This window comes from Callionymus lyra, chromosome 1 (assembly GCF_982586985.1).
Source record: "Callionymus lyra chromosome 1, fCalLyr1.hap1.1, whole genome shotgun sequence".
NCBI classification, from domain to species: Eukaryota; Metazoa; Chordata; class Actinopteri; order Syngnathiformes; family Callionymidae; genus Callionymus; species Callionymus lyra.
In genome coordinates this window covers 4079191-4367548 of record NC_141818.1, presented here as the reverse complement: position 1 = coordinate 4367548, position 288358 = coordinate 4079191, and the positions used below count along the sequence as shown (strand labels likewise).

Sequence of the window (288358 nt, the reverse complement as noted above, 5' to 3'; positions counted from 1 at the left end):
ATGGCGTTAAGCAAAAATAAATGAAAACTATATAATCGAGTTATTTAATCAAGCTAAATATGCTAAAAAAAAGATTATATTTTATAGACTTTTTATTCTTAATCTCAAATAAAACCTTTTTCTTCCAAATATTCAATAAAAAAAGGTTAAATTTCAGGATGTTAGTAACATGAACCAATGAACCATCAACCAATCGTTCTCGCTATAAAACTGAGCCACTATCTGTAAAACACAATTAAAACGTGTCGATGCAAACACCGTCGTATCTCCATCACAGCTTGTTTCATGCAGAATTCATTCGGCAATTTTTTTTCGCCGAGGCGTGCTAATCTGTCCGTTCTATTTCCAGCAGTTGCCAGTGAGTTGTCCAGCCGCAGAGGGAGGTGACTGATAATGGCACATCATTCATTATTTACAGGACATATTTCACCGCCCGAGGACACTCGGCCGTGGCCCTTGTCGCAACATGATCGAAGTGTCTGATCACCTCTCCCAATAAAGTTGGTATCTAGAAGCGAATTTGAAATGACAAGAGCTTCCTTTTTTTTTTGTTCTAAGGATATTCAGAGGAAATTAGTCGCCATTGATTAAATCGTTCATCAACTTTCAATACCACCCGTCGGCGGACCTCAATCATTTTGAGAGATTGACTTATTCACACACACACTTTTACTGAAGGGATACCTTTGCATAAACTCATGAACGCGCTGGAGATGAATGCAAATCACGACCTCTGTCGCTGGACGAGCAGAATTTTAAGCAGTTTCGGGTTTCTCTAGCAAAAGTTAGAAGTATGTTATATGTGAATAACTGTGTTTAGAGAGTTCTTCAGGAGTTGTGCAGGTGGTTGGTGGTTTATAGACACCAGTGTAATTATGTTCTAGGAATGGAAAGCTTTGTATGCAAAAGTTAGATCAATTTTATGCACTAATAACTGTGTTGTGAACGTTTTTCAGGAGTTGAGCAGGTGGTTTGTTGTATATTGACACCAGTGTAATTATGTTCTAGGAATGGAAAGCTTCGTACGCAAAAGTAAGAAGTATATTATACTCTAATAACTGTGTTGAGAACGTTTTTGAGGAGGAAAGCTTTGTACAAATGTATCTAAAGTATAAAGTGTATCATTATCTAGTCGATTAAAAACTGGCCCGCAGCAAATCACCATGTGTAAAGTCGACATCACTTCTGGGTCCAAATCTATTTACCAAGTAAATAAGTACTTGTACGAAGTACGAAGTTCCTAAAAAAGTAAAACAAGTAAATGTAATTCCAGTTAAAAGTAAATGTAATTCCAGTTAAAAGTAAAACAAGTAAATAAATGCTTTTTTAATTGATCATTTGCATTATTAGCTTTAGATATTTGTCTGTCTACGTCTTCCTCAGGAAACAGAAAGAATGAGAATGAAGTGCCTTGTACGGTGTACATTTTAGGACATGGTCTGACCACCGTCTCAGAGTAAAAAGTCAGTTTTTATCAAAACCTCTGTGAGTCGAGAGAGTGCAGTTCTGCTACTGTAGCTGCAACAACCAGATAAAAGAATGACAACACCGAGTCGGGATCGAACTGTTTTTCTTAGAAAAAAGATTTTCCTGAAACCTGACACCTTACTCTGAGACCGTATTCCTTTCCTCAAGACCTGACGATCATCTAAAATGTATTTTGCCTCTTATCTCTGCTAAGTTCTTTGCCCCTTCAGACTAGATGTCTGGCCTTATAAAGGCTGATATATCCCAGGATGCTCAGGGTATCGTGATAGTTCAGCTTCAAAGTATAACAAATACTTTTGTTGCAATTCTGTCATTGTCACTCCACTTTTGTTTGCCCACTCCAAAGTAACCGGTGGCGACCATGGATGTGCCACAGTTATCAGTACCCCAGATGGCCCCCTTTGGGACCCCAGGAAAGTGTATAAGATAGTGGTTTGGGTCCCCCTTACCCCAAACTTAAACTAAAAGCAGTAGCAATCGCCTTGTCTTGTGTTCACGTTTTTCTGTCTGTAAAGTGATATAAATAGACGTACAACTTCAACATTAAACAGTCCCAGAAGTTATGTTTGTGAAGGTCCATCTGAGTGGAAAAGACCTTTACTAGTCAGATAATCAACCAATAGGCTGCTTTCTTTGTCGTGCTGAAGGCCAATTATCTTATCGTCATACACACACTGACATGAAGCTATCGATCCTATATTAGCGAACGGGGTGAGGCGTGAGTTCTATGATGGATTTGCCAAAATTCTATTTTCGCCTGGATCACTTTAAGTCTTAGACCCGCGGTTATATAGGTAACTTCACAATAGGATCCTACCAGGTCCAGTCGGTCAGGACATGCCCTCATTTTTAAACCTTTCCAGCATTATATTGCCCAAAATACTAGGACTTTTAAAAAAAATCTACAGCAACTTCCACCTCATTCGAGTAAAAAATACAACCTCTCCTTCGCTATCCGACAGCCGTAAGCAAATTCTCAGATGTGTAGTTTGACTTGAAGTCTAACAACATCGGAGTAGTGAGCTTCCTAAACTGCTGAAGGTGCAGCGCTAAAACCATGTGGGAGTATTTCTCCTGAATTCGGGGCCGAGAGAGAAATAATTGAGTAGAATATTATAGGACGAGTTTAGCTCTTAGAACATAGACGCTAACAACGCCATGGACGGTGAACCTTGTATGTGTTGTACACACAAGCCCAATATCGACGGAACGCAACGAAGCCCCCTCCTCTGTTTTGGTGTTGGGCAGTCATTAAACTTCATTAAAGGGACGGTTGGCGTCTGTGCAGATGTGTGTGTGTGTGGGGGGGGGGGGGGGTGTGTGTGTGTGTTGGGGGCCATGAAGGATGGCGTGCCACTTGAACTTTACCGTAGTCAGCACACACACATTCAACATCAATGCTCCCAACAGACACACACACACAATAACATCACAACTTTTAGGATCCGAAGCACAGTTATTGTTCAAGTTTATTTTCAAAGTCAAATCACGGATATAAACTGCTACGGTGAAGCTAAAGGACACAAAAATACATACGGGAAAACATTTACATTCATAGTAATTTGTAAGGGCACCTAATGTGCCAATTTAAGTGTCTCTTAAATTGTGCTAGAATCCTATTATACTCATCAGTATGTTTTTTTTTTTTGCACAAAACTCTCATTTAATAAAGATATTTACATTAGAAAATACGCTTAAGCCCCGCCCACTTCAAATGCGCCGTTTTGGCGGGAGAAGAAGTCACGTCCAAGCGACCACGCCCACTCTGCTCTGATAAAAAAAACACGAGTTGCATTCAAGAACTCCCGTTTTGTAAATTAGAAAGGAATAATAAGAATAAGTTTGCTGCTAAATGTACATATTACAAAAACACCTAAAGGCAGAAGTAACTCTCACCATGTTTACATAAATATTTATTTTTGTTTCACGATTAACATGTAGGTACTTCACTGATTTAGGGCTTCTAGGGGAGGACACCTGCACCAGAGTGATGTCAGAATGTATAATTTAAACCGTAATCTCGTTTGGCGAGATTTCAGACGGGAGAAAACTTTATTAAGTAATAACTTTTTTAACATTTACAACATGTGAATAAGTCAGGAGAGTTTTCACATTAGGTGCCCTTAAATGTCAATTACAGTTAATTAAATAAATTCAACTGTTCCAACATTTGAGGAAGATAATACATATAAGGAGATCTGTATTGTGACTTTTATCATGATAACGTGCCGCTGCCTTTGAATGTACGATCAGTACATTCACCATCTGTGAACAGTCTGGCGGAGAAACATATCGTCTCTCCTCTGATCGGATTTTTCCTTTTGTCTCCGTCCAAAAGTGGCTCCTGTCCTAAATTATCGGTTATTCTTCAAATCTTTGTTTCTGCTCTAATTGAAAGTCTGACCTCCAGCGCGGCCCACTCGCTGTCACAGCTCGCCTTTTGTGGCTCCGTCCAGTCACGCCCCCCTGCCTTCGCCTCGTTTCCTCTCTGGAAGTAATCTCACCCGATCTGGCGGCGGCGCACGTGTAATCCTACCACTTCCTCTTCGGCTCGCTCGCACGCACCGACAAAGACGCACAACAGTCACACCAATCAACACACTGGAGCACATTCAAGCCGTGTGCGGGTGCAAATCGAGACGATGAGATCCTGTCACAACAGCTCAGTCACACGGCACGCCGGGGAAGACGCACAACAGACACACAACTGATCTTAATTAAGAGACGCAATTAAATCGACAACGTTGGGCGAACCGTTGTGACCTTATATCTCAATGAAGTTGCATTGACGTTGCATTGCACTGCATTTTTGTATTGTAATTGTTGTTATACCTTATTGTGGTTCCATTGTTGTTACAGATGCATTGCTTTTGGGTTGTGGTAATATTGCTGTTAAGTAACATTAATGTTGCGTTGCATTTTGTTTCCAGTGCATTGCAGTGTTGCAGTTGAATTGTTGCTGTGTTCCATTGCGGTTGTTTTGAAGTTTCGTTGAGGTTGCATTGCAGTTGCTTTACGGTTGTGGTTGCATTGCGTTCTATCGCAGTTGCACTGCAGTTGCGTTACAACTGCGATACCATTACATGATCTTACCTTTGTGTTACTGCTATGGTTGCGTTACCGCTTTGGTTGCATTACCGCTATGGTTGTGTTACTGGTATGGTTGCGTTACCGCTATGGTTGTATTACCGCTATGGTAAGTTTACTGCTATGGTTGCGTTACCGCTATGGTTGTATTACCGCTATGGTTAGTTTACCGCTATGGTTGCGTTACCGCTATGTTTGCGTTACTGCTATGGTTGCGCTACCGTTATGGTTGCGTTACCGTTACAATTGCGCTGTGGTTGTATCGTGGTTGCGCTGCTGCTGTGTTGCGGTTTTGCCGAGGTTGTATAGAATTGCATTGTGGTTGTAATACTGTTAAATTACATCATGGTTGTGCTGCATTGTGATTCCATTGTATTGCAGTTGAATTATTTGCCATACTGCGGTTGCCCTGCATTGTGGTTTTGTTGCATTCAAAATTGTGTTGCATTGCAGTTGCATAGTGTTGCATCGCTGTTAAATGACATTAGGGTTGTGTAACATTGCAGTTGTACGTCAGTTTTTGTACGTCCTTTCATAACAACATGGTTGCAGATACAGTAACTGAGAGGAAATCTTGCAAAGTAAAGAAGGGAAGCGAAGCAGAGAGTGCAGACAGGGTGGTACACGTTGTATAGTAATGGCCACTGCCATCACATATGGTTTAGTAAAGTTATAAATCAAAGATTAACATACTTTCCTTGTGGTGCAAACTACAATGAGTTGCTCTTACTTTTAACCAGGTTTAACTAAACCATGTGTCGCCAATTGCCCCCAAACTCATCACCAGTTGCATTCTCTCAGTAAACATATATTTCCATTTTTAATGTCGCATGGACTCGCACCAGAAAGCCTTCAATGCTGGATTAGCTAGATTAGCTTCCTCCGATGATGGACACGATAGCGTCGCGGGAGGATTAACGCAAAACCAAGAAACTCAAACAACATCAGCGCAGCTTTTTTTTTTTTGTTTGCCCTCTAAGCAGCTTTCCGTCACTCAACAAACATATCTAACTACACAAATCCTGTTATCACGTATCTCTGCATCTCTTAAATAAAATCACTATCTCCTCTTTCCGATTCCACATCTGCCTCGTTTTCATCTTTTAACGTCCCACAGCGCATTGAAAATGACAGCGTGAAATTGCAGGTAAGGGAAAAAAAAAAAAACTGGAGCGAAGTGAGTCGTTTATACGTCTCAGAAAATCTGCTCATCCGAGCTTCAGGTCTGGTCAAAATGGCCGCCAGACAGTATGTCCATGTGTGCATGAGTGAGTTGTGCGTTAGACACACATGTGTAACCACTAGTTTCAGGGCCTTGTCTCAATAATTCACAAGATTCTTCTCGCCAGAGGCGGCATGCATTACATTCTTTTCACCGAAATGTGTGTCTTAGTGTGTGTTAGTGTGTGTGTGTGTGTGTGTGTGTGTGTGTGTGTGTGTGTGTGTGTGTGTGTGTGTGTGTGTGTGTGTGTGTGTGTGCTCATGTCGTGTAGCTCTGTCGCCTCCTATAAAGGGAGGAAGATGTTGTTTAGTGGTTATGGAAATGTTAATGGGGACGCAGCTCAGCAGGAAAGAGTGTGTGCTTTTTAAAAAATCTTGTTTACGAGCAAGAAAATAATAATTAATGAGGCAAATTGCGGGAGAGAAAAGGCAGACTGAGGATTCATCACAATCCAACATAAGACCCCTCCCTCCCGTGACCGGGCGAAGAGAACTTTCTCCCCCCCCTCGCTACCCTCGTGTGCAGCACATTTAACCGAGAGTGATGCGGGCGATGAACACTTTTTTTTACTCTTCTTCCCACATTTGAATGCAGCACGCCGCCATTATGCAAACATCTCAAATGACAAAACTATTCCACCCAAACTAATGACCGCCGGCGCCTGAGAGGATGGTACATACCTCCTTGTGCGTCTGCGTGAGTCACGTTATGTAACGACGCGATCATAACTGGGGGGGGGGGGGAGGAAATGTGGCGGCTCCTGACCTCATCCTTAATACACTCGTGTCTAAAGAGGAGTGTCTGGCGTGAGCGTGAACGTCCACCAATTACAGGAAATCATGCTAACGTCTTCAATTTGAAGCCTGATGACAAGATAGGACGAGATGTTGACAGGTGTGTGGATGTGTGTGTGGGTGTGTGTGTGTAAGTTGTTTGAATATATGTGGGGTCAGCTTCTGGAGGTATACCAAGGTGAGCCCCTCAAAAGTCTTATCTTCTCACCCGGAGTCTAGAGATCTTTTTAGTAGAAGTTGTAGTTATAGAAGTTGTATTTGCTTTTGAAGTTATAGTGATGATAGTAGTAGTAGTTATATGGGGTATAATCATAGTAGTTACACAAGATATAGTAGTAGAAGGTATGCAAGTTAAAGTATTAGTAGTAATAGAGGTTATATTATTAATAGTTATAGAGGATATAGTAGTTGTAGTTATAGAGTTGTTATTAGTATTTATGTAGGTTATAGTCATCGTAGTTACATAGGATATAGTAGTAAAGGGCACACAGGCTATAGTATTATTAGTAATAGAGGTTATATTATTAACAGTTATAGAGGATGTAGTAGTAGTTATAAATGATATAGTAGTAGTAGTTATAGAGTATATAGTAGTAGAAGGTATACAGGTTATAGTATTAGTAGTTATAGTATTAGTGGTTATCAGTGCTTACAGAGGTTGTAGCAGTAGTATTTTTTGAGGGTAGAGAAGTAGTCGTTAAAGCAGAAATGGTAGAACTAAAAGTTATAGTTGCAGTAGTTATTGTAGTAGCAGTTAGTAATAGAATTCCCGGGATTAATAATAGAGGTTATAATAGCTGCACTTGTAGTTAAATAAATCGTTTTGGGAGTTATAGTTGCAGTGAGTAAATACTAGTAGTTGAGTAGTGGTAGCCATAGAGTAGAAGTAGTAATTCATTAGTGGAGAAGTTGTGATAGAAGTTATAGTTGCTGTAGTTGTAGTTATAGTAGCAGTAGTCATTGCATCAGTAGTAGTAATACACATTATAGTAGTAGAAGTAGTGGCTCTGGTTATAGTTGAAGTAGTTAACATAGTATAGAAGTAGTACTAATAGAAGTTATAGTAAGTGCAGTTGTAGTAACGGTTGTAGTAATAGTAGCAGTAGTGATGGTATTAGTAGACATAGAAGAAACGTTAATGGAAGTAATTGTTATAGTAGAAGCAGTAATAGATAAATTAAAGTTGCTGTAGTTGTATTATGAGCAGTTGTAGTTATAGCAATATAATAGCTATAGGTGTAGTTAAATAAAGAAAAGTAGTAGAAGTAGTTTTTTTTTATTGTTATATATTTAGTATTAGATATAGTAGCAGCAGAATTTTAAGTAGACATTATTGCAGTAGTAGTGGTCGTAAACGTTATAGTAGTAGTGGAAGGGTAGTACTAACAATGGTATTAGTACAACTATACTGACTGGCAGTAATAGCAGTTGTAGCAGTAGTTGTAGCAGTAAAAACAGCAGTGGAAGAATGTAGTAGTAAGTGGTGATAAACGTGATTTAGTGAAATCTAAAAGTATCAGCAGGTTTCATCAGACCTGGCAGCTTCACGACGTGACACTGAATTCAAGTTGGAAAAAAAAATCCACTTCAGCTCATGAAAGCTTCACTGGTGAGGAAACTATGATGAAGTCAAACCTGATTCTTCAACTGTGAAAGTACTTGTCAGAGGATCTTAACACTATGAAGAGTTTCTCCTTTAATGTGCCGCATGACATGTCTATTAGCATTGAAGAGCAATATTAAGAAGACACACACACACACAGACACACACACAGACACACACACTTGTGTGTGATTAAAGCCGACTAATGTGCTTAATGTGTATGACTGGAGAGTGTGTGCCGCTATGAGAATAAAAGCTGCCACTTGGCTTTCAAGGCACTCGCTAATATGGTTTTTAAAATCCTCTCGTTGGTCCCTGTACCATTTGCAACCATCTCTCTCTCTCTCTCTCTTACACACACAAACACAAAAAAATAAGTTCAATTGGTCACAAGTTTTGTCACGTACACAGTCCATGTCGTTGAGCAACGCTAACTTCTTCACAGTGATCAGCTGGATCTATTTTTAAACCTTCACACACACACACACCACAGAGACTCACTTCCTGCCAGCTTTTTACCCCATTAACATGTTAACCACATGTTCATTATCCTCCCCAGTATATCTGCAGTCCATTATGTCTCCCTGCTGCTCTCCCGCCACAAAGCCGCGAGAGGAACCGTTAAAGCACAATAACACGAGGGGAACCGGCGAGCGTTCGTTTTCAATGTCGTCCAGAGCGAATCAGAGGAGACACTTGTGTTACTTCTGCCTCCCTTCAGGGTAGCAATAAGCCGATTAACGCTCCATTAGCGCCGACGTAATGACACTGGCCTGTAAGCTCAGACGGAAGGACAACAAAATCGGGCGACGGTTTTATGATATTCAACGAGCTTGCGGTTCAATTTCACTGATTTTAATTCAGGGTTTAAAGGTACAAAAATGGACTCTTTAACATACCATTTTTGACTTTCCACTACCCTAAGATCGACCATCAAATTGACCTACAGTAAATTTGGGACTATAAGGCACTTAATATATGTTTTAGTACAAATTTAGTACGATACGAACATGAGGCTCCGTAGTGTTAGCCCGCAGGGCTATGTAGTGTTAGTCCGTGAGGCTTCATAGTGTTAGCCTGCGAGGCTTTTTAGTGTTACCCCGCAAGGCTTTGTAGTGTAAATTCGGAGGCTATGTAGTGTTAGCCCGAAAGGCTTTGTAGTGTTAGCCAGCAAGGCTTCGTAGTGTTAGCCAGAAAGGCTTCGTAGTGTTAGTCAGCGAGGTTTCGTAGTGTTAGTCCATGAGGTTTCATAGTGTTAGCCCGCGCGACTTCGTAGTGTTAGGCCGTGCATCTTTATAGAGTAAGCCCGCTTGGCTTCGTAGTGTTAGCCTGCGAGGCTTTGTAGTGATAGCCCGCGAGGCTTCATAGCCCTCTAGGGCCTTAAGATCCCTAAACTCTGATGTATTTGTTATACCACAAATCTCTAAATGTAGATTTGGAGCCAGGGCTTTCAGTTTTCAAGCCCCTCTGCTGTAGAACCAACCACAGGCTTAAGTCCCGAGGGCAGACACCCTCTCTTTGTTTAAAAACAATCATAAAACCTTACTCCCCTCTTTTTTCTCACTATATCCTCCCTCACTCTTCTCTCTGTCCATCCTTCCTCCCAGCCGGTCACAGCAGGAGGCCGTCAACAATGAGTCTGGTTCTGCTCGAGGTTTCTGCCTTCTAAAAGGAAGTTTTTCCTTGCCAAAGCCACACTTTGCTTTACTCATACTATCTACTGTAGTCTTACTTCAACTGTCAAGTGTCTTGAGATTTTGTTAGAGTCAGACAATTTAAAAATTAATTGAATTGAATAGTGTTCACCCACAAGGCTCTTTAGTGTTAGTCCGTGAGGCTTCATAGTGTTAGACCGTGACGCCCTCTGAATGTCACTCCTCAAGGCTCCGTAGTGTTATTCCGCCGCACCACAATGCTTTGTAGCCAGGAGCCTCCCAGAGTCATACTACAAAGCAGAAACCACAGCTAACAGTCAAGGCTTTCATTCTCACAGTAGAGCAAAATCACCTAATGATCTGGAGCACCTTATGGTCTGAAGAATACAGTGCTTTTTTATATTACTTTAATGCTATTTTTGTGTTATTTTAAGACATTAACAACCTGTTTTTTATTCTTCCGTATTTACATATTTACTAGTAAAATGCATAAGCGACAGGTTTTAAATAGCCACGAGAGGAGGGAATATATGGGAGAGATATAATTCAAAATAATAAATACAAAGTATTTTTTTTTGGACTCTCAGAGTTTAGTTAAACCAAGCGATGGGACGCAATATTGTAAAAGAAACGAATTCCTGGATCCAGATGGTAAAACAGAACACAGAGAAAATGTCTGTTTCCTGACCCAACATTCATATGTCCTTCAAATCTATTCATTCGGTTTTGAGTTATTTCGCTACGAGACAAACAAAATAATGGATATCCTTGATACAAGAGGAAGTGAATATTTATGTTTTCCATCACATCATCTCGAGCTGTCAGACCATACGACTTCGTTTTTCCCTTCATCTGTATAAAAGGAGCGACGACATCCATCCAATCATCGAGATGCTTTCCCATTAACTTCCTTTCTTTTCTTCATTTTAAAAGAAAAATCTCAACTCAGCACTTCATAGTCAGAGCCTTGACTTCCTTTTTTTTTCAAAACCACACTTAAATCTAATTAGATCGAATACTCTTTCTTCCACTCTGCTGGTTCTTCATCCTGAAATGTTTTTTTGACGCTCTTTTTTTGACTGTTTTAGTCGTTTAAACTCTGATTCATGCTATTGGGTCACTCTATTCAATCCTGGTGCTCGGCGCCATTTCTGGAATTTAACAGATTTAATGCTTCCAAAGATTTTTTCTACAAGGAATACATTAACAAAAAATATTTAATTTTAAAATAATCTGAATGTATTAATAGCTGTTAACATTATGTTCACATTTTCACTTGCTCAAATATTGCCGTCTTTACATCAGCTCTACATTGACTGTGTTTTTGAAAGACAGGGAAATGTCAGGGTCCAGTGAGTTTTTTGGTCTCAGACATGTTCATCTTTCAGATATTCTGTGTGTCGACCATGAACAAGACCTACTTGATTCGGATTTGCTCGCTCACCACCACTTACCCTCCTCTCTCGCGAAACCTTCATCTTAAAATCTCGACCACGAGGCTCTTGTTAGATGATTATCGCTCTGCTGAACCGACCGTCGAGAAGTGAAAACAGGAATTCTGAGAGTCTTTTTCTGTCCTTCAGTCGGATCAAAGCGGAGGTTTCCCATCTTACCTGGAGATTTAACCTTTCTTAAGCCTTACCAAATATTTTCGTGGCGGTCGATATGTGCAACTGCAAATGGATTCCTGTCTAACAGCTTGAGTCAGTGGGTTTCACTCCAGGGATTCTATGAAAGTCCATCGAGTTTTACGAGCAGGAATATATGAATAAAAATCTCAGCATAGAAGATCAAGGTTTCTTCTTTTTAAGAAATCACGGGACCCCGATTGTGAACCAAGGACCAGTCGGATGTAAACGTTATTAACGCGGACTGACCATCATGGAGAGGTAGAAAAGTTCCTTTTTTTTAAGAAGAGTATCAAATGACCAAGAGAAGTGTCTTAACATTTTAAAAGTCACACATTTTAGGTCTAAGAATACCAGAATTTTAAAATTGATCCTGAAAGAAACTGGAAGCCAGTGAAGAATTTTAAGGATCGGAGAAATGTGAGTTCTTCTACTTGAGCGGGTAAGAATTCTCCCTGCAGAGTTCTTTATCAAAGGACGATGTGATACCGGTACATCCCTACCCTCACCTATATTCATAGACAGTTGGTAGTAACCGAAAGAACAACAAATTGCGGCCAGAATTAGTTTTCTCTGCAGGTTGGTTGGACTCTCACTTAGAGAGAAGGTGCATAGCCTGGCCATCCAGAAGAGGCTCTCAGCGGAGTGGCCACTGAAAGGTGGCTTAGGCAACTAATTGAGGCATATCCCACCAGTAGACCCTCCCAAGACACGCTGGAGTTCCAATGTCTGTCATCTGGCCGGGGAAAATCATGACCCTTAGAAAGAGCTGCATGATGTAGCTAGGTAGAGGAAAGTTTGGGAAAGCCTGCTGATGCTGTTGACCACACGAGCCTTCCAAATAGGCAAGTCTTTTTTGTTTTTTAAATAAGAATGCTTATTCCCTTGTCAGGCCATACAAGCCTCTTAGGGCGAGAGACGGGAGTCACCCTGAACGAGTTGTTAAGGTTCTAACACGAAGTCCGTTTTTCCTCCAAAATCTGAACATAAACATACCAGAGGTGTGATATTTTGCCCAGGGCAAATCAGCATTTCACTGGCAGAAACTGTGCAAAGTAAAGGTTGTCTAATTAGGATCAACTCAACAAAAAGGTTTTGACCTAGAAAGCAACAGATGAGAAAGTATTTCACTGAACACAATAGCTTGTTACCTCCTCCCCCAGCTGGGCAAAGAAAGTACTGCCAACGTGGTACTATTCCTTACAGAGAGATAGGGCGGTAGTGGGAGGTAAAAGGATTTTGGGTTCAGCCGATATCAAAACACCACAATTGTTAGCATACATAACCAAGGTTTTGACAGGAACTTGCTAAATGAGTCAGAGATGACAACTTCAGTGAGACTTGGAAGTGAACAACAGCCTGAGTGGGTCCGGTGGCATATTCTTGCCAAATATGCCCCTCCAGCCCCCCTACCCAGTGCCAGCTTTGATGCGAGAGCTCCGCCACTTGTAGAGTTGAAGAGCAGTGCCGCGTGCTTCGTAATTGCCTTTTCAAGACTCGTGCTAATGCATCTGCCACTCGCTCCGGACGATTCCGGCTTTCAAACAGAAACAAATTGTTCTCGAGTTAATCAGTTGGCCCTTTTTGCACCTGAAAATAGAACTGGTGGATGGATGTCAACGACCTCTCAGGATGTGATAATCCTCAAGTACTGTCATGACAACCAAGACGAACATAGCCTCGGATAAGTGGGTTTTGGCAGCACCGTGAAAATTTAATGAGCAACCAGATCCTATAATTTGTTTTTCCACCAATGTTCCAACTTCCTCCTGATCTGAGAATGATTTTCTTGTGGAAACTGCGCTCGGATCAGACCGTCTATCCTATTCCTGCAACACGTGTGCAGTCAAGAGGTGCAAAGGCAGATCTCCTTCAAGGACTTTGTGATGCTGAATGACTTCATGGTCTTATCTGCCACCTGAACTGTGGTGTCCGTGACCATCCAATCATTGCGTTTGTATCTCAGGCTTTATCCTCTCCGTACTTAAAGGGTTACGTCACCCAAAATTCAAATGTAATTTATTTTCTATTCACTCTCATGTTGACTAAGGGTTGGGATTTTTTCCATGTCTTTTTAGAGTCACAGGCAAAAATGTAGGTCTTCGTCTTGGTCCAAAAAGACAATCTTAAAAACATCCAAATACCTCCATACTGCTCGTCTGTAATGTCCATCTTGTATTGAAGTCTCGACATGAGTAATTATTACTTAAACAAGTCTATATGTTTTGATACAGAAAAGCTTAAAACATTTTTGTAAAGTAGTCTTAGGTGTCTACATTAAAATGAACAAAATGTTTGCCAAAACTCCAAAAAGGAACTAATATCTAATAATAATAATAATAATCATAATTCCAACCATTAGTCGACACGAGGGCGAGTAGTAGAAAAATGAGTCCATTTTGGATGAAATTTTACTTAAAGTTAATGTTTTAATATGGGATTCCTATTCTGATCTTGGTATTAACTTTTGGTATCATGACATTTAGTCCCAGATTCTGTATCCATCTTTCAGTTGTTTAATTTGTCCAGTTTTTTTCCCCCTTTCGTGATACATAAAAATGTTACCTTTAATTCTTGTCATTATAGGAAATTATGGGAACTCGCCCAATATGTACAAGACCCTAAGTTTAGACCCTGAAGAAATGAATTTAATATAATAATAAACACAAACATTTAATGTAATGGACCAAAGTTCGACTCAAGACACCGTAAAATAGTTTTTGGTAAAGAAGACATTTAGAAATAGACAAAAAAGAAGGTATGGTAAACAATGGTAGGTGGAACTTGAAGCTGTCCATTTAATTATTTATTATTCAACGTGGAAAATTGTACGATACAAATGTGGTTCCTATTTTCAAGACGTCCATAAAGGCAACACAGTTATTATAGTAATTGGGTTATTATTTCTCTTAATGCAGTTTCAGCAACGTCTATTATACACACAAACATTTCTTCATAGTTTGTTTGTGAAGCAACTACTCAGTGTATTTTTACGTCAATAATTTAACATGCACGATGGTAACTGATAGAGAAATACGTCGTTCATAAAACTTTAGCATTTTAACACTAATAAAAAACAATCTGTATAAGTTTCTTGTCAATGTTCCAGGTAAACTTTTCCTTTGATTACAGTATAACTTTCATTTATATGAATATGTGTACACACTAGATTGACTTTGTAAATCCCTCTGGAGATCTCCTTCAGGAAATGATCTTTCCAGTTCACAGCAGACGATAGAAGGTAATGCAAGTTTCATAAAAGCAAGACCAAAGTGCAAAAAAAGGAGCAAAGTGCAAAGAGATAACAAAGTGCAAATACAAAGAACATATAACACTGAAATCACAATTGAACCAACATCAATAAAAGCCGGATTTAGTCGTTCATTCACTGCCCAATTTAGTCAACGCTCTTTATCTTGTGTTTTACATTCACATGGACAACCATTTATGCTGGATTGTGCAGGGATTTATCCATGTTAGCGCAGCAGCCTTAGCTTCACACAGGACACAAACAAGTCGTCCCTATGGCGCCGCGATAATAGACCCTGCCAGTCACTTTCCCAACGCACAGATTCTGATGTAAATACAGTTGCCATGGCGATATTAACGAAGAGCTCCAAATTCACGTCAACACACTCAAAGAAGTTAGCGATGTCCGGGGTCTTTACGCACTTTTAAACGACACACAAAAGGCGACAAAGTAATAAAGCGAAAGTACAAGTGACAGGCCCGGAGCTTGATAAAAGACGTCGCCCTCATTAGAGGTGGCAGTCGAGAGCAGGACAAATTCGCTCATGGATTTTCACAGGGGAACGAGCGACTGGGATGGAATACATTCGGCGAAAAAAGGGCTCTCGAGGTCGTGTGCGTCGGCTCGGTTCTGCCCACTTGTTCGATGACTCAGCATACGCAGGGACCGACATTGAACGAAGCACAAGTTCAGCCGGATGACAGTGTTTCGAACACGTTTTTTTTCCAAAGTGAAAAAAATAATAATAACGATCGATGCCGAGCGAGTGACTCCGGCGTGGTCGCAGAAGTGAGCGGCGAGTATTTCCTGCCGCAGAGCTCTTGGTGGATGAAGTTCGACTGGTTGATGACGGCGGAGGAGAAGAAACCGCTTTGGTAAAGACGAAAGTAAAAAATCCGACAACAAGGAAGGAATTCTTCAACCTCAATGTCTCGATACGCTTCGTTAAAGGAAACAAAGACGCACATAAGAGAGTTACTCAGTTATAACACGGATCAAACACAAGTGGTTTTTCTCTTCTTTACTTCAGTGTCATAATCAGTGATTCATGTCTTATGCCAGGGGTGGGCAGTTACATTTGAGGGGGTCACGTTATAGACCGGGTTCCTGTCTTTGGAAATGGAAAGGAGAATAAAAATGTAATTGAGGTATGGCTTTATTAAAAAGGGAAATACATTTGTTAATTTTATGTGCATTGTTTTACAATTATCTTTTAAAGGAGATGGACAAATATGTTACTTTAATATAATCTGTGGGTTTTTTTTACTTGAAATAGCAGCTTTAAACTTTATTTACTCCAGGTTTGGCTTGTAATGGATGCATAATATTTGTCGAGTTAGAAAACATCAGTAATTTTCTACATTTTTTCTTTTCACTTATTTTACAGACTTGTAAAACCTAATTCTACCACCCCTTGTTTTTAATGCCATATAAAATACATTCTTATGTTAAAAAAATATAACATTTATTTATTTTTATTTTTCCAATTAACTCAGAAATCATAAAATCATCACTAAAAGATCAAAATAATGTCGATTGAATCTGATTCAAGTCTATTTTTGCCGATGAAAAAACGTAATGTCATATAATAAATTATTTTGAAATATTTATTTTATTTTATTCTTTGGGGGTTAGAGGGATGTAATGCTTTCATTATATTTATTATTACATTAACAACTGCTTGAGCAAGATATTCATCATTCTTTTACTCATTCATTCATTCATTCCTCGTGCTATTATATATATATAATATTCATAATTCTGAATTTTGGGGGCAGGAACAGAGTGAAAGGATGATTGTGACCCTGGTTTAGAAAGGCGCTATATAAATAGAGATTATTATTATTATTATTATTATTATTATCTTATTCCATGTTAATCTTTGTATCCTTTTCTTTGCGTTATTTTCTTTGATCTATGTTCTTTATATTTGCACTTTGTCATACATTGCCCTTTGTTCTTTTTATTTGCACTCTGTTGTTCTTATGAAACTATCGTTGAATCTATCTATTGTAATTTTAATAATTAATTTATTTGAATGTATTCATCACTAAATCTTTCATCTTAATTAAATTTAATGTCTATTTTAGTGTAAAACAATTCACTCTTTAGGAGCAATTTAATGCTTTTCATTATAATAATAAGAAAAAATACGTTATTTTTAAAAACCATTTGTTATTTACTACAGCTTGTGTTGAAATATATCGTCACCTAATGTGATTAAATAAATTAAATAAAAATAAATACATTTCTGACTCACTTATCTGATCATTTTGTTGAGCGCTTTAAGCCTCACAAAGATGAACATGTTTCCTGCGTGAGTGCAAACCATCAAGTTCACAAATCCAAAACTCGAAACGTGGTTTTTCGACTCCACTCCCTGCAAAGTCAACAGCAAAGAGCTTGTTGGCAAGTCGTGGAGCGCGTCGAGGAGGAGGAAGCTTCAGAAGTGAGGTGAGAGGCACTTGACACCTCGGCGTTCGCTCGGTCTGTTTGAAAAAAGTTGAACCGAGAGCTAAGAAAATCTCAAAGCCAATATTGTCGTGGTGTGTTTTGTGTGCGCCGGGATGAATTGATTATACGGGGTTGAAAAAAAAAAAGGAAGAAGAAGAAGAAGCTCTGGGACGGGAATCAATCAACAGGTTCCGTCTCTTCTTCGTGTTCACCCTCTCATCCGACGATACTGAAAAGAGGTTTATTTTCGTCGGCTCGTCGACTTTCAGAAGCGAAGCGGGATAAAGGACACACAAAAGTACACACACTAGATACAATTATATAAGTGAAGACGCTGACATACTTATAGAGAACTCAACACACATACAGGGATGACGAAGATGAAGAACAAAAACTAAAAAATCAGCAAAAAAAGGTAACGATAATTGTCGAAAGAAAACTTTCCGGGTCAACCCTGGGACTTTTTAACTGCACATTATTTTTACAACAACGTTCCATATAGTTTTATGTGCGTCGTAAAAAGGGCCACGAATGCATGACAGGGGACAAAAATGATAACAACGCACAAATGCAAGGATACACAAAGGTGCCAGAGAGACACTAATTGAGGAGGATGAAGTCTCGGGGGTGTCGTCGGAGGAACTCCGTCCAGGACTTCTTCTCCGCTCGTTTACCCATCAGGCTTTGAGTCAGCAAGTCCTCCCTCGTCACCTCTACTCGTTCACCCCATCCGTGGACCTCATTGGATTATCATCCTCTTCTCGATCACTCTCGGACCAACACTTTATCTCCAGATATCCATCTCTTTGCTGGTTTCAGATGTAGCTTCAACTCAGACTCTTCTAACTCTGCCCCCTGGTGTCCACGTGGTCGAAACATTTGACGCATTGAACTCGCAACCCGAGTGCCAAATCTGGCCCACGGACTCATTTTATGTGGCCCACAATACGTCAAAGATCATAGATTCATTTTTATTTTGATATCGACCCTATAAAGACGCTGTTTTTTAGGATAAGACAAGGAACAGATATTATCCATCTACACAATTAAGACCGCAAATAACATCGAAGGATGGAAATATTTAGATGAAGATAATTAGGATGGATTGAGCCGCAAAGAACGAGAAGAAAATATTGCAAGACCAGTTATTCTTCGTTTTAAAAGTTTTTTTCTTGGGACTTCGATCATTTAAAGTTCAACTAATGTGTTGATTTAAGTCCGTCTTAAATTAGTTGTTGGACTCTATTGTATCATCAGTATGTGTCTGTCTTTTCATTGAAATATTGACATTAGAAAATGATCTTAAGCCCCGCCCACTGAAAACGGTTTGTTTTTCTGGAGATTAAATCTTGTTCGTGATTGGTCAAGCATCAAGGTTTGTCACCGTGTGTCGTCAATCCCAGATTGAGTTCCTCATGTGGTAGACAGGAAACACTTCTCATTATCTCATAGCACCAGTAAGTCCAACAAACCTTTAATTGTTAGTAGGACTCACCGAGTCCAACAACTAAGGTTTTAGAATATATTTATACAGCGATTTCTTTTCCAAGATACTGCATCGATATTCAACAGCACTGTATCAATTTCTTTCACTTATAAATATATAAAACGTACATATATGTTTTTATTTATTTGGAATTAGTTTGTGCATGTTATTTACAAATAACTGCATGTTATTTACAAATAACATGCAAATACACAGTGTCATTTCTTCTCTTGCCTTCTTCTAATTCTAACATCATCAAGTCCTCCATGTTAACCCATCTCCCTCTTCATGTTCTTCTTTATTTCCGTCATGAACCTCTTTTTTTTTTGCTTCTTTTGTCTTCAAAATCTTTCGTTCTACACTGTCTTAACTCAAATTTCCAAACCATCGTCTACCATTAACTTTTTCTTTTTCGTTTGATGTTATTTTCAACGGACTGACCTTCAGATGTAATCAGGAAACATAAATAATATTTTGGGGTTTGACTCATTTTTCACTAGTTTACAAGTTAATTACTTGAGTAACCTTGACTGAACCGAGAGAAAATACCATCTTTAAAAAATTTTTATTAATAAGTGCAGGGGAAAACTTAAATATCTCACTATTTTTTTCATGATACCATACCGATATTTAACAGAATTGTATTAAAAAAGTTATTTTACGTTCAATATTTTCATAAAGGATAAAATAATTCTCCAAATTAACATGCAAATATTCAGGGCCTTTGCAATTTAAATCTTCTCCGCAACTTAAGGAAGACTGTAATTACCTGAGATCCCAGCGATGACTGAGGACGAGAGGATACAGTCGACTCCAGCAGCTTTCAAAGCTGACGTTTGGACATATTTTGGTTTCAAAACAAAAGAAAGTTACGACTTCGTCAAGAGTCATGTGGTCTGTAAATACTGCAGCACAAGAAGAAAGTTGTTTTTCCTACAGTATCGCGAATCATCACGATATATCGTATCGTTGCCCATGTATAGTATCACCAGATTCTTGCCGATACACACCCGTACTTACAAAGCACTAACCACTTAACTCCCACCAGCAACTTGGGGTGAGAGACGAGGGACGCCCTGGAAAACCCCTAAATTTAACGTCCGTATATTTTTGGACTTCGGGAGGAAACCGGAGTGAAGATGGAACTTCAACAAGCATGTTGACGAAAACTGGACATGAGGATGGAAACATTATTGCTGTCTGTGATTAGCAAACACCTGACAAATGGGTTGCTACTACAACGCCCCGCCGCTCCTCTCGTACTCAGTCTAATCTCTCATGAGCAACAAGCTGAATGGGACGAGGATCCCGTGCAAGAGGAGAAACAACAAGAATCCCCAGCGAGAGCTCCGGGAACAGGACAAAGACGTTTTTTTATTGTCCTTCTCTCGATATCATTTCTCATTGTTGTGCTGGTTTTGTCATGTCTAGTTGCATAATAGGCTGAGCAAGCGAGGGCCGCGGAAAATAGTAAAAAAAAGCTCCGACCTCAGCAGGAAAAACAGTCCCGACAATATACCCGAAGTCTGAAGAATCAGACGTCGAGCGCGACCAGGAGTTCAGACATGGACGCCGACGGGCGAAGACAAGAGAGGAATTAAATGTTTTCTTGTTTGATTAAGAAAATAAGCGCTGAGGGAAGAGCAGAGGAAGTTTAGCCAAAAAGGAAAAACAGTTCATTCATGAATAATATTCAATAATTATCAGAAGATGTTGCCATGAATAATATTTGCTATTCAGAAGTGCAGTGACTCAGTCGCATGAAGGTTTCAAAGATTTTCTTTTCATCGTACCAACTAAAAATATTTAAAAATATGATGTTTGGCGTTAAGTTTGCTCTCTATTTGTGTGTCATTTGTGTGTGTTTTGTTGTGTTACTTTTGGTATTGTGTGATTCTACGTGGTTTGACTTAGGGTTTGCTTTCAGGTGTCTTATGTTTAGTAGTTACGTGTCTTGATATCGTCATGGCTTTAAAACTTATGTCAAGTATCCCAGGATGATTTTCATGACGCTCATATCCAGTAGAGGTGTAAGAAAACTTCAATATAACGATATATCGCAATATTTTTTTTTTTTTTTTAAAGAACAACTATATTTGCGCCACGCGCCGCGAGAATCAATGATGACAAAAAAAATACATTTAACAAGTTTAGCTAGCGCTAACTTAATAGTGTTAATCACAGATCGTGTTTTTGTTTGTTTTTTACAAAAAAAAAGAATGAATATAATAACTTTGAACCTTGAATTTTATTTCAAGGTTAAATATATAAACTTCCTGCTTTTAAAGCTGAAGTTTGGACTTGTTTTGGTTTTAAAACAAAGTTAAAATGTTAATCATTTAAACGCTGACTGATACTGGAAATCGCATGTTGCTCCAGGTTGTTTGAGATGTTAATGCACTTCTTGTTTAATTTGAATATAAGTTTTTGGTTCAATTCTGAGAAGCACTTTCCTACAAGAACTTTCATATTTGATGAGAGAAAGTATTTGCTCATTTTTTTGTTGTAAAAGCCAGATAAAGGCTTTTTAAAAAAGTATATATCGTTGGTACTACAGTATCGCAATTTATCCTATGTAGCCTCTGTATCGTATCGCCAGATTCTTGCCAATAGACCTAGTTTATTGACCTCGTATCGAGGCGTGTGTTGGTGACGTATGTGAAGGAAACGCAGCGGATCTTCCCATAACATCTTTTGGATTTAGTGTATTTTTGTGCGAGACTTGGCGACCGATCCTTTTGTACATATGGAGCCTGAAAGACAGAGATCCTCTTGTGCGTGGCAGCATTTTGTACGGAGCCCCAGACAAGACAAAATTAAATTCTGCCCACGAAATTATTAAAGTCGTTTTGGCAGTTTAACCCCTTTAGGTATTTAGCCCAGATAGCTCAGCTGCTAAAGTAGAAGTCAATGTACTAAAATCAGGGTGTTGTATGTTGAAATATTATTCGTATGTTATTTTTCTCCAGTGTGTGCGTTTGTTTAACGTTTCCATTTTTGTTGTTGTTGTTGTTGTTGTGGGGTTTGGGGTTTTTGCTTTTTGGTACTTTTGTGTTTTGGTTTATGAATCCTTTGCTTTTCTAGGCATTGTGTGTTTGTCTTGTGTGTATTTCCATCATAGTCAGATGTTACGAGATTTTTTTTTTTTTTTATGTTGAGTGAATAAGTTTTCAAATTCCACGATCTGTCAGTTCATTTTATGCTCCAATGTGTTTGTTTTTAAGTGGCTGTTGAGATTGCAGTTGACGTTTAATGTTGTGTTGTTTTCACACTTGATCTGATAATTATTATAATTAGAGAGTTATTAACTTAAGGGTCTCTGTGTTGTCCTGTTGTGTGTTTGTAGTTTGTAAAAATTTCTCAAAATTGAACATTCACGAGGATTTTAATGCTCTCTTGGCTTCAAATTCTTGAGAGGTGTTGAAACCCAAACGTTTTCACGGGTTTGGGTGTGAAGGTCATCGCCCCGACCTATTGAACGCCCAGCGAACCCACAGCAGGATAGAAAAACAGTGTAATCAGCAGACTTGTGGACCCTGACATGCTTTTCACACAACACCTCTCCCAACCGTGACCTGGTTGCTCGACCACGGGAGACAAAAGTGTCGACTAATACATTTCAAACAGTATTTATATTTTTGTATTTTGAGAATCTCCCATGTCGGTCCCGGTGCATTCAGGGACACGAGGTGACAGAATCAGTGTCTCCTCTGCAAATGTGTGTTTTATTCGTGTCGTCGTCTGCAAAGTGACGCCGCTGCTGTGCGCGACTGACAAAACATCCAGACGGTAAGTGAGAAACTAGGATTGTGTGTATGGTTCTGACCTCCCTCCCCGAGGCAGGGGGTACCAGATGCACTGGGTCTCACCACGGCTAAAAATACACGCACCACTGTAAACACAGAACACATTAACGGACACGCTTCACCGAACATCTTCATTATTCCACTCCGACGTTCCTTCTGTTTTCACCCTTATCTTGTTTCTTTTTTTTTTGCCTCATCATCGTGTTACTCATTCATTCCTCAGTGATTTTTTGGAACCATCAGTGACTGCGTCATATCTAGGTTGTGCGTTTATCAGTCTTTGACTATGACTGAAAGTACACACTGCGTTTACGAGACGGCCAGTCAACCCTGGGAACACTTGGGCGACGTTGTTGTTGTAATACGTGTTAAAAAGGGGGTTTAAATCTTGCTTTTAAATGTATCTTGTTTATTTCTCTTCATTTCGTTTTAATAGTTTTGTGCAGTCTGCTGGTTGACCAAAAAGGGGAACTTGATTTGTCCACCACAGTAGTACATGAAGCTTAAAGAGTTCAAAATTCAAATTTCAGAGACTGGGTTTTTCCCGCTACAAACAAACTTAAAATATCGACTTGTTTTAGTTTGTCGGAACAATTCCTAATGTTGAGGCTTTAATACAAGCTGGACGTTACAGACGAGTAGTATGGAGGTATTTGGATGTTTTTAAGTTTGTCTTTTTGGACGAAGATGAAGACGAAGACAACTGCAGTTGCTATACTAGCATGGACAAACAATTTTGTCTATAACTATGAAAATAACCAACCATTAGTCAACATGAGGGTGAGAAGAAAGCCAGAGGCTGGAATGTTGGATAAACTAACTAACTAAGTCATTGTTCACAGTTGTTTTGATCACAAACTTCAAATTTAAAACCAGCATTTTTAAAAACATCTCAAATCTTCACTAGCTTTTTCTAGTACTTGTGCATTCGAACTGGCCTTAGCGCTGGTGTTTCAAAATTAGCCACTTTTTTTCAATTTTGGTTCAAGAGGTGAAGTGGCTATCTGCAACGTTTATGGGGAAAAGAGGTGCTACTTCTACCGACCTCCATTTTGCCGAAAGCTATATTAGACAGCAGGGGAGACCGACAGGAAAATTTGATGGTGCTTCAATGTCTCGTCAAATTATTGCAACTTTTGAAACAAACTTTGAGAGACAAAAAGACAAGAAAATGTGACGTTTTTTTAAACTAAATCCGGGTAATACTGGGAAATAATTCCAATTAGATTTCTTTATTTATTTTTTTTATCATGACAAAAGTTCTTCTTTAAAACTTCACAGTTGTAGTAGAACACCATAAAGTAATCATTGCATTATTTAACAGTGAAGAAATAACAGTTCTACTTCATACATGCTTTGCCCTCAACCGGCTGACCCATAGCGATGGCTCGTTAGGATTCGTAGAGCCACAATAGTAACCTGGTGGGTTTTACTAACACTTAATACATATGAGCAGGACTTGTAAATGTATGGATTAAGAACAACTGTTTGTGAATTTAATAGTTTTAACATGTAGTCGCAGGAGATTGATTTTGCGCCAAAAAAAATGTTTTGAGTGTACTACAACCAAGACGCTCAAAACGGTGGCAGTAATCTTACTCCACAGTCGTCGATCCCACCCTGTGATGACGTAATCCCGCCCACGGCGTGTCGGGCTCAGTCGGGGCAGAGTCATGTTTCAAGTGTTTGTAAACAAGTCACACACCAGGTAATGTTCATATATGAGGCGCTCCGGATTATAAGGCGCAGTGTCGTTTTTCGAGAAATTTAAAGGCTTTTAAGTGCGCCTTATAGTGCGGAAAATACGGTATGTATTTTACACCCAATTAATGCTTAAAGAAACGCCAGCCTTCCGGCATGCTCCACAAGATGTCTTCATTTCGGAGGCATAGTTGTGTATTCTTGTGTATGTGATATGTATATTTAGTGGCGTTTTCTCTATATTTGGTTGCAAAGCAGCCTTAGACATGCCGTCTACAGTCTCTGTCGACATCTGTCCATCTTAAATCAAAGTAAACGTTGTTTTGAGATGCATAGTTTGGTGTTGCCAAGCTCTATCGTGGACAATCAGGTGCTTCACATCTGGGTCTTCACATCGTATCCTTGTGGAAAGATTCAGTGACCAACAAGATAGAAAAGGACTGCTAGGTGGAAAAACAAAACCGACCTAGAACTTTGAGCATCTTCAAGGTCGGTTGCTTCAGATTATTCGTAGTGTGAAAATAATGGTCTTTATTGTACGACTTTAAGGATGTAAAATTGTTGTAAAAGCTTCTCCGGAAACGTTTTATCCACACAGCGTGGAGTCCTATTTGGTGGGGAATTACCCGCGCAATGGTTTGTCAACGCGCCTTACAAGCCGGATTGCCTTGATCTGAGATATCAAATCCCATCACAACACTTCTCTGGAGGCAGACTAGATTATGTTCTGTATTTTCAGCTGTGGTTTGAGTGAATTCCACCATCTTAAAGCCTCTTCAGGGACCCACATATGCCTTCACCCTTCTCTATCCAAACAACTCTTGCAAAAAGTATAAACTGTTCGAACTAAACCAGTTTGTAATGATCTGAAAGGTCTTCTTACCGTCTTTATTTCATCATGATGACGAGACAAGTTGGTCAAAATAGATGGAGATAACTGAGCAAATGTTGAAGTGAAAGTGCGATTTGATGGGAAGGAGATGAAAGGGAAGACAAAGGGAGAGGCCAGAAGACAAGGAGGAACATGATCAGAAATGAAAATACATGAAAGACAATCAGTTAAAGCGGATTACATAACGCAGCAGGACGCCCAGCAGGTAGGAGCTACCTTGAACGTCGTCCTAATCACTTTTTCCGCCCCCTGCAGGCAGAAGAAAGGGCGTAACGGTAAAGACAGAGCAGGGGAGAGACGGGTTTGGCAGTGACCTGAAAGGAGATGTGAAGACGTGTGAAGATGAGACGGCAGGAGGATTCAAAAAGGAGATTGAAAATCACTCCGGATCACTCGTCTCTTCGGCCAGGCTACATGTCGTAATTCTCCTGTGAACTTGTTTTAGCAGCCGGAACAAAAAAAGAGCCACAAATAAAACTGACAGATTTATCAGATTAGATTTGAAACTTGAGGATGAATCTTAATGAGCGGAAATCTATTATCTTCTTGTTAATTCTGAGTCGTTCGTGGAATGTTCCACGTTTGGAGCCGGAATTGATGATGAAAATGCAAATTGCGTTATGACGCGTTACGGTTATTTTTAGAATCTACTTGAATCGAGTGACACACTGAGTTACATGGACAAATGAAAAAAGTATTTAATCAACAAATGTGATTAACTATTTTTGCTCCTCTCATAAGAACTATCTCTAGTTTCAGTAGTTTTGTAATCAAGACCAAGACTACGTGCAGTTTAAGACCCCTTATATGTATCAAAGAAAAAATTAAACTGAATTTATACTTTAATGCAACAGAAATATTTAGTTTAAGTATTTAATACTTTTCTTTTAACCCTGTTCTTTCTGTCCATCTTGACTGTTCTTGAACCGAAATTCTGCCCAATCCAGGATCTGAAAAAAGGGGTCTTGAGACCAAGATCAATCTTGATAACTACAACACAACTTTCATGACTCACTCACATGTTTCAAATGTTAAAATCTTCCTCTCCAAGAAGCAGTAAGTCCCTCATCATGACCAAGTTTTGAACTTATTACTTTATAAAGTTTTCCCCCGTCTCAAATGCTGGCAAACGAGAGGTTACGAGAACGGAGTCCATTACGACATAATAATGGTTTCACTCCTCCTCCAACCAGTAATCACACCCCGCTTTGTTTATACAATGAGTCCATGGGAGGTGGAGAGTTCTGAGATTGATGACACACAGTGACAAACCAGGAGACTGGGTGTGGTTTCAGGGAACAAGATGTCATCGCCAGAAAAATAAAAGGGTTTTCAGCGGGCCGGGCTTAAGATCATTTCAAGTAAATATTCAAATGAAAAGATTTTAGTACAAATAGACACATGGTGATGATAAAATAGAGTCAATTTAAGTGAGTGAGTTGCACATAAAAAGTTAGGCGTGGATTGGATCGGACAAATAACCGTGTCCGTTCTTATTGTGCACTTTCAAGTGGAGCGCAATTATGGCTTGATCAAGGAAGAACTGGAGAAACTGTGGGGAGGACAACAAGGTGCACGATGTTGCAACGTTGTAGTTACAACCTACATTTCCCCACTGTGGGAAAAATTGAAATAAATATCTTGTTCTATCTCAAAGCAGGTCATCTAGGATGCACTAGCAATTGTTGGTACATTAGAAACCTTCAGTATTGTTAAGTTCTGTGTCATGTTTTTGTTTGTTTGAATTGTGTTTCGTTACATTTATCTTTCTTAAATTGTTTTGACTAAACAAAATGTTTATGTTTACGTCTATTTCCTGCTTGCAAGGGCCTTAAACAACCACTGGCACCGAACCCTTACAGTACACAAAGTTGACAACAGGGGTTTGAGATATCATGGATTACTGTAGCTGGCGACAAATCAAGGGTGGTGAAGAAGTGAGTGCAGGCGGGGTGGACAGGTGGGGAAGAATATGATGTCAGCGAAGCAGCGAGAGTGAGAGAAAAACATTTCATTTCCCCATACATTTTCTGATCACAACAATCCCAGCTGAGTAGAAACGTTTCCGATACATTTCAGCAAACAATCGTGACAGCAAAGAAGCAGGAATGAATTACAAAAAAAAACATATGCATGTACTCGTACAAAAATAAAAGCATTTGACAGTTAAAGTTTGAGAAAGTTTGTGTCGAGATACCAGGAGTCTGGGGGGATTTTGAGAGGGAAAAATCCGGGTTCCAGTGTTGTCCCACATAATGCCGACAAACCTGTCAAGCTTCAGAAAGTCGCGAGCGCACAGCAACACGGAAGCGTGAGCAGAAGGATGAGTTCAGGTGAGGGCAAATCCTTGAAATTCATGAGGTATTTCGGCTTCTAATGCAGGATGTGCGAGCGTGTGCAGGTTAATGTCTTCCAGAGCTCGCATCGGGTTATATTGCCGGAATAAATCCTTGTTGTTTTTTAATAGTCACGTCGAGAAATTTTGATTTTCGGTTTTCTCCATTGATTTAAACATCTATTTAAGGTTATATAGATGAACTGAATGTCCTTGAAGCTTCATGTGTTGAGTGAGTCATTCATTCAGTGGTGGCAGATATTGATGAGTAATTAAAACGGTCTCTGGTCCTTATTATGTGATGGAATGTTTACAGTAATGAAAATGGATGTACGATTTAATTTCTTCTATTTTTCCAACTTTGAATGAATCCTGACAAATGTCTTTAATTTTCTCCTCATTCCGTAGGAATTAAACATTACGAGTCATTGTAAAGTCGTTTATTACCTTCCGAAGCTAGCGTCCAGCTACATTGGAGAAGACAGAACTTCCTGTATTTTAATGCAAACTGTAAAGTTTAGATTCACAGGGACTCACTTAGATGTGTAGGATTCAATGACTTAACCATGTGATCGGCCTTATATGATCTCGGAACTCATGTCATAAAGACTCACTTACTATGAAGGTGTGTACAAGTCTTGCCTGCATTCATTCTAATATATTTAATATTCGATGAGCCACGAGTCATACCTAACCTAACAACGTCAAGTGAATCGAGTCAATGGTAAAAAAAAACTTTGTAGTTCGTGGATTAAGGAGATAATGTAGGTTTTCTTAATACAAATGACTTCCTGATTTCATTGGGATTCAACAATATCATGAGTCTAACCTACTTCCTGTTGTTGTCAGATGTGTGTGCTTTAATGCTATAATGAATCTGGCCTACTTCCTGTTTATTATAAAACGCATACCCATGAACCAACTTAAGTCTGCACGAAGCAGCAATTCCATGAGTTTTACCTACTTCCTGTTGTAGTCTCAGAGAACCATCAGATGTGTGGGCTTAAGTGATTGTTTTAAGTCTGGCCTACTTCCTGTTTAGTACATAGCGCAAACATCGAATTCAACCCAAGTTGGCAAGAAGCAGTAATTACAAAAGTAATATCTACTTCCTGTTGTAGTCTCATAGAACCCTCAGATGTGTCTGCTTTAGTGATATGATGAATCTGAACTACTTCCTGTCTAGCACCCAACTTAAACATCAGAACAAACTCCAGGCTGTACCAACAGTAATTCATTAAGTCTTAAATACTTCCTGTCTGCACGATGCAGCTATTGCATTAGCCTAGCCTACTTCCTGTTGTGTTTTCAGGGAATGGTTGGATGTATGCCTGTTGATGATTTCATGAATCTGGCCTACTTCCTGTCTAGTACATAACCAAAACATCCGAACCAACTTAAGTCTGCGAAAAGCAGCAAGTCCATGAGTCTTACCTACTTCCTGTTGTAATCTCAGAGAACCATCAGGTGTATGGGCGTATGTGATTTTTTTGAGTCTGGCCTACTTCCTGTTTAGTACAAAGCAGCAACTACACAAGTGTTACCTACTTCTTTTGTAGTCTCAGGGTTTTGTCAGATGTGTGTTTGCTTCAGTGAGTTCATGAATGGGACCTACTTCCTTTCTAGTACATAACACGACAGAACCTACTTACGTCTTCAAAAAGAATCAATTCCATGGGTCTTAGCTACTTCCTGTTTAGTACATACACACACAAATATCTCAGAGAACCGTCAGATGTGTGGGCTTAAGTGGATTTTTGAGTCTGGCCTACTTCCTGTTTAGTAAATACACACACAAATATCGTAACCAACTTAACTCTCTAAGACGCAGAGATTCCATGAGTATTACCTACTTTCTGTTATGGTCTCAGATCCAAACATTTCTGCTTCTATCATCAGCCCTATCATCAAGAGCAAATATAGCACCAGAGTAGAGGGTACGGCCATCTCCGCCCCTGACCATCCGTAAAGACTATCCCTCGACCATCCTTTACAAATCACCTACAACACCGTGTCATTTTCCAACCACCCTTTTTTCCTTTCTACTTCTCCAGTTCATTTTTTTGTTGAGTGTTTCTGAGTATCTCTTTTTGTATGTGTGTAATCTAATCTTAGTCTAGCTAAAGCGTCTTTGTATACTATGAAAAGCGCTATAGAAAACATGTGTATTATTATGTATTGGCCTATTTCCTGCTTGGTAAGGCTTGTACAAGTGAGCATGTCTTGCTCGTTCAAAAATATGTGAGAGATTCAGTTATTTGATGAGCCATGAGTCATACCTAACCTAACTACATCTAGTAACTCAAGCCATTGTTAACAAGCTTTGTGGTTTGTGTATTGTATTTGTTAGAGAATGTAGGTTTTACAAATACAATGATTCCTTAGGATTTAAGGATTTGAATCTAACCTACTTCCTGTTGTGCTCTCAGAGAAAATTCAAATTTATTTTAATGTTATAATACATCTGTCCCACTTCCTGATGAGCAGATAATGCAAACATCTACTTCCTGTTCTACTTCCTGTCTAGTATATCATCCAAACATCAGATTTAACTCAAGGGACCACTTCCTGTGTAGTAGATAATGCAAACATCTACTTCCTGTTCTACTTCCTGTCTAGTATTATATCCAAACATCAGAATCAACTCAAGGGACCACTTTCTGTGTAGTAGATAATGCAAAAATCTACTTCCTGTTCTACTTCCTGTCTAGTATTATATCCAATCATCAGAATCAACTCAAGGGACCACTTCCTGTGTAGTAGATAATGCAAACATCTACTTCCTGTTCTACTTCCTGTCTAGTATTATATCCAAACATCAGAATCAACTCAAGGGACCACTTTCTGTGTAGTAGATAATGCAAAAATCTACTTCCTGTTCTACTTCCTGTCTAGTATTATATCCAAACATCAGAATCAACTCAAGGGACCACTTCCTGTGTAGTAGATAATGCAAACATCTACTTCCTGTTCTACTTCCTGTCTAGTATATCATCCAAACATCAGATTTAACTCAAGGGACCACTTCCTGTGTAGTAGATAATGCAAACATCTACTTCCTGTTCTACTTCCTGTCTAGTATTATATCCAAACATCAGAATCAACTCAAGGGACCACTTCCTGTGTAGTAGATAATGCAAAAATCTACATCCTGTTCTACTTCCTGTCTAGTATTTCATCCAAACATCAGATTTAACTCAAGGGACCACTTCCTGTGTAGTAGATAATGCAAAAATCTACATCCTGTTCTACTTCCTGTCTAGTATTTCATCCAAACATCAGAATCAACTCAAGGGACCACTTCCTGTGTAGTAGATAATGCCAACATCTACTTCCTGTTCTACTTCCTGTCAAGCATATCATCCAAACATCAGATTCAACTCAAGGGACCACTTCCTGTGAAGCAACTCCTTGTGTTGAAGTCACAAAACTGCCAAAAGTTTGGGCGATTTCATAAATTTAATCTACTTCTTGTCAAGCAATTTACTTCAGTTTACTTGTATGTTAGATCCTGACTTTCCTACACATACAGGGACTCACTCAATTGTGTGCATGAGCTCCTTGAATACAATTCAAAACCTGCTTCCTTTTCATCCAGGTAAATAGATAAATTAATAAACGGCAATAAAAGAAGAGATGATTCCCTCTCTCGCACTCTACCAGCATCTTTGATTCAAAATATAATGTTCTACATCTTGCACAGGTGAATAATTTGTCACGCAGTCCACCATAAGTAAAGAGGACAGTGACCCGAGTACCATCAGATACATTTAATTTCCGGTCACACTCTCGCTGCTCTTTAGCATCTCGTAATTGTTCATGCGTTTTGGGTCCATGCGAGGTTTCGGGGCTCGAGCCCCTTCACATCATTTTAAAAGCAAATAAAAAATCACATTTTCACACTTGTGTTTCACTGCCAGTCTCATTCAGCGCTGCAGCAAATTCCCATTTCCTGCTCATTGATATGAAGCCAGCAGCTCTTCAAACTGTCACATAATCTATGCCGAGGCATGAAGCGAGGCAGTAAATGGTCACACATGAGCATTAAAGCGTGCGCCGCGACGGGCAGAATAGAAACAGCTGGAACAACTGTCGCCGGCTGGCGGACGGGACGTGACCTATATTTCCTCCTTCCGAAGGTGGGACTCGAACCCTCGTCCGCACCGGACAAATGATGTCGTCTGAAAGTGAAGGATGATGGGAGACTTACTGAGAGGTTTTCACCTGAGACGCAGCTAAAATGTCCTCAGCGGGCGTGTTGAGGCGCCGTCTACAGGCCACATGGGGCCAAACGAGTAAAGCTTCCCCAAGGCAACGAATGAGAAAACACACAAGTCTTCCATAAAGTCCTCCAGACAGTGAACGCAACACCACATGCATAATTCAAGACATTGTTAGAGAAAGAAGTCACAAAAACAAACGTGTCCTTTTCTGCAGCTTTTTCAGTTTCCCTTCGTTCTTTTGTTCGTGATGTTTGGAGATTGTAACTTCCACGAACATGTTTGTTGCATACGTTTGAAGATTTTATGTTTGTGATGTGTTTCTTACTTGTGTGTTTGGTTTTAATACATGTGTGTGTGAGAGGTTTCATACGTGTGTGTGAGAGGTTTCATACGTGTGTGTGAGAGGTTTCATACGTGTGTGTGAGAGGTTTCATACGTGTGTGTGAGAGGTTTCATACGTGTGTGTGAGAGGTTTCATATATGTGCATGAGAGGTTTAATACGTGTGAGAGGTTTCATACGTGTGTGTGTGAGAGGTTCCATACGTGTGTGTGTGAGGTTTCATACGTGTGTGTGAGAGGTTTCATACGTGTGTGTGAGAGGTTTCATACGTGTGTGTGAGAGGTTTCATACGTGTGTGTGAGGTTTCATACGTGTGTGTGAGAGGTTTCATATATGTGCATGAGAGGTCTAATACGTGTGAGAGGTTTCAACCGGTGTGTGTGAGGACTCCGGACTCCGGACTCACACGTGGATCTGCCTGGTTTCAGCACCGTCAGAGCGGACAGAGACGCGCGCGCGTGTGGGAAGCGCAGAGGAGGAGGTCTGATCATGTACGTGAATAAACGCTAGTGTAGTCCGGGACACGTTACTGTAAAGAAAGTCTCTTGTTGTCAAGATTTAGAACTGTTGGCTGTCAGCATGCGTCCATATTATCTACCGCGTGAGTTCAGTCACGTGATCGCGCTGTGTGTCTACATTCCTCCGAGCGCTGCGGCTGCATCTGCCTGTGAGAAGATCCACACAATGACAGCTCGACTTCAGAATCAACATCCTGACGCGTTTATCATCATCTCTGGAGACTTTAATCATGCCAACCTGGACTCTACTCTGCCTACTTTCCATCAGGCCGTGGATTGTCCCACCAGGAATAACAGGACAATTGACCTTCTTTATTCCAACTTGAAGGACGCCTACAGAGCCAAACCTCTTCCTCCACTTGGAAGGTCCGATCACAACCTGGTCCACCTTCAGTCACAGTACACTCCTCTGGTGCAGAGACAGACTGTGACCACTAAGACAATCAGAAAGTGGACACCAGCTGTGGAGGACGCCATCAGAGACTGCTTTGAAACAACAGACTGGGATGTGCTGCTGAGGTCTCATGGTGAGGACATCGAGGGACAGACACACTGTCTAACAGATTATTTAAATTTCTGCTTGGACGTTGTCGCCCCTACTAAGACTGTCCGCTGTTACCCTAATAATAAACCGTGGGTAACAAAGGAGGTCAAAGATGTCCTTGACAGGAAGAAAGTGGCTTTCAGGAGCAGAGACAGGGACGCCATGAGGTCAGCTCAGCAGGAGGTGAAGCGATGCTTGAAGGAGGCAAAGGACACCTACAGGAGGAGGTTGGAGGAGAAGCTGAGCCGAGAAGAAATAAGAGAGGTCTGGGATGGTGTTAAAACCATCACTGGACACAAGACCAAGGCCTCTCTGACTGCAGTGGACACGGTGGATGAGGCAAATGGACTGAACAACTTTTTCAACAGGTTTGAGCAGGTCACCTCACCCTCACTGCTGCCCGCCTCAGGACCTGCCCCACCTTCTTGTGCCCCCCCCAGCTCCACAGAACCACTTCCCAGCTTCACCTCACTCCAGGTACAGGATGTACTTCGGAGGATTCGTCCAGGGAAGGCTGCTGGTCCTGATAAGGTGTCTGCTCGACTGCTAAAGACCTGCGCTGCTGAACTAGCTGAGCCACTCCAGCATGTCTTCAACCTCAGTCTACGGCTGGGGAAAGTACCAACTCTGTGGAAGACTTCCTAAAAAGATCCGACCGAGTGTGCTGAACGATTACAGACCGGTGGCACTGACTTCGCAGCTGATGAAGACACTGGAGCGGCTGGTCCTCAAACATCTCACGCCACAAGTCCAGCACGCGCAAGACCCCCTGCAGTTTGCCTACCAGCCAGCAGTTGGTGTGGAAGATGCCATCCTTCACCTCCTGCATCGGACCTACTCCCACTTGGATAAAGGAAGCGGTTCAGTGAGAATCCTGTTCCTGGACTTTTCTAGTGCCTTCAACACTATCCAACCCACTCTGCTGCAGGACAAACTGACTAAGATGCATGTGGACCCTGGTCTGGTCTCCTGGATTACGGACTATCTTACTGATCGACCACAGTATGTCAGGCTGAAGGACATCAAGTCTGACACTATGGTGTGCAGTACAGGAGCACCTCAGGGGACAGTACTGGCCCCTCTCCTCTTCACCATCTACACTTCAGACTTCTGCTACAACTCAGAGCTGAGTCTCGTCCAGAAATATGCTGACGACACTGCCATTGTTGGATGCATCAGGGACAACAGCGAAGACGAGTACAGGAGTCTGATACGTGACTTTGTGGACTGGAGTGAGAGGAACCACTTGCAGCTGAACACCTCAAAAACCAAGGAGCTGGTCTTGGATTTCGGGAGGTCCAGGACAAAGCCACGTCCAGTGTCCATCAGAGGCGACGAGGTGGAGATAGTGGACAACTATAAGTACCTCGGTGTGTGGATGGACAGTAAACTGGACTGGTCCTGCAACACAGACCATGTGTATAAGAAGGTTCAGAGTAGACTGTACTTTCTGAGGAGGCTTCGATCATTTAACATCTGCAAGAAGCTCCTCTGCATGTTCTACCAGTCTGTGGTGGCCAGTGTCCTGTTCTATGCTGTGGTGTGTTGGGGTGGAAATGTGTCCAAGAGGAGTGTCAACAGGTTGGACAGGTTGATCAGGAGGGCTGGTTCTGTGGTTGGAATGAAGCTGGACTCACTGGTGACAGTTGCTGAGAGGAGATCATTGAACAAACTACTGTCCATCATGGATGATGACAGTCATCCTCTGAACACTGTCATCAGTGAGCAGAGAAGCAGAATGAGTGCACGAATGCTCCTACCCAGGTGCAAAACAAATAGACTCAGGGACTCATTCATCCCTCGGGCAATTAAATTGTACAATTCTGGGTTCGGGGGCAGGAGTGGAGTGAAAGTATCTGGATGTTCTGTTCCATGTTAGTCTTTGTATCTTTGTCTTTGTTGTTTTTCTTTCCTTGACCTATGGTCTTTGTCTTTGTCTTTAGACTTAGATTGTGTCATCTTGTTCTTCCTCTTTATGTTCTTCTTATTTTATTTTTTATGTATTATTTTTTATTGTTTATGAAAAATTGCTGGCTATTGGTAAAAAACAATTTCCCAAAGGAGACCTCCTGAGGGATCAATAAAGTTTTACCTTACCTTACCTTACCTTGAGAGGCTCCATACGTGTGTGTGAGAGGTTTCATACGTGTGTGTGAGAGGTTTCATACGTGTGTGTGTGTGAGGCTCCATACGTGTGTGTGAGAGGTTTCATACGTGTGTGTGAGAGGTTTCATACGTGTGTGTGAGAGGTTTCATACGTGTGTGTGAGAGATTTCATATATGTGCATGAGAGGTTTAATACGTGTGAGAGGTTTCATACGTGTGTGTGTGAGAGGTTCCATACGTGTGTGTGTGAGGTTTCATACGTGTGTGTGAGAGGTTTCATACGTGTGTGTGAGAGGTTTCATATGTGTGCATGAGAGGTTTAATACGTGTGAGAGGTTTCATACGCGTGTGTGTGAGAGGTTCCATACGTGTGTGTGAGGTTTTCATACGTGATCGTGAGAGGTTTCATACGTGTGTGTGAAAGGTTTCATATGTGTGTGTGAAAGGTTTTAAATGTGTTAGTGCGAGAGGTTTCATACGTGTGTGAGAGGTTTCATACGTGTGTGTGTGTGTGAGGTTTTCAGACCTGTGTGTGTGAGGTTTTCATACGTGAGCGTGAGAGGTTTCATACGTGTGCGTGAGAGGTTTAATATGTGTGTGTGAGAGGTTTAATACGTGTGTGAGAGGTTTCATACGTGTGTGTGAGAGGTTCCATACGTGTGTGTGTGTGAGAGGTTTTAAATGTGTTAGTGCGAGAGGTTTCATACGTGTGTGAGAGGTTTCATACGTGTGTGTGTGTGTGAGGTTTTCATACGTGTGTGTGAGGTTTTCATACGTGTTTGTGTGAGAGGTTTTAAATGTGTTAGTGCGAGAAGTTTCATACGTGTGTGTTAGGGTTTCATACATGTGTTTAAGAGGTTTCATATTACCAATGTGTGCGTGAGAGTGAGCAACAGGTTTAATCTGTTGGTGTTTCAATGTTTTTTGTGCTTAAAAACTCTAGTGTGTGTGTGAGAGGTCTCATACGTGTGTGTGCGAGAAAGTGTGCAGGTTTTCCCCCTGCTCAAGAGCTTCCACATGTGTGTGTGTGTGTGTGTGTGTGTGTGTGTGCAGACAATTGTGTACATGTGAGACACAGAGAGAAACTCTCTTATGTTCAGTAGTGTGTGGTTAATATGTTTGTGTACGTGTGTGGTTCACCGGGTATGACCTTGCACACACACACACACACACTCACACACAAACACACGTGTCTCACTTTAACAAACGGTCTTTGATGGATTACAGCCTCTCCTTTGTACACAACACACACACACACACACGAAAGTGAGACACACACATTAAGACACAATAACCTGATAAAGCGTCGCACACTAACTTTAAAAAAGTGATTCATAGACGACTCGAAAGGTGCGACGCCAACACGACTCTGATGTTTTTGCTAAATTAGATTTTTTTTTTCCCCCGACAACATGTTTATATTCATTTCAGCAGCAAATATTTAAACACCGAAATATAAAAATGGAAATATGGAAAAGGAATTACTGCCGGAGGGGCTCGACTGAGAATGTAGGACATGCCGGGGATGTGTGTGTGTGTGTGTGTGAGGAATGGGGGGAGTGAGGGAGGGAGTGGGGGGGGAGAAAGAGGGAGGAATGATTCATTGACACAGTGACAGTTTAGAGAGCACGTTCATTTACAAACCAGTAGCCTGTCAGACTCGGTGTCAGGGAGCTCGTAATGTGATTGGAACGCACACCAGTCTCAAAGGTTCCACATTTGTTTGTCTATTACAGAACACTTACATGTGTGTGTGCGTGAGTGTGTGTGTGTGTGTGCGTGAGTGTGTGTGTGTGTGTGAGATTGTGTGTCGGAGTGAAAGTAAATCTGTCTCCTCGCTGCCCCGCAGCCTGTGGAGATGAAAAAGATTTAATACCTGCGCCAAGGTGAAGCCAGACAGTGCTGTCTGTCTCACACACACACACACACACACACACAGACACACACAGACTCACACACATGGGTTCGACTCCAGCTGTGGCCAAAAAAAGTACGACTGTTCGCACAGAGAAGCAGGTGAGGTCGGATAAACACGAGTCACTCGGCATTAAATATCCTCCGTAACAAGATCACGACTCAGCAGTTTCCACAACAGGGGGAGGATCGGGGGGGCCGCGGCGACGCATCGTCGTGGAGACGGAAGGTCGTCGTCACGAGATTGGAAAACCTTGTTCCAGTCGCGTCGCATCACGGTTTGTTTTTTTGGAGAGAATCTGGGCGGCTTGGAAAGAGCAGGAGGTGATGAATTATTGACTGTTACAGCAGGGAAAAGTTTGAGGAAAATGTTGCCTTTGTGGCAAAGATGAGAGGAAGGAACGTGAAAATAAGAGTTATCTTGAAATTATATTAAAACGCAGACATTTTTATATTTTACATATTTTAGTCTAGAACATAATATTTTTGTAAAATAATAATTATTTCATGAAATATACATACAAAGTATAAAATATATATAAACACATGTTTATTTAGAGTAGCTAGTAGTTAAAAACAAAGAAAAAATCTATTTTATCTAAGACATGACAAAAAAAGGCAAAAATAAAATATATAAAAATATCACTTTTCAGATGACCAGCTACTCGGGGCAAAGGGCAGAGGACTTCTTTGACTTGCCAACAGTTCATTACAGGGAAAATACAGAAACTTCATTTTAAAATCTTATTAAAGTGATTAATTTAGAGATTTCCTCCCACAAGTGTCCCGAAGAAAACCTTCACAGGCGAAGACGGAACTTAAAAAACTCAAGGCTGAGATAAAGCGATTGGAAATTCAACGGCAAACTTTTGTTTTTGGCCTTGCTGGTTATTTCTCCTGATGATAAGGTTCCAGGGTTGAGTCAGTACTTGGGTGACTTAGGTCAGTCTGTCAAACTGAGCCTGAGAAACCTGGGTGTTGTATTTGATAAAGACATGTCTCTTGTTCAACACTGCAGAAAACTGACCAGAAACTGTTTCCTTCAACTGAGAAAAATCTCTTAACTTAGGAAAATGTTGTCGGAACATGATCTGGAGCTTATAATCCATGTGTTTGTTTCTTCTCGTCTGGACTATTGTAACAGTTTGTTTTCATGTCTTAACAAGAAGGATCTGTCTCGTCTGCAGTTGATTCAGAACTCTGCAGCGAGAATTCTGACCCGCTCTAGTAGAAGAACTCGCATTTCCCTGATTAAAACTCTTCACTAGCTGACAGTTCCTTTCAGGATCAACTTTAAAATTCTGGTTCTTACTTTGAGATCTATTCATGGTCAGACCTTCCATCACTGATCTGATCCAGCCTTACACCCCAGCTCTGGCTCTGAGGTCTGTGGATCAGAATCTACTGATGGTTCCTGAACACGGTTCAGGACCAGAGGAGAGAAATCCTTCCAGGCTGTTGCTCCTAAGCTTTGGAACCATCTTCGTCTCCCTCTGTGTTTGATGATCTACTGACTCCTTCAAGAAACATCGTAAGACACTTTTTTTCGTGCAGGATTTTCCTTAATTCTCTGAGACTCCTGTGTTCCTCTCGGTGTTGTCTTGACCTTTTAAGTATATATTTTATTGTGTATTGTTTTGTTTAAGTGCTTTGTGACCCTGGTCTAGAAAAGCGCTCTGCAAATATTACTTACTTACTTAATTGAGGAGAGATTGTGTCTCACAAACATCCTCTTAAACGCTGAAATAACTCCCGAACAGCCGATAAAAGAAAGAGGAAGCGAGGGAACGACTGGACTTTTTTTTGTCTTTTCTTCCGTAACCTGCCAGAACAGATTAACACACTTTACTTTTCTTCGCCGTCAAACCCGCTTGTATTTCTCCTTCTTTCATCTTTAATTCCTTCGTTTTGTTTCGTGGTCCCTCCAACACGGTTCCCTCTCTTTCTTCTCCTCCTCCTCCTCCACACTTTTCAAACATTTGCATACATATAGTGTTTTTTTTTAACTGATAGACCAACTCACCTGTTCAGGTGTGTGTGTGTGTTGGCGAGTGATGGATTAGCTCCGACACCCGGATGTCATCTTTTAACCGCAATTAGAGAACCTCTCTGACAGATTTGCAGTCGACACACACACACACACACACACACACACACACACACATGAGAGTGACACATGAACAGACACCGTTTTCCAAACACACACTTGGATGTGATGTATTGCCGTCATTACCGACGTCCCTCCCCTGACAGCTGTTCCCGCCGTGGAGTCGCACAACACGGCGTGAACACCAACAACCCTGCAGGACCCGGAGACACGTTCATCAGCGATGGAGGTCGACACGAAAAACTCGTGTCGAAGTTTTCCAGCAGATGAATCTTATCGAGGAGTCTCTCCCACACACAAAAAAAAAGTGTAATATTGTTTAAGCGCCCTCTTCAGGTCAGTCATGAGATCCTGCTGAACTGGAATAGTTGAAGTATATATCTGGGTTTTGGTTCACGAGTGAGGGAAGAACGGAGCGAGGGATCGACAGTTATTATGGTCGATATACGCCTCTATCTATCTTCAGGCGAGTAGTGACTACGACTGTAGAATCGGCGAGAATCTGGCGATTACGATACGACTTTTGTGGTGATGGTCTGATGAAGCTTCATGAAGCAGTGTCTTTGTTTTCCACTAGATGGCAGTCTCTGTGCTATTTTCCTTTGTTTTGAACAACTGATCTAATGAAACATCATGTCATTTTTAAACTGATGGCGCCACCTACTGACTTCTGAACAACATGACACTGTTTCATGAAGCTTCATCAACACATCGCTATAGTATTGTCGAGTACTTGACTCTGGTGTTGCAGAATTTTACAGACAACATGACTCTTGACAAAGTCGTAACTGCTTTCATTTGTTTTGAAACCAAAATATGTTCAAACATCAGCTTTAAAAGCTGTTCGAGTCGACTGTATCCTCTCGTCCTCAGTCGTCTCTGGGATTTTGCGAGATTTTAATGTTGATTTAGCTGCGGAGGATGTAATGACTGCTGTCATCTAGCAGCCGGAAGTTTAACTGCAACACAAAAATGAACAAAAGGCCTAAATATTTAAATGTTAATCGTAAAAAAAATATTATTATTTAATTTTTCGCACAGATTATCAACTAACAACCCTAAAATGCTAACACATAAAATATGTTTTTCAAACCAAAGTATATATATATATATATATAATTTGGCTTGAAAAACATATTTTATTTATAGTTTATTGATTAACAATTAACCACAGGGTTCGAGGATCTCTCTCAGAACTAGGGTGAGGAGCGTGAATGACCGGTGAGGCTCAGTTTATAGATTTTTGCTCCTCAGTGTCGATAAGAGTCAGATGAGATGCCTTCATGAAACGCAAGGAGAACGAATTTGTGCGTAAAAACGTGAGCAGCAGGAAAAGTACGAGACTTTTTTAATTGATCTTTTACTAACAAAATCAACACCTGCTACTGAAAAGTCACGAATGCACTTAAATGAAGCACATTTTATTTTTTGTTATTGCTCTGTTGTGTTAAACAAAATATGCAGATCCTTTAAAAAAGTGATATGAATATCAAACATTTTTAAGTATAACATGTTTTGTTGAACTAGTTGACATTTAGCAGTTTAATGTTTAAGAATTAAATGACTAAACTCAATATATTTATTTTACATTATTTGTACACGATGAATTCTAGTAAAATAATTAATCAAAATATAATAATATAGGCTGATAAGAATGAAACGATAAAATATTTGCGTAAAAAATCATCAGAAAAAACAGAATAAACTAGAATCTTTTCTAAAACCCCATTCCACCAAAAGATTATTTTCATCCCAACTTAAGAAAAGTTACCGCTTGTTCTCAGTTTAAGGTTAATGAATCAAGAGTAGGTTTTCATTAGACTTTTATCTTTACATTTAATAACATTACTAATGTCTCTACACTGGACTAGTACCAGTGAGGAAGTTTATGGACGATGTTGGGAGAGGAAAGTCTTTAACAAGATGATGAAAACAAATCAGATAAATATTCATTTTCCAGTTTAGATTGATGTTTTTTTTCCCCAAACAGATTTGTTTTGAACCAGAAGCACTTGGTTTCGCTCCATGTGGTGGTTTAAATGTTTATCCAAAAGTTCAAAAACGTCCATAAATACAAGAATTACTCCGACAAAGAACTGTCATTAGAACCTTTGGCTTGTAAACATTCCATTCAAATCTGGATCCTGAGTCGCCAACGTTTTAATCACGACTTGTGACTTTTACCTCACATGCGATTACATGTAATAACCCATTTTGGGATTTGCAACCCAACAATGTTCTCCTCGTCCGACCCGGTAATCGTCGGGAAAATGTCTCTCAAATGTGGGTCATTGGCCGCGGTAATGACTCGGACGATTTAGAGCCGACGCAGCTTGAATCTGACTCTTCTCCGCCAGCGTTAAATCTGACAGTTTAGCTGATTATTTTTATTCTATTGATTCCAACCGCTGTGTTTAAATGCTTTCACTGAGGGAAGAAGAAAAGAGGAGAGAGAGAGAGAGAGTAAGAGCCTCGCTTTCACCCTGCTAAACATCAAGTATTGAACACGTTTTCTTTTTTTTATTACGTTTATCTTCTCACATTCTTCTGATCCTGAATAATATATAATTTTCTGCAAAATGTAACGACGAGAAAATGAGCTGAAATGTGTCTACACGACGCTGTCCATGGTGCTGAAGTGAAAACTCGATGAGTCTCAAAAGCAAATTATCTAATAGTTATCTTATAATTACTGTTGTTTTCTTTCTGGAGTTGCTGAAGAAGTCCTTTGCTCACATTCTTGCCATATTTATCATCAATGAAATAGATATCGTGTTATTGTAAAAAATAGTAGACAAAATATTAAGTGTAATGGGTGACATATTTTTTTTTTCGATACTGTATCGACATTCGTCAGCACTGCCTGAATTTTATTTTCCCCAAAAACATTTGGCTTCCTATTTTATTGTTTTGTGTGGATCCTTAAGGGTTTACAGTTCAATGAAGTGTTTTTTGAATAAAATATTTCGATTATTTTTCAATTATTATTGCTATTATTTTCAATAAAATGCAGATATTCAAGGCATTTATTAATGTTTGTGTTACAATTCAACTTTCGGCCACTAGAGGCAGCTACTTACTTTCCTGGTTCCTACTTTCTTATCTGTTCAGTTGTTTAGAGACGAGAAGATCAACATCACAGACGCTATAGAAGAGGCTTCGTGACGCTGTCCATGGTGCTGAAAACTCAAGCGACGCGTCTCAAAAGCGAATTATCTGAACAGTAAAGTCATGAAAAAAAATGCTTCATGTGGAGGTTCCAAGACTAACTCTTCCATCTTCATCATCATCATTAAAATTCTATCTATCTATCCTCCATTTTCACATGTGACTTTCTGATGAAGCTCTTATTCCACCTCTTATTTTCTTGTCACTCCCAATAACATCAAATCAAATCCTTTTAGCCATATTTCCTGTTATTTTTTATAGTTCAAACAAAGATGATATAATTATGAATCAAGCCTATACATTTTTTTATTTTCTGTGATATCAAATTATGGCATAAAATCCCAAAAGCTACTTAAGTTAATATTTTTTAATAGAAACAGTTATAGTTTAAATAACAATTTAGATCAGAAAAGTGTAAAACATAATAACCAACACATCTTTGATTTTAGAGAATAAAAAATATTAGGTAATTTAAAATATAGAATGGTAAAACAAAAATATATACAGTACATATTTAAATTAAATTAATTAATTGGCCGTTTTTTGTCATAAAGTTCACATCTAACTGAACACAAGGATGGCATTGAACTACACATTTTCAATTAAACATTTTCCATATTCAAGGGGGGGTAGATCGTTCTTCAAAACATTAAAGCGACAATTGGTTGATGTATTAACTTTTCCTTGGGTAGAAGTTCATACGAAGAGACTTCAGTGATAATAATTGTCGAATTAACACAACTGTACGTTCCATGTGTGGTTGAAACTTTTCTCTTCTGTCTTCGAGTGTTTAATCGTTGAAACACAAGCGAGATATGAAGAAGTTAATGACCTACCATGATGCAACACCATCTATTCTTAAGCATCTAAACTCGCCCTGAACAGGTTAAACCTAATCTATGCCCAACTGGGAACCAGAGTTCACGTCTCTGGACGCGACTGATGATGGATCTTTCAGGAAAGCAATTAATCTTCACTCGCGGTTATCGCCAGGCAGTGGATGAACCAGACGGCTCCCATGTGACCACATCTGAATGCAGGAGGCTTTTTTGAAAAAACACTCGCTCAACGATCTGATATAATTTTTTATTTTGCTTGCGAGTTGAGATCAGTAAAACTCTGGGAAAGGAAATACTTTTGAGCCTTAACTCTGCGGTGGGCCGGAGTCTATCTATCTATCTATCTATCTATCTATCTATCTATCTATCTATCTATCTATCTATCTATCTATCTATCTATCTATCTATCTATCTATCTATCTATCTATCCATCTATCAAGTGCTCATGATTCGGGATCATATCATTTTTAACCCTAAATAATCAGCGTCTACGTCGAGGCAGCAGTTCTGTCTATTCAGTCCACATCAGCTGTGATGCGTTCATGGTCCTGACGTGCATATTTTTCTTTTTCAAAGTCGACCGCAAAGCCTGTACACGAACGTAACATCATCAACTTTGACATTAAACTTGTTTAAAAGATTACAAGGACGAACCCTTTGATACTTTGTCAAACGTGTCGACCACATTCCGCCCTAGTTTCTCTTTGTTTCGACGACGTAAACGGTCGGTTGTGCGTTTTTTTCGCGTTAGATTTAGACTTGTTTAAAAAATGTTTCGATCGTAAGTTTCTGCCTGAGAGGCTCTGGAGAAATCGACCTACTGAAGATGAGCAGACACCAGACTGAACACGTGCTGTGTCTCAAATCACATACTAGCGTACTCAAAGTTAGTATTTTTAGTGCGTTAGTGCGTCTCAATTCTTAGTATGTGAAATTTAGTGCGCCATGCACACTAAATTGGCGTACTAACACACCCACAAAACTGAGTTCGATGGACACTAACCACCCTAAACAGCCGCCATCTTAATGACACTTTAAACGGAAGTTACGTCATATATAAATGCATATATATTCATATACTTACAGGTGCATTTTCAGCAGCAGTAGGAGGATAAACACGTCTACGTTGCTGATACCAGCTTAAATATCTCGCGATTATTTAGATTCTCATATTGTTTCTTTATTTCTTTTTCCAAACTTGCAATAAGTGCTGCCAGCAGGTGTCGATAGCGTTCAAACAGCTGGTTGAAACATCGTTAAATAGAAGTAGAAGAAGAAGCTGTCTTGTGATTTCCTGTTAGTGTGTAGCAGCAGAGTTTGATTTGAGACGTACTATCCGTGGAGAATTTGCGTAATAGTTAGTACGTACACTAAACTGATGCATACTAACTTCTAGTATACTAAGAGTAGTATGCGATTTGAGACACAGCAACGGTCTCAGTAGACATACATCAATGAAAAAATACACAACAATCAATTCACGTTTTTCACAAAATATGAACTAGTTCATACAACATTGGATGAAGAAGACGCTTGGTCAACTCAGAGTCGACCAAAACTCAATGGAAAGGCAATTAAAAGTGGGTTAAGAGTGTCAAGAACCCTTAAGAGAAATGTAGTTTCCTGGGGAACATCTTTTTGGACGGACTAAACTGGATCCTACTCGAAGACTTCCTCTTGTAACTCCTGGTGAAATGAGCATCAAAAGGTTCTGTTGACCTAATGAAGGTAGAAACCAGTTTAACATCGCTGACATCACATCCAGAGAAAGACTCATAATGACTAGTGAGCCGTGATACTCGGAGGGTCGAGGGCATCCCAGACGTCGCCCCCTTTTTCTCCGCCCCGGAGGAAACAGTTATGAAATTAATCAATTCCTACACAGAGCGTCTGCGAGTCGGGCTTTAATTACCTCTCTCAGGAACATCAGATGGCAAACAGCTCTTAAACAGCCAACTGGGAGACGGACCGAGGAGCAGAAGGAACGACGGCACGACGAGGGGGGGGAAATAAAAGCAGGAATTAAGACGAATGAGGGGAAAAGGAACGCTGAAACGAAAGGAGACGGTTCTGAGGCGCATGTAGGACAGGAGGGAGGAAGAAGGAGTGCATATGGAGGGATGCTCGGCTCTGGCAACGTGAGGGAAGCGAACAGATGTCCAGCAGGAAAGAGGATCACAATGAAAGATCGACGCAGACACAAGCACTTGTTTACTTCAGATACTTTCACAGAGATAAACAAGTTTTATCAAGAGTTATTTAGAACAAATTCATTTAATTACACTTAAATTAATGGGTTTTTTTTTTTATTATGATTTTATTTTCTGTCACTACATTAGTTTTTATTATTAATCATATAGCAATATTCATGTATTTTTTTATTTTATTATATTGGTAAAATAATATGTTAGTATATTAAATATTTTTACTGAGTTGGTCCTATAAGGAATGTCCTATTTAACATTTTAAAAATATATATATATATATGTTCACTTAATTTATTTTATTAAATCTTATCCTTTTGATTAATTTATTTTTATTTTAGCGCGTTCATTTTATAATTTGTCACCATAAACAAAATCTGTTGTTTTTTATAATATTTTACAAAATATAAATAAAATCTATTGTTAAAAAAATTATAATTAAGAAATACATCAATTTTTATGGTCACTTATTTTGTTAAATATTTTTTATTTTAGCTCAATCATTTTATAATGTATCACCATTCTCTTTTTTTACAATTATTTACAAAATAAAAACATTTAATATAAAATAATTATTGAGAAATACTTTATTGTAAATGGCCACTTATTTTATTTAATTAAATCTTAAATCTAACATATTCTATGTATTTTAAAACTCACAACACACAAAAAACAAATCCTGGCCATAAAAGTTAGTTTATTAAAAAAACAAATAAACTAATAAATATAAATATATGTATGACCCACAACCATAATTTTAAGCATTCAATATAAATATATTTTGGATTTTTAATAATTAAAAACAATTCAAATATTTTATTGTTTTTTTTGTCATTTCAAATAAACATCTCTAAAATCCAAAACGTTATTTTAAAGTGGTTTATTTATCTAAATAAAATCAATAAAATACCAAAAAAAATCTTAATCTCATTAACTAAAGGGAACAAAGAAGCAACTGAGAGGTCAAAGGTCAAGTGTACATCTAAACTACAGTAGCTACAGAATGTGTTTCACATCAGAGAAGAACGAAGCAGCGACAGGAACCCCCATAAAGAAAAAGAAACCCCACAGATGACGTGGTTCGGCGACAGCTCCAGACAAGAGAAAACATCCACATTAGCAACCATTTAGGCGTCTGATGTCGGGGCGAGGAGGGCGAGGAGGGCGAGGAGGGCGAGGAGGGCGAGGAGGGCGAGGAGGGCGAGGAGGGCGAGGAGGGCGAGGAGGGCGAGGAGGGCGAGGAGGGCGAGGCCCGCCGGAGGAGAGATCAGAACTAGGAGCCGCGAGTCTCGTTCCCCCTGCTGAGCGCCACTTACGCTCTAATCCCTGAGAGGTGCGAGTGTGAGTGAGTTCAGGTCCGCGGCTATTATCATAGATGACATTTGAGCAGCAGGTTCTTTGAAGTGAAGGAGGGGCCGCCGTTCAAACCTGGAGGCCCCCCAGGAACAAACGCTCTCAAGACAGAGGGGGGTGAGAGTTTCAAGGAATAGGGGTCCGGGGGCTGTATTCATGTGGCCCCTAGTATATGTAGAAACAGTTTTATTTCGTATATACTTATACTATTCATTACCCGTATCTAAATATGACTATAAGCTTTTGTTCTAGGACTTATTTCTCCACTTTATTATTTTTTGAGACTATTTATTGGCCCTCAAACACTTGGGTTAAGTTCGATTACAGTGAAAAGAAAATAAATTTAGGTTAGAAAGTGTTTTTGTATCAGGAAAAATAAAATACATTTACAATAAATATGAACATAAAACATGTTTTTAGCGTATTTAGCTTGATTTTATACCCATTTTATTCTCCCTTATCTTTGCTATGGACTCCCACTAAAATGTGACCCCGAAATAGAGTTAATTTGCCCAACACTGATTGTGTTAAATTAACAGGAAGCCGTTTCAAATGTAGCCATTAGCGCAAACTAGAGGCAGATGTGACGATTAGACGAGCGAATATTTGTTTGACCTCATAGTTTTTAGACTTTATAAAAGGCACTGAGGTAATGACAGTGTCATAGCTGATCGTTACATATTTGTAAATGTTGATGTTTTAAAAAAAAAAAAGGGATAAAAAGTTTGTTTCCGATTTAGCTTTCACTTGAAAATTCACAACATTTGGCAACATGTGACCAAAATATACGCAAGTTTTTACTGATGCTCATTTTTCATTCTTAAAAAGTCGAGCTCCAGGAGCCAAAACCTGTCAAGCAACTGAATAAATGAATCAAATAATAGAATAAAGTGCATCAAAAATAAGATTACTTCCAATATAGGCTGATACTGTCGTCTTAGGAGACGATAATGTTGAGGTTTTAGTCTCACAGGCATTTTTTTCGCAAATAAAGATCTTAAAAGTCAAAATTTATCCAAAAACTGCTAATGCTAAAATTAGCATTATACGAATAAAACACAACTATCACTTTGGTTTCAGTCCAAGGGGGAGGCAAGTGCTCAAATTATACAATTACAAATTATATTATATAAATTATATATACGTATATATATATATATATATATATATATATATACTGTATATATATTTTAAAAAAAGACACAAACACCTGCTTATGAAGTCACTCATTACAATTATAATCTAAAAACTTCAGGCCCCGACAATTGTGTGTGTTTTTTTTTTAAGAGTGGAATAAGTGTTTGGCAAACACAAAGTCGAGTGTGTTCGCCGGTGATTGGAAATCAGGAAGGTGTGTCATCACCGTAATTAAAAGCGTGTTCCGGCCTCGACAGCCGCGATCGCCAGATGGTACGAAGCACTTACCCGTGGCAGCAGCTTTTTCAAGGTTTAAACACTTGAAACGTCCTGTTCGTTCTGAGCGAGAGACTCTTATTCTGAAAGGTGAAGTGAGTTAAATATGAAAGCTTGTCGTGTTTGGGTCGTAATGAACCCTTTGATACATTTGATGACCTTTGATGTGGCCCTCAGAGGTCAGAGAGAAACAATACAAATGTCTTGTCCGTTACTTGTTCAATGTTTTTTTATGACAGGAAGTCCTTGAAAAAATATTAATTAAACCATATATTTAGTGTATATTTTATGCTTTATTATTGATTTACTTTTCAATAAAAATATGTCAGATAAAATTAAATAATAATTTTAAGGTAAAATTAGAAAACTTTATCCTCATTTATCATTTCTATCATGTCTATTATGTCAAACTTTATACCGGATTAATACAACTTTTGTTTTAACTCCTTTTTTTTTTTGTCCTAATAATTTCCTGTCTTATTATATTGTTTAAATATTATTTGTTATTTATCTTTTATGTAATTTTTAATTTCATGCTAAAATAAGAAGAGTTTAAATACATTAAATATGTTTTTTTTTGTTGTTTTTTTAAATTAAAAACAAATACGTTAAATTAAACAAAAACTTTTTTTTCTTGTGTTGTTATACAATAGTTGTCTTGTTTTACCATGACATTTAAAAAATGAAAGTTTTGAATATCTTTCTGTTTCTAATTATATTCAGGTTTTTATATATAAGAAAAAAAAATTGTGTCCTTTTTGTGATTATTTATATTCCTTTCATATAAAGAACATATATATATTTCATGGTTTTTGATAGTAATGGTTTGATTTATATTTAAAATACATGAAATGTTGTTTAATATGTGATTAGGATGTGGGCATGTCATAATAAATAATTGTAATACACTTTTTAATACACAACCTGGGAAAAATAGTTTTAAAAAGTTTTCTGCCCAATACCTGGACAATTTATTATTATACATTTCTTTTGTACATTTTTTAAAACAAAAGTTTCAGTTTGTATTAGTTTGATTATTTCCTGTCAATTTAAATAAAAAATAATAATTATTATAATTATTGTCTTTTAAAAAAAATAAATGTTACATTTTTTATTTATGGAATATTTTATTATATTTTTATGTATTCTTTTTTTTTCTTAAGTTTTTAAGATCTTCTGCAACTAATCAAAAACTTTCTACCCAATATTTTATTTAAACTAGTAATAATAGTAAAAGTTTCACTTTTTCCACTTTGATTATTTTTTGTCATTAAATAAAAAATAAAATAAAAAAATATTTTTTTCTTGTTAATAAAACAGGTTAAATAAAGTTTTTTTCTTTTTTTTTTTTTAAACTAAACTCATGACTTTCCTTCTTTACTTTCACCTGAAGACGACTCCCTCGTCCACGAGAATTTACGTCGAGCGAAATCGTCGAACTTTCTGCTTGACGAGTGAAACTTTTAAAGCGATAAAGAGTCCAGATAAAGAGTCCAGTCTCCGAGAGAGAGCCGTCACCACGGTGACGGAGAGGTGGCGGTTGAAGTCTTTATCGGGGAAGAGCAGCCGAAAGCTTTTATCACCCGCCAGAAACACACACCAAAAAACCGCACACTCGGACACAACAACACACGACTGAATGAGACGAGTCATTTACACATGCCGCCGTCTGCCTCCCGTCCAGCTGCCATGGCGATGAATACCGTTGGCATATAATAAAATGTCAGCGGGGGGAGGAGGGGGGAGGCTGGGGGAGTGACTCGTCACCCCCGGTAACCGTCTCCCTCACACACCCACAAATGTCAGAGATCTGTGCCCGGCATGTATCTGATGGAGGGAGAAGCTAAATGTCAGCTGTTTCTTCAAAATGGCAGCTACATTTGTGTGTAGTTGTAGTTGAGACGCACAAACTTTGCGTAGTTGTAGTTGAGACGCACAAACTTTGTGAAGTTGTAGTCGAGACGAACAAACTTTGCGTAGTTGTAGTTGAGACGCACAAACTTCATGTTATTATAGTTGAGACGCACAAACTTTGTGAAGTTGTAGTTTAGATGCATAAACTTTATGCAGATGTGACGCACAAAACTTTACGTAGTTGTAGTTCAGACACCCAATTTTGCCTAGTTGTAGTTGAGACGCATAAACTTTGTGTAGTTGTAGTTGAGACGCACAAACTTTGCGTAGTTGTAGTTCAGATGCACAAACTTTATGTAGATGTGACGCACAAAACTTTACGTAGTTGTAGTTGAGACGCCCAATTTAGCCTAGTTTAGTTGAGACGCATAAACTTTGTGTAATTGTAGTTGAGACGCACAAACTTTGCGTAGTTGTAGTTCAGATGCACAAACTTTTCGTAGTTGTAGTTCAGATGCACAAACTTTGCGTAGTTGTAGTTCAGATGCACAAACTTTTCGTAGTTGTAGTTCCGATGCACAAACTTTGTGTAGTTGTAGTTCAGATGCACAAACTTTGTGTAGTTGTAGTTCAGATGCACAAACTTTGTGTAGTTGTTGTTTAGACGCATAAACTTTGTGAAGTTGTCGTTGAGACATACAAACTTTATGTAGTTGTAGTTTAGATGCACAAATTTTGTGTAGTTGTAGTTGAGATGCACAAACTTTGCATAGTTGTAGTTGAGACGCACAAACTTTGTGTACTTGTAGTTCAAACGGACAAACTTCGCATAGTCGTAGTTAAGACGCACATACTTTAAATAGTTGTAGTTCAAACACACAAACTTCGCGTAGTCGTAGTTGAGACGCAAACTTTGTGTAGTTGTAGTTGAGCCGCATAAACTTTGTGAAGTTGTAGTTCAGACGCACAAACTTTGCATAGTTGTAGTTGAGACGCACACACTCTAAATAGTTGTAGTTGAGACGCACAAACTTCGCGTAGTCGTAGTTGAGACGCACAAACTTTGCGTAGTTGTAGTTCAGACGCACAAACTTTGTGTACTTGTAGTTCAGATGCACAAACTTTGTGTACTTATAGTTGAGACACACAAACTTTATGTAGTTGTAGTTTAGACATAAAAAACTTTATGTAGTTGTAGTTGAGACACATAAAATCTATGTAGTTGTAGTTGAGACGTACAAATGTTATGCAGTTGAGACCTGCAAACATTGTGTAGTTGTAGTTGAGACAAACAAACTTTGTGTACTTGTGTGAGGCGTCCTGAGAAGCAGAAAATGGTTGTAAAGACGTACAAAGAGTTCGGTCGAGCGGTAAAAACTAACCACAGGTGGGAGAAGAATGAGTTTCCTGGAGGGAGTGAGAGTTTCCCGAGGTGAGAGGGTGAGCATCGTTTCAGGGAGAAGGAAGATAATGAGATCTTTAATCACGTGAAAGGAGGAGGATGTAGGTCGTGAAAGGTCACTTTCAACAGGAGAGAAGAAGGAAAACTTTCTCAAGGTCTGATGGAAACACTTCACTACTGAAATAAAAAAAGAAAAAGGATTATGGGAGAAAATAAATGGAACGTTTATTTTTTCTTTCTTACATTTTACCTTTGAATTCTTTGCTCGACGGGCAGAATCACTGGTGAATGAAGGTGATGTTCTATCTTGTTCTTGGCAACAATCTAACCTTCAAACACTGGGACTAGGATCAGACTTTTGGTCGCCACTAAGGACACGTTGTCACGGCAACAGGGTCAACCGAGCTCCAGAGTTCCACCCACAATGAAAAGTGTACTTGAAGCCGTGACTGACGTCTCTCGCTTATTTTCACCAGCTGACAGGTTTATTTTTGGATAAACTTGAATGAAACATGGTCTTGACGTGTCAAAAATCACCAGCGGATGTTACTTCAGAGAAAAAATATATATATATATTTTTCAAAATAAAACACCTTACAAAACAGTAATAATCAAAAGAAAAGAAAATATATGAATTATTTTGTCTTCTTGTGTGACCTGTTGACAAAATGCTTCATGGACTAGTACCGGACCCCGGACCAGGAGTTCAGAACTACTGTCATAGATCACAGGTTTCAAAAAATGTAAGGCCCGGGGGCCAGATCGGGTCCTTCCAGTTATTTTACATGGCCCGCCCGACGGTTAGCTCTAAATTAAAGTAAATGATGGCTCACGTTGATTCGGTCGTCGATAGAGATGCCAGTGGTTAAGATAAGATAAATGTATGTGAGATGAATGTACGAATAAACATTTTGTTTGGTTCGTGATTCAGATTTTCGGTAAAAGGTTTGACACGTCAGTAGTAGACGACTGCGAACAACAAATAACGGATCAGGAAGTACGTCCTAATGAATAATTCTACCTCCGTCTGTCGGATGACTCTCCATCTATGGAGGAAGATAAATGGCATAATTATAGATAAATAAATATTAAATTTGTACATAATTTAATGTAAATGCATGTTATGACTTCAGGTTTAATTTTGGTCGAAGTACAGTGAGATATTGTATCATGTTTGTACCAATTTAGGTCTTTGTCTTGTCTCCTTTGATCAATGCTCTTTAAATTTGCACTTTATTATCATTTTGCACTTTTCTCTCTTTATTTGAACTTTGTTATCTCTGCAATTTGCTGTTTTTAATTCGAACTTTGTTATTTCTTTGCAATTTATTCGCTTTTTTTTTAACTTTGTTATCTTTTTGCACTTTGCTCATTTTTATTTGAACTTTGTTATCTCTTTGCACTTTTTTATTGAACTTTGTTACCCCTTTACACTTTTCTCTTTATATTTGCACTTTGTTATCTTTTTGCACTTTGCTATTTTATTTGCACTTTGTTCTTGTTCTTGCTTTTATGATACTGTTGTACCTTCTATTATCTATTTTCTGGTGAAAATCAAATTTCCCAAGGAGAGGGATTAATACAGTCAATCAAATCTAATCTATTACACTGTGATATGTGTCTATATAAAAGTATTTATTCATACATTTTTACTTTTGTTTTTTTGTACTTTTCGCTTATGTACTTTGTTATTTCAATATTTATTTATTTATGTATTCATAAATTCTGCTTTTTAGTCACTTCTGTTTTTGTTTTTTAAATTATAACTAACACCTTTGGTAATACATATAATTTAACAGTATTTATTTACAATTGTATCATTGATCATCCATAATATACACATCATTATATACACAGTCAGTCAGTTTTGTTCGTGATACAATTACGGCGGCGAATACGATTTCAAAATTGCCGTGAATATCTTTTAATCAAATCTAAAGTTTTCAATTCGGTCGCCATCATCGCCGTCGTTCCCGGGCGAGCATTCGTGAAAACATCGTCGCCGAAAAATTAAACGACGTCGCTGATGGAAACCGCGGCTTCATTATAAATGATCTCCTCGTCAGATCCCGGAAAAACCATCTGTCCACACGAAGGGGGGAGAAAACTTTTCTCCCCCAAATCCATCAGCCCTGGACGACGAGAGAGGGGGGTGAGGAGGGATGTGGGTGTGTGTGATCCCCGGCCAAGCCTGGCAACTCTGGCTCAGGGTCACCGGGACGGAAGAGGGGAGTGTGTGTGTGTGTGTGTGTGTGTGTGTGTGTGTGTGTGTGTGTGTGTGTGTGTGTGTGTGTGTGTGTGTGTGTGTGTGTGTGTGTGTGTGTGTGTGTGTGTGTGTGTGTGTGTGTGTGTGTGTGTGTGTGTGTGTGTGTGTGCGACCGGGGGATTTAAGACGAGGTGTGTACTTTATGTTTGTGCGAGCGAAGAGATGACTTCCACAACTCCTGACTCCGTGTGGGGCAAGGATGGCTGCTGACTGTGGCACAATTCAGCAGACTTCTGGACAACCGTAAATAATCACCTCTGAACCTCTGCTCTAACAAGCCACACACACACACACACACACTCACAGTCCAGACACACACACACCTCTTTTCCACCGCAAAGGCCCTTAAAGCTAGTTTATTCTTTGACCTACAGGACTGAGTACACAAAACAGCCAATCAGCGCCAAGTTCCCCCGCGGCACAGGAACCGACCCGCGCTTGTAAATCTTCGGTGCGCGCGGCAGAAGAAGCGTCTCACCGAGGATTATATACAGTATCCATAACCGCCGCAGACTGCTGAGTGTGTGTTGGCGGCGGAGGGCGATCCATCAGGCACCCCGCCGCCACGTAGAGGTCAAACCCATCAACCCTTGGAGACAGTTGCCAGAACTCCACGCGTTCTCCGGGCCAAGAACCAATCTGGACGAGTCGCTCGCGCTTCGCAGCACGGCGGCGGTGAAAAACCACTGCGGGGATGGAAGTTCCTTTTTGGAGAAAGGAGTTGGACCATCAGGTAGAGACGACGACTAGCTGGCCTTTAGAATGAATCGTCATCTTCCAAGTCTGAGACCATGGATCTTAAAGAGTCTCTCGTGCTTTAAAGTACCGCAGCGGTCAAAACTACTGCAGGGATGGAAGTTCATTTTGGAGAAACAACTTGCACCATTAGGTAGATGAAGACTGAAATGTCTGGCCTTTAGAATGAATCGTCAACTTCCAAGTCTGAGACCATGGATCTCAACGAGTCGCTCGCGCTTCGCAGCACAACGGCGGTCAAAACCACTGCAGGGATGGAAGTTCCTTTTTGGAGAAACAACTTGCACCATCGGGTAGACGACGACCGAAATGACTGGCCTTTAGAATGAATCGTCATCTTCCAAGTCTAAGACCATGGATCTCAACGAGTCTCTCGTGTTTACTAGCACAGTGGCGGTCAAAACTACTGCAGGGATGGAAGTTCATTTTGGAGAAAGAACTTGATCCATCAGGTGGACAATGACTGACTGGCCTTTAGAATGAATCGTCATCTTCCAAGTCTGAGACCATCGATCTCAACCAGTCTCTCACAATTACTAGCACAGTGGTGGTCAAAACCACTGCAGGGATGGAAGTTCATTTTTGAGGAACAACTTGCACCATCGGGTAGACGACGACCGACTGGCCTTCAGAATGAATCCTCATCTTCCAAGTCTGAGACCATGGATCTCAAGGAGTCACTCACGCTTCATAGCACAGCGGCGGTCAAAACAACTGCAGGGATGGAAGTTCATTTTGGAGAAACGACTTGCACCATCAGGTAGATGACAACTGAAATGACTGGACTTAAGAATTCATCGTCATCTTCCAAGTCTGAGACCATGGATCTCAAAGGGTATCTCTGCGTCATGAGGTGGTCAGTGATACACAAGAACAAGTGCTCGAGAGGATACAGGAAGTGTCTAAAAAAGACTGAAATGTAACTTACAAAAATGCATTCTTAGATCCCGTAATCCCATTATTCTTAGCATGACTTTCACTTTGAGCTTCAATGCAGGACTAGAGTCGACATACTGGACGATTCCACGATTCTAGTCAAGCCATCTACTGTTAAATTTTATGTAAGTAAGTAAGTAAGTAATATTTATTTATATAGCGCTTTTATGTGCTTGAATAGAGAAAAGATTACGGCTGTCAAGAGATTCTGGAGCAATAAATTACCGTAACCACACCCACTCTGCTGTGATTGGTCAAAACACTGAGGTTTGTCACTGTGCATGATCAATCCTGCAAGTCTACACCTCCAAGGGACTCGTTGTATAAACAAAGCAGGGTGATTACAGCTGGCTGGAGGAGGAGTGAAGCCATTATTATGTCATAATAGACTCTCGTAACCTCTCGTTCGCCCAGATTTCAGACGGAGGGGAACTTTATAAAGTAATAAGTTGAAAACATGGTCATGATGAGGGACTTACTGCATCTTGGAGAGGAAGACTTTAATATTTGAAACACGTGAGTGAGTCAGGAGAGTTGAGTTTTCACGTAGTTTTAACTTTAAGTAAAAATGTGGATGTTTTCCAAAAAGGATTTTCCCACCAGGTCGGGGAGGAATTCTCCGCAGGAAGTCACATTACTGAGCAATAGAACGTTTCCAGTGTCAATCAACAGTTGAATTATTCGGCACAAGCCAAACATCTGAAGATATGCAGATTAACTGTATCTTGTTTGCATAAATGAGCGTTTATTCGCAGAGATAATTACAGCGACACGTCCCCGAGCGGCCCTGTGGGTTCATTAGCGCTTCGTTACGAGGTCTGTTAATCAACACTTCTGCGTTGACACGCGAAGTGGTGAAGCGTTGAGGTTTCTGCAAGTCATTTTAACCCCATTACCTTTTTTTTTTCTCATTATTAATTATAACGCATTTGAAAACAAACCAAAAAAACGAATTATTGCCATTTTTTGTATGAACTATTCCTAGATTTACTGTATTTTTGTTATCAAACAAGGTAACATTAGATACAGTTTACTGGCTAAACTTTGTCTGATGTTGTTTTACTGAATGGGTTTTTGAACCGGTATTTCCCAAATCCCGGTCTACGGACTGGTACCGGTCCATAAGGAATTTGCTACCAGGCCACAGAGTTAGAAAACATCCATTTATTCATTTTCTTTAACGCTTATTCCATTATAAAGGTTGCGGGGGGGGGGGGGGGGTGGAGCCTATCCCAGCTTCTTCGGGACACCCTGGAAAGGGACCCAGTCGGTCACAGGACACACCAAGATACACAACCATTCACACACACACTGATACCTACTGAAAATGTATCCAAATTTCCAACTGTGGGAGGAAACCAGAGGGCCCGGAGTAAACCCACGCGTCACAAATTACTATCGTTCTAAATAATATTAAATAATAATATTTTATAGTAATACATGAAACAACCATGTTGCATAAAAATAGTTGTTTTTTCCATTCAAAATATTTGTTTTTATTGTTTTTATTTGAAGGGTTGACCCTTAGTTTATTCCGACATTAAACAGGACCGCGGTGCAAAAGGTTGGGTTCACATGTGTTAGCTCAGGGTCAAGATGACCCGAAATCCCAAAAACAAATGTGTTTGAGGTATCCCTTGTATTTACATTTCTTTTTTGGCCTTCAGATCACCTTGACCCTGAGATAACACAAATATTAAACAATAAATCCCTGAAACATACGGTAGCGCGTCTTCTCAGAGTAAAAGAACCTTACTATGGACCTGGAAATTTTACGTTTCTTGGGTAAAATTCTTAAGAACTATTTGGACTTATTTTGGCATCAGGCTAGTTCCATTGTTTTGATTTAAGGTTATTTTTCAAGGCAGTGAAGGTCTGGGAAGGTTTGACAGCAAAGCTGTGAGTAGTGATGAGCTGATGAAGCACTTCCTCAAAGTCAGGGGCCACTAGATGGCGCACTCTGCTTCATCAATTTAGCCTTTTAAATAACTATTCGGAGAGGATCTAATGATTCGTTATCATAAGGGTGTCATCTTCAGGGCTTCACGAAGCTTCACCATGACCGCGATCTCTCTGAGCTGATATTTCCAAAAGCCGACCCTGGAAACATCTCAGATGTCTCGAGTTCAGGTTAATCCGTTGCGTCGAGTCCTCAGAAGGTAAAGGAGATAGAGATGAGCATCTTTTTATCTCCGCTAACTGGAAATGCCGAATTTAATCTGGCAAACATTGGTTGACCTTTAAAAAGTCTAATGTTCTTCACATCTCACAGCAGAAAATTGCTCTCGTTCGTCATGTAGTGGATGTTAAATCACAGGATTGACGTCTACTTCCACTTCACAGTCCTAGATTGCTTTAAAAGATGGTGTTTGGCAAGTGTGTCATCTCCGCGAGGCATTTTGACACCGGAGCAGGTAACCGTGAACCATTTATTCCCTTGTACACTCGATCCTCTGACATAAAGAGCTCAGAGAAGGAAGCGGTGCGTCTTAAACAAACTCTTAATTAATAGATCATCCGGTAACAAAGTCCGTGTCGTCAACGATGTCTGCTGGAGATCCAGGATCTCCGGCGCATTCAGCACTTGACGCTTATCAATCGCCGGGCACAAAAGGACCGCCGACAAAAGACAAGAGCTCCTTTTCTACAGCCGGGATCAATATCCCGTTCACGATACATCCCAGGAGAAAGTATCGTGGAAGTCCTATTACTCTGAAGACGACAGGCCTTTGATATCGTCCACTCATGACGGACTAGCGGGGAACCACTTAAGGGAGCATCCTGGCATGTTCAGGGATGTCTTCATTTGACAAGTTGCCTTCAGGAACAGCTCGGGAGTCTTGGCAGGGACGGACAGGGGTGAACTTGTGGTCAGTTTAAATGAAGAAACAAGAGACCCGAGATCTTATCGTTTGCCTTGACTAACCTCCCGGAAGTACTTTTTCCTTGTTAAGATTCACTAAAAGAAGGAGCCGCGGTTCGCTTCGCATCAATGGATGAACGAGGAGGTTCAGTTGTTCTTTTGTGGTGGCGCTAAAAACGACCAGCATCAGGTCATTGGTTCCCCGCTAGTCCGTCATGACAGCATTATTATTAAGAAGGCCGGTTACGTCCTAGGGCGCCCCCTGGATCCTGTGGAGGAAGTGTCTGGGAGGAGGATACAGAGAAAGCTGGCCTCCATGAGGAAGAACTTATCTCACCCTCTCCAGCACACACTGAGGGCATTGAGGAGCTCCATCAGTGATAGGATGCTTCATCCCAGGTGTGTGAGGGAGAGGTACCGCAGGTCCTTCCTCCCTGCTGCCATCAGACTCCACAATAAGAACTCAGCAAGATAAATATTTAACAGCACCTTTTCTTCTTGTTATTTTCTTCTTGTTATTTTTGTAAATATGATAGTGTATATATAATATAGGGCAGATTTTTATTCTATTCTATTTATAATCTTTCTTTTCATTTTATTATTCTATTTCTGGGTTTTTATTTTTTATTTGAGGTATTGCGCTTGCTGTTGTTTAAACTGAATTTCCCCTCGCGGGACAAATAAAGGATTTCTGATTCTGATTCTGTCATTGAAGATCTCCTCGGACGGCACCGGGAATCTGAAGCAAACAGTCAATAAACCTGTTGAGTTCTGCCACGATACGCGTAGGGATGACGTGGAATTCCGTAGATGCCTTCGGATGTTTAGATTTGATCACAGCCTTTCTCAAGAACTGCGGTGAGTTCGCCGCCTGATGCAAAGTAGGTGAGCGGCCTCTGAATCTTCTCTCGGTACCAAAGAATATCAAGAGAAGAACCTTTAGATGTTTTGCTACATCGAGGTCACACATTAGAATAGATTGAATAGCTAAACTCTGCCTGATTCTATTTTACTAAATGAGTTTTAAACCACTGTTCCCCAAACCCCAGTCCAGGGTCTGGTACCGGTCCTTGAGGTATTTGTTAACGGGCCAGACAGAGAGAAAATAATAATTTTTGCAATTTCTGTTCTATTGATTTTAACTGTCTGAAAGGCAGACAGACCATCTTGTTGCATTTAAAAAAGATGGAATCTGACTTAAAGGGATCAACAAAGAGGGATCAATAAAGTTTTACCTTACCTTACCTTACCTTAAAGCTTTCACTGAAACCACAAGTAGAAATCAGATCTAGTTTAAGTACAAGAAAAGAAACACAGAATTTACATGTGTCCGTCTGAATGCTTACTGATGCACAGAGCTGTTAGTTCGCCGTTGTATCTTCGCAGTTTCACAAGCTGTTAACTATCAACCAAAGACAGACTTGAATGAGTTATTATCCTCGAGGTCGGGGTTAGCTGTTGACTCCTACAAAAGATCGTACCTGGCACATTCATATTTAATTTTTACTGTTTTTATCTGGAGGATTGTCCAAGAAGTTATTGCCGATATTAAAACAGGTTGGGGACCCCGAAGTATATAGTAGCAAGTCTTCGCTGCAGTAACCTTCGCCCCTGAATGTAAGGTGGTTTAACGGCCACTGGACAAGAAAGATAATCTTCTCTAGGTGCCAAAGAAATGGCAAGAGAAGAAGCTTGAGATGCTACTTTCAACAAACAGCTAATGAATGTTGGATGAAAAAACTCCAGCGACTGAGAAAGAAGGTCTATAGACGAAAGCCGTCCCACAAATCCAACTTTTATCTCATGGCTGGCATTTATCAGGGAACATAAAAACTAGTGACCGCACCTTTAGCGGTCATAAACAGATTTAGGGATATGGGTCTTATAATCTATAAATATATTCAAAATGGTCTTTTTTTCTTTAGTCGACGCTTCAATTCAATAAAAGACGAAACGCTCTGCTGTCCTGAATTCCCCAAAAAAAGAGAGAGCGGCGCCCAAATCCTTCTGGCGTCTGGTTCTGACTGGCAGAGCCGAGCATGTTAAACATTATGTAGATGGAGCCAGTGGTGGCTCCGTGGACGGCGGGAAATCATAGGCCGACAGTCTGAGCACAATGAGACGTTCAATCTCTCGCTTCAGCGCAAATCCACTCTTTTTGTTCCCAACATGCTAGATTCTATTTTCCCTTTAAAATATGCATCTTTTTTTTTTTTATAGCTTTTTTATGTTTCCACTCGTATCATCTCAGTCCAATCTCCCAATCTTCTCTTCCAGCAGCTCAGGTTTTTTTTCTTACTTCCCACGAATGCCATGAATGTGTTTAAACATCAACATCTGAACACAGGATTGTGTGGATGAACAAAAATACACTTTTTGTGATGCAGGACAACATTTTTACGAGGTTATTCAAGAGTACGTCTGCAATTTAAACCATAATCCAAATCAAAATGCTGCTTTAAGAAGAGTGTTTCCTATAAATGGAAATAATAAATAAAACAATAAATTAAATAAGACAAAAAACAAAACAAAAATATTTAAAAAATGACACAAATAAATAATAATTAAATATAATAAATGAAGTAAGACAGATAAATAATAAATAAATAAAACAGTTAAATGAAATAAATAAATAAAACAATAAATTAAATGAAATAAATAAATAATGAATAAAATCTGAATTTAATAATTCAAATAGGATTAACCGTAAAAGTAAAAATGAAAAAAAAAATGTATTTGGTTATCTATAAAATATAGTTAAAAGAAAAGAAAGTTTTATTTATTAAAAAAACGTTTGAGGGTTTAAAATAATTATCCTTTTTTAATGAAACAAGAATAAGTAAAGACTCATCCTGTGTACATTGAAATGACTATTTCTTGAGAATTGAAAATCAGAAAAAAAAAAAATGAATGAAATGAAAATTTATTTAGAGTTTTTTGGATTTTTTGTTTTAATTCTCGTTTAACCTTATTGTGTTTGTTTCTATTTTATTTGGACGAGAAAACTTGTTACGAACAAACAAAGACGCCCATCAACTAAAATATTAGTATGAGAAAGTGACAATAAATAATTTAATTCTTTTTTTTTTCCTTTATAAATTGTGTTGTGTTCAATAGAAAATTCAAATATCAAATTAATAATAGAAATGTAATTCATTGTCTCACATCCAAATATTCAATGATAATGATTATCATTTAAATAATAATTTAAATAATTAAACTTGATTTTCATGACTTATATTTATTACTTTTTATATATTGGTTTAGTTAAAGAAATAATGATAAAATAAACAGGAAAAAAAAATTACTTTTGTTGGAGTTTTTAAGTGAAACACAAATTTAAAAATTGATTCAAGTCAGACAAACATGTCCTAAGAATGTAATTAAGTGTAAATAAAGAAGATAAAGTTGTGAAATAAATGGTAAAACAACCCAAGATGAATGAAACAAACCATTAAAGTCGATGTTTCTGTGAACCAGACTCTGACGTTAATGATCACAGACACGGAGAATAAATGACCGAAAACCTCACAATCCCATTAAAAAAAACAAACCAGTATTTAATCTATCCACTGAATGTGCAAAAACATCCCTCGCTTTCCTTCCCAAGGACCCGAAAGTCGAGGCTAATTAATTTCTCACTGCATGCAAAGTGAAGTTTGCTCTCCGCTCACACGTCACTCTTTTCTCCTCGTGCGGTTTCAGGTCTGAAATCAATTTAGCCCGAGATGAAAGTTTTCAATTTCATTAGCTTGATCAAATGGAGCCCCTGTTAACAGGCGGCGGTAATAGAAAATCATTTAGGCCGAGCAGATCACACACTCTCAGAGGACTGGTTAAGAGCCGCTCGGAGACGGAGAGAAAGTCAAGAAGAGAAGGAAGGGAAGACTAGTGGAGAAGGAGGACGAGATATTGCGGCGAGCGGGAGTAAAATAGGGAGATTAAATATCAGACACGATGGCAGCTGGTTAAGTGATGGGCTTCGGGAGGCGAGAAAGTAATGGAGGACACAGAAAGTGCACTTTCGGAGAAAGTAAAGAAGACAAATGTGACAATGGCGGGAGGAGGAAAGAAGTCAGAAAGATGGGTCGGAAAAAACGAAGGATGAAGTGGGAGAGTGATCGATGTCGGCGCCGGGGATGATTGAACGGAGGGAAAATGTCACGATAAAAAGCGGAGGAGAAGCAGAATGCAGAAAGGGGGGCGTCGGAAGGAGGGGAAAAAAAGGAGGACGACGAGGAGAATTTATCTGCGGCCGCTCTCATGTGCGAACCCACCGACGGGTCCATTAAACGCTTGTTATTGGCTCACAGATGTTTGTCACGGAAAGATAACGTCGAGATGAAGGATTGTAAATGTTCTATCAGGCAGCAGGCGACGGACATCTGGATATTAACCACGGATGATGGAGAGCGAGAGGGAAGCGAGCCGGAGAAGATCGACCCAAACACGGGTCGGAGAAGATTCCCAAGAAGTTTCCCTCCGTGGAAGGTTGTGAGTTCGGTCGGAACTTTACGCTGATCTCGAGACGGCCCTAAACTTGTCGACTCCGGGGTTGAAAGATTCCAAATTAACATGAAAAAAGTTTTACTTTCAGAGGAAGCAAAGCCACACAGATGGTCATGTGTTCGAATCCCAGTTAGACGCCCAAGACAAAGATACTAACTCGACCACTTCGTTTAATCGCCTCTGCTTAAATTTATTCTCAAAAAACTAGCAGGAACATTTGTGGACTCACTTGGTAGCAACAGGGAAAATGCTGGTTGTTGGTTTAAATCCCAGTGAAGTAACCAGCGTGGAATCTTGGGAAAAGTCCCTTCAGATACATTTAAATATTGTGAAAAAAAAAGTTTAATCTATGTTCAACAGCAGAGGATCCATTTTGTAAATTATTTGTGGATTTAAAATCCTATTAAATGTCTCATTATAGTTATGTTATAGTTCATACATTAATTAAATAAACATATAAACTAAAATAATTCTTTATTGTATTTTATTTTTACAATTTACATGCAAATATTACCAGCATTTCAAACATCAAATCACATCACAAATCAAATCACATCAAAAGGTATCATTAAAATCCATTGAGATCAAGGGGATCTCTGGATCTCTGATGCCTGAGGACAAGAGGATACAGTCGACTCAAGCAGCTTTTACAGCTGATGATTGGATTTGATTGTATAAAAGTAGGATTTACATTTTTTTTTTTTTTTTTTTAACATTTAACATGCAAATATTTAGAGTTATCTTTTGTGTTGCTATTAAACTTCCTGCTCCTAGATGGCAGAAGTCATTAAGTCCTTATAAGAACAATGAAATCTGGCGATGACTGAGGACGAGAGGATACAGTAGACTCCAGCAGCTTTTAAAGCTGATGTTTATATATATATTTTGGTTTGAAAACAAATGAAATCAGTTACGACTTCATCAAGAGTCATGTGGTCTGTAAATTCTGCAACACCAGAGTCTAGTACTCGACAATACTACAAATATAAACTTGTTACTACAGTATCACGATATATTGTGATATACTGTATCGTTTTACTTATTCCTGACAATACAACCCTCTAGTATCTTCTAAATATGTCATAATAGAGGTGGATTACGGCGACAGTTTCCATATTCTTTGAGTCAATACACGGAAAGAATTTGAATTTTTTCTTTCAGCATAAAAAGCTTCAACTAGGAAGAGTAACAGAATTTTCTATGAAGCCACATGTCAGCTCGAACTTTGTTTAGAAGGAGGAAAGTATTCAATATTTTATTGCAAGCTATGATGATGGTAAAAGTGCACAAAAAAAAGTGCGTTTTTGAAAATTATACTAGTAAAGTGATGTCATAATTACCAAAGGAGGTTCTGTATGTTCCTGGTTATTATGCTGAAAATGAAAAATGCTCGAGTTGAACTTTTTTTTATTAATTGAAACTAAAAACTTTATGAATGTATTCAAACGTTTTATTTGTAAAACCATTTATTAGTAAGACATGTTGGTTTAATCATTAACTGCTCAAGAGAACACAAGTGAACGGCTCTTCTTCAGGTGCTGAAATAATTGTACATTTACATTTTATTATTTTGTTTGTTTTATTTTATAAAATTCACTTTCCAAGGCTATTTCTACATTTATTTTTTATTAAAAAAAATATGAATAATCTATTTAATATTTTATTAAACAAAGGTATTGTGGAAAAAATTCAAACTGAAAAATATAAAAAAACCTTTGGAAAAATATCTTTGTTTGGTAAAGCCTTGGAGGGTAGATCACAGAAAAACAAAGCTTTAAAGACTAAGTTGAGATTTTTAAGAAAATAAATAAGCTTAAATTAACGTTCAAAAAGTGTGTTTTTTAAATAAACATAAAGCAATTAGATAATTAGTCAAGGGATACACGCCAGTAAGATTCATTCACGGACGTAATTTGCTTAAGAAACAGCAACAAAATGACATTTTCCTTTAGATACTAAACATTGAACTTGGATATATACTCTTTAAAAGAAGATTGTATTTTCCTACTGTCCCTGAAGGGAGCCCAACAATGTGGCCTAAGAAAATAGAAGCAAAAAACCTCTTAAGAGAAAGCAAATTGCAGTGAATCGACTCTCATTTCAGGCTGGTACATAAATCCATTTGGAATTTTTCTCACGTCTTCATCTGCAAAGGGAACATTTTTTATTTATTTTTTTAAATCTAGCTTGATTTCTTTTTTCTTTTTTTTAACATGAGCTCAGTGTCTTCCTCTTCGGATACAAAGACCTGTCGGGAGGTTTTAAGGTTCCTCGCTAATGAGCAAGTCGTTTTGTCTTGGATTAGCACACACTCGGTGTCATTGTGTGTGTGTGTGTGTGTGTGTGTGTGTGTGTGTGTGTGTGTGTGTGTGTGTGTGTGTGAGAGTGTGTGTGTCACCGGCAGCGTGGGTCAAGAAGTCACATCTACAGCATTAAAATTCAAGATAATCAGCAAAACATTTCCGCCAACATTAGTTTGATTCGCCTGATTAGCGACGCTGTGAGTGTGTGTGTGTGTAGGTGTGTGTGTGTGCAGCTCATTATAACAACAAATGATGCACCCGGTTTACTTTCACACGTGTGCGCACGAGTGTGTGCGTCTCTCAGAGAGTGTGTATCAGTAAACATGTCAAAGGCTCGCAGCAGCGAGAATACACTTCTAGATTAGATTTACTGATACTGGAGGAAGAGAGACTGATGCTGAACACAACCTCCGGGGGGGGAGGAGGTGTTGAGGGGGGAGATCAGTCTCTGTTCAACCCTTCCATCTCTGTCACTTCCTGCTCTTCCTGTGTGATGACAAGAGGAGTGTGTATCCGAACAACAATGACAGCCAATTCCTCTCCTTATCGCACAGCCCCCTTGACTGCAGCTTGGTGTGTGTGTGAGTGTGTGTGTGTGTGAGTGTGTGTGAGAGAGTGTGTGTCGCCGGTAAAACACAATCATGATTCACGAATAAACAAGACGAAATAAAAACCTCAGACAACAATTGCGGCGTAAATACAGGCCCCGAGATTCAACGTTAAAGCAACAATTCCGGAGATAATAAAAGATGCTGAAGAGGAGGAAGCACCCGAAGAAGAGCCGTTTGCAATTACTATGGCTTCGGATTAAACAAAGTAGTTCTTCTCAAAGCTATATTTCCTGAGGGGCCACATCACAGGCTTTTCGAGGGGACTTGAAGATAAAAATCCATTGAGATCCAGGTGGTGTCTGAGGACAAGAGGATACAGTCGACTAGTATTTTCTAAATCAACATAATAGTGGTGGGTTACGGCCGACAGTTACCATTTTCTTTGTGTCAATAAGCTCTAAGTTACATTTCCTGAGGGGCCACATCACAGGCTTTTCTAGGGGACTTGTAGATAAAATCCATCGAGATCCAGGTGGTGTCTGAGGACAAGATACAGTCGACTAGTATTTTCTAAATCAACATAATAGAGGTGGGTTACGGCCGACAGCTACCATTTTCTTTGTGTCAATAAGCTCTAAGTTACATTTCCTGAGGGGCCACATCACGGGCTTTTCTAGGGGACTTTTAGATAAAATCCATCGAGATCCAGGTTGTGTCTGAGGACAAGAGGATACAGTCGACTAGTATTTTCTAAATCAACATAATAGAGGTGGGTTACGGCCGACAGTTACCATTTTCTTTGTGTCAATAAGTTCTAAGTTACATTTCCTGAGGGGCCACATCACAGGCTTTTCTAGGGGACTTGTAGATAAAATCCATCGAGATCCAGGTGGTGTCTGAGGACAAGAGGATACAGTCGACTAGTATTTTCTAAATCAACATAATAGTGGTGGGTTACGGCCGACAGTTACCATTTTCTTTGTGTCAATAAGCTCTAAGTTACATTTCCTGAGGGGCCACATCACAGGCTTTTCTAGGGGACTTGTAGATAAAATCCATCGAGATCCAGGTGGTGTCTGAGGACAAGAGGATACAGTCGACTAGTATTTTCTAAATCAACATAATAGAGGTGGGTTACGGCCGACAGCTACCATTTTCTTTGTGTCAATAAGCTCTAAGTTACATTTCCTGAGGGGCCACATCACAGGCTTTTCTAGGGGACTTGTAGATAAAATCCATCGAGATCCAGGTGGTGTCTGAGGACAAGAGGATACAGTCGACTAGTATTTTCTAAATCAACATAATAGAGGTGGGTTACGGCCGACAGCTACCATTTTCTTTGTGTCAATAAGCTCTAAGTTACATTTCCTGAGGGGCCACATCACGGGCTTTTCTAGGGGACTTGTAGATAAAATCCATTGAGATCCAGGTGGTGTCTGAGGACAAGAGGATACAGTCGACTAGTATTTTCTAAATCAACATAATAGTGGTGGGTTACGGCCGACAGTTATCATTTTCTTTGTGTCAATAAGCTCTAAGTTACATTTCCTGAGGGGCCACATCACAGGCTTTTCGAGGGGACTTATAGATAAAATCCATCGAGATCCAGGTGGTGTCTGAGGACAAGAGGATACAGTCGACTAGTATTTTCTAAATCAACATAATAGAGGTGGGTTACGGCCGACAGCTACCATTTTCTTTGTGTCAATAAGCTCTAAGTTACATTTCCTGAGGGGCCACATCACAGGCTTTTCTAGGGGACTTTTAGATAAAATCTATCGAGATCCAGGTGGTGTCTGAGGACAAGAGGATACAGTCGACTAGTATTTTCTAAATCAACATAATAGTGGTGGGTTACGGCCGACAGTTATCATTTTCTTTGTGTCAATAAGCTCTAAGTTACATTTCCAGAGGGGCCACATCCCGGGGTGTTCTAGGGGAATTTTAGATAAAAAAACCAAGATGGTTTAAAACATATTTAATAGGGAATACGTTTAGAATATGTTACATTTGTGACATTAAATAAAAATATTAAAATAATTTGCAGTAAGACAGGTTACAACGTGTAAATATACCAAGAAGTAAAAAAAAAAAAAGAGAAATTAGCGTTTGATAATAGTGAAGCTTCATGAAGCAGTGTCATTATGTTCAGAGTCCACTAGATGGCGGTTTCCTTCGTTCTAACGAAACATCATTTTTAAATTGATGGCGCCACCTACTGACCTCTAAACAACATGACACTGATTCATGAAGCTTCAGACCTTCACCATTTTATTGGTTTTTTTTTTCTTCATATAAATCATTAAACACTTTTTCTATTAATGGACAATATATACTAACAAAAATGGGAAAAAAAAAGAAAATTAAATCCTTCGAAAAATAGTTATGAACACTATTCAGTAGATACATAAAGAAAAATATATAACTCTAGTTATTATTTTAGCTTTTCTCAAAACTATTTCAAACAAAAACTAAAATTTTACTCAGTTATTAAATTTAAATCTCAGAATACAGTAAAAAAAATTAAAAAAAAAGGTACTAGGTACCACGTTGTCACATGACAGGACGGAATTTTCTATCATTAAAAATAACTATTACTACAGTTTATAGAGTTATTAACGATAATTCCATTGGTTGTCGCGAATGTAATCATTAGCACAGGGGTGTCCTAAACGTATTTGACGACAGCCACATTTGCAGGAATAAAAACGAGCGGGAAACCGATTTTAAAAAATAAAAATTTTGTATCATTTTTCAAGCGTCAAAAGGTTGTTCTTGGGACAGATCTGTGATTTCCCCTATGATCTACGCCGTACATGAAGTCAGCCAAAAACCCCACCTTAATATCACCCTTAAGGTACTTGAAGGTCATCGTTGTGAAGGGAAATGTACATGTGATTTGTTTATTTGCCGTAATATTCAGTAATGATCCATAAAAATATTTCGCAGCAGTTAATAAACACCAACAAACTTCACTTTATTGTCTTAAAACAGATAAACATTTTTTCATCAACTCCTGAGTGTGTGTGTTAAGTTTTACTTCAAAAATGACAATTACGAAACTGTTTTTGAGGACGTGGTCGTGTTAACTTTAAATCTCAGAATTCAGCAAACATTCTAAATAAGCTACAAGGTTTGACCACGTTGTGACATTACAGGACGTCACATCTTAATTTTTCTATCATTAAGAAAAAGGATAATAGTTTATAGTTGATAACGATAATTCCATTGGTTGTCGCAAATGTAATCATTAGCACAGGGGTTTCATAAACGTATTTGACGACGGCCACGAGCAGGAAACTGATAAAAAAGAAAAGGTTTTTGTATCATTTTTTAAGCCTCAACAATGTTGTCCGTGTGACAGGTCTGTTATTTCCGCCATCATCTCTGCCGTACATGAAGTCCACCATAAACTCCAACTTGGAAACGAGCGGGAAACAAATTAAAAATCTTTTACATCATTTTGTTTAATGCTTTAGCTTATAACTCTTCATTTAGTATTTGTAACAGTTTCCACATGTTGGGAAAGACTTTTATTAATGAGTTATTGTATCTCAGTTAAGACATGTTAGGGTTTGTTTTTTATACTAATAACTAATTACGATACTAAAATAAATCATTAAAGAAGTTGTTGGAAAAAGTAGAGCATATTACCCAGTGCTTCAGTGGCAGGCCCATAAAAAAAAGATAATAAATCCTCCAATTATCTAAAAACTGGTGAAACTTTTTCTAATTTCAAGCATCTTAACTTGTTTCTTAGCCTTGCGCGAGGCTATGTCTGAAGAATTGGAAACGCTACATTATAGCAGACGGTCTCAAATAAACATTTTTAAAAGGGGTTATTCGCGGTAAAGCCGAGGTTTTTACGATTCTTTATTTCTGTATTCAAGGCCCGGGCTGTCGTTTTTCAGGCCGCAGGAAAAAAAGTTTGTGATTTAAAGGTCCGGGAGTTTGTGGAGCCTCCGTAAAGAATGTCTCGCCTCCACTCCACCAAACATCTGACCTTGCAGTATCACCACGAGATACAGAGAAATCGATACCAAAGCTGAACATTCCAGGACAAGTAGAAAGAGGGTGTGGGGGGGGGGGGGAAGGAAGACACCAAAGTGTTTTATGTCCAACACTTCCTGTCCACCCACTTTTGTTTTTAGTGTCTGCGTGACCTTCTCGGCGGCTCCTCGCTCAGCGTTTGAAATCCCATGGTCGTCTCGTGGCGACGACAGTGAGGGAAGAGCAGGGAGGCAGAAATGACGGAGAAGCTTTTTAAACACCGTTGTACGGGATCAGGACTCGGGCGAGAGTGACGCCCGTCACACTCATGGTGACCTTGGAGAGTCAACGTAAGGATTGTTTTCTGATAGTTTTGTCCTACAATGTTGTGGATGTGTTCGGAAAGTTGCCCAGTGACCGTTCTGCTTCCTCTAAGGCAGTGGTTCTCAAAGTTTGGAGGAAAACAAAACACCACGTTTAGCATAGCTAGCTAAACACTGTTAACCTATGTAAATAAAACATTTATAATATACTGTATTTTAATCATCTTTGAATACAGCACAGTTGTTTTTTGCAGTTATAAACCAAAAAGTATATTACTTTGTAGTGTCTGTACAAGTCTGTGTAAAAGTCTGTAAAAATCTGGGTACAAGTCTGTGTACAAGTATAGGTACAAATATAGGTACAAGTCTTGGTACAAGTATAGGTTAAAGTCTGGGTACAAGTATAGGTTAAAGTCTGGGTACAAGTATAGGTACAAGTATAGGTACAAGTCTTGGTACAAGTATAGGTTAAAATCTGGGTACAAGTATAGGTACAAGTCTGGGTACAAGTATAGGTACAAGTATAGGTAAAAGTCTGGGTACAAGTATAGGTACAAGTCTGGGTACACGTCTGGCTACAAGTATAGGTACAAGTCTGGCTACAAGTATAGGTACAAGTCTGGCTACAAGTATAGGTACAAGTCTGGCTACAAGTATAGGTACAAGTCTGGCTACAAGTATAGGTACAAGTCTTGGTACAAGTATAGGTTAAAATCTGGGTACAAGTATAGGTACAAGTCTGGGTACAAGTATAGGTACAAGTATAGGTAAAAGTCTGGGTACAAGTATAGGTACAAGTCTGGCTACAAGTATAGGTACAAGTCTGGCTACAAGTATAGGTACAAGTCTGGCTACAAGTATAGGTACAAGTCTGGGTACAAGTCTGGGTACAAGTCTGGGTACAAGTCTGGCTACAAGTCTGGCTACAAGTCTGGGTACAATTTTTTTTAATTATGTTAAAATTGAAAAATACAAATTGGATTAAAACTCTAAAAAAAACGATGCGATATATAGTGAAATTATAAGAAAAAAAACAATATGAATTAGTAGTATTGTCCAATACTTGACTCTGGTGTTGCAGAATTTACAGACCACATGACTCTTGACGAAGTTGTAACTGCTTTCATTTGTTTTTAAAAAAACAAAATATGTCCAAATATCCGCTTTATAAGCTGCTGGAGTCGACTGTATCCTCTCGTCCTCAGTCATCGCCCAGATTTCAGTGTTCCTTTATCTGCGGAGGATGTAATGACTGCGGTCATCTAGTGGTCGGAACTTTAATTGCAACACACAGCGTGAATGTTAGAAAATAAATTGAATAATTTTATTGTAGACACACTTTAAGAAAAAAACAAAACGAAACGAAAGAAAATTGTATTATTCCCGAGATTGGAAATTCTCCCCCCATCGTATTACCACTTTTTGTAAGTTTCTAAGTACAATCAAACGGCCACACTTTGCAATAGGTGTTGTCATGAAAAATGTGGTCTCAGACTTATTAAAAGAATAACGTAAATATACGTTTCCTGCTCCTCTGAGACTCGGCGAAATAATTATGTTTCTTCGCAACATTTATCGTGTCATTACCGCTGGTTTTTCCCAGCCAGCCGCGAGTCGCTCTTCAATATTTACGCCGCCTTTAAAAAGAAACACAGCGGCGGAGCTCCGACTCTCTCGGCGTGCTCTTGTGTTGCTGCCCTCCGCTGTTAACCTTTAGCGGAATATCAGCAGCGCGCACCATTACTAATGCAGTACAGCACATTAATAATTGCTGCCATGAAATCACTGACACACTCACACTGGTAGTCTCCAGCACCGGACTTAATGTAGCTTTTATTCTCCCTCCAGGCGGCTTGTCGACCTGCTCCCTCCGGAGACAACTAGCGCTGCTGCCGATACACAATCTGCAAGATCTTTCCCCCAATTTCCTCAGTAGGGGCTAATAAATATTCTATAATCGGAGGCTTCGCCCGGTGAATACAAACGACTGCACAAACGCCGCTGACCCTGAGTCTACACAACGGGAGGAGGATAGCGACGCCAGGAAATTCGCCGTTAGCGCCACAAACATGGCGACTTCCCGAGGTGAGACTTGGTGTCGAAATTCCTTACGGGGTAAACGTCGCAATCATGGTCCACGTTGAAGTTACTACTTTATAAAGTTCTCCCCCGTCTAGAATCTTGGCGAACGAAAGGTTACAGGAGCAGAGCCCATTATGAAGTAATAATGGCTTCACTCCTCTGCCAGCCAGCTGTGATCACGCCCCGCTTTGTTTATACAACGAGTCCCTTGGAGGTGGAGACTTTCTGGGATTGATGATGTATGGAGGAGGAACCTCGATGCTTGACCAATCACAGCAGAGTGGGCGTGGTTAGGGTAAACAAGATTTCACCTCCAGAAAAAGAAAGTGTTTTCAGTGGGCGGGGCTTAAGATCAATTTCTAACCAAATATTTCAATAAAAAGGGAGTTTTGTACAAACACACACTGAGGATACAATAGAGTCAAACATCTACTTAAGACACACTTAAATCAACACATTAGTTGCACTTTACATGTTCACCATTTGTACCCTGCACTCCTTTATAAAATATAATATCAGGGGTGTGAGTTATTATCGATACAGCGATATATCGTGTTTTTCACAATACTGTATCAATAGTCAACAGCCCTGTAACGATGTTTAATTTTTTTGCATTGTAAATTATTCTATTTTTATAAAACTTCTTTCATGGGTTTTTTTAATAAAGTTTGTGTAAAACATGTGGATATTTGAAAAATAAACACACCAGGAATATCATATTTCAATGTTTTAAGATGAAGAAAACACAATTATACAAGTACAGCTTAAATTACATTTACTTGCAAAAATGATGTCGATCAGCTAGAAAGTGTGATTTGTTAATAAAGGTTATTCAAACCCCTCAAAAGAGGAAGTGATAGCAGGAGGTTGCGAGTTCTGCTGCTGTCATGATAAGTCAGAGACGATGTAAGATTAATTTTGTATCATTTTTCAAGCATCAAAAATGTTGTCCGTGTTACAGGTCCGTGATTTCCACTATCATCTCCGCCGTCATCTTTTTATTTGCCGTAATACTTCGTAATGATCCAAAAATTTCCACCCGCACTCCTTTCACCCCTGATAGCTGGGACATACTCCAACCACTAGTGATGGTCTGATGAAGCTTCATGAAGCAGTGTCATGTTGTTTAGAGGTCAGTAGGTGGCGCCATCAGTTTAAAAATGATGTTTCACTAGTACAGTTGATCAAAACCAAAAGGAAAATAGGGCAGAGGACGCCATCTAGTGGACTCTGAAGATAATGACACTGCTTCATGAAGTTTCATCAGACCATCACCACCAACCAACCTCCTTGGATGATAATGAAAAAAAATAGGATCTTGTGTCGCACAATCACAACTTACGACGTACTTGTCACTCACACTTATGCAACTGAATTACCCATAATGCACCTCCCACGAAGAACGGCGAGCGGAAGCCTCAACCCACCACCTTGTCATTCATCTCATTCACCGACGTGCGACGAGAGCCCGGAGGCGACCGGATGAATAAAAGTGACGCAAGGATATTGAAACCGAGTGAAAAAAAACGGGAATGTTCACCCGGAAAGCTGCGGAGGAGAAGAAGAAGATACAACAATCTTTCACTGGCAGGTTGACTCTTCCGTGCATCTCCCCCGGAGATCCATCCCTACACTGTAGCGTGAACATCCAGTTCCTTCTTTCAATTAGTCCCGTTCTAACTCCCGACGTTTGTTCGCAGAAAACTCTCCGAGTGAATCTCCGCGACTCATTAGTCTTTAGAGGGAAAAGTCAAGATTATCTTTGGATTTTATTCTTTAAATCTGCAGCTATTTTTTAGTTTTTGTGGCTAAAAATTGTGCAGATTTCAAAGGAAAGTGTATTTAAAAATTCTACTGTTCTTCAGAATCATTCAAGTTTCTTAAGTACCATTTTTATCCTGAAATCCCAGTTTTGGGTCAAAGCAGTTCTTCTGAAATAGTTTCCAAAAATCTGCTTTAAGAACGTAAACAACCCCGAAAACTTTTTCTAGTAAAAAATATTTGATTCATGGTAACACACTGTAAGCGGTGTTTTCTAACAGGATTAATTTGAACTAAATTTGAACTAAATTGTCATTTACTTTCAATCATATTATGTTAATATTATTTTATTATCTGAGATTAACTTTGTCAACTGCAACTGACTTCCAGTCATGTTCTGTCAGTTTTATTTTGGAGCTAAATTTTGTCCACTGCACCTGCCTTCCAGTCATGTTCTGTCAGTTTTATTTTGGAGCAAGATTTTGTCCACTGCAACTGCCTTTCAGTCAGGTTCTGTCAGTTTAATTTTGGAGCAAACTGTTGTCAACTGCAACTGACTTCCAGTCATGTTCTGTCAGTTTTATTTTGGAGCTAAATGTTGTCAACCGGAACTGACTTTCAGTAAAGTTCTGTCAGTTTAATTATGGGGCTAAATTTTGTAAATTGATAGACTTCCACTCACTTTCTGTTCATTAATATTTTGGAGCAAACTTTTGTAAACTTTGATAGACTTTTATTAATGTTCTGTCATTATTATTTTGTGGCTAATTTTGTCAGCTGTAAACTACTTCCAGTGATGTTCTGTCAGTTTTATTTTGAAAGTAACCTCATGTAAACTTCAATAGACTTTCAGTCGTGATCTTTCAGTATTATTCTGGAGCAAAATTAGCTAAATGTAAAAGACTTTCTGTAGTGTTCTGTCACTTTTATTTTGGAGCCAAATTTGGTCAACTGTAATAGACCTCAATTAATATTCTGTCAGTATGATTTCGAAGCAAAGTTTTGTCACCTTTTTTTTAGACTCCTATTAATGTTCTGACACCATTATTCTGGAGGTAAATGATGTCGACTGTAATAGACCTCAATAAATGTTCTGACAGTATAATTATGGAGCTTAATATTGTCAACTATTTTAGTTTCTTTTTAAAACAATTTACAGAAGGAGACCTCCAGAGGGATCAATACAGTTTTATCTAACCATCTATCATTATTTTGACCCAAATGTTGTCAACTGTAATAGACTTAAGTCCTGTTTGGTCAGTATTATTCTGGAGCTAATTATTGTCAACTGCTATAATCTTTCAGTCATGTTCTGTCAGCATTATTCCGGGGCTAAATATGGTCAGGACCAGCGCTATAATACAGAGTATCCTCACACACTTCCCGCTTCAACAAAGCCGCCGGTTCAACTCCGCGACAAGGCTGTTGCAACGTGACACGAGCGTGTTCTCCCGAGGGTATAATGTGACATCTACTGGTTTGTATTCATGCAAGTGTAATGTGACGTTAAACAGCAGCATTGTCTTCGCGCGTCACAGCAACAAGTCCACGTCGGATGGAGTTGAAATCCCTGCGGAGGAGCAAGGCACGAGCTCGGCCCGAGACCGTCGCCTCTGAACTTTCAACTCAAGCTCCGGAATTATTTTGATTTAGCTGTTTTTTTCCAACAGCTTTTTCACTTTCAACACGCGGCTATTGTCGTGCTTAGAAGTTGAAGAGCACATGTGTCAAACTCAATCCAGGAGAGTAGTTTTTATGGCTTTTTAGAGTTATAGTCCAAAGTGTTTGTTCATTTTAATGTAGCGACTGGAGCTCAGGTGTCTTCGTCTTCATCTTCGTCCAAAAAAAGACTCTTAAAAACATCCAAATACCTCCATACTGCTCGTCTGTAACGTCCATCTTGGATTGAAGCCTCGACATGAGGAATTATTCAGGAAAACTCTAAAAACTTTAAATTAATTCTATATTTTAAGAAGAAATGTCATTCATCTCAACACATTACATAACACATGTGCAAGATTTGAGCCGATAGGCTGTGATTTTCCGTTAAAAACAAGCCTAAAAAAATTTTAAAAAAAGAGACCGCGAGATACTATTTTGTGGCTAATGTTGTCAGTTGTATAATAATAAACTGTAATAGACCTCAATCAATGTTCTGTCAGTATAATTTTGGAGATACATTTTGTCAACTACTTTAGACTCTCTGACATTGTTATTTGAGGAAACTTTTGTCATCTGTAACTGTCGCGTTCCGTCACTATTATTTTGGACCCCAAATTTTGTCAACTGTAATTGAATTCCAGTCCATGTTCTGTCGGTTTTATTTTGGGGGGAATTTGTGCAGCTTGAATCTCGCACATGTGCACTGAGATGTGCACTGTGTTTCAATGAGGAGACACTGAGAGCTTTCGATACAAACAACCAAAGACCAAGACAACTGAGCTCCAGTCGCTACATTAAAATGAACAAACATTTTTGTTTATAACTCTAAAAAGTAACAGATTACTCTGAAAATAATCCCAACCCTTAGTCGACATGGGGGTGAGTAGAAAATGAGTGAAGTTTGAATTTTGGGCAAACTAACTTTCACGAAATTAAAACAGTTTTAAATCACCGTCTTCTAGCTGCTGATGCGGAAACTCAAAGAATGAATGTGGATGGAAAACAAATGAGAGAAAGATGTACATGAGTCCTGAACAATTACTTTTTCAAATGTTGGTCTTATTCACGATCGATTTTTAAGTCGAATTTCAAGTGGAATTGAATATTTTGGTTGTTATAAAGTGCTACAAACTGGTGTTTCCTCATCCGGCTTTTTTTCTTTACTTTGTCATAGCTTTCTTTTAGATGTTTTTAAGATAACTTTAAGTCAAGAAGTATAATTATTCTCAGCTCCTACACGAGCCGGTAAAGAAACGTTTCCTCCCTTCAACAGTCCAAACCCCAACAAGAGCCGAAAATCCAGCATAGATGGTTAATGTTGGACTAATATTCGGCGAAATCTTTTGACAGCTCGTCCGCTCCGAGGCTGCAGGTGAGCATGAATCTGGCACATCTTTTCTTCTGCAGACTCTAGATCTGCTTTTTATTCACGGCTTGAATTTCTTTTTTTGAAAAAAGGGAAGCGTTAATCATCCTCGTCGCACAAAAATCACCGGCTTTGTTCAGATGGTCTCGGGATTAAGGCGACCCCGCTGAATGAGTCGCCGCAAATTGGATCCTTTTTAACCGAAGATAACAGTAATAAACGCTGCAGTATTGTGACGTTAGACGTGAAGGTTCAACACGCTCGGATCTCAAGCTTCACTCGTCTGGAAGTTTGAGTGATAGGAGGTTTGATAAACGCACTGGATTCACCAGATTGAGCCGAAGACGAGCATTTGAGGTTAAAAGAAGGATATTATTACGTACACAGAAGAATATACAAGCTTCTTAAAGATGTAAAATCATATAGTTGCAGTTAAAGCATTGAGTCAAATGGTTTCTGCGATTGAAAAAAGGTTTCTAAAGGGAAATGTAGAAATCCGAAAATGGGGGGGGCCACATGTGATGAAGTGGGGGACCAAATGTAAGTGGAAATATCTTCAACCAGTTTGACATGAAAAAAGGTACGACTTCAAGGACAGAAAAGGAGCAAAACTTTCTTCTTTTCCAAAGTTTTTGTGACATTTAAAGTTGTATTTTTCTTATTATAAATAATTTGGTCCCAGTCCACGTTCAAATCTACACAAGGGCCCCTATATGGCCCCTGCACCGGCATGTGATATATATATATATAAATGACTGTATTGTTTCTAAAGTAACATGAAAAAAAAGACTCTAGTGTTGCTTTAGTGTTGGTTTAGGTGTCGCTGTGACGCGTCGTGTGCCAAGAGATGCTCTTACACGCAGGCGGATGTTCTTTGGAAATGTTACACCAACATTAGAAGGAGTTGAGATATCACACGGTTGGATTAACATCTTCAAGTTGTTGCTTCTTTTTTTTTTAGAGAGAGAATCCACACGTGACGGAGACGCAATAAAGCCAAACAAAACCTTCTTATCTGGTGATAAATCAATCAATAAATACAGTAAAATTACTTGGAAAAATGAGAATAAGTGTGTTTTTTTGCGTAGGTGACGCAAAAAAACAGGTTGAAATTGACATTTTTTTTGCGTCTAATGTCTTCTGATGGAATGCAAAACCACGGAGAGAGGGATAGAATTAGCGAGGAAAGAGGGGGGAGACAGAGGGGGGAGGCAAGGGTGTCGTTTTGCTTTTTAAACAGCCCGAGGATGCGCAAGACCCTCCAATGAAAATTTAAAAAGAAAAAAAAAACATCCGCCAAGTCTGGGCTGGAGCTGAAGATGCTGATGCGAGGAAAGAAGATGTTTCTACTATCGAGGAGTGTTTTTCGGGTTAGTCAGCGCTTTTTTTTTTTCTTTCTCCGCAGATGTTTGTCAGAACATCTGTCTGATCTGTGAGACTCAGTGGTGCGCGAGGAGATGGAGGCACGCACGAGCAGAAGGGAAAAAAAAGAAAAAAGAAGAGTTTGAAAGATGAACGTACGCAACAATTACGCGCTAAATACATCTATAAAAATCGAGCCAAAACTCTCCAAAAAGTCCTAAAAGTAAACCCCGTTTATTGGTTTTAACTGATCAATGATCCAGTTCTATTCCCTCCGAATGCTTCTGCTGTAGATGTGAGGGAACTTGTCGGAGGAACCTGAACGCAGCATTTTTTTCACATAAAAATGAACGAATAACCAACAAGTGCTTCGACTCTTACCTTTCATGAAGACCAGCACCAGCGTCCAGAACCAGCCGACGATCGGCGCGTCCCGGATCCTCGCCTCCATCTCCAGGTCCGTAAAAGCCTCTGGGATTGTTCCAAAAAAAAATACAAATAAATAAAATAAAAGTGCGTTTTCCCCTTTTTTTTGTGTCTTTGCGACGCAGGGATCACTCCGGTGTCATCATTAATCTCATTTTTTTTGAAGCACCTTTGGAACTCCGAAGGAAAAAAAGCAACAAAAAAGGAAAAAAAAAGGAAAAATCCTGGTGGATAAATTCCGTTACTGTCTCCTCAGGATCAAAGTTAATTCTTTCAGGAAAACCACGTGATCTGATCCAGGTTATCCATCTCGTCAAAGTTTGGAACTCGAGGTTAAAACTCCCACGATGGACGCGCGAGGTTTCAGGGTTAGAATCCAAAGTCGCTCCATCTTTCTTTTTTTTTTTCCTTCTTTTTTTTTTTTTAATTCTCTTTTTTTTGCGCGAGTGTTCAACTTGAGAGGCAGAACACACTCCGGGATGGAAGGAGGAGAGGACAGAAGAGGAGGAGGATCTGATGCTCTCAGCAGCCGGTGGATCGAGGAGGGAGCCCGGAGGGGGGAGGGCTGAGGGAGGCGGCTTTTTTAGGGGGTGAGAGTGAGAGGGTGAGGGGGGGAGATATTTAAACCACCAATCCAAGGAGGTTTTTTCTTGGACTTTTCTATCCTCATCTTCATCATCAAAACTGACTTTTGTTTCTTCTCGTCATGTGTGGGAATGTTCGCGAGTGTTTGACACATTTAGAAAATGTAACAAGAGGATGATGCATTTTTAATGCGCGCGCATGTTTACCCCCCCCCCACCCCCACCCTCCCCCACCCTCCCCCTGCCAAATCCTCCTCGCTGGATTATTCATCACTCTTGGTGACGAAACTTAGACGCCGCGAAAAGAACATTCCGAGAGACAGTTTTTGGTTTCTTGTGGTCATCCGGGTGAGAGAGAGAGGGAGAGAGGGAGAAAGAAAGGAGAGAGAGAGAGAGGGAGGACATGGTGACTTACGTTGAATTGGAAATTGAGCGCGAGAGAGAGACGCGCCGTCCCGCGCGCAGGGGTTAAGGAGGAGCGGTAGCACCCCCTAGTGGCGGTGAGACGTGATGGAATGTCCGTTTGTTGCGTTCATTCCGAATGATTTTCAGAGTTTTATTTTTGACTTGACAATAAAGTTGAGCGTTCGCCATTTAAAATAGGTTTGTAGCTTGATTTATTTATGATATCAACTAATAATTAAAGGGTTTTGAATAGTATTTTATTTATATTTTTTTTTATTATTATATATAAGATATTTATATATATATATTAATACATTTATAAATATACGTTTTATTTTGGTTAAGTTTTTATCTTTTCATATTGTGGTGTCATTTTGGCAGTACAAACTCATTTCCGTCTTTTCTGCCGGGGTTTTTTTCGTGTGATTTTATTTCATATTTATTTTTAAAACATTCTTTATAAATTTTATTTCAATGGATTTATTTTATTTTATTTTATTTTATTTAAAGGTACTTATGATTTCTTTCATATTTATTTTTAAACATTCTTAATTTTATTGTTTGCTTTATTATTTGTTTTTGGATTTTCTTTAAATTAAATATATTTTTAGGGTTATGTGATTTTATCGTAATAATTATCAATGGATTTATTTAATTTTGTGTTTTTTTTGTTTTGTTTTTTAAAGGTAGTTGTGATTTTCTTTATATTAATTTACAAATGACTAAAAAAAACATTTGTTCATTAGCTTCATTATTTGTTTTGGGAATTTTTGTAATAATTAATTATAAATGGATTTCCTTAATTTTTTGGGGGGGTTAATACATTTCTATTGTTTTGTTTTTTCTAACTAATATTTATGATTGAATCCACATTTTCCAAATGTCTTGGTGTCTCCAGTCCAAGTGTCCAAACCTTTTGGCTTTTCCCAGCTTTGTCTCTAAACTTCTCCACATGAGATGTGGGTAATCACATAAAGCCATTTCCACCATGGCCGCACTCTCTTCTTCACCTTCTCAGTCCATTACTTTGTGTAAAATGCTTGGGTTTTAAATTTAAAGAAGATTGTTGTTTAATATAACATTATTAATACTTCCATATTTTAAATGTCAACTTATTTTCAGGTTTTCTTTCCTGGTTTATGCCAAAAGTTTTATTTCTGTCAGAGATTTCTGCAACAAAACAACTATTGAATGGGAAATATTTGAGTGTTGATGCCTGCAGCTGTGGTTTGGTAAATATTGGACACATGCGTGAGCAGGAGACTTAATGAAAATGTGAAACTCACGAATGACGAAACACGTCGAGTCTCTGGAATTTGTAAAACTCAGTAAATAGCAGCACGACCGGAGCATGTTGAGCATCGACGGACCCGACCTTCAGGTTTCCAGTCCGACATTCTGACGGAACCGTCACTCGTTATCGAACAGAACCGACCACCGTGTCTCTGAAAAATAACTCGGATTCCCGCTTCGTGACTTCCACCCTCCGCCAGAGTTCCCAGTGACAAGCTTGAAAGATCCTTTTGAAAGTCAACCATCCCTCTCTGAGGATCCACGCGAAGCATTAGTTGAGCCAGGAAGTCTTAAAAAGTCAAATTTACAAACACAGAGTGTACGGATGATGACTTCAACGTTGACGATCGACTCAGTTATACTAATATCGGATTAAGGGTTTCACAATTTTTTAAGAAGCTCTTAAGTGCAATGGTCTTCTTTGGAACGCTCTTAAGAACACTGAAATAAGGATGTCTAGGTTTCCCAGATTTGTTAAGAAGCTGTGAATTGCTATGATCTTCTTTGGAACACTCTTAAGAAGGCTGTGTTATAAGGATATCTGGGTTCCCAGATTTGTTAAGAAGTTCTTCATTGCTATGACTTTCTTTGGAACACTCTTATGAACGCTGTTAAAGAAGTATGTCCGGGTGTCCCAGATTTGTTAAGACACTCGCAAGTGCTACGATCTTCTTTGGAGCAGTCTTGAAAATGCTTTAAAAATAGGTTTTCTGGAGTAGCTCTTAGCTAGAGAACATCTTTCACTAAACAGGAAATGTAAGCTGGAGCTGACCCACTCTTAACAGCCTTCTTAAGTTCTTAGTGACCAAATGCTCAGTGATCAGCGCCAGGGAAATTCATTTTTAGAAAAAAAAACTTTTTATTGTATTATGATTTTTAGTTTTCCACATAAATCTGCAAATACAAGTTTATATTACTACTAGGACTAAAATGCGCGTTTGAAAAAAAAACTGGATCTTGGCACTCTTTCTTAGTGGAACCATTCTTAGGAGCCTTCTTACGTCCTTAAGAACAACTCGTTACTTCCTCTAAGGTAAATATACTGTTGTTTGGACAATATTTTCACCCCTTGTGTGATTGAGTTTAAGACCCCTTATCTAAGAAGGATCGATGAGTAAAAGTGTACTTCTTTAGCCAACTAATGGAGACAGCCAACTTTCCAATTCATGGTCCGTAACTTTGGGATCTTCACCAGATGATCTTTAGAACAACAGACGGAAAAAGTTAGTTGAGGAAATTACCCATAAAGACTTTGTGCAAGGCATTCTGGGATACCATTACTAGCAAGGGAGGTCCAGGAAAATCTCAGAAAAGTGAGGAAGGTACGGCGCTTGCTAGGTTAACGGGTCGGACCCTTGATCCAGGACCCTGATACAGGATCAAGGGTCTTCCTGCTGCTCTGTCCACAACTACAGTCTGTAGCTACAGCCCAACACTTGGCTTTGTGTCTTTCAAAATAAAAAACTTTTCAAAAGAAAGAAACAAATCTGTTGTCTGGCCAACCAGCCGGAACAGGAGAGGAGGTGGGTTTTGTGGAAGAGATTCATGAAAACTTAGTGAAGGCAGATGAATCGGAGAGACAGCGTTGGATCAAGACTGTTGAAGATGAAGGTACCAGGAAGTAGGAAAGAGGAATAGAGCCAATGAGGTTCATGGGTACACAAAAGCAAATCGTTATAGGCTAAGATAGAGGAAGATAAAGGCATTTTGGAAACCAATCATGGGAGAAAACCTAAGAAGAAGATGCTCTTTCCAAGCAACTGAACATTTTAATCTATGACAAATTGTCATTTATGTTCCCCAGGTGGTCTTCCTGCTTCTCCATCCAACAGAATTCTTCTTTAAGATCCTTCATCTTCCAAACTATCGGGTGATGGTACTTTCAGTCCTTCTCTGGCAATTCTCCAGAAGAACAAGTTCTCAAACAACAAAAACTTGATTTCGCAGAAGAGAAAATAAAAGTGTTACGTTGGCCTTTTTTTCTGGGGTGTGTCTAATAGATCTTCTGCTGAACGGAGGCTCTTCCTCCTCATGATGGATGACTTATTGTCCGCTTTGCTTAATCACAAGCGCCGCTGACCACAGAGCTGCTCCACTTTTCTTCTTCACTCAGGTAAAACCTCCTTAATTATACAAGTTCTACTTTCCACCGCGACACCTTTCCCTGGACGTCCTTATTTAGGGAGGATGTTCCGAGGCGCCCTGGACGGTTCAATTCCCTCACGGCGGCAAAACATACGATTCGATAGAGGAACTAGTTTAACCGGACGGAGAGAACCCGAAGAGAGCCGAAGAGAAACTTTATTAAATGTTTGAGAAGAACAAAAATATGCAGGAGCGATAAAGCAAAAGTGTCTTCCTGTTCGAGTAAATAAAGGTTTGTGAATACTATTTAAAGACTGTTTAACTATTCGAGTTTAATTAATTTATGTTTATTTATTTGTAGTAATTAAGACTATAATTCATTTTAAGATCATTTCATTTTTCTTTCCCCATTTTTAAACTGAAATAGAATAGATAAATAAAATATTTGTAATTTTTCACTGCATCAAAGTTCAAAAGGAAAGTTATTAATTTTTAAATTAAAACACATTGTTTAACTTTTTTTAATACGTATACTAACTATAAATATAAAAAACTATACAACACTAGTAAGTAAGTAAGTAATTTTTATTTGTATAGCGCTTTTCCAGACCAGGGTCACAAAGCGCTTAAACAATCAAAACAATATTCAATAAAGTATATACTTTAAAGGTCAAAATAAAACTGATAACACAACAGGAGTTCAAGAAAATCAAGGAAATGCCTGAACAAATAAAAACGTCTTAAGATGTTTCTTGAATATTGCATGTAATTTTAACCAAATTATGTTTTATTATTTCCCTTTATCAATGTTTTAATCGTATATTATAAGACTTTCCTTTAAAATATTCAAACAGGGCAACTCTGAGTATTGTTTTTCTGAACCCTCAGTAAAAAGAAATTAAGTATTAATATCATTATCAGACTCAATCCCCGCATGAATAATCTGCTGCTTTAATCTTTTGTGAGGTCAAGTTTGACCAAAGACTGAGAATATAAAACAGAATATACATGCATTTTTATTAGACCTTTTCTTGAAGTCGCTGGTTGAGAATCAAGGTTTTCATTTTCCATCTAAGGTTGTGTTTCTAGATAAAACCACAAAACAGTTTGAAAGTTTAAAAAAGTATCAAAGTGAACTTTACTTACTTTTATTCTGTGAGGAAGCAACTTGGAGACATGTTGGCAACGCTGAGGAATCAGAAGTTTGGTCAAAAGAAAAGTTTGTTTCTGCAGGTTGCTGAGAAAAGGAATGTACCATGAGTGTCAATAAATATGGGGGATGAAATACTCTGTTGAGTTACGTGAACACGGAACCTGGAAGAAAAAAGATTAAAAAGTAAATCCGAAAACATAGACAAGAAAGAAGATCCAAGAGGCAAATCGCGAGGAGTAACGTGGCACGTGATCCAAAGCTAAAGATCGCAACAGGAAGTGACATTCGACAAAATAAAAGCGTACAGGAAGTGACAATGACAATACATTCACTTGTGTAAGTCACTTTCAAAATCAAATGTAAGCTATTTTGTTCTCTTTCATACCAGATGCAGAATTTAAAACCACAGAAACGGCCTCAAAGAATTCACACATTCCATAAATGAACCAGAAAAATAACAGAGGTTTTAAAAAAGAAGTTCAAACTTGTGATTGTTTGGGTGGTGCGTGGTTCGTGGTTCGTGGTGCGTTTGTGTGAGCGTTTGCCTTCCATGAACTCGCATCAAGGGTCCACTTACTCTGGTGGTAACAACTGCACTTGAATCACAAGTGGATTTTAGGAGCAGGTTTAAACATTAAAAATGTTTAAATAACAATGAGTTACATAATCTCACCGTGTAACTTGGTGTTTTACTGGGTTCTCTTTCACCGCTTTTTACTGACAAAAATATTGTTGCATCGTTGTCCCAGATTCTTCTTCTTTGCTCTTCGGATGTCAATCAGACTCTCCATTTTGGTTGTCAAGTTAGGAATCTGAATAAACGCTTTTACTTAAACAAAGAATGGAAATCAGATCTGGTTTAAAGTCACAGGTTTTACTAGTACAAGTGAGAAGAGATCAACAGAGTTTACATGTTTGTTTGAATCCTTTCTGAAGCGCAGAGCTGATAGTTCGCTGTTATATCTTCGTCGCAGTTTCACAAGGCAAGTTTCCTTCCAGGCTCTGACAGTGATACTGTGGTGTCGCTCTTCTGTTGTCATCTTGTGCTACACTTTAAAACCCTAAGTTCAACGTTGGAAACTTGAGAAATTATTTTGTCAGTTATTTCCTGAAAAAGCTGGTTCCCAACATTAATTTCTGTAATTTTTATAATTTGTCTTATTTATTGCTGGTGTTCTTAAAGTTTTTAGTTTTTTTTCCTGTGACCCCCCGCGACACATAAATTGGTCACATGACACACATAAATGTTTACATTACATAATTAGATCATCGCATGACACACATATATGTTAACATTACATACATAAATAATCACATTATATACATAAATAATCACATTACACACATAAATGTTCACATTTCATAAACACATGATCACATGACACACATAAATGTTTACATTATATAAATAAATCATCACATGACACACATACATGTTAACATTACATACATAAATAATCACATTATATACATAAATAATCACATGACACACATAAATGTTCACATTTCATAAACACAAGATCACATGACACACATAAATGTTTACATTATATAAATAAATCATCACATGACACACATACATGTTAACATTACATACATAAATAATCACATTATATACATAAATAATCACATTACATACATAAATGTTCACATTTTATAAACACAAGATCACATGACACACATAAATGTTTACATTATATAAATAAATAATCACATTACATACATAAATAATCACATGACACACATACATGTTAACATTACATACATAAATAATCACATTACATACATAAATAATCACATGACACACATAAATGTTGTAAGTATGTAATTAAAGTCAGCATTGTTTAATAATTAATAACAAATTCAATAAAATTAAGTATGAAGTCAATTTGATGAAAAGAACAATGTGAATAATGGATGGAAATAATAAGAACTGTTCTTATTTTTTCTTGTTAGATTCCAGCTGAAAACAGTTTATTTGCAGTATCAAATGTTGTCGACTTCCGATGAAAATTTATAAAACAAATCTTTAAATGTAGTTGCATGATATAGATGATACAAAATAAAAATAGTGTCTGATTCGAAGTGTGTGATTGTATAAAAATGTACCTAAACTGATGTAAAGATGAGACTGTTATACGTAAATAAAAAATGCTTCCCTACCATCGATTTTTCCAAACAACCCAACACGACTGATCACATGACCCCCATCACTCCTCGCCAGAGGTGACGACCCTCCAGTGGCCCCCGCAGGTCTTCGAGGGTAACTATCGACCCCCAAGAAACGACCGGACCGTCGTGAGACCCCCGAGCCGAGGGCCAAAGGCGGCGACGGTTTGGAATCTCTGCAGCGATGATGACGACGCGCTGTCTCGTCTTTACATCCATCACCGGCGGAGCGACCAGAGATCAATTACGAGGAGACTCCGGAACAATCCGCCCTCTCACAGCTACACATGCAATTTGCTCGGCCCCGGCGTAAATCAATGGAGACAAGTGGGGCTAATTTAGACCATTTGATGTCAATTTGATCTTGACCCTTTCCCTATCACACACACACTCCCTCACACCACAGACTGTAGCGCTCAATGACTCGCTGTGTATGGCGTTTACGGGCGGCTATGGACGCCCTTCTTTCTATCCTGACGCCATCGTAACTCCTGTTCCCACTTTTGGAGATTTTTCAATATCGCGTCTGTCAGAGAGGATTTTGTTTACACGGCCCTTCGGATGAAATAACAGCAGCAGGGGCCATCAATTACAGGGCGAGGGATTGGAGGCGGAGGGAGGGGAAAAGTTTGCGAAAAAAAGATAGTGAATATGAAATTGTGGGGAGAGAAAGTAAGAAGGATGGAGAAGAGACTGTGATTTACATCCAGGTCTGAGGCGTCTAAAAGTTGGTTTGACATGTCCATGAACATGGAGGTTCTACAGATAAAACAATCCCAGCTACTTGGGGAGATAGACAGGGGGCACCTTCTACTGCTACCACATGCATTAAGAGAAAGAAAGAAGGTTTTTATAGGCTTAAATTTCTCCTGGCTGGATTCAAACCGGCAACCCCAGTGCTTCCCATTGTTTGTTCGAGTTTCGAGTATGACTCTCTTCACACAAACGCTTTTTTTCGGATTCATCAGACTTCCCGTTGAGCTCCGGAAAGTTTGTAATTAAACCCTGCAAATAAACAAACATTTGACTCGCTCGCTCATGCACGACTCGAATAAACTCAACGGAATCAACCTCGACAGAAATACAATCGTTCAAGGGTCACAGACGTTGAGCTAGTTAGCGTTTAGCATGTACAGGCGGGGGGGATTGTGGTTCTTCTTCGAGTATTCTTCTGGATTCATGCCACGTTGAAATGTGTCAGCTATGCCAGCTAACTGGTCGTTGGTTCCGGGACACGCTGGATAAATTGTCCTTGAGCAAGGGTGTTAAACTCAATTACACAAAGTGCCAAAAGATTTAAACAGTCTCGGGTCAAACTAAGGTCTTTGACATTATCCAGTTTCCTAACTTCGCTTAAACACTGGCGTCTTTATAGGTCACGATATTAACATGAGCATTGATCTACTTTGATTCAAGCCGACCATCCCGTGGGCCCACATGGAATGACTTGGTGGCCAAGACTTGAGTTCTGAACAAGTGCTCCAGAGTCTACTCCAGGTAGACTCTAATCCCCAACTGCAGCCCCTTGACTTTGAGGTCTAGTGATTATACTTTGAGTCTCTCCTTGTTGGTCACGTACCTCATCTCTTATCCTTGTGTCTCACAGAAACGGGAAACATTGTAGAGGTTGTTTTATGGGTCTTTGTTTCCTCCAGATTCACAGTCCATTGGACTGGTGAGGTCTATAGCAACATATTAACAAGATACCTGAGCCACCTTAAATGGTTTTGAATAAGTGATTGTTCTACCTCCTGACTTCTTCCCTTCTGTTAAAAGTTTATGCTCGATATATTCTTAGTAACAGACGCAAAAGAGAAGGATTTCTTTGGGTCCACCTTGGTACAGGAAGCATCCTGACAGGATTCCTGAGCCACTACTACTGCTTTTCAACCTTAGTGAGGTACACCAAGCATGTCTATCTAGTAGGGGCCCCAAGGGGCCATCTTGATCATGCAATAAACAATCTTTGTGGGTCCACCGGGGTTTGGAATCATCCAACCATTTCCTCATAAGGGCGTCTTTGATCAGATGGTAGAGTGGTTGGCTTGTGGCCTGATCTGGCCTGGCCAGGTCACAGGTTCAATCCCAGTTCCGGACAAGATTGTGCTATTGTGAGAGCAAGACACTTAACCCTGATCACACCTGATTGCTGGCGCGCTGCATCGCAGCCTACTCCCATCGGTGTGTGATCATGTGTGTAAATGCCATAATACCATACTAGAGGGACACCCCCAAGGGTACTGAGAGTTTCCCAGACACCTGAATTGGTACCTTTCCAGGCAGGAGCCTTAGGGCAGAGTTTAAGTGAGGGTATGAACTAGGGTTCAGGAGTCTCAAGACAGTAATCAGTTGATAGTTAGTCAGGTGCTGCTTTCTTAAGAATACTCCTGATTGGTTCAACTATATGTGCTTGACTGGTTGGAACCAAAACCTGCACCATCCCAGCCCTTTTCTGGACCAGTTTTAAACCTGTGACCTAGGGTAACTATATTTTCGAATACCTAAAAAAAGAGTGTTCCTCCTAACTTAGTTAAGTTAAGTACACATTGTGAATTCCCCTAAAACAAGAACTCCTGGAAATGGTGAAAAAAGCTTGCTCAAAGTCATGCCGGACAGACTCCAAAAGGAGGACATGTCTTCTCCTAGTGAACGCACTTGGCCAGTGCACAAATTTTCGACGGATAGTACTGTCTCAAATCAAACGCTGATCGCAAACATTATCGCCGACATCTCTTGACGGCACTTTTCTCCAATGGATTGATTCATCTTTTTATTATTGTCGTTGTGTTATTTTGTGGAACTTGAGTGTTTTCCTGTGAAATTTGACGCCAGTATCTGCTCCGTGTCGTCGGTGACGTTGCTTCCGTTTAGCGCCGCAGTTGAGGTTGGAAACTGCCAGCAATGGACCTTTTTGCACCCCACCCTTATAAACCGGTGGGTCTTTGTTACGGCGATCGGTGTTTCAAGTTAGTGTTTTGAAGGAACTCTAGTCTTCATGTCTCTGCTGGGCTCTTTAAATCTCTCAGGTGTGCGTTAGAAAAAACAAACACCTGCCCAGGCTTCTGTGTTAGCAACAGGTTCTTCTGCGCGACCCCTTGTTTTTTCCCCGGTTTGTCGGCTGGTTGCTCCGGTGACATCGCAGGATTCTCTCCCCCCCCCTTCTTGTTGCCTGACACAAAAGAAGTCACGTAGAATCATGCCTCGGCGTACATTCACATCAGCGTTTAATCCTCCGTAATTAGCTCTGGGAATTTGGGGAGATGTTTGGCCGTGTAATCACCTAAATGGTTGCAGATGACTGGTCGTAATTACAGCCGTGGAGATTGTATCGAAAGGCTTATTCAAATTCTTTGCGCGGCGCGGAATGATGAACTACGCTTTAATAAGAGTCAAATGAAAATGAATTCTATCGAGAGCGATCGCTGGTTTATTGTTCGTCGATGATGCTTCGTTAATTTCAATTATGAAGTCGTGTTTCTTTTTTATCGGGGAGTCGCGGTTATTTTAGAAGAAAAAACAAGTTTCTAAAACGTTGCGTTGATTGAACTAAGAACACATTTTTTAAAAAGATCGTCGCACAAACAAACACACGCACACAAGCGCGCACACTGTAACTCAATTGGAACAAACATCCAATTTGCCGGGGAAGATTACCCAGGAGGCCTTGCTGCTGGCCACCTGAGAGGGATTCGGAGGTGACTCATCAGGAAGATGCTAATATGATTTTTTTTTCTTTTTTGTTCGCACAAAAACACACGAGTAAATAAATATTTTGCGACAGGAGTCCACGACCACTGGCAACTTAATTACACTCATTCCGCTGATTGTCCCCCACAGGAGCAAAAACACACACTCGCGCCGCGATGACAATTTGGCTCGGAATTAAGGACGTGTCGGAATCACTACATTTCCCTGGTGTGCGTCTGTGTGTGTGTCTGTGTGTGAAGTGTGTGTTCATAGGAAATGTATCTTGACTGATGAAAGTTCACAGCTTGAAATTATTTGATTAAAATCTTTCAAACTGTCCTTTGAGTGATTGGATGTTTGTTTCTTCCTTTATTTGTTTCTTCCTTTATTCATCTAATTCGTTCTTCATCCCTTCTTTTCTTTATTTATCCTTTTCCCTGCTTTGTTTATTCATCAGTTATTACTTTCTTCGTTCATTCATTCATCTGTCAATCCACTTGTTCCTTTTTCCATCCTTTTTTTATCCATCTATCTATTTCTTCATTCGTCTGTTCAATCCTTTCATCCTTCCTTCCTTCATATCCTTGTTCATTCCTATTTTACTTCCTGCCAATGCTCGTCTATTCGTTTGTTTCTTTGTTTATGTATTCATCCCCTTTTTTACTTTCTATATTTCTTTACTTTGTTATACCTTTCCTTGTCTTTACCTCCTTAATTTAATGATCATTCCCATTTTCCTTTCTTCTTTCCTGTCATTCATTCATCAGTCAATCCACTTGCATCTTCCTTTCTTCACTCATCTTTTCAATTCCTTCTTATTTCCTATCCTTGTTCATTCCCTTGTTACTTCCTACACATGTTTATTAATTTGTTACTTTTTTCATTCATGTCTTTATTCTTTTGTTACTTATCTTGGCTTTTCTCTTTGTCTTTCTCAGATTTTTTTTTATAATTCATCTGTTCATTTAGCCACATTCTTTGGTTTGATTTTCTCTTTTTCCTTTAAGTGGTTTTCTCTGTACCTTCTTTTTTCATTCATTCATTCCTTTCTTTAGTCCTCCCTTTATTTTCTTGGTCTTAAATCTCCATTAATCTGTTTAATTAATGCATTTGTTCCTTTATACTTTCATTCCCCACTTCCTTCCTAAGTGTGTCCATATGTGTGTGTTTATCTGTTTTTACCCTTCATTCTTTCCTTCCTCTATTCCTATCCTAATCCATCTTTTTCTTTCCTTCCTTTTTGTTCATTGATCTGTTCATTACTTTGTTTCTTTCTTCTTTCCTCCCTTTCTTCATTCATTTTTTTGTCAGTAATTTCAATTTTATCTGCCTTCATATCTTTGTTCATTCCTTTGTTTATCTCTTTTTTGACCATTCATCTTTTCATTCATCTGCCCATATTCTATTTGTATATCAAATTATTTATTTTCTCTTTTCTTTCTTTTTTCATCTCTTGACCTTCTTTTTTTCAGTTTTTCATTCCTTTCTTTAGTCCACCATATATTTTCTTGTTCTTTAATCTGTTTAATTGATGTATTTGTTCCTTTCATTCCCTGCTTCCCTACATTTGTTCATTTGTTTTTGTGTTTATCCATTTCTTCCTTTACTCTTTCCTTCCTCTATTCCTCTATTTTTATTTCCTTTTTTTGTTCATTGATCTGTTCACTCGTTTGTTCCTTTCTTCTGTCCTCCCTTTGTTTGTTCATCCATGTATCAGTCAATCCACTTGTTTCCTCCTTCATTTGTTCACCCATCCGTTAATCCTTCCTCCTTTTCCTCCTCTGAATGTGAAATTGTTAATTCTTTCATTCGCCTATTTGCTCCTACTTGTCTTACTTTTGTTTTTTTGTTCATCCATTTGTTCTTTCCTTCCTCCCTAATGACCCCTTGTTAAGCTTAAGTAAGTAAGTAAGTAATATTTATTTATATAGCGCTTTTCGAGACCAGGGTCACAAAGCGCTTAAACAATCAAAACAATACTCAAAAAAGTATATACATTGAAGATCAAGATAATACTGAGAACAACACAGGAGTTCGAGAAATTCAAGGAAAAGCCTGAACAAATAGAAACGTCTTAAGATGTTTCTTAAAGGAGTCAGTAGATCCATCAAGCGCAAAGAGAGAGGAAGATCGTTCCAAAGCTTAGGAGCAACAGCCTGAAAAGATTTCTCTCCTCTGGTCCTGAACCGTGTTCAGGAACCATAAGTAGATTCTGATCCACAGACCTCAGAGCCCGAGCTGGGGTGTAAGGCTGGATCAGATCAGTGATGTAAGGAGGAGCCTGACCATGAATAGTTCTGAAAGTAAGAACCAGAATTTAGAAGTTGATCCTGAAAGAAACTGGAAGCCAGTGAAGACTTTTAAGGACCGGAGAGATGTCATACAATTGTTGGTGGAAATGAAGACAAATTCATGAACAACTATGAAAGACAAAAGCAGAGATGCAGATGAGCAAGGCAGCGATGACGAGTGATGAAAGGAGTGCACGTGAGGAAGCCGCTAATGTGTTCGTTGATATGAATGACGGATATACTGCGAGCGAGGAGTCGAACAACCCGGTTTAATAACATAAATTAAGGTGACTTCCCTCCAGTAAGTGGTTCCAAACATACGCCGGCGTTCTTGGCGGGCGAGCGTGAACCCTATAAACCCCGCGACAGAGATGAGCGATGGATTCTGGCCCATTCCGCTGGATAAAGTGGCTCTTTGGATCGGAACAGAGGAAGGTGAGGAAAATGAAAGAGGACATCCAGATGGAATGCGAGCAGCGAAAAGGTGGAGTGACGGAGGTAAACAGACGGAGGCAGATGGAGGGAAGAGCGAGCAAATAAGAGCCAGTTTAGCGGCGGATGGATGCTGCGATAAGAGCGAAACGCCGAGCAGGACAGGAGTTGTTTTGAGCCGGTTGTTTGGACAGATGGTTGTCTGTGTGCTAATTACGGAGCGAGTGCTCGACACTGTGAACACAATCAAAGAGGGAAAACCAGCTTTATGTGCTCAGCTTCACCCGCACATGGACGCATGAACACTCCGGGCCGCGGAGGCATTTGAGCGAAGGGATAAACAAACACATATTTGTACACAGAAAGAGGGGGATGAGGGGCGCGTGGACAGGGCCGGTGACCACGAGGCCCGGGCTATCGAACCAAACAGAGGAAGTAACGACAGATGTTTGTTCATGAGTTGCTCTGGTCCCTCAAAAGTGACACGAACGCCATCATGACTCCGACAAACCGTTGACCAGGTCGCGGAAACTATGGATGGATGTTCAGAGGCGAAGACTTGCGGTTCTTCTAGGAATCATTTTAGTTTAATTTTCCTTTGTCACTTTGTTCTTGGGCTTCAATCAAAATATTGTATCACCTATTTTAGTATGGCTTTTTAGAAAACTGCTTATTCCAGTTTCTTTCAGGATCAACTTTAAAATTCTGGTTCTTACTTTCAGATCTATTCATGGTCAGGCTCCTCCTTACATCACGGATCTGATCCAGCCTTACACCCCAGCTCGGGCTCTGAGGTCTGTGGATCAGAATCTACTTATGGATCCTCGCACACGGCTCAGGACCAGAGGAGAGAAATCCTTCCAGACTGTTTGGAACGATCTTCCTCTGTGTTTGATGATCTACTGACTCCTTCAAGAAACATCTTAAGACGTTTCTATTTGTTCAGGCTTTTCCTTGATTTTCTGGAACTCCTGTGTTGTTCTCAGTATTATCTTGATCTTTAAAGTATGTACTTTTTTGAGTATTGTTTTGATTGTTTAAGCGCTTTGTGACCCTGGTCTGGAAAAGCGCTATATAAATAAATATTACTTACTTACTTACTTACAAAATGTCATAATCACCAACTTCCTGACAGACAGGAGCCAGCAGGTGAGATTGGGAGAGGTCTCCTCCACCACTCTGACAATTAGCGCCGGCGCCCCCCAGGGATGCGTCCTGTCTCCACTGCTATTCTCCCTTTACACCAATAAGTGCAAGATCCTGAAGTTTGCAGACTAACAGGACGGCGTCAAATCTTCATAGCGTTTTGAGGTCGAGCGTCTGGTTTCGGTGGCGCAGCAGGAACAACCTGGAGCTCAACACGCTCAAGAATGTAGAGATGACAGAGGACTTCAGGGGGCACCCCTCACCATCAACAGTTCCTGGGAACAACAATCTTCCCCGGGACCTGAAGTGAGGGAGGCTGACATCACCTGCATCCTGAAGAAGTCCCAGCAGAGGATGTACTTCAGTGGACTGTGAAGACGGCAGAGTGAAACATTGGTGCCCCCCTGCCCTCCAGCCAGGATCTGTATGAGTCCAGGACCAGGAAGAGAGCAGGGAACATCAACAAGGACCCGACTCACCCCAGGATCATCCCTCTTCTGCCCCCTCCAGTCAGGCAGGTGCTACAGAGCCCTGAGGACAAGCGCTACCTGCCACAAGAACACTTTCTTCACATCCGCCATCTCACTCTTGAACACTTAATCCCCACCATGCCATTTATTTACAAAGAAATCCTTGTCTTGTATTTACTGGCCAATAAAGCTGCTCCTGATGGTTCAAAATGCTGATGTCGAAAATATTTTTACTCTCGTATTGTCAGCCGTGACTGAACATTTCATGATCGTATTTTAAATACAATTTTCTACAAAAAAATGTGTTTATTATCAAGCACCCCGAACTTCTGAGTAAGTCCCACACTACTCTGAGGTTTTCAAGGAAAACTACCTTATAACATTAAGACTGAAAACCTCTGCATTACATTTGATTTTTCAACTTGTTTTATTGTTTTTATTCCCCAAAAAAACGTCCTGTCTGGTATTGAATCTTGTTGCTTGTGTCTTTCCTCGTTTCCAGCACCGCCTCAGGCAACATATCACACCCCTGCTGCAAGATGTCAGGACCAGAATCCACCTCCTTTAAGAGAACTGAGGTCGTTTTAGGAAGGACTCCATTGTGTGAAAGACTTGAGCTGTGTCGCATACTTCTCTTAGTGCACTGGAGGTTAGTATGCATCAGGATAGTGTACGTACTAACTAGTACACAAACTCTCGACAGATAGTATGTCTCAAATCAAACACTGCCGCTACACACAAACAGGAAATGACGCGACAGCTTCTTCTTCTACTACTATTTATGATGATTTCAACCAGCTGTAGGAACACTAGCGACACCTGCTGGCAGCACGTTTGGTTTGGATCAAGAAATATGAGAAACAAAATATTTGCAAGGTATTTAGGCCGGTATCAAACTGTTTATCTTAGCTGCTATAACTAACTTAACTGTTTATCTTTAGCTCCTATAACTAACTTAACTGTTTATCTTAGCTGCTATAACTCACTTAACTGTTTATCTTAGCTGCTATAACTCACTTAACTGTTTATCTTAGCTCCTATAACTAACTTAACTATTTATCTTAGCTGCTATAACTAACTTAACTGTTTATCTTAGCTGCTATAACTAACTTAACTGTTTATCTTAGCTGCTATAACTCACTTAACTGTTTATCTTAGCTCCTATAACTAACTTAACTGTTTATCTTAGCTGCTATAACTAACTTAACTGTTTATCTTAGCTGCTATAACTCACTTAACTGTTTATCTTAGCTCCTATAACTAACTTAACTGTTTATCTTAGCTGCTATAACTAACTTAACTGATTATCTTAGCTGCTATAACTAACTTAACTGTTTATCTTTAGCTGCTATAACTAACTTAACTGTTTATATTTAGCTGCTATAACTAACTTAACTGTTTATCTTAGCTCCTATAACTAACTTAACTGTTTATCTTAGCTCCTATAACTAACTTAACTGTTTATCTTAGCTGCTATAACTAACTTAAATGTTTATCTTAGCTGCTATAACTAACTTAACTGTTTATCTTTAGCTGCTATAACTAACTTAACTGTTTATATTTAGCTGCTATAACTAACTTAACTGTTTATCTTTAGCTGCTATAACTAACTTAACTGTTTATGTTTAGCTGCTATAACTCACTTAACTGTTTATCTTAGCTGCTATAACTAACACTTATGCACTAAAAATACTAAGTTTAAGTACGCAAGTATGCGATTTGAGACACAGCACTGGAAAGTCTGATAAAAACTTGTATAACTTCGATCTCTAAGTTTCTGGTTTTGATGTTATTTCAACAAGACTTTCTTTTCCAAGACGTGTGCGTGAACTTTTTTGCCTGCGTTTCTCCAGCTCGTTGTGTGTTTTTTTTTTTTTTGTTTACGAGAGTGTGCGACTGCTGTCGTCTCGACACGTTCAACCGCCCGAAGATTCCCGCTCATCTGGTGCACACTGAGCTGGTAATCCTGGAGGAAGAGCCGCTAAAACCGTCCTCAGCTGCAGACGCCGCCCGACGCCAGCCGGACCCGCCTCGTGCAGACAAAAAAAAAGGCAAAAAGTGTGTGTGTGTGTGTGTGTCGCAGGTGTGATGATTACAAGGCGTTAAGGTGGAGGGTTATTGGAGGCCAATGATAATCTCTGTTCGTTTATTAATTTATGTTACACACGTACATGTCAAACGCTTTGACGAGGCCAGGAGAGCAACAGCTTGTCATGAATATTTATAGTGTGTGTGTGTGTTGCGAGTGTTGGGTTGTACAGGAAAAAAAAACATACACTCCAGAGACAGGACATTTAGCCTGGTGTGTGTGTGTGTGTGTGTGTGTCATCATCCACCTCGGGCCACTTGTGTTGGAGAGGGAATGAGGAAATCACAGTGAAAAACAAAAGGTTGTCAAAAAAAAAAACTCATTTTGTCGTTCAACAAGCAACAATTACTCCCGGTCGTCGCCCACGCCGCGTCTGAGTTGTAAACAATTAGACAAATAAGACTTCGATGGGATTTTTTCCGCAAATTTGAATTCGGCGTCTGGCGTCGCGGGACACGCTTCGGAATTAACGACTGTTTTCGGTGAAAAAAGTTTCCGTCGACTCCGCGATGACTGGAAATATACAATTCGTCGCTCGTTGAGTGGAAGTAAAATATATATGTTTTGACACACAATGATGGCGACACACAAGAGGGGGGGAGATGTACGACAACTTAACAATGAATGTGTCTGAAGGGCGCCATCTAATGGACAGTCGCGGACGCTGCAGGGACAAGAAAATAAAGTGCATTGATCTTTTAACGTGTTTGTAAATCATCATCACATATGAAGGTAGAGCTGGAGAAAATGTAGCTTTACTTCTCCTTCTTTGTAAAATGTCGCTGAGCTCAAAGGTTTACGGTGGCCCAGAAGGGCAGAAACAAAATTTATAAAACTCTAAAAGCAAAATTATAATTTCTTAACTAATTTAAAAATACAGAAGAAGAAAAACAAACATTGAAACAACGTTTTTATTTCCAGAGAAAAAATGAACTACAATTTAAAATTTCTCGAAACAAAAAGAAAATTCCCTGAAACAAATGTACAAACCCTGGAACCATTTTTCAAACTCTTACACAATATAACAATTTCCTGAAATAAATTTACAAACTCTAGAACAAAATAAACATTTGCTGAAAAAATGTTACAAACTCTGAAATAAAATAACAATTTGCTACATTTTTTTTTACAAAATATGAAATAAAATAACAATTTGCTGACATTTTTTTACAAACTCTGAAATAAAATAACAATTTACTGAAAGAAATTTACAAAATATGAAACAAAATAACAATTTGCTGAAACAAATTTATAATTTCTTGTAACAAAATGAAAATTTCCTGAAACAAATTTACAAAATATGAAATAAAATAACGATTTCCTGAAACAAATTTACAAACTCTGAAACCGTTTTTTCTCTCAAACAATATAACAATTTCATGAAACAAATTTGCAAAATCTGAAACAAAATAAAAATTTACTGAAACAATTGAATAAACTCTGAAATAAAATAACAATTTACTGAAACAAATTTAAAAACTCTGGAATAAAATAACAATTTCCAGAAACAAATTAAAAAACTATGGAATAAATTATCAATTTCCAGAAACAAATGTGCAAAATATGAATTAAAAAAAACAATTTCCTGAAACAAATTCACAAACTCTGTAATAAAATAACAATTTTCCGAAACAAATTTATAATTTCTCGTAACAAAATGAAAATTTCTTCAAACAAATTTACAAACTCTGAAACCATTTTTCAAACTCTAAAACAATATAACAATTTCATCAAACAAATTTGCAAAATCTGAAACCATTTTTCAAACTCTTAAACAATGTAACAATTTCATGAAACAAATTTGCAAAATCTGAAACAAAATAACAATTTACTGAAACAATTGAACAAACTCTGAAATAAAATAACAATTTGCTGAAACAAATTTACAAAATATGAAATAAAATAACAATTTCCAGAAACAAATTTACAAACTCTGGAATAAATTATCAATTTCCAGAAACAAATGTGCAAAATATGAATTAAAAAAACAATTTCCTGAAACAAATTCACAAACTCTGTAATAAAATAACAATTTTCCGAAACAAATTTATAATTTCTCGTAACAAAATGAAAATTTCCTGAAACAAATTTAGAAACTCTGAAACGATTTTTCAAACTCTAAAACAATATAACAATTTCATGAAACAAATTTGCAAAATCTGGAACAAAATAACAATTTCCTGAAACATATTGAAACAAGCCGTTTCTTAATTTCTCTTGGACACGTGAGGACACTAACAATGTTCCACTTTATAACCCTGAGGCTCCAGGAACAGACGGACATAACTCGGGTTGACGATTGTGTGTCATCGGTCATAGTTTGAGGACGTCAGCTGTACTTAAATCATGTTAAAACCACATCAGCCGCTACATTACGACCACTGCTAAACGATGCCAGGAAGGATCCAGACTCACCCATGTGTGACAGTCTGTGTGTCACTGGCTAGTGTGCGTCACAGCTCGCTGCACATGTGGCAACAATAGCAACACATCTGTAACGTTGACCCACATCCAACCCGGAGCTCGTAATGAAGTCTGATGTCAGCAGTTTAAAAAAAGCCGTTCAATCGCTCCCACAAGTAAACAAGCACAACTTAACGAACACATTGTCCAAAATCCCCCGGTTCGACGTTAGCAAAACTCACTCTCGGTGTCAGACTCGACCAAGTAAGAGTAAAGCAGATGGATTATTAAAACTAATTCTGCTCCCACCTTCCCTCGCCTCGGCCGTCTCGGCTATTTCCAGGGCAATTAAAATCGCTGCCATGCTCAATTTTTGGGGGGTTTAACGGGAAGTCCGCGGCCTTTAGAGAAATCCCGGAGAGAAGTTGGGCGAAGGGATTCTCGGCAGGTAGGAGTCGGATGTTTTCGTGTTGCTAGGGACGACTGCTCGGGTGGATTAGCTAATAAGTTGCCAAGAATTCATTAAAAGAAAGTTCAACAAATAACATGTTTTGTTTCTCAATGAATCCAACAACAGCTCTTACCATAATCATGACGCAAGACATCTCAAAGTGCAGAGACACATCCAGACCCTGTTGTCGTTATGTACATCCCATAATTCAAACCCGTCAAATCAATGGTTGACCAAGAAGAAAATACTGGGTTTCAGAATTAGGGCCAAGTTAAGGCTGTTCCTTGGTTTAGTCTGAGTCTAGTTACTCCACAAGTTTTTGGTCAGTTTGAGATTGTTTGGTAATGTTGGGTGCTGGACATAAAGATGACCAGGACGGTGTCCGAAATGGCAAAAAAGAGTCTAAAAGAAGTCAATTCTCTGGAGCTGAGACACCAAGTTAATTTATACTCTGAATGATAGACCTTGAATTTAAACCTATGGACACCACAAGTCCATACTACAGTCCAAGTGAGGACTGGACCACATCCTTGGCATACCTTCCAGTGGTAGGATTTTAGACCTGATTTCGGGGCATTGTGGGCCTGGCTCTACAAATCTGTGATGGCAGGTTCAACTCTGTGTCTGTGACAAAGACTAGACTCTGGAATGACTTGGTGGGTTAGGATTGATGAGATGATTTCTTTACCATCCTTCTTGAGAAATGGTGGACCACTGGATGAACCAATAACACTTGCGCAGGACGTCCAATCCTAGCTCTGGCTTTTTGAGGCGTGGTTTTGAGGAACATTTTTGAAAAATGGGACTTTCTTCTACCCCTTTGGTCCCCAACCACTGGGCAACAGCCCGGTAGAGGCAAGGAAGGAACTTGTTATTAAACCGGATCACAAAAAAGGAACACACATGGAGACAGTTATCTGGGTCACGCCCAATAACATTAAACATGTCTTGGCATGGCATCTGGTTCGCTTCCAGGTCGAGCCAACTTGTGACCTTTCTGTGTGGAGTTTGTATTGGGTTTACTCCGGGCACTCCGGTTTCCTCCCACAGTCCAAAAACATACAGAGGTCGATTGAGAACTTTGGGAAGTTGTCGATAGATATGAGTGTGTGTGTGAATGGTTGTGTCTTTGTGTGTCCTGCGAGAGACTGGTGTCCTGTCCAGGGTGTCCCCTGCCTCTCACCCTATGATACTGGCATAAGCTACAGTAGTAAGGGATAAAGCGGTAGAAAATGAATGAATGTATGATAAACATGTCGTTAATGCAAAATAAGGTTTGGGTCAGACTGTCAATATTAGTGTTACTAATTTTGAGTAGTGTTAACCCACAACTAAACCATCCTAATCGGATTCAAAATTCTAGGCAAAGTCCAAAAATGCACCCTGAAAACCCATTTGACGGTTTTTTGGATGTGTACTTCAGATATTTAGACCCAGTTTAACCCTTGTTTTATCTCTGGTTCAAGGTGACCCGAAGGCCCGAAAACAAATGTAACCCTGACACTGAGATTAAACAAGGGTTAAACTGGGTCTAAATATCTGAAGTACACATCTACACAAGTACACAATTAACCATCCAGTCGCCCTTTATTTTAAACCCCAATTTCTTTTGGGTCAAACAGGCCACACCAAGTACAGGGGCATCCTGCCAATTGCAAAATTGTGCATTTTCACCGGGTCACTTTGACCCAGAGTAGACACAAGGGTTAAGCATCTTGATGATGGATTCATCTGTGCTAACATGTCAACGTTGTTATTCCAAAACACCCCTAAAATAAGCCAGTTAAGGTAGAAATCTTCACAAAAACTTGCCAGGAATAATCTAAGCTAGTGTCAAGGTTCTAAGAAGGGGATTGTCCGGCAACTACGATTTCCATTTTAGAATTGACTTCAACGCCCCCCCTTCCGAAAACTTGCCAGGAATAATCTTAGCTAGTGTCAAGGTTCTAAGAAAGGGGATTTTCCCGGAAAGCTTTGAACTGCGATTTCTATTTTAGAATTGACTTCAACGCCCCCCCCCCCCCCCCCCGACTCCCTTTTCTGATCATAACGTCTTAAATTGGTTCCGAAAATCTTGATGTGTTCGCTCGGCACCGTCGCCGTTACGTGGCGGGTTCAGCGGTGGCGGGTTCAGCGGCGCCACTCCACTCCTCGGGATCGATAAGGGAAGCCGTCGTTTAGCAACAATTTGCCGCCTCTTTAATATGTTCCAGCCAGGAGTGCACTTATTATCATCTGCCAAGAAAATTAGCGCTCCGGAGGAGCCGGAGGAGCTCGATCAGGAGGAGGAAACTCTCCCAGGCGATGGTTATTTTGCCCTTTTTAATATCGGAGATGGAGATGGGATCGATCGGGAGGGTTTGCGCTCGGAGCCCCCGAGGTGAGGGTTTTCCCACCGTGAGAGCGCGATGAGTTACATAAAGCAGATTATTATCAAAGACAGATTTAGACGGGGCCGTAATGATTTCTCGGCTAATTTGCCGGATCCTCAAAGCTGCACTCAAGGTTTGTTTGCAGGCGAGGAGAGTTCTCTCAGCAGCAGAGTCAACCACGGCACCGTCACTGTGGCGTAGCTGCATCAGATGAACACTTTATACTCACGTTTCCTATTATTTATTGAGTTTTGCATGTAAACTACAAGTCAGAAGTTGCATCACTCAACAATTTTCCAAGTTTTTTTTATTGAAATTCAAGCCGTTCATGTCAAATAAAAAGCTTAAAATGGAAGAAGAATAAGAAGTAACTAGTATCTGCTTTCTACTTTGATGAGTCAAACTTTTAGAATAAATTGATACACTTATTTATCTATTGACCTCAAGTGTTTATTTGTTTTACTTTCATTGCAGAGTAACCAAGAGTAATGTTCAAGCCCATTTGAACGCTTACCTGTAACGAAACCCCCTGATTGGCTCATCCGTGTCACATGACAAATTTTTACATTTACAAGTAATTAATACATTTCAACCTTCTTAAAAATATATATATAAGAACAGCTATCTTTTAAGTAATCCCTGATAGTCACTTTAACGTTTTATATTCTATTGTTCAGTTACAAGCTAATAGTTTTTTAAGTAAAACACATTTCAGCCAATCGACGTCGAGGTGGAAGTCACATGCTCCGTCAGACCAGGAAGTGAATGGACGTACACTTGGAAAATGATGTGTGTTAACGTAAATGTGTAGTTCAAAAGTTAGTTAGTCAGTTGAGTTTTGGTTAACTCGTACAAACACGTAAACAGATCGACACGCTGGTTAAAGTTTGTAGCTTTTGTGTTTTTTTGTCATTTTCGGCCTTTAGTTCTGCGGTCGCGTTTCCGTTTTGAGTGTGTATTTGTTTGTGTGGGTGTCAGTGTGTGTATGTTGTCAACAGTGTGTTTTTTATGTGTGTGTGTGTTTGTATGTTTTTGTGAGTGTGTTTTTGTGTGTATGAGTGTGTATTTGTTTGTGTGTGTGTCAGTGTGTGTATGTTGTCAACAGTGTGTTTTTTATGTGAGTGTGTGTTTGTATGTTTTTGTGAGTGTGTTTTTGTGTGCATGAGTGTGTATTTGTTTGTGTGTGTGTCAGTGTGTGTATGTTGTCAACAGTGTGTTTTTTATGCAAGTGTGTGCTTGTATGTTTTTGTGAGTGTGTTTTTGTGTGCATGAGTGTGTATTTGTTTGTGTGTGTGTCAGTGTGTGTATGTTGTCAACAGTGTGTTTTTTATGCAAGCGTGTGTTTGTATGTTTTTGTGAGTGTGTTTTTGTGTGCATGAGTGTGTATTTGTTTGTGTGTGTGTCAGTGTGTGTATGTTGTCAACAGTGTGTTTTTTATGCAAGTGTGTGTTTGTATGTTTTTGTGAGTGTGTTTTTGTGTGCATGAGTGTGTATTTGTATGTGTGTGTGTCAGTGTGTGTATGTTGTCAACAGTGTGGTTTTTTATGTTAGTGTGTGTTTGTATGTGTTTGTGAGTGTGATTTTGTGTGCATGAGTGTGTATTTGTATGTGAGTGTGTGTTTGTGTGCAACCGGGTGTGTGTGTGTGTGTATGACTGTGTAAAAGGGTAATGTGTGCTGAATGTGTGTTTGTGTTTTACTGCAACAAGCGATACAGGGGCGACAATACTGTATATAGTGATACTGTAGTAACAAGTATATATGTGTAGTATTGTCGAGTCTGGTGTTGCAGAATTTAAAGACCACATGACTCTTGACAAAGTCGTAACTGCTTTTATTTGTTTTGAATCCAAAATATGTCCAAACATCAGCTTCTGGAGTCGACTGTATCCTCTCGTCCTCAGTCATCTCGTGGGATCTTGTGGGATTGCATCTTTCCTTTAGCTATGGAGGACGTAACGACTGCTGCCATCTAGTGGAAGTTTAATTGCAACACAAACATGAACAATCTGTGAATATATGAATGAAAAAAAAAGAATGTCGCAAACGTCTTGATATCGTGACTCAAGACACGTCAGAACCGAACAACAAAAGTCGACAACAATCGTCCACATCGCCATGAAAACGAAGTGGTGGGCTCCGACCCGTTCTTCAATCGCCCGGCAGGAGACACGTTGTGTTACACATCCTTTTTTTTGTGTGTGTGTGTGTGTGTGTGTGTGTGTGTGTGTGTGTGTGTGTGTGTGTAACACCCAGTGAAGGGAAAAATAAATCATGTTTCTCATTGGTGCCGATCCAGCCCTTTCAATTTCACGCCAACGTGCACATCCTCTTTAGCTCAGTGTGCGAGGAGTGTGCCTACACACACACACACACACAGACACACAAAAAAAAACGCACACAGACTGATAAGACGCACACATGGATGTTCACACACAACAAAGGAACAACGTTTTTATCCGTTGTTATCATCGATCAATTATCCAGGTAATAAGTAACATTTGAATCCTCAACACAATCGGAACATGACAAAAAAGTCGACAACAAACGACACAAAAACGCACATCAAAGAGTTGAACTTTTACTTTGAGGTCATAAAAGGAGTATCTTCATTGGTGTGTGTGTGTGTGTGTGTGTTCACAGATGTTTGTCGTGTACACAGTGAGAACAGATTCGCGGTGTGTTTAGTCAGTGGGTCAATATCAGGAGTCAAGCCTGTGTAATCCAGCTATCTGATAAAGTGTGTGTCTGCGGGAGTGTGTACACACGCGCTCATTAAGGACACACACTTTATCCGGAGTAATCCACTCGCACAGTCGGAAACAACACAAAAAACCTTCGGGAGGTTTTACAGGTTATTACATTTGTTTTCTTCTAATTTACTTGAAGGACGCAGATCAGACGAGTGCGTGGGAAACTTAGGGAGTTTTGTGTACACAAATACTGACACACACTCAGATACACTGTTGCTATATTACTGTGTGTGTTTGTATCTGTGTGTTTGTTTGTGGTATAATGTCTGTGCGTGTTTGTTTGTGAGCTGAGTGTACGTTTATGTGCAACGGTATGTGTTTTTTTGTGCTTCAGTGTGTCTTTTTGTGCATTATTGTGTTTGTGAACATCAGTGTGGTTTTGATAGTGTGTGTTTTTGTGCATGAGTTTGTGTAATTGAGTGTGTGTATGTGTGCGCGAGTGTGTATGTGGGTGAGTGTATGCAAAAGTGTGTGTTTTTGTGCATGAGTGTCTGTTTGTGCATGAGTGTGTGTTTGTGTACGCGAGTGTGTCTTATTGTGAATGAGTGTGTGTTTGTGTGCATGACTGTGTGTTTGTGTCCGCGAGTGTGTCTTATTGTGAATGAGTGTGTGTTTTTGTGCATGACTCTGTGTTTGTGTCCGCGAGTGTGTCTTATTTTGCATGAGTGTGTGTTTGTGTGCATGACTGTGTGTTTGTGTCCGCGAGTGTGTCTTATTTTGCATGAGTGTGTGTTTGTGTGCATGACTGTGTGTTTGTGTGCATGAGTGTATGTTTGTGTCCGTGAGTGTGTCTTATTTTGCATGAGTGTGTGTTTGTGTGCATGAGTGTGTGTTTGTGTGCATGACTGTGTGTTTGTGTGCATGAGTGTATGTTTGTGTCCGTGAGTGTGTCTTATTGTGCATGAGTGTGTGTTTGTGTGCATGACTGTGTGTTTGTGTCCGCTAGTGTGTCTTATTGTGCATGAGTGTGTGTTTGTGTGCATGACTGTGTGTTTGTGTCTGCTAGTGTGTCTTATTGTGCATGAGTGTGTGTTTGTGTGCATGACTGTGTGTTTGTGTCCGCGAGTGTGTCTTATTGTGCATGAGTGTGTGTTTGTGTCCGCGAGTGTGTCTTATTTTGCATGAGTGTGTGTTTGTGTGCATGATTGTGTGTTTGTGTCCGCGATTGTGTCTTATTGTGCATGAGTTGGGTTTGTGTGCATGACTGTGTGTTTGTGTCAGTGAGTGTGTCTTATTGTGCAAGAGTGTGTGTTATAGTGTTTTTTTGCATGTGAGTGTGTGCATGAGTGTGGTAGTGTGTCAGAGTTTTGTGTGCAAGTGTGTGTCTGTGTGTGTGAGGGTGTTTTTTGTGTATGCCATTGTGTGCATGAGTGTATAATGTGTGTCTGTGTTGATGTGCAAATGTGTGTGCAAGTTTTTGTGTGTCCCATTGTGTGTGTGTCTTGTGTATTTCTTGTAATGCACCATTTACTTGATTGTGTATCTTGTGTGTAAATATGTGCATGTGCTGTGTATGTCTGTGTGTAGTTTAATTGTTGGATTGTGTCTGTTGGGCATTTGTGTGTGTCTTCCTGCTTGTATTCATTCAGGTATGTGTGTGTCTCTTACATTATGTCGTCTTCATTTTGATTGTGTACTCAATCAAAGTGTGTAGTTGTGTGCGGGCCCTGAAGAGCAAAGTAAAGACGACCAGGAATGTGCGTCGAGTGTAACGCACTAAATAAAGTTGTGCGTTTATCTGTGTGGGTGTGTGCCGAGAGCCCGCGGTGGCGGGGTCAACCCAACACTCGTGCTGTCAATCAAAGCGTCGCACTCGAAAAAGTCACTCAAACACACTCGAAGAAAACAAAAAAAAAACCGCCCACAGCTGCAGGAAGTGAACGGAGATGATTGACAGCTGCAATTGGAAGGAAGTCAGACTGGATTCGTCTGGTTTTATATTTGTCACTTCAAACGTGATTCATCTCGGGTCTCTGTGTCACCTGGATTTACCTCCCCCGACTTCCCGACGATGAAGGTTCCACTGTGTTGTCGCGACTCAAACGATCCTGGAGCGAGTGTTTAAACTCTTTTCTCTCTTGTTCCTCAACACCTGGAATTTTTGGGGAAGTAGGACAAAGTTTTCATTTGATGAAGAAGTTTGTCGTCACGTCGACCATGTGCCGCGAGTACGAATCCTGACCGCACACGTGTGATCCCTGAACCCCTCGAGCGCACACGTTTAACCCCTGAACCTCTCGACCTCACACATGTGACCCCTGAACCTCTCGACCACACACGTGTAACCTCTTGAGCGCACACATGTAACGCCTGAACCTCTCATCCGCACACATGTTACCCCCAAACCTCTCGGCCGCACACTTGTAACCCTGAATCTCTGGAGCTCACACATGTAACCCCTGAACCTCCCGACCGCACACGTGTAACCCCCAAACCTCTCGACCGCACACGTGTAACCCCTGAACCTCTCGACCTCACACATGTAACCCCTGAACCTCTCAACCACACACGTGGAACCCCTGAACCTCTCGACCACACACGTGTAACCCCTGAACCTCTCAACCACACACGTGGAACCCCTGAACCTCTCGACCACACACGTGTAACCCCTGAACCTCTCGACCGCACACATGTAACCCCTGAACCTCTCAACCACACACGTGTAACCCCTGAACCTCTTGACGACGGACATGTTACCCCTGAACCTCACGACCGCACACTTGTAACCCCTGAACCTCTTGACCACGCACATGTTACCCCCAAACCTCTCGACCGCACACGTGTAACCGCTGAACCTCTCGACTGCACACTTGAAACCCCTGAATCTCTCGACCGCACACTTGTAACCCCCGAACCTCTCGACCGCACACGTGTAACCGCTGAACCTCTCGACCGCACACATGTAACCCCCGAACCTCTCGACCGCACACATGTAACCGCTGAACCTCTCGACCGCACACATGTAACCTCTGAACCTCCTGACCGCACACGTGTAACCCCCGAACCTCTGGACCACACATGTGTAACCACCAAACCTCTCAACCGCACACATGTAACCCCCGAATTTCTCGACCGCACACGTGTAACCACCGAACCTCTGGACCGCACACGTGTAACCCCCGAACCTCTCGACCGCACACGTGTAACCATCGAACCTCTCGACCGCACACTTGTAACCCCCGAACATCTCCACAGCACACATGTAACCCCTGAACCTCTCGACCGCACACTTGTAACCCCCGAAACCTCTCGACAGCACACTTGTAACCCCCGAAACCTCTCGACAGCACACGTGTAACCCCCGAACCTCTCGACCGCACACGTGTAACCCCCGAACCTCTCGACCGCACGCATGTAACCCCGAATCTCTCGACCTGACACGTGCAACCCCCGAACCTCTCGACCGCACACTTGTAACCCCCGAACCCCTCGACCGCACACGTGTAACCCACGAACCTCTCGACCGCACACGTGTAGACCACGAACCTCTGGACCGCACACTTGTAACCCCCCAACCTCTCGACCGTACACATGTAACCCCTGAACCTCTCGACCGTACACGTGTAACCCCTGAACATCTGGACCGTACACGTGTAGCCCCCGAACCTCTGGACCGCACACTTGTAACCACCCAACCTCTCGACCGTAGACGTGTAACCCCCAAACCTCTGGACCGCACACGTGTAACCCCCAAACCTCTGGACCGCACACGTGTAACCCCCAAACCTCTGGACCGCACACGTGTAACCCCCAAACCTCTGGACCACACACATGTAACCCCCAAACCTCTGGACCGCACAAGTGTAACCCCCGAAACCTCTCGACCGCACACCTGTAACCCCCGAACCTCTCGACCGTACAAGTGTAACCCCCGAACCTCTCAACGGTGCACACATGTTACCCCTGAACCTCTCGACCACACACGTGTAACCCCTTAACCTCTCGACCGCACACGTGTAACCCCTGAACCTCTCGACTGCACACGTGTTACCCCTGAACCTCTCGACCGCACACGTGTTACCCCTGAACCTCTCAACCGCACACGTGTAACCCTGAATCTTTCGACCGCACACGTGTAACCCCCGAACCTCTCGACCGCACATGTATAACCCCTGAACCTCTCGACCACACACATATAATGCCTGAACCTCTCGACCGCACACGTGTAACCGCTGAACCTCTCGACCGTACACATGTAACCCCTGAACCGCTCGACCGCACACATGTAACCCCTGAACCGCTCGACCGCACACATGTAACCCCTGAACCTCTCGACCGCACACATGTAACCCCTGAACCTCTCGACTGCACACATGTAATCCCTGAACCCCTCAGCCACACACGTGTAACCCCCGAACCTCTCGACCGCACACATGTAACACCCGAACCTCTCGACCGCACACATGTAACCCCTGAACCTCTCCACCGCACACATGTAACACCCGAACCTCTCGACCGCACACATGTAACCCCTGAACCTCTCGACTGCACATGTAACCTATGAACCTCTCGACCGCACATGTGTAACCCCTGAACCTCTCGACCGCACACATGTAACCCCTGAACCTCTCGACCGCATACATGAAACCCCTGAACCTCTTGACCATGCTTGTTACCCCTGAACCCTCTTTTCCAGACTCGTCTCCAACGATCCGACATATTTCACCAACACTTCATCTCACTTGATATTTCCGTGTGATGGACAGCCGGCAGCACTCGCTCGTGGAAAGGTTAGGCGACATGACAAGATCATTCTGTAAGTCCGTCAAAATGACAGAAGAGACACTGACTCGCACACGTGTCGTTACATCCCAGTCTTTTATTCCGTTCACATGATCCGAGGGAGATTCAGAGACGACTTGCTGCGGCATCAAAACGTCGACAACAAAAGCACTTTTTTTTCTTTTGAACCTGAGCTGCACCTTTTTATTCATTTCAGTAGATTATTTTCATTTTAAATACATATTTTCGTCTAGGAATGATTCCTAAAAACCACTTAAACAGCAAATAAATTAGCTTATTTCGCAGTAAAGCAGCACATTTTGGAATATATTACAGGGGATTATTAAATAGAAGGATCTTCGAGGGGATAAAATTGCATTTTTTTTCCTCATGAAAAGGGGAAAATTATCGAACTAGAGAAGATAATTATGGCTTAAAACGTAACAATACAATCTCAGGGGGGAATTTATCGTACCGTCGTTTTAAAATCCAAATTTTAATCTGGATTTCTTAGGAGTTTGAGCAAAAACTGAGGTTTTGTTTTGCTTCCTCACCCAGATGAACGGACATTTATACTGACCTGACCTCGTGGACCATGAAACCATCCCCCGAAACCAAAGGGCCTCGAAATGCCTTCGAACTTCCCCCCGAAAACAAAAAAAAAAAACAGCCACGAAAAAGTTCCAGACTCGGTATGAAAGCTTCACACGACGAAGAAAAAGCGCGAAACACATGGTTGCTCCTCAGTAGTTCTGCAGCTCCGGGATGTTCTTGAACAGGTCCAGGGAGTCCGGGTTGGAGAAAGCTCCTCGCTGCGAGACCTCCCGCCCGGCGAGGACCTGCTTGACCGCCACCTCCACCTTCTTGCCGCTGATGGTGTACTGCGTGGAGGAGAAGAAGAAGAAGAAGAAGACAGGAAGTGAAGATGGGAACGAGCCTCGACTTTTCGGCGTGTTTTCGCCGCTCACCGGAATGTCTCGCGTCTCCATGATGACGGCGGGGACGTGGCGGGCCGAGAGGGATTTTCTGATGGCGCCTTTGATCTTGGACACCAGGTCACCGGCGAACGCCCGACCGGGCGCCATTTTTAAGAAGAGGACGACTCGCTCTTCGCCGTCCGAGTTGTATTGAGGGACGCAGAGACTGTCGGTCACTTCCTCGAAGGCCTCCACTGGAGATACATGAAGAAGAGAGAAGCAACATGTATGAAGTATAATTCAGTTATAGCGCGATACTAGGGGTGACTAATCTGGTGATACAATACTTATCACGAAACAGGGACAAGGTACTTAGTGATACTGTAGTAACAAGGATTTATTTGTAGTATTGTCGAGTACTTGACTCTGGTGTTGTAGTATTTACAGACCACATGACTCTTGATGAAGTCGTAACTGATTATTTTTGTCAATTATTAATTTAAATAATATGATTTTATCTTTAAAGAAAAGATAAATAGAAGGGAAAATTCTTAGTCTTTTATTTTTGATTTATTGAGTTATCTTTAAACCTAGAACAAAACTTTTTCTTTTGACATTTTTACGTTTATTTATTTTTATGTACTCCTCCTTTTCTAATAATGTCATTTAATTTCACTACAAAATTTGATTGCGACGCATATTTTTTGTGGGCAAAGATTTCTTCTTTACACTGAAAAAACGTGTGTACAAAGTAAATATAAAAATACCGTTAAATACTTATTATTGTTGGTAATTATGTTGTTATTATAACAAATACTTAATTTGTGCCATTTTTTTTTTGAAAAATCTGAAAAAAAAAATATTTAAAATAAATAACATTGTTTTTCTTTTTAAATAAAAATATATATGTTCATTACTACATGTGATATTTTTATTTATTTCCGTGTTAAAATGTCAGTTTTGTAGGACCAAAGATATATTTGTAGTATTGTCGAGTACTTGACTCTGGTGTTGTAGTATTTACAGACCAACAGATGACTCTTGACGAAGTCGTAACTGCTTTCATTTGTTTTCAAACCAAAATATGTCCAAACATCTGCTTTAAAAGCTGCTGGAGTCACTGTATCCTCTCGTCCTCAGCCATCGCTGGAATCTGGAGGGATTTTATAGTTCCTTCAGCTGCGAAGGACATACTGACTGCTACCATCTAGTGGCCGGATGTTTAATTGCGACACAGAAATGAACAAACTCTGTGAATATTGTCTCATTTAATTTGAAAATATGTCCAAACATTACCTTTAGGTTGAATTTTAAATGTCGAAACTAAGAAGAAGATTATTTTGGGAATATTTCAATTTAATAATTTATTTATTGAAGGGTGGGATTTATTTGTACTGAACAATTGAATTGAATCACTTTTATATTAAAAGCTTCAATTTCTATTTGAATAATTTAATTTAAAAACATAAATATCAGAAGTTAAAATAAAATAAAAATGTTAAAAATAAATAGATTTTTTAAATTTTAATTATTTAAAATTACATTTTCTAAATTCAATATCCCATTGTGCCAACATTTATATATTTAATTCAAATTGCTACAAAAATAAAAATATAGTATTTTCAAAAATATTTTGAATTAACTGTACGAATTAGTAGATCAAACTCTATGTGTAAATAAAACGTTCATTTTATTATTTTATCTCTAAAAAAAAAAAATCTACCTTTTAATATACAAATTAAAAAGAAAATAATGTAACATTTTGAGAAAAATGTTAAACAATTATCTAATAACTAAAAAATAAATTTCAATAAAAAAGTTTCAAATTTGAAATGTAAAAATACAACTAGTGAATATCCAAATTTTCTATATTGTATCCATAACTTTTCTCACCGGAAACACATATTAATCAAAAATGTCTGCTTCGGCCATGATTTAAAATAAAATTTGTTTTCTTTAATACTTGAATAAAAGACAAAAAAGCTCATAAATATCCACCTTTTTTCTTGAGCAAAAATGTCGAGACACCTTATTAAAAACTGGACTAACAGTAGAAATCCATAGGTTTTTTGAGAGCTTTGTCTTTTGGCTCAGCTCTTTCGTTTATAAAGGAGAAAAGCTAACAACGTTAGCATTGAGCTGCTTATGGCTTTTAGTTGCATTAACTAATCTTATCCTGATGATAAGATTCCAGGGTTGAGTCAGTACTTGGGTGACTTAGGTCAGTCTGTCAAACTGAGCCTGAGAAACCTGGGTGTTGTATTTGATAAAGACATGTCTCTTGTTCAACACTGCAGAAAACTGACCAGAAACTGTTTCCTTCAACTGAGAAAAATCTCTAAACTTAGGAAAATGTTGTCACAACATGATCTGGAGCTTGTAATCCATGCGTTTGTTTCTTCTCGTCTGGACTATTGTAACAGTTTGTTTTCATGTCTTAACAAGAAGGATCTGTCTCGCCTGCAGTTGATTCAGAACTCTGCAGCGAGAATTCTGACCCGCTCTAGTAGAAGAACTCACATTTCTCCTGATCCTTAAAACTCTGCACTGGCTTCCAGTTTCTTTCAGGATCAACTTTAAAATTCTGGTTCTTACTTTCAGATCTATTCATGGTCAGGCTCCTCCTTACATCACTGATCTGATCCAGCCTTACACCCCAGCTCGGGCTCTGAGGTCTGTGGATCAGAATCTACTTATGGTTCCTCGCACACGGCTCAGGACCAGAGGAAATCTTTTCAGGCTGTTGCTCCTAAGCTTTGGAACGATCTTCCTCTCTCTTTGCGCTTGATGGATCTACTGACTCCTTTAAGAAACATCTTAAGACGTTTCTATTTGTTCAGGCTTTTCCTTGATTTTCTGGAACTCCTATGTTGTTCTCAGTATTATCTTGATCTTTAAAGTATATACTGTACTTTTTTGAGTATTGTTTTGATTGTTTAAGCGCTTTGTGACCCTGGTCTCGAAAAGCGCTATATAAATAAATATTACTTACTTACTTACTTACTAACTAACGATAAACAAATAAAAAGCTTCAAAAAGAAAACATGTATCTTGTCTTTTCAGGCCGAGACAACAACTCGCCGTCACCGGAGCATCTTTCCGTAGAAAACATTTTAACTCACCGATGTTGTAGATCTCCGAGCTGCCGAAGCGAACTCCGTTGGGGTTCAACGTCCCGTCGCTGACGGAGACATTCAGAAGTGTGTCAGGGAAGCAAAAAAACACTCTTTTAATTGAATAAAAGAGCCGAAGGATCAACGAGTGGCGACTGACCTTCTCCCGAGCATCACGACTCCTCCGGTCTTAGCGTTGATCTTACAGTAGTCGCCGTGAGCCCACACGCCTGCGGAGAGAGAGGACGCCATGTTGGTTTTCACTCCTTTGAAAGAATGTTAAATCATTCCTTCTTTTTTTGTTCGGTTACCTGGATACGTGGAGAAGTAAGCTTTGTGGTATTTGCTTCCGTTCTCGTCGTTCCAGAAGTGTGTCGGCTGGCAGGGCATCGGTTTCAAACACACCAGCTCGCCGCTCTCGCCCCACACTGGCTCACCTGGACACGTACACGAGTACTCTGGTTATAAATTAATGTATTTTCTTTTAAAAACCTCACCCTTTACTCTCTAAAACACATCACTCAGAACAAAACACTTTCTGTTCTCGAAAACTGAATTTTGAAACAATACTATATATCATTTGTTATGATGTGTGATAAGGAAGTTTATCAGTGTTATCAGTATATTTAGGGAATTTAACATTTTAAATGTTGAAACATTAAAGGTTATTCATTTTTTATTGAAGCATTGAAATATGTTTTTTAAATAATTGAATTGGAACTGATTTCATAATTATATGTTTTAATTTAATACAAATAAAAGGTTGAATTACTTTTCCTTTATACAACAATTGCAGTATTTCTTACATACATTTTTCTTATACACATAACTCCTCAAAAATAGTATTTATTTGTATTATTATTATTATAGATTTAAGTCTTTAAATTTCAATATCTTATAATGAATTTAGAATTTGGTAATTTTTAAATTATCTAAACTATAATGTGAAACTCTACGTCCAATTTAATATTCTGATGGAACTGATATATTCCATAGACTATTTGTATCTTTAAAACTAAATCATGTTTAACACCTTAAATTATCTTAGAACATATTCATCTGTTCAAAATATCACTTACCAGTCATTGTTTTTATTTACATGTTTATCTGGTGCAGTTTTCAGTTAGCTTACCTTAGCTTAGCTTATTACATCAATGTAGTCATTTTTCTCTGAAAAGACTATTTTAACAACAAAATTATTACAATTCCTTTATAAATACATCGTAAATGATGATTTAAAATAATGAGAGTTTATTTGGAAGAGATTATAATAGCACAAGTTAGCAGAATGTTACTGCGTAGCAAAGATAACCCCAAGAGATTTTATTATGCTAATAGTTAGCATTAGCATTTTCTTGCTAATCGTCTACAATGCAACAATTTTATTTTGAATTAAACGTTTTCTTAATGGCTATTTTCTGTACACATAATGTTCTAACAATGATATCAATAATAAAAATACTACTTTTTAAGGATTGTTACTTTTTTGCAAAGTGAAGAAAAAAGAATGTAAAAAAAAAGGTCAATTTCAGTTCTTCGAAATAAAACAACTCTGCATTAAAAAGTCATATGAAAAGATGGTAGAAAATAAGAGTACATATAATAATTCAATATCAGGAGAATGTTAGTGGTTTTGCGAATATTACACTGTGAGACATAAATACATGAATAGTTAGCGTTAGCATCGTATCATTTAGCCCCAGAGAACCCATCATATTTCATTCATTTAATGAAAATGAAGGTTACAAACGTGACGCCTCCATCTTTAAAAATTATTCCCGTGTGTGGCCTCGCACATCCTCCCTCAGGACGGTGTTACCAGCTTAGAGTCGGACTAATATAATCCCCGATTCCTCCCACAAAACTGCCTTTAAATCATCCCTCGATCCACTCCTCCTTTCTGGCCGAGGTGGAGGAAACGCCGCCGCTGGGATGGAGGGACTCGGATCGATAAGATAAACATTGAAGCTTCTCGGGAAGATAGAAATCGTTTTTTCCGGTGGTTTTCGGATCAGATTGGGGAGGAGAAGAAGAAGAAAAAAACTCCCAAAAGTTGCAGTTGCTTCTTCATTTTTGTCGTCTTTGCACTTTGTTAAACTATAAAAAGCGACACATTTAAAGGGGTCTTGGGAAGAGAAGCCACTGCAGCAGTCGTAACACTTATTTAACTCCAGCTACACACTTCATAGATGTTTTGACAAACTTTTTAGAAACACTAATCCAAGTGTTGGTCCGGTTCTTACCGTCCAGGTTCCAGGCCTGCACGGCCATGCCCAGGTTCCTGGTCTGGATCTCCCCCCGGTACACCGGCACGGTCGGGTTCTGACCCATGAAGCAGGACACGATGTCGGTGCCACCTTCACAGAAGCAGATATTCAAGGTTAGTGAGAGTTTTAGACTCCGAGTACAGCTTACATTTGACATTAAAACAAACTATTGTTTTCAGTTTTCCAACAAGGTTTAAAGTGTAAAACTACCATAATAATCAAACGACAACTACTTCCTACATTAACAGTGACACATTTTAACTCCTGGACTAAAAAACTCCACATAATACAATAAAAACAAACGGTAAAAAATCTAAAGCAAAACACCAGTACAATAACAGTGAAAGTTAACATTTTAAACAAAGAACTATAAGTATATAAACTGTACGCTTAGTCTACACTTGAACTACCAAAGGCTAATGTTAGCATAGAGCTAATCTTTTGTCCAAATACATAACGTTTACTGTCGAGGCTCAAAACTTTTAAAATTAGGAACGAAAATGTACTTTTTCACCCCAGACTCAAGAACTAATGGCTTGTTGAATGAATCCTAGATGTTGTAGTTTCATGGTTTAGCCTAAAACTGAGATTTAGTCGTTGTTGCGGGCCACATGAAATGACTTGGCAGGGCCATATTTGGCCCCCGGGCCACCTATTTTCTAGGAATTGAAACTGAAAGAAATGTAGCCTCAAGTACTGTGGGAAAGTCAACCATCTTGACTTCTAGAAAATGTGTTAGAAGTTTTGGAAAATATCGATACACTTAAATATTATCTTTTTTTTTCTCATGAGAGAAAAAAATCAATTTTCAACAGCTTTGGATCGATTTTTTATTTACAGTTAACATGCAAATATTAGAGGCTTTCGTTCATTTTTGTGTTTCAATTTAACTTCCAACTGCTACATGGCATCAGTCACTACGTCCTCCACAGCTAAAGAAAGAATGATGACTGAGGACGAGAGGATACAGTGACTTCAGTAGCTTTTAGAAGCAGATGTTTGGACATATTTTGGTTTGAATACAAATGAAAGCAGTTACGACTTCGTCAAGAGTCATGTGGTCTGTAAATACTGCAAAACCAGAGTCAAGTACTCGACAATACTACAAATATATCCTCGTTACTACAGTATCACTTTATATTGTATCATTGCCCCTGTACATCGTGATACAAATAGAAAATGAAATAATCCTTTTTTTTTCTTTTTTTTGGTGCCATTAAACATTTGAAATTCCACTTTTTTCTCTTTTTTAGTATAAAATAAAATAATTCAATTTTGTTTACAAATAACATGCAAATATTCACAGTGTTTGTTCTTTTATCTGTATCAATTGAACTTCCGGCCACGAGATGGAAGCACTTATTATGTCCTCCTTAGGTAAAGGAACAAGGAAATCCCACCAGATCCCAGCGATGACTGAGGACGAGAGGATACAGTCGACTGGAGCCGCTTTTAAAGCTGATGTTTGGACGTATTTTGGTTTCAAAACAAATAAAAGTAGTTACGACTTCGTCAAGAGTAATGTAGTCTGTAAATTCTGCAACACCAGAGTAAAGTACTCGACAATACTACAAGTATATCCTCGTTACTAGAGTATCGCAATGTACTATGTATCATGATACACATCACCAGATTACTTCACCGTGGAGTCAAACTTAGTGGAAGTTAACGGTGGACTCAGTGGGACCAGAGCAACCACAGGTGTGGAACTCCCCCCCCCCCCCCAAAACCAGAACCACCAGCGAGCCCTGAGAGCCCACCAGGTTGTCTTGACGTCTGCACCTCGTCTGACCTACATAGACGCTCGTGTTCCTCAAAGTGAAACCACACACAGACACACAACCGTTTCTCCGATCGCACACAACACACATTTGTCTCGGCGCACCTTCCAATAATCCACGGCTTCTGACAACTTCTCTTCATCTCCCGCCCCGTCGTTCCTCCTCCTCCTCCAGCGCTCAGCATCACAGGCTCCATCCATCCATCCATCCATCCATCCATCTCTGCTGCTCCCTGCCCTTCCCTCGCTCCATCTCTCACTCATCCCGCCCTCATTTCAGTGTCTGGAAGCTTGTTTTCGGCTCTAATTGGATCCCAGGAGGAACAACTTTGTCTTCTGATTAAATACAAGTGCTTATGTAGGAGAGGCCATTATTTGTATTGTTACACTCTTTTTATTGGGTAATTATGTGAAAACACACACACTAATACGCTGCTGCTTTCACGGTGCACCTCGACTTTCATCTGCGTGTGCGACGGCGCCAGATATTTATCTAAATCCAATAAAACTCCACATAAAACACCTTAATATAGGCTGAATGTTCGCAGCACAACAGACCTTAAAATAGGTTAATGTCGAAGAATAAGTGAACAAAACTGACATTTTAACACAGAAATAAATCAAATATCACATGCATTGATGAATATATTAAAAAGAAAAACATTGTTATTCATTTTAAATCGTTATTTTTTTAAAAACATGCAAATATTAGAGGCGTCTGTTCATTTTTGTGATGAAATCAAACTTCCAACTGCTACATGGCAGCGGTCATTACATCCGCCACAGCTAAAGAAAGAATGGTGACTGAGGACAAGAGGATACAGTTGACTCGAGCGGCTTTTAAAGCTGATGTTTGGACATATTTTGGTTCGAGAACAAATGAAAGCAGTTACGACTTTGTCAAGAGTCATGTGGTCTGTAAATACTACAATACCAGAGTCAAGTACTCGACAATACTACAAATATATCTTTGGTCCTACAAAACTGACATTTTAACACGGAAATAAATCAAATATCACATGCAGTGATGAACATATTAAAAAGAAAAACATTGTTATTCATTTTAAATCGTTATTTTTCTAAAAACATGCAAATATTAGAGGCGTCTGTTCATTTTTGTGTCGCAATCAAATTCCAACTGCTACATGGCAGCGGTCATTACATCCGCCACAGCTTAAGATAGAATGGTGACTGAGGACAAGAGGATACAGTCGACTCGAGCGGCTTTTAAAGCTGATGTTTGGACATATTTTGTCTTTGACTTCATCAAGAGTCATGTGGTCTGTAAATTCTACGACCCAGAGTCAAGTACTGGACAATACTACACATATATACTTGTTACTACAGTAACACAATATATTGTATCATTGCCCCTGTATCGTGACAAGTATAGAAAATAAAATGATTATTTATTTTTTGTAAAATTAACATGCAGATATTCAAAGTATTTTCATTTTTATTGCACAATTAAACCTTTCAAATCCCCTTTATTCACTTTTTATGTTTTATATTTAATAAATTCATTGTGAATAAATAAAAAAAATGTACAGCCAACATGCAAATATTCACAGGGTTTGTTCATTTTTTTGTGTCGCAATTACATTTCCGGCCAATAGATGGCAGCAATCATTACGCCCTTCGCAGCTGAAGGAACAATATCCCGCCAGATCACGGTTATGACTGAGGACGAGAGGATACAGTCGACTCCAGAAGCTTTTAAAGCTGATGTTTGGACATATTTTGAAAGTCTGTGGTCTGTAAATTCTGCAACACCAGAGTCAAGTACTCGACAATACTACAAATATATCTTTGGTCCTACAAAACTGACATTTTAACACGGAAATAAATAAAATATCACATGTAGTAATGAACATATATATTTTTATTTAAAAAGAAAAACAATGTTATTTATTTTAAATCGTTTTTTTTTAGATTTTTCAAAAAAAAATGGCACAAATTAAGTATTTTTTATAATAACAACATAATTACCAACAATAATAAGTATTTAACGGTATTTTTATATTTACTTTGTATACATGTTTTTTCAGTGTAAAGAAAAATCTTTGCCCACAAAAAATATGCGTCGCAATCAAATTTTGCAGTGAAATTAAATGACATTATTAGAAAAGGAGGAGTACATAAAAATAAATAAACGTAAAAATGTCAAAAGAAAACGTTTTGTTCTAGGTTTAAAGATAACTCAATAAATAAAAGACTAGGAATTTTTCCTTCTATTTATCTTTTCTTTAAAGATAAAATCATATTATTTAAATTAATAATTGACAAAAATAAGTACAAACACTACATTTAATAGATTTTTAATAGCTAAAGCTAAAGCTAATTATTTGAACTTTAACTAGTATTTTGCTGAAGTGAAGATCACAATTTTACATTTGATTTATTATATATATTCCAGCATTAAAATGGCTCGTGTGAGTAAAATCCTGAATACCTCGCAGGAGCCTCTGCTCCGTGATTGGATTTTAAATATCAGAAAAAAAAAGATGTGAACTCTGGCAGAGGAACCGACCGAGAACATATGGACAGTCAGACGGTTTCATACGAGGAAGCTGAGAATCCAGCAGGCCAAGTGTTACAACACCCGACGACGAGCATCAGGGGTCTGTTGGTGTGTGTGTCACACACACACCAACACACAAACACACACACTACAGTAGCAGAACAATGTGAAACTTATGGAAAAACAACAAGAGTGTTGGCTTGTTGTCACTTTACGTCATCAAGTCGAAATATACATTATATACACACTGAAACACGGACACAATACAAACACACAGACTCACACACAATCACACGCACAGATGTACACACAAACGGACATAGACAGACTCACAGAGAGAGACACACACACAGACACACACAAACGCACATAGACAGAAAGACTCACACATCCAGAATAACCTAGACGTACTTATAGACTCACATACACAAAAACACAAAGAGACTCACACACAGACACAAACACACAGAGACTCACACGTATACAGTAATCACACAGATGCACACACAGACTCACACAGGTACAATCACAAAGATACACACGGACAGACAAACTCGAAAACACAGACACACAAACGCAAGATACACAAACACAGAAACTTACACTGACTGACTCACACACACACAGAATCACACACACACAGATGTACACACAAACGGACATAGACAGACTCGCAGAGAGAGAGACACATAGACTGACACACACTCAGACTCACACACAAACACACATGGACAGAAAGACTCACACATCCAGAATCACCCAGACGTACTTATAGACTCACACACACACAAAAACACAAAGAGACTCACACACACGTAAACAGACACAGACTCACACACACAGAATCACACACAGACACACACAGATGCACACACAGGCAGAATCACAAAGATACACACGCACAAAACAGAAACTGAATTAAAGTAGTTTTATTACGATAAGCGACGACTACTCAGCAATAGTTGTGTTGTTACATGCTACACACAGACTCACACACAGGAAAAGGTCAAGCATCCCAGCATACACGCGTCAATGGGGACACACGCACACACACACACACACACACACACGCACACACACACACACACACACACACACATACACACACAGCTACAGAGGGCATCAACCTCAGGGGGTCAAAGATGGGATGTTGGCAGCCAACATGGTAGCCGCCTGCTGTTGCCCTTGACAACCAGCGCTAACTTTGCCGGGGCACAACCTGCTGTGGACGCACAACCTGCTGCGGACACACACAGACACACAACTCTCTTGTCGGTCTCGTGAGAAGATGATTGATGGCGTTTTTTTGGTGCAGACGCTAGTGAAGATAGAGCTGCTGGTTTGAAATGGACAAGAGCCATGAGTTTGTGTGTGTGTGTGTCTGTTGACAGTGTTGTGTGTGTGTGTGTGTGAGTCTGTTGACAATGGAATAAATGTGTGCGTCAGTCATCTCTTCTGTTTCCTAAATGTTAAACATTTTATAATTCTAACGATTGACAGTTCTGTCAGAGCGACAATGGACCACAACCTCCACTGTGTGAGTGTGTAGGTGTGTTTGTGTGTCTGTGTTTGTGTGAGTCTGTTTATGTTTGTGTGTGTGTGTAACAGTCCATGTCAGTCTCTGTGTGTGTGTGTGTGTGTGTGTGTGTGTGTGTGTGTGTGTGTGTGTGTGTGTGTGTGTGTGTGTGTGTGTGTGTGTGTGTGTGTGTGTGTGTGTGTGAGTCTGTTTATGTTTGTGTGTGTGAATGTGTGTGATTCAACTTTTTTGAGTTTGTGTGTGCATCTGTGTGTTTTGTGAGTCTGTGTCTGTCTATGTGTGTGTCTGTGTGTGAGTCTCTGTGTGTTTTCGTGTACGTGTGTGTCAGTCTATAATTGTGAGTCTGTGTGATTTTGTGTGTGTGAATGTGTGTGATTCAACTTTTTTGAGTTTGTGTGTGCATCTGTGTGTTTGTGAGTCTGTGTCTGTCTATGTGTGTGTCTGTGTGTGTCTGTGTGTGAGTCTCTGTGTGTTTTTCGTGTGCGTGTGTGTCTGTCTATAATTGTGTCTGTGTCATTCTGGGTGTGTGAGTCTGTCTGTCTATATGTGTTGGTGTTGTGAGTCTGTTTGTGCGTCAGTCTATATGTGTGAGTCTGTCTCTGTCCGTTTGTGTGTCTGTGTGTGTACATATGTGTGTACGATTCTGTGTGTGTGAGTCCGTGTCGGTCTGCGCGTGTGCGCATCCATATCCGTGTGTATGATGTGCGTGTATTAAAGTTTGTGCATGTATGTTAGTGTGTGTGTTAGTGTGTGTGTGTAGTAGTGTTGTCACCTGAGATGGAGCCCAGCAACACGTCGCTCTTGATGCAGCGATAAACGTAGTCGTAGCTCTGAGGCTTGAGGGGAGAACCTGTGGACAGGATGGTGTGTAGCGACTGGAGGTTGTGTGTCTCCGCTGCAGGAGAAACACAACAAAGAAACGAGTGAGAAGAAAGAGGAAGAAATTTAAAAAAAAAGTTGCATAAAGAGTAGCTAGCATGTTTTACGAGGAGAAGATTTTGTGTACTTCCTTCTTCACCTCTTCATTCTTGTGTCAAGTACACACAAGTGCAAACACAAACACACAAATCCTCGCTGACAGTCAAACACTATAGTGACTCATAACATGTTTATTCACATAACATACATATTTATCCGTAAGGAGAATTAAAACACTGGTTCCTGGTGTCGTGTTACAGTTGTGCGACCATGAATACGTGTGCGATCGGAGCCGACAACACACTGCAGACCCACAACCCTCCTACAGTCTCTTCCCTCGAGCAAACACTAGTGGTTCCACCCCCTGCCATCCTTCCAGGTGTCTGCTCCAAATGTCAGCCCCGGGAAAAGGGCCTCTCCGTTGGGACAGCCGGAGAGGAAGTGTCCCCCACCGGCCCCCGTTCGATGGAGGCCCCCACCTCACACACACACACACACACGCTAACACACACACACACAGCTAGCGACATGATTTAGTGAGATATTTTCACGAGATTGTATCAATTTTATCCTTTTTTTAATCATAGTTTTTATAATTTACATTACAATAAAGTGTGTTTAAAATAAAATACTTCATTTATTTTATATAATTAATGGTTAGCAAAGCATTTGTTCATTTTTGTGTTGCAATTAAACTTCTTTATATTCTTTGGCAGTTATTTAAGTCCTCCAAAGCTAAAGGAACCATGAAATCCTGCAGGATTCCGGCGATGACTGAGGACGAGAGGATACACTGACACCAGCAGGTTTTAAAGCTGATGTTTGGACATATTTTGGTTTCAAAACAAACATTAAATAAAGTGTGTATAAAATAAAATAATTTTTTAGTTAGTTAGTTTGTTCATTTTTGTGTCTCAATTAAACATTTGCCCACTATATAGCAGCAGTCATTACGTCCTTCCCAGCTGAAGAAACAATGAACTCCCACCAGATTTAAGAGATGACTGAGGATGAGAGGATACAGTCGACTCCAGCTGCTTTTAAAGCTGATGTTTGGACATATTTTGGTTTAAAAACTAAAGTTACGACTTCGTCAAGAGTCATGTGGTCTGTAAATTCTGCAACACCAGAGTCAAGTACTCGACAATACTACACATATTTACTTGTTTATAATAAGCAACAAGAAGAATTAAACTATCATACAGCTAATACTGGAGCATTTTTAAAGGAGACTTTAGATAAAGATAAAATTCTCCGGGTTACCATTTTGACTTTACAATAACTTTAGACCCCCTCCAGAAGATTGACCTACTTTTTTTAGACGCCACTTAAAAGACAACAGGAGACAGGAATTGAGCATTTTTTGTTATTTGTCTCTTAGCTTAACTCTTTTTTTCCCTCCATGCACTCATGACAAGACCCTAAGATCCTGGAACTTCAACACAAAACAATGTAGTGAAGTGTGTAGCGGCCGCTAAAAGGGGTGGAAAATATCACAATAAATGGTGTATTTAGGTAGAAAAATTAAGGGATAGTATAGAGGAATGGAATTTCTTTAAAGATGCTACGTGCTATCATGCTAATTCTTAAGTTGCCACGTAAACAAAGGTTCAAATGCTAAATAAAATAAAAAACACAAAACTCTGGTTCTGTCAGAGTCCAGGACTCACCAGGTTTCAGGTTCCTCTCCTGCAGCACTGACAGCCACTTGGCTCCGGTACCGAAGATCGTGATGCTGGAAACAGAAATTTAAAAACCAGAGAAGAAGAAACAATGTCATTAATCAAACGGAAGGTTATGTTTTGAAGACTGATATTGAGATGAAAATTATTTTCTTTTTTGAAGGTTTAAATGTAAAAAAAAAGGTAATAAAATAATAAAACCTTTTTGAGGTACAACTTGTGTTATCTCTGCGTCAAAGTGACACAAAAACAAATATGTTTGAGGTATCCCTTGGCTTATCTCAGGGTCAAAGTGACCCAGGGGCCTGAGAACAAATGTGTTTGTGGTATACCTTGCGTTATCTGTAGGTCAAGCTGACCTGAAAACAACTGTGTTTTTGGTATCCCTTGTGTTGTCTCTTCATCAATATGACCCAAAGGCCTGACAAAAAAAAAGTTCCTGTGGTATCCCTTGTGTTATCTCTGGGTCAAGGTGACCCCGAAAGCCCAAAATCAAATGTGTTTATGGTATCCCTTGTGTTGTCTCTGGGTCAAGGTGACCGGGATGCTTAAAAACAAATGCGTTTGAGGTATTCCTTAACATGTAATATTGTAAAAAAAATAAGCCAAAATCTAAACGTAATTGTATATTAGTTCATGTTATGTTTATTTGAATTGAATTACGGAATAACAATTGATTGCCGAAAAAAGGGGGGAATTTATTCGACAAAATCAAAGAAGTGAAAGTAAAACCAAATATGTGTGATAGATAAAAACATAAAAATATATTTTACATATCATTTAGATCCAACAGTGCATATGACCTGTTAAAAGGTGATATATTCAACTTTTTCCAACAACACACACATTAAAAACCAAAGAATATTACAGCTTAAAAAAAAGGAAAAGTACAAGAAGAATAAGTATAACACAATGCCCTTTTTCTCTTTTCGTCTCACTCCCTCTCAGTGAACTCAGCCCTTCTTTTTTTTTTCGACCGTCATTATCCACGCGTCGCAAACTTGCGGCGTCTGATTAAAAAAAAAAGCCGACAAACGCGATCGGCTCGTATCAAAGGAGACGTCGATCACAGGACATGAATTCCGCGCCCGATATGAAAGGAAAACGAGTTTCTGTGAATCCATGAATAACTGAAGCCACTTTAAAGCAAATAAAGGGCAGCGGTTAGTGAGCAGCGCTTCTGCCCTTCAAGCCCATCTGCTCCGCTCAGCAGTCGCCCAGCGTCCCTGGAGACGGGATCAGTGTTGGGGGGTGGCGGCTGCGCAAACATAAAGCAGGGTGACGGCGAAGCGAGAGTGACGCCAACCTGCCGGCGCTCGGATACGACAAACAAGCAATTTTAAAATAAAACAATGGAACGGTGTCACCTTGTTAAGACTCTCAATCCTGATCGTTACTCACTTCCTTCCGTTCTCGCCGAGCGTGAAACCAAAGCCGTCCTGACAGCTGACAACGCTCGGACGAGACTGTAAGTGACAAAACATCACTCCTTTCATCCCCCGGAAAGGCGGGCGGCCATTTTCAGCCCAGCTGTGCGAGCGAGCGGACGCGTCCATGCGTTATTTCGGAATCAATCAAAAGACAACCTCCGCCTGTCAATCAAGCGCCCCTAAAATAAACAATGGTCGGCTCGTCCGGTCCGACGTCGGAGCGCTGAACAGGAATTGAACGAGATGAGAGGTTCGATTTTCTCTTATAGGTTTGATTGATTGTTGGGGAGGAAGTCTGTTGTTGTCGAGAGACTTTGGGAGATTAGATCTGAAAAGACGTCTAATAAACTAGAGCAGGGAGTCATTTTGTTTTGTTTCTGATGCAGCAACTAAGAGAGTCCACAGAGATGAATCTGCTTTTTAGAATGAAGTGAAAGTACGTATTGATTCTGAATCAGTTCAGTCAACAGTTATTGCAGATGCTAGCAGATGCTAGCAGATGTTAGCAGATGCTAGTAGCCACATTAGCCGAGGAGACATAATGCTATACTAGGAACAACATAGCTTATTAAACATTCAGGAAAACTCTGAATGATTTTACCCAGGGGAATCAAGAACCGCAAATATAATAAAGGACCCAGAACAGAACCTTGAGGGACTCCACACAACAGATCCACTGATTTAGACCTTATTTAATTGGCAAATACACTGAAACTGCGTCGAGAAAGCGATGACGAGAACCACTGTAACACAGACCCAGACAGTCCCACTTCATCCCTCAGTCTTCTCGGCAGGATCTGGTGATCAACTGTGTCAAAGGCTGAGGACAGATCCAAGAGAACCAGAACAGTGTATTGACCCGGATCAGCCGACATCATGATGTCACTGGACACTTTCAGTAAGGACGTCTCCGTAGAGTGAGCTCAGACACCACCATCTCTAAGATCTTGGACAAGAATGGATCTTAGAAATGGGCCTGAAATTACTGTGGTTAGTCGGGTCTAAGCCTGGCTTTTTGAGTAAAGGCTTCACAATGGCATGTTTAAATGCATTGGGAAAAACCCGTGTGGAAAGGGAGAGGTTCACCATTTTAGTAACCCAGGGGCCAATTACATTGAACACTTTAATAAAGAGCCTACAGGAAGGATGTCGGCCGAGCAAGAGGAGAGCTTCATCTTGCTCACCAGTGCTGAAATATCAGCCAGAGTCACAGTGTTAAATGAGGACCACACGCTAGAGACAGGCTCAGTGACAGCAAGGGTTCCACGCAAAAGGGGAGGGATTTTTTTTCTCTTTGATCAATTACATTTCGTCAGTGAAAAATCTCAACAATGCATTGCTGTCAGCTTCACAGAAAACAGGGCTTATAGGAGCAACAGGACACACGAGAGAATTTAAACCACTTTTTTCTTATTTACTGTCACCAGTTTCCGACTGTAATCAGATCTGGCAGTTTCCACCTTCTCATTGTATGAGGACATCACAAAATGGTCCTGATAACTTTTAATAATTAAAAGAATATCAAAATAAACAAGAAGCAAACAGAATGAACTCTGAGAAGAAGTTATCTACAATGTTATATTCGGACCAGCTCAAGTAGAAGAACTCACATTTCTCCGATCCTTAAAACTCTTCACTGGCTTCCAGTTTCTTTTAGGATCAACTTTAAAATTCTGGTTTTTACTTTCAGAGCTATTCATGGTCAGGCTTTTCCTTGATTTTCTGGAACTCCTGTTGTGTTATCAGTTTTATCTTGATCTTTAAAATATATACTTTATTGAATATTGTTTTGATTGTTTAAGCGCTTTGTGACCCTGGTCTAGAAAAGCGCTCAGGGTCAAGGTGAACCGAAGATACTTCGAACACCGGGTCAGCTTGACCCTGAGATAAAATATAAAAGGGTCAAATATGCGTTATATTGTATATTGTAAGTAAATAACTCATTTTTAAACAATAAGATAGAAAAAAACTGAAGAAATAGAAAGAAATAACTGAAAATAGTAGTAAAAACAAAATGGAGGCGCTGATAAATCAAAAGACGGCCACAAAAACAGAGGCAGACACACTTTTTTCCCCAAGCCTGGACGAGGAGAAAAACTAGTGTCTTCATCTCACCAACACCTCCAGCTGTTAGTCCTAATAACATTTCCAAATTTCCATCTGCAGCTCCGTCTCCTGAATCCGATTCCTCACTCACGACGCGCCGGATGATTCCGATCGGACGCAGGTGGTTGGGCGCGGCGGCTAATCGGGCATCGGGGATGTGAAGCGGCGAAGAAGCAGGAAGACATGATCCCGAGAGCCGCGGAGGCAATAAGAGACCCTTGATTCTGATCAGGTGTGGGGTCGAGGAGCCGGTTAACGCCCCCGTGAGTCCGAGTGCGAGGCAGCACTCTCAAGTCAGCGTGAGATCGCTCCAGTACTCGCTCCAAGGATGTGGAATCTATTTTCACCGACAAAGACGAGGAAAGAGTTGGACGAGTCTCGGCTCTGCATTCGCTTCGTCGATTCATGGTGTAGGAAGGTCAGAGGTCAAAAGTCTACAAGCGCTACACGACAGTTGTGCTAGGAGATGCTAGCAGATGTTAGCAGATGCTAGTAGCCATATTAGCAAAGGAGACATAATACTATACTAGGAACATTAAAAATAGAGGAAAAGTGTAGCTTATTAAACATTCAAATGTGTCTTAATTGATGCTTTAAATATTGTGTTTTCTTACACTGACAAATAAAGACTACTTTTAATGTTTTTATACGTTTTTAATTCGGTTTAAAAATTAAATCGAAATGGTCTTGTTAAACTTATTAATAGTTAATTTTTTCTTATGTATTTAAACATGAAATATATTAACTTACTCATTATCCTTGCTGTGATTTTATATACATATATATATATATATATACACATTTATTTATTTTTAATGTTACTCTTTAATACAATCTTTACAAAATTAAAACTATTTTAATGAATATTTCAATGTTAATCTGATTATTTTCAATAATAAAGGCAGAAAAAAAGGAAATAAAATATATATATATATATATATATATATATACAAATAAATATGTAATACAATTTTTACAAAATTCATTAAATTACATATTTGATTCTATAAATATTTATCTGATTCTTTTCAATGCTTGACCAAAAAAATTAAAACAAGGCATAAATAATAATAATAAAAATATTTATATATTAAAATATATATATATACATATAAATATTAAATAAAGATATGTATTGGTTTTTTTGCCTTTAATTATTTTAGTCAAGTAGTGAAAGGAATCATAATAATTTAATATATAAAATATTTTATTTAATACATTTTTAATAATTGTATTACAGAGTAACATATTTATTTATATATATATATATATATATATATATATATATATATATATAGGGAGTGCTGTCACAATGAAACCAAATGACATAGGTAATTTAATTATAATTGTATCATTTATTTTTATTATTATTATGACTCCTTATCATCATCATTGTACTTATTATATTTATAAATAATATTATAAATTAAGAGTTTTTTGGCCAAAACTGAAAACTGAAAATCCAGTAACTAAGGCCAATAACCGAAAGACCAAAACATAATGATCTATTTGTTTTGTTTTTTGTACGACATGGAGATTTCTTCTCTACTCATAATATTTACATTTCAAGTGACATCGTTGGATCCTCAAGAAGCTCCAGAGTAACTTAAAGTTTCTGCTGAGATGAAAACCTCGGATCACGGTTTGAGATTTTTGTCAAAAAAATGCAAACACTGACAATGTGACAATGTCTAATTGTATAGCCGGGCGAGTGTGTCGGGTCACGGAAGGTTCTCCCACTCGCTCAGCTCTCGCTGATTTAACCCAAATGTCCAAACCTGCGTTCAGCAGCCGCTCGTGTCAGCTGATCCCGCGGGAGTTTCACCGACCGAGCTCCGGGAGGGAAAAAAAAAAGTGTCTGCGGAGGAAACGTCGGCACCTAATTGGTACAAAAATCACCTCTGGGATTTGAAAGTTGGATCCGTCTTCCTGTCACCCTGAACACGTCTTCATCTCAATCCAACATGGCCGCTCCATAAATGTTTCTCCACTTTGAATAAAGCAGCTCATTAGTGTTGAAATCTGCACAAAAAATCCAAAAGCCTCAGCAGAACTTTCCTGACATTTCTCCTCTGCGTTCGTGTCAAACTCTTCACCTCCCTCACTAATTTCTCGCTAAAGGCGAAGTGCCATCGTTGCCGCGGCTCAGAAGACAAGCTGCTGCTGAAAATCTACTTTTGCTGACCGTCCATTCCTGCCGTAGTTTTCAACGCTCACTCAAAAGTTCTGCTCGAGAACTTTCAGACTCACGGGTGGATTTTGGTTAAAGATCGCAGTGACCACCAGGAGACGACTTGTTCAAAGTATCTCGTCGATACTTTAGTGGGTATTTTTAAAACTACTATATGTTGCCGGCATTGAAAGCATCACAGTTCAAATAAACACAACAAAGTAAAGAGACTTCCTTCCACTGTAGTATTATGTAGTAATACACCAGAGCCTTGCAGAGTATTAATACTATGGAGCCTCATGGAGTAATATTACAAAGCCTTGCAGGGTAATACTTTGGAGCCTCGCGGAGTATTAATACTATGGAGCCACATGGAGTAATACTACAAAGCCTTGCAGAGTAATACTACAAAGCCTTGAGGAGTGATACTACAGAGCCTTACGGGGTAAAACTATGGAGCCTTCCAGATTCATATTACAGTGCCTGGCTGAGTATTAACACTTCTTGGAGTAATACTAAGGCGCCTCGTGGAGTAATACAACAGAGCGTTGTGAAGTAATAACCTCACTGAGAAATACTATGGAGCCTCACAAAGTAATACGACAAAGCCTTACGGAGAAATACGACAAAGCCTCGGGAATAATACTACAAAGCCTTACAGAGTAATACTACGGAGCCTCACAGAGCAATACTACGGAGCCTAGCAGAGTAATACAACAGAGCATTGTGGAGTATTACTACGGAGCCACACGGAGTACTACTACGTAGCCTAACAGAGTAATACTACGGAGCCTCGCAGAGTAATACTACGGAGCCTAGCAGAGTAATACAACAGAGCATTGTGGAGTACTACTACGTAGCCTAACAGAGTAATACTACGGAGCCTCGCAGAGCAATACTACGGAGACTCGCAAAGTAATACTACAGAACCTAGTGGAGTAATACTACCGAGCCTCGTGGAGTAATACTACAGAGCCTACTGGAGTATTACTTTGGAGCCTTGCAGAGTAATACTACGGAGCCTCGTGGAGTAATACTAAAGATTCACGCAGGACAAAAATTACGGTGCCCCAGAGTAACACTACAGAACCACATGGAGTAATATTACCTTGCCTCGCCAAGTAATACAACCGAGCCAGGCAGAGTAATATAACTAAGCCTTGTCAAGTAAGTTAGTAAGTAATAGTACAGAGCCACACAGAGTAATACTGAGGAGCCACACAGAGTAAAACTACGAACCCTGTGGGGTAATATTAAGGATCCTGGTGAAGCAATACTATGGAGTCATGCGTAGTAATACTTTTGAGCCTCACAAAGTTATACTCAAATAGCCTCCAGAGTAATATTAAGGAGCCCTGCAGAGTAATACTAGTACACACTCACAGACGTTTGCACAGAATTGAGGCAGAAAAAAACCTTTCAAAAAACACTTCCTATCTTCCATCACAATATTTGTAAAAGTTTAATGTCTTGATGTGAGTGTGTGTTAAATAGATGTGTGACTCTACTGTATCATCAGTGTGTGTTTCATTGAAATATTTACTTTAGAAAATCTGATTTCAAGCTCCGCCCACCGTAAACACTAACTCTGATTAGTCAAACATCAAGGTCTGTCACTGCGCGTCATCAATCCTGGAGTGAATCTTTGACAGACTTGTCCCTCGGGGACCAAAACCGAAAACTTCTGCGTCGGGTTCAAACTCACCCCAGCTGGTCGGTGAGGTTCCACAGCACGTCCGCCGTGGGCACCAGAGGCGACCCGTCGTACAGGACCACCGAAGACCCGACCGCCAGCGCCGACACCAGCCAGTTCCACATCATCCAGCCGGTCTGGATCGATCAATAAATCAATAAAACCAGATAAATAAGTCATACAGCGATCACTGTAAACGTGTGTCGTCGTCAACAAAACCGCTCTGACCTTCACTTCCCTGTAATGAGCTCAGATTAGCATGTGGTCGTTGGTTCTGTTCCTGCCGTGTGTCGGACCTACCGTGGTGTAGTAGACGATGACGTCGCCGCTGCTCATATTGCCGTGCAGAATGTGTTCTTTCAAGTGCTGGATCAGCGAACCCTGCGGAGACGAGAGGACGGAACCGAAGTCCGGTTTGAGACATGAATCACAGTGTGAGCGTCGTCTCTGGCATCGTTTTATTCAACAACAGGAGAGAAAAAATAAAAAACCTCCAAATAAGCTCTTGTAGCTTAAACTTCAAGGTTCGAGTGTTGGATCGAGCAAATATTCCTTGAAGGTTTTTTTTTTTTTTCAAGCTTTCTAAGAGTAAAATCACACTTTTACCAGACGCTCGACTCTAAAAAAATAATAATAATAATAATAATTCAGAACGACGGGGATCTGCTGCCACCGTGTGGTGGATGAAGGCGCGGCAGGTTCTTACCCCGGCGGAGTGGACCATACACTTGGGGGCTCCGGTGGTTCCGGACGAGTACATGATGAACAGCGGGTGGCAGAACGGGAGCTGCTCAAACTCCAGCTGAGGAAACTGCTCGCCTTCGCCCCGACCGGACGCCAGGAAGTCGTCCAGGAATTCGCTGCAGACAAAACGAGAAAATATATATTTTTATGATTAAATATTGATTTACGGCTGAAGAATTGTTGATGTGGATGAGTGAGCAACAGCTGATATTTACAGCTGATTATTTTTAAATTGCCAATAACAGTCAAACTGCAATTAAAGTAAATAAATAAATATAATATTGTATAACTTTGTAACAGAAGAATAAACATTTATTTGATGAAGTATATTTTTGCACTGTTACCGGTTTAATATCGGAATAATAGTCAATAAACTGTTGTTATTAATATTGTTGTTGTTAATATAAACAGGTTGTGTTTTCTTTAAATATTTATACTCTTGATACGTCAAGAGTCAAAGGCTAAAGTTACGACAGACATTATACCATTTTTTTTAAATATTACACATTTCAAATAGTAATAATCAATAAAAATAAATTATATATATGCCTCATGAAAATGAATATTTTAAAATTGTTTGTGTATATTTGACTTTTTTGTAAATAGTAGCCAACTAGCAATATAAGAAAATATGTAATTATTCATTTGAACTTACGACGCCATGAGATGCTTTTTGTTTTTTTGTTTTATTTTATATTTTTTCCCTTCTGTTTATTTTTCCTCAAAAGAATATTGAACTGAAATTGATTTTTTTCTGGAAACAACCATTGCTTTTAACCTATTTTATACTGTATTTCGAATATAATAAATGACAATAAAAGCTTATTTAGCTTAGTTATAAAATTTCAGGGCAAAAACCCTTTTTTTAACCTTTTTTTTATTGACAGTCAGAATATAAAATTGGAGAAATGTCAAATCTAGCTCAGTAAACACAACTTCCACTTTCTTTTCAACAAGGCTCTCGCTACGTCTCACTCCCTCTCTGTGAACTCATTACCATCTTTTTTTAGTTTAGGTTCTCCTTTTTACTCTTCAGGAATTATTTTTGAGTGACACCAATCATTCAGCAGTTATTTTACTATTTTCTAGGTCAAATGTCATTTTTTTTTACCTGAAACCTCAACTTTTTTCACAGAAAGTGTCGATTTTATTAGAGTGGTGCATTAAAACGAGTTGAATATTTAGTAGATAAGCTGTAAAGGAGGGTTTTTAATCGTAAAATCGTCTGCACTGTCGCAACAAACGACATTTATTTTGGCATTGCAATGATAACTTATGACCACTTGGGGGCGGCAGCACTCAACTCATCGACGCGTCCATCTGATCGTTTAAAACGATAAATACATAAATATTTCTAGATAAAAAGCAAAAACTGTGGTTTTAAAACATTATAATTATCAGTTTTTGACTCAAACAGACGTCTAGAAAATATTTAAGGAAGGAAAAAAAAGGGATAAAAACGTGTTACGGACTGAATAGTTTTGTTCAGACCTGTTGGGGAGTCTGGAGATGTCGACGTCTTGTTTGGAGCGAACGTACGGGATCACCACCACCTTCTGCAGGTCAGGCAGACCTTACCAGCAGACAAAAGAAAACGTCAGTTTGGATCATGGTTCCGTTGACGCGAGGAAGGAGGCGTGAGCTTCACCTTCGACCACGCTGCTCAGCTTCTCCATGTGGTCGTGCGTCTTCCCGTTGTAAACCACCGCCGCCACGGAGAAGATGAGTTTGGGCTGAATCTGAGAGAACCTGTCCAGGACGCCCTGAAGGAAGAGAGACCAGAGTTGAGACACTAACGGGTTGAAACATGGATCTCGTGAGCTGGAGTTTAAACTCACGTTGACTCCGAAGTCGACGGACGTGGAGCTCCAAATGGCTCCGATGCTGGCGGCGGCCAACATGGCCTCGACCGCGTGGACGCTGTTGGGAAGATAGCCTGGACAGAAAATGAAAAAAAGTGTTGGTTAACAAATATATTGTTGATTTTTTCTTCACTTTATTGAAATGGATACGTGAAGGTGATTTCTGATGACTGTGTAATGTTACTTTACAACGACTAGTCTTATTTATTATTCGATCGATGGTAAATAAAAATAATAATTCAATTAAAAAGTAGGTGTTTTTGTCAGGACCTCCTGTTTTCTCTTTTTAAATTGGTATACCTCAAATACATGGAAGATTTTTTTTAATAAATAAAAAATATTGTTATGTGTTAGATCTATAGTTATTGGTTATTTATATATTAATAACATGAAATCAAAGACTATATTTTAATATTCTAAAATGAAACATGGAGCTTGTTTTCATCATTCCGAGTCATAAAAAATATCAATATTGTTAACTTCAACTTAAAAAGTTTTAAAGCTCTTTTCTTTGTCCGTTCTTTTCATTTTCTATACTATACTATAATATACTATATTAAACCATATTATAATATATTATATTACACTATATTTACAGTATTATATATCATAATTCTTGTACCTCAAAATATAAATTAAAGAAAAAATGTATAAATAAAAATATATATATATTTCACATCAAGTTTATTCTATATTTATATTTTAATAAAATTAAATAATATTCTATATTCTGATATTCTAAACTGACAATAATGAATCTTATTTTTACAATTCTGAGTCATAAAAAACTATTAAAAAAAATAAAATATTAATTAAAAAAACATTACGTTTTAAAGCTCTTTTCTTTGTCCGTTCTTTTCATTATTGCGTTACGCTGCGTTGTGTAATGTTGCGCTGTGCCGCGTTGTGCTGTGTTGTTTTGCATTGTATTGCGTTGTATAGTGTTCTATTGCGTTGTGTTGTGTTATGCTGCATTGCGCTTCGTTGTATTGCGTTGTGTTGTGTTGCATTGTGCTTCGTCGTGTTGTGTTATGCTGCATTGCGCTTCGTTGTATTGTGTTGCGCTGCATTGCGCTTCGTTGTTTTGCGTTGTGTTGTGTTGCATTGCGCTTCGTTGTATTGTGTTGTCGATTTGCACTTCGTTGTTTTGCGTTGTGTTGCGTAACAGGGGGACACCCTGGAAAGATCTCGGGTTGATCTCCCAGACAGTAAATCCATGTAGTGCGACTGCTGGAGTTTAAAAACCCTCGTAAAAACGTGTTGCTTCAACGTGGATTTGAACCTGAACCGACGATTACGTCACCCAGCAGACGAGTGGAGACAAGAGCGACGTCGTGCATTTCAAGTAGCAGCTGAAACCTCGACGTCCTGCAGGGAACAAATGCTCCTCTAGACGAGGAAGAGTCACGTGACTCCACGGAAATCCCTTTAAAATAAAGGTTTATTGTTCTAAGAAGATGCATTTTTTAATCAACTCAGCCTTTGAGTTATGAGCTCGAGTCACAACACGCTGGTGTTGCTGCAAAACATGATGTTTTTTGTAAGAACGAAGCAGGAAATCCTTAAACGAAGCCTTCAAAGTCGCTCACGAGATTATCTTTTATTCCTCTGGGTGCTATTTCTTTTAAGCTGATGGTCAATTGGAGGAGCTGATACTCATCAGCTGGAGTGCCTCCATATCTGTCGGTCTATGACTTGCTTTTAGTTTATTATGAGGCCGAGAAAAAGTGAATCCGTTGATTCCTGATCTTCCTCCAGCTCCTCTGTCGTCCTTTCGAGATTCCTAATGAGATTCCTGCTGAGCTCATTTAGCTAATGGATTTCCTCGACCGCCGCCCATCTTCCCTCTAACCCTCCCTGAGACGTCAAAGCTTAAAAAAAAAAAAAACGGAAGCTGATGTGTCGTCACGGCGACGCCAGGGAGCCGCAGATGGTAAAGTTGGAAAATAAAAACGTGTCATATTTCCTTTGGTTGTGTTGTTAAAAGTGTCATGAAACTGTTAAAATGTTTAAATAAAAAAAGGGGTGTAACTCACCCACCACCCTGTCTCCGGTCCGGACGCCCATCTTCCTCATGGCGGCGGCGAACAAGGCCACGTCCCGCCTCAGCTGCCCGAAGGTGACCTTCAAGACCTCGTCGTTGGCCTCCGCTACGGAGAGGATGCTAGGTTAGCATAGCGGCCAAAGTGTGTAGACGTGAACACACACACACACACACACACACACATTGATCGGAGTAATAATGTTAAACATTAGCATCCGTTGGGGAATGATAATCTGATCAAAGACTTAAGTACGAGGATCGATCTGGTCCTTGAACGCACCACCGCGTATTTTGTATTTGTCAAGTAAAATAACATTCAAATATTTTAATAACATTTCAGTTTTGTCCTAGAGGTTGAATCTCCAAAATAAAAAAAGATTCCTCCACACAGTTCTATTGATGTACTTAACAATCCTACTCGCGACACCATTTGTTCCAGAAACCGATAAGTACTTGCTACAAAGGCTACATCTTGATAAGACCCTTAATTAAACTGCAGTTAGAGTATACTTTAATCATAAAGTGAGTCCAATTATTGAGTAATCTCGGGATCTCGCAGGATTTAATTGTTCCTTTTAGCTGTGGTGCTGCCATCTAGAGGCCGGAGGTTTAATTGCAATACAGAGATGAACCTACCCACTGCATGTTAATTGTGATTTTAAACGTCAAATCATTCAATTTTAGACACATTTTATTAGAATATAAACAGAAAAACAATTTAAAAATGTAGTATTAGTTGAAAGTCCGCCCCCCCTTCAGTATTCCTAAAAAACATATACATATATAATATATGTATTGATTATCCATTTTATTTAAATGGTCACAATATATAAGTGACATCAGTGAACACTTAGTTAAGATAATTTTATTTTACACTCTTGTTTATTATTTGATCAACTGTAAAATTAATAATAATAATAATAATAATAATAATAATGTAGGTGTTTTGTCAGGAATTCATATTTTCTCTTTTTGATTTATTGTACCTCAAGATAAATATAAGAGGAAGAAACAGATTTTTTGCGCCCAAATAAAAATCATAAAAGTAAATAATAAAAAGAAAAAAAATCATCTTTAGTTTTTTATTCTAGATATAATTGCCTCTGACAAGTTTTTGTTTTGCTAACGCGTTAGCCAAAGCTAAACAAGACATTGAGTGACGGGAGCTAGATGCTAGTTAGCTAAAATAGCTAGCTTCAATAGTCGCGGAACATAATTAAAAAATAACAACAATAATGATAAATTAAAACATTTGTATAAACTCTCACCAGGTTTAAACTGATCTAATGGTAAAACTGTTTGACATTAAACAAATTAGTAGCTGGCAGTGTGTTTATAAAAAGGTTAAGATAACATACTTGCAGCATAAAGAGCAACTTTGTCCTGATCGGCGTGTTTGAGCAGATTCTCGGCGTAGTTGAGTCGAGCTCCTCTGAACCACTCGGGGACGTCGGAGATCCTCTTGGACGTGTCGACCACCTGAAGGACAAACACACGAGGAGATGACACTGAGACTCTTTCAATATCAGTGATTTGATATTTACATTTAGACGTTTGAAAGCTAGTGTTTCCGTAATGGATCATCAATGTCATTTTCTGAATGGTGAGAAGAAACCAGAGTGACAGACGGCAGCAGTCGTTCTACGCAGCTGAAGAAACAATGAGATCCTGTCAGATCCCGGCGATGACTGAGGACGAGAGGATACTGTCGACTTACAGCAGCTTTCAAAGCCGATGTTTGGACATATTTTGGATTTCAGTTCAATTAATTCAACCACAAAACAGTGGAACAATCACGAGATTTCACTCAAATTCAGTGTCACCTAAAAACAATTCCGAATTGCAAATGTATTCAAGTATATCGCATTGAATCGTGTTTTGAGCTGAATATATCGTATAGAATCATGTTGTGAGCTGAATACATCGTATTGAATCGTGAGCTGAATATATCGTATCAAATCGTATCGTGAGCTGAATATATCGTATCGAATCATGTTGTATCATATTGTGAGCTGAGTACATCGTATAGAATTGTATCGTAAGCTGAATATATCATATCGTTAGCTGAATACAGTATATCATATCGTGAGCAGAATACATTGTATAGAATTGTATCGTGAGATGGATATATCATATCGTGAGTAGAATACATCGTATAGAATTGTATCGTGAGCTGGACATATCGTATCGTGAGCAGAATACATCGTATAGAATTGTATCGTGAGCTGGATATATCGTATCGTGAGCAGAATACATCGTATAGAATCGTATCGTGAGCAGAATACATTGTATAGAATTGTATCGTGAGCTGAATATATCGTATCGAATCATGTTGTATCATATTGTGAGCTGAGTACATCGTATAGAATTGTATCGTAAGCTGAATATATCATATCGTTAGCTGAATACAGTATATCATATCGTGAGCAGAATACATTGTATAGAATTGTATCGTGAGATGGATATATCATATCGTGAGTAGAATACATCGTATAGAATTGTATCGTGAGCTGGATATATCGTATCGTGAGCAGAATACATCGTATAGAATTGTATCGTGAGCTGGATATATCATATCGTGAGCAGAATACATTGTATAGAATTGTATCGTGAGATGGATATATCATATCGTGAGTAGAATACATCGTATAGAATTGTATCGTGAGCTGGATATATCGTATCGTGAGCAGAATACATCGTATAGAATTGTATCGTGAGCTGGATATATCATATCGTGAGCAGAATACATCGTATAGAATCGTATCGTGAGCAGAATACATCATATCGTGAGCTGAATATATCGTATCGTGAGCAGAATACATCGTATAGAATTGTATCGTGAGCTGAATATATCGTATCGTGAGCAGAATACATCGTATAGAATTGTATCGTGAGCTGGATATATCGTATCGTGAGCAGAATACATTGTATAGAATTGTATCGTGAGCTGGATATATCGTATCGTGAGCAGAATACATCGTATAGAATTGTATCGTGAGCTGGATATATCGTATCGTGAGCAGAATACATCGTATAGAATTGTATCGTGAGCTGGATATATCGTATCGTGAGCAGAATACATCGTATAGAATTGTATCGTAAGCTCGATATATTGTATCGTGAGCAGAATACATTGTATAGAATTGTATCGTGAGCTGGATATATTGTATTGTGAGCAGAATACATTGTATAGAATTGTATCGTGAGCTGGATATATCGTATCGTGAGCAGAATACATTGTATAGAATTGTATCGTGAGCTGGATATATCGTATCGTGAGCAGAATACATCGTATAGAATTGTATCGTGAGCTGGATATATCGTATCGTGAGCAGAATACATCGTATAGAATCGTATCGTGAGCTGAATATATCGTATCGTGAGCAGAATACATCGTATCGTGAGCAGAATACATCATATAGAATTGTATCGTGAGCTGGATATATTGTATCGTGAGCAGAATACATCGTATAGAATCGTATCGTGAGCTGGATATATCGTACCGTGAGCAGAACACATCGTATAGAATTGTATCGTGAGCTGGATATATTGTATCGTGAGCAGAATACATCGTATAGAATCGTATCAGGAGCAGAATACATCGTATAGAATCGTATCGTGAGCAGAATACATTGTATAGAATTGTATCGTGAGCTGGATATATCGTATCGTCAGCAGAATACATCGTATAGAATCGTATCGTGAGCTGAATATATCGTATCGTGAGCAGAATACATCGTATAGAATTGTATCGTGAGCTGAATATATCGTATCGTGAGCAGAATACATCGTATAGAATTGTATCGTGAGCTGAATATATCGTATCGTGAGCAGAATACATCGTATAGAATTGTATCGTGAGCTGAATATATCGTATCGTGAGCAGAATACATCGTATAGAATTGTATCCTGAGCTGGATATATCGTATCGTGAGCAGAATACATCGTATATAATTGTATCGTGAGCTGGATATATCGTATCGTGAGCAGAATACATCGTATAGAATTGTATCCTGAGCTGAATATATCGTATCGTGAGCAGAATACATCGTATAGAATCGTATCGTGAGCTGGATATATCGTATCGAATCGTAATTTGAGCTGAACTTATCCTATCGAATTGTGTTGTGAGCCGAATATTTCATATGGAATCGTGTCGTGTCAACTGTATCCTCTTGTCCTCAGTAATCACTGGGAGATTGTATTGATGCGGAGGACGGTCGAGGACCATCTGGTGGCCCATGACATGTTAATTTAGAATAAAATTAAAAATAATCTGAATTTATTTCGTAGAGACTTTATGGAAATACAACCCGTAAGAGAAGTATTAAAAAAACAACTTGATGCAGTGTTGAACGGAGATACAGTATCGTGGAAAGACAGTTTGATATATCGCTGTATTGATATTTATTCTAGTCACAAACTACACACACAGGGAGAAGACACACAAACTACACACAACATGGCCTCAGAGTAGCTTCGCGCTGCAACAGAATCTCTCGCCGTGAGGCTGCGGGTTTGATTACTCGTAAAGTAAACCTCTGATCGTGGGCTACGGAGGTCATGAATGACAGAGCAGGAGACAAAGACTACACTGTCAAACACTGTCACCGTGTACACATTCACAATGTCAGCCACACAACAGGACACACCTCGCTACCTTGAAGACACACCGTCGTAATCTAATGGTCTCTTGTGTTTCTGTTAACGTTCCAGTTGGAGTTCGGCCTCTGAGGCGGAGAACAGAAACGTCTTTGACTCGTCCAGAGCCAGAGCTGCATTCATGAAAGAATCTTTGCAAACACGTAGGTGGCGACGTGGAGCACACGTGGACCGAGTGTGTCAACAATGACACACTCGGTCCACGTAGACACAGGACATCCTGCAGGTTTATCAGGAATATTGATTGATTTATCATCTCAAATGTTCAAACAACCATTTGTTTTTTTAAGCCGTTTTAATAATAATTTACTTAATAATTTGTATACTGAATTTTTTTTTAATAATTTAATGATGAAATTAATATTTAAGTGATACACGTTTTTATAACACAGAGTTTCATATTATTATTACAATAGTTCAAAAATGCATGTAGTCAGTAAGTTAGCTTGAACAATAATAAAAAATACTGAATTTACAACAATTGTTTTTTTTAATTTGATTATTAAAAAAAAAGTTTTTTTTTTAAATATATAAATTATTTAATTCAAATATTCAATCAAACTCTACTTGTAGAAAAATACAGTTATTTTGAATATATTTGAATTTTTTTAATCAATTGTAAAGAAAATTAAAAAATGCTTTCAATATAAACATTATTTAGATTAATTATTTAAAAAAAAATCAATGAAATATTTCATTACAAATATTCAAAGCTTAAACATTAAATCATACATTAAATCACTCAATATTCTGAATAAAGAAATCTGCTTAAACAAAAACCTGAATGTTTGTCGTACTATAAAAATAAGACTCATTAAGTTTTTTCTAATCTACAAGTCTTCCCTTATATCATTATTTTAATTTTATTCATGTAGTTTTTTGTCCATTTCTTGTTTATACATCTATTTCTGATTTTTTGTTTGTTTGTAATATACTGTAAATAAAATCCTCCAAAAGTAAAACCAAAAACATTATCAGAAACAATTATTTTCTTAAAAAAAGAATTCCTCAAAGTCTTCAAATCTCAATTAAAACTCGCTTTAAAAAGTGATAATTAATTAAATTGTATGAACATTTTACAGAAATCAAACTTTAAAAACTACCGACAGCTGTTAGCAGAGTTAGCATTAGCATACATACTAGGCACCTCCTCAATAATGTATTATTTAATCAATATAAAATATGCTTATATTTATTTTTATTGGATGCATGGCTATTTATTAGTCCTATTATTCTTTATATTGATCCTTTGATCCTTCCATCAGCGCCGACTTTGACCTCTGGACCCGGAATATTTGCTTTAGGTGGAAACTTTTCCTTTTTGATGACTTAAGGTTGACTTGAGATATTTCTTCTGTCAAGTTGTTCTGTTGAAGTACACGAGTAAACATTGTAAAGATTTGAACTAGAATTAAAGATGCGGCCAACTTTAAAAAGTGTTAAATATTAATATTCTATTGATTCAAATGACTTTTAAAGAAATAGACACTTTTATATTAACGGTAAATAAAATAAAATAACTGTAATTTAAGTCACTATATATTTTTCAAAACACTGCTCTGATGCTGAGAACTTTTTGTCAAATTTTCTTTTTTTTTTTAAAAACAATTTAAGTTATTTTACTAAATTATTTGGATATATAGTTTATCTTCGATAATTTAAATATTTCTCAATTGGAACAAACAGCCTTTAAACATATTTGAAATATTTCATTTAAAAAATTAAAAGTGTATTTTTAAAAATATACTTGTATTATTCTTTAATCTTTTTTATTTTATTTTATGTTTTCTCATCCTAACTCCAAACCAGAAACATATACATTATTTATTTATTTACTTTTTGTTTTGTTTCTGTTTTTTTGTGTATTTTTGAAAAAGTATTATATCCATTTATTTTTTCTATTTTTGTTATTCTATAATTGTATATAATTTTAGATTTTTAATATGTGTTACTTACTCAATATATTCTAACTATAGACCACAAAAAAAAAAAATTTAATTCCTTTTAACATTTTAGTGTTTTTATGGAAGATGATGTTTGCTGATGACGTAGTGATTTGTCCTGAGCTGAAGAGTGACAGAAGAGGAGTGAAAGATAGAGTCAATGGAGGTCAGAACATTTCTTTTTTTAAGACAATATTCCACAAAACTCAAACCTCTACGGTTTACGCTACAGCAACGTTCACCAATCTGTGATCGTTTGAGGTGGTCTTACCTCTTCGAAGGTTTTGGAGCTGACCACCCCGCAGAAGCTCCACACCTCCTTCCAGAAGTCCGAGTAGTTTTCCACCGACCAGTCGTACAAGTCGTTGTAGGTGACTAGTGTCAAGAAACAAACAAAAACAACTTTTTTTAGACAAAAATATTTTATCTTTTTATCGTAGCATCACTAAAAATCGACATCTAACTTCCTGTGGATACGTTGAATCAATGAATTTTTATCATACATTATTTTAATTTAATTAAAACATGAGCTTTTTACGTGGGAGGTATGACGTTTCTCTGACGGATCAACATTTATGTGTCACAACAGGCCACAATGACGTCACCTGAGCAGACTTTAAACACATTTATTTTAATCCAGCAGCCTCTGCTCGGAGCTCAATGAGGCTGATGTTCGACTGGATCGTCTCCGACGCGACCGCAACAAGATCTGACTAATGGATGTAAACTGATTAGAAAAAAAAAGTTGATCAGGTCAGATTACGAGTAAAAACACCATCAACACGTTTATCCATTGTTATACGAGTAAATCAACATGTTTTATTTGTGCTTAATATGTTTTTAAAGTGTTTTCTACATGTATTTCTTGTGGCAAAATAATTTAAAAAAAATATTCAATTAACTTTTTTTTTTGAGTTGAAAATGGGATTTTCTGCTTTCCGTCTGGATCCAGGAATATTTTGAAGGATTTGTCATTCAACGACTGCTGCTAACATGCTTAGCTTCATTAAGTAATAGCATACTGTATAAGTAGTTCAACTTGTGTTCATTAATTGTGATTAAATAGCTTCTAAAAAAAATTAAACCTTTGCTTTGCGCCGACAAAAAGTTGAAATACCTCTGCCAAGAAGGTCATTTCTTAAAAAAAAAATATATATATATATATATATTGTTTTTTTTTAACTATTTGAATTACTTTAAAAGAAAAACAATAGAAAATATGCTTATTAGGTAATTTCTAAATAATATTAAATTAATTTACACAAATATATATATATATATATACATAAATGTATATAAGAAATTATTTTCTTGGCAGAGGTATATCTTTTATTGTTGTTTTTTTTATAGTAAGACAAGTATTTTACTTACAATTCAACTTTTTTTATTCAATATATTATATTCAATAAATATTATATATCTACGACTGGTCAGACAGTTAATCTCAAACTGACTCATTTATGTCATATTATAGCAACAGTCTTTCTACATTACAGTATATTTTTGTGTATTTCCAGGAATGGTACTACTATTAATGAGTAAAAACACCTGATGATTCAGCACAAATCATGCCAGTTATAACCAAGATAGCCTCATATATTCATCCGTTAATCAAGTCAACTTGTATTTTATGGTTAAAGTTTTGGTACCATGAGTAACTCATTAACTATTTTAATTTTAACCGGAGCAACTTCCCTCTAGTTGTAAATGTAACTACTATTCTAGTCATTCTGGTTTGAACCAAAGTGAAAATAGGTTTCATGTTACCTTATGTAATGTATGTAGTGATGCTAATGATAGTCAAGTAGACAAATACTTCTCTATTGTTCCGACTCTTCTCGCACAATTGTTGTACTTTTTATTATTATTACTACTACTTTGCATATTGTTCCAGTTTATTTACATATTATTTCAATGAAGATACATGTTAATTGTTAATATACTTTTACAATAAAGCTATTTTTAATTTTTAAAAAAACATGATGTGTATTTCTTAAACATACTTTTCAAATGTTTTCTTACAGTACACACACACTTGACCACTCCTTCATCCATCAGGTTTGTCGACTTCCCTCTGGAATACTTCATGTGTTATTTAAATGTCATATTTTATTCGTGCAACAACAAAAAAAACAAAAAACAGTTCTGTTAGTCTGGTTCTTGTGAGGTTTCTTCCTCTCAATTTCGAGGTATGTATTTGGCACATATAACTTGATTATTGTCATTTATTTGTGTATTATTGTTAAGTACCTGTCCACGTGTGGTTCCAGTAGATCTAGATCCTACAGTACCTTGAACCAGACTCACCCAGATTAAGACCGTAGTCCCCGTTGATGCGGGTCCTGAACGTGTCCATCCGGGTGTTCCTCTTGGAGTCGGGGTACCACAGCACCTTGCTCTCCATGTCCATGATGTTCTCGCTCTTCTTCTTCTTCCCTTCCGCGTCTTTAGACATCTTCCTTTTTTGTCCGGGTTCCGAGTCTTTTTGTCTTTTTTTGTTGTCCCTGGAAAGGGTGAGCGGGCCAAGGAGGAGTTAGCTCGCCGGGCTAGCTGCTCTACTTTCCGGGGCGAGGATTTGCAAACACACGGCGCCACAGCTCACACTGACACTTGCCGAGCGTGGAAGTGAGTCTGCTCAGGAAGCCACGCCCACTCGACGTTACGTCATCATGGTGCGTTCAAGTGCCCAATAGAATTTCCTGGTTCGAGGTTACAGTCTGTGCTCGAGAAGGAAGGGGGGGAAAAAATCTTCATCAAAGACTTGTAAATAAGTTAGGATTAAAACGCATTTTAATGAGGGGAATATAATGTTTTAAACAATTGGAGGACATTGCTTTTTTTTTAAATTAAAAGTTCGTTTTTTAAATTTTATTAACTACTTTTTGATTGACAATGATTTTTGATTCATATTTGATTCCACCTCCAATTTTTGATCATATAATAATTAATATGGTCAAAATTATAATGACAGGAATATAATTTGTTGAACAATTGGAGGACTTTCCTTTTTTAAATTAAAAGTTCGTTTTTTAAATTTTATTAACTACTTTTTGATTGACAATGATTATTGATTCATATTTGATTCCACCTCCAATTTTTGATCATATAATAATTAATATGGTCAAAATTATAAAGGCAAATACTTTAATAAATACATTAAAATACATCATTGTACAACATGTCATTGTAAATTTAACGTTAAACGAGCTCAGAAATGATGTGAAAATAACTGTGACATGTATTACGCAATAGCACAAAATATTGGATAGAAAAAACGCTTTATTGATCAAGTATAAGAACTATATACTTGGAAATCTTCTTCGCCTGTGTCTTCTATAGGAATTTAGAAAATAAAAATATAAAACTATAAAACAAAAAAAATCATTGCAAAAATGTAATACTTTATAGTGGAAAATAGTCAGAATCCAAAAACAGCTTACTTGGCCAAGTATATAATCAATATACACGGAATACTACTAATACGGTTTGTTTGTTCTATAAATATATATATATATATATATATATACATATTGTATTCTGTATCATCAACATCATAAAGTTGTATCTATCTATCTATCTATCTATCTATCTATCTATCTATCTATCTATCTATCTATCTATCTATCTATCTATCTATCTATCTATCTATCTATCTATCTATCTATCTATCTATCTATCTATCTATCTATCTATCTATCTATCTATCTATCTATCTATCTATCTAATCTATCTATCTATCTATCTACCTAATTAAAACAGAAATTAGATTGAATAAAAATCTAACAATATACAAAAAAAAGTGCAAAAAAATGTATACGATATTAGTCCAAAAATATTGTATCAGAGACAGAAAGAGCTTTAATGGCTAAATGGTTTTTTTGAAAATACATAGTAATCTTAACCTTCTGTTTGTGTCTTGTATAGGAATCGAATGTATGTGCACACAAATCAAATAAGAAATAAAAAAGAACAATATAAATATATATAGATAAATAGTGCAAAAGGGAATCATTAAAAATAGCTTCCATATAGTTAAAAATAGTTTAATGTTTGATAGTGTATTTGTTTAAGCCTTCAACTTTGTACCGTAACACAACAATATCACGTGACAAACAAAGAAAACAATGGTTTCTCAATAGATATTTGCACAAAAAGACAAAATATATGCATCATTACGTAAGTATTTGGGGAAAAAAAGGAAATTTATTCATTTAAAAAAAAAATCCACGCGAATATCAGCTCCTGTGATTGGCTCCTGACTCTGGCTCCACATCATGCGACACAGATGATGGGGGCGGGGCATCATCAGCTGACATACTGCTCCAACGCAGACGCGTCAGCCAATCAGTGGGCGGGTAGGAGCATTCGCAGGGGTGTGACCAATCAGCGAGGAGCACATGGGGCCCTCCCTACAGGGAAGACTGTTGTGTGTTTTTCTTGTTCAAACTGAGATTTACTGCTTTACACGAGCTTTTAAACTCTTTTCAGAACACGTTTATCCATCATAATTTGAACAAAAAAAAGACTTTCTTAAAGACACTTGAAGAACTGAGATGATCGGATATTAAAAACACAAATAAAAACAAATATAATGTTGCAAAAGCAAGAGTCTACTGTGGTTAACATTGATTTTAAATTGATTTTAAATCCTTCAGTTATGATACGATAGTGGCTCTTTCAATTATTTTTAATTATTTATTTCAATTTGATCTCGTCCTTTATATTGGTTGACTCTATATATTTTATTGAGTATTGTTTTGATTGTTTAAGCGCTTTGTGACCCTGGTTTGGAAAAGCGCTATATAAATAAAAATTACTTACTTACTTACTTACTATATTTGTAAGTTTTAGATTTAGATAGATAGATTTTGTTTAATGTTTTAACTGCAATCAGACAATTTTCAACCAAAAAAATAACCATTTTCAGTTGATCAAATACGTTTTTTTCAATGGGGAAATTTGTGGAAAACAGTTCTTAGAAAGGTGCTTATAAATATTGAGATATTTATGTATTTATTTTTAAAATATTACACTGTATTTTATGTATTTAACCCTATACGCTTATGCCAGGAGCGGTCAAAATTCATGTTGTGTGAAGCAACATTATATTCTTTGACGTTTTTAAAAATTAAGTTAATGTTAATCGGTATCATAGATACTTTTTTTTTTTTAATTAACTTATTTAACCTTTATTTAACCAGGAAAGTCCCACTGAGATCTGCAGAACTTTTACTCAAAGGGTTTCTGGTAATTTACACACAACCAATTACATTTCATACACTTGTAAAATACTAGACCAAAGTACAAACTGTAAAAAAGAAACATTATATCTGTCGTAACCAGCGTGTAGAGACATCCCATGTGAGAACAGTGCTAAAAAATAAAGCCACAAATACGAGGAAAGCAACCTTATGAGTCCCTTATTGGCGCGTGTGTGCAGCCTAGTCCCATCAGTATGTGTGAATGGCTGTCAAAGCGCTTTGTGACCCTGGTCTAGAAAGGCGTTATATAAATAGAGATTATTATTATTATTATTATTATATTCATATTATTATTATTTAGTGTAACTAGTAATTACATGTTTCTATATGAAAAGTTATTTAGTTCAACTTTGACCCCATAAGGGCCCCATATTGAAAATGGCCCAGGTCTACTATAAGGTTTAACATTTTAAAAAAACATTTTTTTAAAACCAGAGTTTTACCAAATACATTTGACGGGTTCTGAATCCCCCTTTTGAAAACGTACTCATCATCAATTTCTTTCCATCAATGTTGTGGCTTTTTTCTTTTACATGGGAACATGTCAATTTATCCAGATGGTCCAAAACTCTGTTTGAAGCTGGTTTAAATAGTTCAAATCTCACCAGTTATCGCTTCATTATATTGACTTTCTTGTTAACATTGACACTATTTTTCGTTAAAGTCGGTCTTTATACTGTGTTATTTGTGTTAATTTCATGATGGGGCCACAAATTATGAACCAAAACGGTAACTTATCTTATTTTGTAATGTGGTCGCAGCAACTTGGAAAAAAACCTGATAGATTGGGAAACATGGGGCAGAATGCAAAATGAAAGTCTCACATCTTTTATTGGACGATCAGTACATGAAGAGAAGATGATGTCACAGTCTGGTGAGGGTCTTTGTCACTTTACTGCATGGAATTCTGACAAATGACCATAGGTTTGACTCAAAACTTTGCAGGAAATCATCTTACTCATACACAAGATGAATGTAAAATATGTTATTTGTTTGGGGAAGCGAATACACAAGACATTTGATTGGATATAGCTTTATTCTTACGACAAGTAACTTTTTAAATAAATATATTAAGAGAAGAAAAGAACATGGTTTCAAACACTGGATCAGAAAAACTTTCCTGGGAATACTTTATTTTTTATTTTTGGGGTCTTCTTTTATTTAATTTTTTTTATTAAATTATGAAAGTATATCAGAGCCATCAGAATATTAAACAATTGAATTTCACGTTTAAAATGTTTTAACGTTTGATTATGTTTATTAATTATTTAATTATATTTAATTGTCTTTGTTATTTTCTTTGATCTATGTTCTTTATCTTTAGACTTAGATTGTATCATCTTGTTCTTTCTCTTTATTTCTCTTTGTTCTTGTTCTTATTTTATTTTTTATGAATAATTGCTGTATTGCTGTGGCTAATTGGAAAAAAAAACTATTTCCCGAAGGAGACCTCCTGAAGGATCAATAAAGTTCTACCTAACCTAACCTAACCTAACCTATTATGTCTGTTAAGAACCGAATTCCTTCATTTGTATATTGGAATGTTTAATTTATTTTGAATCATTTAATTCGTTTGTTGGTTTTGAATAACTAAATTTTAACAAATCAATCTGACTTCTGGGTAAAACATTGTTCCGGCTTAAATCCTTTGACACCAGAAACCACAGATGAACGTGAGATGTAGTGTAAGATTTTCTTCTCCTGACGTTGAAACTAAGTTGACACTTTGTCAGGAAAATACCTAAATTGATCATCTGCGCGTCACATGATTGGCTGAAAGTACGATCATGTAGCTCGGTACTTGTTTGGTGTTGTCTTGTAAGTAAGTAAGTAATTTTTATTTGTATAGCGCTTTTCTAGACCAGGGTCACAAAGCGCTTAAACAATCAGAACAATATTCAAAAAAGTATATACTTTAAAGATCAAGATAAAACTGATAACACAACAGGAGTTCCAGAAAATCAAGGAAAAGCCTGAACAAATAAAAACGTCTTAAGATGTTTATTAAAGGAGTCAGTAGATCCATCAAGCGCAAAGAGAGAGGAAGATCGTTCCAAAGCTTAACAGCAACAGTCTGGAAGGATTTCTCTCCTCTGGTCCTGAACCGTGTGCAAGGAACCATAAGTAGATTCTGATCCACAGACCTCAGAGCCCGAGCTGGGTTGTAAGGCTGGATCAGATCACTGATGGAAGGAGGAGCCTGACCATGAATAGATCTGAAAGTAAGAACCAGAATTTTAAAGTTGATCCTGAAAGAAACTGGAATCCAGTGAAGAGTTTTAAGGATCGGGGAAATGTGAGTTCTTCTACTAGAGCAGGTCAGAATTCTCGCTGCAGAGTTTTGTATTAACTGCAGGCGAGACAGATCCTTCTTGTTTAGACATGAAAATAAACTGTTGCAGTAGTCCAGGCGATATTATACCAACATTTTTATATTGAATTTGAAAGGCTACATCTTTTTTTATATTGAATTTAAAAGGCTATAAATGAAAAAAATATTGACGCTAGAAAATGTATATTTGAATTATTGGAATTAGAACATCAAACTCTATGTATGAAAATCAATATTCTGATGTCACTTATTACTGACTTACTTACTGACATACATATCTACTTCAATTTAATTTCACGGTGAGTAGTTGAAACGGTCAGCAGAGGGCGTTAAGTGTGTAGCTGCTGTCATTGGCTGATAAAGGTCAACGAGTTTTCCCAGTTTTGTTCTACATTTTCTTCTGACAGCTTTCGTTTGTGTCAAGTTTTAAAAAGTCCAGAGAATTATGTTGTATTATACGTTAGAAAATAAAACTAATTTGTCTTACCCTGAGTAAGACATAAAAAGAGAAACAAAATACGTTTTATTGCGGTTGTCATTGTAATGTTATGAGAGATTATAATATTAAGTATATATATATTTTTTTATATATATTAAATATTTGTGAGGATATAATATTTTTAATTTACCAATTAACAAAACTAGAAAACATATTTTATTATTATTATTATTAAACATTTGAATTTTAAACAATTCTTTTCAAACTCACGTGACAGAATCGTGCTCCTACGTCACCGCCCGTCACGGAAGTGCTCGCGCTGGTGTTGAGCGGCCTCGTCATCCGGGGCAGCTGGAGAGAAGATGTTTGTTTCCAGCGAAAGATCCAAATCCAAACTCTAACAACGGGTTCGGAACCCAAAGGCCGGATCGGTTTCCCTGTCGCTCCTGCCGTGGACACGAAACCCCCCGAACCCCCACGGCGTCTTGGAATCCCGGTCCATCCGGAGCCTAAAGCAGGCGAAGACATGTCCCTGTTCCAGTCGGCGCTGGATTTCCTCGCCGGGCCCGGTTCGTCCGGGGCGGCCAGCCGGGACCAGAACGACTTCGTCGGGCAGCTGGTGGAGCTGGGAGACATGAAGCTGAGGATCAAGAGGGTGATCGCAGAAGGTAGGGAGACGATCGAGTTCATGTCGGATACGATCTGGCGAGTGTTGGGGAGCTAACAGGCTAACATGCTAACATGTATGTTGTTTCTCGTTGACATCAGCAAGTGCAGCTCAGAACCACCACCAGTTGATTTAATATCTCTTTTTTTTAAAGCTCTGATGTTGTTTAAACGTGTATTTATTAGCTGGATTGCATGTTATAATGTCAACCGTCGAGTCAGACCGTTTTAAAACGCATAAAAGCGAAAGAAAAGTGGGAATAAAGTGGAGTATTAACATGACTTGTATAATAACAACAAGACATCCCGATATTTCTACAGGTACTCGGTACACGTATGTTACACTTCATTCTACAATTCTACACAATTATTTAACAAGTAGGGTTGTGAGAAAACGATATTATTAGTCACGATGTTGATGTATGTATTGATAGTCAACAGCACTGTATCGATATTTCCAGGTTCTTTTGCAATTGTTTTGTCTTTAAATCATATTTATTGTTATCCTAGTTATTTAATCGTTACATTCCAATGCGTTTATTTTTGTGTTGCAAAACAATTTTCAATTTCTAGATGGCTGCACATCCTCTGCAGCTATTGTCATAAAGTGGAAATCCAGTTGAAACCTGGCGATGACTAGGGACGAGAGGATACAGTAGCTATATCGGCTTTTAAAGCAGATGTTTAGACATATTTCTAGATGGCTGCATTACATCCTCTGCAGCTAATGTAAATAAAGGAAATGCAGTTAGATCCTGGCGATGACTAAGGACGAGAGGATACAGTCGGCTATATCGGCTTTTAAAGCTGATGTTTAGACGTATTTCTAGATGGCTGCATTACATCCTTTGCAGCTGTTGTAATAAAGTGGAAATCCAGTTCGATCCTGGCGATGACTAAGGACGAGAGGATACAGTCGGCTATATCGGCTTTTAAAGCTGATGTTTAGACGTATTTCTAGATGGCTGCATTACATCCTTTGCAGCTGTTGTAATAAAGTGGAAATCCAGTTCGATCCTGGCGATGACTAAGGACGAGGGGATACAGTCGGCTATATTGGCTTTTAAAGCTGATGTTTAGACATATTTCTAGATGGCTGCATTACATGTAATAAAGTGGAAATCCAGTTCGATCCTGGCGATGACTAAGGACGAGAGGATACAGTCGGCAATTTCGGCTTTTAAAGCTGATGTTTAGACATATTTCTAGATGGCTGCATTACATCATTTGCAGCTAATGTAAATAAAGGAAATACAGTTAGATCCTGGCGATGACTAAGGACGAGAGGATACAGTCGGCTATATCGGCTTTCAAAGCTGATGTTTGGACATATTTTGGTTTCAAAACAAAAGTTACGACTTCATCAAGAGTCATGTGGTCTGTAAATTCTGCAACACCAGAGTCAAGTACTCGACAATACTACACATATATCCTTGCAACTACAGTATAATAATCTATAGTTTTATTGCCCCTCTATCGCGAGGCATATCGTATCGCCAGATTCTTGCCAATACACACCTTTATTAACGAACATATAGACAAAGTATCGTCTAAATGAAACCATGGATTCAATGTTTAAATTGTTTACCTTATTTTATGGTAAATCTTACATGTTGGAGGAAATAAGTTGTTGACAGTTGCAGGAGGAACCTGGCATCATGTACGCTGGGACCAGAACCTTCAGGTGTTCCAAGACTACATGGTTTTGATACATTTTTTTGGCTTTCAAGAAAACGTACCAAGTATTTATTAGTCTATTTAAAATAAAATAATTTTATTTATTTATTCACAATTAAAATGCAAATATTCGTCCGTATTTTTTGTGTCGCGATTAAACCGGACGCTAGATGGCAGCAGTCATCGCGTCATATGCAGCTAATTGATCAATTAAATCCCGGCGATGACTGAGGACGAGAGGATACAGCTTACTCCAGTAGCTTTAGAAGCTGATGTTTGGACATATTTTGGTTTCAAAACAAAAGTCATGAGTCATGTGGTCTGTAAATTCTGCAACACTAGAGTCAAGTACTCGACAATACTACACATATATCATTGTTTATACTAAAAGTGTTTATTGGCAAGAATCTGACTACATAGTTCTACTCAAACAACAATGATATTATAAGAACTCGGCGTTACATCATCTTCTCAGCAGAACGGGTCAGCATACCTAACCTTTCTTTTACTACGTGTAATGTATCGTATGTATTCATCAATTCCCAAGACTAGTTTTGTTTGTATTCAAACCAGCTCGACAGGTGAATATCTCCAGCGTTGTCTGACTGACTCATCCAGAAATAAAGTTCATGACCGAGCGGATATGAAAAGAAAAGTTCTAGTATACGATACGATAAGATGTTTATCTTCCGCGCTGGAAGCAGAATCCGAATCATTGGAATGTCTTCGGATTCGCCACCAGTTACTGCCGTCAGTGGCGTGAAATCCCATGATCGGCGTTTCATGACGCCGAGGTCAAAGTAATCCTGATTCTTGAACAATGGTGAAGCTACTGTGGCTCTTTTCTGATGGGAAACGGATCCCACCTGAGCTCCAGTCACGCCTGAATCCCTTCAGTCCCTGAGGCGGAACCCTTTGTTAAGAAGAACACCTGCTCTGTGTAGCATTTGGTAGGGAATCTGCCTCCTGGGGAATAACGGAGGCATTTTCTTACCCTGGATTACTTCAGAAGAAGAATGTGGCACTTTATGGCCTGTTACCATTGAAAATGTCATCTTAAAAAATGACCTTATGGTCTTAAAACTAAACCCTTACCATTAGTCAGTTGTTGAAATAGGAATTATCGAGAATTAATTCCTCATTAACTTCATTTTTCCCTGTTCAATAAATGATATTGACGCTTCTTTGCACAGTGAAACTGAGGCTTTTCGCTTGGTTGTTGATTCACACGTCGCCATGGTAACCAATCCCTGACTTGTTTGCGCTCTGGTTTATTGAGCACGTTCCCGATGTTTTTTTAAAAGACACTTTGAAGAACCTTCATTCTTGAGTTCCAAGACGATATTTGTCATTGTTTTCGTGGGTAATATGCGCGAAGCGTGAAATGAGTTTGACTTCCTGGTTTCTGCAGCTGCTTCACACACGGATGAACAGACTTGTTTATTTACATGGGTCTTGGATGGCAAACAAAATAGAAATTAGTGTGTTGACGTGTTTTGTTTTGTCGGCTGTTTGCCGTCAAATAGATGGTTTAATTTTTGTGTGCACGAGAGTTTTAGACTCAAGTTTTAAGCCATAAAAACAATAGTTGGTAATACTGAGTAGAAACAAAATAAAACTTCTCTTTTAGTGTCAATTTTAGGGCCAGTAACGAACCTTAACTCAATTTTAATTGTCAGTACATAATTCTCTTAAGTTCAAAAATACTTTGTCGTGACAATGGATATTAGAAAATATCGGTACACTGATATATCAAAACATTTTTCCCAAGATACTGTATTGGTATTAAACAGCACTTTATCAATTTCTTCTTTTGCTTTCAAATCACATTTTATTTTTATGAGTTGTATTGTGGTTTGTAGTTTAATAAAGTGTATATAAAATAAAATAATTGTATTTATTTATTTACAATTAAAATGCAAATATTAACGTTTGTACATTTTTGCGTTGCGATTAAACCGACGCTAGATGGCAGCAGTCATTGCAGCTAATGGAACAATTAAATACCGGCGATGACTGAGGACGAGAGGATACAGTGGACTCCACCAGCTTAAAGCTGATGTTTGGCCATATTTTGGTTTCAAAACAAAAGTTACGAGTCATGTGGTCTGTAAATTCTGCAAGAACAGAGTCAAGTACTCGACAATACTACAAATATATCCTTGTACTATACTAAAAGTGTTTATTGGCAAGAATCTGGCACAATGCGTATCACGATACAGGGGCAATGATACCTTTACCACGATATATTGCGATACTGTAGGAATATATTTGTGCTTGACTCTGGTGTTGCAGACACAAGCGACTGCTTTTCATTAGTTTTGAAACCAAAATATGTCCAAACATCAACTTTAAAAGCTGCTGGAGTCGAATGTATCCTCTTGTCCTCAGTCATCGGCGAGATCCCGCAGGATGTCATTGCGTAATGACTGTCGCCAAGTTTAATTGCAACACAAAAATGTACAAACACTGTGAATATTTGCATGCTGATTTTAAATAGAAGGTTAAATCATTTTATTTAAAACACACTTTATTGGAATATAAACTGTAAAAGAACTATCGTAAAAGTTTAAATATGATTTGAAGGCCAATGTAAAGTAAAGAAAATTGCGATATATTGCTGTATCAACACTTCATCCATTTTAAGTCATCATGGGGTCAAACTCTTCCTGTAGAAAATGATGCTGAATCGTGTGTTTTTCAGGTTAACAAGTTGGCGTCTCTGAGGCAGTTTGTCGGAGAAAGAATGTCTCGTATGTGCTGACGTTCTGTTTTTAGCCTCTAACCTTTGTTCCTCCCTCTGTGTCTCGCAGGTGGATTCGCCTTTGTGTACGAAGCTCAGGACATGAGCAGTGGAAAAGATTATGCTCTGAAGGTGAACATCTTCCTCGTACTCGTGTCATAGTAGAAGTGACCCACAGGTGACGCAACAGCGTCGCTCCAGCAGACCAGACTTCCTCGTCCGCCGGTGTTTCTATATTTAGCTGCTCTGTGTGTGAAAGGCAATGATTTAGAAGGAATGTTTTTGCAAATGAAATTCGCAGTTGTTTTGAATTAATTAACCTTTTTTTCAATGATAAATGCAGTCATTTTGAATTTGATAAAAGTTTTAAAATGATAAATGAAGTTATTTTGACTCAATTAAAGTTTTTGCTAATATTAAATGCAGTTATTTTGAGTTAAATACGAATTAGAAAATTATTAACGCCGATATGTCGAATTAAATAACTTGTTTGCACATTATAAATGTAGTAATTTTGTATTAAATACACATTTGAAAATGATTAATAGATTTATTTTGAATTAAATACAATTTTAGTACATTATAAATGCAGTTATATTCAATTAAATACAAATTTTAAATTGATTGATTCTGTTATTTTAAATTAAAGTTTTTGCGCATTATAAATTCAGTTATTCTGAATTAAATTAACATTTGGAAATTATTAATGTGGTCATTTTGCATTAAATAACATTTTAGCGAATTATAAATGCAGTTATTTTTTAATTAAGTTTTTGCGAATAATGAATGTAGTAATTTTTAATTAAATGAATCTTCTTCTAAATTAATTTAAATAAATAATAAATTCTAAAAAAAACTTATGAAAGGAAAGAATTATCTTTCAATGACCATTTTTAATGAAATAGTATATAAATATATGAATGGTGTGTAAATGTTTTCGTCAAAAACAACCTCAACAGGTGTAGTTAATCCAATTTGATAATAAATATATAATACATTTTGTTTTGATGCAACTAAAAATATTAAGAATAAACGCTCAAATTAAAATAATCTATTTGATAAAAATCTTTAATGATACTTAGGTTAGGTAGAACTTTATTGATTTGTTTTTCCAATTAGACACAGCAATACAGACGATTATTCATATAAAAAAAAAAACAAGAACAAAGAGAAATAAAAAGGTAGAAGAAGATGACGCAATCTTAGTCCAAAGATTCAAACTAAATATTGAATTTAATTTTGTGTAAATCAATGTACAAGTTGTAAAAGGAAATGCTGTAATTTTGAATTAAATATTGTTTTTATAAGCTTTATTTGCTAAATATTATTTATATAAATACTCGCCAAATCACGTGCAGTTATTTGAGTTTGAATAAGAAATATACAAAAAAGTTTAACTGCTTAAATTTGTCAAAAAACAAATTAAAATCCACTTTTTAATTGAAATCTGAACCCTACATTTTGAATGATACTATACAGAATATTGCAGGTTAAACTACATTTATATAGGTTTTCCTGATAAATGAAATTGTTTAATTAAAGTTTTCATGGTGTTTGATCAGAGGATTGATGATCATCATGTGTTTCAGAGGCTGCTATCCAACGAGGAAGAGAAGAACAAGGAGATCATACAGGAAGTCTGTTTCATGGTATCCTTATCAGGGGATCTGAAGATGCTCACGGGACTATTGTGTCAGATATAGATGTGTTTGCATTGATTGATTGACACGTGCAAGTCCAGGTTTCTTCCCTTGACCTGCCGCCCTAAAGAAAAAGTTGTCGGGTCACCCCAACGTGGTCCAGTTCTCGTCCGCCGCCTCCATCAGCAAAGAGGAGTCGGACACGGGTCAGGCCGAGTTCCTGATCCTCACCGAGCTCTGCAAAGGTGACCTTCACTCTCGGACCTGCTGAGTCGACTCGTTGCTCGTAACTATGACGTGTCGTAAACGGTCGCTCGGTTTGACCGACCACATGATGAAACCTTCTTCTTCTTCTTCTTCTTCTTCTTCTACTTCCTCTTCCTGCATGATATCATCCGTCTTCTAGAGAATCTCGTTGACTTGTGAAGATGAGAAGTCGGTGCCGTAACGTCTGTTTTTCAACATAGTTTCATAACTTGTGTCAAATCTTGACGCATGTTTCTCGAGGCACAGTTTAGATGACAATGAGCGAGAGAAAAAGATCTTCAAATTGGGCAGAAACCTCAAGCAAAACCAGACTTATTGTGATTTAATTGTTTGTTTTTTTAATTTAAAAAAGCTAATATGACAAACGGCTTATATATCACTTTTCTCATTCTTTGACTGTATTTTAATAGACGAGTCACGTGGAAACATGTCTTAAAAATGAATATATTCAGTTTAAATGAACACAAGTACAAGTAGAACATGAAGAGTCGACGATGCCTCATGAAACAGCAGATAAGGTGTCATGATACAGTGCCTTCATTTTAGACGACACTCTCTACTTTATAATACTTGGCTCTAATCTTTTAAGTCGATAAAACCTGGGATTTCAAACTGAGAGTGACATCTAGTGGCCTCTCACAATAAAGACAGTGTATCACGATGCCTCATCAACACCTCACTACTAATGGGTAACACTCTGTCCACAAAGTTATAAAATAAATAATTATTTAAAGTAATTAAATGATGGTGTTTTAAGAAGGTAGAGACTTGACAGTACCGTACTCTCCGTAATATAAGATGCACAAATTCTGTGTAAATCAATGTACTAGAAGTAGAAATTAACAAGCGGATATAAAAGTAATTTAGTTTTTTTTTTTTAATTAAATCAACTTTCTTCTTTAAATGATACATGCTGTTATTTTAAGTATTTTAAGTATTCGCAACTGATTATGCAAATATTTTTTAAATAACTTCATTTTTCATTTGAAAAAACTTTTATTATTTTAAAGTAATTAAAGTGATAAATGTTTATGTTGTATTAATGCTGATATATTTCATTAAATAACGTGTTTGAGCATTATAATCAATAGTCATTTTTATGTTAATGAAGCTTTTGAAAATGATAAATGCTGTTGGCTATAAAGCTTTTAAAGGGACCACATTATATCTGAGGTTTGAATATTTCCTGAAAGTTTTAAAATATTTCCTGGGGATGTTGAGCTAATAAAAAAAAAGAATAAAGACGCTTAATATGATGGAAAAACCTAACAAAAATTAAAATGAATTTAGCTGCAGCTGTAATAAAGTATATTATTGCGTTTATATTTATTATATTAAACTATTATTAATATAAAGCATAAGCAACTATAACAAATATTTATATTACAGTTAAAACTTAATTTAACAAAAAAATATTATTAATTAAAAAAAACAACTTAAATTTAGAACTTTAATAAATGATATTTAGAGTTGAAATAATGATTAATTGAAAAGGCTAAAAAGAGCAAGTTGTCCGTGTGGCAGCTGCTTTAGAAGTTTTTCGCTGAGATTCCTGACGTGTTTGCATTGAACTCAGTGTAGATGGTGTGTGTGTAGTGTGACTTGAGGTCAAAGGTCAAAATCCAATGTGGTGCAGAAAAGTCAAAACCATTTGTCTGTATTTCGTTGTGTATAAATACTGTTTGCGGCGCGACGCCGACGCCTCCGGTTCACTCCGGTCGTAACTTCTCCGCCGTGTCGTGCCTCAGGTCAGCTGGTGGACTTCATGAGGCGCGTGGAGACGAGGGCGCCGCTGTCATGTGACACCGTGTTGAAGGTCTTCTACCAGTCGTGCCGCGCCGTGCAGCACTTGCACAAACAGAAACCCGCAGTGATACACCGAGACCTCAAGGTTCGTCGGAGACTAACACTAACGTGGTACGAGTCTGTGACTCTCTGTGTCTGTGCTGCAGATCGAGAACCTGCTGATCAGTAACCAGGGCACCATCAAGCTCTGCGACTTTGGCAGCGCCACCACCGTGTCTCATTACCCCGACTACAGCTGGTCGGCGCAGAAGAGATCCATGGTGGAGGACGAGGTGAGGCTTCAAACCCGAGAGGTTTTGTTTGTTTGTTTGTTCGGAGGAGGAGGAGGAGGAGACGTAATTGGATCGAGGTCTGGACGAGAGAGGAAGCTGATCTGGTTAATTACATTGACATGGTTAGCACAGGCTGCTGATGACCTCAGTGACATGGACCCCAGAGATGCTGGAGATGAAGTTTATTAACCTGATTGTGGCGCCGGAACCCGGTTTCAGACCCGGCAGATGCCACAGAGACGAGGGGTGGGGGGGGGGGGGTTGACTGTGTTAATATTTAAGAACGGCTGCCGTCACTACAGCTATGGAAGTATATTCAAGCCATTAGAATATTTTATGTTTTAGGTTGAATTTAACGTTTAAAATGAGCAAAATGTATTGTTTTCTTTAAATTGAAATAATGTTTTTTAAGCATTGAATTATTTTATTTTTAATTTTTTTTACCTTTTATTTTCTAAATTGAAAGTTTGAATATTATTGTAAATTAATTAAATTCATTCATCTTTTTTTTTCTTCTAATAATTACATTAATTTAAAAAATCGAATATTTGAAAAAAAAAAGCATTTTCTATCACGTATATTCTTTTTGTTTGATATTCTTGTTCCAAAAATTCAAAAATAATTCTCTAAACTCAATACTTATTATTTATATATAATTTTTTTATAAATTTATAAATTTATAATTTTTTATAAATTCCATATACTGTATATAAAAATGTTTGTAATTGTACTGACATTTCTATATTGAATTATAATTAATTCATACTATGAATAAAACAATATTGAGTTTGGAGGACGGGTTATTGCAATTATAATATGAAACTGTTAATTACAATTTTTCCATTGATTCAACAATAAATTCTCTTAATTTCAATCATTTTTAATTTGTAGCCTTTTTGTTTTACAATAGTGCCAAAGTTTTTTTTATTACATTTCAAAGCTTACGAATAAAAATGTTGAATTTTGTTTATTTATTTTAGAGTTATTTGAATAACAATATCAAACTCTTATTTCAATTTGTTTTGGAAATATTCAATATATATACACTTCATAACTTCTTCACTATCATTTATCATTACACATTATCATTCCAACAATTTAGAAATTAATTCTCTAAGTTTTAATCAAAATCAGTTTAAAAATGTTTATATAATGGTGCCAGCATTTTTATATTGAATTTTGAAGAAAACAAATACAATTTTTAGATGTATTTTTGAATTAGAGGAATTACAATATCAAACTCTAGGTGTAATAAATGAATATTGCTATTTATTTATTTAATTGGATTATTAAAGCCTTTTTAATGTACAAACCATTGATTACTGTTATTTAAAAGTCATGCAAAGCTTGTAAAAGTAACGTCATCTTGTCTTCCAGATCACAAGAAACACCACTCCAGCGTACAGAACCCCAGAAATGATCGACCTCTACTCCAATTTCCCCATCAACGAAAAGCAGGACATCTGGGTCAGAGTCTGACCTTTGAACTCTCGTGTGAAAGAAGTTGTCTTCTAACTGATGGTCCATTTACAGGCTCTGGGCTGCATCCTCTACCTGCTGTGTTTCAAGCAGCATCCCTTCGAGGACGGAGCCAAACTCCAGATCGTCAACGGAAAATACTCCATTCCTCAGAACGACGTCAAGTACACCGTCTACCACGAGCTCATACGTGAGTCGGACCCGCTAACATTTCCATACGTTTGTTTAGATCTTACGCACATAATTCCAATAATTGAAAAAAAAAATCTGTATTTTTAATTTTTTTTATTTGTAACCTTTACAATTCTATATAAAAGTGTTTTCTATATTAGTGCGAATGTTTTTATATTTAATTAAAAAATATTGAATTTCAGTAATATATCACTATTTTTTAAGTATTGGAATTACAGTATCAAACTTGGCAGTAAAATATAAGTAAATTTTGAAGTGAATTTTTTTTTTTTTTTACGCAGAGTTTGATGCTCTCGTTCCAATAATTAAATAAATAATGATCTAAATTCTATTTTTTTTATTATTATTATTTGTAGCCTTTAAAAGTATTTGATGCACTCAATACATTTATTCAAAAAAAATTTAGATTTAGATTCAATAAAGTAATGTTTGTATAATATTGAATTTTAAAGGGACTAAAGAAAATTTGAATTTCAAAAATCTATTTTATTATTATTGGAATTACAATATCAAGCTCAGTAGAATTCACATAAAAAAATGTATATTTTTGTTCCAATATTTCAAAAGGGAATTCCCAATTTCTTTTTTTTTGTAGTCTTTTTTAATTAAGTTTATAAATGTTTGTGTAATAGTGCCAACAGTTCTATATTAAATTAAAATGACAATAATAAGATGTTTTCCAATGGTTTAAACATTCAATCGAGATACATGTTCAATACAAGGCATTGATTTATTATGTATTTGTAACAATTTCCTAAGAAAAAATCAACTGGGTTTTTGTAAATTGGAAGTATCCTTTAGCTTAGCTCAATCACGGGCATCTTTATAGGTCACCATAGAAACATTTATCTCCGGTGAACTTATCAGTAGTGTCGGCGAAGTGAAGCTTCGTTTTTGTGCATTTTTAATGTCTATTTTTTGAGAAACAAGTTTGAGTTTTATAGCATTATGGTTTGAAGTTAGTGTACGGTCTAACTCTTGATGCATGCGCGGGTGAATCTGGTCTGTGTTTGGGATTTTCTAAGGCATGTTTACCACCGTTGTTTCATCGTCCACCTCCTCGCTCATCGTTTCCTCCTCCTGTTGTCCAGGTTCCATGTTGAAGGTCAACCCGGAGGAGCGTCTGTCCATCACCGAGCTGGTCAACCAGCTCCAGGAGATCGCAGCCGCTCGCAACGTGAACCCCAAATCTCCCGTCACAGAGGTGTGTACAGGCTCTGCTGTAGTACGTGACTGCAGTACCTGTCCTGCTCCCCGGGGCTCAAAAACCTGCTTCGTCACACTTGACAATCGCACTAATGCGGCGTCGTGCTCGCAGCGACTTCATGCCCGCGGGGGCGTCTGGTCGTGACCACATAATCAGCCTCAGCTTCTGAAGATTCTCGCCATAAATCCTGAAATCCTGCTACTTGAGGCCAAATCCTCGAGCAAAGTTGCGATTTATTCTAAGCGGATTTAAAACACCTCAGGTCTCACTCATCCCTTCCCCCGTTTATTGATTGATAGTCTTGGTTTATTTCCTTTTTAATGCCACTGCTTCAACACAAGTCTTAGATTAGCAGGAAGAAGGTGGTTTGTGCCTCAATTTTCTACCAACAAATTACAAAAACACACATTTAAAAAATGCAGATCCTTTTTTTGCTTGTCTGTTTAAAATATTAAGTCAGAGAATTTACAGTTTTGACAACATCAAAATTACGTCTTTAAGTTCACGTTTTTATTGTCTTAATGTCTCAACTGTACGATCAACACAAATGTAGCTGCTGCTAGCTTGAGCTAGGTTTTGCTAAACGTTCCTCGTGCGACATTAGCTTGAATTAGCTTGATTATAGCATGAATACAGATAAGTATTTGGATATTCTAAACGTTTAAAAGCAAAACATTGTCAGCCTCTTAATGACTTACCTGGACAAGTAAAACAATACACATGTAGCTCCTGCAAATTTAAGCTAGGTTTTGCTAAACGTTCCTTGTGCGACATTAGCTCGAATTAGCTTAATATAGCGAAATTACTGAGAAGTATTTAGATATTCTAAATGCTTGAAATAAAACATTGTCAGCTTCTTAATAGCTTACCTGGAAGATCAACACAATTGTAGCTGCTGCTAGCTTAAGCTAGGTTTTGCTAAATGTTCCATTAGCTCAAATTAGCTTAACATGGCATAATTACAAAGAAGTAGTTGAATTTTCTAAATGCTTAAAATATGAAATTGTCAACCTCTTAATGGATTACCTGGACGATCAACACAATTGTAGCTGCTGCTAGCTTAAGCTTGATTTTGCTATTAGCTTACTATAGCATGAATACACTGAAGTATTTGGATATTCTAAATGTTTAAAAATACAACATTGTCATCCTTTCAATGACTTATCGCAAAATTACTTACTTACTTACTTACTTATCTAGACAACACGACAAAAATGTAGCTGCTGCTAGCTTGAGCTAAACGACACTCTCGCAACATTAGCTTGAATTAGCATTGACAGCTTCTTACTGACTTACCTGGATGGCAAACAAAATTGTAGCAGCAGCAGCTAGCTTAATCTAGGTTTTGATAGCTATAGCACACATGCAGAGAAGCCGTTTATCTCAAACATTTAAAAAAAGATCAGTTTTTTATGCATGTTAAGCTTCTCCATCATTTTAGCGTCAGTTAAAGTTGTTTGTCTAGCTGTCTTGTTTGACTTAAAGAAGTCAGAATGAGGTTTTTCCGCAACCATGAGGTGCTGATCCTCCTCAAACCGACAAGAAGTTCTCATTTTGGATGTACGTCAAGCGTTATTTGGTTGTTTCTTGCATCTGTAGCCGCTCGTGTGTCGAGCGAACGCTGATTTGACAGCCGCTGATCTGATTAGTGCTAAGAAGGGGTTTCCCTGTTGGACATAAGGAGATTATGGTCTGTCCATTTCCCCTCCTCTGTCGCCCGTCCTCGCAGAGGAAGAGGGAGGTGGAAGGAAAGCGTCTCTTGTTCCGTTCCCCGACCATGATTCGAAGCGTGTCGACTGCGCTAGCGTAGCCGCGGTCACCATGTTGGGCACGTACTACTGTTGGCGACCGGTCTATGACGGCTATGAATCTCTGCAGCTGCTGGAGCAGAACGGAGGCTTCGGCAACAACGGAGCTCAGCCGCCGACACAGTTGCACAACGTCCACAACAACGCAGGTAAGACTCGAGACGAGTTTGATTTCTCAGCTTCATTATCACAGAGCATGTGATCTGACCACCACCCGTTTGCCAGTGAGGCCTTTGGAGCCTTCTCATGTCCATTTCAATGTATAAGAACATCTAGTTGTTTGTCTTAATGCCTGGAATCGCCACATGTATTTATGTGAAAATACAAGTCGTTGCCAGAATGAAAGCACGTCCAGAAGTTGAGGGAGTGCTTGATTTGAGTTTGGCGTTCCCATTTAGGAAATCTTTGGACTTGTTGGGAATACTGGAAGATATCACCAACAAAATGTTACTGCTGAAAAGTCAGCCGGCTCTAGTCAATATCTTCAATTGTTTTTAGTTGAGATCAATAGGTACCATTAAAAGAAATGTGTTTTCAAAACAATTTTTCATTTTTGACAACTTGAATCTTAATTTATTTTTCTATAAATCCGAAATAACTACATTTTATATTAATATTTTCCTCTTGGCCTTAAATACTTTAACGAAGCCTTTCTTTTAATTATCGTTATTTTTTAAAGAGATTAACCATTTACTCCCCATTTAGGGTTAAGATGACAAATGTTGAAACTGTTTTTTAGTTAAATGTCATTTACGATCTTAATGGTCACATGACGCATGAATTATTGAATGACATGCATAATGTTCAAATGACTCGTTTAAATGATAGCACGACGCACAAATTGTTAACACGATAAAAAATTGTTAATGTTACACACACAAATTATTTTAAGACACGCATAATGTTCATATGATACACATTCATTATTTAATGACACGTATAACTTTAACATGATAAAATAGTCTTCACATGATACACATTAATTATTTAATTACACGTATAATGTTAACATGATGAAATAATGTTCACATGATACACATTAATTATTTAATTACACGTATAATGTTAACATGATGAAATAATGTTCACATGATACACATTAATTATCTAATGACACACATAATGTTAACAAGATAAAATAGTGTTCACATGATACACATTAATTATCTAATGACACACATAATGTTAACAAGATAAAATAACGTTCACATGACACACATAAATAATTTAATGAAACGCGTAATTTTAACATGATACAATAATTTTCACATAATACACATGATTTACTTTATAACACGCATAATGTTAACAGGATAAAATAATGTACACATGACACACATTAATTATTTAATGACACACATAATGTTCACATGATACACATTAATTTAATGACACACATGATGTTAACATGATACAATAATTTTCACATAATACACATGATTTACTTTATAACACGCATAATGTTAACAGGATAAAATAATGTACACATGACACACATTAATTATTTAATGACACACATAATGTTCACATGATACACATTAATTTAATGACACACATAATGTTAACATGATAAAATAATGTTCACATGATGCACATTAATTATTTATTGACACGTATAATGTTCACATGATACACATTAATTATTTAATGACACGTATAATGTTCACATGATACAATAATGTTTACATAATACACATGATTTATTTAATAACAATTATATTGTTAATATGATACAATAATTTTCACATGATACTTATTATTTACTTAATGACACGCATAATGTTAACATGATACAATAATGTTTACATAATACACATTAATTATTTAATGACACACATAATGTTCACATAATACACATGATTTATTCAATAACACTTATATTGTTAATATGATACAATAATTTTCACATGATGCAGATGATTTACTTAATAAAACGCATAATGTTAACATGATAAAATAATGTTGGCATGACACACTTAAATGATGACATGACGTGTATTATGTTCACCTGATAAACATAAGGTTCACATGACACACATAAATGAATACATGACATTGATAAAGTCAGAATTCTGAAATATCAATAATAAATAAATGTAGCAACTAAATGTCCTGAGAATAAAATATTTAAATTGAAAAAAGGTCATTATTTGATGACTCTATAACTGAGTTAAAAAGCTGTTATTAATGTTTTTGTGACGTATGACATCAACGTCCGAGTGAGAGTTTTCCATGACATGTGTGAGTGACCCGTTAAGCCGAGCATGAGGATCTCCGTCATGAGCTCCTAAAGCGAGCCTGGTCTACTGACATTAGCTTCACTCGGGGAGACCACGACGCTGCCAACACGTGAGTTAAGAGGATCAGTGGAGCGACCATCTGTCCCGCGTGCTCTTCATGTTTGTGACCTACTACTGGTCGCCTTTGTTGACCGAGATATGTTGGGACCACGCGAGATGAACACGACAGGAAGTGGAAAAATAATTGAGATTTTAGTCAACATTACTGCTCACTGTCGGACGAAAAGAGGAAACAACCTTTTTTTTGTGTGTTGCAGGCATTTATGACCCGGACCAGTCGGCCAGTGGGATCCTGGACATCTTGAGAGGAGGGACGGAGAGATTCCTGACCAACATTAAAGACACGTCGTCTAAAGTCATCCAGTCGGTAGCCAGGTCAGTTTTTCTTCATCTTGACTTGACACCGTTATGTCCTTCCTTTGTACGGCATTACCATATTGAATATTGCTTAAATTATGCTTTAAGAATAACTTAATATATATTCATTCATTTGTTTAGTTTGCACTGGTTTGCTCTCACGTTAAGTTGATAACAAAGTATCATCATTTACTTATGAGTTTTCCATTTCGATTGGTAAATAACAATCTGTATTTTTCAAATTAATGTTGATATTTTCTTATTTAAATAGACTCAATTTACAACCTTAAGATCATTTTCTACCACGAAGAAGCTCATTTAAAAGGAGTAAAATAAATTTCTAAACATAGCCTTGGGCTCAACATCGATGACCAATAAGCTTCGGAGAAAGATAATTCCTCTTTATTCTTCAAAGTAACTTGTTTATCTCATGTAATCCCATTTTTGATCATCAAAAATGAGTGAATAATCCAAATGTGTGTGTTCTGGCATCTCCTCGACATTTCAGTTGTTCTTCATATCGTTTCTTAATGCGTTGCTTCATTTGTTTCAATGTTATGTTCATTTTTTTTGTCGTTTGTTTCTCTGTCCTGCCAAAAAACAAACAAAAAAACCCCTCATGGTCCCCCATATGTTCCATCACCTAGCACCCCAAGGTAAATATGGGCGGGGCACCGTCTGTGTGCTGCTGTGTGTGCGAGTCCAGTAGCTCCTGTGTGTGTCATCTTTAGCGACTAAAGTCATCGCAGCTAACGCCGCACACGTGAATGTTTGATCAAATAGAAGGTGGAGTCGATCCGACGCTCCACCGCTACTAAACCCCATCTGTTAATCCATTAACTCAACCATTAATACTAGATCCAATAATCCTTGTCTTGTAGATGTTTTCACTCGCTTTCATCTGCAGTTGTTTGTTGTTTTGTTCTCGCTGGTGTCGCTAGGGAGAAATTAAATGTTTATTGCTAATAAACACTGGGAATAAAGGTTGGTAATTGAAAGAGATGAATGGAGGCGAAGAAGAGAGTGCAGCCAGGATAGACTGTGAACGAGAAGCTTTTATTAAAGACTATAACCTGCTTTAAAACAAAAATGAGACTGTGAGTTGTGACTGTGTGCAATAGTGAAACACATCTAGGGTTCAAGTCAAAAACATCAAATTTTCCCTTTCCCTGGTAATTCTTTGCCTCGGTAATCATTGCCTGATGGAGTTGATCTTGTGTTTGATGCAGTTTAAATGAGTGTCAAGTCGACTACTGAGGCTCTTGTTGGCTAAATAAACAGTGTGAAGACATTTGTTTGACACTTAAACTTTGCCAAAAGACTTAAAAGACCTTGAATTCAGAAATAAACAACGACATGACCTCACTGTTCAGTCCAAAGATGAGCTACTATGACAGGACACGCATGATTACATAAGATATAACTTTATTTATCCCTTAGGAAAATTGCTTTCGGAAATTGGGAGTGTTCACATGACACACACATAAATAATCACATGACACACTTCAAATGATCACTTGACATACATTATGTTCACATGAACACATGATCACATGATCACATGACGCATAAATGATCACATAACGCACATAATGTTTACATGACACACATAATGTTCATGTGACACACATAATGTTAATGTGACACACATAATGTTTAAATGACAAACGCAATGTTCACTAACGCATCAAATGATCACATGACGCACAATGTTTACATGACACACATCAAATGATCACATGACGCACATAATGTTCAGGTGACACACATCATTTTCATGTGACAGACATTATGTTCATGTGACAGAAATAGTTTTCCTGTGACATGAATAATGTTCCATGACACACATAAATGGTCACATGACCAGGTATGAGTGTCAATCATACATTATTAATAACAGTTCCTGACCATCCTCTTTTTTTCTATATTAATTTTACAAGATAACTCTAAAAAAGAAAACAAAAGAAAGTTGACATTGCACATATTAAACATCTTTGGTTTGATTTATTTGTTTTGCATATTTCCAGTACATTTCCATTTCAAGCCTTCAGAAAAAAATAAAGTTTCTAGTGCAAAAAACGGTGACAAAACAATTTAATATTCACTGCTAGTCCGGGGTTTCTGTGTAATTGTATTTGCTTGTGTGTTTTTGCATCTAGGTTTGGTATTGTTGATTTGTCTCATGGTTTGTTGTTTCTGCTCTCGTGTGAGGAAACAAACGTTTTTGTTTCGGCTTCGTCTGGTTGTGTTCTAAGATTAACTTCATCAACAATATAATTTAGAATCGTAAAAAAAAAGAAGCTAAGAATGGATCAGTTGTCGCACACGGTGATGAGTGGATGCCAGTCTTGTGTCGTTGTATTGAAGACGCTATGCTTCTCTCTCAGCTATGCCAAGGGAGACCTGGACATTTCCTACATCACCTCCAGGATCGCAGGTCAGCGACAGACTTTTCTCGTCACAGATTCATCCTCCTGGTGCTGACAGAGTCTTGTGTGCGCAGTCATGTCCTTCCCAGCAGAGGGCGTGGAGTCGGCCATCAAGAACAACATCGAGGACGTCCGGCTGTTCTTGGACTCGCGGCACGCCGGACACTACGCCGTGTACAACCTCTCCAAGCGTTCCTACAGGCCGTCTCGCTTCCACAACAGGGTGCGTAGATTCACATGATGATCTGGCGATAAAATGCATATCACGATACAGGGGCAACGATACCGTGTGTTGTGATACTGTAGGATTTATTTGTAGTATTGTCGAGTACTTGACTCTGGTGTTGCAGAATTTACAGACCACATGAGTCTTGATGAAGTCGTAACTGCTTTCAGTTGTTTTCAAATCAAAATATGTCCAAACATCAGCTTTAAAAGCTTCTGGAGTCGACTGTATCCTCTTGTCCTCAGCCATCACTGCAGTCTGGTGGGATATTATTGTTCCTTCAGCTGTGAAGGACAAAATGATTGCTGCCATCTATTGGCCGAAAAAAAAATTGCGACAAGGAATTGAACAAACTGTGTGAATATTTGCATGTTGGCTGTAATTTTTAAATTATTTTATTTATTCACAATTAATGTATTATATATAAACCATAAAAAAGGAAATTTGAAATGTGTATTTGTGCGATAAAAACTAAAGTGCTGTAAATATCTGCATGTTAATTGTAAAAAAAAAAAAAAATACTATACTATACTTATCACAATACAGGGGCAATGATACAATATATTGTGTTACTGTAGTAACAAAGATATATGTGTAGTATTGTCGAGTACTTGACTCTGGTGTTGCAGAATTTACAGACCACATGACTCTTGATGAAGTCGTAACTGCTTTCATTGAGTTTTGAAACCAAAATATTTCCCCAAATCAGCTTTAAAGCTGCTGGAGTCACTGTATCCTCTCGTCCTCAGTCATCACTGGCGATGATCTGGCGGGATATTTTCTTCGTTCATCTACGAAAAGAAGTAATGATTGCTGCAATCTTTTGGGTGGAAATTTTATTGCGACACGAAAATGAACAAACTCTGTGAATATTTGCATGTTGGCTGTAAAAAAAATTGAATTATTTTATCTATTCACAACTAATTAATTAACAATAAAACATAAAAAAGGGGGAAAAAAGAAAATTTGAAGTGTTTAATTGTGCAATAAAAATGAAAAAAACGCTGTGAATATCTATGTTTATCACGATATAGGGGCAATGATATGATATATTGTGATACTGTAGTAACAGATATATGTGTAGTATTGTCGAGTACTTGACTCTGGTGTTGCAGTATTTACAGACCACATGACTCTTGACAAAGTCGTAACTACTTTCATTTGTTTTGAAACCAAAATATGTCCAAACGCTGATGGAGTCGACTGTATCCTCTCGTCCTCAGTCATCGCAGGGAATTTATAGTTCCATTAGCTGCAAATTGCGTAATGACTACTGCCATCCTGTGGCTGGAAGTTTTATTGCAATTTAAATGAACAAACGTTGTGAATATTTGCATGTTAATGGTAAAATTAACAATTATCATTATTTTATTGAAATATAAAGCATAAATAACTATTATATAAACTACATTTGCTTTCAAATCAAATATATATTAAAGAAAAAATATCTTTAAGTATCTTGATTTTTTTTTGTTGCACCCTTATTATGATCAAATGGTATCAGACGCCGAGTTTGAGGAATTTATCAACCAGTTTTGAAGTTGAAAAACATCTTGACTCAGGGTGTCGTCCTCAGGTGTCCGAGTGTAACTGGCAGCTGCGTCGCGCTCCGAACCTGCGCAGCCTCTACAGCGTGTGCAAGAACATGCACCTGTGGCTGAAGCAGGACCAGAGGAACATCTGCATCGTGCACTGTCTGGTACGTGGTCTCCTGTCTAGACGCTGCCCCGCGGGCTTTAATAAAAGACGAGCTCACGGTCTGTGTGTGTTTGCAGGACGGCAGGGCGGCCTCGGCAGTCGCCGTCTGTTCCTTCCTGTGCTTCTGTCGCCTCTTCACCACGGCTGAGGCGGCCGTCTACATGTTCTCCATGAAGCGCTGCCCGCCTGGCATCGCCCCTTCACACAAGAGGTACACACACTTACACACACACACTTGCTGATATGGAGAATCTGTGTATCACGATACAGGTGTAACGATACTATATGTTGTGATACTGTAGTAACAAGTATATATGTGTAGTATTGTCGAGTACTTGACTCTGGTGTTGCAGGATTTTCAGACCACGTGACTCTTGATGAAGTCGTAACTTCTTTCATTTGTTTTTTAAACCGAAATATGTCTAAACATCAGCTTTAAAAGCTGCTGGAGTCGACTGTATCCTCTCATCCTCAGTAGTGGCTGGAATCTTGCGGAATTTGATTGTTCCTTTAGCTGCGAATGACATAATGACTTCTGCCATCTAGTGGCCGGACGTTCTATTGAGGCGTATCCCGATTAATGGGCACTGGTACGATATGAAGTGATACTGTAGTAACAAGTATTTATGTGTAGTATTGTCGAGTACTTGACTCTGGTGTTGTAGTATTTACAGACCACATGAGTCTTGATGAAGTCGTAACTGCTTTCATTTGAAACCAAAATATGTGCAAACATCAGCTTTAAAAGCTGCTGAAGTCGACTGTATCCTCTCGCCCTCAGTCGTGGCTGGGATCTTGCGGAATTTGTATTGTGTCTTCAGCTGCGAAGGACGTAATGACTGCTGCCATCTAGTGGCCGGATGTTTGATTGAGGCGCATCACGATAAAGGGGCGTTGATACGATATATAGTGATACTGTAGTAACAAGTATATATGTGTAGTATTGTCCAGTACTTGACTCTGGTATTACAGTATTTACAGACCACATGACTCTTGACGAAGTCGTAACTTCTTTCATTTGTTTTCAAACCAAAATATGTCCAAACATCAGCTTTAAAAGCTGCTGGAGTCACTGTATCCTCTCGTCCTCAGTCATCACCAGGATCTCGCAAGATTTCATTCTACATTTAGCTGTGTAGGACGTAATGACTGCTGCCATCTAGTGGCCGGATGTTTGATTGAGGCGCTAAAATGAACAAACTCTGTGTATAAAATAGAATAAAAAAAATTGTTTTAAAACAAAATTATGTCCAAACATCAGCTTTAAAAGCTGCTGGAGTCACTGTATCCTCTCGTCCTCAGTCATCTCCCTGGTCTTGCTTGATTTCATTGTTCCTTTAGCTGCGGAGGAGGTAATGACTGCTGATGACTCTAGTGGTCGGAAGTTTAATTGCAACACAAAAATGAACAAACGTGAATAAAAAAAAAAAAGTAATTTAAAATGTTATTATTTTCATACTTTATTCGAAATATACAGCCTTTAAGAACTATATTGAAAATATAGTATAAATTGAAAGATAAATAAATAAATAAATATATACATTGCTGTTTGGTACCAATACAGTATTGTGGAAATATATTGTGTATATATATATAGGAATGTATGTGTATGACACGTTGGTGTCCCGGCAGGTACATCGAGTACATGTGCGACATGATGGCGGAGGAGCCCATCATCCCTCATTCCAAGCCCATCAGGATCCACTCCATCGTCATGACGCCCGTCCCGCTCTTCAACAAGCAGCGCAACGGGTGTCGTCCGTTCTGCGAGGTGTACGTGGGAGACGAGCGGGTGCTGACCACTTCGCAGGAGTACGACCGCATGAAGTGAGTCGCTCACAACAATGAACGTTTGCGTCGATTTTAAATTGAAAAATGAAACGACGGTTTCGGCGTTAAAAAGGGATTTCAAGATGGAGGACGGGAGGGCGGAGATTCCACTGGACGTGTCGGTCCAGGGAGACGTGCTGGTCGTCATCTATCACGCCAGGTCTACACTGGGAGGACGACTGCAGGCGAAGGTATGAAGCATGAAAGTATTCAATGTATTCTGTGTTAAAATGATTTGTACCTCTGCCAAGGAGGTCACTTTTAAAAAAAAAAAGGGCATAAAATTCAATTAACAAGATAAAAAGTATGTTGTTGTTTTAGGGTTGCCTTATATATTGTTTTTGTTTTCATAAAAGGGTTGTTTCGTTATATAATATTTTATATACATTACTTTAAATATTCTCACTTAATATTTAATCGGATAATATATTTGTAGTAATAATATAGTGTATGGAATTTTCTTTTAGGTATAACAAACACATTTTAGTTTAACAAATATGCAATTGAATTGAAAAACGTTGAAATTACTTTGGTTTTGTAGGGTAATTAGAAAGAAAGGGATGTTTTATTAAATGAAAGATTTTATTTAAATATTTCCACTTTTAACTTGAAAATCATTTTTAATATAAAATTGTTGAATTGAATTATTCAATAAATTTCATTCAACAGCATTTCAAGATGCAAATTATTGAACTAAATTGTTTCAAATATTTTTAAAAACGTTTTTTAATCAACATGACTGTTAAATTCAACCATTTGTTTTTATAATATATATATTTGTTATGTATTAATGTATTTTTATAATATATATTTTAATGTATCCATTATTTCAATTTTTACTACATTTTATTATATATATATATATTATATATTTATTTCAAATTATTTATTTAATTTTTAGTTTTTCCTGTTTTTTATTCATTTAATATTTATATATTTTTGATGTTTTCTCTTTGTATATTATTTTTTATTTTTTTCAAATATTTCATTTAGCTTTTTAAACTTTATATTCATTTCTTCTTTTTTTGTTTTATTCAATGTTTATATATATATATATATATATATATTTAATTTATATTAAAATTAATTATATTTATTCCTATGTTTTTTCATTCAAATTTGTAACTTCTTTTCGGTGTTTATTCTTTATTCATTTGAGTATATATTTTTTTTAAATAAATAAATGAAAATGTATGTTTCTTTTTGTATTTTTTTTAGTTCAAATGTATCATTTAGTTATGGTTTGTATGTGAACTTTTGTTTTTGATTAAAATGTTTTTAGTTTTTTTTTAATCGTTAAAAAGTGATGATAATAATGATCCTCCATAACAAGGAGGATTTAAAATCAGTTCTGAAAGACAAGAAGAAGAAAAAGTTAAGTTCTGGGTCCGTGTTTCTCCAGATGGCCTCCATGAAGATGTTCCAGATCCAGTTCCACACGGGCTTCGTGCCCAGAAACGCCACCACTGTGAAGTTCAACAAGTGAGTCGCCGCCGTCGCCACGAAAGGAACTCCTTCCTCACGACCTTGATCCCTCGCCAGGTACGACCTTGACGCCTGCGACATCCAGGAGAAGTACCCGGACCTGTTCCAGGTCAACCTGGACATCGAGGTGGAGCCCAAGGACCGACCCAGCGCCAAGGCCCTGCCGTGGGACGGCTTCCAGACCAAGGGCCTGAACCCCAAGATCCTCTTCTCGTCCCGCGACGAGCAGCAGGAGATCCTCAGCAAGTTCGGTGAGCGAGCACGACTGAGGGTCTTCTGGACGCCTGGTCTTGACCCTGGGTTCTCATCAGGTAAACCAGAACTCCCGCGTCAGCCCGGGACCTCCGCCTTCTACAACTCGGACGCGCCTCAGCCGCCGGCCCAGACCCCGGAGATGGAGCCCGAGTCGCCCGTCGGCACCGACACCAACGCCAACAACTTCTTCCAGACTCTGGACTGGGAAGGTTTGTCGACCTCTGCTCTCGCTCTCTCGGACCCGGTCGGTCTTACTCACGGTTCTGAACCCCCCGCAGACGTGGGCAGTCCTCAGGAGGGGAACGGCATCCACGGAGGAACGTCCTTGAACGACCTGGACGACCTCAGCGACCGCTCCGAGGAGGAGTCCTACTCCGCCCCCAGTGCCGAGCCCATGTCCCGGGACCACAGCGAGCCCTTGTTCGACGCAGACTTCCAGGTGAGGAGCGACTTCAGCCGAACCCCCCAAAACCCGTTCTGACTCCCCCCTTCCTCCCCCTCCCCTCCCCTCCAGACCGCCTCCCTGGGGGGCGACTCCCCGACCGGGGACACCGCCGACCTGCTGGGCCTGAACTCGGAGCACCAGGCGACCCCAGCAGCCGCCTCTGGAGGACTCACCGCCGCCTCCTCCAACAGCGACCTTCTCAACGACCTGTTCGCGCCACCCGGTGGACAGAACGCGGCGGTGCAGGAGGACCTGTTTTTCGGCGGGCCGACCACCGGGGGCGCACCTGAGCCCAAACGTAAGCTTCAAACTATAATGTTGTTACTAACGGAAATGTGACTTAACTCTTGAATACAAGTAAAATGTTAAGTAAAATGTTTTGTTTTGTTAATAAGGATGTAAATCAGAGCCATCGGAATATTCAATGTCAATGTTTAAGTGTTCAGGCATTAGTTTTGAATAGTTATTAGATTATAGTTATTTTAAAAAATAAGTAAGTAAGTAAGTAATATTTATTATATGTATTATTTTCATAATAAATTAACTTTTTATACACATAGAGTGATATTCTGAATCAAATAATTGATTAATTCATTTTCTTAATTCGATATTTGTTGCCTTTTAAATTGAAAATATATATATATTTTATCATTAATAGTGCCACAAAAAAACAAGCTACTTGATGGAACTTTCAGCCAATCAGGGGTCGCGCACACGATCACGTGATGACATAACAGCATTTAATATTAAATTTAAAAGGCTAGAAATTAAAATAAATATTACATTTATAAAATGTATTTTTCAATTCCTTGAATTAAATTAATATAATGTGCGTTTAAAAAATGTAATTAATTTGAAAACGTTTTTAAAATTAATTTAACTTATAGAAACTATTGAATCAATTTTTCAATGCTAAAATAAATGTTATAACATTTTAATTCAACCATTTAATATTCTTATATCACTGATATACTTTTTATTTGAACAAAATTTCTAATTAAAGTCTAAATAAATAAAAAAAAACTATAGTAAAATGAATCTTCTCTGCTGCAGCCGTGGACGACCTCTTCGACCCCTTCGGCGTCGGTTCTCCTGGACAAGCCTCGGGTCCGGACCTGTTCGGGGACCTGCTGGCGTCCGACGGTCCCGCCGCCGCCGCCGCCGCCTCCGGGGTCGGGTTCGGGTCGGTTCACAGCAACGCGGCGCCGGCGGCCAACAGCAGCCTCTTCAACCTCAGTGAGTTCACCGGCGCCGTCGGTCGTCACGACGACCCGCCTCACCCTCACGTGTCGCCCGCAGACAAGCTGCCGAAGGAACCTCCCAAGATGACGTCGTCGGCCAGTCAGCCGGACCTGCTGGGCGGGTGGGACAGCTGGACCGCCGGGACCTCGGCCGGGGTCAACTCCGGCGCCGGCAAGCCCGCTTACACCAGCACAGGTGAGACTTATAGACCTTTAAAATATATACTTTATTGAATATTGTTTTGATTGTTTAGGCGCTTTGTGACCCTGGTCTGGAAAAGCACTATATAAATAAAAATTACTTACTTACTTACTTATAACTAGTTTAAATACTGGTTTCATTTTGTACAGAAAAACATTCGTCTGATTTTTTTCAACTCTCGTTTAAGAACTAATGGAATAAAAAATACATTGATTTAATAATTCATATTTATTGGCAACAGGCATTTTTCATGCATTTTTTTAAATACTGTTTTACATCAATTTCTTATTTAGAATTAATTTTTTTAATGCATTTTTCTAATTATTAATTTCCGTTTTTCATTTTTTCTTTAATATATTTATTGTCTTCAGTTTATTTGATGGTGTTTTATTTTATCAACATTCATTAAAAAAAATCCTAAATGTTTTGGGTTTTTTTCTGTTTATTTTCTGTTTTATTTAATTTTTTTAATTACTTTTTTTATTAATTTTGGTGTGTCCTTAATGTTAATTTATTTAAATGTATCTTTTTGTTCTTTTTTATTTCTTTTTTTTATTTTGGCCTTTCTTTCAACATTTTTTATTTTATTTTGATGTTTTATTTCATTTGAAAGTTTTCTGTTTTTTTCTTAATATTCATTTTATTTCAATTAAATATTCATTTTAATGTATCTTTCCTTTTTAAAGTTTTCATTTAGTTATGGTTTGTAATTGAACTTTTACTTTTTTATATTAATTTAATTTATATTTTCTAAATCAAATACATCATTTGGATAATTATATTTGATATTATATTTGTTGATTCAATATTTAATTAATGTTCTCATTTTACTATTGTTAGATTTCTTTTGATTTTTTTTTTTTAATTAATTTTAAATAATAGTTTTTTAACTGTAAAGTGTTTTATCAAAAGTATTTCTACTTGTTTGTGTTAATAAAGTACATTTGATTCATTTGAAGCTCCAGGGATGTCGTCGATGTCGAAAGCGAAGTCTCAGACGTTCGATCCGTTCGCTGATCTAGGAAACATCGGCGCCACCTTGCCAGGTAAAGAAAAAACATTGATCTACGCTCTCGGGTTCTGGTTCTGACCCGCGGTCTTCTCTCCAGGGTCCGGCAGCGGACACTTCTCTGGCCCGGCCTTCAGCGGAAAAGCTGCACCTTCCTCTTCCTCCTCCAAGGGGGGTCAGGCATGGCCACAAGGAAGACCCGGCACGGCGCCGATGAAGAACCATCAGTCCGGGTCAGGACCGGCCCAGCAGCCGATGGCCCCGCAGCCCCCGAAACCAAACTACAACCTCAACTTCTCCAGCGTGATCGGGGGCCGCGAGGAGCGAGGCCATCGAGGACCGGGCTTCGGTGCGTAGACGAGATTCATTTGATGTCTCCCCGGTTCTGACCCGTACTTCCCTCCGCAGGCCCCAAACCGAAGGTGAAGGAGGACGACTTCGAGGACCTGCTGTCCACTCAGGGTTTCGCCTCCAGGCCCGACAGGAAAGGCCCGCGGACCATCGCCGAGATGCGGAGGCAGGAGCTGACCAAAGACACGGACCCGCTCAAGCTCCAGGTTCGGATCCGAGGTTCGGATTCCGTCGCGATCCTTTCAAATCCTGAACCCGGGGTTCTTTTCCGCCCGCAGATCCTGGACTGGATCGAGGGGAAGGAGCGGAACATCCGAGCGCTGCTGTCCACGCTGCACACGGTGCTGTGGGAGGGGGAGACCCGCTGGACCCCGGTCGGCATGGCCGACCTGGTCACCCCCAACCAGGTGAAGAAGTTCTACAGGAAGGCCGTGCTGATCGTCCACCCGGACAAGGTGAGGCGGGAAAACATACCATTCTTTTCCGACATCAAGCAGATTTGTTCGCCTCAAATTACCGGGTTTTTATTCCCAAAGTTAGGACTTCCAGGCCTTTTTTGTTTAAAGTACTTTTAATTGAGCAGATTCTAGACTTTTAAACATGAAGTTTTAGTTGTTTTTTTTTAGCTTAATTTATAAACAAAACAAGCTTCATTACAACATAAATGTCACATAAAGACAAAATAAAACTAACAAAATATGAAATAAATAATAATAAACCAAATCCACCCACCAAGTACTACTGGATCACAACAATATTATTTAGTATTTATTTGACAAACAAAAACATAACCCTGTTGTTAGTCAGACCTATAGTACAAGTGTTTTTAATGCACGTTAAATTAAATACAAAAAAATAATTTTGAAGGTAATAAAAACCTGTTGTTAGTCAGACCTATAGTACAAGTATTTTTAATGCATGTTAAATTAAGTACAAGAAAATAATTCTGAAGGTAATAAAAAACATTAAAAATCCTTGATGTGACGCATTTATAATTAATATGTTGGATTTATTGTTTATTTTTGTTATTAACATTTAATATTAATAAAATGAAGCAGCGGAAACATGTAAAATGTTAACTAAAGTGAAAAAATGTGGTTAGAAAAGTTGAGTAAAAAAATGTCTTTAGAAAAATGTGGAACCAAAAAAATCATGAGAGTGGAAATAAAATGAAAAAATGCACTTTATTTAAACTGATAAATAACCTTAAAAACGTATAATTGACTTTTGTCACTAACATTTCTTTACTTGAAAAATGTGTATTTTCTAACCCCTTAGTTCACACGTTACATTTTTTCCTCCTTCAGATTACCTGTTATTATACTATATATTTATATATATATATACTGTATATATATAGTAAACAATAAATAAATAATATTGATGCACAAAATATCTGTCAATCATCAAGGATTTGGATATTTTTATTGCGAAAATTCTTTTGCACCTAATACTAAATACTTGTACTATAGGTACTCGACTTAAAAAACAGGGTTTTGTTTTTTTGATTGTCAAATAAATACTACATAATATTGGTGTTATCCAGTAAAAATGCACTTTAATTAAATAAGAGAAGTTGACGAGTAACTTTAGAATTTACGTTAGAAAAAGCTTATGAAAATGACAACCCTTGCAAAAGGCTAAAAAATTGTATATATATATATATTTTTATATATATATTTATATATATAATATTTCAAGGAAAAACTTGTGACCGACGCTCTCCGTCCTCGACAGGCGACCGGTCTGCCGTACGAACAATACGCCAAGATGATCTTCATGGAGCTGAACGACGCCTGGTCAGAGTTCGAGAACCAGGGTTCGAAGGCGCTCTTTTAAAAGAGGGACCCCCACGCCGGATCCACACGCCAGGGTCTCGCCTGGATCCCATAAGACTGGACTGAGCCCACATTGGGCCTTTAGGGGGCGCTGAGCCTCTGAGAGGTGTCCTCTCGATCATTCCCTTCTTTCTTAGAAGCTCCCCGCGAGCGGAATCCCGACGCCCGACCGGAGCCACCGGTCGGGCGACAATCACGACGAATGTTGGATGATTTCATCGGACGAAAGAAAAAAAAGGTCGGAAAGTCCTGCATGAAGAATTCATCGTACATGAGGCGAGATGACAAGACGGACACTAAAAAAAAATGCTGCTTCTCAACCGTGGAACGATCGTGTTTTTTCGAAAGTGCTCTTTCTTTTTTTTTCCGTTTCCATGCCGCCCCACCGAGGTCGTCCACTAGGGGGTGATCAAGTGCTCTTTCTCTATTGTAGCAGAAAACCATTCCCTTCCTCGTCAAAGTCCCGCCCACTTCGGAAGAGCATTCAGTCGAATTATAAATGAAGGAAAACAACAGAAGTCGGAGCTAAACTCTCGGCTAAAAAAAAGTTGAGTTAGCATATCTGGTTTTAAATCAAAAAGAACCGACGTTTGCCTAAATATTTGTTTTATTAAGTGCTATTAAAATCTTTAAAAATCACTTTTCTGTTGCGACTTTTCCGATTTCGGGGAAATGTGACAACCTGTTCTTTTTTCGTAAAGTAGCTTTTTTTTCCCCGTGATTATCGGGGTTTCTAAAAGTAAAACGAACAATCGTACAACATTCCATCTCAATAAAATCCCGTTAAACTTCGGTTCTTTCCTTAAAAAGTTGGAAAACAAAAAAAAGCCACTCGCACGACAACAAGCGTCAATTCCCGACTGAACGAGTGACTTCATGTGTTCGCGTCGATCCATCGCGTGTAAATATATATTCATTTCAAGAAATCATTTTGTGAAAGTTTTTTTTTTTTTGTGTTTGTTTGTATACCTCATGGACCAATCACGTCACTCGTTTTGTTTATTTATTAGTCAGGGCTGTGTCGCGGGTGGAACGTTAAAAGGCACAAGTTTAAATCCAGATAATATATAAGTGTGTGTGGAGGGTGGGGGGGGCGAACGTGGTTCCAAAGCGTCTTATGAAAAAAAAAATGAATGTGCTTTTACTAAATCTATAACCTTGTTTGTTTTTTTTCTGTTTTTTTTATTTCTGCTTCTGTCGCTTCCTGATTTTCCTGCTTTTTAAAAGAAGTTAATTGAGAATCTCATATCGAGAGAGTTCGACTGGACAAACGTTATGAATGTAAGAATTTATCGCTAAAAACAAATGATTAAAAGTCTTTGCCATCAACCTGTCGCTGACTTTTGTTTGTTTGTTTGTTTGGCTGGTGATGCTAGGTTTTGTTTAGCAACACTTCAGCTTCTCAAGTATCGTCGTGCTAATGGCTACAGTCAGAAACTTGTCTCTGAACCTACCTGTGTGTCTCCTTTTAAAATGTCCAACTATATATTATGCAGCTTGCTTGTCCAGTTCCTCCGCTTCGGTCAAATGTTTGTAGGACAAAAGAACAGAAGCTCATCTTGGGATCCCTCAGGGATCAATTCTTGGACATCTTTGATGTCATGTAAAGACAGAATGAGTCGAGTTTAAAGATCAGGATTTATTGAAACGTTTTTTTTTTTTGCCATTTCAGCAGATTCAAAAATGAAAACACATTAACATTGATTGTCTAGTTTCACCTCTTGCGTCGAGGTTAGTCTTGTAATTTAAAAAACGTCAGTTTTTTGCTTTTTTTTCCACACAAAACTATTTTTGAGTTAAAAAGAGAGGGGGGAAAAAACCTATTTAAAAAAAAAAGTCGACTAAAGGGTTTGATTTGGGCGTCTTCAGGGCACCCATGCAACACCTTTGCGAGATTTACAAAAAAAAAAAAGTCACAATGTAGTTTTTTTTGCACGAGGACCTGAGCGACTGCTGGAAGTGTTTGTGGTCGACATCCAGCGACGAGAAGAAGTTAAAAAAAGGGAGCCGTGAAGGTCGGTCGGTTGAGTTCCACCTTCGCCTGAAACAAAAGAATACTTGCATTTAAAAATGTGTTGATGCTAATGCTAAATTGCTAAATATCTGATCGCTAAAATGCTAATGCCAAACTATGTTGATCTTCATGCTAACTTTCCTTGAGCTTCGTTTAATTGTGTAACATTATGACTTTCAGGTTGTTTTGGCAAAGTTTAATAATCTAACATGTCTTTTTTTATTTAGTACATTCAAAAAACTTGGCAAAATCCTAGGGCAAAAGTGAATCGTGGGTTAATAAAGGTTTTTGTTGCAATGATGTTTTACAATGTTTCAATTTTGAGGAATCAAAAAAGAAACTACCCACTAAATTCTGGCTTGAAAATGCTAAACGGCTAATGCTAAATTCCTAAAAATGATTAATATTATTTTATATTCCTATTTATTAATTTTCTTTAATTATCTATTCAATCTTGTTAATTTTGTGATGTTTTTCTTTTAACTCATAAGCTATGCTTGTGTCAACAAAATTACTTTTAACCTTGCTAGCTTTCGTTTGCTATATCAACCTTTTTGAACCAAACCACCTGGACCTATGTAATTTACCAAGAAATCTGGTCGTCGCTAATGATGCTAAATTGCTAATGTTGGAATAAAACATTTTTAAAGAAACGCAGCACATTAGAAACTTGCAACAACAAAAAAATCACCTAATCGCTTTTTATTTAACGAAACAGTTAATAATGGATTGTATTAGCGATTGTTAGCAATTAGCATGTAGCTAATTGACATCACTGTAAAAATCCGCATAGATCAGTACATTTTTTGAAAGTTAATGAGTGCCCCCTGCTGGCTAAAGCTACGTTTAAAAATACTAGACACTTGTATGTTGGTTAAAAAAAACCTTAAATTACGACGAGATTCACCTACAAAGATGGAGCTAGCCCTCGATGACGACCTCTGGAGCGATGTGTCCGTTCAGTGTTGCGTCGACGGTCACTTCCTGTGAGAGAGTTGTGTGTCAGTGAGAGCAAGAAAAATAACTGTGTGTAGTTTGTGTGACATCATGCATGGGCCGAAGACGGATCCTTGAGGGACGCCTGTCATAACGATTCACAGTTTAGATCCAGTCAGACCACATCTTTGAAAGTCCTTATTTGGCCTTGTGAAGAGTGAAGGAACTGGACGAGCCAGCCGTTTACCTTTGAGCTCAGCAATGGAACCTCCACAGGAAGCTGCGTCTGACACGGAATCTCGCAGGTTTCAGTCTCTGGCTTCACTTGTGTCTCCTGCACAGAGACAAGGCTGCAGTGAGACTGGGAACACGATGATGATGTCATAAGAGTGCGCCGAAGACTCACAGTCGTCGGTTCTTCAGCAGGTTCTGGTTCAGGTTTGGTCTCGGCAGCAGGTTCAACTTCCTCCAACGTCGTGGCGGATTCAACCGTCGGGTCAGCAACGTCCTGGTCAGACCAGAGAGACACGTGAACCTCCATGTGTTACCCCATTAATGTCAGAACCCCAACACGTCTCTAGCTCTCACTCTTTATCGCTCACCCTCTAATTCTCACCCTTTGACTATCACCCGCTATCTCACTCTATATGTTACTCCTTAACTCTCACCCTCTAAATCTCACTTCTTAACTCTCACTATCTAGCTCTCAGGCCTTAACTCTCAACCTCTATATCTCACTCTTTAACTCTCACCCACTATATGTCACCCCTTAACTCTCACCCGCTATCTCCCTTTATATCTCATGCCTTAACTCTAACACTCTAGCTCTCACCCTCTATATCTCACGCCTTAACTCTCACCCCCTAGCTCTCACTCTTTCACTCTCACCCGCTTTATGTCACCCCCTAACTCTCACCCGCTATCTCCCTCTAAATCTCACGCCTTAACTCTCACTATCTAGCTCTCAGGCCTTAATTCTCACCCTCTATATCTCACTCTTTAACTCTCACCCACTATATGTCACTCTTTAACTCTCACCCGCTATCTCCCTTTATATCTCATGCCTTAACTCTAACACTCTAGCTCTCACCCTCTATATCTCACGCCTTAACTCTCACCCCCTAGCTCTCACTCTTTCACTCTCACCCGCTTTATGTCACCCCCTAACTCTCACCCGCTATCTCCCTCTAAATCTCACGCCTTAACTCTCACTATCTAGCTCTCAGGCCTTAATTCTCACCCTCTATATCTCACTCTTTAACTCTCACCCGCTTTATGTCACCCATTAACTCTCACCCGCTATCTCCCTCTAAATCTCACGCTTTAACTCTCACTATCTAGCTCTCAGGCCTTAATTCTCACCCTCTATATCTCACTCTTTAACTCTCACCCGATATATGTCACTCCTTAACTCTCACCCGCTATCTCCCTCTTTATCTCACTCCTTTACTCTCTCACGTTATATGTCACCCCCTAACTCTCACCCGCTATCTCCCTCTATATCTTACTCCTTAACTCTCACTATCTAGCTCTCACGCCTTAACTCTCACCCGCTATATGTCACTCCTTAACTCTCAGTCACTATCTCCCTCTATATCTATAAAAAAATGATGGTCTCAGAAAACGTATGGTTCATCACCTCTTTGGTCTCCAGACAGGCTTCTTCAGCTGCTACTGGCTCCAACTTTTCAGGCTCTAGTACTTCTGGTTCGGACTTTTCAGGTTCAGTCACTTCCTGCTCTGACTTTTCAGGCTCTAGTACTTCTGGTTCAGACTTTACAGGCTCGGACACCTCTGGTTCTGAAACATCTGGTACCGACTTTTCAGGTTCAGTCACTCCCTGTGTTGACTTTTCAGGCTCTAGTACTTCTGGTTCGGACTTTTCGGGTTCAGTCACCTCCTGCGTTGACTTTTCAGGCTCTAGTACTTCTGGTTCGGACTTTACAGGCTCGGACACCTCTGGTTCCGAAACATCTGGTACCGACTTTTCCGGTTCAGTCACTTCCTGCTCTAGTACTTCTTGTGCCGACTCTTCGGGCTCAGACGCTTCAGACTTTTCGGGCTGAGGGGCTTCTGGTTCGGACTTTTCGGGCTCAGTTACTTCAGACTTTTCGGGCTCAGGGGCTTCTGCTTCCAACCTTTCAATCTCAACTATTTCTGGTGCCGAGCTTTCAGGCTCAGCCACTTTGGTTTCTGACTTTTCGGGCTCAGATGCTTCTGGTTGCGATAATTCTGGTTCTGACTTCACCGCCAGCACCACCTCCTCCTCCACCTCTGCAGCTACTGGAGACTGAACTTCTACAGGTTCTTCCACCGCAGCCGAAACCTCCGTGGATTCAACCGAAGTCTCCGCAACTGGTTCTGGTTCGGTACAAACTGCCAGAGTTTCCTCCAGAACCGTTACTACTTCTTCCTGTTGCTGCTGAGATTCTGGTTCAGGCTCGCATGGCTCCGGAATCTGCATAAAACACATAATCACTGAGACACTTTTTCCCTCTACAAAAGTCGTGTTGTATTCAGTCGCAAAAAAAATATAATTTCCACACAAACAACAGTCGTCTTGTTCTGCACGCCGTAAACGGGTCGTTGCGTCACCCGCACGTCCAAGAAGCACATGACGCAACGGTGAGTCGGCTCCTGAATAACTGGACTAGTTTCTGTCGGAACATAAATATCCTTCCACCTCACACCTGCACCTTCGACCCGTCAACTGAAATCACTTTCGAGCTTCTGTAATCGCGCCTCGGGCTCCAACGGTAAAGGAGACGGACTTGTGTTCAAGTTACCTTGTCAGCTTCAGCTTCTGCCGGAGACTCAGCGGGGGGCGTGACCTGAGGGGGGGAAGAAAAAAAAAAAATCAGTTCACTAATGAATTAGAAGTGAAGGAAAAAGTGGGGGGCGAGCCTTCTGCAGACGTTAAATGTCAACGTTTTGGAGGAGGGGTTCGGAACTCCTTCAACTGCCCGGAGCAACAACTCGAGCTGTCAAAGACGTTTCTCACACTTCATTGTGCAATTGATTCACGCACCTTTACATCATTTCCTCCGAAAACTAAGAACTGATTTATGCTTCTTTCGAGTGTCAAAGACACACCTGAGGCGGAAAGTCGCCGTTTGTGTAAAACAACTGTTGGATCATTGAAGCGTCATAAGGCCTCGTTTTCATAGCTCTGTAGATCTAAGTTTGAAAGTCTCAAGTAATAGTTTTCCAAATATTTAAAACCCTTGTGCGGCCTCTGGGTCAAGGTGACCCGGTGGCCCGTCAGCAAATGTGTTCATGGTATCCCTTGTGTTGTCTCTGGGTCAAGGTGAACGACCTCCATCACTGCATATGTATTTATGGAAGCCAGGAAGGTTGGCCCGGAGACAACACGAGGGATACCAAAAACACTTCTTTTTTTTTTGGGGCCACCGGGTCACCTTGACCCAGATATAATTCAAGGGTTAAGAGCGAGAGTGCAAATGCTTGACCATGGGACTTCTTAAATCTTCTCCTAAAAACCCTCAGTTTTTTCTTGAACACACCCAAAGGCTCCTCGAGGTCCTTCAAGATTCGGTTCTCCGGTATACACCATAAATTAGGGCCAGAGTCAGGATCTTGCAACTGGATCATTTGCAGCTTAAATCTTCCAGTACCAGTTTCGTTTTCTGTGACCAGATAAATCCAGGACAGAGGTGCCGTTGTTTGAGTCAAACCCTGGAACCCGCTGGATTTTTTTTTAAGTAGAAATCAGTAGATTTCTAAATATGAAGTCTATGAATGTCTTTGTTGCACTGGATGACCCACAAGAATCTACGTAGTAGTCAGGGGTCCGACCCCCCCCCCAAGAAAATCCCCACCGCAGCCAAGTGCGTTGAGGCGCACTGGAACATAAATATTTGAACCGCCATCGTCAGACGGTGAATTATTCAGCTGGTTTTGTTCTGACCCGTCTTCAATGTGGGCCAAGTTCCAAATCCAGGAATGAACAGGTTAAATCTCCAACAAACATTAGAGTCAGTTTCACTGTGAGATCGTTCGTGGGGGGAACACTATGTTCTGAAAACACACTCTCGGCCCCCATAGGTTGAAGCTATAGGAGGCACATGTAGCACAAACATGCGAGCAGCGTTTACACACGTTGGTTTTAAACTAGTGAACACTGGAATGCACATAAACCCATTTTACACCCTCCAAATGAGACATTCTTGTTGTGCGTTCTACTGGATCTCTATGAACTGGGAGAGGTGCGACGTACCCCCCTTTCTGCTGGAGGCGCTGTTGTAAAAACTGAATAGGGCTTCTAAACATATCCAACTCAAAACAGGTCCAGCTCGCAGCCGAGCGCTACCAAAACAAAATAAAATGAACCAATAAAGCAGGCGGAGAGATGTGGTCGAGCTTCATTACATGTGGCTGTAGGACAGATTCTTGGTCTTTCTCGAAGTGGCCACTTGCCCCTGAGCAACTTTCAGAAGTGCCGATAAAATCATGCTTCATCGCCAAAGACACCATTTGGTTTATGGCAGTTTTGACAATGGCTTCTTTGTTTAGCCCAAACTATTTCCACAACAACAGTTACTTCAGCCATCGTCTCCACTCTTTTCTACTTTTACCTTATTATTGAACATGAATCTGACCTTTGGAAGTTCTTATTGTGAGCTTTGAAAATGGTAAATGTACTCAATTGAGGTCAAGGTTAAATTGCGGTCTTTACCTGAAGTCGGTACCTTATTTCTTGGAGCTTGTTTTTTGGAACGTGACTCTCATCAAGCAGTATTAACTAAGTGCAAATAACAAACAAAGTGCAAGGGATGACAGAAGTGCAAATATAATACCTAATTTCCCAAAGGAGATCTCCAGAGGGATTAATAAAGTCTTATCTTATCTCAATATGAAGAATATAGATCAAAGGACATATAAGCTAAAGAAAAGTATACAAAGATTAACATAGAATAACGTCTTTTCACTCCACAAACTCAGAGTTATAAAGTCTAATAGCACGAGGAATGAATGAGTCCCTGAGTCTATTAGTGTTGCATCATGGGAGGAGCATTCGGGCACTCCATCTGCTTCTCTGTTCACTGCAAGCAGCCAAATGTTATAAACCGATTCAAAAGTCTAAATTTGTCCCTCCTTAAACAGGAAGCAGAAGATAATATCAGTATCTATTTGATTCTTGGATGATAATGTTAGCACATTTCAAACATTACAGATTATTCCCTTTATATGTCACTTATATGGAAGTTATTTGGTTGCTAGAAAAACACTGAAGACTGTCATCTCTGTAACTATACCAACATTTTAGTTCAGTTCAGTTTATTTAAAAGGGCGGTGTGAAATTAAAAAGATGGCTGCACCAGATTTAGCACAATTTTACTTTCCATCTTTAGTCCTCAACAAAGATGCAGACAGTTTGCATAATATGTCACATAAAAATAAAGCAAAAAACACAATAATATCCAAAAACACAGTACAATCTAATAATGTCATCTGATGGCCAAATACCCGTCTGGTACTATTAGTGCGAGCCGGACTGGTGGTCTGAAAGCCAGTCTTTGACAGCCCGTGATGAAAATCTGCTTTGTTCCTTAGATTGTCTGGGAGCCCGTCCCATTCTTTGATGCCTTTGTATGAAAAGGCTGGTTGACAGAACGCAGACTTTCTTTTTGGAACATTGCAGTCGCCCCTGGACACTGACCTTAAAGCTCTGCTCATTAGTTGAGAGCGTGGCTGTACATAGGTGTTTAGGGGAGGAGGGGCAGCATCATGCAGGACTTTATGTACCAGACGGATGTTAATAAGCTGTCAAAGCTCAAGATTGATGTTTCTCAAGGATGAAGCAATGGTGTTCACGCCAAGGTACATGTAGTACCTTCGAAACGTGTAGTAAAAGTATCGACTAGTCCATGAGTGGTTGTGTGGTTGCAATCGGAGTCCTGGCTGGTTCCATCAGTGCGATGCTAAGACTTTTGGTTTGAGTAGCAACTACACTATTCTTACACTGTCGCTGTATGAACCCCGAGTATCCGAAGATTAATACCCTTAAGCAGGTTAGTAACCTGATTATATCCCGATTATGATGTGATCACGTTCTAGGTAGTAAGTAGTTAGTAAGTAATAGTCATTTGTAAAGCGCCTTTCTAGTAGTACTTGACTAAACCGTGGCCCTTTATTTAAAACAAAAGTACAGGGATAGCTCAACCACAGACTAGTACTCCACTACTCCCAAGAACAACTACCGACAGACAAGTGGTAACATCTTGAAACTTCCTAAATAACAGTATATTAATGTCAGAACTTCTGTTCGAAATTCTCCCACCACGGAGTTAATCATAAATGGTTAGTGGGCAAGTCACTATCATCCATCAAATCAGAAGTGAAAGGAGGGAGTGGGGAAGACAGGTTGGGGGGGGGAAAGGGGCAGGGTCAAGGAGGAAAGAAGCAGAGCTGTACAAAATGTTCAGCCCCACCCTCAAACCCTCCAGGCGTCGAAAAGCGCTGCACAGACAGACCTGAGGAGACGGTACTCACCGGGGAGTCAGAAGGCGCCCCCTCCTTCGGGCTGAACAACCAGCTGAGAACAAGACCCATCGAAACCGAACTGACAGCGCAGGAGTCTGTCGGCCTTTGTGGCTTGTTTTAAAGTGAGGGAGCAGAAGTGTGGAGAGGAATGAGTGGTGAGCCTGGGGAGGGAGCAGCTGAAGGGGTGTGCGTTCCAACGACATATCTTTACAAGCTTAGACGCCTATAGACAAAGTGGGCTGAGCCTATAGATGTAGATCTTTTTTGGAAACACGACGCAGGTGACAGGGTTCATGGGTGCAGGCTAACGTACATCTAATCTTTGAATTTAAATAGGAACGTTTGCTCAACAAAAAAAAAAAAAAATAGTAGGAAAACAAATGTTGCAGCAGACAGTTCTGGCTCTCCATCTGGTCCTGGGTCTCCTTCCTCTGAGGATCATCGTGTCCATCTTACAGGACTAAAAATGGCAATCCAAGTCTCTAGCCAGTCCTTTCGCTTATCAACGCGTTGAGAAGAACAGCCGGTCCAACTAACTCATGGCCGACAGTTGCGGTTCGAGTCATCGATCAAGATTTTAAGCTGAGATTTTTTAGCCCACGTGGGGAACTCAAGGCCAAAACCCCCCAGGGCCCACAAGAGCCCAACGTGTATCAAGTCTTTGTAGAAAAACCAAGATAATAAATGACCAAACAACCACACAGTGACCTTGAAACTTTTTTGTCTTATCAAACTACTGATATTCTTTGTGTTAAATTTAGCGTTTAGCATTTCCAGTCTGCCAGATAGAGGCTGTTGCAATTTTTTTTCGTGACTTTAACCGTTGGAAATGTTTGACTCTTTCATAAGATATTTTGATTAGAAGTATATTATAATATTATATTAAAATTTCAAATTATCCTATAGTTCCATAGTTTATTGTCAAACACTATCGTCCTGGTGTTCCTCAGTAAAATACCTTGTTTAAGTTGTTGCTCTTGGTCACGACTGAACTTTAGTTAAAAATTCTAAGTAAAGTTGATATTTGTGTGACGTGTTTTCTTACCTCGACCTCTGGTTCTGTCTCGACCGGCTCCGGGGCCTGATCGGCGGTCGTCGGAACAACTGGTTCTTCTTCGGCCGGAGTCACCTCCAGAACCTCGGGCTCCTTCGTCACCTCCGGTTGAACCGGGACGGGTTCGACAACCGCCGGTTCTGGCTGGACCACCTTGGGCTCCTCTTGAGGGACAGGGGTAGGGATCACGACTACGGGCGGAGCCGCTTCGGCTTTCTTTGCCACTTTCTTTTGGGCAGAAGGAGCTGGAGCGCCGGTTCCTGGCGTGACTTTAGCAGGAGCGCACACCAAGTTCTGGTCTTCTAAGGCTCTTAACTGGGCCTGCTGTGGGCGGACGAAGATAGTACCATGGTTAAAAAAAAAACTCTATGTTGAGTCAACAGTTGGAACAAAGATAAGATAACAAGAAAGACTTTTCCAGGGTGTCCATGCCATAAGATGATAAATACAATATATTTTGGTTTGCCACTTTAAGGACATAAAGAAAGAAATAGATACAAATAAATATCTCAATATGTCTATAAAAAGTGTCTAGAGGTAAATCAAGTTTTATCACATGGTTAAATGAAGGTTATTGATTGATCGAACTTTAAATTAAATATTTAATTAATAAATGTCAATAAAGTATGTATAATATAAAATAATTTTAGTTTACGTTCAAACAACATGCAAATATTCAACGTTTGTTCATTTTTGTGTTGCAATTAAACTTCTGGCCGCTAGAGGGCAGCAGTCACTACGTCCTCTACAGCTGAAGGAACCAAAAGAAACCTGGAGATGACTGAGGACGAGAGGATACAGTCGACTCCAGCGGCTTTTAAAGCCGACTTTTGGACATATTTTGGTTTGAAAACAAATGAAAGCAGTTACGACTTTGTCAAGAGTCATGTGGTCTGTAAATTCTGCGACACCAGAGTCAAGTACTCTGCAATACTACAAATATATACTTGTTACTACAGGATCGCAATATATTGACCCTTTATCGCGATACATATCGTCAGATTCTTGCCCCTATTAGCAGGTTTATAGTTCGAATTCAAGAGGTCTGCGGCCCAGAGACCTTAGCTCCATAACGGAACTAACTCGGTTGTATCCGAAAAACGGTTCTGACAGGTTTGGTGGAGCGGCGAGTGAAAAGCGGCGAGTCAGCGGCGGCGCCCGGTTCGCCCCGCGGCGCAGACAGTGGGACGTAATCACATCATAATCGGGGATATAATCAGGTTACAATCACTCGCCCAAAAATGCCTTTGTTGGCCCGTTAGGCATGCGGCGTCCTCGACCCATGCTGTAAATCCAACAGTGTGTGTGTGTGTGTGTGTGTGTGTGTGTGTGTGTGTGTGTGTGTGTGTGTGTGTGTGTCTCGATGTCTGTGCAGCTATCTATGAAAACAACCCCCCCCCCACCCCCCGACTCCCGCCTCCCTCTGGGTCTACACGCAAAAGCTCTATTGTGAGTCTTGACTGATGGGACAAATAAACAAATATTGACCAGGGTGAAGGAATTCAACCACTTAAGTCTCCGGTCCTTTTGTTTCCACTTTATCTCTCGGGGGTGATAACACACTTTTTTTTTCCAGGACCCTCTTATCTAAAGCGACCCCCCCCCCCCCCCCCTCCTCTCGAGGACCTAAAGAATCTGCCTCACAGATGCAAGACGTCCCCGGAGGCGAAACAGATGACCAGATAAAAAGTCGCTTAACCGGCCCAGACAGTTTGGCAGGCGATGGCGGACGCGTGCCTCGGAGTCAAAACGGACTCGAAAATAAAGTCTTTAACAACCTCTTGTCGTTTTGACCTGTGGAATACTCAAACTACTGTGTTACTTTCTCACCCCCGTCCTCCCCCACGCCACACCCACCCTTCTTTTGGTCACAACTTCTACATGGACTTCATCTTATAGCTCGAAAATGAGTCGTAAATTATGGGACTAAATAGAAATACGCACTTTTATTGCTTTAAAGTTTGTAAGGAGAAAAAAACACTAATATTTCCTATAATAACACAGTTTTTTTTTACAGTTTTAATCCATCTGATGTACTGGTGGATCTTTAAATCCTTCCGAATCTACATTCACGTTAATATAATGTATGTTTAAAACCACGTGGAATCGCCATTTTTGTATCACACGCACGTCAACACTAAAAAGTTTGAAGAGAAGCAAAAACTTCATGTAATTTCTATCCTTTTTAAAAAAAAAAGTTTATTCCAAACAGATGTTTCCCTCATTCCTTTGGATGATCTGCTACTCGTATACTACTAGTTCACTCCACCATTTAAAGCACATTTAATTTAAATAAAATAATAGGAAATAGTTGCGTTCATAATTTTTGCATTAAATAATTTTTAAATATATATTTATTGTAACTGCGATGAAAACAAACAAAGAAATGTTTATTATTATTTTCTAAACAAGTAAGAAAGTAGCTTTGATGTGTAAAAGACATGACATGTTGTTCCATATACATTTTTTTTCCTTCATCAATAACTATACGAGTTATTCTTCTCTACTCAGAAACACATGTTTAAATTATAGTCACATGTCTTACAAGAAATAATATAAAAAACAAACAAACTATAAAGCAGGATCAACATGGATGATAAAAAAATATATCTTATTGTAGATATTTTGACTAAATACGTCGATTTAAGATCAATTCTACACTTTGAAAAACGTTTAAACGACTTTAGTGAACATCTAGTTAAACTTAAATCTCATCATTTATCATTTTATCCTTCAGTTTATTCATACATTTAAGCATAAATCTGTTTTTTTCCCCCGCGTTTTAATTCACTTACCACCCTCTTCATGCGGCGCTTGTCCTTCTTCCTCTTGCTGGGCATGTTGCTGCTCGTGAAAGTGTCCAGAGAAGAAGGAAAGTGAAGTTAAGAAGTGAAAACGCGTTGAGGTTTAAAGCTGCGCGTCTCTTGCGTGCCTGAAGCTGCAGCCTATGGATGCGGAGGGGAGGGGTGCGCGCGCAGCTTGATTGACAGGACCAGCGAGCCCGCGCGTGGAAACAGGAAAAATAACCTAGAAAACGTGTAGTAAATAAATTAATAGATAGTCAAAGCAGTTTATTTCATGGAGATGTTTTATTCTTTTCACTCAAATACAGTGATTGTGTTTTCGTTGAAGGGTTTTTTACTGCTAAAAATGAATTGAAAATAGAAATGAAAGAAAATAAAAATAAAGCGTTTTTCATGATGAGTCTCAAAATGTACCATAAAGCAGTGGCCCCCACTATATTCAGAGACAAATAAATTATATATAAAAACGTATATATACAGTATGTATATATATACTTATATATTTAAAAATAATATGTTGAAAATTATATGAAAACTTAAGGTTAAGAGTCACAAGCTACTTCAGATAAAATAAATTTAAAAAACTTTACGCATAGTTATATTAAGTATAACAGAAATTATATAAATGTGTTTTTAATTTAATTTAACCTGGTAACAAATGCCTCTATCCCTTGTACAAGAACATAGACAATTTCCCAAAACAGTTATACAGTAAATAAAAGCTTTTTAAATAAAGCAACGTTTTTATTTATTTATAACATTTATCTCCTATAGACTCCTGCATTTGTCCTGGTGGTGTCTTGATCTTTTAAGTATATGTTTTATCTGGTATCGTGTTGATTGTTTAAGCGCTTTGTGACCCTGATCTAGGACAAAGCTCTACAAATATTACTTACTTACTTACTTACATAGTTAAATAACAGGTTCTTCTTGTTTTCTTTCCGGTTATTTTCTACATTTGCAGTGAAAGTTCAACTAAGGAATTTTTACAGACCTGAATACCTTCTGTTCAAAACACAACACCAACTTTTTTCTAGCGATGCTAATAAATAGCCCGTGGATGAGGTATAATTGTTCTTAACACGATTACAAACTCGACATAACTGATCCTCAACCAGGAATAACTTGTGTTTCAATGCTAAACAACAAAAGAAACATGTTAAAAATTGCAACATGAGAAACTACACTAGACACGTTCCCCTTAAAGTTTTTGCTATTTTTTAAATTGTTTTATTCTCAGTCTCAAGTCGACTTAAACAACGCTACCACAGGATGTAATGCGGTATAATATGCAACATTAAATATAGATCACGTGACCTACTTCCCGACACGGCATTCCGTGAACTCTGCTGGGAGAGGGAAGTGTTGAAAGTACCAGACTTGGCCCCTTTTTTTCTTTGTATGTGAATACTCTTCACTTGTTTTTGATAGCACTGGACAAGGTTAGCATTAGCATCACATGTGTACCTTTGAAAAAACAACTGTTTTATTTGTCAGATACTTTCAAACTAAAAGAAAATGCTTTTTTATTAAAAGGTTTTCTTACATTTGTGAAAAACAATACGGTGGACTTTTATTGAATACTTCTCCAATCAATAGTCTACCCTCGATTGGCGCCTTTGACAAGCTAACGTAGCACGTCTGACCTCGTGAACAATAAAGCTACAGAAAGGAATCCCTTCATGTTCTAGTCCGGTAGGACTTGATATGTAAAACAAGTCTCTGGGGGACTTCAGGAGGGCTTTAAGGGCCACGACCATCCACGCAACAAGATACGGAATAAGATAAAGGTTTATTATTAGCTGGAGCTACTTCAGACAAGAGTCTTGAAGGGACGCCGTCCGACCAAAAAAGGGGTCACGAAGGGGGTGGTTTTTGGTAAGATGCCTCTTAAACTTGATTTATCAGACGAAACATGGTCCATCTCAGCTCTAGGGTCCTCTTAATTCCTGGGCTACTTCAGAGGAACTTTACTGCGGACCTGGTCACATCTAGACCGGAACCGGCCTAAAGAGAACTGCAGATATTGAGTCTCTCTGGTAAGAACCATACGATGGATCGCAGACTATCGGGGAGAAGATGCGGGTCAATGGACTAGGGTCCTTGGTCACCGAGACCATGGTCCCGAACACCCAGTACCAACACCAGACTATAGACGATCTAGAGACGAGGAGGAATGATCCAGATCTGCCATCGTGTAAAGACAAGCTGAGCCAGAGGGGGGCGTAGCTTTTGGTCCTTAGGTTTCTGTAGCCACAAGCGTTGAGGTCAGGTACTAGGATCAAAGAAGCCTTAATGAGATCCTTCAGGAGCCATTCATCAAGAATCCGTTGAGTTTAATTGCGCACCTTTTAATTATGTCCCCTGGTCTCTACTTGTCCGAGATATAGAAGACTAGCTTGAGGACCTTAAGTTTTAAGATAAAAAAAAAAAAATGAAATGTTTCAAACAAGAGCTAAAAGTCTTGGTGGCGCAGTGGTTAGATTGATCGCCTCCCAACAGGAAGGTTGCAGGGTTCCTTCCTGGTTGGGAGGGAAGCAATTTTTTATCACTCTGTGTGGAGTTTGTATGTACTCTATGTGTGGGTTTACTCCGGGCACTCCGGTTTCCTCCCACCGTCCAAAAAACATACAAAAGTGGATTGAGAACTTGGGGAAATCGCCCATAGGTAGGAGTCTGTGTGTGAATGGTTGTGTAGACTTTGGGTGCCCTGCGACAGACCGGCATCCTGTCCAGGGTGTCCCCCGCCTCTTGCCCGAAGAAACTGGGATAAGGGAATAAGTTGCAGAAAATGAGTTCTAGTCTTTAGATAAAACTGAACTAGGGGTGTTTATTGGCAAGAATCTGTCGACACGATACGTATTACATTACAGGGGAAACGATACAATATATAGAAATACTGTAGTAACAAGTATATATTAGTAGTATTGTCGAGTACTTCACTCTGATGTTGCACAATTTACAGACCACATGACTCTTGACAAAGTCGTAACTGCTTACATTTGTTTTGAAGCCAAAATATGTCCAAACATCAGCTTTAAAAGGCTGCTGGAGTCCACTGTATCCTCTCGTCCTCAGTCATCACATAGTATTTCATGGTTGCTTGAGCTGCGGAGGAAGTCGTGACTGCTGCCATCCAGCGGTGGCATCACACTAGAATAGATAGAAGTGTTGCCGTCACTCTCTACACTTGTGTAGCCGTTCGTTTTGAGGGGGTCTCGGACGGAGTCGCCTTCACGTCGCCCTTCAGGGACCTGACGGTCGGATTAGTTCTGGAACTTTCCCCCAAGTCCTCCTCTGCATCTGCACCGAGGAGGTTGGTCTCTGCACTCATCCACAGCTCCGTTCTATCCGATCTTTCCTCTTCCTCCACATCGGACCCGTCCTCCGTCTCCGGTCGGTTGGCGTTATGAAGAGCTTTGGGGTCGGCGTACGGCGGAGGGCAGTCTGGGTAGATGTCCTCGGTCGCAGTATCAGAATTGTATTCCAGCTGAAACGACAGAGACGGTCGACCGGGTTAGAAACAGAAACCACAACTCGACAACCAGGGGAGAACCTACATTTATGGGTATCATACACAGGTAGGTTGGTTGGATATGACAGGTTCCTCCAGTTCTTTTTAAGGTCAAACTCACGTTGATTAATATTGATAAAAGGATAAGAAAACACCAGTGAGAATGGAGGAACGCGTCAGGGACTAAAATACTAGTAAAAAATATTATTGAAAAAGTAAAAATAGTAAATAAATAATATTGTAAAAAATGCATTGTTTCATTCTGATAACTTTTTTCTTATATACATATTTATAAATTTTCTTTACCATATATATCTTTGGGAAAAAAATATCTTCTGTAAAAAAAAGAAATTCTTTCTTACTTTGTATTACATGTATTTTTCTTATATAAATGCAATATTTTAAAATGTTCTTTACTATATTATTTTTTGGAATTTATTGAAAATAAAAAAATATATGATTTTAATTTTGAAATGGATTGAACATATATTTTGTAAATAACATGTATTTTCTTTCCAAATCTTCTTAACCATATATATTTTGGGAATTTATTGAAAGTATCTTCTGTTAAAAAATATGTATATTTGGGGAATTTATAAAGGAAATGTTCTGTAAATATATATATATATACTGTATATGTTTTCTTTCTCATATAAATAAAATGTTTTCAAATTTTCTTTTCCACATATTATTTTGGAATTTTAATTGAACATACCTTTTGTAAACAATCAAATATTTCATATCAATGTATATATATCTAAATGTATATTGTATTTTGTATATTTGTAATGAAATCAAATCACAAATTCACCTGGTTTGACACGATTACATTTCCTGTATTAGAAAGAAAAAAGTAGCAGAATTGACCACAAATGCAACATAAATCAACAAATATCCACAAAGAGGTTAATGAGTGTATAAATAAATAATAATAATAAATAACGACTGTGTATTTGCATTAAAAACAATAAAAAACAAGTGAAAAAACAGCCCAAGGGAACCGAATGGATCAAGTATTTGTTACTATGTTTGTGTTGAGACTTGGGATATACATCCTTGTTATCGATTTACTGTGTTTGTTTGCTCACTTTCACCACCTGGTCGCTGCTGCGACAAAAGGAACATTGTCTTTCGTTTGTGTTTGAAAATACCAGAGGAGTCGGGGGGAGACCCCGGGGTGGTCTCACAGCAGGTTCCTCCAGTTCGGGCGGTAGTCGAGTGAAAACCCTTCAGGCAGCAATAAAAGAAACTCGGAAAATCCTGTTTGAAAGCGTCTGAATATCAAGATAATCGACAAATATTTTCCTCATAAAGGAGGATGAATACAAAGTTTACAATGAAAGGTGTTGAATGTGGCGATTAAGAGAGTGCAGACGGGGGCGGAGACGACTCCTGCTTTATGTTTTTTTGTAATAGAACAGTCTAAAATATTATTCAGAAAAAACTTTATTTTTATATCTACCTAATTATTTGTTCGTTTTTATTAAAAGAAATGCCTATAAAATAATTGATAAAAAAAATGGAAATTGAGTATTTTCTTATTATTTTTCATTAAGTTACTAAACAGTTTAAAGATATAAAGTAGCAAATGAAATATTGCATATAAATAAACACGCGAAGGTAAAATTGTAATTTAAAATGATGACTTTTTGAATAAGAAGTAAATATCTGGCAACATTTGTATCAAGAAATGTATTTTTTTTAATGTGAATAAACAAAATGCATGATTTAATGAAAAGTAAAACAAATTGATTAGTTTAGGTTTAGGTTAGCGGGTTTTTTTACACATGATTTCCACATTTTTTTTCATTAAACTGCTTTAAATGTATTTATTTAAATATTTTAATTCAATTCAACACTAGAGTCTAGTTAGTTAGTTCTTAGTTTGTATTAGTTGAATATCTTGATATTCTCTTAAAAATATTCTTACTAGTGCGATAGTAGCTAGCGTGATGGCAGCTCGTGTGATAGTAGCTAGCGTGATGGCAGCTAGTGCGATAGTAGCTAGCATGATGGCAGCTAGAGCGATAGTAGCTAGCATGATGGCAGCTAGAGCGATAGTAGCTAGCGTGATGGCAGCTAGTGCGATAGTAGCTAGCATGATGGCAGCTAGAGCGATAGTAGCTAGCGTGATGGCAGCTAGTGCGATAGTAGCTAGCATGATGGCAGCTTGTGTGATAGTAGCTAGCGTGATGGCAGCTAGAGCGATAGTAGCTAGCGTGATGGCAGCTAGTGCGATAGTAGCTAGCGTGATGGCAGCTAGAGCGATAGTAGCTAGCGTGATGGCAGCTAGTGCGATAGTAGCTAGCGTGATGGCAGCTAGTGCGATAGTAGCTAGCATGATGGCAGCTAGAGCGATAGTAGCTAGCGTGATGGCAGCTAGTGCGATAGTAGCTAGCATGATGGCAGCTTGTGTGATAGTAGCTAGCGTGATGGCAGCTAGAGCGATAGTAGCTAGCATGATGGCAGCTAGAGCGATAGTAGCTAGCGTGATGGCAGCTAGTGCGATAGTAGCTAGCGTGATGGCAGCTAGTATGATAGTAGCTAGCATGATGGCAGCTAGTATGATAGTAGCTAGCATGATGGCAGCTAGTATGATAGTAGCTAGCATGATGGCAGCTAGTATGATAGTAGCTAGCATGATGGCAGCTAGTATGATAGTAGCTAGCATGATGGCAGCTAGTATGATAGTAGCTAGCATGATGGCAGCTAGCACAATCAGAGTTGGAAGAGTCAGAGTTGGAGATACCGGGAAACCTGTGAAAATGGATTATTGAAAGACAAACAAAGAGGTCAACATGTCGATCAAGACAGGTAAAGGCACCGGGAAAAAAGCCGAGCAGTTGTGGGGTCAAAGGTCACCTGAGATAAACGCACCTCGTCGTACGAGGGCGGGGGTTCTCTGTGGGGTTCCTCCGACGGCTGCTGGTGCTGCGAGTCGCCGCCAATGACGATGTCGCTGTTGATGATGTACGTGGGACCCATGTTCTCCACCGGCCACGAGCAGCTGTTCATGCTCATGGGCGGAGACTCGCAGCAGATGCTGGTGCAGCAGCTGAGCATGGTGAAGACGTAGAGGAAGATGAGGATGAGGATGAAGAGCAGCATGGCCAGCCTGAGGAGAGCAGAAGAGCCACTAGAAACAATCATTGAAGACAACATCGTGGGAAGATTTCTAAAGATACTTTCCCACTTTTATGCCTTTTAAATGAATGTATTGAACATGTTTATTTATGACATTATACTAAAAAAATTGCTCATATTCAAAGATAAATATCAAGGGGAGAAATACCACAAATAATAAAAATCCAATATTTAAAAATGATGTTTTAAGAAATAAAAAGGCTGGAAAATTGTTGTTGTCTCAGAAATGTCTTAAGTGACGATTCATTTTTTCTGTGATTTATATTTTTTATTGATTAACAATTGGTGTAGATGCGACTAAAACACAAACATGTGTAGTTTTATTATGAAGATATTCATTTGATACTGTCTTGTGTGTTAATTATCTTGGTTTATTTGTGATATAGATTAAAAAAAGTTATCCTAAAATTATAGATATTTGTTTTCTATTTTAAGTAAAGTTTAAAAATACTTATAAACAACATTTTTAAAGTTATATTTAAAAGTTATATGACTAGTTCTTTTTATTTCTTATTTTTTACTATATATTAGTTTTATATATATATAATATATATATATATATATATATATATATATATATATTGATGTACTTGAAACAAAAGTAAATAATATTTTCTTCTTAAATTATTTATTTTTTCCTGTTTACACGTTAGACTCCATAGGTTTAGTATTTTCTATTTATTTTTCTGCGCAAATTTTTAAAATAAATCTATTTCATTTTTTTTTTAAAACATCTTCTACTTGTCTTTATGTTTAAACCACAAGTAGCTAGCATGAGTATGTATTTATTATATATATTTACATATCAATTATATAATACATTTTATATATTATTACACGATTATTAATGATGAATAACTTTCTATTGTTTTGTTGTGTTGTAACAAAATTTTCTAATAAAATTCAGATTTCCCTTTAAAATGGACATCAATTTAAAAAGCAAGCTTTACGCATTTAAAAAAAAATAAATGTCCTGTTTTTAAGTGGGTGTGTGATTAAATTAATAATGTTCAATCATTCATTAACGTGACTGATAATTAACAATGACTTTAATGTTATATATTTTTTGTTTTTGTTATTAATATTGGTATTACACTTTTAAAAATACAGACATGCAATTTCAAAAGTAGCCTGTATCGTGATTTATTCGTAGTAAAAGTTTAAAATATGTCCTTCTTAAATTATTGATTTAGTGTTTACTTGTTGACCTCCTAAGTTTTAGTAAAATGTAGTGGGATAGTAGCTAGCGTGAAGGCAGCTAGTGCGATAGTAGCTAACGTGATGGCAGCTAGTGCGATAGTAGCTAACGTGATGGCAGCTAGTGCGATAGTAGCTAACGTGATGGCAGCTAGTGCGATAGTAGCTAACGTGAAGGCAGCTAGTGCGATAGTAGCTAACGTGATGGCAGCTAGTGCGATAGTAGCTAACTTGAAGGCAGCTAGTGCGATAGTAGCTAACGTGATGGCAGCTAGTGCGATAGTAGCTAACGTGATGGCAGCTAGTGCGATAGTAGCTAACGTGATGGCAGCTAGTGCGATAGTAGCTAACGTGAAGGCAGCTAGTGCGATAGTAGCTAACGTGATGGCAGCTAGTGCGATAGTAGCTAACGTGATGGCAGCTAGTGCGATAGTAGCTAACGTGAAGGCAGCTAGTGCGATAGTAGCTAACGTGATGGCAGCTAATGCGATAGTAGCTAGCGTGAAGGCAGCTCGATCGAAAGTAGCTAGCGTGAAAGCAGCTAGTGCGATAGTAGCTAGCGTGAAGGCAGCTAGTGCGATAGTAGCTAACGTGATGGCAGCTAGTGCGATAGTAGCTAACGTGAAGGCAGCTAGTGCGATAGTAGCTAACGTGATGGCAGCTAGATCTAAAGTAGCTAACGTAATGGCAGCTAGATCGATAGTAGCTAACGTGATGGCAGCTAGATCGATAGTAGCTAGCGTGAAGGCAGCTAGATCGATAGTAGCTCGCGTGAAGGCAGCTCGATCGATAGTAGCTAGTGTGAAGGCAGCTCGATCGATAGTAGCTCGCGTGAAGGCAGCTAGATCGATAGTAGCTAGCGTGAAGGCAGCTTAAATCGGAGATCAAAGAACGAAGCAAGACACACCCGGGAAAGGGGGGCTTGAAGACGGAAGAGAAAATAACCCCCGCCCGAGAACATTTGAATGATTAGATTACAAGAAAACAAATTAGGATGTGTCTCTGAGGGTGATCGTGACGCAGGGAACTTGAAAGAACTATTTGGCCGGAAAGAGACGACCTCCCGGACGGGAAATTTGCCTTAAATATAGCGATGTTTCTACAGCTCAAGACCTTTTCTGCCCGGGGGTATTGATCTGTACAGTTGCCGGGAGAAAGTGCGTCCGGTCGATCGTAATTGAAAGCTTGTATTTTGTTTGACCTGAAGCGGCGACCCGTTACACTCTGGATTGTTCATCTTTCTCCACGACGCAAAGTATAAGACACGGGACGGAAGTCGTGTTGGAGCGACTGAAGTGTCTCCGTTTAGATCGTCTTACTAGTGATGGCAGCTCGAGCGATAGTAGCTAGCTATGGTGATTAATGTGTAGTAAAAGTTAAAAGTATGTCCTTCTTAAATTATTTATTTACTTTTTGCCTGTTTACAAATTAACCTCGAAAGTTTTAGTATAGTATAGCTAGCTTGATAGTAGCTAGCGTGATAGTAGCTAGCGTGATGGCAGCTAGTGCAATAGTAGTTAGCGTAATAGCAGCCAGTGCAATAGTAGCTAACGTGATGGCAGCTAGAGCGATAGTAGCTAGCGTGATGGCAGCGAGAGCGATAGTAGCTAGCGTGATAGTAGCTTGCGCAATAGTAGCTAGCGTGATGGCAGCTAGTGCGATAGTAGCTAGCGTGATGGCAGCTGGTGCGATAGTAGCTAGCGTGATGGCAGTTAGAGCAATAGTAGTTAGAGGGATGGCAGCTAGCGCGATAGTAGCTAGTGTGATGGCAGCTAGTGGATAGTAGCTAACGTGATGGCAGCTAGTGCGAAAGTAGCTAGCGTGGCAGCTGGTGCGATAGTAGCTAGCGTGATGGCAGCTAGTGCGATAGTAGCTAGTGTGATGGCAGCTAGTGGATAGTACCTAGCGTGATGGCAGCTAGTGTGATAGTAGCTAGTGTGATGGCAGCTAGTGGATAGTAGCTAGTGTGATGGCAGCTAGTGGATAGTACCTAGCGTGATGGCAGCTAGTGTGATAGTAGCTAGTGTGATGGCAGCTAGTGGATAGTACCTAGCGTGATGGCAGCTAGTGTGATAGTAGCTAGCGTGATGGCAGCTAGTGCGATAGTAGCTAGTGTGATGGCAGCTAGTGGATAGTACCTAGCGTGATGGCAGCTAGTGTGATAGTAGCTAACGTGATGATGGCAGCTAGAGCGACAGTATGGGGATTTATTTAGCATCATTTTTGCTTTTTATTTTTACAAAACTACTTGTTTTAAAAAGTTTATATTCATTTTCAATATAAAAATGTATGTGTTTTACATGAACTATTAACGGTGAATTAAATGGAATATTATTTCACGTATAGCAGGACATGAACGACTCTCACTGAGAAAGAAGTCCCAGAATGCTCTCCAAAGACATCCACATTTCACGAGACCAGATATTTCCAAGATCACTGAAGAATTCTGCCTTGCTCATGGCGCCCCCTAGTGTCAGGGAGCAAGACTCCTAAATTGCGTACGATGGTGTATCTGACCCACAATCTAGTAATATTTGCACAAAGTTCCGGCTCATGTATTTATGTTGTACTGATGCCTTTGATCCTTTGATGTTGTGAACCGACAACCTTTGGCAGTAAACATGTAATTTGGAAAAAAAAATGGCAAAAAGTGTGACTTTCTCTGTTTTTATTGAAATGAAAGCAGAGTAAAGTGAACTCTTATGACACACTTTCTTTCTCTTTTTAACCACACATTTTTAATCAAAATTTACATGTTCCTAGACTCTTAAAAACCTTTTTAAATAATCCCTACGAAACACCAGTTCACTCACACAATAATGTAGGAATATGAAAGCCAAAACATTACGACCGGACGTGACATTACAGACAGTAGTAGAGGATTACGATGTGTAGAGCTGGTCATAATGATATCGACGTTCTAAACAGACGAATAAACATTTTCTTCATTCTTTTAAAATAATGTTATTAATTTCATTCACAATGAAGAGCCAAAACCGATTCCCCAGCTAGCAGCTAGCGCGCTAATTAGCATTAGCAAATAGCTGGACACAAACATTTTGTTTAAAAAGCTGATTTGTTTTGTGGATTTTTATTATTATTTTTAAATAATCTAAACTGTTCCCAGGTAACATACGGTCAAGTATAGCGTCGTTTATGATGTCATAAGAATTCCTCACATGGTCACAACCTTAACACAGGTTTTAATACTTCAGTAGTTTAGCTTGTTAGCTACGGCTGGTTTGTCCAGTTCTCACATCTTAAACCCCTGTAGGAACTTTTAATAACATAATGATACCGATAATTGAACTACATTTTCTAATTTATATGGCCCCCCATTTTAGGTTGTGATGTCATATGTCAGGTGACCACTAGATTGAAGAGCTCTGAGCCAATCGAATGCCCTGGTTTAGTCCTAGAGCGAGTGACTTCAAAAGACGCCGAAACAATAAGTTTCCAAAAAAAACAATTTTTAGTGCATGTCATGATCTTTGGAAATAAGTGTATAAGCTCCGCCCCTTCCACTTTTGTGTCAAATATACATTTTCATAATAACTCATCAGGAAATTCCCCCAGAATGCTGATGAAGTTCAAAGGAATTCAGTTGGAACTTTTGTTTTGCAAATTTAAATCCATTTCTAAACCATCTCCACATCCAGGTTATAGATCCGTGTGCGCGGGTCTGGGTCTGTGTCGGTCCAGCCAGGCCTGCAGCAGCGGCAGGTTGGCGTCCATCCAGCGGACGTTGTCCATGATGGTCTCGTAGCTCTGCTGGATGCACCTGAGCTCAGACCCGGTCTCTTCCGTCAGGGAGTCGAAGAAGTCTCGCACCTGAGCAGTAAAGAAGGTGAGTTTAGTGTCGGGTGCAAATCGAGGAGAGGATGGTGGTGGTCTGACCTCCTGGAGCATCTCCTTGGTGGAGTACTTGCTGGTCACTCCTCTCACCAGGTAGGAGACGGTGTGGGATCCCAACTCGAACCTGAGCAAACACAATAAAACACACTTACTTTTTTGTAATGTTTTTTGTGTAGTATATGCTTAAAATCTCTTCATGCATGTCTTTCTGACTGTTCCGTCTTTATTTGAAAACTTTTTTTTAAAAGAGGATTGCTGTGACAATTACTAACTGAATGAATTAAATAATTTTTAGAGCCATAAAGGATTCCCCTGCTGACCCGCTAGCATGCTAATACGTATAAGCAAATAGCTTCAGCTATAATAGCCAACGTCATCTTGGTGAAAGCAACGACATTTTGTTGCCAGTTTCACTGCTGTGTTTTCTGTGCAATGATAATAAAAGAAAGTCTAAAGTCTAAATATTTTTGACTAAACTGAGTAAGTTAAACTACATAGCTAGCGCGATAATAGCTAGCATGATGGCAGCTTGCGCAATCTTAATTAGCGAAATGGCAACTTGTGTGACAGTAGCTTGTGTGATGGAAGCTAGTGCGACAGTAGCTAGTGCAATGGCAGCCAGTGAATATTACCTAGCGTGATGTCAGCTAGAGCGATAGTAGCTAGCGTGATAGCAGCTAGAGCTATAGTAGCTAGCATGATGGCAGCTAGCGCGATAGTAGCTAGCGTAATGGCAGCTAGAGCGATAGTAACTAGCGTGATTGCAGCTAGTGCGACAATAGCTAGCGTGATAGCAGCTAGCGCAATGGTAGCTAGAGGAAAGTAGCTAGCGTGTGGGCAGCTAAAGTGATATTAGCTGGCGTGATTGCAGCTAGCGCGAGATGGCAAATAGCGCAATAGTAACTAGCGTTATGGCAGCTAGTGCGATAGTAGCTAGCGTGATGGCAACTAGTGCGATAGTAGCTAGCGTGATAGTAGCTAGCGTGATGGCAGCTAGCGTGAGAACACATGCTGTGCGCAGCATTAGTTTTGCAGGAGACAAACAAATCGATCACTGTATTGGTGTGAAGAGTCGACTGACTTCTTGATCAGCATATGCCAGTGAGCGCGGAGGAAGTCCCACGCCATGTTATGGCTGATAGGGTTTCTGCTGACGGACACTATCACATCTGGTAGGTCTTGGAACTTCATCACGTCTCCTTGTAGACTCTGGTCCATCATCCTGTGGAGGGCCCGGAAACAGAGAGGTGAGACGAACCACATGATAAAAGTGCGTCGACTGTCACACACCACTGAAGCTTGTCCCGCAGTGGACTAACAGCCATCGCCATCTTCAGCCGGCTTTTCACGGACATCTGGAAGGAAGTGCGATACTTCTCAAACAGGAAGTCCCATCCTGCCGGGGTGCGGGCGCCGACGACAAACACTGCTAACGTGACGTCGACCGGGAGGCTGGAAATCATCATCAGTTCAATTTCGTTTTTCAATATGCTGATGACAACCAGTTGTATTTATCAATGAAACCAGATAAAAGTAACCAGTAAACTGATCCAGTTTTATAGACATCAAGTTAGTGTGTTCCTGACGTGAGCGAGCAGGTTCCTTTACCTCATTTCCCCGTCAGAGTCGCGCCACTTGTTGAAGAGCTCGGTGGCTTTGACCACACACGGCTGGTAGTTCCTCACACAGGCGAAGACCAGGAGGAAGCTCCTCAGCATTCGCTCTGACATCGAGCCGGAGTCACTCCACTGCTGGCGGTCAATCAGCTCGTGGAACAAGTTTACGATGTAATCCTGCACGAGAGACAAAAAAACAATGTTCGTTAGCTTGATTTCATTCCAGCTAGGAATGTTAGCAGCACCTTCATCTGGTTCTCAAGGGCGGCCATGTCCCTTTTCTCCATCAACTTGTAGAGTGGCACCAGTTCTCCAAAGCCCTGGGTCACGGCCATGATCTCAGTCTCTTTGGACAAGTAGAGGGACAGATCCAGGGCAGTGTCCAGTCTTACTTTCCCAACGCTGAAAAAAAGGGGCACAAGCATCGCTTGGGTTACCCTCAAAAGTTACAGAAAAAGACCGGCGATGGCAGCAACAACATGGTCAGGTGCAAAACCGGTGCCCCACGCCCAGATAAAAGGAAACAGCAGAAATAGAACCTACCCAAAGGATGGAGACTTATCATGCTAGATCTGACAGGACAGGCAAGAGACGGCATGCAATAAGGGGGTTGTTATGGCAGCGACCTGAAAAGATGTCTTAAGCAAGACGAGGTCATTGTGTTTGTGGTCATTCTTTTCCTGAACCCTGAACTGGTAAGGGTGTCTGTGTGTCTTTGCGCAGGTTGCCAAAGGCAGCATGCTAAATTGCAAAACTAGAACATGATTCCAAGGCGACACCCCAACAGCCCAGCATTGAATATGGCATGGAGGATGGTGACGTCCTGTGGCTTCAGTCTGCCTTTATATTAGTGTTGGCGTGAACCAGGAGCTGTTTTGGTGTCCAGGGTAACAAAAACAAGTTCACGTACCTGACCAGTTGGAAGATGTTCTGGATGAGACTGGCCCGGTCGTTGCTGCTCATAGCCGTATGGTTGTGACGCAGAAGCTGAATGATGGGCTTCCAGCCCTCGTCTTCGTAGTGGACCATGTAGTAGCCGCTCATGTCCACGTTGAACTTCACCCAGTCCACTTCTTCTGGGAGGTAGAGGACGTCTGCACAGAGACAAGGTGACATGTGTGAGCTGGATAAAGAACCCAGATTCTCTGGTCAAGAGCACTCGCCATTTTTTGTCTTCAGAAGGAAGCGGTGGACGGTGTTCGAGGCGCTCGTCTTGTAGGTCAGAGGGATCTGCCAGAGGAATCTAAGGACAAATGACTGTCGATTATATCGTGGGTGTTAAACCTTCAGAAGACAGGAGCGCTGAAAGTACCCCTCCGTGAGTGAAGAGTCGTCGGTCTTCAGAAATCTCTCTTGACTCAACCGGACCTCACGACCCCTGACCGCCACGGTGACCAGCGGAACGCCCTCCTGCAGCGTCCAGGTGTCCATGATGGCCTTCACGTCCACCTGGTCACCAGAGAACCATTTCTTCAGACACATCATCGTGACACTCGACCGGATACCAGAATGTTTTTAAGACCTACCGAGGCTCCTGTCCGGGTGCTCCGGCTCGAACAGAAGTCCCTGTGCTTCTTTCCTCCTTCGTCCAGATTGTCAGAGTCGCAAATCTGCTCAAGGGAAACGACCAGATGGTGGGGCAGGGAGGTCGAATTAAAAACTTGTTTTAAATTTGGTGTTCTTGTGACTCACGTCAGTCAGACTCTCCCACAGGTGGCTGTTGACCGTGTTCTGGTAGCTGAAACGTTTCAGGTAGCGGATGATGCCGATCTCAAACGCTTCCGGGGAGAGGAAGTCTCTCAGCATGTTGAGAATACATGCCCCCTGAACCCAAGACAGAGTGAAGACGCGCTCGATCGCAAACTTTTTAATTCAAATGGAGCTTGCTAAGGAAGCGAGACAACCCACCTTGTCGTACGAGACGTCATCAAACATCTCCTGGATCTGTGCAGGGTTCTCCACCGGGGTGGAGACCGGGTGGGACGAGGTCAGACTGTCCACATCCATGGCTTCAAAACACTTGTCGAGGAAGGACTCGTCCTGAGGAGACGAGTCTCTGTGATTGGTTGTTTCCATTTAACATTTTGTGATCCGTTTTCTCACCACTTTCAGCTCCGGGTAGGTGACGTCGACGGAGATGTACTCCATGAACTTGGCGAAGCCCTCGTTGAGCCACAAATCGTTCCACCACTCCATCGTCACCAAGTTCCCAAACCACTAGAGGGAGCCAGAGAGTTACTATACGGCTAATTTAAAAATAAAAAGGCGAGGTCCTACCTGATGAGCCAGCTCGTGGGCGATGACCTTGGTGATGCCCAGTTTGTCCGAGGCAGAGGATTTCTCGGGGTCGAAGAGGAGGGCGGTCTCCCTGTAGGTGGTCAGGCCCCAGTTCTCCATGGCCCCGGACTGGAAGTCGGGGATAGCTGCCAGATCTGAAGGGAAAACAGGAGTGACTTTCTTAAAAGCGCATGTCAAACTCAAGACCCACCAACTACTTTATGTGACCCCAAAACACTTTTTCAAACGAGGGGCAAACACTAGATCGCCTCATGAAGATGACGATCATTTTTCTAGCTTCTAACCGTGATAGTCTTTCACCCAAAGAAAAAGTTGTGTTTTTTAGCAACAAATGTCTTCAGATTAAGTCCCACAGGTTTTCAGGGCACTTGCCCTCTTAATATAATGTAGCTTTACTTCTCCTTCCTTTGTAAAATGTCCCTAATAAATCGGAATCATGTAGAATTTAGTTCCAGTTACAGGAATCTTAATGTACGACTCGATCAAATTGGAGAAGTCTGGACTTCTTTAAGTGGCAGAGACCCGATTGTTGGATATCTAGACAAAGTCTTTTCGCCCTCACCCTGTTTGGGAAGCGGATACGGAATGTCGAAATAGTCGTCATAGAAGTCCAGCAGCTTCACGGCGGCGTCCAGCGCAAACGCCGTCTGGTCGATCTTCTCCGGAACGGCGTAGACCGTGATCTGTACGACAAGAAAGCATTTAGAATCCACAACAGACGTTTTTTTTTTTTAACTTTACCTTGATGCCATTCTGCGTGGTCTTGCTCACGGATTTGAAGTCCGACACGATGAAGGCCACCAGATACGTGCTCATCTTCACCGTGGTGTCGAAGTGATCCTCCAACAGGCCATTGGCCAGAGCCACCGTTTTCACCTGAGGTATGTTAATAAAGACACATCCCTTAAGTTAATATTTACAAAAACGGATGTCAAAAAGTCTGTAACTGTACCATGGGCATGTTGGAGATGGCGATATGTCGGGACTCTCGTACGACTTGGATGGTAAAGTTGGCTTTGAAGGCCGGCTCATCGAAACAGGGGAAGGCTCTCCGAGCATACGTGGCCTCAAACTGGGTCGACGCCAGAACCCTGGAGGGATCCAATATATTAAGAAAAAGGTATCTCAAAATGACTTGAGAAATGAGTCATACCGGGTCTCGCCGCTCTTGGTCTTGTAGCTGCTCTTGTAGAACCCATGGAAGCTGTCGGACAAGTTGGCGGAAAACTCCAACTGGACTTCGTACTTCCTTCCTCTGGTCATCACCGAGGGCGCCACCAGGGCGAGCTGGTGGGCCCGTGGGTTCTCCAGAACCCGCAATGGCTTCGCTCCCTCCGGCGCCAGCAGCAGAACGTTGCTGACCTTCATCTGCTTGGCGTGAAGGACGATGGTGCTGGTGTCTTCGCGCACGTCCAGCTGGATGCGGACCACGCCGCTGAAGTCCAGGGAGGTCAGGTTGGGGTGGACGCTCAGGTCATAGTGGAGGGGGAAGATGGTTTTGGGGAGTCTCATCTGATTCCAGGGAAACGTCTGCGACTCATCGTTGACCCCGGGTAGCTGGGCTGCTGATGCGTAGGGACCGAGAAGCAGCAGCAGAGGAAGAGCTGCAAACATTGCAGCGACTGGAACCTGAAGAACACGACTTCATGAGAAGCAGAAGTGAAGGAAGTACACAATATTTCCTGAGTCAGAAATGATTAGAATGTTTCAATTTTTTTTAATAGGGGCAAATAAAAACATTCTTAATTAAGTATTTTAAATTAAAATTACTTCAACAATAATAACGTTAAGTTAAGTATATTTAATTCAAGTTAAACATGATTTAATGTAAAGATAATTGTTACCACAAAACGTTTTTAAAAAATGACAAGAATATTGGGAAAGTTTAAATGCCGATTTAATTTAGGAAAGTAAAAAAAAAACTGTACAAAAAACGTAGTAGGAAAAAAGATGAAATATTACAAGCTACCATGAAAAATATGTATTTTAAAATACAGCAGATCTAATGGTCTATGGTGACTTATCTAAAAATACGCCATTAATATATATTTAATATTCGGGGGAAATATTTTATTATAAAACGTGATATTTAAGCAAATAAGTAAGCATACCTTTCTTTCTTTTAAATATATTTTTTATTTTGACGCTAGTTAAAAAGGGGCAAAAAACAATAATAATAAAACATTATGAATAAATTAAATGACGCGTAAAGAAACACCGTCTGTGTGTCTTTCTGCATAAACGTATTTATATAACAAAACTATTCATATAAAACACCTTGAATCATGAATCATCGATTACTTCTCTTCATTGCAACCCGGAAGCAACATATAAAATCTACATATAAAAATCTACTATTTAAGAAATATATTCATATTTATATTCATATATAGTTTAATTCTCAAAATGAAACCGTGTTTAAAGTCTTACCTCTTAGTTCTCCTCGTGTGAGACCAAAAAGAAAAGTAAGTGAAAGTGAAAGAGAAGAGAGCACAGATGCATGATGGGATATTTGCGCTAAAACACAGGTGTCGAGCTCAGATTATTTTTAACCAACAACAAAAATCAACTATTAAATAAAAACAACAGAAGCAAAAAGAAGAAAGTGTGTCACAGTGAAACAAGAGCGAAGAAAAGGTTCCGCTTGTTTTATGGGTTATTTCAGTTTACAAGCATGGCCAGTAGAGGTCGCCACAGCCGCTCAACTAACTTTTTAGAATTATAAACGATATGACGGTGTATCGCATTCTTTTTTTTTCACTGGAATGTATCGATATTTAACAAAGCTGTGCCAATTTTCTTTTTAGATTTTATTTACAAATAAAATGAACATTTTCATTGTGTTTGTTCATGTCTCCATTGCAGTTAAACTTCCGGTCACTAGATGGCAGCTACAGGAACAATGAAATGAAGATCACGGCGAGGACTGAGGACGAGAGGATACAGTCGACTGAACATATTTTTGTTTAAAAACAAATAAAAGCAGTGTCAAGAGTCATGTGGTCTGTTAATTCTGCAACACCAGAGTAAAGTCCTCGACAATACTACACATATATTCTTGTTACTATACTATCACAACACCAGAGTCAAGTCCTCGACAATACTACACATATATTCTTGTTAGTATACTATCACAACACCAGAGTCAAGTACTCGACAATACTACACATATATTCTTGTTACTACACTATCACAACACCAGAGTAAAGTCCTCGACAATACTACACATATATTCTTGTTACTACACTATCACAACACCAGAGTCAAGTCCTCGACAATACTACACATATATTCTTGTTAGTATACTATCACAACACCAGAGTCAAGTACTCGACAATACTACACATATATTCTTGTTACTACACTATCACAACACCAGAGTAAAGTCCTCGACAATACTACACATATATTCTTGTTACTACACTATCACAACACCGGCGTCAAGTACTCGACAATACTACACATATATTCTTGTTACTATACTATCACAACACCAGAGTCAAGTCCTCGACAATACTACACATATATTCTTGTTACTATACTATCATAACACCGGCGTCAAGTACTCGACAATACTACACATATATTCTTGTTACTATACTATCACAACACCAGAGTCAAGTCCTCGACAATACTACACATATATTGTGGTTACTACACTATCACAACACCAGAGTCAAGTACTCGACAATACTACACATATATTCTTGTTACTATACTATCACAACACCAGAGTCAAGTACTCGACAATACTACACATATATTCTTTTTACTACACTATCACAACACCAGAGTCAAGTACTCGACAATACTACACATATATTCTTGTTACTTCACTGTCACAACACCAGAGTCAAGTACTCGACAATACTACACATTTATTCTTGTTACTATACTATCACATTGTTACTATACTACACATGTGTCTTTGTTACTACACTATCACAACACCAGAGTGAAGAACTCGACAATACTACACATATATACTTGTTACTACAGTATTAAAATATATTGCAACATATTGTATCGTTGACCCTGGTCAGATTCCCGCCGAAACACACCTCTACTGGGGACCGTGAACAAGGGGCTTGTTCTGGTCCACTGGTGGGACCCTACTGGGGGCTGCCCTGGTTAAGTGGTAATGTCAGACTGCAGACCCTGTATGTGACCCCATATCCTGGTCCAACACAGCCCTAGATCTGGAGGTGGCAAAACATACTGTAGCAACCAAAAGAAAGGGGGCAAAAATGGGGAATATGACTTTTTTTTGTGCGAGGGGGGGGGAATTTTGATACTCTAATGAAAGCCTGATGTATGATCCGAGGACCTGAACATGCTTTGTTGGGCCCCTTGCCTCACACCTAATGTAACAAAGACAGGGACTTGTTTTCAGGAAGTGGTGATGTTCCGTAATAGCTAACTTATTTATAGAATCATCTATAGAACTGTTATTAAATGATAAAAAAGTGTCACACAAACAAGCGTCCACAAATAAAAGTTGTTCTTTTATAGAGCCGTAAAGAGACACAAACCCGTCCCCTGCCCGCCGGGGTATAAAGTCCATCCCATCTCAAACAAGACTGGTTAATGTTAACCGGTGTCACCGGAACTCCTGGTCACAACACCGCGCACTGGACTGGAGAAATGTTGAAGACGCTGGTGATCGGCGGCGTTTCCTGCGCGGCCGTCTTCGTGGTGGGAATTCTCATCGGACACTTCGGGATAAACAAGAGCGGCGGCGGCGGAGGGCCGGCCTGGCTCGCCGAGGTCAACAAGGATGTGGATGAGAGTCTCATCAAGGCGTTCCTGTCCGAGGTGGACAACAACGAGATCGGGAAAAACCTCAAGTGAGTTTCGTTGGTTTTTTTTTAATAATCTTTTCAAATATTTTATTTTGAGTAAATAATTGGATAAAATCTAAATGAGGTTAAATTGATTGTAATAGGTTGAAGGTTTTAGGTGGTTGGAAGGGTAGGTGGTCAGGTTTAAGCAGGACACTTTTACACAAAAAGTACATGGGTAGGCACACAATTAAGAGTCACAAATTATCCTCTGTGTACTACTTACAAATAAAAACAGTTAATGACTCTCTATGATTGACTCTTTGTGTCACGGCGACATTTTAACCTTTGCTCTTGCTCTTCTTTTACTTGACAGAGAGCTGACCAAGGTCCCTCACATGGCCACGACTGCCGGGGACGAGGAGACCGTCAAATTGATGCTCAATAGGTGGCGGGACCCCAACAGTGGGCTGGACAAGGCTTGGCGGGAGGAATACAAGGTCTATCTGTCGTTCCCCAACCCCAACAAACCCAACAAGGTCACCGTAGGTGGGTATGGATTTAATTTGAGATGCTTTGGTTCTGAAGTTGATCTTGGAGCAAATACTCAAGGTGGTTCCTGTTTCTTTTCAACTCCAGAGGAACGGAATATACCTTCTCCAACTAATGTTACTCTCTGTAACCGAAACACCCTACCAAAATGGTTAAATTCCAAAGCATCATCTAAGAATTGATCGTCATCAATTCTCAGTCAGTAGTAATCCAGTTCAAGCACTAGTGACGCTTGATAGGAGCTTCCAGTAACGTAACAGAACCTGAACCATAGAAGCCCCTTGTTCGATACTTAGTTGTTAGTACCCAATGAACCTATCCACATACTACCAACCATCATCCTAGGTAGTCAGTAGTGTACGATAGTCTCCTCCTATAGTAATGTCTTCTAGCTTGTAATCCTTTTCTTTCTATCAATCAGTTGGTCCATCTGCTTCAACTCTGTACACGGCGCGGGAGAAGGAGAAGCCGTATTTACCAGATCAAGAAGATCCTGAAGTGGTCCAGCCATATGCGGCCTACTCACCTGCTGGACAGGCAATGGTAAGAAGATGGTTAGGAAAGCTACGCTTGAAGCAGAACGTAGCATTCAGTTCAGAGTGCTTCCCTAGGTTACAGTAAGTATTGATTGACTATGAAAACAAGGCCTGAGCCATTAAGTCGTTACATGGAAAGGCATTGACCCTTATGGTCTTGTAAACGTCAGGCCATAAAGTAATGAGTTAGTTATTAATAAAGTTTTATACTTCATTGTTCATATAAAACATAGAGAAAGACAAAAGAATATATGGCCTGTCTTCTCCACACTAACAATAACATGGTCATAAACATGTTCAATTATATAATGAGGTACTTTACTTACTCTTTCAGGGGAAACTGGTTTACGCCAACCAGGGCAAGCTCAGCGACTACCATCTGTTGAACCAGACCGTGGACCTCAGAGGAACCATTGCCATCACCAGATATGGAGGAGCTGGAAGAGCTGCCAAAGTAAGGACAATTTTGAGTTAATTTTATTCCCGTTTTACCATGTGAACTTGTTAACCAGTGGACAAGGAGGTGGTGAAGTGTCCTTACATTTCCATAACGGTAAGAGTAACATACACAGACTAGAGGTTTGTCGGTTTGAAGTAGTTGGGGTCAACAGTCCAGGTTAATGGAGAGAGAGGTGTAAAACAGAGTGACTACTTATAGGATTTATTGTTTCCGTAAATGCTTCTATCCACACAACAAGAATGAACTGGTTGGGCCTTCCTGGAGATGTCCTAATCAGGTGGCCAATCCACCTCCACGGACTCCTCCCAACGTGGGGGAGCAGCGGTTCTACTCCGAGTCTCTCTTGGATGACCTTGCTTCTAACCCTATCTCTAAGAGAGGGGCCAGCCACCCTAAGGAGAAAACTAATTTCGGCTGTTTGTACCTGCGATCTTGTTCTTTCGGTCACTACCCACCGTTCGTGACCATAGGTGAGATAGGGGACGTAGATCCGCCGGCATACAGAGAGCTTCGCCTTATGGCTTAGCGTCCTCCATACCACCAAAGATCAGTGCACACTCCATAATTTCCGTCTCCTCCACTTGGGGCAGTATCTTATCCCCAACCCGGAGAAGGCTCCCCACCGCGTTCCAACTGAGAACCATGGACTCGGATTTGGAGCTGCTTTACACTCGATTGTGAACCTTTCCTGGGGAGAACTGAAGGTCACTATTTGATGAGGCCAAGAGGACCACATCGTCGACCCTCTCAACATCCTGGCTGTGCCTGGAAATTCTAGAATAATAATGATCTTGATAATGGGCAAGAGATCAATCTTTCTTTTCATAACACTCTTCATCAACCTCTTTAGTCTTAATACCTTACAGTAAACCAAGCTATTGTCTTCCAAAATAATCAGGTTGTCTTAGATCAAAGTAGCATGCTTAGATAGCCTTCAGATGGGAATGGGTGTTCTACTTCAATGATGAAAGATGAGTAATTATAAACAATAACCGCCGTCTTCGCAGGCTATAAACGCCGCCCCTTATGGGGTCGCCGGAGTCCTGGTCTACACCGATCCTAAGGACATCAACGACGGTCTCATGTCAGACACCAACGAGACATATCCCCATTCGTGGTACCTACCACCCTCTGGGGTGGAGAGAGGCGGCTTCACCAGCGATTACGGAGACTTGCTCACGCCCTACCTTGCCGCTAAAGGTAATTACTATCCTTATTTTTATTGCCTGTCAATCAATAAATACACACTTTCCACAGAGGAAACTTACAGGATCCCGAAAGAGGAAATAACTGGACTCCCACCTATTCCAATTCAACCAATCGGATTTGAAGATGCCTACAACTTAATCTGGTGAGTCGTCCTGTCGGTTTAATACAAGGCTGACATGATCTCTAATCGACCGGTGTAATCGTAGTGAACTCGGAGGAACTGTGGCTCCGGCAGAATGGCAGGGAGGATTCAACTGTTCCTATAAGTTTGGTGGTCCGGGATTCCAGGTTTCCTCTCGATTTAACAACAGGTACGTTGGTGACTTTACTCAACAGGTCTGCTAGACCACGATGTACGCCAGACGGTTTCTTTTGCTTTGCAAAATTTACCAGACCAAACATCCTAACTTCATGCTTGTGTTGCAGTAATGTGAAGCTCGAAGTATACAACTTTGAAGAGTTGAGGAACTCCTCAAATGTGATGGGCATGATCAGAGGGAGCGTAGAGCCAGGTAGGACTGAGAGACAGTGTCGCTGCAAGTCAGCTGTAAAATCACAAATGTCTGCGGTCCATAGACAGGTACGTCATCTACGGGAACCACAGGGACAGTTGGGTTCATGGTGCCATTGATCCCAGCAGTGGTACTTCGGTCATGCTGGAGTTGACCAGAGTTCTGGGCACAAGGCTCAAGAAGGGTGAGAACTTTTCCAGACCACTGGCGAGTCTACAGCAATAAATAAAAGGTCATTTTTCTTAAAGGAACCTGGAGGCCTCGGAGGTCTATCATCTTTGGCAGCTGGGGAGCCGAAGAGTTTGGTCTCATTGGGTCGGCCGAATACACCGAGGTGACACAAAAATAATGTATTTTGTTAATCGTCTATATGAGCCCTGCTAAGGACGTAGCCTGTCACCCTGTAAGACTGTGATAGGCTTCAGCCGAGGGCGCCCCCTGTATACGATAAAAAAAAAGAATGTCATATCCTGTCCTTCAGCAATACCTGACCAAGCTCAGTGAACGCACCGTGGCCTACATCAATGTGGACATTGCCGTTTTTGGTGAGATACAATTAAGTTTGTTTGGAACTATTGGCACCTTAGGTCTTTGATTCTTTGAACTATTGTTAGTCAGAAGCTTTCGTCCATGTCTGAGTCAGAGTAGCACAACGATCACTTTTAGTGTGAACCAACAATAAGAGGATCATTGTTGCTCCAGTGTTCTTGCTATTTGGGCCTTCATGGTCATAAAAAAATATAGATCTTGATTAAAATCTAAAACGGTCCATCTTAAATACTATAATAATGAATCAAAGTAGAGAAAAGTACTTAAGGTTTAACTTCGTACAAGTCTTTTGCTAAGCTAAGTAAGCTAGCAGTGTAAATGAAGTTGCAAAAACATAATTTTCATTATAAACAATCACTTAAAAATTATAAATAACATGACGAGTTCCAACAGTAAATCTTTTGTTTACTATCATCATTAGCTAATGCTACGCTAAGAGCATCCGGGATGCCGTCTTTGCAAAACGTCATCTTCACCGCAGCGAAACAGGTGAGGTTCACCTTAGGTACGGTTGTAACGCTACATTTAAATCAGCTAAAAATAATAATAAATAATGTTATTGTGACTTGTTTTTAAAGGTGCAGGCACCTGGAGTGGACTCCACATCGGTTTATGACAACTGGATCAAGTTCACCAACAGAACCAGTCCATTTCATGGAGTCATTCCGAGGTACTGTGGCAAATATGCATCTTTGTTTAAATGATTGTTAAAAGTGCATAAAACACCAGAACACGATAAACTTATAATCACTGTTGCGTGTCTTATTCCAGAGTTGGATACCTGACTGGAGCAGGAAGTGATTACGCAGCCTTCGTCCACTATCTGGGAATCGCGTCAATAGACATGTCGTACACATACGACAGGGTAGGAAAGTCTTTCGCCTCATGTTTCACACTAGAAGATTTTATTTTAATTTTTACTAATTATTCAACTCCTACGATTTGCCATTTTGACTAAACCATTATCAGTAAAAACCAAGAAAGAACAGGTTGAAAGTTTACCATTGGGGATTAGGCAGTTTAACTTATGGACATTGCAGGCAATCATGGCGTCTCAAGAACCTGACCCACCCATTATAATCAATGGAATTATGTGCAACTGTGTCCCAACCATACATTCTTAGGACATCATGTGATCATTTCCCCATTTTTATTTTACACACAGACCAAAACTAATGCTCGGATTTACCCGGCCTACCACACGGCGTACGACACCTACGACTACGCGTCAAAGTACATTGATCCAGGTGAGTCATCGTGATACTATAAGACCAGGTATTCACTCAAGTTACCAAAAAAGCAAGTAGGAATGGCAGGTGAGAAGGTTAAGAACTGTTTTGTTAAAGTGTAGAATGTAAGACAGGGTTTGAAATCAACAGAAAAGTTGAAGCCTCAACCATATCTGTAGATGTGAACCAACTATAAACTGAGATCCTAAACCAAAGCGGACCAGATTGAAAACATCCGCTACCTGTGAGGGGGTTACAAGTTTTACACTAAAGTACCCAACTGTCCCAGGGGGGACTAGAACCCATTTGCAAAGACATCACGAAGAATATACTGGTTGGTAACCTAAGGGTTCCCATTGAGTTCTTACCAGTTGAGGTGTCCGTGACCAGGGAAGGTAACAAATATCTTTGCGGTGTCTTAGGGTTCTACAGCCACCAGGCCGTCACAAGAACGGCAGGGAACATCCTGGTCCGACTCGCCGACAGTCTTCTGCTACCCCTCAATTGCAGCGACTACGCCGAGACTCTGGAGGACTACCTTAGAGTGGCGGTTGATCTTTATCAAGAGGGTCTGATGGCACAGAAAATCTCAATGGGTAAGCACGCCGAAGGCCTTACGAACCGGGGTCCACCGGGGCTTTTATCATGTGACGTTTGTTTCAGAGCCCCTTAAACAGGCCGTCGCCAACTTTCGCAAGGCCGCCTCCGATCTGAACAAAGTCATTCAAGGACTGGACCTGAAGAACGAAACGTGAGTGGACAAGAAGATTTGCTTTTAAGGGCGATTCCAGCTTGACTCACGGGTGTTCGGTTGTAGACCTCTGAAGTTCCGCAAGATCAACGACCAGCTCATGCTGCTTGACCGGGCCTTCTTGAACCCTCTGGCGTTCCAAGACCTTTATGGATACAGGCGAGTTCAGCAGCTAACATTTTGACTCCAATTTATTAAATATTTTTGGAGCGAAATCATTTTTCCTCGGCTCATTTTAACCATGTTTTTCTCACGCATAATCCAGGCATGTGATTTGGACGCCCAGCTCTGCAGGGAAGCCGACGTTCCCAGGCTTGGCCACTGCCTACGCCAACGCCGAGACCTTGGGAAAGGCAGGCTGGCAAAAAGTGCACTACCACTTGTCGCTCCTGAGCCAGGCGATAGAGGGCGCTGCCTCCACACTGACTGATGACTCCTGAGGTTTTTCTACCCAAAAAAAAGTTTTCTAACCCAACAATAAAAACACGGTTTCACTTGCCAGTCGCAAAGTTTATTATTCATAGATACATAGACTTTGTCTCCCCCATTTAAATACCCCCCCTCCCCTCCTCCCATCCCGTCCCCCTCCTGCTCCGGAGAGGTCGTCCCCTCCCTCCCCCCCCCAAAAAAAATAACAAAACAAAAAACAACACACTCTACATCTTGTGCAGCATATTGCTCTTTAAGACATTTGCGAAAAAAAAAATAGATAAATTAAAAATACTACAACTTTTCTGCTCCGAGTTCTAAAAAAATAATAATACATCTCATTTTATTTTTTATTTTTTTTAAAAAAGGAAACAGCACAGTGTCCCTCAGTCTGACACGCCCCCCCGGCCTGAATCAACTTATTTTAATCACAATCTTCAAGTTTATTTATTTTTTTGCTCTTCCCGATTAATAACAGATGAATAGATTTTTTTAAACTCCAACCTTGTGGTTTTTGTAACGCGATGGAGGGCAGTGGCCACCGCTAGAGGGCGCTGCCGGCAGAGTGAAGGACAGAGTGATGACACTGGAGGATAAACTCGGCTGTTAGAAGTCACAAGGCATGCACGTTTACACCGAACGCTTGTGTCGTGAAGTCCAGTCTCTAGTGTGTGTGTTTGTACATAAAGGTTTTCAAGTCAAAAGTTTGATTGCCCAGAAGCTTCTACGCTTTTTTTTTTTTTTCCTCCTCCTCTCGATATTCCTCGTGGACCGATCCGAGTCCTCGCTCCTCTCCGGGGGGGGGGGAGTGCTGCCTGGGGGTCCTCGGCTTGCGTGTGCGACGGGGGGGAGCAAAGGTCACAGGCGGGAGGAGTACTTGGGGTTTCTTGGCACCTCGGTGAAAGATTTGAGCTCGTAAGGAATCCCTGTGTCCACTTCGATGGATTTGCGGGAGAATAGCAGCCGGATATCGTTGTGCAAGTAGATTTTACCAGATTTGGAACTCTGGAATCTGAGGAGAGACGGGAGGAGAGTGAGCTTCACTGACGGTGCTTTTGTTAGTTGAAAAATGACAAGAAAGTTGAGACAAAAGTCTTCTTTATGGACAGACGTATAGAAGTATATCAGTGCCATAATATTGGTTTAAACTTTGCTTTTGTTTTTAATAATTTAATCCATTATTTTATACATTAAAAGGATGAATTTCTTTTTATTGAAATCAATAATTTGTATATAAATGGGATATCATTCAGCCATTATAAAGACATTTATTTTTAAATATTAGAATATCAATATTAAATCCAAATTTAAAAATCCCATGCCTTAAAAAAAAACAATTCAATATTACAAATTCAAAGTTCTAACATTTCTAATGTTAAATTCAACCCTTCAATATTCAGATGGCTCTGATGTACTTCCATACAAACTGCAACCTTATCTTAACTCTAGCTTTCACTCAAACACAGTTGTAGAAAACCTTAGTAAATATTTTAATCCTCAAGTAGAGACTCAACAAAACATGTAAAATATATCCGTTTATAACAACCACATTTTCAGTTTCTTATATCAAATAAAAGAAAAGAAAATGTGTATGTTTTATAGATATTCAAGCCTCAATTACTGTGTTAATAAAAACATGTTTATTATAGTAAATATTATTACTAGCTTGTTTAGAATATAGAATATATAATGGATAATTTAATTAAACAGTATGATTGTTAATACCAATAAGGAAAATAAGATAGTACAAGTAATAAAAAACACATTTTAATCAAATTAAAAGAAGTTCTAGAAGTATTCTTTTGTCAGTAAGTTCTATTTTCCACCAGCAGGGGGCTCTGTCAGCACATTGCGTTAACGCTCATGCAATGGGAGGAAATCAGAGTTGCCAGAGGTAACAAAAACATCGAGTACATGTTAAGAAAAAGAGTTCCATCCTCACCTGAGATGGATCAGGTAGCATAGGATCTTCTTCCTGTCCGCCGCTCTGCCGCCCGGAGGCGAGGCCGTGACGCCGCCGCCGCTGCAGCCGGCGCCGCTCGCCTCCGCCTCGTCCTCCACCGGCACCAGGAAGATGCGGTGACGCAGGAAGGTGATGTGATTGACTGGCATGTCCCCGAAGTTGTAGGTCACCAGGAACATTTTCACCACAGTTTTGTTGGGGTTGAATAAGGTCTGAGAGAAAGCGAGACAGCGCCACCGTCAGCACGTACGCCAGTATCACGGCTCTCGCCCTGAAGACAAACTCACCACTTGAATGGTCCCTGCTTTGGGTACACTGTAGCCTTTCTTTCCGAGAGGCTCCAGAGAGACCACGCCCTGGTGGGGGAATCACACGGGGGTCAACCAAAGTGTCTCTCGCGTCAATTCAGATCCAATTATAAATGCTAAACAAAATGCTAACAAGCTAATTATTGCAACTATTTTCTACTTCTTCTTCTCATGTTAAGATATAAAGAATAATAATAATAGTAATAATGATATTGTCAACTTTTTACTTTGCAAATTAGATTCAAAATGTATATTTCGACTGTTTATTATTTACCTTTCTGTCCGTCAGACGTTTTGCTAACAATGCTAACAGTCTTCTGCTCCTTTGTTGCTTAATATTGTTTACAAAAAAATATTAATTATACTTGAAAAAGCTGTAGATAAGTTATTAGCATCACTGGTGGCTAAAGAAAACAAAATGTATACAAGAAGTAAACTTGAGTTAAAAAGCAGTGAAGTTGCTTTGAGAAAAGCACTTGGAGAGCGCAGACCTCTTCCAAGCAGCTCATGTCAACACACGTTTTTTAAAACAATACAAATTACCGTCTTAATTCATACAAACAGTCCTCAATCTAGATCCCCCAGAATCTACACCTCAAGACTAAACTAGATGTAGTGGCGAGCACTGACCAGGAAGGGCGTGGGGGCGCTGTGTTCGGAGATGTCGTAGTACGTAACCTGCACCGGCAGCGTGACGTGTTGAGGGCAGTACGAGCCGCTGGCGCCGATCTCCGCCGTGAAGCCCTCGATGCGACCCGACGGCGTGAAGCGGCCCTTCAGTATGGACTCCTGACAACGACATCATCGGCAGAAGGTGAGTCAACCAGGAAGGGACTCGCAAAGAAAAGGCTTTAAATAACTTTTTTTTGTGTTTTTTTTTTTACCTCAAAGTTTCCCAGGAGCGACCTGCTGATGGAAGACGAGGGCCAGTCCGAGTGAGGGGTCGGCCTGCAGTCTGTTCGTCTGCCGCTGCGCAGCCGCCGACTGAACACATGACAAGTTAAATTAAGTTAAGTTAAGTTAAGAGGAGACTCACCTTTTCAGCCTGATGACGTTCTTCAGCCGCTTCCCTGTGCGGATGCAGTCGGTGGACGTCTGAACACCGAGAGGGAACTCATGTTAAAAACACTTCTGGTAAAGAACAACTGTCCCGTCATCTTTAAATGTAAACATGCTCGCTGGACTGGTCACCATTTTGAATCCACACAGATTTATTCGGGTCACGGGACAGTCCGGCTCTGAAGCTTTGTTCCTTTTTTGTCTTTCTTGTGTCGCTTTCTTCTGATTTATCTTTATCTTCATATACTGTATGTGTGTCTTTGTTTCGTGTCTTCTGGTTTGTCTTCATCTCTGTATATGTGTGACTGTATTGAGCGTCTTCTGATTTGTCTTCATCTCTGTATGTGTGTTGTTGTTTTTTGTGTCTTCTTGTTTGTCTTCATCTCTGTATATGTGTTGTTGTGTTTCATGTCTTCTGGTTTGTCTTCATCTCTGTATGTGTGTTGTTGTGTTTCATGTCTTCTGGTTTGTCTTCATCTCTGTATGTGTGTTGTTGTGTTTCATGTCTTCTGGTTTGTCTTCATCTCTGTATATGTGTTGTTGTGTTTCATGTCTTCTGGTTTGTCTTCATCTCTGTATGTGTGTTGTTGTGTTTCATGTCTTCTGGTTTGTCTTCATCTCTGTATGTGTGTTGTTGTTTTTTGTGTCTTCTTGTTTGTCTTCATCTCTGTATATGTGTTGTTGTGTTTCATGTCTTCTGGTTTGTCTTCATATCTGTATGTGTGTTGTTGTGTTTCATGTCTTCTGGTTTGTCTTCATCTCTGTATATGGCTGTGTTTCATGTCTTCTTATTTGTCTTCATCTCTGTAAATGTGTGTCTGTGTTTCGTGTCTTCTTATTCGTCTTCATCTCTGTAAATGTGTGTCTGTGTTTCGTGTCTTCTTATTCGTCTTCATCTCTGTAAATGTGTGTCTATGTTTCGTGTCTTCTGATACCTTTATCTCTGTATATGTGTTGCTGTATTAAGTGTCTTCTTATTCGTCTTCATCTCTGTATAAATGTGGTTGTGTTTTCTGCCTCCTAATTGTCTCTGTATTCAGGTACCTGTGCTACAGAATGTTTAATAAATGTGTGCATTACTCTGTGACTCTGTGTGTGTTTCTCTGTGTTAAAGACTCTTTAATCTCTTTGGTCATATTTGTAACTGCATTTCATTCAATATTATATAAGGGTTTCAAAATATAACCAAGTTACTTCAAGAACCTGAACAGTCTTAAGTAAGACTCGTTTAATGTCTAACGCGATTCTCTTTATATGATGTCGTTTCATACCCACAACTCTCTTGTCATCGTTCCTCTGCGCTTCAGAATATTAAAGACCATTTTAAACCTTCACAGCCTCAGACCTTCCCCTTCTCTGGTCACATCTAGGAAATAAGTTCATGCTCTCTGACCGTGTTCATAAATGATTCCAGAACAGTTAAGAGGCAGGATGTGAGGGTACAAAGAGCAGCGCCGGGGAACAATGGACGCTCGCTCAATGGGATCATTCCAGAGCCGACCGGTCCAGCGTGATGGCCTGATGGTTCCGTGGGCCATTTTTCTTCTGCTTTTACATTTATGTAACTACTTTAGATTTCTAGATGGTTAATGGGCAGCTAGTGGTGAAGCTTTTGTGTTGTCTCAGGGTCAAGGTGACAAATGACAAATGTGTTTGTGGTATCCCTTGTGTTGTCTCATGGTCAACGTAAAAAGGCGACACAAGGGATACTACAAACGAGATTGCATTTCAGGCCAGCGGGTCACTTTGACCCTGAGATAACACCGGGTTAATCAACTACTTTAGTCACTCAAAATGAAACTTACAACTTTTTTTAATTACTTTAAATGACAATAGCATTTTGTTTTTCATTTTACTTGCGTTTCACTAAGATTTTTAAAAAAATAAATCCATATTAATAGAAATAAATAAATTAGTAACACTATATATCACTTTTAAAACAGCTTTTAAGTTTGTTTTTCATAATATTCATTTCACGTTTTGCATTGAAGTCAACAATATATTATTATTTATTACATTAAAATACCACATTATTTCTTAATAAAAGATCTCGCTTCATTTACGTTTGATAGTAATATACGTAATACAAGTAATAATATACATATATCTTTAACACATATTGCACTTTATATTTCTCAATTGCTTGTCAATAATCATTTGAGACCAAACCACGCTATTTCATTTATGTATCCAACGATGAGTAACCGTCTCAAAATATAAACTTTAAGTTTGTTGTTGGACAATCCCTCACAAATATAAGTTTAACCTTCCAAAACCTTAATTAAAACTTTGACATCACAGTTGGCGACGCTGCACTGACCTTGGGTCTGTCCCACACTGACGGAAGAAGGTGGTTCCAGTAGGGGGCGGCTTTAGAATCCGTGCTGCGACAAGAAGTGGGTCCCAGTCCCGAGTCCAGTATGGACAGCCGGCTCCTCTTGGAGGTCGACGGCCCCTCGTCCTCGGAACACGACTCGGCCGTCTCGCTCGGGGACAGCAGGCGCTTTTTGACGGACCAGTGGGCGCCGGCGGCGGCCAGGCGGTGGCCATTGCTGCTGGGGGTCTTCTCCCAGGAGGAGGAGGACCCGGCGGGACCCTGGGTGGCGCTGCGCTCGGGCGGGGAAGACTCGAGTCCCACTCCCCATTCTGTGGCTTCCCCTGGTTCCTGCAGTTCTGTGTGATGTGGGGGGGAGAAGGGCCCCGGGGGGCTGGTGGGGCTGGCCGGATTTGGTGTTTCATAGGTGGACATCTCATATAAGTGGGGGGCGGGCTGGCCTCCACATGTGCCATTATTGCCGGTGTCCATTCCAGGGCTTCCTAGAGAGTAGGTGGGTGTGCGGCCCCCATTGTTCGGAGGATGGTCACAATGGTGGGGGTCACGCATGGGGGACGATTTGGGTGACAGCGGCGCGAACACGTCCGGGACTGGCCGGTCGTGGTTGTGCTGCGCCGGGCGACGAGACGGAGTGTGGTTCGGGGAGAGCGGCGGCGATTTGGGCGAGAGCCCCCCCTCACAGTCTCTCGGGTCGATGGAGCCCACTCCCGGCACAGGGGGTCCGCTCGATACCCCCCCCTCTAGACACTCCCCAGCATCCCCCAGGTAAGGGCGCTTGTGCGACTGGGGGTACGTCTCCTCCAGACCCCGCTTCACGCCCACCCTGACCGGTCTCTGCTGGGCCTCGCTCTGGGACTCAGTGGAGGTGGAGAATCCCCCCAGCTGGGAGAAAATGGAGAGCTGGTAGACTTTCTGAAGACGCAGCTCTTCCTGTCCGTAGTGTCCCGGCGTGCCGGGGCGGACCCCGGGCTCCAGGATCTGTGTGGGTGCCGTGGGAGGAGGCAGGTCTCCCTCGTGAGCCGGGAGCTCCAGAGGAGGCTTCTTGTGAGCCAACTCCACGTGGATGTGCCGCATCTCCGACTGGAAGTATCGACGATTAAATGTGAAACAAGTTTGTCCTCACTCGGGCGAGGAATCAGCGTCGACCCTCAACGCTCACGCCTCCTGCAGGACGAGAGAAGAACTGACCTTCAGGACATCGTCTCGAAGAAAGTATATCAGTATTTAATTGATACATTTAACATTGAAACTTTAAAATTGTTTTATTCATTTTGATTATTATAGTTATTTGATCATTTTAATAATGATAATAATAATTTTAATTTTTTAACAACTCAATTAAATATTTTCTAAAAAAAGATGTATTTTATTTTAAAAATGTTGGTTTGATATCCAAATTATTACAACATTCAGAAATACATGTTCTAATTTTAATATTTTTTAATCTGTAGCTTTTCAAATAAATATAAAATAGTTTTTATAATTGTACCACTAGACAGAAGAGCTACTTAAACACACTCTCAACCATGAATGATGAATTAAAAATATTGAATTTAGTTTAACTATTTTTTAATTATTGGAATTAGAATATCACCGTTTTGTGTAAAATAAAATAAAAATTCAGAAGAATATTCCAGTTTAATTCAGTTAATAAAAAATAACAACCTTAATCATTTTAATGATTAATAAAAATAAATAATTAAAAAGTATTTGAATATAATTCAGTAAATAAATATTATAATTCTTGAATTTAAGTATTCAATTAAAAAATGTAACACTCGCGTATTTAATTATTTAAAATAATAATAACAATAAAATAATTATCATTATAATGAATACAAAAATTGCAAGAAGGGATAGCAAACACTTCTTTTGGTCATCTGGGTCACCTTGACCCTCAAATAACACAAGTTAATTAAATTATCAGAGAAAAAACATTTCAAGATACAAGACTAGTTAGTAAAAGAGTAAATTAAATTCTCAACAAAAAAAAAAATGTAATCAATTCTATAAATTCAAATGTTCAACATTTGAAATGTATGGCATACGTTCACGTAGAAACACAATTCCAACTTTAAAAAGTAGATAAAAGTCCAAATTATCAACATGATTGGACCCTTTTTTTTAGCTTTCAAATTTCTTCCGTTATGGGGAGAAGCGTTCAAGGGTTCAACATCCTGAAGTCACTGATCTACTTCTATGCATCTGTTCAGACTGGGCTGTTAAACCGACTCCTGCTGCAGACGATTTGCTCGGCCACATGTATAATGCAATTTAAGAAAGCGCGTGCCGTCGATCTCTGCGGCTTAATTCGACAAAATCCCGAGGGTTGCGTAAGAGGGCTCACCTCTCTGCCAGTCCTGGACTAATCCCGCCCGCCGGGACCCCACGCATGTGGCACAACATCTGGAAGCTGTGTGCAAAACGGCCTAAGAAACGACGACATGGATATCCGTGGCATCTGCCGGGGAACGTCAACAACATCCCAGGGAAAGATTTCAGGAAAGAGTCGGGAATCGCGGGAGACCCGAAATCGACCTGCGGAGACGAGAGGTTTATTGTGAGGGACATGTGTTGCAGAAGCTTCTGGACGACCGTGTTGTCGCAAGTGTTTGCAAACATCATTGAAAAACAACACTGAACTCCAATGATGCCATTCCAAGTACAGTTACATTTACTGACGGCTGATTGGTTGCTATAATAGTGCATGTTAAATGTCTTTCTATCAAAAATGATTGACAGCTGTGGTTGGTTGGCTGGGCGGCAAAGTATGATGGGAGCTTTTTCAGGTCACCGTTACTGTGACATACTGAACAGAATAAAGTGGGTTAATTTAAACCTTATAAATCGTCCATGTACTGGTCGTTATTATTAATAACTTCATGTCATTATTATGAGGCTTCAACATGTTTTTGAATTGAACGGTAACTAGTTTATTTTGTGGAGGTTTTACCACTGTTTCTATATAAAATAGTTTTCTTATCACACATCAATCTAAGCTCCATTTGAGACGAGTTTATAATTTCGATTTTGTTTAATATATGAAAAGACTGAATCCCAAAAACTGCTGAAAAAAAGAATACTTTTCTAAAAAAAACAGCGGGATTAAAGAGACTAACACAGAAATAATCAAGAGGAAATGAGCCTCAAATAATAAAAATGAAGTACATTTTTTATTTGGCCCCCGACTTAGACGGCTTAAAGAATTTGGCCCCTTGACCTGTTGAATTTCACACCGCTGAGCTACTCAGTCCAGTACCTTTAAGTCCCTTTAAGCAACACAAAGATTAACACGATCATGATCAAGAGTTAAATGCACATTTTCATCAGGAAGTAACGCACAACTCATCTATAAATAGCAAACACACACCACAAACCTCATGAGGCACACAAACAGAACACACTTCTAATCTTACACACACACACACATCCTCTGAACACTGTAATCAGCGAACAGAGAAGCAGATGGAGTGCACGAATGCCCCTCCCATGATGCAACACTAATAGACTCAGGGACTCATTCATTCCTCGAGCTATTAGAATGTTTAATTCTGAGTTTGGGGGCAGGAGTGGAGCGAAAAAATTATTCTATTACATGTTAATCTTTGTATCGTTTATTGCATTACCTTTCTTTGATCCTTTGTTCTTTTATTGCACTTTGTTCTTGTTTCATGAATCTATCGTTTGTGTTGCTGTGTGCTGGAAAACAATTTCCCAAAGACACACAAAGACAAATAAATAATGGATCAAAATATTGTATTGAATCAAAAAACAAGCGTCTTCGATCTAAACCAGACCTGGGCAAAGTGCGACGCGGGGGCCACATGCGGCCCTTTGACTGTATTTACGCGGCCATAGTAATGCCAAAGTATGATCATGTATAAATGGTTCTAATGCATTATCAAATGTATTTTGTATTTATAATTAATTTACATTTTCACATAACACTTCCCTCCTTTCTGTGTGTATTTTTTTGTGTATATATTAATCCCTCAAAACATTTTTTACAAGTTAATTGAATAAATGTTTTGAAAAAAACTCATCTACACAAGAATAAAATTGCAGCTTATTTTAGCTCAATAAATGTCAATGAGGCATGTACTTTTTTGGGGGGATTTTTTTGTCTTTCTTCTTGCTTGACGGCCCGTAACAACATTCACAGAATTTAATGTGGCCCTTGAAGAATTTTAACTGCCCACCCCTGCTCTAAAGAAAACAACATCTCCATCTCTTAAATCACACGGTGGGCTCGAGTCAGCTGACGACACATTCCTGCCAACACTTACTGGAAAAAAACTTCCGTCAGTGTTGCACGGAACCGCCGAGAGGAAGCTCCCCCGATGAGCCAGAGGTGGTTCTAGTCCGTCTGTGATCGGCCGACGGCCCCGCACACCTGCCCTGATCACCTGAGCGCCGGATGCTGAGCGACTTCGACATCATGGCGAGATCATTCCAGCTGGAACCTCTGCAGAGACACAGAAAGAGAGAGAGGGTTGAAACATCTTTGAATCCACCTGATCCTCGCATCGTGTTTCAGTCCGTCACGACAAAAGAGTGAACTGGAGTGGTCCCCCCTTCCCCCCCCCCGAGGGCAGGTGGAGTCCCCAGGGTGAAAGGTCGGTGAGTGGCTGAAGGGGGGAGGAGAGGGGGGGATATTTATAGTGACTCCATCAGAGTCCACTGGGAGCTCCCGCAGGCTCCTTACTTGGTCCCGCTTGATTTTCAACCTTATTTTAACACGTCACGGTGGTTGCTAGGCAACCGCGACCCTCCTCTCCGCCGATGAAGTGAAGGTGATCATGAAACGTCACATGCAGCGACGTAGGAAGACGGAACTAAAGCATCACTTTGACGGGAGTGAAAACTGCTGACATCAGCCACTCGTATGTCACACATGTAGGCAGAGAACCAGGAAATGAAGAAATCACCTTGGAAATGGCGCTAGTTTACCTTTAAATTAAAGAGAAGGTGCAAGCTAGTGTTGTCATGATACAATAAAATTCAATTTTATACAGATAGTCTAAACCAATTTCAATACCACAAGGATAAAAAAAGAGCCACCATTTTGAAATAAATATTTTATTTTTATTCAATAAAATGCAAAAATAAATGCTAAATATTTATAATAAAGAACTGTTGTGAAAAAAGAAACTATTATAACAGGTTTCAGGTTTGAGGCAGTGCATAAAATGAATAAATAGAATAAACAAAGAAAATTAGAGCGATATTTAGAAAGTAATAATGGAGCGATTTAAGAATCTTTTTTTTGACGACCCTGTTACAAGAAAAACAAAATAATTCCAATTTCAAAAAAAAAAAAAAAGCCATGGATGGCTTGAATCCAATTTATTTTTCAATACAATTTAAATGTTTCTACTCTTTAAAAAAAAAAAAGAAATTTGATGGTAATTTTGTAAATATATATTTTTTAGAATTAAATTCTGTTTCAACCTAAAAATGCCACATGTCTCAAATTGAGATTTTGAGCATCGTCTTTTGAGTGTGAGACACTTGCTAAAGCAATTCATTTTTTTCATACATTTAGTCCAGTTTCAGCTCGACTGACGCGATGTCATGTGACCTCCTTCGTGACTCACGTCATGTTTTTATTCCTTCATCTGTACGTCCTGGTTGGATAAGGTTCAGTTCAGAGCCGATAAACAACTGCTCCACTGACATAAGCTGCTGGACGTCTACACTACAAACAGGTGGAACTAAACACACGTCACCTCTGACCCCTCAGCGGGAGGTTAACAACTTTGACCCAGAACCTAATGCTGAATGGGCAGCAGAGTTGTAGTCATCAGGGTTCGTGAAATACTGTTTATTCTACTTTGCAGTGCAACAGGAAACACTCGACTGCGGTTTCACTTCCATTTTATAGCAACAAATACTAGGTAAGTAGTCGGCTATATTATCTACATCTTTAAAGTATACAAGTATGAACTTAAACCTTGTGTTGTCTCAGGGTCAAGGTGACCCAAAGGCCCCAAAACAAACGTGTTTGAGGTATCCCTTGTGTTATCTCTGAGTCAAGGTGACCCAAAGGCCCCAAAACAAACGTGGTTGAGGTATCCCTTGTGTTATTTCTTAGTCAAGGTAACCCGAAGGATGAAAACAAATGTGTTTGAGGTATCCCTCGTGTTATCTCTGGGTCAAGGTGACCCAAAGGCCTGAAAACAAAATATACTTTTGGTATCCCTTGTGTAGTTTCTGGGTCAAGGTGAACGATCTCCGACACTGAATATGTATTTAAAGAAGCCAGGGAGGGTGTTCACCTTGACCCAGAGACAACACAAGGGATACCTCAAAGATATTTGTTTTTTTTGTTCTGCCTCCGGGTCACCTTGACCCAGAAATAACACAAGGGGTAATATAATTCAAATGCATATGTATGCATATTGGCAAAAGATGCATGAATATTCATCTGATACACTGGTAACTACAAAATAAATAAAGTGAAAAGTTGTATTTCATTGTAAATAATAACATAATCATAACAACAACATTTGGAAACTATACTTTTTTTTTAATGTAATGTCAACTTTCATCACTTTGTTGCAGCTTATATTTGACAATACATAGGACTGAGATCATATAAATGCTGATTAAACACTTTGCAAAACTAATAGACTCAAGGACTCATTCATTCCTCGGGCTATAAGATCGTACAATTCTGAGTTTGGGGGCAGAAGTGAAAGTATCTTGACATTCTGTTCCATGTTAATCTTTGTATCCTTTGTCTTTGATCCATGTTCTTTATCTTTTGACTTAGATTGTGTCATCTTGTTCTTTCTCTTTATAGAACTTTGTTCTTGTTCTTATTTTTACTTTAATGAATTATCGTCTGTACTGCTGTGCCTAATTGGAAAAACCTCCTGAGGGATCAATAAAGTTCTACCTAACCGAACCTAAAAAAGTGGATAAACTGACATATTCCCAAACAACATTACAGTTAAATGTCAAATAAATGCAAATAATTTTAAACTCTTAACAGTCTCGTCAGTAGATACCATCGTTGGTTTTGTCGACACCTAAATACCCGGCTTGTCTCATCAACTGTGTATATAATCGGACCCCACCCGCCAACCCCCCGGGGGTCCTGCCGTCCGCCTGATAAACACACAAAACGCACAGGCGTGCGCACAACAACACAACTGAGAGGCTCTGTTAGGTGATCACCTGTTGATTAGATAACGCTGTAGAGAAATCTGATGTCACTGCAGACGAGAGGATGGAATGACAAGCTGTGTGTGTGTGTGTGTGTGTGTGTGTGTGTGTGTGTGTGTGTGTGTGTGTGTGTGTGTGTGTGTGTGAGGCAGAGACAGGAAGCTACAAAGTTAGAAAAGAAGAAGTGGCTCACACACACACACACACACACACACACACACACACACACACACACACACACAGAATCTAAACTAAGCTGGCTCAGTGTTCTACTTTTGCTGAGAATGTTTTTTGACAAGGGGGGTCTCCTTCTGTCTCACCCCACCTGTCTGTCTTCTATCTGTCTGTCCGTCTGTCCATGTTTGGAGGACCCGAGCGAAGCCCACGGCTACAAACACAACACGGCGACAGAACTTGTGACGCTCACCCTTTTTTTTCAGGAAGATGGTCTCATTCCTTCCTCTAGGTCTCGGTCCACTGGGTCAGGCCGTCCTCCGTCTCTCTCTCTCTCTCTCCCTCCGTCCGTCCGTCCCGTCTTCTACTTCCTGCTGCTGGTGTGGACAGCGGACATGTCAAGTTGCTGGCTCTCTCTCCCCTCTTTTCTTTTCACTTGTTTTTCCCCTCCTCTCGAACAGACACAAATCAAATCCCATCAGCGACTCCAACCACCCCCCTCCTCTTTTCCTCTAGCCCCCCCGCTGCCCTCCTTTTTCCTTTCTCCAATTCGCGCCCCTCCAAAATATCTGGAATACAAAAGCTACTTCACATGCTGGCGTCCCCTGGTTTCTCCCCCTAATCAGCTCCGGAGCCCCTCCTCTCGAACCTTGCAGAGCCTCCTTCCCTCTCGCTCTGTTTTCTTCCTGTGGTTTCCTCTCAGCTGTTCGAGCGAGGCGTGCTTTGCTCGCTCAGCAGAAAAGGGAGGGGTTCGCTCGCAGACGATTGGCCGGGACGAGAGGGGGGTCAGCTGTGGCGATGAAGGTGACGATTGGTTGGAGGTTTCGGGAGTGAAGGCGGGTTAAAAGGTGTCGCTCTATTAACTCCGCCTACTAAGCACTTGTTTGGTTAGTTCTAGCAAAACTGAGTCAACATGTTCCAACACCGAGTATCTACGGCTTAGTGTTTGCTTTTATCCTTAAAGCGTAGAAATAGAATAGAAGTCTAAAGTGTTATCGTTCATCAGAAGTGTGTGTGATGTTATGTGCACTTTACGATTGGTCGTCTTCTGGCATATCAAAGGTTCAAAAGTTAAACCTTTATTAGTAAGAGGAAAATTCTCGTTTTCCAAATTGTACATCATGTTTGTTTAAATAAAGCTTTATGCTTGATGCCCACGACTGTGAAACACTACGTCTACTAGGGGAGTCCGAAAAATATAGATAGACCGATACTTTTGCAAATTGTTTCTACACAATACCGTATCAATGTTTGATAGTACTGTATCCATTTTTTGGATTAAAGTCATAGTTTGTTTTTATCATAGTCCGTTTATGGTTTATATTCCAATAAAGTCTGTATAAAGTAAAATAATTGGACTTTTCTTTTTACTTACAAATATTTACAGCATTTGTTCATTTTCGTGTTGCAATTCAACTTCCGGCCACTAGATGGAAGCAGTCAATACGGCCTCCCCAACCAAAAACAACAATGAAATCATGTGAGATCCTAGCAATGACTGAGGACGAGAGGATACAATCAATTTGAAAAGATTATATTTGGACATATTGTGGTTTCAAAACAAGTAAAAGAAGGTGCGGTCTGTAAATTCTGCAACGCCAGAGTCAAGTACCAGGACAATATTACAAATACGGTATATAGTTGTTCCTGTAGTACCACAATATATTGCAATAAATGTAATAATTGAATCTGTATCCTTTACACCGTAATGACTGCTTTCATCTAGTGGCCGTAAGTTTAATTGAAACACAAACATTTTTCTCACACAGTCACTGTAGTTTTTAGTAGTGATGTGCTGATGAAGCTTCATGAATCAGTGTCATGTTGTTTAGAGGTCAGTAGGTGGCGCCATCAGTTTAAAAAAAAGATGCGACTTTTAATTAGAAAAGTTGTTCAAAACAAAGTCAAATAGTGCAGAGACCGCCATCTAGTGGAGTCTGAAGATAATGACACTGCTTCATGAAGCTTCACGGGCTGATCCATCATACACAAGACATGTCTATGTCTGTATTGTAGGCATGTTGTGCATTTCCCAAGATAGTCTTTTATTTTTAGTGTAAAAGGCGTGGTTGAAGATATTTTGGAATCCAAGTTTGTGATCCATGAGCAAATCATACCGAAACATCCCTCATAAACATCTGCCGTCGCCAACGTAAACTTTCTCCGCTTCTCCGTACGAACAGATGGAAGTGGTTTGTGTAGCTGAGTGTGAGAGGATGTCACACTTGTTGACAGCAAGGGGCGCAGGCAGGGGGGGCGTCGAGGGGGAGGCTTGACAAACTGGGGTCTGTCCTCAGCGTTTTACCTCCGAATATAGAAGCGAGGCAGAGAAAGAGGGAGGACCACCGGAGGAAGAAGAATTGACGAGGAAGCTGAAGCGACCTTATGTGACTGGATGAGCTGCAACATGTCCGGATCTGCCACTTGTTTTTTTATAGAGAAAAATGATCGATCTGTGGGAAGTTTTATCCACGCTCTTATAAATCTGTCAAATCTGACGGCTGCTGTAAATTAAGAAGAAAAAAAAGGGGTGTGTCCAGTTCACGAAGCCAGTTCTCCGTCAGGGCGGTCCCGAGTTCAGCCGAAGAATGAGAAACGGCAACATTCCAGAAAACTCATGCGTTGATGTAATCGTGACCCGAGCACATGGCTGTTGTTTGTTTTCACTCACTGCACTTCAGCTGGACTCAACAAGATATATATATATTAGAATTAAAGTACGGACAAAAAACCCCCTGAAGAATCATTCGATAAAGAAAGGAAGGAAGTGGACAGTGGAGTCTATCCCTGCACACTTGACTTGGGGTCTTTGACATACTGGTCCACATTTCGGGGGACCCTCTCGCCGATGCAGCTGCAATATTGAATATCCGCGAGCTATTAATAGACGCGGCAGCAGCAGCCACTGACCGGGGAGTTACAACACGGTTACATGCAGGGATTCATGTCAGAGATCCATCAACCTTTTCACCCCAGACGCCCCCCTCACGTCTCTAGACCTCGTCGCCGTCTCGAAGGGATTGTGGGTATTTATAAAGTTTCAGACAAGAGAATAGGAAAAAATGGACTCATCAGATGATGATGATGATGATGTGACTTCATTCAAGGTCAATTTACAAAAGGAACATTCTCTGTCATGAATCACACGGAGCTATTTTTAAGGGATTCCCAAAATACAAGTCCAGGACTTGAATAATGAGACCGCAGAGTTTGGAGAGAGGGAGGAAATGAAACATAAAAGAAGGCTTGAAATAACTCACTTGAAACAGGGATAGATACAAGAGGATAGAAATCATCTATTATTTTCATTTTTACAAGTGAAAATGTTTAAATGAAGGCCAGAAATGAAGATATAATAACATGAGGTTGCCATAGCGACGACAGCCCAAACATCAGTTTTTAAAGGCGACAACAACTATGTTTAGCATCTGTACACTTTCAATACGAAATCATCGTGAATGAATTTTTACCAATTAAAACAATGGTAAAAAAAAACTATTCACACAGGGTTGAGGACAAAAACTTATGAGCATCATATAAGAAAAAATTAAATACATTTTAAAGAACACATAACAATTAAAAATACTGATCCTGGACAAGAACATGGTTATAGATCAGGCAAAAATCATGGACCGTAAAGCCTAACTGTATTTGAAGACGGGTTTTAGGGTTGTTACATGTTTGAAAACAGCTGCTAAGCTAACATAACTTGTCGTTTAATGGTTATAAAATGGCACTTTTGTTGGCTTGGTAGCTTTATTCATTTGGTTGTATTCCAAGTTTTAATAAAGTTATGTTAAATGAGCTCCTTTGCAGAGGTTTGCCCCGTCTCAGTGCTTTTATTTTGTTTTTTTTTAGGGTACATTTTAAATTTGCGAATTCATACTGAAGGTTAATAAACTACTTTCTTCGCCAGAGGGATGGTTGGATCAAAATGAGAGTAGATTAAAGTGATTATATTGATATTGAGATTTTTAATTAGGCTAAACTAAGGAGCGTAGATTATCTATGTCAACAAATAAAACAAATATAAAGAGACTTACAATTAAAGTAAAACTGAAGTTAAAGAAAATACACTTAATAGGAATTAGATATAGTTAAAGGCAGTTTGGTAAATATCAGATTTGTATGTAACGAAGTATTGTTCTTAAAAAAAAACATAAAAAAAGAGGGAAACATATTTTATATTTGGACTAGAGTCGATGTTTTAAACTGCAGTAGGAAGAATATTTCTTCAGAGTATCTTGAAACACTGCCCCGATTGTTTCGTGTGATTAGACGAAGTTCACTCTCCTCGCATTTCTGAGAATATTCAGTATTTGCAATCCGCGTTCGACTCTTACTCCGGTCTTATCTATTATTTAATCCTTTCACCTCCAAGTAGCCACTTGCCCCGCTTTGTTTTCTAAACGCTCCGGAGAAGGAAAAAACAGGAATACAAAAAGAATTACCTACGTTATCCAAGCCTGGGATTTTCTTTTTTTGTCAAAGATCGGAGGCGGAGTGTGGCACCCTGATGCTTGGTGACAGGCTGGGCAAGCACAGAGGATGGAATGTTCCCGAGAAATATGTTGCCTATTCATGGAGGACAGAAAATAAAGCTCCCTCTCTCGCTCTCTCCCTCCACCTCTGCTCTCTCTCTCCCTCTCCTCTTCCCTCAAACCGATTCCAGCTTCACTTCACTGAGGTCGCTGCACTTTTCCTGGCCTTTAAATCCTCCTAAACAGGTTTTTAACTTTAAGCTTTTTATTGCTCTGCTGCAACCGCGACTGAAATATTGTTTGATAGTTTAGACAGCAAATTCGTATATGGATTTTACGGTCACTTCATATTTATAAAAATCACAAAAATGATCAGATTTTGTCTGTAAATTAAAATTCTAGAGCATTAATAAAAGAAATTGCAATATTCTGGTGACCTTTCCAGTGTGTACCCCATAATAAATGGAACATATTTCTTCTGAATTTATATTATGACTCTACCTTAGAGACAGGGTCCGGCCTTTGAAATAAACCCATCAATTTGGTTCGGGTAGCTTTTTAGAATGTCCAATGAGATGCTCCCCTTTTTTTAAATTTCTGCTCGATACTTCCATTAACAAGATTTATTTCCAAAAGAAAATGTAATTAACAAGATATGTGCGATGTTCTACTTTTTAGAAAATGTGTGGGGGGCGTTATATTCGCTATATGGAGCCAGAATTAAACAAAGATAAAGAAAAGAAAATGCTTTAATATGATCACATCATAAAGTGTAATCATGATGAGATCTAGCTTGTTATTTTAAAGTAAATGATCTATTATTAAATACATTAATTTAAATATAAAACACAATAGAATTTAAATAGTAATTTCAGTTTTTGTTGTCAATTTTCCAAATGATTTTGTGGCAAAAATTGTTGCCGTTTGAACAATTACTATTTGAATAGTTGTCAGTACAGCCAAATGGCCACGTGGGGCGCTATAGGTGCTCCAAAAAGAAATCATTACATAGTTCTATCAACTTTTTTGGAATTAAATATATATTTTTTATCAAGAAGGAATTGTATACCTTTGTGTTTTAAGCTATACTATTTTACTCCAGGACCAAATGTGAGTCTTATACGTGACCTTAACATGGTTTGTGTAACAGCCTCGTTTTACAAAACAATAAATAAACAAAGTAACGCAGCGACGCATTAAGTCATGCTATCCCAGCTTGACGAGATAGAGCGAGGCGGGTTGAAGGGCAGCAACAAGCCTAAAGCAAAGGTTAATCCTGAGATCAATCTGGACGCACATAAACAAGCACAGTCTTGGATCTGCAGGAGGTGTAAAGCTTTAGCCTGAGCTTCAATGCGGAAGAGGGGGGAAAAAAAAGCTGGTTGTCGACAGCGGAACGAGGGATGAATCATTTTTCATTAAAAGCTGGAAACGGATTTACTGCGAAGTAATCTCCACCCGTGTTTCTGTGATGTGGTAATAAAAAGGGAAAAGGGAGACAAACGGCGTCACAAAATGTCAGACCAAGTGCATCGAGATAAGGCCGGGATAGTCGATGATGCACGAGACGATATGAAAGTTTTCAACATCCATCATGTTCCCTCGGAGGCCGAGCTGATTTACGATCGCCACTGTCGCGTTCACTCGTTCACCTCGCCGGGCTCTTCGTCACCACAAACTGCCAGTTGCGTTTGTCCACAAACAAAATAGATCCTGCGGCTCAGGGCTGAAGCATTTACGCCTCAACTCTTTCCCCGGGACTTTGGCCCGAGCCAAACACACACTTTGTTCATTCGCACACCACAACACACAATTATAAACAAGGACAAATAAAGGGCTCTTTTCAGACGCACACCACAGGCGTACGGGACAAGCTTGTTGGTTTTTCAATTAACAAGTGAAAAGAATAAAAGCCGGTTGTTTGCGGTTGCATAACGTTCAGCGTCACAGGAGGACGCTTGTATCAGTGAGTATTGATACCTTCAATAGAACAGAGGGAGGATATCTGGGAGGCAAAACTATTTTAAATACTGTATTATAATGTTATTTATGTTTATGTTTAACTAGTTAATGAGGTTTAAAGGTCGGTTGTGCGGACGGTGAGCCATTTGCGGCACATGACATGACATTTATTTTCATTTGTTTTTTGTATTTAGGTTTTAATGAGTGCAGTAGATAGTAAGTAAGTAAGTAATTTGTATTTATATAGCACTATTTCCAGACCAGGGTCACAAAGCACGTAAACAATCAAAACAATAGTCAATAAGATATATACTTTAAAGGTCAAGATAATACTAAGAACAACACAGGAAGAGTATTGATACCTTCAATAGAACAGAAGGAGGATATCTGGGAGGCAAAAGTATTTTAAATACTGTATTATAATGTTATTTATGTTTATGTCTAACTAGTTAATGAGGTTTAAAAGGTCGGTTGTTCGGACGGTGAGCCATTTGCTGCACATGACATGACATTTATTTTCATTTGTTTTTTGTATTTAGGTTTTAATGAGTGCAGTAGATAGTAAGTAAGTAAGTAATTTGTATTTATATAGCGCTATTTCCAGACCAGGGTCACAAAGCGCGTAAACAATCAAAACAATAGTTAATAAAATATATACTTTAAAGGTTAAGATAATACTGAGAACAACACAGGAAGAGCAAGAGGCTCCATTTGTGTTGTTTTTGTTGAATGTCGTAATGAATAAAGATAAAATGTTTTCATGTATATATCTTTAATTAGATAGTTACAATGGAACAGATCTGTAAACCAAAAATTAAAGACAAAAATGGCCAAAAGTCAACGCGAAACTACTCAAAAATCTACAAAAACAAAACATTAATATTTAATTAATATCAATTAAATTAGTCAAAGGCGTTCAGAAAGACCCCCCCGGCTTAAATCTTTTTTTTTCTCGGAGTCAATAATTCATTACTCCCGAGAAGACCTGATGGACAACCTAAGAGTGAGAGAGTGATGCACGACTGTGGCGCTCGAGACAAACGATGGTGATGGAGGGACGTGGAGTCATGCACTCGGGAGACCTGGCTAAAAAAGGTCGACAGGGAAGGGACAAGTTGACCTATATTACATTCAAAGACGCCCTCCAACATCCACTCAAGTATTCCGACGCTCTGATATAGGAGGTGATCGGCGGAGCTCCGGGGGTGCATACAAACGACACCATCTTAGCAAGGATGATGATAAGAAACAGTGGCGTTCTAAACAATATATTCAGCACCTTGAGTTAATGTGACGGCTCCTACTTCCTTCGGGCTATTAATAGAAGTTTGAAACGGACAAGGCCACACTTCAAATGTAAAAACCAGAGACGACCTGGGCTTTCTAATGGAGTTGATGCCGTTTCTTGTAAGGAATAGAACGGTTTCGTGTCCTTAAAGTAACATTTGGTTTTGTTAGTAACGACTTAAAGGGTCATTGATTTTGTTTTCTGAAACGAGTAGATGGAACGACCTACTAAAACAATAACAGCAGTGTTGGCATGGCTTGACCTAAATGCAAAAAAACCTATAATGGGTTTTTCTTAAAGTGTAGCCATTAGTGCCGTCGTTTGTATTCAACCTCTGTTCCACAATAGATTCTCTTCAACGGATGCAAATCGAGACAACGTTGGTTGTGTTGACAGATTAGGCTTTTAAGGCAAAATACAACAAGCCAAAAATCCGCCACATTTTTTCAGGTTACTATCTTACATCGACAACAGTCATGAGGTTTCCCAGGTAAGTCCAACTGGTAGGAACATCATTTGGTGAACACCTTCTTAACATGACCTATGGGAGGTTTCTATAGGAGCGGAGAGTCCAGGTCTCTTTACATTGGCTGCTGCCCCCGAAACCTAACAATATGGTTGTTTCACAATTGATCACTATCAGTAGGGGGGGTCAAGACCATTTATATTTTATACCGGTGATTCCAAACCACTGTGCCATGGTGGGAAATCATGATTTATGCTCAAGAAGTGTTGTTGGAGTATATTCCATTTATTTAGACTTTGGATACAGTTATAATGATCATTACGTGGTTATTTTGGTGATTAAAGTGCATTAAATGCAGATTGTAATTATATACTTTTTATACGTGTCATTTGTGATATTTTTGTAATTTTATTTAATTTTCAAACGTGACAATTGTCCCATAAGAAAGCGATTTACCAAAAGTTTACGAAGAGTAAGTTGATCGGGAAGCAGAGGGAAAGACAAAAAAAAAAAAGTACTATATTGTAATATTGACAGACGGTTAAGTGGCCCAACTGACCCTGAGGTAAGCCTGAAGCAAGGTTTATAGATGAGTGTGTGTGTGTGTGTGTGTGTGTGTGTGTGTGTGTGAGGGGGAGGGGGGTCAACAAGAGTAGGGTGGTGGCTCTTAAAGAGCTTAACTGTAGCTTAACATCGATTCAATCTACACACACTTTTATCAACTTTTACTGTCTTTTTGGTACCTTCACATTAGAACCAAACGAGTGTAGGGTTAAGTAGCAACAAACAAGGACTGCAAACAATAATTTCCACACAACATATGCTGTAAATGACAGCAGGAAAAACAACTTTGTGAGGTCATAGAACCACCGTTTAGGGTCGAAGTGACTCAACCTTATTCTGAGATAAGTTGTTATCCAGCCTGTAAAACTCCAGAGGAATGTATCTCGTCACGTGATTCGAAGTGTTGGACGGAATTAGCAAGTACACACCAGGAGGACCCCTGCGGGAATGTTTCCAATGACCTCATGAGGTGGTCGTGGGGGTCGTAAGGTCATCGAGTATATAAAGAGGACGACCAATAATAATCGCCACACACACACACACACCCTCCGGGATCAATACCGTGCCCCGCGGCGGAGTCCAGCTCTGGATCTAACCCACATAATCGTCTGTAATCTCTGGCATCAAATCCTGCAGAGACACAGTGATGACAAAAGCCTCATCAGCTTTAATAGCCAGACGCCCACACCGGAGCAGCAACGGATCCGCCACATCGCCATGTGAGGAACAGAGAGCTGGTTCCGTCCAATAATAGAAGGCCTCAGCACGCAGGAGACCGGAGGGCGAGTGGTATCACTTAACTGAGCTCCTGCGATGTTGCCAGTTGAATGACACATGAATTTAAAAAAAAAAAAAAAAAGAAAAGTACTGCGGTGCTGCATTGCAGGAGAGGCAGGTTTTGTGTTGGCCTAAGTGTATTATTTATGGACAGCAAAAGCACACACGACTGTCCTTTGAAACGAGAACAAATGTAGGGATCTTATTCAAGCACAAGCAAGTCAGAGACCATAGTTCCCCAAACATAATGGTGCATGAAGGGTAAAGTTTATCTGGTAATTCTCGTATGAACGGAGTTATTCAACAGGGAACCAAAAGCAAATATGAAAAAATATATAAATATATATATACACTGTATATTATTTGTTATTATTTATTATTATTATTTTCACACCATACTTATTATTATTCCTTTTTGGGTAAAAATTTCAATAAAGAGTGTTTTCAAAGTGTTTACATTTTTGTATTTACATTTAACAGACATATTCTCCGTGTTTGTTTATTTTTGTGATGCAATTAAACTTCCGGCCGCTAGATGGCAGCAGTCATTACGTTCTTCGCATCTGAAGAAACGATGAAATCCTTCAAGATAACGGCAAAGATGCAATAAAGTGACCTTTACCACATCTTTACCACTCATCTGTACTGACAATGGGTGTTAGGAAGAAAAAAATCCCCCCAAAAAACAATGCACCAAAATAGCACAATATATATATATATTCTTTTTACGATACTGTACCGATATTCAACAGCACTTTATTGATGTATATATTTTTGGCTTTCAAATTATACTTTTATTTTACCATAGTTATTTTTTGGTTTATATTTTAATAAAGTGTGTGTAAAAAGTCAAATTAAACAGTTTTTTTTTCTTGAAATAAATTGAACATGAAAATATTCACTGTCTTTGTTCATTTTGTGTTGCAATTTAACTTCTGGCCGCTAGATGGCTGCACTCATTACCTGGTGATGACTGAGGACGAGAGGATACAGTCAACTCTAGTTGCTTTTAAAGCTGAATTTGGGACATATACTACATATCTATCCATCTATATATATATATATATATATATATATATATATATATTTTTTTTTTTAATGAAAGCAGTTATGAGACTGTCAAGAGTCATGTGGTCTGTAAATTCTTCAACTCCAGAGTCAAGTACTTGACAATACTACTAATATATCCTTGTTACTACAGTATCATAATATATCGTATCGTTGAACCTGTATCATGATACGCATCGCCAGAGTCTTGCCAATACACACTCAGGACTATCCTTTTGACCAAATACAAATGTAGGGATATTATCTGAACACAACTAGGTCAGAGACCATAGTTTGCCAACATAAATGGAAGCATTTCTTTCATGAATTGTAGTGGGAATTTAACAAAAAATATTCAGGTATTCAATAGGAAAAACCCCAGGCCAACATGAGCTTTATCCTGAGCTTTACCACTCATCTGTATTCACCGCACATTTTCAGAAGAAAGAAAAAACCAAAGCAAAATAAAGGACCGGCAACCACACAGGACAAGCCCAGACCCGGGCCTGCCGAACAGCACCCACCTCGCCTTCAGGGTTTTGCTTGGATCTGCCTGACGTCACACTCAGCTGAGGACAAAGCCCACTGGTTTCTTCCAGACATGGGGAGGTAGTAGGGAGGGAAGGAGGGAAGGAGGGAAGGAGGGGGGGGATAGATAGAGGAGCAGCACAAGGACAACCGAGAGTGATGTTGGGAGTGGATTATCTCCAGCAATGTGGGAGCATTTTGCATTTTATGCATGTAGGGAAATAAAATCACTCTTATACATCTGTTACCTCCAGCACATGTGCTCCTGTGGGGGGGGGGGGGGGGGGGCACACGTGTTCAAAGATTATCAGGGACAATAGTGGGATTCGCTATGCATCACCTCACGGAATACCCACAATGCAGTGATGACATGCATGCCCCTGAATGTGGGTTTTCTTCAGTGAGCACTGGTTCACCAGCACCACGGTCATAATCTCACAGATTTATCCCCAGAGCTGCAGGATATACACCCTCGGTGCCAAGAATGATGATGAAGATGATGATGGTGGGGAGCTACATCAAAAAAGGACTGGATGAGAAGGAGGGGGGAAATGGGGGTGTTGAGAATGGCATCAAGTAGTGATAATAATAATAATAAAACGTCTACTGCAGACATGAGAAGAAGCCAAGAGTGAGTGAGGCAGACAAAGCAGGGGAACGCCCCCTGCAATCTCTCCTGTCAGGTCAGCAACTGGTTCAGGCTGGATTCCTGTCATCTTTTTTACACGTTAGATCCCAAGATAAATACGTGACATGAAAAGGCATATATATGGTTAAAAATAAACCTCAACACAACAAACTAAGCAGGTTAAAATTAAACTTACCTTTGATGACGACTGCACACGTTTTTTCTTTTTAGTAGTTTGGCCTTTTTTTTCTTCTTCTTCTCTCCTCTCTTACGTTGTCGTGGCGTTGCTAACACTACTAGCTTAAATAACAACGAGCCTTTTCGCTTCTTATCGCTTCTTATCTGCTTATTCCTTCACGTCGTTCTTGTGTGGTCGCAGCTGTCTTCCTTGTTCCAGCCTTTTTTTTTTTACCCCCCTTTAATAAAAAAAGAATTCCTTCTCTGTCCCTTTAAGCCACGACGTTTCCGGGGTTCTCTCTCACACATATATAGTGGGCGGGACTTCACGGCCAGCTGAGCGCCTGTCATTTAAGCGATTGGCCGCTGCTCGTTAGCGCAGCCAATGGGAAGCCTCGGAATCACGCCTCCTTTTTAAGTAGATGCGGCGACGGCGCGCTGTGATTGGATGCTTGATTAAGGGAAGCCCCGCCTAGTACACGTGCTACTCCCCCCCCTCCCTCCCTCCCACTCGTAGCTGGTCGTCCTCCCACGGTCAATAAAGCCACTAATATTTAACAGATGGACACAATCCTCGACTGATATAAAGACGAAATAACAATCCCCAGACATGTTTGCTATTAATAAAAGTCGATGTTGGATCGGGTTAAATCGGCTCCAGTCGTGCTGACAAGAGAGCTAAGAATAGATCCGACATGTTGAATCCTCGCCCCAAAAAAACCCAGAGGCTCGATCGCCCATGAAAGTACATGTTCCTCAGCAGTACTTGAAACACATTGAAATGGCGTCACAAATACGAGCCTTTTTTAAAAAAAAAAGTGGAGCAAATTATTATTTCATCTCTGCCATCTGTTTACTTAATGTTGACACACATACACAAGGCCCCGGATCTAATATTAGCACTGATAACACACTTCCCACCCCCCCTTCAGTTTATTACAATCTATTATCACCAGAATAGAATGGAGAGTAATAAATACAATTGATACCATATCTGTTTCTGCTATATTGGTGATGTTAGCCGCTTTATTGACATGATAACACACGATGATGAGCTTGGTCAGCGTTACACTTTATATCAATATATACATGAAATAAAAGACACACTTCAGCCAATGGACTTCAGTCCAGCTGTTTAAAATTCAACAGAAAAACGCTTTTACATTATTATCATGCTTTTTCGAGGGGATGGCGACATCTGGCGTTCAATAAATATACTTGATTCTGCTTTGTTTAGGCAAAAAAACAGCAAGCAACTACTGGTCCATAGGTTTAAAAAATAAAAAAAAGGTATGTTTGCAAGAACACACAAAAAAGGGGTGAGATGACGACCGTCGGTGTCCAGTTGAAACCTTAATTGTAGTTTTTTTTTTTAGTAACGCTGTTTCTTGGTCTTCTTGGATCCTTCTGTGGTGCTCTTCCTCTTTTTGTCATCACCTTCTTCTTCTTCTCTGAACTGGTGTCTGAGATCAAGAGACAAAGTAAAACATTTATAATTTCTTCATCAAAAACCATTATAACCGACCAAAGAAAAAAAGTCAATGTTGATGAGATAAAACAGCTTAAGTAAGTAAGTAAGTAAGTAATATTTATATCGCGCTTTTCCAGACCAGGGTCACAAAGCGCTTAAACAATCAAAACAATATTCAGTAAAGTATATACTTTAAAGGCTCTGGAGCTTGTAATCCATGCGTTTGTGTCTTAAGGGAAATTAAATTATGACAACCGTTCCTCCTTCAAACCCTCAAGCAATAAGATGCCATGTTTGTTGTGTTGCTGGAGCCTTTGATGTTCCTCTAAAAGAAGTTTGAGATTTCAGAGATCCACACCTGGACTGCCAGCGTCGCCCGCTGTTCCACACGCGTCCGAACGAAGGAAGCCAGTTGGCGTCCGTGTTGGAGCTGTGATCAAAGTTGGCTCCGACTCTGTTGGGCGGGAGCTTCTTCAGCTTCTCGAGCTCCTCTGCAAGACAATTTCAAAACTGAATAAACCAGCATTAACTTAACATAAAACATCATTAGACTAAAGTTAGTTGAATCAACGTTACTAATCAAAGTGCACGAGTCCAGCCCCCGCTGTGTCCTCACTAAAAACTTCACTCATTCTCTTTCAAGGTGCGACTTCCTTACTCTGCCTCAGGAATCCTTGAACAGATGGACCGATCGCCGCTTGTGCTGTAGAAGCAGATGTTCCTTCCTGTGGATCATCCTGCAGCCATGGAGGGACGGCACCTGACGAGAGAAGCTAGTTTCATTCACTCGAGGTCACATGTTTGGACACCCTTCAGAAATAATTACCCTCCAATATGCATTAAGTCTCTCATCGTGACTATGTTTTTAAACGTATTACTTTATAAAGTTCTCCCCCCGTTTTAAATCTTGGCGAACAAGAGGTTACGAGAGCGGAGTCTATTATGACGTAATAATGGCTTTACTCCTCCTCCAGCCAGCTGTATTCCCGCCCTGCTTTGTTTATTCAACGAGTCCCTTGGCGGTGGAGACTTTTAGGATTGATGACGCGCAGTGACAAACCTCAATGTTTGATCAATTATTGTAGAGAGGTCGGGGTTATGGTAGACAAGATTTAATCTCCAGAAAGTGTTATCAGTGGGCGAGGCTTAAGATCATTTTCAAGTTCAATATTTCAATTTCCAAATACTATCTTTTAAAAAAACATTTCAGACAGTAATAGAATAGAATAGAATAGAATACGTTTATTTTTATTTTTTTTAATAATCAATACAACAGCAATTATATAAATTAGTTTTACTTTTTCGCGGCCTAGTGACCTTTCCAACCCATGTCCAGCCCACAATAGGTCCAGCGCCAATGTGACCCAAATAGCCAAGACTCTGCATCCACATAGCAACCTTAAGAGACACTGCCACACGTGACATCGCAAGATTACGATCATTTAAGCGCTGACAAGAGGGTAAGAATGTCAGCAAAGGACTTTCAAAGCACCCACTAAAAGAAAAGTTTGAAATCTGTGTCAACATTATCTGAGAGAAACCAGTAAGTACGGTACAATTAAGTTCATTTATGTGTTGAAATGAAGTCAATTTATCCCAGAGAAACGAGAAAATACTGCGACATGTTTGAGTAAACTGCGACCCACCTGTGTGAATGTTTCCCGTCGCTGAGTCCTGAGAATAAAAACCAGACTTATTAAGTGAAACGAAACCGTGACGAGGATTTTCGATTGGTTTACCTGGTAGCCGATGAACGTCAGCCGGTGCGTTGCCGAAGACCAGCCAACATCCGAGTCGTCGAACCCTTGTTCCTGCCGGTGCGGCCGCCGAGACGCGAGCTGAGAGCTGCTTCCCAACCATAGAATGTTAAAGAGAGAGCGAGACAGGAATGCCTTGGTTTCGAGATCAGATTTTACCTGCCAGCGCCCCCGGCTGGTTCAGAGGTGCCATTGCGTCTGTTGGACGATTCCGCCTCTGCCTCACGCTGGTGTTGATTCAGGAAATGCCAACAGTGGTTCACAAATGACATTTAAATCTAAACCTTATTTAAACGCTAAACAAGCTAATACATAGATGATGATAATATACATAACAGGATTTATTTCTCATCAATTTCAGCACGATGGATACTGCCAAATCATCCCAGGAAAACAAACCTCTAAAACAGTCTGCAGAACTTCTTGACGTTGCTTCTCCTGAGCTCGAATTTCTGCAACATGCTGCAAAGAGACACAAAGACGCTTAGATAAAAAAGGAACTTTAACCTTTACACTACAGTTAAATCATGTATAAAACCATAAATGACTTTCTGTACCTGTTGGACAGAGTCATCCTCTTTCTCCTCATAGTTCTCCAACACGTGAGCCACCTCAGTTTTAAATCTGGAGAAAATAGAATAAAAATAATTTAAACTCTAATTCTTGGAAAATGACTTTTTAGATTGAAATGTTTACTTCTCAATCTCCTCTGCAGTGAGGATGACTCGGTCCCTCAGCTTAAGATCCGCCTTGTTTTCCCACCAGAATTTATGAGTGTTCTTTCTGTGATCTGTCCTGAAAGCACATATATTTAAAACAAATGTTAAAAATACATATATTAAATATATACATTGTTTTCTAAATAAGTTGTCTTTTAGGACTAAGTTTGAAAATTAAATGGATGAGGAAAAGAAAGCATGAAAGAAAAAAAACAATTGAAAAGATTTTATAATTGATATTAAAAATATAATACGTGTAACAATATAGAATAATAATTTAAATAACCTGATTTGATCCATTTGGATTGATATGGCACTTTTTTTATCATTGTTACTTCAATTAATTTAATTATTCCTAATTTTCCAATGATTTTATTCCTCCTTCTATTAATTTTGTCTCATTTTTTCTTTTGGCACCATAAAATGGAGTAACCTTAAGATTCCAAAGAATGAGTATATCATTTGGCCTTTTGTTTACCCCAGCTGTAGACTATACATTATGGCTGATGTATAAAGCTTTCCTTTCAGTCTTGCTTCTATTCTGACGTGACAGTATTCTCCAGCTTTTCTATCCTGCCCGCACTCACTTCTTCACCTCAATTAATATCTATCCATTAATACTGTTTCTTTTAACTGAGGAAAATCTGTAAACTCAGGAAAATGGTGTCACAACACGATTTGGATCTTATAATCCATGTGTTTGCGTCTATTCATTTAGACTATTGTTACAGTTTGTTCTCGTGTCTAAACAAGAAGTTGTCTCACCTGCAGTTAATACAAAACTCTGCAGGACAATTCTGAGCTGCTCCAGTAGAAGAACTCACATTTCCCCCGATCCTTAAATCTCTTCAATGGCTGCCAGTTTCTTTCAGGATCAACTTTAAAATTCTGGATCTTACTTTCAGATCTATTCATGGTCAGACCTTCCATCAGTGATCTGATCCAGCCTTACACCCCAGCTCGGGCTCTGAGGTCTGTGGATCAGAATCTACTGATGGTTCCTGAATACGCTTCCGGACCAGAGGAGAGAAATCCTTCCAGTATGTTGCTCCTAAGCTTTGGTACTATCTTCTGCTTCCTCTATGTTTGATGGATCTACTGACTATTTCAAGAATCATCTTAAAACGTCTTTGTTTGTACAGGCTTTTTCTTTTTCTCTATACTAATAGTAGCTGAAATCCTATTGACAGAAACATGTTGCTGCACAAATCATCCATTGAGGTTTAAACAGAAAACCACACCGTCATCTGAATCTAACTTACGTAGCCATGTGCTCCAACAAGCCTCCCCACACCACTGTCATGTTGCCATCGGTGATGTTTCGAGCGACTTCCAGCTGACAGCAGTAGCACCAGAACGTTTGGTCGTGCTTGATGACGTCAAACGTTTCCACTTGGGGTGTTTTCAGGGTTCGACGAGCTTCTTTTACCTGAAAAAAAAACAACCCATCTGGGAATTATACAATTGCATAAGAATGTCTGAAACATGCTTAAGTATTACTGGATAACAAATTAAGTTCCGCATGATACTTAGTTAGTGTTTCCATGCTAACATTAGCTTGTATGCTAACGGTCCAGATCACACAGAACACACCAAATGTAAACATAATAACGAGAATAAATGGTGCATTTACCTTTTCCAGGAATTTCAGAAGAATAACTCTTAATCTGCTTTGGTGGTTTTTACCGAAAATATGCGACTTCCCGTCGAAAGATGTTTGTCTACATATATCACAATAATGCGCACCCATTTAGAGTTTAAATAAATATGTCCAACCAAAACAATCTAACATTTATAGAAAAGAAAAAAACACGGATAATGTACGATATTATTACACTCCGGTGTTGTATGTTATATGCTGTGGATAATCTAGCATTCAATGTTTATCCGCTACAGTTCGCGGTGCAGCGCATATTATTGTCCCCCGGAAACACAATTTTGTCAACATATATTATTTTTATTTTAATCGCTAACATTAATAAATAAAGAAAAGATACACATTTCAATTACGAACCAATACATTGTTTATATACAATTATTTCAAGTTCATCCGATAAATAAATACCAAAAAAATAAATCGAAAAACGCAATATGGCTGCTGACGATTGGTGGCGGTACTGAGTTCTACACCTCGTTTCGCTAACCGTCAATAGTTGTAGAAGAAGACCTGGCGTCACACACCGAAGAGAGCAGCTCAAGCTGTTGTGTTTTCGGTTTTATACTTTTGAAATAACCGATTATTTACATTTATTATCCTGTTAAAAATAAATAAATATTAATACAGTCGGTTATTCCCTGCACGGAAGAATAGAGGAGTTTGATCTACTCGCACTAACTCGCTGTGTAAACGCTAACACGATCTCAAAAATGCCTTCTATTGTGTTTCTGAGAGCGTTTTTGAACCAGAAATTAAACTCTACTGTGGAAGAAATACTGGAAGTGTTTGAAAAGGCCATTTACGAGTATCAAAACGAGATCGAACACCAGCGTAGATTGTTGGAGGATGCTCGGAAAACCTCGGATAAACCACAGAAAACGGGTAAGTGTTCATTTCATAATAGGTTAGATCATAATATATACTTATTCTAATGTTATTTATACCAATGTAGCAATAAAATGTTGTGATTAAAGGTAAATAAATAGCAAGGGTCACCCTTTAGATTGCCTATGACCTTGCAACCTTTCCAGGGTGTCCTTTAAATACTACTAGGACTACTAGTAGAAGTAGTTGTTTCACAAAACGGTTTCGCAATATTTCTTGTACTACAGTGAAACTGGTGTTATAATCTTAAATGATATGACATAGATAAGCTACACTAGGATGCATGTATTTCATCCTTCGTTGACATGATGTGATCAGTTAAAAGTCTTTATTTTTCTCATCCAGAGCACCAGGAGCTCACGAGGAGCCTTCATCGTGAAGAAGAGGACGAGCCACCGGTCAAAGAGGAAATGTGTCAGGAGGAAGTGGAGATAAAGCATGAGATAAACTCGATTATAGTGACAACTGTAGCAGAAGAAGTTAAAGATGAAGACGATCCAACGCTTGACTTGAGTGCAGATGAAACCGAGTTTGTTGGTGAGTTTACGACCCCGTCCACATATTACACACCCAGATTAATGCTAGTTTAAATGGTCAGAATTAGTGTTACTAACCCAGTTGAGCATCACAAGCCCAGTCAGTTAAACTCATTTCCCTTTTCTGGTGAAATGTTTTTATATGCGTCTAAACTGAAGAGTTTATATCATGCTTTTCGAGTGGATGGTGAGATCCAGTTGACACATAATAAAAGAGAATAGTCAGGTTAAATCAGTGGTGGGCAATTAAATCATTTTACACAGTGGCTGTTGTGAGCAAAAATAAAGGAGTGAAAAGTATAAAATGAAGTAATAAAACCAAGTTAAATATGCTAAAATCATTATGTATTTTTTTTGTTCTTTACATTACGGACATGAAAGCTGAGTACGATTCTAATAATTAAAAATAGAAATAAATTCACATTAAAATAGTTATTTTTACATATCTTTGACCACATGAGTGCCACATAACTGCCGTTAAAGATCCGGGTGATGCACTTTGCCCGGGTCTGCTTTACGGACAACCTTTGGCAACCTTTTCAGGGTGTCAATTAAGGACTACTAGGACTAAAGTAGTTGGTAAATTTTGTTATTTGTAAACGGTATTAATTGTGCTCTCTACTTAAATTATCTTACTTTGATATATTGAAGTCGTTTCTTCTGTTTTAGAATCCAAAATAATGTAATATAGAGTAGCTAAGGAACTCTGCAGCGAGAATTCTGAGCCGCTCTAATAGGAGAACTCGCATTTCCCCGATCCTTAAAACAAATAACTGTTAATTACGTACTTACTGTATTAGGATGGATGGTCTTTATTCTTGGTTGACATTATACAATCAGTTAAAAGGTTGATTTTAATATTCTCCTTCAGAGCACCAGGACTACATGAAGAGCATTTATGATGATGATGATGATGAAGAAGAGGAAGAGCCACATGTCAAAGAGGAAACGTGTCCAGAAGAAGTGGAGATAAAGCAGGAGATTGACTGTATTTTGGTGACAACTATGGCGGAAGCAAGTAAAAAAAAAGAAGATTTAACACTTCACTCGAGTGCAGATGAAACCGAGAATGTAGAAGAGAACGTTGGTGAGTTCATGAGTCCATCCACACACTACATAGTTCCTCCAGATGATGCTAACATGGACGGTCCAAGTCAGAGTAAGACCAACTACGTCAAGAGGAAGTACAGAAAGAATCAAGATCCTCTGAAATGTTCCTTTTGCGGGAAAACTTTTTCCTGCATGTCCAAACTGAATAGTCACACCAGGACCCACACGGGCGAGAGACCGTTCAAGTGTCCGACATGTGGGAAAGGGTTCGCGTTCGGCGACAACCTGAAGAACCACCTGATGACCCACACGGGCGAGAAGCCCTTCCCCTGTGTGACCTGTGGACGCTTCTTCTCCTGCAGGAGGAACCTGAGGGAGCACATGAGGACGCACACGGGCGAGAAGCCCTACCTGTGCAACCTCTGCGGCAAAACCTTCAGCCACCTGTCGACCATGGTGAAGCACAAGAACCTCCACCTGGACAATAACCCGTACTCGTGCGACACGTGCGGCGCCGGCTTCGACTCGCAGACCAACCTGACCGCCCATAAGTCGACCCACACGGGGGAGAAGCCGTACGTGTGCGGCGTTTGCGGCAAGAGGTTTAAGCAGAAGTCCACTTGTTCCAAACACGAAAGAACTCACCTGGAGAAAAGTCTTCCTTGTCTAACGTGCGGGAAGGATTTCAAATCTGAGAAGGACTTGAACATCCACATGAGGATCCACCAGGACGACTTAGTGATCACTGTGGACTCGTAAAAGAGACTCGTGATCACAGAGAACCGTTGATGTATTTCTGGTCCTAATAGTAGTCATGTTTTTGTATAACGCATTATAGTAGGGAGTGAAAAAAATATATTTATATATCGCCATGTTTTTTTTTTTACAATACTGGTTTGATATCAAACATCACTTTATTGTTGTTTTTTATATATATATATACACATTTAAATTGGTTTTCAAATCATATATTTTTTATCATTGTTATTGTATGTTTTTTAAGTGTGTGTACAATAAAATAATAAATACATTTTTTTATTTGCCAATGTACCTGCAAATATTCCCAGCGCATTTGTTCATTTATATGCTGCAATAAAACGGCTGGCTGCTCCACCTTCTGAGCTAAAAACGATAAAATCCTGCTGGATCCCGCCAATGACTGAGGACGAGAGGATGCAGTCGACTCCAGCAGCTTTAAAAGATGATTTTTGGCCATATTTTGGTTTCAAAACAAAGGAAAGCAGTTACGACTTTGTCAAGAGTTGTGTCGTTTGTAAATTCTGTTACACCAGAGTCGTGCTTGACAATACTACAAATATATATATACTTGTTCCTACGCAATATATTGTATTGTTGCCCCTATATCGTGATATGTATCGGCAGAATCTTGCCAATGCAAACCACTACTTGCAGCTCAAGACTGAGTGTAATTTCACTTCTCCAGAGTATATGAAAACACGAGTTTATACATTTATTTATTTACGAAACATTCTGAATAACTTAAAAAAGACAATTTATTATGTTTTCGCCTTCTTCCTGTCAGTTGTCATCGGGGTACCAATTAGTAATCTATTGTCCTAATTTCCTTGCCGTAGGAACTTCCGGAAATGGTTGCGACTTTGAGAAGAAAACGTTTAAAATGTTCGACGCAAAACCTTTTTAATGGTAAGCGTTCCATGTGTTGTGTAAATGTTTTATTTGTTGTAAAAATTGCCATCAAATCGTTTAGTTCAAGTTTAGTTCAAGTCTAAAAGTCGCCGGATGTGATGTCATCCCATAGGAAGTGCCCGGACCGATATGGTACCTGTAACTGAACAAAGAGGATAATAATTCAAGCAATTGTGTTTTAATTTGAGATATTTTTGTAATAAACGATGATTTAAAGTATGCATGCGAGAATATTAATGCAGTCGGTGGTTCCGATCACGGAGGAATAGAAGACTTTGATCTACTCGCACTAACTCGCTGTTAAAACGACAATAACACGATCTGAAAAATGCCTTCTATTGTGTTTTTGAGAAAGTTTGTCAACCAGAAATTAAACTCTGCTGTGGAGGAAATACTCGAAGTGTTTGAGAAAACCATCTGCGAGTACCAGGACGAGATCGAACACCAGCGCAGATTGTTGGAGGATGCTCGGAAATCCTCGGATAACCCGCAGAAAATAGGTGAGTGTTGACATCATAATACAACTATTTATTAATATTTATAATCATTTCTCCAAATTAAATGTTGGGATTAAAGGTATGTAAATAGCCAGGACCACCTCTTAGGTTACTGCCTATGGACTGGCAACCTTTCCAGGGTGTCCATTAAAAACTACTAGGACACAAGTAGTTTGTGAATGTTGTAAAAATAGTTTCATAGTATTATTTGTGCTGCAGTTGAAATCCTACTGCGATTGTTCTGTTTAATAATCCAAAATAAATTATTGTTTTCGAGAGACAGGGATGGAGTGTGACGTTGATTTAATAGTGTAGCAAGTAAGTATACTATAATTAATTGACAGTAAGATGTATTTTACTATACCAACCCATTTCAGTTTTAAAGTGAGGGAAAATGGCAACAATATTAACAGCGATGTGCTTAAGGCACAAAAAGAGCAACAACAAAAAAAAATGTGTGAGAGACTTCCTGCTTGAGACCTTGGCTCCATCATTAATCTACTTTCTATAAGGTCACCTAAAAAAACAGGGTTTTTATAAATATTTCATGGCATAAATCACTTAAGTTAAGATAAGTAAGTAAGTAATTTTTATTTGTATAGCGCTTTTCCAGACCAGGGTCACAAAGCGCTTAAACAATCAAAACTATATTAAATAAAGTATATACTTTAAAGGTCAAGATACAACACAACAGGAGTTCCAGATCAAATCAAGGAAAAGCCTGAACTTAATGATGGAGCCAAGGTCTTAAGCAGGAAATCTCTCACACAATTTTTTTGTTGTTGCTCTTTTTGTGTCTGAAGCACATCGCTGTTAAAATTGTTACCCACAGTGATTGGAAATTAGATTTATTTTTTACTGCAGCAAGTTCACAGTATAAATGGAAATGGAAAATAAAATTAAATATAGAAAGACATTTGATTTACCATATTGATTACACAGGAAATAATATTGTAAACATTATGCTTTTATTTTGAAAAAAGAAGCTTATGGTATCTTCAGTTTTGTTGCTTGTTTTTCATCTGAATTTTGACAAAAGTTCATTTTTATCATCCAGAGCACCAGGAGCATACGAGGAGCCTTCATCATGAAGAAGAGGAAGAGCCACGGATCAAAGAGGAAATGTGTCCGGAGGAAGTGGACATAAAGCAGGAGATGGACGCTATTTTAGTGACAACCGTGGGTGAAGAAAGCAACGAAGAGGACGATTCAACGCTTGACTTGAGTACGGATGAAAATATAGAAGAGAACGTCAGTGAGTTCATGAGTCCGTCCACACACTACATCGTGGACCCGGATGATGCCAACATAGATGGTCCAAGCCAGAGTACGACGGAGCTGCACAAGTCCGGCAAGAGTAAAGATCCTCTGAAATGTCCCTTCTGCGGTAAAATGTATCCATTCGTGTCTCAACTGAAGAGTCACATGAGGATCCACACGGGCGAGAGACCTTTCAAGTGTCCAACATGTGGCAAAGGGTTCGCGTTCTGCAGCAACCTGAAGAACCACCTGACGACCCACACGGGCGAGAAGCCCTTCACCTGTGCCACGTGTGGACACCTGTTCTCCTGCAGCAGGAACCTGAAGGAGCACATGAGGACGCACACGGGCGAGAAGCCCTACCTGTGCAACATCTGCGGCAAGACCTTCAGCCACGTGTCGACCATGGTGAAGCACAAGAGCCTCCACCTGGACAACAACCCGTACTCGTGCGACACCTGCGGGGCCGGCTTCGTGTCGCAGAGGAACCTGATGGAGCACGAGAGGATCCACACGGGGGAGAAGCCGTACGTGTGCGGCGTCTGCGGCAAGAAGTTCACGCAGAAGTCCAGCTGGACCAGACACAAAGGAACCCACCTGGAGAACTGTTTGCCGTGTCCGACGTGCGGGAAGGATTTTAAATCTCGGAAAGGCTTAAATAACCACATGAGGATCCACAAGGACGACCTGGTGATCTCGGTAGACTCGGATAAAGGCGAGTCGGTGATAACGGAGTAATCGCTTTTCATGTCGGTCCGGAAATCTGCAGTTTACTTTACAAGAGCAACATTGTATGCATGTGTGACAGCATTAATTTATATTTAACATGATGCATGTTTCTTTAAATCCTACAATATACAACCACTACAGTGCACATGAATACTGTGTGTAATGACATGAAATAAAATTCATTTTACTGCAACAGTGGACATGACATAAATAACTAGTGAGTTATTTTAAAAAACATTCTGTAAGACGGAAAATTTATAATATTTGAACAATATTAACAAAAATAATTCTTCCAAACTCCAGATTATTTTTAAACATAAAATCACATAAACAATAATCTACTTAAATTATCAAAACTATACATATTATAATAAAGTTGCAAAAATTTCACCAGTGGAAATGCATGTTATTTTTTTAAATTAATCTTTATTTATATAGGTAACATTTCTCATTGAGACCCAGGTCCTCATTTTCAAGAGAAACCTGTTTCATTCCCAAAACACATACAGGAGACACAAACAAAATACAAACAGAAGACAATACAGAACAAAACAAATGAAATCTGTGAGAAAGATCTTAATTATAAATATACGGATCATTCAGATAAGAATAAAGGAAATGAGGGTAATTTGGTAATATATTTATTTATATTTAAAAAAAATAATACATATTTTAAAAATATATAACAAAAACTAGTAGACTACTATAAATATAATATTATAAAAATGTATTAAATGTTAAATATAAAAACACGTGTTTTCCTTTTTCATTTAAAACAACGTAAATACATTTACTTTTGTCTTCTGATGTATTTCCACCCCCGTACTGTGGGTGGCGCTTCAGTCTGCCTATAACCCTAGTGTGACAACAAAGAAGAAAACAACCGGAGCGTAAACAGACGTCGACGATAAACAGCTAATCTTTTAATCAGATTTATCGGTCAGAAGTTAAAAATCACCATCACAGATGGACGAGTCTCGAGGAATTCTTGTTTTTTTTAACCAAAACTGAAACGATTTTGTTGACTTTAAATATCGCTTCTTTGTCGCGGTGGTTTATGGGGGATTGTTGTTGATCAACTTCCAGAAAGATGTCCTCGTTGGTCATGTTGCGACATTACGTGAAGCAGAGACTGACTTCCGCCGCAGAGGAGATATTTGCTGCCTTTGAGAAGACTATTGTGGAGTACCAGGAGGAGATCAGTCGTCAGCGCCAACTGTTGGACCGACAGGGTAAGTGTCGTTTATTATTTTACCTGAATTCTTCATTAATAAACACCTGAATATTCCTCTTTAAAATCCAGGTTGTTATAGTGTTTTATATGAGGTACAGGCAAGATAATAAAACTCCATTGAGTCACGTGATCAAACACTTGCTGATGTCATTGTAAACTTATTTTGTTGTTGTTGTTGTTTGTCCAGACACACCAGGAAGGGTGATCGGCGATGACGTCGTCGCTCGGAACAATGTTCTGGTCAAAATGGAGATCTTTGAGGAGGAGGACGAGCGTCAAGTGATGCCTTGTTTCGAGAGACGTCACCACAGGGAAGGGAAAGATAAAGCGCGGAGTCCGAGAGAAGATGCTGAAGCCACCGATGGAAGATTCTTAACGACAGAGACGCCTGTGGACGACCAGCTGCTCCTAAGCAGCACAAATGTTCAAGATCCCAACACGAACAAATATGGTGTGTATTTAATGTATGGCTGAAACTATTAATGTAGTTTTTGAACATATTTTCATTTGAGGAATAGCAATGTTACGGATAAAACACCCTGCAAAACAATGCTATTATCAACTATAAATACAAATATTAACAAAGGTGTTTATATACTTTAACATAGCTAAATAAAGATATAGAAAATGCAAGTAATTAATCACAATTCATTTATTAAATCACAATTTAAAGTAGGTGTGTGTATTTGATATATCGTGATACTGTAGGAACAAGTATATATGTGTAGTATTGTCCAGTACTTGACTCTGGTGTTGCAGAATTTACAGACCACATGAATCTTGACGGAGTCGTAACTGTTTTTATTTGTTTTGAAACCAAAATATGTCCAAACATCAGCTTTAAAAGCTGCTGGAGTCGACTGTATCCTCTCGTCCCCAGTCTTATATTTACGCTAATGTCATAGTAATTAGTAACATTACAATATTAATGTCTTTAAATTGTAATACATTATACCTCTGCTGCATTTATGGCTCACAACACAATAATACTGCGATAAAAATACTGTAACTTTTGAAATGTAAAGTGTGAAATCAATACAGACTATACGTATTTTTTGTTACTTTTCAAAGCTTTTCTGACTTGAATGTGAATTGGGAGAAAATGCAAGCTATTTGGTCTATTGTTAGACTTCAAACAAATGTATCAACAGATGTAGCATGTAGCTAACAAGGTTGCTAAAACACACTTCCTCCTCTTCAGATTTACTGAAACTTCCTCAAGTATTTTAAGTTACTACTTTATCTGTTACACATGCAGTAACTTAGGGCTCATATGCCGAGAGAATCTCCTCAATCTCAGATGCAATTGGATCAAATGAAGAATCTTGATCTGTTTACAGGCTAAACAGGAAGTGCTCGACACCGATAATAACTTGATTCCATCCCATCTCTCCAGGCGCACAGGAGCGGGTCACCAGGCTGGAGGACGACGACAACGACGCGAGGGTCAAAGTGGAGTCGAGCGAGCAGGACGAGAGGCTGCAGCTCGACCAGGACATGGACTCCATCGCCGTGAGGTCTTTCTTCGAGGAGCGTTACAACAGCGAAGACGCCGCTTCCTACTTGTGTCCGGTCCAGGACGACGTAGACGCCTCGAACCCGGGTTGTTTCGCGCCCAGGTCCGCCGGCGGAGGCCCGACGTTCCTGCTCGGCACGGCGGCCGGCGGCGTGGACTCCGGATCCATCCCCGATCCCGCCTGCATGTTGTCCCGACCCAAGTACGAAGCCCGCAAAGCCAAAGCCCACCTGAAGTGTCCCTTCTGCGAGCAGGTGTGCAACTACAACTCGCAGCTGGTGAGACACCTGAGGACCCACACGGGCGAGAGGCCGTTCCCCTGCGCCATCTGCGGGAAGTACTTCAAGACCCGGCGGCACATGGAGGAGCACGTGCTGATCCACACGGGCGAGAGGCCGTACCTGTGCAACGTCTGCGGCAAGAGCTTCGCCCACCGGTTCAGCTGGTCCAGGCACATGAAGAGCCACTCGGGCAAGAAGTCCTTGTGGTGCGTGGACTGCGGGAAGTGGTTTCACGGACACGTGGGGTTCAACAAGCACATGAAGGTCCACAGGGAGCAGGAGCAGAAGAACACCGGCGTGGCCCAGGAAGACTGTGGGCGGCAGGAGGCCACGTAAGGATGACTTTAGAAAGACATACTGTGAACTTTTACAACTCTTATCAGTGCCAGCATAGTATTTATTGGATTTTTAAACTTTATATCGAATGTTGAAACTTTCTTTTTATTAAAATGTTTTAATGGAAAGTTGATATTACACTTTCTTTGTGTAACGATCTTTATGTGTAAAAAAAAAAAAAGTAATTATAGCCTTTGAAAATCAATATATTGTTAAATTAAATAAAATTGAATTTATTTATTGGAATTAGAAAATCGAACTCTTATGTATAAAAACCCATTATTTAAAAAAATATTTGCAGCCTTTCAAGTCAATATATTATTGAATTTAACCCTCGCGTTGTCTCTGGGTCAATGTGACCCGAAGGCCAGAAAGCAAATGTGTTGGTGGTTTGCCTTGTGCTGTCTCTGGGTCAATTTGAATGATCAGCCACCGCTACATATGTATTTGTGGAAGCCAGGGAGGTCGTTCACCTTGACCCAGAGACAACACAAGGGATACCACAAACACAGTCATTTTCGGGCCTTCGGGGTCAACTTGACCCTGAGATAACACAAGGGTTGAAAAACTATGAATTGCGAAATATTGAATTTTCGAAAATTGTATTTTTTAATTACTGGAATTAGAATATGAAACTCTACGTGTTAAAAATTGACAAAATATTAAATTATAATTGTTTTTATTGTCTATATAGAAAAAAATAAACCTTTTTACTATAGACATTTTTAAATTATATTATTCAATAAAAACGAATTGAAACATTTATTATAAAAATTATTTAATTTTATATATATCTGTGTAACGTGCGAGAATAAACGCGTTAAGTGCTTGTCCAGCTTATTGGCTCACAGGTCGCTGGAGAGAAACCGTTCAGCTGCAACATCTAATGAGAACTCACTCAGGAGCAAAGATGAACAAAATTAATTATTTTCTTTTATTGGCACAAACACCTACTTTTCTTCATAACATTTGTTACTTTATACAATAATCAAGTCTGGGATAATTAACAAGAGAAGACGGAGTTCATTAAAATACACCTGATTCTTAACCATATTTACTTGATTTATTCACCATAGAAAATAGTTTTTATTTTATTCATTTAATTTGTCTTTCGTTGGGCAAAGTACCTTAATAACAATAATTATAATAATTTCAGGATCAACTTTAAAATTCTTGTTCTTACTTTCAGATCTATTCATGGTCAGACCTTACATCAGTGATCGCAGACTCAACACACTTTTTAAAAGTTTAACAAAAACATATAAACACCAAATGAAAGCAAAGGTAAAAGTCAATTCATTCAAATCAAAACATCATTTTTTCAGTGGGATGACCGACCCTAAACCCCGACCAGATGTATCTGCAAATGTTTCAAGGGCTACACTGGATTATCAGTAAAATTACCCTTAGATTAATTTAAAAAAAAAAGAAAGTTTTCTGGCGTGAGTGCATCAAATTCATAGCTGTACCTATGAGTTAACTGAGAGGGAGTGAGACAAAGAGGGAGTAGGTTGGAGAGAAATATTTTTTTTTTAATTTATTCATCATTATAGTTCTGGAACTTCAAGCTTTCAGGCGAAAACTTGGACAGTAAACATTCAATGTTTGGTCCATTTATTTTTCATTATAATACATATATTTTTTTTATAATAAAAGTTTTTCTTTTCCATCTAAATGTAAAAAAAACCCCACATTGACATTTAATACTGACTGACAAAAAAGGGGACAATAGGTCACACACATTTTGCATAAATTCTACAGCCATAATTGATATATATATATTATTTTATTCTTCCCTCAAAGGGGAAATTTGAATTTTCCCTACAGGACTGTTGTGAAAAGATAATACATCCATAGCATATTACACAATAATAACAAAAACAGTAATGCATGAAATATGATAAACATAACAACAACAAACAGAAGTCCAGGCCACGTGTACATAATTGTATTTATATAAAGGTTAATCCAAATAAAAGTATATTATCTGCTGCTTAATATTTGTATTTGTGGTTTCTAGTTTGACGTTATTTTCGAAAAGGTTTCATTTACAAAAATCGTTATTCCGAATATTAACACAATTCAGCAGGATCGCTGATGACGTGGACGACCCAATAAAGAGAAATTAGTTATTATAATTAATCAATTTTAAAGGTTTTTAATTTTCTGTAATCGTCGATGAAACTGTAGTGGCTGTTCACACTCCTGGTCGAAAGGGGGCGATACTGCGCCTGGTGTCGCTGGAGTAAAGCTGGACTATAGAGAGAGAACAAGACGGCACATCTGACGCTAAACACTTGACGGAAAAATGTCCGTGTTGAGTTTTTCAAACATGTCCGGAGTCCAGCGTTTAAAACTCATCATAAACCAGCGGCTGACCATCGTGGCGGAGGAAATATTCACCATTCTGGAGAAAACGTTCGCGGAATACGAAGAAGAAATCGAGCGACAGCGACGACTGTTGTCGTTCAGTTCTGCGCCTCTGGTCAAACTGGAGCGAGTCGGTGAGGAATTTAACTATTCATAACAAAAATGTTTGTTTTTTGTGTACTTATATTATACATAAATATGTGTTTGATTTGTTATAAGGTCAGAAAAAACAAAAGGGGAAACTCGCACTAAAAAAAAACCCAATGAAACAAATGTAATTTTACTAAACAAGTGGCTTTTTTATGCATTTATATTTAAGATCACGACAAAAATACACTATAACATTATTTAATATTACATAAGTTTGGTAAAAAAACGTATTCTTTACTCAAAAATACATTTTCTCACTATCATATTTCACTTTTACTCAATAACAATAAAAAATAGGCTTCAAACTCTTTTTACTTCAGTAAAAATGATTTAAAAAAATTACTTAAAAAGGCGTCTTCTATAAAAAAAAAAAAAGACTTAAAAATAGTCACTTTATTTTTGTTTTAATAATTAAGACTACCTTATATTATATTAGATGGACTTTATTGATCCCTCTGGAGATTTTCGGGAATTTGGGAAACTTTCTAATGCAGGGCAGGCGGTAGTTTCATAAGAACAAAGATAAATAATGAAAGTAGGTGAAAGGGACGACAAAGGGCAAATATAAAGAACATGGATCAAAGGAAATAAGATTAACTACATATATACAAAGATTAACCTAGAATAACATCATCACTGCTCTCTGCTTCTGACTCCCAAATTCAGAATTCTGAAGTAATAGTACAAGTAAGGAATCTTCCACGATGGACAGTAGTTTGTCCAGAGACTCTTCTCTGCAACCGTCAGCAGTTTCATTCCAACCACAGAGCGAGTCGTCCTGCTGGACCGGTTCAACCTGTTGACGCTCCTCTAGGACGCATCCCCACCCCAACACACATCAGCACAAAACAACTCCTACTAGACTACCTCAGGCTGAGGGAACATGAGAACATGAACAAGAGTTTCCTGCAGACGTTGAACAAACACACATGTCCCTTTTGATTTTGCACAATTTAAAAGAAATAAAATAAACGATGGACGTAATGGATATTAAAGCAGTTCAGTGAGGGTAAAAAAAACAACAAAAACAGCCGGCTTATCTGAATCTACAAACTTAAATAATATAAATATAAGTGTTAAGCACAAGACAACATGATAAATCGATACAAATAATAATAAATGTACAGCGATAATGAAGAGAGAAACTGAATAAAACAACAGAAAATACAAGTGTGTGTGAAGCAAAAACGGAATGAAAAGCAATATAAATGCTTATATAGACAATACACTAAACACATTTTAAAGAAGAACAAAGTTTTTACAAAAATGCAAGAAAGTGTTGCGTCACTTAGTCCCTCGAAATCTATTTGATAATCGACCTCTTGTGGTGACGAGTTTATGGAAATGAAGGTTTTGCAGATTGTCGTGTTGAATAAGAATACACCTTTGAATTGTCTTTGAAATAAGGTTTTGAATTGTTTCGGAATTCATATTTATATTTATTTATCTTTAGACTTAGATTGTATCATCTTGTTCTTTCTCTTTGCTTTTTTTCTTATTTTATTTTTATTTATTTTTTATGAAAAAAATTGCTGTATTTGCTGTGGCTAATTGGAGAAAAAACAATTTCTACCTTACCTTACCTTTTTAAAACACTGAAAACACTGTTTTTCTGAAGATTAAATCTTGTTTACCATAACCACGCCCACTCTGCTGTGATTGGTCAAACATCAATGTTTGTCACAGCATATCATCCGGAGGGACTTGTTGTTTAAACAAAGCAGGGCATGATTACAGCTGGCTGAAGGTGAAGCCTATTATTACGTCATAATGGACGCCGCTCTCGTAACCTCTCGTTCGCCCAGATTTCAGACCAACTTTATTAAGTAACAATTTCAAAACATGGTCATGATGAGGGACTGGAGAGGAAGATTTCAAGATTTGAAACATGTGAGCCAGGAGAGTTGGAAGTAGAAAAAAACTGTGATTAAATCTAGAAATAGAAATCTAACGAGGGTACCTTGTTTTTTGACCCCAGATCACCAAGAGGACAATGCAGACGAGCTCACGTCTGAGGCGGACCAGTGCGGCTACGAGGTGGATTTCACCCCCGACTCCGAGGACCAGGTGGAGCTTCAGATCCAGGAAATCCAACTGAAGGAAGAACACCTGGAGGTGGAGCAGGAAACAGACTTTTACGCCAGAGAAGATCCGGTCCCGGCGTCGAGCTCGCGTCAAACCCGGGACAAAGAGAACCTGGCTCTGTCGGACAAGAGCGCCGAGGACCCGGACGAGGACGACCTCTCGCCGGCGTCCCCCGCCGACGGCAAGAACACGAGGAAGAGCAAAATAGCGTATTGCTGCGGCGTCTGTCAGAAACCCTTCAGCTGCCCGTCCAAGCTGCACATCCACTCCAGGAGCCACACGGGCGAGCGGCCGTTCTCCTGCAACATCTGCGGCACCAGCTTCAAGGAGCGATGGACCATGAAGCGACACCTGTCGGTCCACATGGAGAAGCCGTTCCCGTGCAAGGTCTGCGGTGGCAGCTTCAGGGACCCGTACTCCCTGAGGAGACACATGACGGTGCACACGGAGGAGAAACCCTTCGCCTGCGACGTCTGCCACCGGCGCTTCAAGACCGAGGTCTCGCTGAGGTCGCACGCCATCGTGCACTCGGTGGAGAAGCTGCACGTGTGCGCCGTCTGCGGGAAGAGGTTCCCTCACGTGAAGATACTGAGGAGACACATGAAGAGCCACTCCAAGGACCTGGAGGATCCGGTGAAGATGCTCTACATGAAGAAGCCCTGACACGCTTCACGCTTGTCTCACAGTCTCAGTCCAAGAAGGTTTTTTTCTACCTTCAGGAATCCAGGAAGTATCACGAGAACTTCAAAATAAAAGCTTTTCGACAGAGTTTATAGCACATGAATCTCTTTGTTTTTACCTTCTGGCCAAAATACCTGCAGCTTTTCTTCGAGTCAGTGAAGGGTTTTTTAATTGGATTACAACATCCTGTCATATGCAAAGGTACTTGAAATATTGCGAATTATCATCGATTTCTTTTTAAAGCTTTATTGTTCACGCGGTTTTGTCAAACGAACACAAGGTGTCGCCATTGGTCTATTTTCTTTCCTAAAGCAGCATTTCTCGAGGAAAAAAGGGCATGAACACAACCAGTAATTTTGTTTGTTTTTTGCGGGCAAAAAATGATTCCGGGTTTGTTTTTTTACATCTATATTAAACTTTTGGTGAAAATTGTTCCCAAAATGCATTTTTCTCTTGACTTGTTGTTTGTTGTCAAATGTGTTTTAATTTGTAGCAAATGGGATACTTTCACACCATATGCAGTAGGATTGTTTAACCCTTGTCTTATCTCAGGGTCAAAGTGACCCAACGCCCCCCAAAACAAATGTGTTTGAGGTATCCCTCGTGCTGTCTCTGGGTCAAGGTGAAAATTCATTCTTTCTCATTCATTTTCTGCTTCTTAATACCTTATGAGGTCTAAATAGGCTCAAGGTGGTCCCAGCTACTTGGGGCAACGGGCAGCTGACACCCTGGAAGGTCAAAGCATATAATGTGGCCCCTTAAAACGAGCTGGCATTTTTTTAAGGGGCCACATTATATGCTCTGATTTTTGTGAAGGACCATTAAGCCAAATGAACAATGAACAATATCAAGAATTCTTCTTATAATAATAAGTTTAAGTTGTTATTTCATTAAAGATATTTTATTATATAATTTTTTAATATATATTATATTTAAATATCTGTCTTTAAATGTCTTTATTGTTAAATAATCACATACAAAACATGACAAAATTATATAAACAACATAAAATTATCTTTCATTTTTTGATGGATATAAAAAACTTAAAAGTAGTAGAAAAGTAAAATATTAAATAGCTTTTTAACTTAAAGAAACAATTCTACACTCTTTCATTTATATACAGTATATATTTGCTTTTCAAATCGTATTTTAGCATAGTTATTTTTATGTTTTATATTTTAATAGTGTTTTTAATATAATATTTTTTTTACATTATTTATTGAATCATTTTTTACTTGTCATTAACATTCAAATGTTTTTGATGTTCATTTTTGTGTTGTGATAAAACCGGACGCTAGATGGCAGCAGTCAGTAAGTACTCTGCAGCAAAAGAGACACACCAGATCCCAGGAATGACTAAGGACGAGAGGATACAGTGACTCCAGCATCTTTTAAAGCTGATGTTAGGACATATTTTGGTTTGAAAACAAATGAAAGCAGTTACGACTTCGTCAAGAGTCATGTGGTCTGTAAATTCTGCAACACCAGAGTCAAGTACTCGACAATACTACACATTTATACTTGTTCCTACAGTTTCAATATATATCGTATTGTTGCCCCTATATCGTGATACGTATCCTAGTGCCCGATTCTTACAGCCCTAGAAACCACAGTACTCATAGTAAAGCAATACAAGCACAGACGGCATGAAAAACAACCCAGATTTACTCCTATCAACCTTTGACCTTATTTAAAACAGACATCTTTGTACTAAACGCTAAACTGTGTCAAATTCCTCGGTGTGTCGGACTGGACCCACCGATCGACATAAAAGCTTAAACGGATTTGCGATGAAACCTCAAGCTCAAATAAACCTTGTCTGAAAAATCCATCATGGTTTTCTCAGGCTTTCCCGCCCGCGATTAGCTCTGGCCGGAGCGCCGCCGAGCTCGAAAATCAAAAACCATACCCATTATGGTCGGACACACTGGTGTGTGCGCCGAGAGTGTGTCGGTTTGCAGAGCATGCCATTTATATTCGTTTATCTCACCGCAGCGGCGGAATCAAAGCTCTGGGAAAAGGGGGACAAATTAACAGAGAGGCTTCTAGTTATTCTAAGGGACGTGATTTGGAAAACCTCAGGATTCATAAATCCACAATTATGTTTTTATAGCAGCATAAACTATAAAGTCGCCTTGTAATTTGATGGCTCCAAGCGTAGCAATTTTCAGACCCCAGTTTTGCTTTGTTTGTGTGAGTTTTCTGTGTAAGGGAGTCATGTTTAAGCTCAACTCGAACACAGGAAGTGGGCGATTCTGAAATAAAAAGTGAAGTTTTTTTCTGAAAACATTGTTAATGTAGTGCGAGCGTTGCAAATTTTGTTGTCACATCACGTAAACGTGTGTTTCTTTGTCAGTAGAAATCACATTTTCGGTTGACTTTTTTCTTGTTTCTACACACTAAGAAAAGTGCAGTATTGGGAAAAGTGCCTCCAGGTGCCACACTGGCATCATGGGAACTTTGTGTGGCAGGACTGATAGTCACATACTTGAGATACATTTCGTTTAAAGGAGAAAAATGCTAGGGTCACCACCATCACCTGTCATAGATCTGTGTGGCATTAATATACTCGCAAGAAAAAAAGTGTCACGGCATCAACAGACTTAGTGTGGCATCAGTATTCATAGTAAATTGGATTTGTTGTTGATCCCAAGTGGCATCTACTCGGAAAATGTGTTTAAACATTTTGTATAAACATTTGAAGGAGGAAACATGGTGCCCTCAACATATACCGTATTTTCCGCACTATTAGGCGCACCGGATTATAAGGCGCACTGTCGTTTTTAGAGAAAATTAAAAGGCTTTTAAGTGCGTCTTATAGTGCGGAAAATACAGGACACAAAGTAATATTATTGTGGCATCGACCTCCACTCAAGGTAGAGCCTGATCGGTTGGTCCAGAAACATCACAAAGTCAAATTGTGTGGTAGAACTCAACAAACCTGACAATACAACTGTTGTACATCTGTGCGGCATGAGTGTACAGTTTAGGGAAAAAAGTGCCGTATTATCAACTGAGTTCGTATGACATGAACATTCACTCTAATTGTGAATTGAAATGAAGCAGCGTTAACGACATCTGTGGTACATCTGTGTACTGTAAACACGTTATTGAAGCAAAAACCATGGTTATCGCAATACATACACAAACTAAAATTCACTTGGCATCAAGGTCCTTTATGTGGCACCAGCCTGCACTCAAAAGTCATAGCCTCGTTGGCTTTTCCATAAACTTCATGAAGTCAAGTTGTTGGAAACCAACATACACCTGCAGTAGAACTCAAGAAGCTTCTCTATAAACCTGTGGTACATCTGTGCGGCATGTATATACTGTCAATGTTAAAGTGCCGTGGAATCAATTGAGGTAGTACGGCATGACTATTCACTCTTGTTGCAAATTGAACTCAAGTGGAACTAACTACACATGTGGTAGATTTAAAGTGTACACCGTAATTAAAGCAAGTACCATGGTGCCCTCAACACATTCACAAACTTGAATTCATGTGGCATCAAGTTCCTCCACTCAAGTTAGAGCCTGGTCGGCTTGTTCATAAACGTCACTAAGTCAAATTGTTTGGCACCAACATATGGTTGTGGTAGAAATTGAGCAGCTCACCTTTAAACCTGTGGTTGATGTGTGTGGCATGAAAACACTGCCCTGGCATCAACAGTTTATGTGGCATTCCTTTTCACTTTAATTGCAAATTGGATTTACTTTTAAACAAAAGCGGCATAAACTACATTTGTGTTAGATTTTTGTGTGATGGAAGAAATCAGGCACGACCGACATACGCACGAATGTTTAACGTGTGTGGCATCGATCTCTTGAGTAGAGAAGCAGCTTGTTTATAAACAAAAAAGTGGCTTGGACCACACTTGTGGTGGATTTGGTGAAGCATTGACACCTAAGGGTCAATGGGGCACTAGTACTTTAAACTTTTTTACCGTCAAACCTCCACCTGGGGTAGAGCTTGATAGGCTTTTACACACACATGCCGGAGATGTGGCATGAACAAACTGAAATTCAACTTTAGAAGTATGAATCTGAAGTAGAACTTTGGTTGCTTTATGGTACAGTCCGGGTAGGATTAGTGGCATCAACTTATATTAAGAACAAGGTAATTGTCGTTAGCTAGCATGTGCTATACATTGTTATATATTATTAGCCTAAAGTTCTACGCCCTCCTGAGCCGTGCAATTACAAAGCACAAAACAGAAAGTGGTCATGAAGTTGTCAGTCGATGTCTGGCTTCTTTCTTCGCCTCCACACTGACTACAATTTGCCGCCAAAACCAACATAAATTGAAAAATCTACGACTCCCTTTTAACGATTTCCTCATATCTTGTCGCTCTGGCTTCCCTCTCGCTCTCCCCCCTCTCACAACCAGACGCCTCGAAAAAAAAAGGCCGTGCGGTTTTCTGGGGCAGCACATAATCGTCCAAATATTACAAGTCTTTGTTCCAGTCGACCACATTTACTGGCAGAGCATTAAGCCCAATAAAACTCACTTCATTGTTCCCATGACCTCAGTGTAAAGTCGAGGCGGTAGAAAACAGGGCGCGGATCGATGACGCAAGAGCCGCGAAGGATGATTCAATTCCAAGAGCGGAGTAGGTGACTGCTGGTTCACATGGGGGCAGTCCAGTCTTTATGAGGACGGCGAAAAAAACGCAGCAGACGTGATCATTCCGTTGGCTTCGGCAGCACGCGTGGCTGGTACACGACTTAACCGGCCTCGGATTCTAACAGAGCCGTGCTGATAACAATTTTACGGATCAGAAAAAGATTCTCCTCTAAGCCTTTTTGGATTTTTTTTTCCTTCTGAAACACCAGAAAGACATCAACCACAAAATAAGTCAAATCAATCGTCTTAGGAGTACTTAGGTTGAGGTACAAACTAGTTTAACTTAGCCTGGTTAACTAAGAAGTTAGACACATACTTCCACAAACAATGAAGTCCAAAAAAAACTTGTTACTAGTGAGTCTTCATGAAGCCCCACTTATGTTCTTGAAGCTTCATTAAATATTGTCCTAATATTCAGGATTGAATAGATGACAGTCTTTATAATATTTGGCCTAAATTCAACCTCCATTTTTTTTCAAAGAGCGCCACCTAGTAAGATCTTAAAATAAGGACCTTGCATCACCAAGCTTCATGAAGCTTCATGAAGCATTGTCCTAATATTTAGGGTCAAATAAGTAGCAGTCTCTACTTCATGATCTTTGGCTTAAATTAAACCACAAATAATAATAATTGAAAATGATACGACTGCTTCACGATGCTTCATGAAGCGAGTGTCCTATTATCAAGGCTCCGATAGATAGCAGTCTCTGCTCTTTAATGTTTGGCATAAAAGGAAACCTAAATTTTTGTTTTGAAACTGAGGACACTGCTTCATGAAAACCTCACAAAGCTTCATGAAGCATTGTCCTAATAATCATTGTCCAGTAGATAGAAGTGTGTACTTTTGGGGTTAATTGCCACCTCAAATTATATATATTTTTTAAACCAAAAGCAACAACTTATACAATTTGAAAACTAGGACACTGCTTCACGAAGCTTTATGAAGCAGTGTCCTTATATCCAGAGTCCAATAGGTGGCACTCTTCACCCAAGGAGCTTTGAATGTGGTAGTGCTTCATGAAGCAGTGTCCGTTGAATACTTGTTCGACCTCAAGCGACACCTAATACAATTAGAAAATAATATTGTATATTATTTTAGACGTGTTAGGGCAAAATGAAAATAAATAGAAATAGAAATAGAAATAGAAAATCTTTATTCATCCCCAGAGGGGAAACACACTTTTACAACAGCACAGTTGAAAAAAAATGAAAATAAATGCACAATTCTGAGATAATAATAACAATGTGTTTTATTTAAGACACTCAAGGTCACTGTAAAGTTTTCTGAATCGAATCGTTGAATTAGTGAGTTGTAAACTACATTTGGTCAACGATCAGATGAACATACTTCAAATTATTTTATTTTTAAATATAACGGCTACGGGTTTGTTGTCAACGTGATTTAAAACCTGTCGTTCACAGACAATTGCAAGTCAAATTTATTTATGGCGCTAAAAAGTAAACTAGGAAAAGGTTTAGTTTAATATTGTTTAAACTGTATACCGTAGTGCAGTTACATCGTTGACCGGCTGGGGGCGATATTGACGTAAAATCTAAGACTTTGTTGCTTCATAGCTTTCGAGTGAGTGTGTGAGTGTGTGTGTGTGCGTGTGTGTGTGTGTGACTTCAGGATTGAAAGAGTCAGAGGTTCACACACCTGCTGAAACACACAACCTTGAAAGTACAATCACTGAAATACACACAAAAACTCATCAATCACGGAACATAAAGTTTTCTTGAAGGTACACACTTCATGTCACTGATACACAAGCATGAAAACACACAAACTATTACAAAAGTAAATTTTTTGGTGTGTGAGAAGACACACTTTTTAAAGTATAAACACACTTGAAGAGAGACACACACACAGTCAGGGAAAAGACACCAATATTTGCGACTAAAAACTTGTAACACAAACTTGTGTTGCCCTGGTTTGTGTTGTGTAAACGTTGTGGGTCCGAGTTGTTGTTTCTACCGTTCGACACAAACTTGTATCTCATTTAAAAAAAAAAAAAAGCATTCTTACACGAGCACAATCTAAATAAATCCAGATTTTGGGGCCCTAGAGGGTCCCACACATTCCACTTGCAGACACGTCCTTGTGTGCTTCCCTCTTTCACCAGATCCCTCTCTCTCTCTCTCTCTCTCTCTTTCTCTCTCTCTCTCTCCCCTCCTCTCGTCTCTGCTTCGGTCGTTTCCGTGTCAGAGACTAAAGCAAACAGGGTCGTGTGTGAGAGTCGACGTCCTCGGACCCTCTAGGACCCTCTAAGACCCTCTCGGACCCTCTGCAGCTGCGTCCGTCCGCCATCATGTCGCTCGTTCTCAGGACATTTAGAGGCTTTTTTTTTGTTTTTTTCCCTCTGTGTCCGGGTCTGACCCCGGGACGTGCCCCCCAGAGGAGGCCTGGGGAGGAAGCTCGGTGACAAACAGCCATAAATATGATGAAGAGACAGACCCCGGGGGTCACAGGGGTCACCAGAGCACGTCTGCATCTCCACGTCTCACAGAAACATCTTCATTTGTGTTCTGCGTTTATACAAGAGTTGTTTTCTTCACTTCTAACCTGTCAATCACTCTTTTTTTTTTTAACTGAATCTCTTTCCTGTTCGTGCTCCTGTTGCGTCACATGACTTTCTTCACCTTTTCACCAAATGTTATATCATTAAAGTCACTCAAGTAGGGGGCGCCACAGAGCTCGTATAGAGAGAATACCCCGCGAAACAAGTCACTGTATCGTAGTAATGGTGACACTAGATAATGCAAATAATAATCTGTCCATCAATGCATTCATCCATCTATCTATCGGTGTATTCATCCATCTATCGATGTATTAATTCATCGATCCATCAATGTATTCATCCATCCATCTATCAATGTATTCATCCATCCATCTATCAATGTATTAATCTATCTATCAATGTATTCATCCATCTATCCATCATTGAATTCATCCATCTATCTATCAATGAATTAATCCATCTATCTATCAATGTATTCATCCATCTATCAATCAATGTATTCATCCATCTGTCAATGTATTCATCCATCTATCTATCAATGTATTCATCCATCTATCTATCAATGTATTCATCCATCTATCTATCAATGTATTTATCCATCTATCAATGTATTCATCCATCTATCTATCAATGTATTCATCCATCTATCTATCAAGGTATTCATTCATCTATCAATGTATTCATCCATCTATCTATCAATGTATTCATCCATCTATCTATCAATGTATTCATCCATCTATCAATGTATTCATCCATCTATCTATCAATGAATTAATCCATCTATCTATCAATGTATTCATCCATCTATCAATCAATGTATTCATCCATCTGTCAATGTATTCATCCATCTATCTATCAATGAATGAATCCATCTATCTATCAATGTATTCATCCATCTATCTATCAATGAATGAATCCATCTATCTATCAATGTATTCATTCATCTATCTAGCAAGGTATTCATCCATCTATCCATCAATGTATTCATCTATCTATCAATGTATTCATTCATCCATCTATCAATATATTCATCCATCTATCTATCAAGGTATTCATCCATCTATCCATCAATGTATTCATCTATCTATCAATGTATTCATCCATCCATCTATCAATATATTCATCCATCTATCTGTCCATTGATTCATCCATGTTTCCAACTTTCCGTCCATCCATTTAAACATCCATTCATCTGTGTGATGTCTTTCAGATTGTCTATTCATTCATTTGTCCTTTCACCCTTTCTTTAAACTATCTGTCCATCCATTTCTCCTTCTGTCCAACCTCCGTTCCGCATATACATTTGTCCACTCATCCATCTTTCATCTGTCCATCCGTCCAACTTTAATCTGTCCTGCACCTCTATCCACTTGTGCTACAGTGAATCTGTCCATCCATTCTAATTATACATCTATCCTTCTTTCCTTCTCTTCTTCTGTCCATCCATCAGCCGAACCATCCATCAAACAACCAATCATCTGCCAGTCGTTCCAAACATCGGTCCATACATCCTTACGTCTTTGATGTCTGAACATTTATTCATTTATCATCCATCTATCTGCACATCCATCCGTCTATTATCTGTCCGACTATCTATAGATCCATCCACCCTTTCTTCCTGCCCATCTTTGTGTGTTTCTGTCCCCTCTTCTCGCCTTCGGTCCACCATCCATCCTTCTGCCTAAGCATCCATCCATCAACCAACCAATCTTTTATCTGTCCCTCCATCCAACCATTTCTATATCCATCCATCTGACCTCACCTTTGAATCCATGCATCAATATGTCCTTCTGTCAATGTTCTATTGCGCTTTCTATCCATCCCTACATCCATCCCCCCGGCCGCGCATCAATCTCTCCTTTTTATTCATCCATCCATCCACCGACTTTTCCATCTGTTCAACCCGAACCAGTTTAACTGATCCATCCATCCATCCATCCATCCATCCATCCATCCATCCATCCATCCATCCATCCATCCATCCATCCATCCATCCATCCATCCATCCATCCATCCATCCATCCATCCATCCATCCATCCATCCATCCATCCATCCATCCATCCATCCATCCATCCATCCATCCATCCATCCATCCATCCATCCATCCATCCATCCATCCATCCATCCATCCATCCATCCATCCATCCATCCATCTCTCAATCCATGCTTCAAACTGCCTTTCCTTACTTCAGTCCATCCATCCATCCATCCATCCATCCATCCATCCATCCATCCATCCATCCATCCATCCATCCATCCATCCATCCATCCATCCATCCATCCATCCATCCATCCATCCATCCATCCATCCATCCATCCATCCATCCATCCATCCATCCATCCATCCATCCATCCATCCATCCATCCATCTCTCAATCCATCTCTCAATCCATGCTTCAAACTGCCTTTCCTTACTTCCCTGCATAAGACTTTTCTCACCATAATAGTGTTTCTCACTTATACCAACAATCATTCACATGAATCTGCTCACATTCTCCATCTAAGCAGCAGACAGTTGGCACGAAAAAACAACATAAAAACAAAAGTTCTCAGTGATCAGACGACATTCTGCCGTGATGTCAACTGTTCCCCTCGTCGCTCTCGTTGGACGACTCGTCGGAGAAACTCTCTTACGTCACCGAACCGACACTTTGGGTTCGAATCTCGCCGGACAGCTGGTGTGAAAGTGTCAGGAAGAGAGAGCGAGAAAGTGAGCAGACGTGTCGAGGCCGATCCCGTAACACAGATGTCACAGGAGGCCGGTGTGTTGTTTTTCCTCCCTCGCTCCAGCGTGGCCAAAGGGAGTTCGTCTCCCCTCACCTCGAGACATCGACACGTCTGCTTCCTCCGTCTCGCTTTTTTTTTCCTTCTGTTTATTTGGAGAACCTGAGCCGTGAAAAAAGTGCTGACTCGGCGTGAATTAGCATATTAGCAGATGATATCTTCTGATTTTTATCGGCGCCGCGTCAGCGCTTTTTTTCCTGTGAGCTGATCATGCGTCCGACTTTTTGAATTGCCCGGGAGGTAGTTACCTCAGCCAAGGAGGTCTTTGTTACGCTGGCGTGGGTTTGTTTGTTCAAGGAACAAGGCGAACAACACCATCACACACACAATTGTTTAGAGTCGTAAAAGGCTCTTTGATGCTACACTCACCAAGTCAACGTCTTTTTCTTGTACATCAATAATAGTAACATCATTTTAATAATAGATGTTTCCCCAAAATTGTTTCAGTGAATGTTTAACTATTAATTTCTGCGAAAAGACTACATTTATTTCTTATGATATTTTTTGGAATAAAAGTCTATTTCAGTCCTTCATTGTAACTTGGGATAATTATTGATTTGTAGCATCATCTTTGACAAAGACATGTATGATGTCACGGTTAAAATATTATGTTTGAATCCTTAAAATTCTTCATTCAAATGATAAGAAATTGTATCATTCAGTTATTAACCCATGATTAAGATATTAAGACATGTAATTTTCAATTATTTGAAACCTATTTATTGGGTGTATTCATACGTTTTAAACGATCAATCAATATGGCAAAAATGAAAGAACTGAAGTAATATGAATGATCCAAAAGTAAAAACATATCCGAGAATCACCGTGATAATAAATGCAGACAGTTGCGCTGGTACGCTGCTTTTAATTTGAAATCTTGAGGTTCATTTCCTCTTTCTGAACGGCGTTTGGGGATTTGAGCGCACAGCTTATATATATATATATATACATACAGTATATAAACATGAAAAAGTGCATGAAAAGTACATCCACTGGATACAGGTTTATTTTTATTTGAAGAAAGGTAGGTCAAGGTAGGTATTTCAAAGAAAATCCAATATATTCTTTCTCAATTACACACCTTTAAGACAGTAATAATCAATAGAACATGATTTATATATATTTTGGGGCCAAGGACGGGACTGGTTCTAGTCCCTGGACCAAGGCTTTGGGACGTCTAGCATGAAACTGACAGAGCATTACTTTGTTTGTTGAGGCATCGGCACCAGTTTCAAAGGTACCGGTTTGGCATCAGTACAAGATGAAACCAAAGCGACAAAAAGTTTTTGCTAAAATATATTTGCCGTGAACATACGCTTAGAGCTAAACCCAACTTCTTGTAGCAGAAATCTATTAGCTTCAGAGACTCATCCATCAATCCACGGGTCATTTTGACCACATGTCCGAGTGAATCCAGTCAAGTCAGCGTTTGAAAAGCGTTCGTACAAAGGACACGTTTACTAAAGAAAAGTCAAACGTCATCATCACAGAGTCGTTGGAGTTCTACGTCTGGCAGGAAAATATTTTCGAAGTTGAAGCATCTCAGTCCAGATTGCTCGCGACAGTGTGCAAACTGTTCCGTGCATATTAAAAACCTCTCGCTCATGAATGCACCGTCTGTGGCTCGGCACCGGGCGGACGCCAGGTCCAAAATCCCGGCCGCGCCGACCGTTCGCTAAGACGGCAGTTACAGTAAGACGGATAAAAAAGCTCAAACGCACGGGTTTTCGGCGAAACCGCGTCTTCCTCAGAAGTACCTTTTTCGCCGGCACCTGGAGCGAGGCCGCAAAACACCAACCACCTCTGGGAAGTGACAAATTGAGGGGTTTTGGCAGGCGGCTGGCGGTGGAAGGTTTCGCTGTTTACACGGCGGATCCCGCAGAACCACATGTCTGTAGGAGCGAGAACAAGTGGGAGGAGGAGGAGGAGGACCAGGACCAGAGACTGAAAGAGTCGTTACGAGATAAGTGCTGATGAAGCTTGTTGTCGTTTGTGACTCGTGCCAGAGCTGGAAGAAGACACTGCCGTGTCAACAGTCCATTAGTCAGAGCGGCTCATCCGAGAAGGCTGGAGGGCGACGGGGTCACGGCGAGATTGTGGGTTTCAAAGGAAAAACTGCTCAGAAGGTCATGACGACTCTTTTTACAAGCTCTACTCCAAGAGTTATTTTCTCCAGTCTCAGGAGAGAATTACAGTTTTTTCTACTTTCTACTTTTTAACCCTTGTGTTATCTCAGGATCAAAATGACCCAGAGGTCCAAAAACAAAGTGTTTGTGGTATCCCTTGTGTTATCTCAGGGTCAAAATGCCACGGAGCTCCAAAAACAAAGGTGTTTGTGGTATTCCTTGTGTTGCTTCTGGATCAAGGTGAAGGACCCCCACCAGTGCATTTGTATTTATGGAAGCCAAGGAGGTCGTTCACCTTGACCCAGAGACAACACAAGGGATAAACACGAACGCATTTGTTTCAGGGCGTTCGGGTAACTTTGACCCAGAGACAAAACAAGGGATACCACAAACGCATTTGTTTCAGGGCGTTCAGGTAACTTTGACCCTGAGACAACACAAAGGATACCACAAACGCATTTGTTTTAGGGCGTTCGAGTAACTTTGACCCTGAGATAACACAAAGGATACCACAAATGAATTTGTTTCATGGCGTTTGGGTAACTTTGACCATACACAACACATAAACCCCTGATTTAACTGTCATGTAGAAATAATCAATATAACCAAAAAGCTATCATTTTATAACCAAAAAAGGCAATAGCTTTTCTTTCCTTAAAGATATTTAAAAAAAAAAATATATATATATATATATTTTTGCAAAACAACTGGTGCATCCTCTAAAAAAATATTTAGCCCATTAAAAAATGTACACAAAACTGTTGGTCTCTTTTTGTTTAATTAATTATCAATGTTGTATTATAATAATTTTTAAATTTAAAAAAATAAAAATAAAATAATAATAATAAATTATTTAATTTTTTTAATTTAATCAAAATTATGATTATGATTTTATACAGTAAAATATATTTAAAGATATGTTTGGGTTTTTTAATAGTAATAGGGTTTTTCAAATGAAAGCCAATTACATTTGGGTAAAAAAAAAAGTTTTGAAATATATTAACTTCAATTCATATACTTAAAAAAAATAGGTTTGACATTTGATCCTAAATGTTATAAAACGATACATACAATCCTGTAATAACCTCAATATGATGTTTTGTCCTTAAAACAAAAACAAGAAATCTCTTTTGTCTTTTGCTTCCAGAATAAGAAACAACAGAATCTTGAATCATCGTCGAAATAAAGCGATTCACGCCCTGATGGTTCCAAACAGAAGACGACGCTCTAAACTCACTGTACTCTGGTTGTCACGTCTATATTCAACAAAGCGTCGGCTTAACTCATCCCTGAAATATGGTCATTACCAACAAAAAAAAACAACCCACGCTCTCTCTCTCCCCCCGGTGCTGGTTTTACGTCTTTCACATCAGGACTCTTCAAACCGATAAATAACTGAAAGCCATTGTCTCGCCGGGCTGCCTGTCCGTCTCACATTTCCCGGCCAAGACAAAACTTTTAAGACGCTCTGACAGAACCGTCTGCGAGTGAGGAAACCGGATCCTGCACATGTCATTGTAATTCAGCAATATTATATGATTTAAAGGGTGGAGAGCGCGGGGCTATGGAAACAGGGAGCCCCGGTGGCGGGGGAGCACAAAGGCCGTCTGTTCTTTCACAATGGAAACCTTGTTGGCACTTTCTTCAGTGGCCCCGGAGAGAAGCGAAGAATAAACAGGAGTTTATTCGGTCCCCGACTCTCTGCCCCGATCGTGTCTCCGCGACAGCTCTTCCCCGAATGTTGGCTTTAGACGCAATCAAGACGGATCTCGCCAAGTTGATTCGATTTAGTCTTGGCAGCGGATCTTCAGAGGGACCCAAACCCACAAGGTTCTGGACCCGGTGCCAGTTTATGTGGCTCTCGTACCGTGACTGAGGGTCACTGTTTCTATTGTGACGTTGCTTAAGTAGCTTTTTTTGGGAATTATTTTACCGAGAGACGTCTTGTTGACGCCATTTCTTTGGCAGTGCTATCAGGAAGTAGCTTAGCATGATGACAACGAATCATGGCTTATGTTTTCTCCCCAACATCCACTGAAACATTTTAACCAAACTCGTTTAACCTAAACTACAAGAGAAATACATACAAATAGTTGTGTACAAAAGGTTTTTGAAAAATAAATGAACGCCAAAGAAATTGTTCAGAGTTTGTTAGCGATCTTAAATAGACGATCGATGCTAAATGCTAAGATGTGCGTTCTTGATTAGGGGGGCCAGTCATAGATAGTTTTATTACTAGTATATTGGACACCCTTGAATTAAAAAAATTTAAATAAATAACACAACATATTTTTAACATCCATTGTCGGACCTCGCACCAGATATTGTTATAGTCAATATACATTTTTTAGATGATTTTAGATCATGTTCTAGTCCGTCTACATGTTAGCAAAATATCCTAATAAACAGATGAATGAAAGTCAATGAAATCGAGATGTTTTTGAAGGTGTCATCACTCTAAATCAACTGTCACATATATTTACCAAACTGACACAGGAAGTATGAGTCAATCTAGTGTAATTATGTCTGTTTGTCCTTCAACACTCCCCTAAATATCCTTCAATAACCTTTAATCTTTGAGGAAATATCTGAATAATTGTTGACATCCAGAATGTCCTGAAGAGATAAGTTTTCTTAACCCCTTTATTTGGGGGTCAAGGTGACCCAGAGGCTCAAAAACAAATGTGTTTGAGGTTTCCCTTGTGTTGTCTCTGGTTCAAGGTGACCCAGAGGCTAAAAAACGAATGTGTTTGTGGTATCCCTTGTGTTGTCTATAGGTCAAGATGACCCAGAGCCTCAAAAACAAATGCCTTGTGGTATCCCTTGTTTTGCCTCTGGTTCATGGCGACCCGAAGGCCTGAAAACAAATGGGTTTGTGGTATCCCTGTGTTGTCTCTAGGTCAAGATGACCCGGAGGCTCAAAAACAAATGCCTTGTGGTATCCCTTGTTTTGTCTCTGGGTCCAGGTGTTTTCGAGCCTCCAGTTCATCTTAAACCTGAGTTAACACAAGGGATACCTCAAACACAGTTGTTTTTAGGTCTTCGGGTCACTCTGACCCAGAGATAACGCAAGGGGTTAAACACTGGCATTGTTATGTGTCATTAACATGGAACATTAGTCTAATCAGTTACTAAGAAAACCATCCAGTGGCTCAGATAAAATGACTCAGTCTGGCCTTGAGTTTGACACATGTGTCCAAGTTAGTTCTGTATCACTTTATCATTGAAGTCCTGTTATCAAGGATGTATAGTGGAGAGTAAGGTGTATGGTAAAAATATTGAGTTGAAAAAAAACACACAAACTCGGTGGTTTCGTGGAAATATTTAATATCAGTTTATTAGGATTTAATTGTCAAGACCTTTTTTCATTTTAAAGCTTGATTTCAAAAGTATTTGGCAGAGCTCAGAAGTCGACTGAGCCCTTCAACATTAAAAAAAAAACGTCTGCCTTATCAGGAGGAACGGAGCAGCTGCTTGATAAAAACTCTTGCTTTGAAGAAAGTCAGTCGTGATGAAGGCGAGCTGGAAAAACTGGACGACTTTCCAGAGAGTGATTTCTCTGCGGACTCTGACGCCTCCAAGATCTGATAGCAACGAGCCAACTCACTGGGTCTCCACCCAGTTCACCTGAAAGGACACACTCACACACACACCCCCCCCCCCACACACACACACACACCCCCACACACACACACACAGACACACACACACACACACACACACACAGAAGACAGCTGAATTAGCTGTCGATGAAGGAAGAACACAGATTGTTGAGAGAGCGACGTGTCATTTTATGCACCTGTTAGTAGTAAAGTAGCGTTAACCTTAAGAAACAGCAAGAAATCAACCACAAGTTCCATTTTGTGTTGCAACAATCGCAGCTTTGGTTCCAACTTTAAATGGAAAAATGAGAATAGAGGCCTGAGTATGAAGGAAAACATATTAAAATAAAATCATATTAATAGTGAAGTATTAAGACAGTAAATTACAATACATTAAAAGCTTTATTATGTGTTTATACATATGTATTTTAATTAATCAATCAATACACAAATATCAGCACAAAAAAAACACAATTTCGACAAAGTCAGGATTAAATACCTAAACCACATTCAAAATCACAGTGGATTCATGTTGATATAGTAAGTAACTTAGTAAGTTATTACCATGTTTAGATTGTTAGATAAAAAAACGTTTCAACCAAAAGTGTTTTCCTGCCTTAAATTTATCAATAAAATGAAAATAAGGGGAAAAAAACATACATATAAACAGGAGGAATTAGGATTGACATTAATCCACTTCAAAAAGTATTTCTGTTTTTGATTCGACTTTTGAAAAACTTGGATAAAAAAGAAAAGTAGTAAAAAACTGGCTTTAAAATAGTGTTTCAGATGAAATTAAATGTAAAACTCAAAATAAAGTAGAACAAGTTACAGAAACTTACTAACACAACATATTTTCAAGGGTCAGATAAACGCTCACTGCCTCATGTTTGACTCTCATGGTAAACGCTCCTCGAGGATTACTTTATTCCCGTGAGTCATGCTGTAAATCCCGATAAAGCGACGACCGATATCGTATCCTGAAGCCTCTGCAGCGCCGATCTTCTCCGGGATCAGCAGCAGCCCAGCCCGGAATTAGAATTTCCGCCTCGAACCTCTTAATGTTCATCAACTTATCAGCTCGCTCCACGAGTCCCTGATCCCGTTTCCTGCGATTGCCTTCGGCGTCATCAGCGCCGCCATCTCCCGCGTCTGCTGTGTAGTTCGGGCCAGACGAACGTGACGGCCTGGAATTGTGAATGGTCCACAGATTGCGGCGGAAGAGAAATGGGTCTCAGCTGACAGTTTATCCCGGCAATTACTGAAATAAAAAGGCAAACGTTTGGATAGTTCGTTTCGGGATCCCAGCCACGTCAAAAAAACATTCTCACACAGATGGAAACATGTGGAAGCCATCGCACCTGGAGCGGGTTCAAGTGTTTCAGTCGATGCTGCACCAGATCGAGAAGAATAGCCACCAGTTACTCATCCACGAGCGCTCTGGTGCTCATTTACTGCTGGAAACTTGAGCGATTAGTGAGTGTTTTTGTGCCAAACTGACTTAGACAGAGTGTTTTTTTGCAAGTCCTATTACCTAAATATACTTTAACTTAAGTACCATCTTTTCATCCTCCTCTAGTCACGCCTCCTCTCTTCACGCCCTCATTGGTCGTCCTCCTACACCCTCAGTTCTGTCTCTCCTCTGGTAACTGTGTCTTCAGTCGTTTCTGATCCGATCGTTCTCACTGACGAACTCAGTAGCTCCGACTCGTCTGCTTCACGACTCGACGGTTCTTCGTGATCTGTTAACGAAATTTCGCTTGTTAGCTTTTTGAGAACATTGTAATCTTTGTAGTTGAAATTATAAAAAAAATATATATTGTACAATAGTAGTATTGACTATAATCTGAACCCAAATGTCACATGAAATGACTTGACCAGGCAACTTCAAGACATGTGCTACACATATATGAACACAAAAATTATTGTTTTTCAAATTAGCTATACTATATAAACTATATTTTATTTATTTCGGATTATTAGGTGCACTTGATTACGAGCCGGTATCTACCACTGTGCCTTGTTGAGTAATATCAAGATTCCTCGTGGAGTAATAACTCTACCAAGCAAGTCGTACCACTGCGCCTTGTGGAGTAACACCACGGTGCATAGCGAGTAATATCTAGATGCCTCGCGGAGTAATACCACTATACCTTAAGAAGTCATAAAACTGCACCTTGTGAAGTAATACCACAGCACATAGTGGAGTAATATCAAGATTCCTCGCGGAGTAATACCACTATACCTTAAGAAGTCATACAACTGCACCTTGTGAAGTAATACCACAGCACACAGTGGAGTAATATCAAGATTCCTCGCGGAGTAATACCACTATACCTTAAGAAGTCATACAACTGCACCTTGTGAAGTAATACCACACCACAAAGTGGAGTAATATCTAGATGCCTCGCGAAATAATACCCATATAACTTTCTAAATCATACCACTGCACCTTGTGGAGTAATACCACGGCGCAAAGAGAGTAATATCTAGATGCCTCGCAGAGTAATACCTTGCAAAGTCACACCACGGTCCCTTGTGGAGTAATACCACGGTGTATAGCGAGTAATATGTAGATGGCTCTCGGAGTAATAACTCTATACCATGCTAAGTCATACCACTGCGCCTTGTGGAGGAATACCACGGTCCAGGTCAATAAGTATAATCAGAATTAATACATTAGGCGCACCAATGTTGGAGATTTAATACATTTTATACAAGCTATATAGTCCGAAGAATATGGTACTTGTCGTGGATCCCTTTATTTCGTCAGTGTATCCAAGACTTCTCCGAAGTCGGGTCGTGGGGGCAGCATGTGTTGCAAAATACTCTTCCAGGTTCTCTTGGTGGAACAACAAGGGCCACCTGTGAGTAACTCACCGGGAACGAATTCCTGCAGAGACGCCTGAGCCAACGCAAATACTTCCTCTTGAGGAGCAGCGGTTCCACTCTGAGTCTCTTCCAAATGACGGAGCTCCTCCTTCTATCTCTGAAAGTGCGACTCCACCCACCCTTTGGAGAAATTACTTCTGATTTGGCTGCGAGGGATTGTGGTTGTTTCAGTCAAAAAGAGTTGGTTTTGTGGTGGCTTTGGTAAAAATAATCATTATTGACATTCATTTGGTGTTTTTTAGGGTATGTATTATCATTTGTTTTTGGAAATATATGACAAATATACGAAGCATACCTCATGAGTAAAGGAGCTGCTTGCCCCTTAAAGTATGGTCTTTTGTATCCACTTCTTCTATTGTGTGTTTGACAGAAACTCTGTCCCTGGACCGCAGTGCTTCGGTGAAAGAAGGGAAATTTGGTGTGAAAGGTTCCAGTGTAGCGTGTCCTGGAAACCCTCCACAGTTTGGCGTGGCCTGACCAATGCTTTTTTTATTTATGGAGGGAAAGGAAAAAAAAAAATCCCAATTTTATGCTGGTACGGGATTTTCAGCGGACGGTTCTACAGAGGCATGTGGTGGAGAGTTCTGCTGCTCGGAACATAAAAGCTCCGCACAAAGCTTTCATTTCCCTCATTAGTCGGCTCTCCTGGCAAGTGATAAAAGATACAGTACATTCAATTTTAGTCTTTTCGATTCATAGAAAAGAAAACAAATAAAAGGGGGAAATGCAGAACAGATGGTGTGGAAATACCAGAGCACTAATGCATCTGAAAGAAGGAGGCGGAGGAGAAGAAATAATAGTTGTGTAGGAATCTGTAGGAATTTGTCACCAATTATGTGAAGAATTATCGAGAGGAAAACTTAATTAAGGGTGTGTTGTGAGGAGGACATGGGGCGCACCAAGGACTTGTGAGATTACTTTCAGGAGTATAATAAAGCAGCTCAAGACAGGGATGGACAAAAGATACTAGCTATATTTTTGTAAAGTAGGTAATTCAGGAATGATTTAAAAAAATATCTAAATTTCACAAGAAACATCCTTAAAATAAACACTATATAGGACAAATATTTAAAACGTTCCTTCTCTTTACACTCTTTTCTTTGGTGTGAGTAATGCTCAACCGCCAGTTGATTTTTGGAACAGGGAAGTGGAATGGTAGCTTGTTAAGTCTCCACAACAAATTACGACTGGGACATATAGCATAATGCAGAAGGAATTTGAGGCAATTAGAGTTGAAAAAAGGGAGACGACATGCAATATTTTTTAGCTTTAAGTGCCCGGGTGACTAGGATCAGATGGCCCTGGATTCTTGTCCATTTTACACATTTAAAAGCCACTGTAATCAGGTCTTACTTCTAGCTTTATTTGGGGGGGTTTTGTGTCAATTATCCGTAACCCTTGTGTGACTCGAGATAGGTAAAGACACAGGTTAAGTGTCTTAGCATCAAGCATCGAATGGAACCATTTAAAAGTAGGGGTTACATCCAGTGCAAAGGAAAAGCTGTACTTTAACTCTTCGTGTCCTTCCATGTATAATCCTCGTTGGAAGCTTTGGGAAAAATCTGAGGACAATATTAAGGGATCGAGAACAATACTTGGAACAGCGTCTCTCTGAACCCAAGAATTTATTAAAGCACCATCAATCAGAAGATAATTTCCACAGATGTGAGGAACAGAGTTGTATCCATCAACGACTCCACCATCGGCCCTTTACGAAGCCACCCTTCCAAATCTGCCAGATGAGAGCCAGAGCTGGGAGCATCCAGAATTTATTAGCGCTCCAGATGCGCCTGATTTACAACCATTGTTAGATGTCCAGATTCCTGACCCGCGACGGTTCTTCTTCTTCTTCGCAGGACTAATTTATGGAGCTGAGAGTATCTCGGTGCGATGTTTGCTCACTTCGCTGAAGACGAGCCAACGCCGCCGGCCAAGAGGACAAACAGACGCTTTGATTCACATCGATCCTCTAAACAGATGAAGAGGGAAAAGTTATCTCTTTAACAGACGACTTTGCTTTCCCTTACAGTTATTGAAGACACCCCCGCTAAGGATAGTGAATTTTGTCAGTTGTTTTCAAGGATTTCAAATGCTGAAAAATATATTGAATTCATTCATTTCTTCTTTACCGCCTTATAGGGGTGTCAGTGGGGCTGGAGCCTATCCCAGTTTCTTCGGGCGAGAGGCGGGGGACACCCTGGACAGGACGCCAGTCTGTCACAGGGCACGCAAAGACACACAATCATTCACACACTTACTCATACCTACAGACAATTTCCCCAAGTTCCTATCAACTTTTGTATGTTTTTGGACTGTGGGAGAAAACCGGAGTTCCCGGAGTAAACCAACACAACACAGGGAGAACATACAAACTCCACACAGAAAGGTCACAATTCACTTGAGGACCTTGAAGTGAACTAGCAACCTTCTTGCTGTGAGGCGATCGTGCCTACCAGACCCAAATATTACATTATATAGATAAAATACATGTAGGGCAATGATAGTGGGTACCAAAAATGGAGGTGTGCGCTGTCTTGAGTTTTTTTCTACCTGTTCTTAGAGGTGACTACCATATTTGTTTGTACTAGCAAGGCCACAAAAATACTAAGGTGCAACGTCAACCAATCGGTCTATTTTCATGCATACGGCACATTAAGAGTGGTGCAGCTTTGTAGTATAAGGCGTAGCAGTATACTCTGTAGTCAAGAGTCAGCAACACTACAGAACCTTCATTGACTAATACTACGGAGACTCGCGAAGTAAAATTACGGAGCCTAGTGTTTTGGCTTCGTAGCAAACCGAAGTCGTACTAAAACACATTTTCGAGTGTCATGTACCACCTCAAAGTTCAGTTAACACAACCAGAATTAATAAATAAGAATAAAAGTTTATCTGAACAATACGGCAAATGGTCAACATTTTCTATTAAGTATGGGCCAATTAACCATTAAGTGTCCAAAGCACAAATGAAAGAGGGTCTAATACAGTCCCAGGGGGTTAATAAGTATCAACATTTGAACCTACCATTGATCCGACCGATATATTATAAAACGTAAGCTTTGTAATATGAATTCACTTCCCATGTTCCACTGAGAATCTCTCTCATCCAGAACTGCTCAGATTAAAATCCCCCAGCGGCGGGTATTTCCCAGCAAGCTCCTTGTGTTGTGGTTGGAGGGTCGTCGGAGGCGACGGGAGCAAATGTTGCTGTTTATTTCCGTTCCGTCGTGTGTGAATCTGATTACAGGTCGCTAAGTCAATATTTAGCTTCTGCGGACGGCATCATCTTTGGGCCGGTTTATTTTCCCTGCGCTCGCCCACATCTGCTGCCAATGTCATGCGCGGTAGCAGACGTGTGCCGCTACCGAGAAGGAAAGCAAACAATGAGTCCGCAAACTCCGAGGAGCGGAGCTGGCGGTGACGCCGCAAGGTGATATTTGAGGGTAATTTAATGGCCGATGATGAGCGGTCGGGGAGAAAAAGCGATAATTTTAAGGCGAATCAACCACAAGTTGCAGGAAGCACAAACAGCACTTTGTACTTTTTCAAGTGGCCCCGGTCTTTGTGCCTGATATAACTGTGTATGTCATGCATTTTTCTGTCTGATTCCCTTCATCTGTGAATCCCACACTGGGGGCCCCCGCGTTATTACAAGCCAAGATTCGACCGAGGCCTCTTCTCGTCTGGCCCTCAGGCAGAGAGGATTTGATATTTATTAAAATAGAGAGCGGAATATTCCTTCCCGTTAGGACTTTATAACTTCATTACCTCAGGTTATTTCGGTTAGACGGACCACACGCAGTCAGAAACACCCCCTTTTTTCACTCTGTTTGCATGACCTACTATTTGCATTTGAGGATTCGCAGAATCGGAGATGTTCCGTGCCAGAGATGTGCAAGTCAGGACTTCATTAGACGGTTTCTGTGTGCGGGCTGTCACGTGAGCCGAGTTGGCAGTTTTGCGCTCTTTGTTAGCAGCCGTGTTTAACAACGGACCGTTCGGATTACTAACTTAAAAATGATGCAAACAAATGTTCCACCGAGAACAACATGTTTTTCTTGGTGCGCTGCCACGTGCATGAGGCCCTCGTGCGCTATCAAAGCAGGAGACGCACATTCATCATACACATTGTGAAAAAAAAGCACAGCCTTCTCCAACTCCCTGAT

General features: G+C 39.4%; 11 protein-coding genes across 15 annotated transcripts; 5 read left to right on the top strand and 6 right to left on the bottom strand.

Moving 5' to 3' along the window:
- Positions 1-109124: 109124 nt before the first annotated feature.
- aacs (acetoacetyl-CoA synthetase) lies at positions 109125-145060 on the bottom strand. Its single transcript, XM_087788765.1, has 18 exons — positions 144744-145060; positions 142708-142811; positions 137190-137310; positions 135824-135937; positions 133764-133861; positions 133574-133688; positions 133417-133498; positions 131888-132041; positions 131482-131562; positions 131194-131318; positions 123771-123835; positions 121955-122077; positions 115321-115434; positions 113389-113514; positions 113238-113307; positions 113087-113145; positions 110016-110218; positions 109125-109928 (listed from the first exon to the last, which is right to left on the bottom strand). Exons 1-18 carry the CDS (start codon positions 144889-144891, stop codon positions 109791-109793), a joined length of 2040 nt encoding a protein of 679 aa, XP_087644891.1. The 5' UTR covers positions 144892-145060; the 3' UTR covers positions 109125-109790.
- Positions 145061-150810: 5750 nt separating this feature from the next.
- On the top strand, positions 150811-181220 carry gak (cyclin G associated kinase). The gene is made up of 29 exons (XM_087788753.1): positions 150811-151136; positions 155625-155686; positions 157144-157203; positions 157325-157439; positions 159210-159352; positions 159414-159539; positions 160917-161006; positions 161073-161208; positions 162302-162414; positions 164296-164374; positions 166783-166900; positions 169270-169319; positions 169386-169534; positions 171114-171236; positions 171313-171446; positions 172868-173062; positions 173139-173256; positions 174468-174547; positions 174608-174801; positions 174862-175014; positions 175084-175244; positions 175320-175548; positions 176304-176486; positions 176550-176687; positions 177653-177739; positions 177803-178051; positions 178111-178259; positions 178332-178508; positions 179791-181220. The coding sequence occupies exons 1-29, from the start codon at positions 150995-150997 to the stop codon at positions 179890-179892; spliced, it is 3855 nt and encodes a 1284-aa protein (XP_087644879.1). The 5' UTR covers positions 150811-150994; the 3' UTR covers positions 179893-181220.
- Positions 181221-181608: 388 nt separating this feature from the next.
- LOC148087503 (uncharacterized) lies at positions 181609-193337 on the bottom strand. 2 transcript variants are annotated; one of them, XM_087788739.1, is made up of 8 exons: positions 193195-193337; positions 190391-190723; positions 185628-185672; positions 184481-185299; positions 183248-183349; positions 183089-183175; positions 182813-182889; positions 181609-181932 (listed from the first exon to the last, which is right to left on the bottom strand). In XM_087788739.1, the coding sequence occupies exons 1-7, from the start codon at positions 193237-193239 to the stop codon at positions 182827-182829; spliced, it is 1494 nt and encodes a 497-aa protein (XP_087644865.1). In that variant the 5' UTR covers positions 193240-193337; the 3' UTR covers positions 181609-181932; positions 182813-182826. The 2 variants fall into 2 exon arrangements, with proteins under 2 accessions (XP_087644865.1, XP_087644855.1); XM_087788729.1 differs by having other exon boundaries at positions 182817-182889.
- A 2724-nt stretch (positions 193338-196061) lies between these two features.
- On the bottom strand, positions 196062-203549 carry LOC148087502 (uncharacterized). Of its 2 annotated transcripts, none has more exons than XM_087788705.1 (3): positions 203426-203549; positions 199580-199832; positions 196062-196693 (listed from the first exon to the last, which is right to left on the bottom strand). In XM_087788705.1, the coding sequence occupies exons 1-3, from the start codon at positions 203515-203517 to the stop codon at positions 196388-196390; spliced, it is 651 nt and encodes a 216-aa protein (XP_087644831.1). In that variant the 5' UTR covers positions 203518-203549; the 3' UTR covers positions 196062-196387. The 2 variants fall into 2 exon arrangements, with proteins under 2 accessions (XP_087644831.1, XP_087644840.1); XM_087788714.1 differs by having other exon boundaries at positions 199595-199832.
- A 170-nt stretch (positions 203550-203719) lies between these two features.
- Positions 203720-210467, bottom strand: erap1b (endoplasmic reticulum aminopeptidase 1b). Of its 2 annotated transcripts, none has more exons than XM_087788682.1 (18): positions 209981-210467; positions 209780-209918; positions 209569-209703; positions 209390-209510; positions 208807-208961; positions 208633-208746; positions 208438-208569; positions 208222-208353; positions 208056-208139; positions 207842-207999; positions 207693-207772; positions 207440-207623; positions 206775-206931; positions 206522-206706; positions 206204-206365; positions 205995-206135; positions 204956-205037; positions 203720-204889 (listed from the first exon to the last, which is right to left on the bottom strand). In XM_087788682.1, exons 1-18 carry the CDS (start codon positions 210439-210441, stop codon positions 204719-204721), a joined length of 2793 nt encoding a protein of 930 aa, XP_087644808.1. In that variant the 5' UTR covers positions 210442-210467; the 3' UTR covers positions 203720-204718. The 2 variants fall into 2 exon arrangements, with proteins under 2 accessions (XP_087644808.1, XP_087644817.1); XM_087788691.1 differs by having other exon boundaries at positions 207842-207978.
- A 2997-nt stretch (positions 210468-213464) lies between these two features.
- On the top strand, positions 213465-219904 carry naaladl1 (N-acetylated alpha-linked acidic dipeptidase like 1). The gene is made up of 19 exons (XM_087788648.1): positions 213465-213674; positions 213985-214157; positions 214582-214703; positions 215031-215150; positions 216164-216356; positions 216414-216507; positions 216572-216676; positions 216792-216877; positions 216942-217061; positions 217126-217211; positions 217359-217422; positions 217848-217915; positions 218005-218096; positions 218198-218291; positions 218592-218673; positions 219078-219251; positions 219319-219406; positions 219473-219565; positions 219672-219904. The coding sequence occupies exons 1-19, from the start codon at positions 213472-213474 to the stop codon at positions 219844-219846; spliced, it is 2232 nt and encodes a 743-aa protein (XP_087644774.1). The 5' UTR covers positions 213465-213471; the 3' UTR covers positions 219847-219904.
- atosb (atos homolog b) lies at positions 219896-245004 on the bottom strand. 2 transcript variants are annotated; one of them, XM_087788659.1, is made up of 11 exons: positions 244782-245004; positions 233098-233221; positions 229787-229965; positions 227848-228038; positions 225486-226664; positions 223143-223201; positions 222991-223090; positions 222737-222895; positions 222086-222154; positions 221778-222010; positions 219896-220847 (listed from the first exon to the last, which is right to left on the bottom strand). In XM_087788659.1, exons 5-11 carry the CDS (start codon positions 226572-226574, stop codon positions 220694-220696), a joined length of 1863 nt encoding a protein of 620 aa, XP_087644785.1. In that variant the 5' UTR covers positions 226575-226664; positions 227848-228038; positions 229787-229965; positions 233098-233221; positions 244782-245004; the 3' UTR covers positions 219896-220693. The 2 variants fall into 2 exon arrangements, with proteins under 2 accessions (XP_087644785.1, XP_087644795.1); XM_087788669.1 differs by lacking the exon at positions 233098-233221.
- Positions 245005-245764: 760 nt separating this feature from the next.
- Positions 245765-250603, bottom strand: cenatac (centrosomal AT-AC splicing factor). Its single transcript, XM_087794674.1, has 11 exons — positions 250343-250603; positions 249972-250138; positions 248687-248785; positions 248548-248614; positions 248390-248452; positions 248150-248217; positions 247973-248078; positions 247880-247907; positions 246892-246993; positions 246592-246724; positions 245765-246225 (listed from the first exon to the last, which is right to left on the bottom strand). Exons 1-11 carry the CDS (start codon positions 250457-250459, stop codon positions 246135-246137), a joined length of 1041 nt encoding a protein of 346 aa, XP_087650800.1. The 5' UTR covers positions 250460-250603; the 3' UTR covers positions 245765-246134.
- A 278-nt stretch (positions 250604-250881) lies between these two features.
- On the top strand, positions 250882-253867 carry LOC148087497 (uncharacterized). Its single transcript, XM_087788621.1, has 3 exons — positions 250882-251248; positions 251597-251788; positions 252659-253867. The coding sequence occupies exons 1-3, from the start codon at positions 251077-251079 to the stop codon at positions 253594-253596; spliced, it is 1302 nt and encodes a 433-aa protein (XP_087644747.1). The 5' UTR covers positions 250882-251076; the 3' UTR covers positions 253597-253867.
- A 773-nt stretch (positions 253868-254640) lies between these two features.
- LOC148087496 (uncharacterized) lies at positions 254641-257128 on the top strand. The gene is made up of 2 exons (XM_087788633.1): positions 254641-255005; positions 256060-257128. The coding sequence occupies exons 1-2, from the start codon at positions 254834-254836 to the stop codon at positions 256998-257000; spliced, it is 1113 nt and encodes a 370-aa protein (XP_087644759.1). The 5' UTR covers positions 254641-254833; the 3' UTR covers positions 257001-257128.
- A 748-nt stretch (positions 257129-257876) lies between these two features.
- On the top strand, positions 257877-266078 carry LOC148087495 (uncharacterized). The gene is made up of 5 exons (XM_087786345.1): positions 257877-258223; positions 258413-258676; positions 259622-260354; positions 262657-262862; positions 264857-266078. The coding sequence occupies exons 1-5, from the start codon at positions 258082-258084 to the stop codon at positions 265624-265626; spliced, it is 2115 nt and encodes a 704-aa protein (XP_087642471.1). The 5' UTR covers positions 257877-258081; the 3' UTR covers positions 265627-266078.
- The last annotated feature ends 22280 nt before the right edge of the window (positions 266079-288358 follow it).

What these genes read in the sequence shown, in the direction of transcription:
- aacs (XM_087788765.1), bottom strand. Translation starts at nt 144,891, where the DNA reads ATGTCTAAAGACGCGGAAGGGAAGAAGAAGAAGAGCGAGAACATCATG. An exon ending in CCGTCGACTTCGGAGTCAAC is followed by an intron (nt 133,689 to 133,763) that starts GTGAGTTTAAAC and finishes CTCTTCCTTCAG; the next exon opens with GGCGTCCTGGACAGGTTCTC. An exon ending in CTCGGAGATCTACAACATCG is followed by an intron (nt 110,219 to 113,086) that starts GTGAGTTAAAAT and finishes ATGTATCTCCAG; the next exon opens with TGGAGGCCTTCGAGGAAGTG.
- gak (XM_087788753.1), top strand. Translation starts at nt 150,995, where the DNA reads ATGTCCCTGTTCCAGTCGGCGCTGGATTTCCTCGCCGGGCCCGGTTCG. An exon ending in GAAAAGATTATGCTCTGAAG is followed by an intron (nt 155,687 to 157,143) that starts GTGAACATCTTC and finishes CATGTGTTTCAG; the next exon opens with AGGCTGCTATCCAACGAGGA. An exon ending in CGTCTACCACGAGCTCATAC is followed by an intron (nt 161,209 to 162,301) that starts GTGAGTCGGACC and finishes CCTGTTGTCCAG; the next exon opens with GTTCCATGTTGAAGGTCAAC.
- LOC148087503 (XM_087788739.1), bottom strand. Translation starts at nt 193,239, where the DNA reads ATGCCCAGCAAGAGGAAGAAGGACAAGCGCCGCATGAAGAGGGTG. An exon ending in AGACAGAACCAGAGGTCGAG is followed by an intron (nt 185,673 to 190,390) that starts GTAAGAAAACAC and finishes TCCCCCCCTCAG; the next exon opens with GTCACGCCCCCCGCTGAGTC. An exon ending in CAGAAGCTGAAGCTGACAAG is followed by an intron (nt 185,300 to 185,627) that starts GTAACTTGAACA and finishes TGTTTTATGCAG; the next exon opens with ATTCCGGAGCCATGCGAGCC.
- LOC148087502 (XM_087788705.1), bottom strand. Translation starts at nt 203,517, where the DNA reads ATGAGCAAGGCAGAATTCTTCAGTGATCTTGGAAATATCTGGTCTCGT. An exon ending in ATTCTGGGACTTCTTTCTCA is followed by an intron (nt 199,833 to 203,425) that starts GTGAGAGTCGTT and finishes TGCTCTCCTCAG; the next exon opens with GCTGGCCATGCTGCTCTTCA. An exon ending in ACGAGGTGCGTTTATCTCAG is followed by an intron (nt 196,694 to 199,579) that starts GTGACCTTTGAC and finishes CTGTCGTTTCAG; the next exon opens with CTGGAATACAATTCTGATAC.
- erap1b (XM_087788682.1), bottom strand. Translation starts at nt 210,441, where the DNA reads ATGTTTGCAGCTCTTCCTCTGCTGCTGCTTCTCGGTCCCTACGCATCA. An exon ending in AACATCTTCCAACTGGTCAG is followed by an intron (nt 206,932 to 207,439) that starts GTACGTGAACTT and finishes CCTTTTTTTCAG; the next exon opens with CGTTGGGAAAGTAAGACTGG. An exon ending in GACTCTGACGGGGAAATGAG is followed by an intron (nt 206,366 to 206,521) that starts GTAAAGGAACCT and finishes GATGATTTCCAG; the next exon opens with CCTCCCGGTCGACGTCACGT.
- naaladl1 (XM_087788648.1), top strand. Translation starts at nt 213,472, where the DNA reads ATGTTGAAGACGCTGGTGATCGGCGGCGTTTCCTGCGCGGCCGTCTTC. An exon ending in GAGCTGGAAGAGCTGCCAAA is followed by an intron (nt 215,151 to 216,163) that starts GTAAGGACAATT and finishes CCGTCTTCGCAG; the next exon opens with GCTATAAACGCCGCCCCTTA. An exon ending in GTCAAAGTACATTGATCCAG is followed by an intron (nt 218,674 to 219,077) that starts GTGAGTCATCGT and finishes GCGGTGTCTTAG; the next exon opens with GGTTCTACAGCCACCAGGCC.
- atosb (XM_087788659.1), bottom strand. Translation starts at nt 226,574, where the DNA reads ATGCGGCACATCCACGTGGAGTTGGCTCACAAGAAGCCTCCTCTGGAG. An exon ending in AACGTCATCAGGCTGAAAAG is followed by an intron (nt 223,091 to 223,142) that starts GTGAGTCTCCTC and finishes TCATGTGTTCAG; the next exon opens with TCGGCGGCTGCGCAGCGGCA. An exon ending in GCGCCCCCACGCCCTTCCTG is followed by an intron (nt 222,155 to 222,736) that starts GTCAGTGCTCGC and finishes TTCCCCCACCAG; the next exon opens with GGCGTGGTCTCTCTGGAGCC.
- cenatac (XM_087794674.1), bottom strand. Translation starts at nt 250,459, where the DNA reads ATGGGTGCGCATTATTGTGATATATGTAGACAAACATCTTTCGACGGG. An exon ending in TCAAGGATTCCTGAGGCAGA is followed by an intron (nt 246,725 to 246,891) that starts GTAAGGAAGTCG and finishes ATTGTCTTGCAG; the next exon opens with AGGAGCTCGAGAAGCTGAAG. An exon ending in GGGCGACGCTGGCAGTCCAG is followed by an intron (nt 246,226 to 246,591) that starts GTGTGGATCTCT and finishes TCTTGATCTCAG; the next exon opens with ACACCAGTTCAGAGAAGAAG.
- LOC148087497 (XM_087788621.1), top strand. Translation starts at nt 251,077, where the DNA reads ATGCCTTCTATTGTGTTTCTGAGAGCGTTTTTGAACCAGAAATTAAAC. An exon ending in GGATAAACCACAGAAAACGG is followed by an intron (nt 251,249 to 251,596) that starts GTAAGTGTTCAT and finishes TTTCTCATCCAG; the next exon opens with AGCACCAGGAGCTCACGAGG. An exon ending in AGATGAAACCGAGTTTGTTG is followed by an intron (nt 251,789 to 252,658) that starts GTGAGTTTACGA and finishes ATTCTCCTTCAG; the next exon opens with AGCACCAGGACTACATGAAG.
- LOC148087496 (XM_087788633.1), top strand. Translation starts at nt 254,834, where the DNA reads ATGCCTTCTATTGTGTTTTTGAGAAAGTTTGTCAACCAGAAATTAAAC. An exon ending in GGATAACCCGCAGAAAATAG is followed by an intron (nt 255,006 to 256,059) that starts GTGAGTGTTGAC and finishes TTTATCATCCAG; the next exon opens with AGCACCAGGAGCATACGAGG.
- LOC148087495 (XM_087786345.1), top strand. Translation starts at nt 258,082, where the DNA reads ATGTCCTCGTTGGTCATGTTGCGACATTACGTGAAGCAGAGACTGACT. An exon ending in CCAACTGTTGGACCGACAGG is followed by an intron (nt 258,224 to 258,412) that starts GTAAGTGTCGTT and finishes TTGTTTGTCCAG; the next exon opens with ACACACCAGGAAGGGTGATC. An exon ending in TCCCAACACGAACAAATATG is followed by an intron (nt 258,677 to 259,621) that starts GTGTGTATTTAA and finishes CCATCTCTCCAG; the next exon opens with GCGCACAGGAGCGGGTCACC.